The 288358-nt window shown below is 42.2% G+C and overlaps 2 protein-coding genes across 2 annotated transcripts; one reads left to right on the top strand and one right to left on the bottom strand.

Annotated features, from left to right (window-relative positions):
* The first annotated feature begins 15926 nt into the window (after nt 1-15926).
* Nucleotides 15927-19506, top strand: ZNF281 (zinc finger protein 281). Its single transcript, XM_056844967.1, has one exon. It carries the CDS (start codon nt 15927-15929, stop codon nt 18651-18653), a length of 2727 nt encoding a protein of 908 aa, XP_056700945.1. The 3' UTR covers nt 18654-19506.
* Nucleotides 19507-136766: 117260 nt separating this feature from the next.
* On the bottom strand, nt 136767-279141 carry NR5A2 (nuclear receptor subfamily 5 group A member 2). Its single transcript, XM_056844439.1, has 7 exons — nt 279024-279141; nt 258145-258263; nt 256300-256441; nt 251201-251850; nt 197737-197856; nt 178185-178332; nt 136767-137256 (listed from the first exon to the last, which is right to left on the bottom strand). Exons 1-7 carry the CDS (start codon nt 279085-279087, stop codon nt 137009-137011), a joined length of 1491 nt encoding a protein of 496 aa, XP_056700417.1. The 5' UTR covers nt 279088-279141; the 3' UTR covers nt 136767-137008.
* Nucleotides 279142-288358: the final 9217 nt, after the last annotated feature.

The raw sequence follows: 288358 nt of genomic DNA, 5'->3' as shown, positions 1-288358 counted from the left end.
TAATTGCAAGGGAGACCTCAAAGGAAGGCTCTGCAAAGGAAGGCAATGGCAAACCACCTCTGCTTAATCATTTGCATTGAAAGCCCCTTGCTGAAGCTACCATCAGTCAGCTGTGACTTGATGGCACTTTACACACACACACAATGGGGACAGCCAAGGGTTAGAAGCAAGCTATCTTCTCTTGGTTTGTGGAGTGAGGTGAGTCGGTGTGTAGAGTGTGGAGTGGCAGCTAGCAGTGTTGGAGAAAAGATGGAAATGTTCTAATCCTTTTCACAGTTGGAGCAGTGTATCTAGTTCCCAACTCTGATTGCAGGAATGGTTCTATCCAGCCCTCAGCTTTCCACATAATGTATGTAATGGAACCAGAGTATAGTACAATGATGTGGATAAACAGACGTTATAATATAGATTGAGTCACACAAGTATCCTTAGCAAGGTCACTAACTTTGCACGGCCATGGGTATCATGCACTGTGGTGTTGGGTTGTGTGACTGTTGATCATACACACTGAATTCTGCATAGATCTACTTCCTGAAAATCCCTGTTTCCAGCCAATAATGTAAAGTTTGGGGCACTTGTCTGGCTGTTTATTTATTTAGGTATTTATACCCTGCTTTCCTCCCCAAAGAGGACTCAAAGCTGCTTACAATATCATCCATTTAAGCAGTGAGTGACTGGCTCAAGCAAGCTTCCATGGCAGAGTGGGGATTCGAACCTGGGTCTCCCAGAGCCTAGTCTAACATTCTAACCACTACACTATGCTGGCTCAGTTATATGGCTGCTTCAGTGTAGGCACAGGTCTGTGTATGTGTGCAGCAGTTACCACACTTGAGGTTACTCTGCTCCTTGAGGGTCTCTAACACAGGCAAACTGTAAGACATCCCTGGCAAACTGTCTAATTTATATATTTATATTTGCATTTCTCAGAAAGTGGACTTGAAGGCAGTTTACAATGATAATAAAATATACAATTAAAAAACTGTAAGAACCAACATAGCAAAACAGCTGCCAAGATAACTGACAGATGGTGTCATAGCTCATGTTAGAAACTCAGCTATGAGCTGGTATTTAGCACAGTTGGCCTTGTGGAAATCAGTTTTGTGTGCAAAAACATCACACACACACTTCTTAAGGAGAAAAATATGCATACAGATTAACCTGAGATTCAGAGCTGTTAGTTTGTTTCACATACACCACGGCAACAGCAGGTGAGAAGATAGCAACTGCGCATCATGCGTGAGTTGTTTTTGCTCTAATTACACCGATAATGGTTAAGGCATCTGTGTCAGGTAACTGGCTAGTGAATGTGCAGGTTGCAACTGGCTGTGTACTCTGATGGGTGTGTACTGTGCTGTTTGAGTGTAGGTCTGAAAGAATTCGGGGGGTGTCCAATGTATCTGTTTACGGTCATACGGTTCATGTGGTTTACTGAACTGGGTCATGGGTTGCTATCCTGCATAGTATATTCAATCAGTGAGTGCAGCTTTCAGCAGAACGTGTAAAAAGTAACATTAGGATCTAATCTGAAAGACCAGTGTGATTTTTTTTAGTAGAAAATGTTTATGGTCCATATTAATAAATGTTTCAGATAGCCAAAACAAATTCTCCTTTAGCTTGAACTGTAGAAGCGTATATATTAGGGTAGAGATTTTACGCCTGCTGCTGCAAAGACAAAGATAGAGAGAAGTATAGAACTTGGTCCGGAAATGATAAAATGTTTTATACCTTCATCAAGTACAACATTTGATATAATTCCAGATGATCTTGGTTGTATTGTTTGTATAAATAATGTGACAAATATTTTCCTAATCTAAGCAGAATTTTTTTAAAAAAGATGCTATTTGACAAATGCTGAGGCAAAACATGCTCCCATTCTTGTTCATGGAATAAATGAGCATAATTAATTCAGTGTGTCTTCATGTGAAGTATGGTCTTTCTTTGTCTATCGCCCCATGTTGTATGTATATAACTGTAAGTATCTTTCAGTGTAGGAACTTATTTCTCTAATAAACAGTTTTATTAGGTTGTTAATATTAGATGCATATGTTAAAGTGGTATTTATATGTTCATATCAATAGTTTATTTACTAAGGGTGAGATCCCGATTTTGTGCGTTTCCTTCCTGTTTTATTTTTAGTAATTGAAAAATGCAAGCATTAAGGTTTGAATTGTCAACTACTAAAAGGTTTTCAAGTGTCGTAACTGTCTTATTTTTAACTGATTGGTCGATTAGTTCACCAATTAAAATAAATATTGCAGCATCTTAGCCCAATTTAATATTTTGAGTATATCTAATGAAATTCACAATTTCTTCAGACGACCAAATCATTCCTACTTTGCAGTGTCATTTTTAAAAATGTCACTTTGGTGAAAAGAAGCATGGTTGATGGTTTAGAACCAAGGGCACCATTCACCAATCTACTTCTTTTGCACAGATTTCCTTGAAATGAATGAGAATATATTTTGAAGGGGTCCTCTTACTTAAATGAAGTCTATACAGACAGGGTTCCCAACCTTTTTGAGCCTGTAAGCACCTTTGGAATTTTGAGAGGAGGAGGTGAATGCCACCCCAAAACGGATGCCACAAAAGCGGGAGCAACACCCAAAATGGCTGTCACAGGAGGTGGAGCTAACCAGAATACCTCCCTCCTCACACCTCCTGGGGAGAAAGAAAACCTGAAGGGGGAATGGAACCACACACTAAGGAAAGCCCAGGTGTTTATAAGTCTTGATCTTTCAGTGGAAACCTGTTTCATTTGAATAAGGGCAGCCAACAATTGTGGGCTCTACCCACTTTCTGGAAAGCTCAGCAAGCACTAAGGGAAGTACTGACAGGTACCATGGTGCCCATGGGTGCCACCTTGGGGAACCCTGCTTTATAAGGTGCATGCTGGATTGTATCTGGCATTAGGTTACTTTCCCTACTGTGTTTGTTTATTTATTTACTTCATTTATATTCTGTCTTCCTTGCAGAAACTCTTGTGCTCCCTCGAGAGGCAAGCTTCAGAAAGTTGAGGGGGGGGGCAGACACTCGTAAATGGTCACTGATGCAGCACAAGTCAGAATAAGAAATTTGGAAAGACCAGAGATATATGCAGGAGAGCCTGGGCATATCTTGAGAGCCTTTGATTCTCAGATGCTGAAAAATTTTGACAAGGGGTACCCCTAATGAAAACTAATATTTTATCTAGAATTATCTGGAATCTACTGAGGCTAAGATTGCCAACAACATGGAGAAAAAAATGTTCTGTCCCTTTAATAGAGCCTCAGTGGGCTGTTATTTACCAAGTGATGCTATTTATCTCCAGGCCATGAAAAGCATTAAAGGTACAAGACATTTATTCTCCAGGTTATTGGCAACCCTAAATGAGGCCCAAATGAAAATCACATTGAAAGATATGTTAAACAAGAAGGTCCTTCTTTGCAGCTATTAAGGCTCCTTCTAAAATTTGTTCTTATTCTATCAAGATTCAGATCAGCATCAGTTCTTGGTCCAGCCGTGCAGCCCTGTTTACTTAGAATCATAATCCACTGCATTCACTGGTGCTCATCCCCAAATTTGCATGCAAAGGATTGCAGCCTGAAAATGAACTTAAACATTGTGGGGGAAATCTGGGGTTCCTAAACTAAGGCAAATATCAGGATGGAGAATTTCCAGGCAGGAAGAGGTGTTTATTTGATCTACCTACTTGCCAGTTCTCCTCTGCAAAATGCCCCTATGCCACTGTGAGTTGTTTTTTCTCCCCTTGCAGGCTTCCCAAACACAAAATAAACTTGGATGGGGCAAAGCTGACACCGAGGAGGATTTACAGGAAAGCATCAGCAGGGAGGTAACAGCATCTCTTAGGCTGTATGTCCTGGCAGAACCCTGCGTTTCCCCATCCAAATCACATTGCCTTTGGAATAGGCACTTAACTGAGATGGTACCTGATGCAGTCCTTAACCTGCAGTCAGGGCCGTCTTAACAGCATTATGGGCCCCTGGGCAAACCGGTGTGCAGGGGCCCCTATGACAACCACTCACAGGAATAAAAAGTAAATGGTCGATGATATTAAACATATATTTATTTTATTGGCACTTCAACAAAACTGGTGTTAAAACATTAAAAACATGCTGTACAGCAGCAACTAATCCACATGACAAACATTTGAACAATACACAAGGCTTGAAAAACACAATAATACTCAGTAAGCCACACAGATTAGAGTATGACATTACTACAAACTTCTTATTATAACAAGCATTTGCGGCATTTCTTTTCAGAGAATTGCTTTATTATTGGCTTGAAGTCAATGGTCTTCAGGATGTCATTTTCCATGCACATGAGTGAAAGCCAGTTAAAACGATGCTGCCCCATTGTGCTACAAAGCAGATTTTTTATAAATGTCAGTCTTGAAAAAGAACGTTCTCCTGTATAGTTGCTCACCATCATGCACATGAACACTGTGAGTGCAATTTCAACATTCAGGAATACAGATTTCAAATTGTCTGAAATTATTTTTCTGTACAGTGCAGGGAGAGTCTCACAATTTTCATCAAGAGCCATGTAGTGCTTGAGACTCTCACATTCATTTAAAAGGTCATCATAATTCAGGTCTTTGTGATACATATTAGCCAGATGTTCACACTTTTTCTTTAGTGCATCAGAAGCAATGGTTTTCAATTCACTGAAGAAAGAAAACAGATTTCCAATCTGTGAATAAGCCTGTGCACGTTTTGTCAGTTCAAAGATTAGAGTGTCCAGAATAGGGAGGAAAGTTTCCACCCTGAACTTTTCGGTTTTACTGAGAAGTACCTCTTCTGATCCATCATATCTACTAAGACGCACACTTCGTTTTCGTTCCTGTTTTTTCCCATCACTGTAATCTGTATCTGGACACATACTCCTGGCTTTGAATTCATATTCACTAAATTTGTCTCTAGTTTCCAGAAGATAGGTTTTCATAGACTCAAAAAGATTCATGGCAACAAGGATGTTCACATCCTTTGATTGCAGGACCTTGCTTGTTTTGTTCATTCTTTCTAGCATGTCATTCCAAAGAATTGTGAGAAAATTGTTTCCAGGTTTTCCATTTTTTTGCTCAATCCTTCTGCCTCTTGCCTTGTATTCACTTGCTGTTCGTTGTCAGCTGATAGAGAATCCAGTGCATGTTTTATTTTCTCGAAACCCCCATACAGAGCATGAACAGCATCAAAATGTGCTGACCATCGTGTGTCAGACAGACGCTTGACCACAAAATCTTTTCCTACAGATGTCAATACATTCCAGTGATGAGCAGAACCAGCAAAAAATGAATACAGCTGCTGAACAAAGTCAAAGAATTTTACAGTCTGTAGACAACACTCTGCTGCTTTTACTCCCACCAAGTTCAGGCTGTGTCCAGCACAGGAGACATAGATGGCAAACTCATTGAGTTGATGAATCCGTGTTTGCAATCCAGTATATCGTCCAGACATATTTGAGGCATTATTGTATGACTGACCATGGCAGTTTGATAGTGGAATGTTGTTCTCATTAAGAAAATCCACAACAGTGTCTGTTAGATCCTTTGCTCCATGAGAAAAAATGGGGAAGAAACGTTCCACAGGCTCACAGCCTTTAATGTATCGGACAGTAAATGTCAGTTGATCTGTGAGTGAGATGTCTGGAGTGGAATCTACACTTATTGAATAATACTTTGACTCTTTTACTTCTTCAAGAATAGTACAAAGAACCTGTTGTCCCATTAATTCAATAAATTCCTCACAAATATTTGCAGATAAATATGATGGATTACCTTTTCCAGGATTTCCATACATTTTGAGATGTTCTTCCAAGAAAGGGTCAAAATCACTCAGCAGCTCTAGTAGACCTAAATAGTTGCCATTTTTTGCTGAACCAATAATCTGATTTTCTCCACGAAATGGCAAACCTCCGGAGGCAAGAAAGCCTCCACACGTGTCAACGCTTTATGCCAATATTCCTGCTCTGAGCAATGTTGTTCAAGTAATAAAGAATCTACACTTCCAGTTTCTTTATGCCTTATCAAATATGCTGTCATCCACTTTCGATGTTCTTCTCCATTTTCATGTTCTACAATAACATTGCTGTGCTTCCAGTCATTGAATCCCAATGTAGCAAAGGGAGATTCTTTCTTGGACAATAGGCGACATACAAAGCAGTACAAACGACCTTGGGATGGTGAATAGAGTAGCCATTCACGTTTTACACACTCACCATTCCGCAGTTCATGTTTTGACACATCATTTGATAAATACCTTGCCTTCATATTCTCTACTCCAGCTGTTTTATACACTGTGCGTGAGTTTGAAAGGTTGCTATCATGATTCTGACATGATGAAGGCCCACTACGAATCCAGTCATCTATTGTGTTAGTATCCTTAATGTTCCATAGCCCCGGATCTGTGTCTTGGATTGCAAACTCCTTTACTGTTACAGATTTGGGTATTTCCTCTTGTAAAATGTCATCATCATCAGCAACAGGCAATGATGGTATGTCTGCTGAAACTGGATGATTGGTAGCAGGAATGGATGTAGATGTGGATGCTATATCTGAAGGAATGGTATGAGTGGCTGTCATTGCACCTGTGTTGAGCCACGATGTTAATTTTGGAAGTTTTCCTATTTTCTCCTTCTCCTCTGCAGCTCTCTTCCTCTTCTGTGCTCCACTCAAAACATTACGTTTCATTTCTGCTGAAAGGGTTATTCACCTGGAAATTTATATCTTAAATATTTAGTATTTAGTCCCATACCAGTCTGATGTAGGGTTATATTATATAAGTGTGCTTGCAAGTTGCAACAAGACGTAAATATTTAAACATTCTGCTTCCATAATGAATGTGTCATTCCTTTAATTGTACAAACAGTCTTTATTCTTAATACAAACTCTCTACTGTGTGCTGATTCACAAAACTGCTGGATAAGACCTAGATCTAGCTTACTGGCATAGCTAGGGTGTATGGCACTGATCTAGCCTCATCTATGTATAGGTCTACCAGACTACATTCAACAATTTTCTCAACTTGCACAATTAAAAAGCTTATCCATTCATATATTCACAAACTATCAATACCTGGTTATTAGTACTGCATCATAAATTCATAATCTTAAATAACCACTACATGATTACTGTGCAAGTGTTCAATGTTGTGATTGAATCTCAGGTTCAATCACTAATAATCTATGCATAGCCCTATACCTGGGTTCATATATAATGTATGAATATATCCAATAATCATGCCATTGCTAGTAATAGTACTATAGTAGGTCTAATGTTAGTAATGTCAACTGAGTTTAAGTGACGTAACATATACACTAAATTACGTTATACAGCACGAGATCCATACACATAGGCCTACATGCAAGTGAAGTGGCACTGTGGCAGAGGTGACTGCAATACTAACCCAGGGATACTAAATCAGAGACAAATCACAATGTCCATTTGTAACACAATAACATTGCAGCAAATATTATTTTATAGTTTAGTATAGTCTGGACTACTGTGTAGTAGTATTTATTTATGGCAAGTCACTTAACATACACAGATTAGCAAAGGGCCCCTATGCTCGTGGGGGCCCCGGGCAAGGGCCCATCGGGCCCATGCATTAAGATGGCCCTGCCTGCAGTCCTATGCACAGTTAGCTTGGGGGTGTAAACTGTTGTAGGATCTGCAAGAATAATGAAACAGAACTCTAATAAAGATGAAGACTTAACAGCTGTCTAGGGTAACCAATGTACTATTTCTTTTATAATAATTGGTATTCACTTCTGCATGTTGTAAGCTGGTAACCAAGTTATTGCTCGGCAAAAACGTAAGAATATGTAAATAGATGCTATACAGTTTTTGCAAACAATCAGAGATAAACTGCCACTATTATATTGCTCAAACCTGTAGGGTGACATAGTGCTGAGGCGATTTTTCCTTATAAAGAATGAAACTAGTACAGGGTTACTGCAAATTAGACCAGATTTTTAGTGATCTTGTCTCACTTCCAGCAGAAACATAAATACTGACAGAGTTGAAGCTATTGTACAGACTTAATGACTGCAGCTTAAAAGTATTTGGGATGTTGTGATATTAGTTTAGTGAACAAGGAGTCATTTTAAAGGCTACCAAGACTATTTTCTTTTTGATGGCTATAGATAGTTCCAGTGCAACTTGATCTAAACTCGATAGGGAATGAAGAACAGGGCTTCCAGTTCCCTCCTTGCCACTGGTGGGAAGTTTTTGGGGCGGAGCCTGAGGACAGCAGGGTTTGGGGAGGGGAGGACTTCAATGCCATAGAGTCCAATTGCCAAAGCAGCCATTTTTCCCAGGTGAACTGATCTCTATCAGCTGGAGATCAGTTGTAATAGCATGAGATCTCCAGCTAGTACCTGGAGGTTGGCAACCCTAACAGAGAACCAGGAACTATTCTGACCAAATGAAGGAAAAACTGGTACACAGTGGGAGTCCTGATGCAAATAGGCAACAATAGTATATGTGGAGGCCTGAAAATGTGAAAATGAATTGTCATTCTAACATATCATTGAGAACTCTGATCAAAAATATCCAATTGCAAATTCAAATGTAGGTAAACATGGACAAGCTTCTCTAGGAAAGCCACATTTAGACAGGCACAGACTTCATGTGCTTCTACCAGTTGCTTAAAAGAAGTTTAAAGAGTAGTAGTAATGTGAGAAGCGGTACCTACTGAAATAGTCTCTTCTGTACTATGTTCAAAGGCACGAGAGTACATGAACAGTCAATCTGGCAGTTGTGCCAGTACAGCTAGTCAACTAAGACACAGACTGATACTATCAGGGTTGACAACCACAAACCAGTTGGGGACTAGGGATCTCCCAGAATTACAGCTGATCTCCAGACTACAGAGATCAGTTCCTCTGGAGGAAATGGCAGCTGTGAAGGGCAGAATCTATATGGCATCATAGCAGGGTTACCAGCCCCCCCCGCCCCCGGCCACCAGCGGAGATGGGGGGGATAAGGGTTGCCACATCCAGGTTGGGAAATTCCTTAAGATTTGGAGGTAATTCTGGAGATGACAGGGACCTCAGTGGGGTACAATGCCATACAGTCCACCCTGTATCAATGTATGCATAATTTTTCTCCAGGGGAACTGAGCTCTGAAGTCTGGAGATGAGATGTAATTCTGGGGGACCTGGAAGTTGGCATCCCTACATCATAGGGCAGAGTCTCTGGCTTCCCCTCCCCAACCTCTACCACCCCCAAATATCAACTCAAATCTCCAGGAATTTCCCCTGCTGGAGCTGGCAACCCTAGCTCCCATGGATTTTTATTCAGAAGTTAGTCCCTCTGTTTAATAGTGATTCTTTCTTGATAAGTACACATAGGAGTTTGGTCTTACTCCATTGATTTAGTTTTAGGAAACTGATGGTCTGATCCTATGGATATGTACTTGGAAGTCAGTCCCTCTGAATTCTATCAAATATAATACCACATAAGCAAGCTGTCTAAACAATGTAGCCAGGCTTGCTGGTTCACTGAATAAAGCCATTCCATGATTGCAGCCTTACTTCACTGGAAACTCTCATTGATTGCAACAGAATTAGGTCTGCATGGTTATTAAGCTGTAGCAACTTGTTTATTCAGAATCTAAAATACTGATTGCGTTATTGCTTAACCAGAGAAGCTGTAAACTATGTGTGAAGCAAAACCTGGGTATAAAATTTTAGTGTGGTATCCTCTGAACAGTTCAAAGCAACAATAGCTATTTGAGATGCTGATTGAGTTTTAAAATGCTAAAGAATTTAGCTTTGAAGTCTGACATCATTGCTACAGTACTGCAGAGCGATTGTAATTTTGTTACCAAATACTGACAATAGGCACGATTCACTGGGAATTTCGCCTGTATAAGCCTCATTTAAATGAATGGGTACTGTGAAATAGCATGGAATTCATCAGTGTTGTTGAGTCTCTTATACCTTGATACCAAGCATAGTACTGAGACAGTACTATCTAAAACAATCCTAGTGAAAGCAATAGAAAATATTTTTCACATAAGTCTGATTCATATTGGGGTGACAGCTTGAAATCCAGTTAACAAGGATCTTCCAAAACATTTGTGGAACATCTGGCAGCAGCTTTAACCAACATTTGCCCATAGAGATGATGTTTTCATAGTCTGGGCCTATGTGTGGTCATTGTTCTTAAATACTTATGCACAGGATATCATTTATAACTTCCTTTGTGTAATGTACACATACTATGTGTAACGTTTGCAGTTTGTAGAATCTTCTTCATGTGGCTATTTTTGATTGTTAAATAATAGTATAATTCTGACAACTGCAAAAATGCTGCAATAATTTTCAAAAGATATACAGATTTTTGAATGTGTTTTGTTGACAGTTTCTTTTTTATCTGTAGAAAAATATGTGTGATGTGTTATAAATATCCCTCCAAAAATAAAAGGCTGTATAATGGAGTAACAGGGTTTTACTAGACTACTATATTATATTGCATTTATGACATATCCTCAAAATCGGTCATCCTGGAATTTCTAATCAGTGAGATCTGCTTCATAAAAAAACTGAATTGTTCACTACTTTTAGTTTTTGAATCTCTGAAATACTTTCTATGTATCATAAAACAGCATATGTTTTTCAAGTACCCTTTAATATATGTGTTTATATAGTATAGTTTATATAGTATAGTATCTTACTTTGGAACACATCAAGAAAGCTTAAGAATCAAACCTTTACTAATTATTTATAAATTAAAACATGCGGTTTCCCCTGTCAATTACTTATAAATTTTATAATATACACACTAATGGTTATTTGGAATTGACATATATTTTTTTAATTAATATTCTAGGTCTTGGGAGTCTTTATGCCAAATTGTTCCACTGCACAAATATGGTAGGCAATGCACTCCCACGTTATCAAATAAATGCTCAAGGTACAGCTTATAATGTTGAAAAATAGAAAAATAAATTGACCTTGATGAAGTGTGTCTTCTTTTCTCTGTTCCCAGGAAAGTTTATTTCAGGTATTTCTACTGCTGAAATGATTAGAGTTAACAGCTTTTTCCCTCCATTTTATTTTACAGGGTCTCTTCATCTTCCTGATATATGGGGTGTACAACACAGAGGTAAGTCTGCTTAGAGTATCTCAAGGCTGACAGACTGAATGAGAGAAATGACAGGTTTCTTATCTTGATAACTGAGGGACAAAGTTGGCTTTCCATATGAGTGTCCTACTGCCCTTCATGCTTGGGCTAGCTTATATGCATCCCAGCTTACCATTAAACACATACACCCTGAATAAAGGGACAGACTCATTTCTCACAGACATTGACTAATATTTTACTGCTGCTTTAAGTTTTTGAATTCCTAGTCTTTCTTTTTAACACTTGGCTACACTTGACTCGCTGAAAACTTCTCCAAATCAGGCTACAGTTTATATGCAGGACAAGATGAACTTTCTCACACTGTTTAAAAGGAGTGATGTTGCTTTTATATTTCATGGTTCCTAAAAAGCAACTGTTAGATCTGCATGCAGAGTCTGCAGAAGGCATTACCTTCCTGTTGTATTCCTGTGGCATATGCTATAGACTTTGGATTTTAAAAAATCATTCAGTGCATTGTGTTGCCATACAGCCTGCACGAGTTAATTTAGTCATCTCTGTTTGCCTGTGAGATTGTAACAGATAGAATGTTAAACCTTTCCTTGCTAATCAGCTGAAGAATTTACTTTTCGCATGTTTAAGAGATTCCTATCAGACTTGCATGGTTCAAGATACTACTTTATCTAAGCTCCTAAATGCCTTCCCAAAGTCAGAACTAGTCCTAATTTTGTTAAAATAAATTTGATCGTTCATCAAGTACTATAGGGGAACAGAGGGAAATACCTCTGTTGCAGCTGTGTTCTACACATATTTGCTGAGAACAGAAGTCCTACTAAATTCTGTGTGAATTACTGCTTAGTAGATACATATAGTACTGCCATCTATTTTTCCACATAATCATTTTTTTTGGCTAAATCTGATGAAGGACGTTTTTTGAGTGTCAGACTGAAATATCAGCTAGATTCAAGTCCAGTAACACCTTAGAGACCAACAAGAGTTTTGGGGTATGAGCTTTCGAGAGACAAAGCTTCCTTTGTCAGATGTGGTGGGAAAGTGCTGTCAAGTTGCAGGTGACTTTTGGCAACCCTGTGGGGTTTTCAAGGTAAGGGACATGGTTAGAGGTGGTTTGCCATTGCCTGCCTCCATGTAGCAACCCTACACTTCCTTGGTGGTCTCCCATTTAAGTACTAACCAGGGCCAACCCTGCTTACCTTCTGCGATCTGACAAGATTGGATTAGTCTGAGCAATCCAGGTCAGGGCCTTTGTCAGATACCAGACTGAAATATGTTTGCATGTATTAAATTGGGGCTCCTCTTATTCAAGAAAAATGTATAGACCAATGCATTTCTGGGTTCATTAACTATGTATTCTCAAATGTCAACTGCAAGTTTATTTAACTAAACTGTTTCATCATAAAAATAATAGTTACTAGGAATTTATTTGCTGAAAATAGCATACATATGCATAATGTCTCAGAGCCAGTGTGAGTATCAGAGTAAGATTTAGGATACAAAGGTACAAATTCCAACTCTACTGTGAATCACTTAATAATCTTGGTCCATGCATGCTCTCTCAGCTTAATCTACCTCACAGGGGTGATGTGAGGATAAAATGGAAAGGGAGAACAATGTATGTTGCTATGAGTTCCTTAAAGGAAGGGCTGGATAAACATGTACTAGATTTTGACTATTGGTTAAATGGCTGAAGTCAGTATAGAGAACTCCTCCTATGTAAGGCATTAAATATAGATTCCAAGTCCATAGCCAGAAATATGATGAGAGGCTGTATCTGTGAACCAGTGTAGAGCAGTAAGGATCAAATACAGATAGCCTAATATACCAAATTCAATATTCATAAAATTAAATCTAATTTTATATAATTTAAAAAAGTTTCTAGTACCACTTAATATTTAATATTCGTTGGCCAGAACACTGGAAGGAAAAAGCAGATTTATTTCTTAGCAAACAATTGGGAAGCATAGTGCCTAAAGCCAGTTTGAAATACATCTTCATAGTGTAAGGGGCCTCTGTCTAGAGTCTCCCTAAGGGAACCTCTCCCCCACATCTCCCCTGTGGCTATGGCACTGATAGATTCATTTAAACAAATAAAATATTTAAAATATTTTCTATGAATAATAAATCCAGAGCTTTGAATGATCACTTTTTACACAACATGATGTAATATGCACATATGCCATGTTATTAATGGGATGGAGAAGAAAACACAGATAAAGAGAATTATGTGGAAAGATAGATTGCTTATTTATTAAAAATGTTTATATCTCACCCTCAAAGTGGGTTACAAGAGATGGTCCCTCAAGGTGGGTTACAAGAAATGAAAAAACACAAATGACAGCATAGAAATGGAGAGAGTGGTTTAAATCCAACCAACCATCCTTGATAGATGCTTATCCAATCTCCTCTGAAGAATGTTTGGGAAGGCATTGTGCAACTTTCATTAGTAATTTGTTGCGTTACTCAATACCGGCCTTTCAGTCAGGAAGTATTTCCTGGCCTCCAGCTGCTGTAATCTCTCTGTGGCAGCATTTTAGATATTTAAATCACTGTTTGGCAATATAAATGCTTGCTCAGTCGTGAACCTCAGCCGTTGGCTACAGTTCCAGAGCTGTAGCCGTTTGAGTGTGCTTGCAGCAAAAATGAACAGGAGTCTTATAGCACCATGAAGACTAACAAGTTCTTATAATCACCTCACTTCTCTCTCTTAACCACTCCAATAATGCTGTGATAGAAAAGGGCAAGAGTCCAGCAGCACCTTAAAGACTAACGAGAATATTTTCTGGTAGGGTGTGAGCTTTCGTGAGCCACAGCTCACTTCTTCAGATACAGCTAGAATGTGAAATGTGAATGTTTCACATTCTAGCTGTATCTGAAGAAGTGAGCTGTGGCTCACGAAAGCTCATACCCTACCAGAAAAATATTCTCGTTAGTCTTTAAGGTGCTGCTGGACTCTTGCCCTTTTCTACTACTGCAGACAGACTAACACGGCGACCCACTGTCAATAATGCTGTGAGACAAGGATGCACTATGACGATTTACCTTGAGACGGAGAAGAAAGCGAAGAGGAGAAAACGTATTAGTTGTGAAGGCGCCACAAGACGGTCTGTTGGTTTTGCCTGTCGCTTCTCCTAGTGGCAGTCTTTCACCAAAAGCCCAGCCAGTTCCTTCTCTGAAGCTGGTCGCGCGCTTAGGAGTAGGATGGGAACGTTTTTTTTTTTTTTTTTTTTTTAATGAGTGGACCAACTTTGCATTTAGTGTGATCCCTCTCCCCCCCGCCATACATGTGAACCGTATATTTTTATTATTATATTTTATTATTAGTGGACCAACTTTGCATTTAGTGTGATCCCTCTCCCCCCCCATACATGTGAACTGTATATTTTTATTATTATATTTTATTATTAGTGGACCAACTTTGCATTTAGTGTGATCCCTCTCCCCCCCCCCATACATGTGAACCTTATATTTTTATTATTATATTTTATTATTAGCGGACCAACTTTGCATTTAGTGTGATCCCTCTCCCCCCTCCATACATGTGAACCGTATATTTTTTATATTTTATTATTAGTGGACCAACTTTGCCTTTAGTGTGATCCCTCTCCCCCCTCCATACATGTGAACCGTATATTTTTATTATTATATTTTATTATTAGTGGACCAACTTTGCATTTAGTGTGATCCCTCTCCCCCCCCATACATGTGAACTGTATATTTTTATTATTATATTTTATTATTAGTGGACCAACTTTGCATTTAGTGTGATCCCTCTCCCCCCCCCATACATGTGAACCGTATATTTTTTATATTTTATTATTAGTGGACCAACTTTGCATTTAGTGTGATCCCTCCCCCCCCATACATGTGAACCGTATATTTTTATTATTATATTTTATTATTAGTGGACCAACTTTGCATTTAGTGTGATCCCTCCCCCCCCCCCATACATGTGAACCGTATATTTTTTATATTTTATTATTAGTGGACCAACTTTGCATTTAGTGTGATCCATCCCCCCCCCCATACATGTGAACCGTATATTTTTATTATTATATTTTATTATTAGTGGACCAACTTTGCCTTTAGTGTGAGCCCTCCCCCCCCCCCATACATGTGAACCGTATATTTTTATTATTATATTTTATTATTATTGTTGTTAGTCTTTAAGGTGCTACTGGACTCTTGCCCTTTTCCACTAATGTGAGCCTGTCCCCTTTTGCACCCGCGGGGGAAAAAGAAATAACTGTTTATTCTCGCGCGCCGTTAGAAGAGAAACTGACCAGCCTCTGAGGTAACCGGCGAAACAGAAGGCGAAGCACAGGAAGAGGGGGGGGGGCGGCGACCCAAAAGGGGGTCCATCCGCGCCTGCGCCCTTTCACTTAACCCCCCCCCTCCATACAGTTGCCCTCCTGCCTGGGCAATCCTCCCCAGCATGCCGTGCGGCGGCGCATGTGCACTGTGGGCCTCAGTAGATCGGCGGCGGCGGCGGCGGCTGGGGGGGCGACTCTGCTAATTCCATTGTGGAGCGGAGTCGGCGATATTTTCAACTGGAGGCGGCCCGTCGGAGAGAAGCGGCGGCGAAGGTGGGGCCGAGCGGCGGCGGAGGATGCGGCCAGCGGGCGGCTGCCGGGCGAGCGGCCGCTGAGGAAAGGCCGGAGGGGGAGAGAAAGGGAGCGAGAGGCGAGCGGGCCGGGCCGGCAGCCAGACGAGCGGCCGGCGGGTGAGTGAAAAGCGAGCGGCGGCGTCCGGCTGAGGGCCGCGCCTCCTCCGCCTCGCCCTTCCCGGCCGCTTCCCCCACACACCCCCCCCCCGAGGGAAGAGCATGAAACTGGGCAGCGGCTTCCTGGGCGGCGGCGGCTCCTCCAAGAGGGCGGCGATGGAGCCCGCCTTCCCCCCGGGCATGGTCATGTTCAACCACCGCCTGCCGCCCGTCACCAGCTTCACCCGCCCGGCCGCGCCCCCCCAGCACTGTGGGCTGACGGCCGCCTCGTCATCTTCCTCCTCGTCGTCCTCCTCTTCCACCTCCGCTTCTTCTTCCTCCTCCTCCTCCTCCTCCACCGTGACGACGGCAACGGTCGCCGAGCCCCCCATCCCGCCCCTCCACCCTCAGGGCATGACTTTCAAGAAAGAGCCGGCGGGGGGCTTCCCTCTCAGCGCCTCCTCTTCCTCCTCCTCCTCCTCCTCGCAAAGGAGCCCTTGGGGCTTCTTCCAATCCCTGGTGAACATCAAGCAAGAGAAGCCCAGCGACCAGGAGGAAGAGGAGCGCCGCCACCACCACCACCACCACCACTATGGGGGCATGTTTGGGATAGCCGGGGAGGAGCGGCACCCAACTCTCGGCGGCGCTGCCGCGGGCGGAGGGCTGGAAGGGGCCAGCCAGAGCGTCATCCAGGACCTCAGCCTTTTCCACCACTTGCACCACCATCCCCACAGAGGAGATTTGCTGCTGGGCATCAGGACTGGTGGCGAGGGGTTGCCTGCTGGTTTGGACGAGCCCAAGCATGACGCTCAGGCCCGGAAGATGAAGAGGCCAAAGTCGGAATCTCAGGGAATCAAGGCCAAGCGGAAGCCGAGCGCTTCGTCCAAGCCCCTTGTGGGAGGAGATGGAGACGCCGCCATGCTGTCCCCTAGCCAGAAACCTCATGTCTGTGAACACTGCAGTGCTGCCTTCCGGAGCTCTTATCACCTGCGCAGGCACGTGCTCATCCATACTGGCGAGAGGCCTTTCCAGTGTAGCCAGTGCAGCATGGGTTTCATTCAGAAGTATTTGCTACAGAGACATGAAAAGATCCACAGCAGGGAGAAGCCGTTTGGGTGCGACCAGTGCAGTATGAAGTTCATCCAGAAGTATCACATGGAGAGACACAAGAGGACCCACAGCGGAGAAAAGCCATACAAATGTGAAACCTGTCAGCAGTATTTTTCAAGGACTGATAGACTGTTGAAGCACAGACGTACATGCGGAGAAGCCATAGGGAAAGCAGGTGTTGGATTGGATCCTGGGCCATCAAACCATAGCATGGGCAACTTGTCTGTGTTGTCTCAGGGAAATACAGGTTCATCAAGGAGAAAAAGCAAAGCAAAAAGTATATCTACTGAAAACAAAGAACACAAACCTTGTCATAAAATACCTGAGTCTCAGATTGTGTCTAATATGACCTTGCAAAATTATGCGGTGGAGATTCCTATAGTGTCTTCCAGTAGTGGTTTAATTGGCACTGGGATAGAAGAGCTTCAGAAAAAGGTGCCAAAATTAGTGTTTAAAAAAGGCAACAGGAAAGGCGCAGACAAGAGTTACCTTAATTTTGTGTCACCATTACCGGACCTTCTTGGTCAGAAACAGTTGTCTGCAAAACCAGGTGGCTCTCTTGGCCTAGTTGCAAATACCAGTATAGATGCTGTTGGTCTTCTCCAAGCTGCAGGTGGTAAACCAGGTCAAATTAGTAGCAATTACGATGATGCCATGCAGTTTTCAAAGAAAAGAAGATATTTGCAAACTGCCAGCAGTAACAGTGCCTTTTCTATAAATGTTGGGCATATGGCCTCCCAACCGTCTGTTATTCAGTCTGCAGGTGTCAGTGTTATGGACAGTGAAACCCCATTATCTCTTATTGACTCATCATCTCTAAATGCTGACATCAAATCTTGTCATGACAAATCTGGAATTCCTGATGAAGTCCTGCAAAGTCTTCTAGAGCAGTATGCTCACAAGTCAGAAGGCCAGAAGGAAGATCCCTTCAGCATCACTGAACAGCGAGTGGACTTGCATGCCTCAGGAGAACATACAGAGATGGTTCAAGAAGAGAACCTGAGTCCTGGCTCTCAAACTTCAAGTGACAAGGCAAGCATGTTGCAAGAATACTCAAAATACCTCCAACAGGCTTTTGAAAGAACAACCAATAGCACTGGTTTTGCTTTTGGACCCAGCTTCCAATTTGTAAGTTTGTCTTCAAGCCTTCATAACCATACTTTGTTTCAAGACAAACAAATATACACTACATCTCCACTTGAGTGTGGTTTCAGCCAATCTGTTACCTCAGTGTTGCCATCTGCATTGCCAAAGCCTCCTTTCGGGATGTTGCTTGGATCTCAGCCCGGTTTTTATTTATCTGCTTTGGAGGCAACCCATCAACAGTTGACTCCTTCGCAAGAACTAGATGATCTGATAGACTCTCAGAAAAACATAGATGCTTCATCAGGCTATCAGTCTACACCTCAAAAGTTGAATAGCCAGAAGGAACAAAAAAACTTGGAATCTTCAACAAGCTTTCCAATACCATCTCAGGAGCTAGCTAACCAGATAGATCCTCAGAAGGACCTAGAGCATAGAGCAACATACCAGATAGAGACCTTTGCACAAGCATTTGGTTCTCAGTTTAAGACGGGCAGCAGGGTGCCAATGACTTTTATTGCTAACTCTAATGGGGAAGTGGACCATAGAGTAAGGACTTCAGTATCAGATTTCTCAGGGTATACAAATATAATGTCTGATGTAAGTGAGCCATGTAGTACAAGAGTAAAGACCCCAACTAGCCAAAGTTATCGGTAAGGTTCCAAGGGTGGCTAGACTTTGGGGTAGTCTTAATGTATTTCTTTTATTTTGATAACACTGCCATTGGAATGTTTCTACGTGATCCTAATATGAAATAATGTAACACGCCCTTTCAATGCAACTTTTCAAATTTGGTTGGTGTTAATGTAATTTTAGATCAGTTTGTATTATGCTTTTTAATCAGATCAATAGACTTATAGTTTGCATTTTTTGTGTTCATGTGACAGTGTTTAGCAATCAAACTTACATATTTAGATTGTCAGGGAATAGCCCAAAAGTTGAAAATGCAAAAACAAAAAACAAAAAAAAACTTTGTTCCTAGGACTAAGGTTTATTTTAATTGCTTTACTCTCAGGAAAATGTAATGAAGAAAGGAGATTCTTTGCATGATTAATGTATTGGGATTTCCAATTTACAAATAAGTGGCAAATCTGTTTCACCATTTAAGAAAGGGATCTATGGCATTATAAATTGCTGTCTCATATCTAGGTGATATAAAACTCTGAGAATGTTGCTACCTACATCTTCTTGTTGATGGACTTTTATTCTTCCAGATGATGATACTCATTCTAGACTGGTGGGTAGATATTCTCAGATACTTGGTATAAGCCTGGAATGATAGCTTTAATTCAACCAGTAATGTCCATCCCCATTTTTTCTCAATACTGTAATTCTGTAAAGACATTTTAGCAGCAGAATCCACCGAAGGAATTTTAAAGTTGCAGTTTACTGTCATTGGAACGCCAACCAAAATTAGTCATAATTTATATGCTTTTGGGATGAATTATTTATTATACATGGTTGAAAATAGCCTTCCCCAGTTGATCTGTCCTTTCCCCCCCTGTATCTAAATATTCCTTAGCATCTTAGGACTTTTACCTTTATCTGCTGTTATTCTCCCCCCACCCCCCGCTCATCCTTCATGTTCTGCAGTCCTTTCCTTTTCCCTTTAGCTTAACAGGTGGAATTTTAGGAGATATACATTCCAGAAGGTTATATAAAATTTGTGTTTTTTGATGTCTTGTGGCATCAAAGTTGAACAATTAAAAAATTGGAATGTCCCTTTACTTTAGAAGGCCGTAAAAGTTTCCATATAATATACCATGACACTAATATACTCAGTTGTTCATAAAGAGAGCCCCTAATCTGCATCAGGATCGACTAACACAGTTGTCAGTGTCCACAAGAAGCTTCTTTCTTTTCTTTTTTTCTTTTTGGTTAAGATTGTGTGTGGTTGTAAGGATGTGCAGAAAAAACACATTGCAGTCTTGGGCCTAGGCTTCAGTTCCATTCAGACTCTGGATGTATGAAGCATGTTACCAGTACCTGTGTGGTTTATTGTCACCAGAACCTTTCCAAGGAGATGTTGCTCAAACTCATGTATATTTTGTGGTACATTATTTATGATTTGTGAATCTGGATTAGAGCCTGTGGAGCAATGGAAACCTACTAGAAAAAATGATGGTTATTTTAAAACTGCTAAAAAGCAGTTGTGCTGCCCTGAACCACTTTTTTTTGCAGATTTTTTCTCATTTAGTTTTTTTAATGTAATTTTGGGGATGTTTATGCAGATTTCCTTTTTTTATTGTACTTTTGGTGATGTTTCCGTCTTGTGTACTTTCTGAAGACAGAAAAGTACCAGTGGTTGTTCGCAGTCTTATAGTGTAATTGGCCTACTGCAGGCTTCCATGTATAATAAAGTAATTAACATTGTATGAGTGTAAAACACTTCTGTTACGAAGATGGTGTTGCAAGAACTATGAAACTTTTAAAATTGTTACAAATGCTCAGCATACCCATACTCTCTCTGTCCCTGTCCACTGAATGAACAGTCACCTTTTTACTAATGCAAATTTAAGTAAATCCAACTTCAGTATATCCACTTGATTATGTATTTCCTGTACTTCAAATTAGTGCTGTGAATTTCCCCTTCCACCTAGGCACAGAGCACAATTTGTCACCAAGGGATGGAGTATACCTTAACCACTGTATAATTCTGTTTGGGTTTTTTTTTTTTTTTGGTTGGGTGGGGGGTGAGTGTATGTTCCACAGCATTTATAATTTACATTCTATTGTGTGTACTGGATAGTATGTATGTTCTGGGATTGTTTGCTTTAGACTGTGACCAATTAAAAAAATATTCAAAAAAATCTAAGAAACAATGATGCTATTGTATTACACCTCTGAGGGTTTTGTCAGAAATAAAAAAAATCCCTAAAATGTTTTAAACAAAATTGCTGGAACAATAGAACAACAATAGAATAACTTGCTTGCTTTTAAGGGTATTTTTATTGTAAAACTTCTTTAGGTGAACAATAAAAAAGATTTTCCATTGCTTTGAGATTGAAATATTTTCTTAGTCTGGTGTTTTGACATGGCATCTTCTATTTGAATATTGTTTCTAGTATTGAAACCTTCATTCCAGTATTAGCATAAAAGACATTTAAAACACTGACACTTTTTACTTGTAGTGCCAGTGACTTTTCAGGATTAGAATTTTAGACTCTAATGGAAGTTGTTCTCTGTTTTGATACAGTCCAGTACTGTATTGCCTGCATTGAACTAGGGATAGTGCACCCATAAAAGCTAGCCAGTATCCCCGTCTGGATTGGGAACTGGGTGTACAACTAACTTCTACCTGGATGTTCTCTCCCCCCCCCCCGTCCTGTTCTGTAGGTTGGCCTGCTCATGAGGAGTCCTGTTTTTAAAAAATTGCCATTGATCAGATATTTGGGAGATGGAGCAGAACACTAGTTTCAGTCCTTTTGGTTTTCCCTGCTCTATCAAACAACTGCTTTGTATATGTTTCCGTTTCTTACTGTCCATTATCAGAGGCCCATTCTCAAATAAAAGGTGTAACTGATTGTTCACAACTGGGTACTGAATTGGTATAGTCTTTCTTCGTTTAGGCTTGGAGCCAAACCTGTCATACATGTGGTTGGTAGTTTCACCTGTGAAAGGGGGAGGACATTTCTACCAAATTCCCCTTCTAGTTATACTTTTATGCCACATATGGTGTTCCATAGGAGAAAATGCACGGGAAAGAAAGAGGTGGCTTATGGCTTTCTTAGGCAGACTTGTGTATTCATTTTATAGGATGTTTGTGATGGATATTCCTCTTTTCCCTCACTCAGAATATAGTGCTAAATACAGCTGTTCCTTGCACTTGTAGATGGAACTAATAATTTCACCAGCTGATCACTTAACAGTGCATTGCTTTAAGCTTTCTGTCATAGCAGCATCAAAATCAAGGGCAAAATGATTTGGATAAAATTTGAGGATATACCGTAAATGAGAATGGGCTAGAAAGTAATGTAGTCCATCTGCTGTTTGAACAGCAAGCTCCATGGACTAATTATTAAAGGTTAGCTGTCTCCACAGTCCAGGTGGCTTAAAAAATCCAAGCCTGCTAAGTCAAATCTTACATTTTGCAAATCTGTAATGTAATTTTAGATTCCTTCTTAATCCCAAACACGTCGATAACAAAATTCCAGTTTTGGATTATTAGGAAAAAAATTGTCACGTGTTGCTATTCCAGTGTCACCCACTTCTGTTCTAACTAACTGATGCTATACAGGTAGGAACTTGTTGTAATATTACTCATCAATACTCGGTGTGGCCAGCCTCTGTTGAGTACCACCAGTGGTTGATGTCCTGCCTAAGAGAAGGGTGAAAGTTATAGCATTTTAAATAAAACCAGTCCATCAGACTCTCATTTATTTATTTAATTTATGCCCTTCCTTTCTTCCCAGTGAGGACCCAAAGCGGCTTCACATAATTCTCCTATCCTCCATTTTATCCTCACAACAACCCTGTGAAGTAGGATAGGCTGTGTGTGTGGCTAGCCCAAGGTCTCCCAGTGAACTTCCTGGCAGAGTGGGGATTTGAACATGGATCTCCCAGATCCTAATCTGACATTCTAACCACTACACCACAGTGGCTCTGGAAAATGAGCTATAGAGTGATGTGGTTCCCAACATTTTGTCCCATTCTGCTGTAGTGTAGAATTTGGTTATGCTGATGAAGCGCAAATGGGACTGTAGAAATAATACTTGATTCACAGGTATAGGGATTGTCTAACAATGTACTAGCTTTGCTTTCTCCTGTATAAGTGAACGGTTGCCACTCACTGCTATATGGAAAGGGAATGTTGGAATTACAAAGAGCTATGACATTAACAGATAGTCATTTGGACCTATAAGAAATGAATGACTTTACCTAGATAATCCTTGAAAAGTTTTTGATGCACTTCCTTCCCATGAATTTCTTTTGACCTTCTTTTATTAATACATTAATGCATTAAGATCAGCCCTTGAATAGATACTTTCTTTTGTTAGTTTTGCTTCTGTGTGCGCTAGAAATTACTCATTCTTTTTGCTACAGTTAGCTTTTGTGGAAATATATCCTAATAAATATGCACTTTGCATTAGACCAGTAATTCCCAAGTATGCTCTGTAAGTGATGTTAAATGATTTAAATCAGTGCCTTGGTAGGATTTTGGCTGGGTTTGTATTCTATGTAACTTAACTAAATACACGTAAGTCTAGTTTGGGGGGGGGGGCGGTTGTATTGTTCTGCATCTTCAGACTTTTTAGTGCTTTGTCAGCTCTTACCAGATTCCTGTGGCTTAGAGTGCATTCCTGAGGGTGGGGGGCAAAGTTCATAGGAGCCGGCATGGCCCCATGCCAGCGTAGATGCCACCTTATCACGCAATAAGGTGGCACCTATGCTGGCGTGGCAGCAAACACGTCGGCGTCCAAGAGCCACAGAGCTCCACCAGCACCCGCTGCCAGCGCAGCCACAAAAGCAGTGATTTCCTGGAAGGGAAAGCCCGCACCGGTGTCGGGGGCAATCCTGTGGTGTTCCAAGGGGTGAAGCTGACGTTGGCTTCCTAGACACTTTTGCCCTGGGATCGCCCTTTTGAGCGGTGGCCAGGTTCATCACTTCTTTTGGGTGGTACAGTCTTGCTGTTCGCTATGGGGCATTTCCCCTTTCCACCCTTTTTTACATTTAAAAAAAAACTTCTTTCCCTCAGCGGCTGCCTCGGAGCAACCCCCCCAGGAATGTGCTGCCTGTGGGTTAAAATATTACAAGTGAATATTAAATTGAGTATTTATGAGGCATGAAATAATAGGAGAAATATAATTTGTTAATTGGTTTTTCAAGATAATCTTGTTCTTAAAAGCAATTAGTGAGCAAATAGCTCAATCCCCCTCAAGCAGATTCCTAGAAAGGCAACTAAGAAATAATAAATCCTAAAATCTGGCATTTGACTGCTTGTGTGCCTAAAATGGAACTGTATAGGTTTTACTACTGGCTCAGTGGTACATGTGAATAGAATAGATTCATAGAGTTGGAAGGGGCCATCCAGGCCATCTAGTCCAACCCCCTGCTTAATGCAGGATCAGCCTAGACCATCCCTGATAAGTGGTTGTCCAGCCTCTGCTTAAAGACTGCAAGTGAGGGGGAGCTCACCAACTCCCTAGGCAGCTGATTCCGCTGTTGAACAACTCTTACTGTAAAAATGTTTTTCCTAATATCCAGCCGGTACCTTTCCTCCCGCAATTTAAACCCATTATTGTGAGTCCTATCTTCTGCTGCCAACAGGAACAGCTCCCCACCCTCATCTAAGTGACAGCCCTTCAAATACTTAGAGAGCATTCATATCCCCCCTCAATCTCCTTTTCTCCAGACTAAACATTCCAAACTCCCTCAGCCTTTCCTCGTAGGGCTTGGTCTCCAGGCCCCTGATCATCCTCGTCGCTCTCCTCTGCACCCGCTTGATTCTGTCCACATCCTTTTTGAAGTGGTAAGGTAAAGGTAAAGATCCCCTGTTCAAGCACTGGGTCATTCCTGACCCATGGGGTGACGTCGTATCCCGACATTTACTAGGCAGACTTTGTTTTACGGGGTGGTTTGCCAGTGCCTTCCCCAGTCATCTTCCCTTTACCCCCAGCAAGCTGGGTACTTTTGAAGTGAGGCCTCCCAAAAGTGCACACAATACTCCAGGTGTGGCCTGACCAATGCAGTGTGCAGTGGAACTATGACATCTTGCGATTTGGATGTTATGCCTCTGTTGATGCACCCCAAGATCGCATTAGCTTTTATTGTCGCTGCATCACACTGGCTGCTCATATTTGTACTCATCAAGTGCAGCCAGGTGCTTCTCAACTACCTTTCAGTTCATGTCAACCAGCAGCCCGGCTGCTGTGGCTTTCTTGCTATCATCTCTAGATGAGCTCATTCATTTTTCAGGGAAAAAAACTGGCAAAATAGGCATCGAGCCTTTCTGCTTTTTCTTGGTCTTCTGTCAGAGTTTCTCTATTTTCACCTAACAATGGCATGTGGCCTCTTTCCCCTTGCATTTGCTCCTCGCATATCTAAAGAAACTTTTCTTGTAGTGAGCCTCCCTGGCCAGCATCAGCTCACTTTGAGCTTTGGCCTCTCTGATGGCTGACCTACAGTGCCTAGCAACCCACAGATGCTCTTCTTTAGAGGTATGTTGTTGCCTAACCTTTTTAAAAAAAATTAAAAATATTTATTAAATAAAATAAACAACAACAAAAACATACAACAATCTTCATAATTTAAAATACAATATATGTATGCAAACTTAAAAATTTAACAATTTCTATATTACAACTTATTCCAATATCCTCATTTATACTACCACACCGAATACACGGTTTAGTCCTTTGTAAAATAGCTAGACTATCATCGCTGCACACTGTCCTCTTGCCTAACTTTTTTGAACATTTCCTTTTTCTCCCTTAGCTCATCATGGAATTCTTTGTTCATTCACATTGGCTTCTTGGATCCTCACCATGTTTCCTTCTTGTTGGAATAGTGAGGGCTTGAGCTTGCAAGAGCTTTTGTTTTAGGAGAGCCCACTCTTCACTTGCTCCTTTCCCTTCTAGCAGTCTTGCCCATGGAATGATTCTCATCATGCCTCTGAGTTTACTAAAATCTGCCCTACCAAAATCTAACAGATACGTGTGGCTACGAACTTCCTTGGTCCCCCACAGCAAAAGGAATTCTGTGAGGACATGGTCACTTCTCCCTAAGGTCCCCATCACCTTCACCTCATCTACCATCTCTTGCCTGATCGTCAATATTGAGTATGGCTGAGCCCCTTGTAGCTACCTCCACCATTTGATGAAGGAAGTTGTCGGCCAGGCAGGTAAGAAACTTGTGTGACTGGTCGCTTTGCGGAGTTAGTCTTCCAGCACACATCAGGGAAGCTGAAGTTACCCATAACTATCAGGTGTGGATACCCTGTCAAGCTGCTCAAGGAGGGCAGCATCCACCTACTCACCCTGGTGAGGAGGTCTGTAGCAGACTCCAACCACAATACGGTTTGTCCTTCCTTCCCTTACCCTCACCCAGATACTTTCCACTGGGCTGTCACCTGCGTCCTTCAGTATTTTAACAAGCAAACCCTCTCCTCACATACAGTGCCACTCCACCACCTCTTCGACATTTTTGATTTTTCTTGAACAGCTCATATTCATCCACAACTACATTCCAATCATGGGAATTGTCCCACCAAGTCTCTGTAATACCTACTAAATCATATCCCTCTGACTGCATTAGAAGCTCAACCTCTCCTTTCTCGTTGCCCGAGCATTGGTACATAGACATCTGAAGCCCCGCATCTTTTGCTCCTTTAGACCTGGTCCTCCCAGGTGGGCCTTTGCTGTTTGATCTCCTTCATTTAAATCCCAATGTTGGTCGTCTCCTTCCCCTTGTGGTATTAGTTTAAAGCCCTCCTGATGAATCTCTCCAGGTTTCTTCCAAAAACATTCTTCCCCAGCCTTGGAAGGTGAATTCCATTGCGTGCTAGTGGGTCATCATCCAGAAAACCTTGCCCATGGTCCCAGAATCCAAATCGCTCCTGCCAGCACCACCAACGTAACCATTGGTTTACCAAACGCTGTCATGAGAGCTGCCTTATGCAACCTGAGACCACTGGTCCATCTAGTTCAGTATTGTTTACTCTGATTGGAGAAAGCTCTCTGGGTTATTATACAGAGAAAGATCTTTCTCAATACCTGTTCCCCGAGGTCCTGGGACCCTCTACATCAGGGATGTCAAACATATTGCTCACAGTCCAGATCCAGCCCCTTGAGAGCTCTTATCTGGTCTATGAGCCAGCCAAGGCAGACAACCCCTCCCCCACAGTCTGATCTGGGCTGGCAAGCCTGCTGCGAGCTCACTGACCAAGGCAGCCCCCCCCCATCCCGAGGTGTCAATGATCAAAGACTGTTAAATAAAAAAAAACACTGTAAGAGTGTTATTGTGTTAAGTATGTTTGTATTTTAAGTAAAACAAATAAAGTAAAAATAATATATCATTAATTGCCTTTGCCTGGGTCTTCTATAGTTTGTATGCCTGGTACCTGGCATTAAATTTTATGGTACGCATGGCCCGGCCCAACAAAGTGACATTTATGTCATATCCAGCCCTCGTAACAAATGAGTTTGACACCCCTGCTCTGCATGCAATGCAAGTGCTCTGTTACTGAGAGAAGGCCAGTCCCTGCACTCTTGTCTCTTGCTTGTCATATGGTGGAGTAATAGATAGTAGAAGCTTATACTGCACATGTATGAGATGTGTGAAATGAAATGTATGAAATGAGATTGTAGAACTGTGAAGTGGTAGAATGGGCTGTATCACTTCAGTGAGCTAGTAAGGGAATAACTTTGTTTACAAAGCCTTGCAAACAGAAAATGAGACGGCTGTATTGAGTTAACCTATTTTCCCCTGGTGTGCTATTTTTTTTAAATTAGTGCACTCAAAATGCCATCCCTGCCTGCAGCCGGAGATGATATGGGCTCATTGTTTCGCCTCATTTTGTTTCATGTGTAGACCAAGTCAGAGTCACTGGAGCCATCATAGGGGGGTTTGAGCCTTCAGAGCAGTTGAGGTTGGTGTAGTAAAATCTTGTGTCAGCCTGTGCCTATCAAAGAAAGTTGGGTGAGCTTTTTCCCATGGTAGCCGAACAGAAATGATGAATGTTGATCATTTTAAAATCTACAGCTCTTGCATGCTGAGAATTGCTATAGTGGGTCAGACCAATGGCTTGGCATCAAGTCTGTTGAGAATGGTGAGGCACATGGGTTTGTGAGTTTCAGAAGCAGAACATGATGGCAGTATCCATTTTCTGTTATTAAAGTCCAGCATATTTGGCAGTGTGTCTCAGAAAATTGGGTCAGGTTGCATGTTTGGTTGAGCCTTTCCTTTCATCAGCTCTTCCTTATTGGAAGTGCTTTCTGCTAGTTGGCTTTGCAACATCTGGTGACAATGAGGTCTTTGGCTGATTATGCCTATCATCATCAGTCAGTGGTGATACATTTTCTGCATTTTTGAGAGTGTGAGAACAATTTTCACCAAGTAACTGTTTCCCCCTCTACTGATTATTTATCAGTTTCTATTAATTTCTAAACACTGTGTTTTAAAACTTAAAAGGCTCTAACTTTATTCCCAAGGCAGATGTTTAATCACCAGGTTTGTTTTAGTACCGACTGAAAAATGTTCTAAATGTGGCTGTAAGTAAACACTTGTGTTTACAATCACTTGTGCATTATTGTCCAGGGGCTGTGGCTCAGTGGTAGAGTATCTGCTTGGCATGCAGAAGGTCCCAGGTTCAGTCCCCAGCATCTCCAGTTAAAGGCCAGTAGGTGATGTGGAAGACCTCTGCCTGATACCCTGGAGAGCCGCTGCCAGTCTGAGTAGACAATACTGACTTTGATGGACCAAGGGTCTGATTCAGTATAAGGCAGCTTTATGTGTTCATGTGTACTTCCTCATTTGTTCCGTATTTTTCACCTGTGAATTTACTGTTCTAAATTAGAAAACATCAAAATGAACTGAGGGCACTCAAAAGAGAGGAAGCTGAAGATGGCACCAGCTTTTGTAGGAAAATATGTCTCAGTGCTGTAGATTGAACTCACAATGCCGGTAGGTCCAATGGGCAGGTCTAAGAGTATGATAAGATTTCTTTTTGTTTTCCTTCTTGTGTCTGTCTTATCTCTTGCTTTCTCTCTCTCTCTAATCCCTTCTGTGTTCCAGGCCTCTCTATATATTGCTGTGTAAAAATGCTTCACCATTCTTAATTAAACATTTGCCTTTAATATCAGCTCTACGTGATATTAGTCTAAGGGGATTTTAACCCAGTTACTCATTCTCTGAAAGGTTAGAACATCTAATTTTTTATGAGATTGCAATCAATTTCTGATTTAGACGAGTTGGAATCTGACTTTTGGAGAGGCTGGGGGATACCTTCACTTGCCAGCAAGCATATTTATATTTTATTCCTGTCTGGAACTCCTATTTAAATCAATTTAATTTTAGCGTACATTGTCTGCTCAATAAAATGTTAAAGACCGAACTGTTTAAGCCATTGTGCTGATAGTAGGTAAGGCTTAAGTAGGGAATGGAAAGCCTACCTCTAATGTGGAGTTTGTTCTGACTTGTGGCACAATGTTCTTTAGTGGGGAGTACACAGGGTTAGAGAGCATTTGCACTCCTGTTTGGCAACTCGTTTTTTGACAAGGGCTATATTTTGAACTGGGCAAGGGCTGTGAAGGGCCAGGCTCTGGTGACTGCTTCACTGACCCTTGAGCCCTATTACAGGCTCTTTAACCACTTTCAACCAGAGTGGTCAGCCACAGAGGCTTGTGGAGGTGGGCGAGGGGGGAATTTCCCTTTTATTGTTCACCTTAGACAGAGATAAGCAGCTGAGAGGGAAGAACTGTGCTGGAGCCTTTATTACTGTTAACATGTTAAAGTGGGGCATAAAGACCCCCTTTCCTGGTTGTTGTTGTTGCTGTTTTGCTTGGGAGAAAGTGACTGAGGTGCATAATAAGGTGATTATGGCAAAATCCTTGGGAGAGGCGGACAGGTTATTATGGCCACCAAGGAATTTTCTGGTGAGCCAATGGCCGACCAGTCCCAGGGTAGAAGGGTTGTGTCCCACCCAAAGAAGCTGGCTCCCCACCCATGCAACTACACCCAGCCCAAGGAAGGCAGTGCCTGACCTGGGCAAGCTGGCACAGTGTGCAGATGGGGGACCTAGCAGAGCAGCGGCAGGCACCCAGTCAAGCCCTCCAAGTTGCAGGGCTGGCTGGCTCTTGCTCTCTTCCCCCTTCCTTTGTGGGGCAGGGCTCTTGTCCTAGATTCTCCGCCTCCTGGTCTGCCCCTGTCTTGGATTTAGCGAATGCTATTGTGGTATAGTGGTTACAGTGTTGGACTGATCCAGGTTCAAATCCCCACTCTGCCATGAAACTTGTTGGGTGACCTTGGGCCAGTCACTCTGTCAGTTTAACCTACTTTGCAGGGTTATTATCAGGATAATTAGGAAAAGGAGTTCCTTGGAAGTGGGGTGTGACAGAAATGAACTAGATAGACTCTGCTAGGAACCAGAAGAAAAAGGCCTTGGGGTAATTCTCTATATACATCAAGCCAATGAATGAGTAGCAAAACATTATCAACATATTTTGTCAAAGCTTAGTTGTGTAGCACAGCCTTTCCTGGTCAGATTGCAGGTGGACCGGGTCTAATGTAGGAATATCACATGTCAGAAATGTTCTGCAAGTAGAACATCAGCATATCAGAGAGAAAAGGATTCTAGTCTAGCCTTCTCCTTGACATGCTACCTTACTATGTACAGGCACATTTTAAAAAATCAAGTTGTCAATCATTACATTTCCCTCTGTGTATGTGAATTAGTTCATTTGAGGAAATTAGCCTGAGCTTTCCAATCAATATAACAAGTCTTAGGGTGCAAAGATGAACCCACAAAATGTTGATTATAATTTTGTACTCATCTATAATTTGCAACCTGGTAGTGGGCAAGGAGGATCCTTTGGAGGGGCAGGATTTGAACTCGAGGCTTCTAGTTGAGAAGCCAGCAGTGAAGTCATTGTCTTCAATGGACTTAGAAAAGTGTAACTGCTTAAGACTGCACTGTAAAACTGTTTTTTGCTTGGAGCTTTGCACTTCCTTAAGAAAGCAACCATTTATGATTCCTGTAGGACCAACCCTTATGGGAAAACCTCTGTCGAGGCATGGAGAGTATTGATTGATTTGGGGTATCAATAATGTTCTGAGCTTCAAGAATTTCAAAAGACTTTGTGCTTGAACATGCTTAGCCCAGTCCATCTGCATGCACCAAGTAGGCTTCGCCTGGATGCACACCTGTACTCTATTGAATGGTCTAGATGCCACTTTTGATGCAGACTGGGATGTGGAACAACAGCTGGAATGAAATAAATGAAATAAATATCCCACCTGTCTCAATTTAATTTATATACCTGTTTTTTTCTATCCAAAACAAACATACAATAGGCAGGAATTGATTCCGGTGTGACTTTTGTATTTTTTATTTAGTAATATAATTTTAAAAACAACTGTTTTGGTCATTAGTATTCTTTTCTTTGAATCTAAACATAATGGTCTTTCTATGAATGATTGTGCAGTCATGACACAGCTGAGGTGAAGATTTAGCTTCAAATAAATCATTTTTCACATTCTTGCTTAAGTGGCTATTTTGCAGTAGGGAAGTACATTTTTTGTTTGGATGTAATACTGTGATCTCCTTGACCTAAGGTTTGAACCATGTTTGAGCAATGTAGGTTCAGTATTTAGTTTGCAGTAATTTTTTTCCATTAAATAAAAATGCCAAAAATTAATTTGTGAAATTTCAAAGAAAACCAGCCTTTTAAAACTTCTTTCGAGTAGATACAGATGTTTCACACATAAACACCCTGCACTCCAAGTTATGATAATAATGGGACAGTATCAGTTGATCTAAGGGTCACTTCAAGTATTAGTAGGATGGGGTTTTTTTACACCTAAATATGTAAATTGTAAATCTAACAGGGAACAGTAATTGGCTTCAGCTCTCTATTGGAATGTAGACTGTTGCTGGGGCAGACTAAAGTCCACGTAATGCTTAATTCTGCTGCAGCCAAGGCTGGCCAGATGCCTCAATGAAGCTCACAATCAGTCCTCAACACCTGGAATCCAGGAGTATTCTTTTTCTGAGTTTCCAGTCAGCTAGCATGCCAAATAGTAGTGTTGCCAACCTCCAGGCTCCTGGTGATCTCCTGCTATTACAATTGATCTCCACATAACAGAGATCAGTTCCCCTGGAGAAAATGGCCGATTTGGAGGGTGGACTCAATGGCATTATACCCTACTGAGGCCCTCCCCGGGTTCCACACTACACCACACTGGCTCTCACATCTAGGGAGCTGTGAGTGGCACAAAAGCTCCCTGGTGGGTGTCCACCATGTTCTGCCAGCTGTTTGGAGATGAGTTCATCTCCCCATCACGCTTCACCATGTTTAGTGCCACAGCCAGAAGAGCGAAGAGAGAATGTCCCCTTTGCGACTTCCTTGACAGAAAGGAGTGGATGGGAGTTAATTGGGATGTAGCCAGCAGAAACCAGCAGTTTAACTCTTTGTGCTCAGTTGCTCTGCTTTTCAGCTTGTGTATTTATAAACAGATATTACAAAAATGCCAGAAATAACTAAATATATATTTTTCACAAGGAAATTGCCCTGAAAATGGCATACACATCCGTTGAAAATTTCTAGGAGGATTTGGGGGGAAAACCTGTATCAATATTTCATGGTTGGAAGGGGAAAACCATGTACATTCTTCCTTGGTAATGCTTATAATTGTTTAACAATTCGGTTCTTAATTTGTTCTAATTCAGTGGGAAATCTTTTCAAGAGACCTATTAATTCTAAATGCAAAACTTTCAAAATACCTTGACCTTGAAGTGCGCTGAGAGAGATGGGAATGGATATATAACCAGAAGGTGGTTTTAAAATGCGTCTACATCTGATTATTTTTTTGCTATTCAAGTAGAATCTAAGTGCCAATTTTATCAACTAATAAAGATACAGTATTGCTCTATACAGTCTATTTCATTTCAGATCACAAAAGCTGTTTTTGTGATGGCTAGAGAATGCAGGGCAAGAATGTAAATTTAAAGATGCATTTTCCAATAGATTTTGCTGATGAGGAACAATGCATTATTGTGATTTTATCATTATGTTTTACATTTTATGAGTGTAGAGAAATAAATTATGTGACTTTTCTGCATCTGAAATTGTTTTGTTTCACTTAAGAAATGCAACTGGAAGAAATTAGGAAGATCCCTTGCTTTCTCTTTATTTGTTGTTATTCTTTCTGCTGAAATCTTTTTAAATTAGCCAGCGTGGTATAGTGGTTAAGAACGGTGGTTTGGAGCAGTGGACTCTGATCTGGAAAACCGGGTTTGATTCCCCACTCCTCCAAATGAGCGGCAGACGTTAATCTGGTGAACCAGGTTGGTTTCCCCACTCCTACACATGAAGCCAGCTGGGTGACCTTGGGCTAGTCACAGCTCTTAGAGCTCAGCCCCACCTACCTCACAGGGTGTCTGTTGTAGGGAGGGGAAGGGAAGGTGATTGCAAGCCGGTTTGATTCTTCCTTAAGTGGTAGTGAAAGTCGGCATATAAAAACCAACTCTTCTTCTCCTTCTCCTTGCCTGATTTCATGCATGCTTATACTGAGTTCAATGACTCTTAGTCCCAGCTGAGGCTGGAAGGGATGCTGCCTTAGTAACACTGTGGTGGTAGAAAGTGCTGTCAAGTTGCTGCTGCCTTAGGACAACCGTGGAGGGTTTTCAAGGCAAGAGACATTCAGAGGTGGTTGGCCTGGCTCTACAAAGCAACCCTGGCCTTGCTTGGCAGTCTCCCCTCCAAATACTAACTGGGGCTGACCCTGCTTAGCTTCAAAGATGTGATGAGATTAGGCTCGCTTGGGCTATCCAGGTCAGATGCCTCAATGACGCTCACAATCAGTCCTCAGGTCAGGGCAGAATTACTACTTCCCTGTTATGATTTATCTGCAGTCTGGAAACTACAAAAATATTAAATATAGCTGCCCAAGAGTATCGGTCAACGTGTAAAAAAGAGAAAGATTTAGCCACCTTAGAACTGCTGTCTGTAATGCCATCAGTGTAACTGTGGGTTCTTTGATCTCTGCCACTTCTCCAGAAGTTCAGTGTCTTTGTTGCATAGGGCGTATCTTAGAATCATAGAATCATAGAGTTGGAAGGTATCACCAGGGTCATCCAGTCCAACCCCCTGCACAATGCAGGAAATTCACAACTACCTCCCCCACACACCCCCAGTGACCCCTACTCCATGCCCAGAAGATGGCCAAGATGCCCTCCCTCTCACGAACTGCTTAAGCTCAAAGAATCATTATTGCTGACAGATGGCCATCTAACCTCTGCTTAAAAACCTCCAGGGAAGGAGCACTTATCACCTCTTGAGGAAGTCTGTTCCACTGAGGAACCACAGTAACTGTTAGAAAATTCTTCCTAATGTCTAGACGGAAACTCCTTTGATTTAATTTCAACCCGTTGGTTCTGGTCCGACCTTCTGGGACAACAGAAAACAACTCGGCACCATCCTCCATATGACAGCCCTTCAAGTACTTGAAGATGGTTATCATATCACCTCTCAGTCTTCTCCTCTTCAGGCTAAACATACCCAGCTCCTTTAACCTTTCCTCATAGGACTTGGTCTCTAGACCCCTCACCATCTTTGTTGCCCTCCTCTGGACACATTCCAGTTTGTCTACATCCTTCTTAAATTGCGGTGCCCAAAACTGAACACAATACTCTAGGTGAGGTCTAACCAGAGCAGAGTAAAGCTATACCATCACTTCGTGTGATCTGGACGCTATACTTCTGTTGGTGCAGCCCAAGATCTCATTTGCCTTTTTAGCTACCGCATCACACTGCTGACTCATGTTCAGTGTTTGGTCTACTAGGACCCCAAGATCCTTTTCGCACACTACTGCTGAGACATTCCCTGTTTGAGAAGCATAAGACCAGTATGTTTCCTAGGAATATACTGCCTAAACATGTGGATCATATCCTGTGTCTTTTCTATTGCACTAATTCTTTTGCTACATCTCTTCATCCATAAAGGCTAAGGGAGGGCATGGGGACAGTTTTCTTCTCCATCTTCATAAACCTCACAGAGAGAGTGCACTGTGGAGATTACTGTTGCAGTTCTAGACGCTCTTTCCTGGGAACAAATCCCCATATGAATCGGACCGGGCTGCACTAGTTACCTTGGACTCAGATATAATTTTGCAACGATCAGACTCTTGTGGATTAGTGAGGTGGAAAAAGAAAAACATAAAGATTGTCCCAATATGGCTCATTGCCCTCTCCTTCACTGCATGAGTATTGCATCATTTGCATTGCTGCAGGATTGTGTGTACTTTCAGCTGATGGAGAAAATTGCAAAAGGGAGTGCCTGCCACCAGATTTGACTATTTTTAGAGAGGAAAATGTAGTAGAATTAATTGTTTTGGTTCGCAAACAGTTTCCATGGCAAAATGTCTTTTATGCTAGCAGGGCAAATCGAAAACAGTGATCTGTGTCAGTATTATCCTCCCTTTTTTGTACAATAGTTGATTAGATCCAACCCTTCTTTGCAAGGAGAAAATTTCTTGGGGATTGGAGATCCTTAGGAACAATTTATTATTCATTCATTTGCTTCATTTGTGCTCTGCTTTTTCTTGTAATGAGGACCCAAAGAAACTTACATTGTTCTCCCCTCCTCCATTTTATCTTTACAATAACCTTGTGAGGTAGATTGGGCTGAGTGTATGTGCCTGAGCCAAGGCCACCCAGCTGGCTTCCAGGGCAATGTGGGGATTCAAACCTGGGTCTCCCAGATCCTAGTTGTGAGACTCTAGCTACTATACTACACTGCCTCTCTGTGTGTGATACAGTATGTAGGTGGGGCGACAGGAGGGGAAGTCAGTAGAAACTTCCCCCTTGTGAAGCCCCCTTGCTCGCTGTTGCAAGAGTGTGAGGGGGGGAAAGTTGTTTCTCCCTACACAATACATTGCAGCCCCCTAGAACTCATTCTTGAGAATTCATAACTATCGGGAGCAGCTTTTGGGTGGGAGGGCAGGAACCTGCACTGGAAAGGAAAAAAATGGCCAAGATTGCTTCTTCAGACTCATTCAGTTAGCAGAGATTGAGTCGAATCCATTTTGTTCGAACATTTATACATACTGGTAGTTTTCTAAAGTCTATAGTTCTCAAAAAGCGAGATAGAGGTATGAGGAGGGAGGGATGTGACGTTTTCCACAAATGTATTTGCCCAGCTTTTAAATAGTTTTTCTTTTTTAACTAACGAATTGAGAGCTGATGAAAGGAGCATCATTTCAGATATTAGGGGGTGAGACCAAGGGTCACAGAAATGTGTATGTGGGAATTCTCAGAAAGGTTTAAACATTTGCTTCTGGATGACTGAATAGGTAAATAGCAGAAGAGTAGTGTATTTTAATGACAATTATTTTGATTCAGTTTCAGGCCCCAAGCTCCCATAATATTTGGAGCAATTCTGTCATCACAGATCAAATAGACAATCCCTAGGACATAGTAGGGTTGCCAGCCTCCAGTGGGACCTGGAGAGCTCCCAGAGTTACAACTGATTTCCAGATGACGGAGATCCGTTTCTTCTGAAGAAAATGGCTATTTTGGAGGGTATGTATTGTACCCTGCTGAACTCCTTCTCCTCCTGCCCCCTCCCAAAATCCACCCCCAAAATCTCCAGGAATTTTCCACCCTGAAGTTGGCAATGCTATAAATAAGCCTACTTACCGTAGGTTTTTTAAAAACAAAAGTCAAAGTGAGTATTGGTGACAAGTAAAGCTGCTCTTGAAGCCAAATGAGCTGTGTCGGAAACATTTGGAAAGGGGAGTACCTTTATCTTCTTCCTTTTTTAAACAATGCCCCTGGTTGGTATAGTATAGTTCCTAAACTAGGAAATCCCATTTCAAATGTCAGCCTATAAAATCATTAGATGGTCTTATGCAAGCATTTTTTTTTTTAAAAAGCAGGTTCCCATCCATCCTGAAATATGGAAATAATTATATTGGCCAACCTTACAAGGCTATTCTAAGGCTTACTAAGTTTTGTTTATTTAAGATGCATATTAGTAGTCGTCTTCAGAAGATGCATAAAAGAATGTTAATACAATATATAAATCAATAGAAGTGGGGTTCTGTGTTTAAAAATGTGTTTTGGCCCCCCAAAAGCAGTTGCACAGAAGTCAGTATGGATTGGGGCCACAGTGCCAGGGTATAACCCTCCCCTCACACATGTAATTTATGTGATCAAAAATGTTTTTCCTAGCTGCTTTAAGCTCTGCTAGGGAAAAAAGAAAGACGTGATATGGATACCTGTCATTTCCTCTACAGCAGTTTAAAGCAAACTGAAGAGACAGTTTTAACTGGGAAAGCAGTGCAGCATTGAGTTAATCCCCCCACTAGCACTATGACATCAATCCATATGAATTCCACAGCAGTTGTTTTTTAGGGCAAAATAAGACATCTGGAATTCCAATTCTGGAACTCCAATGTCACATTTTGGCCCTCATATGGAAATAAGTTCCACAGAACTCATGGTGTTTACTTATGAGTAAAAATGTATGGTATTGTGCTGTTAATAGTATGCTATAAGACGAATCCACAAACACTATTAGACCAAAAAAATTAGTGAGGGGCAGAATACAGTCGCTGTAGTTGCGGAAACCCCACCCCCTCCAGTAGCTTCTCATTCAGATTCCTGTCTTGGATAACTGAGGGAGCAACCCTATGAAGGTCTACTCAGAACTAAGTCCCACTTATTCAGTGAGGCTTAGTCCCTGGAAAATGTCCGTAGTATTGCGGCCTTAGTTTACGAGGAATCTTTTGCAAAGAGATCCTGTCTGATGACATCTACACACTGTTAACTTTACTATCTAGTGTCTTGAAATATTTCTCAATTAACTTTTTTTTTTTAAGTTGGATGATGTCAAAGCTTAAAAAACGGTTCATGCAGGATTCCTGGAAATGGTGGAACTTGTACAGTTGTTGCCCAGTTTCTTTGTTTGATCATTTTTTAAAAAGTTTTGTCTTCCCACCTGTGCACTTTACAGCTGAAGTAATTCTTATGCTATCAGACTAATTTATCAGCTGAGGAATCCTCCTGCTTTTGTCTTCTGATTGCTTTAGTGAATTCTACCATAAAGGTGATGCCATCATGACATCGGAGGGCTAACCTCATCACTGGAGCCAAAGTAAAACTGTAGTTTGTTTTTCCAGGCAGCTGGCATGTTAAGCATACTAATTATGCTACTGAAGGTAGAAGGATGGAGATGCCTGACTGAATGGAAGTGGAGGGACTGAGCTAAAAATGGTTCAGATTCGTTTAAAACATGAGTTCTTTTGCAAAATTGCAACAGATAAATGATAAAAGGAGCGTGATTAAAGATAAATGATTAAATGATAAATGATTAAAGGAGCGTGAGCTTTCACCTTTGCAATGGTCCCTATCATGAGCCTGACACACAGACTTGAAGCAGATGAAGCCTTTCATTGTTGTCATTTCTTTCTGTTGTCAGCCTGCTGTTAAAGGCACAGTAGCAGGATTTGTAAAAACAAAAGTTGGCAAAATTGGTTAAGATTTTTTCCCCTCAAGGGAAATTAGATTGTAGATTTGCTGGAGGCTATAAGGTGCTAGGAATACTTTGGGACTTGTAGAGTTGCCAGCTCTGGCTTGGGAAATACCTGGAGATTTTGGGGGTGGAGCCTAAGGTGGGCAGTGTTTGGAGAGGGGAGGTACTTCAACACCATAGAGTTCCATTTGCCAAAGCCATTTTCTCCAGGTGAACTGATCGCTATTGGCTGGAGATAAGTTGTAATAGCGGGAGATCTCCAGCTACTACATGGAGATTGGCAACCCTATCAGTGAGGAAGTGATGCCATAGAGTCTGCCCTCTAAAACTGCCCCTCTCTCCAAGGAAGTGGTTTCTGTAGACTGGAGATCAGTTGTAATTTCTGGAGAACTGCAGGCCCCACCTTAAAATTGGTAACCTATGTTGGAGACAGTGTGGTATAGTGGTTACACTGTTGAACTAGGACTACGGAGACTGGGGTTTAAGTCTCCACTTAGTCTTGAAATGCTCTGAATGCCCTTGGGCTTCTCACTGGCCTGTATCCAACCATTTATGCATGGAAGTCATATGTCATTTATGCATGGGAGTTTTACCTGAGGTTCGTTTCTGGCTAGACCCACATTTTCCAGTTGGGAATCTCTGCACCAAGCTCTCTCCAAGCTCAAACCAACTCCTGCCCCTTTAAATGCTGCTTTGTAATTGGCTTACTTCGCAGTGCTCACTGTGAGAGAAGATTCCCCACCCCAAAACCCAATTGCAGCATAAAAAAGCATTTTAAGAACAAAAAACAAACAAAAAAACAACAACGGAGCAATCTGAAAGAAAGGGGGGGAGAAATCAAAACCTCGGTTTTAAAAAGCCTTTCTTTTGCTCAGAAAGAGCCCTGAGGAAACAGAAAGCATTTGAATTCCTGCCTCATTATACACTGCTTTGTGATTGGCTGTGAGAAATGCCAATCTTCCTGTGGCATGTGCTTTGCTTTCTGCATGGAGATTTCAGCTGGGCTGAGCTCAGGGGAGAGGAAGAGTTGGGTTAATAGAGGAATGGGAAGACCCGGACATCGCAAGGGCTGGCAGTGAGGTCATTTCTAATGGGCAGAAAACACGTGTAGAACTCCAAGGAACAACTGAGTCAGACGGGGTGAATGTGAGTTCAAGTACCCATGCATAAGTGACCACAGCGAGTTTTCATGTGTTCCCCTCCATTCCTGCAGTCCTTTCCTATCCCTGCAAAGATTATCCCTGAGGTCACATGATCTGTGCAGAGGGACAGTCATATGATTCAGTGCCCTAGAGTGAGGTGGGACAAGGGGATCAAATTTACGCCGGTCCTCTAACCTACGCTGCTGTTCCATTCAAATGGGACTTGTAACCCTGAGAATTAACTTGGGGGGGGGTCAGATGGGGCTGCAGGAACAGAGAGGAATTCAGGAAAACTCAGCCTTCCACACATGGAGCTGTAGGATACACACCAATATCTTCCCTGTACAAACAGCTCTGTAAAAACGCTTTCCTTTTGGAGATCAACTACATCTCTAGAATCTTCTTTTAGTGACCTGTTGCTGTTTGGGAAGGACTTGGTTGTTTGTGTGGGAAAAGGTCCCATGTATAATTCTTAGCATCCCTGGAAAAGGAACCCCGCTATTTGGAAATACTTTGCTGCTAGGGGTGCCAGTTCCAGGTTGGGAAAGTCCTGGAGATTTTGGTGTGCACTCTGGCATAGGGGTCACTCCAGTTCCTGTGCGTCTCCCCCTCACCTTCAGGATTGCACACATAATGGTTCATATTGCCTTAGTTGACAAACAAGGTTGTAGCCATCTGACCTTTCACCTTTGAAGTCTATTTGCCTAGCTAGTGAATCAGCATTAATGGGTACTTCTGTATATTATGCCCTGACCTGGATGGCCCAGGCTAGCCTGATCTTGTCAGATCTCAGAAGCTAAGCAGGGTCAGCCCTGGTTAGTATTTGGATGGGAGACCACCAAGGAATACCAGGGTTGCTGAGCAGAGGAAGGCACTGGCAAACCACCTCTGCTAGTCTCTTGCCATGAAAACCCCCAAAAGGGGTTGCCATAAGTCGGCGGCGACTTGACGGCACTTTACACACACACTGTATATTATTTGTGTTATGTTGATATTCCAAGTACTTAAAATAAATTATCTACTGGGGCAATACAGGAGGAGAGTCCCAAGTCTATGATTTACCCTGGGCCCTGGTTACTTCTCTGCTGTCCTGCCTGTCTCTGTGTCTTTAACAGCAGCCTGACAAGGAGCACTGAGAGCAACTGATTGGTTCACAAAGTGGTAGGGATTTCTTTATTTGCTCCATTTATAGCCTACCTTTCTCACTGAGACTCAATGACTGATTACCCAATTAAAAACAATGCAGCACGAGCAGTGCTGATACGTACAACTAACACAAAAAAACCCCTGGATTACAAAATTAGTGAGCAATGCACTAGAAAGTATGATACATACAGTAAAATACATAAAGGATATAATTCAGTAAAACTGGATTACAAAAATTAGATGACAGTATAATAGGAACAAAATTGTATATACAATGAAAAATGCAATAAAAGCTCTCGAAAATGCTGCATACATTAACTGCAACCCTATTCCCATTATAAAAACACCCTCTTGAGCAATTAGGAATGATACCCAGTAATGACAAAAGCATGATAAAAAAATCATCGGCATCTCAATGTGGGGCCTAGCCACAGCCATCTTGACTTGCATCATCTGAACAATTGTGTCTCCTTGCCAATTCCAAAACTTGAAACCTTTCTATTGAAGACCATATCTCTGGGGATGCACTGGGTGGGGTAGGGACTATCAGTGAACTCAGGCACTATCTTTATTTCCCAAGTGCTTAGATGTGCCCCAATCATGACTCAAAGACTCTTGAGACAAATAACCTGGAATAGCCAGAAACCATTATTATCTCTCAGTTTCCACAGAAAGTGGCTACATTATGGCAGAGGTAATGCTAGAGATGGACAGTTAGAAAAAAATATTAAAACTTCCTTAATTTTCATAGAGAAAGCAAATCTTCCACAGAATTGTCTTCCTGAAACTTCTAAACACTGACAACTCAAATCTATGCATTGGAGTATCTCTGCATAGGATTACGCAGTCAAAGACATCACTGTTATCTTTACTGTATCTTTTTTAAAAAGGCCGCCCACTCCTAATTAGTCACCAGTAGTGAAAAGACTTCCTGACTTGTTTTGCAGAAGTTCAAAAAGAGAAGGGTTGCTGACTGTTTCTGAGAGTGCGCCTGTGCTTCTAACAGAACATGACAGGCAGACATTCCTCAGGTGAAATTATGCACATGCCTGCATTTCCATCTATCAGGAATGCCACACTAGACAGAAAAGGTGGCTACCCTAGATACCCACCTGAAGTCTTCCTTTCTGCACTTTCTGTGTAGAACAAACATGCTAATTCAAGAGCAAGAAAAACTAGTATTGCCAGTTTTAACAATAATAATAATGATGATGATGATAATTTATTTGTGGCATTAAGCCAGATAAAACACAAATAGTAATACAAATGTTGAATTTACATTCCTAATCTAAAACAGCCATCTTGCACATTCCAGTTAATTCATGGAGGTCACTTCACTGTAGCCACGCAGTATTTTGCCACCTGAGATGTAATCAAAGGATTATCTCCCAACATCTAGGGTTGCCAACGTATATCTATGGAGACCACCCCTTTAAAGATGGCATCTGGGGTTATCGTTGGTATATTGACGATCTCATATTCCTGTTGTCTCCCCAAGTTGATTTCGAACAGTTTGTGTCATGGCTCAATAACTGTGCTAGCATTAAATTCACTGGGAAATCTGGTAGGAGGCAAATACCTTTTTTGGATACCTTAGTCTATAAGGCTAATGACAATAAACTGGCAGTGACTCCATACAAAAAAACAAGTGATAGAAATGCCTTGTTACATTTCCGGTCCATTCATCCCAAGCATTTACGGCATAATCAACCGTATGGATAATTTATTAGACTTAAACGCAACACCTCCACTGAGGTAGATTACCAACAGAATGCCGGGGCTTTAGCTGTATCATTGAGTGAGAGGGGTTATCCCCCACATGTCATTCAGAAAGCCAGAACCAGGGCTGACCATCTAGATCGTAATTCTTTAATATACAAACAACAGCTTGATAAACGGTCTCAGCAAGCATTGACTTTTGCTTTGCAGTATAGCCATTTATCCGGACAGATCTCTGGGATAATTAAAAAGCACTGGCACTTGCTATCAGATATACCGGGTTGTGTAACACCTCCCAAAATAGGATATAAGAAGACGGCTTTTATAAAGGACAAACTTGTACACTCAGATATTTATAATGACACCTCTGGACACGCTACTAAAGGTCATTTTAAATGCCATCAATGTCTTGCTTGCAATCTTGCACTGGAAGTAAAGGAATTCAAAAGGAGGGATTCAAATTTTTCTTTTCAAATTCGTTCCCTCTCCAACTGTAACACTAAATATTGCATTTATTGCCTCTTATGCCCCTGCCAATTAATTTATGTGGGCTCTAGCATTAGACCAATTAAAACTCGGATATTAGAGCATAGGTCCCGCATTAGGGCGGGCATAACTTCTACGCCGGTTGTGGAACACTTCCTCCGCTTTAAACATAGTGAGAATGACCTGAGATTCTTTGTAATTTGGAAGCTAAACCCTAAGAAATTCAATAGAAATGACAATGATAAGCTGTTAAGGTGTAAAGAATCATACTTTATACATACATTGAACACTATTACTCCTTACGGGTTGAATTTAGAGAATGATTTGTCATGTTTTTTGTAATAAGTGTGATATCTCTTTAAGGCTTCCTGACTGCCGGCTCCGCGGCACAGATGCATCAGCTGAGCTCTGCATTTTACACACACCTGCTAGGTATTTAACTTATGCGAGTTGCAATAGAAATGATGCCTTTTTTTGGACCTTACCCTTGGAGGAAGGAACTCTGAATCTTACCCTGCTTGGGATATTTTGATATTGCAATATTTTGAAAAGCTTACCCTACGGGGACTGTGCGACATGGATGATAACATAGGAATTTATGAGACTTTTGTTATGTAAGTATAAGATTGTAATATATTCATTTATTAATTTTTAATGATGCTGCAGGAAAATAGCAATTGTTGGATATATTTGTTGTGATATACAGGAAGGACTGATGAAGATTTGAATTTTGTGACTTCGAAACGATCGTATCCTCTTGATGAACTTTTGTCCATTGACATCCTCTCGTCCATACAAACCTGCTCCTGTGGAAAAAGAAACATAGAAAGTATGTTGACTGAAGTGTACTCACCCTATTTATTACTTACCTTTTGCGTCGGATATATGTTGCTTTTTGTATTTTGATGGTCAACGAGACTACTTTTGTAATATATGTGTGTAGTTGCAACAGAATTGGTTGATTTCTAATAATATTCGCTCCTGTACTGATTTTCTTATCCCCCTGATATTTGTACAGAGGTGTCTTTTTTCCTCTCCAACCTCCAGGTACTAGCTGGAGATCTCCTGCTATTACAGCTGAACTCTAGCCGATAGATCACCTGGAGAAAATTGCAGCTTTGGTAATTGGACTCTATGGCATTGAAGTCTCTCTCCTCCCAAACCCTGCTCTCCTCAGGCTCTGCCCCAAAAACCTCCCACTGGTGGTGAAGAGGGACCTGGCAACCCTACTGACATTAGTTTCCACAGTCCCTGCTCCTCCCAATGTTCCCGGGGCAGCCAGTGGAGGTCTGGCAGCCTGAGTTGTGTCCACTGAGTGGGACATGTGGCAGTTCCTGATCATGTCAATATTTTTCAGAGGACTATGGAGAGACTGAGCCTGACTTGTATGGTCTAGGCTGGCCCAATATCATCAGATCTCAGAAGCTAAGCATGGTCAGCCCTGGTTAGCGTTTGGATGGGAGACCAACAAGGAAGTTTAGGACTGCTATGCGGAGGCATGCACCTCTGTTCGTCTCTTGCCTTGAACACCCTACAGAGTTGCCATAAGTTGACTACAGCTTGAGAGCACTCTCCGTCATGGATAGACTCTGCAGCTTGCCTTGGATTGGTTCTGGGAGACAATGACGGGCATGCCATGATTTTACATAATTTTAGAGGATTGTCACGTCTCTTTTTGCAGGTACTCTTGAATTATTGGTCAAACATAAAACCACCACTACTTCCCTCCCCAAACTACATTTTTAAAATGTAAGGGCTGCATGATTCCCCCCCCCCCCGATGTTATTAATGTCATATTCAGAATATTGTCGAAGGCTTTCACGGTCAGAGTTCATTGGTTCTTGTAGGTTATCCGGGCTGTGTGACCGTGGTCTTGGTATTTTCTTTCCTAACGTTTCGCCAGCAGCTGTGGCCGGCATCTTCAGATGTCTTATTCAGATGTCATATTCAGACTTTTTTGTTTTTGCTTTTACTACTCAGGTATGAGTTCCATTCTTCTGGCTTCCAGATTAATATAGTTGTAAGAGAACCAAATTTAGTATTCACAAAGAGGTCTACAGAGATGGTTAGTGAATATAATATTTATAATTATTAATATTTCTGTAGATCAGCATCTGCTTTCTCAGCTCGTGGGAAGCCATTTTTTCCTTTTGCATCTTAATCATGTTTGCTGTATTAGCATCATGCCTTCTCTGCTTCTGAACTCGCTAGCTCTCCCTAGTGATAAACCTTCATCATTATTAAAATGGCAACTTTCATGTAACCTTCTTAAACAGAGATTCGTTCTCTGCAGGGCCTGAGGAATTGAGGCTGTCCTAAAGCATTCCTTTCAGTTTCCATGTTAGCTCATTGTATAACTAGATTAATGCAAAGAAAATGGCCCCCTTAGAAACTTCTCAACTTCTCTGAAGATCTCAGTGGATGTTACTCTGGGGCCAGAGGTCTGATTATTATTACCGCAGAATACCTCTCCGACTTCAGCTGTTTCACTCAAAAAACCCTTTGCACGTATGTTATTGCCGAAATGTTCTTTCCAGAGACATGATCTATCAGGCTTTTTCTGCATATAAAGCAATGGCAGGTGTATTTGAAACAAAAGTAGTGCCTATGTACATTGAAACATAATGCAGGCGTTGTTAAAATGTTTTCTAGAGGAGGGGGCACAGCTGTGATCTATCAGAACAAATTTGCTGCCTTATATTCCATGTGAGAATGGATCATCAATACCACATAACTCCTAGCAATCTGTTCATCCTTAATTAATAGGCATTAATATCAAGCATTTACCATGTTAAATTGTTAAATTGGCATGTTTGTACTCCACTATGCCATACTATAAAAAGTTACTTAGAAAATCTTTGCTCGTGGTTATAAAATTACTGTTTGTTACCGAAGGGGGAATTGAGATGACTGGAACCATTTGGAAGCCATTTAAGACTTTAGCATGTGGCACCTGAACTGCACCGTGAGATATTTAGCCTGACCTGTGGTTATGCACAGTGTTATTGTAGTCCTATGCGAGAGAGAGAGAGAGACTCACAGGACAAAAACGTATGGTCACTTTGGCCTCCTTTGTTCCCTGTTTCAGCCAGGATTCAGCCAGGATCGAACGCATGCGTTTCGCCAAACGTTCGTTCGATTCTGGCTAAATCCTGGCTGAAACAGGGAATAAAGGAGGCTAAAGCGACCATACGTTTTCGCCCATAGTGTCCTTTAGTGTCTCTTCTAAAGTTAGTGATGTAGGAATTTTTATAGTGTGTCTCCATCCTACACCGCTTTTATAATGTCCAAAGTTCCAGGGAACATAGGAAGGGCCAACACTGTGGCTATTTACTACATTCGCACAGCATGTAAAGAGGCGGGGATTCAGGTGCTTCCTGCTCCCTCGGAGCTCTTTCTCAGCAAAAAAAAAAAAAAGGCTTTTTAAAAACGAGGGTTGGGTTTCTCCCCCCCCCTTTCAGATTGCTCCATTTTTTGTTTTTCGTTCTTAAAATGCTTTTTTATGTGGCAGTTGGTTTTTTTGGGGGGTGATTATCTTTCATAGCGAGTCCGGGGAAATGAGCCAATTACAGAGCGGCATTTAAAGGGGTGGGACTTGACTTGAGCCTGGGAGGCTGCCGGTGCAGAAATTCCCAATAGGAAAGTGTGAGTTCAGCCAGCAACGAACCTCAGGTAAAATGTCCATGCAGAAAAGACCTCTAGAGGGTTCAGCTAGCACAAACAAAAGCGTGGTTCCTTTAATCAATGGTTTGTATGGGGGGGGGGGAAATCAAAGGGTAGAACTACTGATCTGTAACTGAATCTCAACAAGCAGCTTCATTCACATAAATAAAAAAATTGTGTAAGTGACTATTTTGCGATTCAGTCAATGAAAAGATTCCATTTCCCCACACAAAGGAAGAAAATCTAGAAAAGATGCTGAGCCATATGTTTACAAAGGCATAGAAAAGCTGTCTAGAATAGGGATGTAAATGGATCAGAGGATTTGGGAGAACTGAAGGCTTGCTGCAGTCAAGGTTCTATATTGTTACATCCTAATTATAAACGTCTCATGAACTGTACTGCCACACTTATATTTGCTGCTCCTGTCATCATAGAGATGTTGAAAACATCCTGTTTCCATTAGTGAAGATGCTTCATGCTCTCCAGCAATGCTTGGTATATTAAACAAAGTTGATATAAAATTCAAAACATTTCTTCTGAGAAAATTGTTACCTTTTGTTTAGTTATAGGCTCAGCTTGGGCTACAAAAATAAATTTCCTAAATTTTTACTAATAACTGTAGACCTTGTTTGATTTTATTTTGCTCGCATATTCAGATGCATTAACTTAACATTTATGAATGCCATTTTATGGAAACTTATTTGGGGGAGTGAGAGCCACTTAACATTGTGGGGCCTACTTCTGAGTAAACATACTTATGATTGGTTTGCACAGGAGAAATGGTAGAAGTGAACTATAGCCGTGAGCTGGCACCATTAGATTCTTTAACATTATTGTTTCCCTTTGAGCCATCAAGAAACCTTCATGTGAATGTATAAATGATCTCTTTGTAGTTTATAGGATTTCTGCTTCCATGTACAAATTACTTCTGTTATGTATACATTTAGGCATGTAGTCTACCTGCAGGGATATTTTGATTTTGATTATATGAATTATATGAGGTCCACAGAAGATTTTGACTGGCACAATTAATCGCTCATTTATTTGTGAACATATCCCCTGCCTTCTTGAAGCTTCAATTTTATTTTTTTACAATTACATTTAAAAACATCACATTTAAACACAATCTTTTAAAAATCAAGATGTGCAATAAAATAACTGACAGGAGAACATTATGCATGGTAATGGTAAAACAGGAGAACATTGCTCATTGGACTCATATTGGCAATTCCTTCAGAGTTTGATCTCTAAACACTATGGTCTGGTCTGCAGAGAACAGCAACCGGGGTGGTAAAGATTGTACCATGTCATATTGCCAGCAAGGAATGTCTTGTCAGAATGTTTCTCACACAACAAAACAAAACCTGCTGGATGTAGAAAACTAGGATGTAAGGAGAAGGATCCTAGCTTGGTCTTCTTCCTGATGTGCTAATTGTATATGAGTAGCGATTTCCCCCCTGTGTGTCTTCAGTCATGCAGTTCCCACCACTATTACCTGCTGACTGAAATGGAAGTCAAAGCTCTCTTTGTCTTGGTACCTGATGAAGGCAGTTGTGACTCTCAAAAGCCCATACCCCGAAAATCTTGTTGGTCTCTAAGGTGCTACTGGACTCGAATCTAGCTCATTTCCTGTTTGTGTAGGGCAGGCCTGTATGTTTAACAGTGCCATCCTAACCAGAGTTACACCCTTCTAAGCCCATTAGAAGGGTGTTACTCTGCTTAGGATGGCACTATACATCTCATAGTAAAGTCCTTGGTAAGTGATTTTACTGTCTCAATTTCACATTAGGAGAGTGTAGAACTGAAGGGAAAACAATGGAGAACAAAATGGGCTAGCACATTCATAAGAAGATAAGAAAGGCCATGCTGGATTAGACCAAGGTCCATCAAGTCCAGCAGTCTGTTCATACAATGGCCAACTTGAGGATAAATGGAGGTTCTTGGCTCCATCCCTAGAAACTTTGAGAAAACCACTCCATGGATGACCATAATTCACAGTGGGTAGCCGTGTTAGTCTGTTTGCTGTAGTCAAAAAGGGCAAGAGTCCAGTAGCACCTTAAAGACTAACAAAAATATTTTCTGGTCGGGTATGAGATTTCGTGAGCCACAGCTCACTTCTTCAGATACAGAATGTGAATCCATTGGTCTTTAAGTAGAGGAACAGTATGTAAATGTCAATAGCAGGCTTGATTGGATTAGGTGTGATATGCAAAAGAGTCTGTGATGTCCAGGGGAGAGATGGGTGTGGAGAAATCAGCATTGGTAATGGGCCATGAATGCAAGGTCTTTATTCAGCCCAGGTAAATGCATTGACTTTAGTTTGAATATCAACTGTAATTCAGCAGTTTCTCTTTCCAATCTCCCTTTAAAATTCCTTTGTAAGAGAACTGCTACTCTTAAATCTGCAATGTCCTGGAAGGTTGAAATGTTCACCCACTGGTTTTTGAATATTGTGGTTTCTGATGTCAGACTTATGTCCATTTAATCTTTGTCTAAGAGACTGACCTGTTTGTCCAATGTAGATTGTGGAAGGGCATTGCTGGCATGTGATGGCATAAATCACATTAGAAGATGAGCAGGAATATGAACCTGAGATAGTATGGCTGACATTGGTGGGTCCAGAGATGGTGTTCCTAGAATCTATATGAGGGCAAAGTTGGCACCTTGGTTTGTTGCAGGCCTTGGTGCCAGAGTCCATGTTCTTGTTAAGTAGTTTATCATCATGGGTGAGAAGTTGTTTTAGGTTAGCCGGCTGTCTGTAAGCAAGAAAGGGACATCCCTCCAGTGCTTCAGCGAGGGAAGTGTCACAATCCAGCATTGGTTGTAGGTCCTTAATAATACGTTGGACTGGTTTTAGTTGGGAGCTATAAGTGACAACATGGATGACCAGTACATCATTATTTGTTTATTTAGAAAATTTATAAGCTGCCTCTTCAGACCTGTTTGAAGCAGCTCACCAAATAAGATAAAATCAGAAAAATGATAAAATAATTAAAATTAACAAACAATGGAAAACCCATCCAACAAAAACACGGAGCATAAAATGAAACAGTGGGGCCAGTTCCAGTGATGGTTGCTCAGGCTGCCAAGCAAAACCTGGCAACCAGGGGGAGACCTGGGGAGGTGGGGGGAGGCGTCAGCAATGCTGTGACAGTATTTAGACTTTCCAGTGAGGACTGACTTGACTTCTAGATTTTTTCCTTCATCCCAATGGACATTTAGTTTTTTTTCTCCTACGGCTCCTTGGAGTGGCCTTTGCCCTTTTGATGGCATCCAGTGGCACAGAAAGCACAGAATGTGATAGAACCAGCTCCTGCCTACCAAGTTATGAGAGAGGGCACTCATCCCAAATTCCTAGTGTGGCACAGAGCATAAAATGTTTAGCAGATGCCAGCATGTTTACTTTTACCTCTTCCCATCAGAGAGCCAGCGTGGTGTAGTGGTGAACAGCACCGGGACTCTGATCTGGAAAACTGAGTTTGATTCCCCACTCTCCACATGAAGCCTGCTGGATGATCTTGGGCCAGACACAGCTCTCTCAGAACCTTCTCAGCCCACATGGAGGCAGGCAATGGTAAACCACCTCCAAATGTCTCTTGCCTTGAAAACCTTGCAGGGTCGCCATAAGTCGGCAGCAACTTGACGGCACTTCAAACACACACATCAGAAATTCAGTCATTCACAGGGAAAAGGCTGTTGACTTTAAAGGCACATAGGAGTAATGTGAGTTTGTAGTGTGTATGTGGTGTTTGTGTGAATTGTATCTGACAAAGGAAGCTCTTACTCTCAAAAGCTCATACCCCGAAAATCTTGATGGTCTCGAATCTATCTCCTGTTTGTGTAGGCCAGGCCTATTTGTTTAACCGTGCCTCGCTAAGCAGAGCTACACCCTTTTAAGCCCATTAACTTGAATGGACTTAGAAGGGTGTAACTCTGCTGAGGGTGGCACTATAAATCTCATGGTCAAGTCCCTGGTAAATGATTTTACTGAATCAGTTTAACATTAGGAATAATTTATTTGACATGGACCCACAACCACATTAAACAGAGAACTTGCTTTGCAAGGTTTTATAATTTAACATTGTTTCTTTGAGTTTCTTTTAATATGTAGGATGTTTGGGACAAATACCACTCCACGTGAAAATGACATGATAAAACCATTGCTGTCTCTAATTTATATGTGTGAATGAGGTCATAGAAGGCTTAAGAATGCATCACCTGCGGATGGTTCCTTGCAAAATAAGAAGTGTTCCAACACCAGGAGGTTGGGATTATATTTAAACATTTTGTAAAAAGGTAAAGCACCGGGTCATTACTGACCCATGGGGTGATGTCACATCATGATGTTTACTAGGCAGCCTCTAAATGTTTTGGGGAAGGTAGTAAAGTTTCTAGGACTGCGTCCTGCTTTTGATGTCTGGATACTATGCAAAGCACATGCAGAGTTTGGGATTCCAAGAAGCAACCCCAAACTATCTTAATCCTTCCATCAACAACTGTACTATCGGGTTACACAGTTTTAATCCCAAAGGAGTTGTCTCTTGACATTAAACTGTCCAAATAGTATTTATATCTGCTGCTGCCTTGCAAGATCACTTAACCCTGCGCAGCAGTTTAAAAGTAGTTAATGACAGCCCAGCTTGACTTGCCCCTTATGAATGATCACATAAGTTCGACCTGTGCTGTCATGGTTTATGGAGGAAGGCAGTTTGTCCATTGCCTGCTGCTTCGGCCCCAGCAGGTAATTTGAAATGAAATGAGACAGTTTCTACAAGCAGATTGATTTGGGAATCTTGCCTGTTCTTCCCTTTGACCCTTGACAAGTTGACACTACAAAGATTGTGACTTTAAAAAATGATTGGGTGCAAATACATTTAGGTAGATGATTTACCGCATGTTAAAGCAAGGACAGTGCATTCAGAGTAAAGCTGAGAGGGAAGGTAATTGTGAACTTTAACAACTCATGTTTTATGTTTCTGTATTTCATTAATTATCTGACCAGGTGAATCTACTGATAAAAAGTGAATGGTTTGCAGTCTCCAGCAGGGTCCTCTTGCATGACCTCAAATGCCAAAATCACGCCATTGGCTAAAACATGATATCTGTAAATGCCACTTCACAAATATACGCTGTGGTTGCAGTCCTAATTCTGTTGAAGGCCACTGCATTTAGTCATGTGGAATAGATAGCAAACATGAAGGCAAAGCACCATGAGTTGTTATTTGAATATATGACTTAGGCATCACATGTATGACTCATTTTTACCCTCCTTCTATAAATATAGTTATGACGACACTAATATTGAAATTGGGAGATGTAATATATCAGTATTCAGTGTGCACAAGAACAAAGAATGCAAAGAAGGAAGCTCCAGAAAGAAAAAAAACCCTCAGCAATATAGGAATAAATATTTTCCTCTACTTGAAGAAAACTCTCTTTTGACATATAAATAAATCAGTGTTGCTCACTTTTTAAGAAACCACTATTATACTTCTACTTAGGAATAGAGTTAAAAGATAAGCAGGTGCTTTATTCTCCCACTGAAATCAGCCTCACTAAATATGCTTCACTTGGAGGCATTGTGCCCTAGTTATTTGAAAATGTGCTTTTCTGGAATCATTCTCTGATTTTTGAGTATTCTAAAATTAAAAATGACAAATACTTTCCCACTTTAAACCACCATATGATGATCCAGTTGAATAACGTATCATACAGAGGTAAGTATTTTTGAGGGCTGGATGATGAAGAAAGCTGATAGGAAAAAAGTAGATTCCTTTGAAATGTGGTGTTGGAGGAGAGTGTTACAGATACCATGGACTGCCAAAAAAAACAAATCAGTGGGTTATAGATAAAATCAAGCCTGAACTGACCCTAGAAGCTAAAATGACTAAACTGAGGCTATCGTACTTTGGTCACATTATGAGAAGACAAGAATCACTGGAAAAGACAATCATGCTAGGAAAAGTTGAAGGCAGCAGGAAAAGAGGAAGACCCAACAAGAGATGGATTGACTCTATAAAGGGAGCCACAGCCCTCAATTTGCAAGACCTGAGCAAGGCTGTTAAAGATAGGACGTTTTGGAGGACATTGATTCATAGGGTCGCCATGAGTCAGAAGCGACTTGACAGTATTTAACACACATACACACACACACACACATTTTTGAAGAAAGCAATACCAAAGCTTTTGTCATAATATGAAATACAGAATTCCAAAGAGAACGTACATGTATTGGAGCCTACATTCAAGTTCAGGCTTGACTCATCTGATGTAAGATTGTATTGTCCTTGGTGTGTGAGATGCACAGGTGCCTGATCTCCATCCATCCCCTATGCGGAACTGTTGGATAATGTTTATGAAGCAAATGTTGAAAGACAAGGGTGAAGGAACCAATCTGGGAAGTTTTATACTGAAAAAAGGAGGTAGAAGGTGTTACTACAGCACAAAGCTGTATCTATTGGTTGCAGAAGATTGGTCTGTGGTTCCCCCCCCACGTAAACATTTTAAAGATCAATAATCCAGTTAATGAGAAATATCTCTTTATTAATTCATTTATTATTTTGTTAGAGAATTTGTATGGTACATCTCCTAAATCTGCTTGCAGTGGCTCACAACTAGACAATAAAAAACAAACATGGCAATAAAACAACTAAAAATTGTCAGACCAATTAAAACAGATCAGTAAAACATGCCAGGCATAAAATCAGCATAAAATAAACAGAGCAGGCTAAAAAGATTAACAATAAGACTAAAAGGTCCTCAGGCTCAGAGCAGATGATAAAACAATGAAAAAAAAGATAAAACCACTTAGTTAAAAGCCTGGTTAAAGATAAATGTATTGTCCTGGCTCCTAAAGGAAAGAAAGGTAGGCGCCAGGCATGCCTTGGGGGAAGATGAGGTATAAAGGTAAAGGTCCCCTGTGCAAGCACTGGGTCATTCCTGACCCATGGGGTGATGTCACATCCTGACGTTTACTAGATAGACTATGTTTACGGGGTGGTTTGCCAGTGCCTTCCCCAGTCATCTTCCCTTTACCCCCAGCGAGCTGGGTACTCATTTTACCGACCTCGGAAAGATGGAAGGCTGAGTCAACCTTGACAGCTCTGAAAATCCTGTCTGCAGTTGCTATCTGCCTCACCTCTGAAGATGGCACAGACAACAGGGCTTGGGAGGCGGATGTTAACTGGTAAGATGGGCAGTATGGGAGGAGATGTTCCTTCAGATATCCTGGCCCCAAGCTGTTTAGAGCCTTGGAAATAATATCAGAGTTAATTTGCTACCCTGACTGTACTTTTATGGCAGAATGCATCGAAAAGTGGCTGTACAAATTTGTCTTCTTGGGACAGTGTCACCTGTACCGTAGTAAATGAAGTCCCTAAAGTACAGCCAATTACTACTTAGAGTTTGCTTTCTGGAACACCCCCCCTCCAACAACACTTGGGTAAAAACAACCCCAGACACCTGCATTTTGCCATTAGGGTGGTTGTTCTTGTTCTTCTTGTTCTTCTTCTTCTTGTTGTTGTTGTTTTACCCTAAGCCCATTTAACATATTGGGGTAAATAAGTACTCCATGAGCTCATTAAGAAAACACTGATCCAGGGAACCATTTTAAGTGCTCTAGAGAGATAAACCCTTTAATGACAACCTGGTGACTCTTCCTGATACCCTGGAGAATATTTACCTCACTAGAGAGAGATATATTCATGGGGCAGAAAAATACCCCAAGATACCAAAAAAAAAATAGTTTAGATGTTTTGGATTTTTTCTTTAAAATTCATGGAAGTTTATGTTAGTTGTTTTTGTTGTTTCCAATAAAATAGTATAGCTTTGTAAAGGAACCATCCTGTTGTGAGTTATACAGTGTGCTAAAGGGTGAAGAAGTGAATCTACACAAAAGAAACAGTCTGCTTTATGCCACAGTGTGTTTTCAAGCTACGGATATTTAAGAACTGTGAAACACAATTATATTAGTCACCACAAATATTGTGGGCATGTTTCTACATCTAGATACATTGGAATTTGCCTTGGGGTAGAAATCCACCCCATATGCAACATGTGTAGGTTTCTTTACAGGATTGTTAGAGGAACCAGCACTTAGAATTGCGCTCTCAAACAGATAGGTAGACAGTGCAGATCTTGCAGTACAGGGGTTATATGAATTTTTTAACTAACTCCCTACAATAGGTTGGCTGCCGCATTTTGGATCAATTGAAGTTTCCAGACCCTCCTTCAAAGGCAGCCCCACATAGAGCACATTACAGTAATCTAACCTGGATGTAATCAGAGCATGAGTCACCGTGGCCAGATCAAGCTTTTTGAGGAACGTCTGTAGCTGCAAATAGATGCAATATGCAAAGTAAATATCTGTATGGACTAAGTTGATCTTTCTGACAGATTCTTCTTCTACACATTTTACTTACAGAATTATTTTTGAAGGTTCTTCAAAAAAAATATGCGCATACGCACAAAACCTAAGTTTCATATTGGCATCCGTTTAAATTATTTACTACCCTTTCCACTCATATTTTCATTGAACTATGTTAAAAATATTTTGCTGAAATGTTTCTTTATGTTGTCCATTGGGTTTAATAGACGTGCCATTTAATAAGCTCTCTACCTGTAAGGATAGACTATTTGACCTTTGTGACCTGCCACTGGTAGACATAGTATAAGATTGCTTTGTGAAATAAAGCTGTCGGTAACATCAACAAAATAAAAAATGATCGTATTCCAATACTCTCTGCTGAGTACTATGACAGCACTGAAATATGGAATAAAATTGAAAGTAGATTAGTTTTGGGCCCTAAGTCATGTTTTGACAAGATATAAGAGAGGAGAACATATCTTTGAACTTTTAGTTTTAAAGTTTTTTAATGAAAATATTTATCATTTTGTAAGGTTCCTTCTTTCTTTATCACAGCTGGACGGTATAACCTTAAAACAATCCATTCTGTTATTGTGAGGGATATAAATACTGGGCTATCTTTTATATTAAACATCATAAAGGATACATGTACAGGATGGAATTGTATGACACTCGTATCAGTAAAGGATTGCCATGTTAATAAAAAAAAGCTTATTGAGGAGGCAGAAAAATCAGTCATTAATAAGCCACATATTTTAAAACTATGTAGAGCATGTAAAATATTCTAGACAAGAGGGCTGTTTTTGCCATATTTTCTGCTTGTAGTCGTCAATGATCTAAAGCAATGGGGGAAAATATGCTTGTCTGGATTCAGTGTTTTGGGAGATGGTGTTTTTTCCAGCTTTAAAAATGTTTGCAAATACAAAATTGTAATGAATATTATTTTAGACTCTTATTACTCTTATGAGACTTCAGCCACGGCTCCTCCACGGTCCCCATTCATTTAAATTGGGCTTGCTCAAATGGATGTGCATTCTCCATTAGTCAGACCATGGACATCAGGTGGTGTAACACAGGCTAAAATAACTTTATTAGCATGGGGCATATGAATTGTATCTATCAGAATTACAATTTGCCAACAGGGTTTTCCTTGAGTATGATAAAATATTGACATAGTAAGGGGGAAACAAGCCAATTGAAATAATCTGTTTCTTGACATACCATTTATAAAAACTGCTTGGTCTTTTTTTAACTGATATTTGTAATATTACCATCATCTCTGTAAGTAACGTTAACATGAAATTCTTAATGACTATTTTGCCTACATGAATGCACATGGGGCAAATGCAACAGTGGGACTATGGCAGGATTGAATGGGTAGGGGGTTTAGTCTTGTACAAAGTGGGTGCAGAAAATATGGATGGTGGTTCTCCCCATGGTGTAACAGAGCCCTATTCCCCCTGTCCCTCCATGTCATGCTAGCAGATAGCATGACAGGCTGTTATGGGGAATGAGAAGTTGTGTGCTCCTCTCAGATCACTTTCTAGAACACTTCTGCTTAGTCAAGGAATGGAAACACAGAAGTTGACTAAAGACTGGGAGAAAGGTTAGTCATAGACATGAATGGTGTATATGAACACAGTCTTCTATCCAGGCTCAGGGGGATCATCAACCCCTAAGTGATTTATAGCAAGTATATACATTTTTTGCTATCAAGTTGCCCCCAACTTATGGTGACCCTATAGGGTTTTGCAGGCAAGAGGTGTTCAGAGGTGGTTTGCCATTGCCTTCCTCTGCATAGTGATCTTGTTATTCCTGGGTGGTCTCCTATCCAAATACTGACCAGAGCTGACTCTGCTTAACTTCTGAGATCTGATGAGATTTGGCTAACCTTGGCTGTCCAGGTCATAATTCAACAACAAGCAAATCACTAACTACCCTATCTAGTTTATTTCATACCAACATATTTAGGATGGAGTGACATATTCAGATATATCATGTGACCCAGTCCTTCTACAAATGTACCGCTTTAGACTACAGACAAGGAAGTACATGGCTGAATTGTTTTATGTTAAAGAAAAACAAGAAAATTTTCCAGTATGGTGGTAGAAGAGTGTGGCATTTTAAGCTATCATTATCTTTCCCAAATAAACCCAAGGAATTATAGTTTGATGAAGGTCCTGAGAATCCTTTAGCAGAATTTTTTTTTGTCTTTTCACAGAACTGCAAATTCCCAGGGTTCCTTGGCTAGCAGTCATGACAATTTGACAGATTAGAAACTTGTGTAAATATGTAGTGTGGATACATGTTTGAAACTTCTAGGAGTTTAAAAATTAACTTGTTATATGACATGCTAGATCATGCTGTCAAGGGGAAAAGCCCTTTAACATTTAAGATGGTATGGCATATCATAGGATTTTTAAAGTTCTTTCTGCAGCCATGAGGACTAGGAAATTGTTCTCTTAAAAATCATATGGGATAGTCCTTTGAATACCCCCCTCCAAAAAGCATGAGTGTGCATAGTGGGAGAAGCTGCAATCTGAGAACAAAACCAAAGTATGTTGCAACATCTTATTCTCTGTTTTATTTTAAAGGTCTTGATACCTAAATATTAATATATACACCAAATATTTTCCAGGAAATACATGAAATCTGTTTTTGACAAAATAATTGTACACTGTAGCAAAGGGCAAGCTGGTTATGCTTTTGCTCCTGTGAATAAAAAAAAGGGGGGGGGAGAGAATCAACAGTCTTTAAGAGGCTGCAATGACATTACTGAACACAGTCTATTAAACTGTGTTGATTTCTGTAAAATTGACAATGAATAATTGTGGTCCTTAGACTAATGCTGTTTTTCATCATTTGTGCTCTCCTGACCAATAATTACAGGGACAATGTTACAAAGTGCCATTCTCATTCTCTGCAGACAAGACGGGATAAAAATCTGCCTGCCCCAGGGATAAGAGAAAATTGCTTTGTTTTTTTTAATGTTCCGACTCTCAGTCTCATTCCTTTTCCCCTGCAAATGTCCTTTCCAAAAGGGAGAAAAAAGCACACTAAGATCCTCACTGACTTTTCCTGAATACCCATTAGCAAGTGACAATACAATCTTTCATCTGTGAACGTTTGAAAATCTCTTCCCCCACCCCCATGGGTGCAGTCCGAAGGGAGTCACCTTGAAATCAATGAGATAGAATCATTTACCAACTGGTTAGTTCCTGTGGTAAGTACACAGTTCAAGTGGGGGATAATTTGTATCATCTACCCCTTCAATGGGAAAATGTGACTCCTCCCAGATTTTGGATGTGTCATAAAGTTCTCATGCTGTGGGCAGATAAAACAACTGGCTCCCCACCTGGCTGTATGGCCACTGGGTTCAGTATAGGAGCTAGAAGGGAAAAGCAGCTGCCAGTAAAGACAGCAGAAAGCAGTAGCTGGACAGGCAGAAACTCAGCGTCTTGATAGCTCCAAATGGGAGTTGTGTGGGTTACAGAGAATAGTTTGTATCAGTTTATGATAATATGTAGGTAAGTTAAAGGGGGGAATATGAAACTGGAAGGAAATCTGAAATATCCTCCATTTCAGGCCATGTGTGTAAAAAGATCTTCATAACCAGTCCTGTAAACAACTAGGGAATTGTCTTTAAAATGTATAAATGCTGGAATGCAATTGTGGATGAACTATAATTAATTTCTTTAAAGGTTTCCCCATGAAAAATCATTTTCCTGGATTTTAGGTTAGCTAAGAGCTAACCTAAGTGTATGGCCATTACTGTTGATTGCATCAAGCAATGTCTTGCTTCCCTGTGTGAATGAGATATCTCTGCTGACAGAACTTGTATATTACTCATTGTTACTTCAAATGCAACAATTTGCAGGGGATCTGGATAGCACAGTTGCTTGATAATCATTAGGTCTTATCAACTGGTGAGATCAGCTGATGTGCAGGCAATTATGAACCAGCCCTAAACATGCTTTCCTTTTCTCTCCCAGTTGTCTATTATAAATTTTATAGAGGCCTAACTATCTTTTATGATACCTTATTGCAGAAATCAGTAACCACTGAAAGGAGTTTTGCCTCTCTTTGCAATGTGGGTTGAACATTGTGTGGATCTTTGACTTAGTGGGATTGTTTTTCATTTTGAATATTTTATACTAATGGAAGAAATTACAACTTGCATTATGCTATTTTCTTCTGTAACACTATTAATGTAGATGACCAAAAGATGGCAGCACTATCTCCGTTGTCAATGTCCTGTCTGATTTTATCTACTTTTCTGTTTGTTTTTTTAAAGCAGAACTTTACCTGAATTGCGTGTAGGAAGAGAAAGACAAAACTTGAGTGTTCTGTATTGCAGCTAAACAGATAGTTTAGGATTGTATGGTTTGCTGGATAATTTGTTACAATCTTCATTAAAATCACATCTGTCACATTTTAAAGAATATTTCAAAGAAGCAGTTTAGCAGTTGAGAGCTAGCGTGGTGTAGTGGTTAAGAGCAGTGGACTCTAATCTGGAGAACTGTGTTTGATTCCCAACTCCTCCACATGAGCGGTGGTGAACTGGTAAACTGGATTTGTTTCCCCACGACACATAAAGCCTGCTGGGTGACCTTGGGCTAGTCACAGTTCTCTCCAAACTCAGTCCCACCTACCTCACAGGGTGTCTATTGTGAGGAGGGGAAGGGAAGGTGATTGTAAGCCAGTTTGAGACTCCTTAAAGGTAGAGAAAATTGGGGTATCAAAGCCAACTCTTCTTCTACTTCTGCTTCTTCTTAATTCTGAAAATAAATAAACCTGTAAACAGAAGTCATATTTCTATAAGGCTAGCAAGAGAAAAACTTCTAACATATTCATTAGCTTTCCTGAATTGTTAACCATTTTCATATTTCATATTTTAAGTAATCATTTTGTAAACGAATAGTTAAAATCACTCAAAACTTTAGAAGGTAGGATGGATACAGATGATTAGATGGGATTGAACTGTAGTTATGGATTTTTGCATTTGCTGTGACATCTAATAAGCAAGTAGAATCTTCCAGCTCCTATTAGTATATTTTCTAAATGTTGCTTTGCCATCTGGAGTGCAGGACACATGTACTTTGAGTAGCTATGTAGAAGAGAACATTTCAGCAGATGTTCTCACCTTTGCCTGGCAAGCAGCACTTGCTGAAATCTGTCTTCTACATGGCTATTAAAGATCCTTTCTATCTGGTGCTTGCAACTGTGGGCCAGTTGAATATCATATACATATTTCTCCTCATATGTATGTGTGTATTACATATTAAAGTACAAACATGGTGAAGACTTTATTTTCACTATCCTTTTGAACTGAGTATTGAATATGTACAACTTCCTTTCATAAATAATTTGCTTTTGGAAAGGACTGCTGGAAAAATGGGAGAAACTTTGAGCAAGACAGGAAATAGTTCTTATTTCTAAAAAAAGAAGAAGAGGAAAATCTTTCTAGCTTACTGAATCAACCTTTTTTTAAAGAAAGAGAGAGAAAGGGATGGGTAATAAAGCACATTAAACTTGCTGAAAATCCGAGGACACTCTTGAGCAATGTGAAATGTACTGTCCCACTGGGGCTGAATGAACTTGTTTCCTTTATAGCTTCAACCCTGCTTGACCTGGGAGCAAAGTTATGATGATGAATGAACGCTGGTTTCCTAAATGGCAAAGCAACGCTCACGCCACTGCTGAACTGCCAGGTTGTTTTGCCATTGAGGTGACATCATGGTATTAACTGCATCAGAGCTAACCTACATATGAAGTACCAAAGAACATTTCCAGAAGTCACTCTTAGAGTTTCATCTTCCTCCTCCTCATTGTCTTCTTTTTTAAAAGCTAATTGAAGATAGTGTCTTGAGCTGATGACATAAAAGCATATATCTGACCAGCACTATATATGTTTCCACAGCTTCGGCTATTCTCCGGAAATGCACAAAGCAGCAACTGTATATCCGCTCCAAAACAAGGTTTACGATGTTTTTGAAGATTGTGTTAGTTTCTGTCAAAGTTAACTTAGACAATTGCAAACTGTGGAGGTTTTAGTTTATAGAACTGTTGGGAGTTTGGCAGGAAGGTTATGTCCCAGAATTGGTGAAAAATGGGATGAAGATGGTTTTAAAAATGGAAAGAGTAATTTTTTTCCAAGTTTGAAAGTTGCCGTATCAAATTGTTTCTTTGCCATTAAACTCATCAGACTAATGGCTATGAAAATAAATGTCAACATACTGCATATTAGCTGCCAGCAGTTAAGTAAAAGATAGTAATAATATTTAGTTGGCATTTGGGCCTCTTAATGTTTGTTTAATCACACTTGAAACTGACAATTTCTTAATTACAGCTAAAGAGGGATGTGTGAAGGTGGGGTTTTAAAGACATGTCCAAGTAATATTATCAGACCGTAGGTCCTTGTAGAGTGGACTGCTGCTGTTTAATGAATTGTGTGAAACAATATAGCCTATTTCTAAAACACCCTGCGCTGGTGCTTTAATAATGGGTTACATGTGTTATTTACCAATGGGCTGGCTTTTGTGATCTGTCATTGGAAGGCACTGACAGCTGCCAATCTTCCAGGCTTTCCCATCCCTTCATCAGTCTCTCCCAATCCTGGAAAAGTTTATTCCCAAAGTTGTGAGACTCGTATGGAGTAATAGCCATGGGGATTGGGAGGCTGCAGAGAAGTGAGTGAGGCAGAAAAGGGCAGAAACAGAAGGGAAAATTTTGCACCCTTCTTGTCCCCACTGCAGCCTCTCGACCCACGTGGTCGGGGACAGAGAGTGACGCTAGGGGAAGAGGTGTCACAGCGGCGTCCTTTGGTGTGTGGGGTGCCGCAAGGTGCAATCCTCTCCCCTATGTTATTTAACATCTACATGCGTCCTCTTGCCCAGCTTGTCCAGAGTTTTGGGCTGGGATGTCATCGGTACACTGATGACACCCAGCTTTATCTGTTGATGGACGGCCATCCAGACTCTGCCCCAGACACAATGGCCAGGTGCTGGATGCCGTCACTGGGTGGTTGAGGCAAAGCCGGCTGAAGTTAAATCCATTGAAGACGGAGGTCCTGTGGCTCAGCCGGGGCGGCCTTGGGGCAGGGTGCCGACTCCTGGCTCTTGACGGCATGCCGCTAACACCTGTGCCCGCTGTCAGGAGCCTGGGTGTGACCTTGGATGCCTCCTTATCTATGGAGGCCCAGGTCACAGCTGCGGCCCGGTTGGCTTTTTTTCCAACTCCGCCGGCAGTTGGTGCCTTACCTCTCCCGCCCCGACTTAGCTACAGTGATCCATGCAACGGTCACCTCCAGGCTAGACTACTGTAACTCCCTCCACGTAGGGCTGCCCTTGAGGCTGACTCAAAAACTCCAGCTGGTACAAAATGCCACAGCAAGGCTGTTTACGGGGTCCTCGTCGCGGGCTCATATCATGCCAGTGCTTAAACAGCTGCACTGGCTCTAGCTGGAATATTGGGTCAGATTCAAAGGTTATTACCTTTAAAGCCTTACACTGTCTGGGACCTTCGTATCTGTGGGACTGCCTCTCCAGGTATGTTCCCCGGAGGACTCTTAGTTCAGCTAATAACAATCTTTTGGTGGTCCCCAGCCCAAGGAGTGACTGGCTGGCCTCGACCAGGGTTAGGGCTTTCTCTGCCATGGCCCCTGCCTGGTGGAATAGCCTCGCTAGCATGACCAGGGCCCTGCAGTACCTCAAAGAGTTCTCCAGGGCCTGTAAAACAGAGCTATTTAGCCAGGCTTATGGTTGAGGCCAGCAATGGTCAACCTGGTGAAGCAGATATCAACCTGGTAATATCTGCACACAAAATATTCAAGAGACTTATACTAACCAGTACTACAACAAAAACCCAATATACTAGTTGTTTGAATAATTGAGAATAAACTTTACAACATATTCACTTACCTGGTCGGGTTTTAAACTGTTTGTACTCTGTATTTTGAATTTGTATTGGTTCACATCATTTTATTTCTATATATGTGTGCAGATTTTAGAAAAGGTTTTAACTAACCACTGATGAAGGCCCTAGAGGCCGAAACGCATTTGGGTTTGTGGTTACAGATATCAACCTTAAGTTTGGCCATTGTGCCATTTTAATGCTTTTAAAGAATTTTAAAATCTGTATAGTGCTTCTAATAAAATACATTAGTAATATTTCCACATAGACTAACATAAATTTTCCTCTCACCCAACCCCGGGTACCCAGCTTTTGTTTTCAGGTTGGGTTTCATTCCCCTCTTTTTTCTTCCAGTGGTGAAAGAAACAACAGGCTGGGGGAAATGACAGCACAGATGTCGTGTCATTACATCTGGGTGAACACCTGAAAGTGACATCATGGCACCTGCGACACTCTAGGAACTTCCCCAAATCATTATGATGTTTGCCATAGAGATTGCAGAAATGCCTAGAACAGCATGGACACCATGACATCACTTCTGGGTGCTCACCTGGAAGTGATGTTGCAGGGTCAGCAACGCTTTCCCTCCCAAAGCTTCACCCTTCAAATGCTCCCAGGGGCTTAGCAGTGCAGGGCTGGCAACCCTACCATATGAACAGCAGGTCCTTCTAAAACTAGCCTCCCCGAAAGCTCTGTAGGGATTTGCGTGTCAGCAGGTTGGGTCCATGACCCATTTGAGCACCTTGGCCTATGGGTTGAAGGTCAATGCTCTAAGTGTTCTGAGGCAGCACAGCAGGAGAAATGTATGGCTTGTCCCTTTCCTTCACCCCCCTTCTTTGTCTCTCCTTGCTGTGGAGGTAAGAGTAAATAAACTTCTTTACTGTGACAGCAGGGTGATGAGTGCGCGCAAAGGGAAGCGGAAGCCCAGGTTAGGGGGAACAGAAGCTGCATCTTCACCCACTGCCCACGTATGTCTAAAGGGACATACAGGATCTCAGGGTTGAAACAGAACTAATCAGCCCCCCTCAGTGACTTTGTTATCAGTTCTGGCAAACAGAAATAAGTGTGATCATTCTTAGTGTTTATATAGTATTAAAATTATGTGTGTCATCAAAGTAATTCTTAAAATAGACCTGTCAGGTAGGTCATTATGACTATTCCCTATACTGGGGTTGGAGGGCTAAGAGCATCTGGCAAAAGTGAGATTTGAACCACGAGTTTTCAGTTGCACAATTCAGTCTCTTATCCGCTAGATTACACTACAGCTAGATTACAATCCTAAAATACTATATGAATAAACAGGGCTGTTTAAAGTTCAGCAATACTGTCTGTGAAGCACATGCAGTGTGTCTGTTGTCTGGTTTCCTACTATTGCTACCAAGATTGGGAAAGAAGAGTAGTGTGTGTGTGTGTGTGTGTATGGGGGGGGTGATCTTGTCATGACAGGAAAATAGACTGGCTTTATAGTAAAGAGAGCTTTCCCAAGGGGAGCCAAATCTGAAGAGTTCCAGATAAATGCACATGGTCCATTTGGTTCACTTGGTTGGAATTACTCTGAACCAGCAACTGAAATCTTCTGTAATGAAAAAAGCTTTCGTACAGATTTTGCAGCTACTGGAACAAAGGGAACTGTAGAGAGCAGAAAATGGAATTGGGAAATCTAAAGCAATTTTGTAAAAGATGGTTTCCCCCTCAAAATTAGGTGTTGCTTTTCCCATTCTAATGTATTTCTGCTGAAAAAGTAAATTTGGGGTGTGTAAAATCATAGCCAAATTTACAAATTAAAAACTGGATTTTAAAGGCATGTGTCTAAGTATGAATGAGAAAAATGCATCTTTGAAGTCTGTACTGTCACTGTGTCCATCAGGGTGCATTGCAGAGAGAGCCAATGCTTGTGGTGTTTAAAGAGAAGTATATTTTCCTCACAGGATTGTGGGGCATTCTTGCATCTCCAAGGATTTCCCTGGCTTTTCTCTGATCTTTCTCAAACCAACTTTGCTCTGAAGGTTTGTTAAAGATGGCAGTATACTCTGGATAATTGCTGGCTGGGTGGGAATATTCAGATTTCTCATCCCACATGACAGGCTTTTCCCCTGACCCTGTCACCCTGGCAGCCATTTCCTCCCCCTGCTACTGGGGGGATTTTAATTTTTTTTAAAAAAATCTGCACTAGAACATCATTATAATGGTATACTGTTGTAACAATAGGTGTAGCAGTACTTCAAAAAGTAAGCCTCTTGCCCGTTCCCTTGCAAAGATACAAGGGAAGGTGCTAGAGACTTACTTTTTAAAAATGAAAGCTGGGAACTCGAAGAACCTGTGACACCTATTATTACAATAGTATATCGATACAACAATATTTTAATACCATTTTTAAAGCAAATTGCAAAAGCCCTGGTGGCCCAGGAAAGGGGAGGTGGCCACTTTTGGGGGACTGAGGCAGGGAAGCTGTGGGAAACCTGCCATGTGGAAACCTTGTGGATTTATCTGCAGCCACACTGGCAACTGAGAAACCCCAAAATCTCCTCCCCATGTGGTTGACACCACAGTGGGTTCCCCTGCACTTCTGTTGTCTCATTCCCCCCCAGCCCCTGCCACCAGAAAGCTTTTTTTGGGCTTTTAAAAGTAATGGTAATTGACCAGTTGACTAGCAGTATAGTGTTATGCTGCAGCAGTATGTCAATTACTGATTTTCAACTACGGCGTTTTTAAAAAGCCCCCTCAAAACTTTCTGGTGATGTGGGATGGGAATAGTGGTTGTGGGGGGCTGGGGCAAGAAAAACTGCCTTGATGTGGCTGAGATCTGCAAAAATGCAAACTTTCCCATTGCAACAGTATGCGCATCGTACCAAATCTTGGGAAAGGTGGCAACAAAGCAGGGGAAACACGGAAAGTGGACAACTAAGGGACAATATTGTGTGGATGCTTCAAAAACAAACAACACTGACTGCTCCAGTTCTGACACAAAACCAGAGCAAAACCTCTGAGTGGAAGCAGCCCAAGTCTCCCAGTCCAAGTCTGTCCCCCTAACCACTACTTTGTAAAAGTTCTTCCAGAGTTTAGCAAGTAAAGAAGAAGCAGAGTTGGTTTTTATATGCCGACTTTCTCTACCACTTAAGGAAGAATCAAACTGGCTTACAATAACCCTCCCTTCCCCTCCCCACAACAGACACTCTGTGAGATAGGTGTGGCTGAGAGAGTGTGACTAGCCCAAGGCCAGCCAGGTGCGATCATGTGTGGGAGCAGGGAAACAAATCCAGTTCACCAGATTAGTGTCTGTCGCTCATGTGGAGGAGTGGGGAATCAAACCTGGTTCTTCAGATCAGAGTCCAGATCAGAGTTCAAACTAGGACGACTGGCATTTAAATTTTGATCATTTTTAACTATACCTTATTTTCTGAAAGAATGTTTTACTTAAAAGGACACTATAATAAGTATCAGTGTCTTGTGTGTGTGTTGGTATAATTTTCTGGTGAAGCCACATTTCCCCCCACTAATTCTAACATAGGAAGAAATGAATCTTCTAGATATACAGAAAAGCACTCAGAGTTAAAGAGAAACAGGGAAAAATTCAAATATAAAAAGGAAATATATTTGTATCGGGAAATGGGGTGGCAAAATGTCATGGTCCCATCACTTGAAAACTCTTCCACAGAGACCATTCACAAGTAAGGGGGTAGATTAATGGCCTTATATACACAGTACTAACTTACATTGTAGCTGAGGTGCATATAATTTACTTATGATAGCTATATAGATATCATTAGCTTATACATTCAATCAGGGTTTTTAGTTTCTGATTTTATAGTTTCCTTTTTTCTTTTTCTCTGATTGTAATTTGTATATATGCTGGTCTTTGACTGTAACAATAAAGATTGATTGATTCTTCCACAGAGAGTCTAAAAAACAGAATGCAGAAAAAAAATTGCAAATCTTTCCAGAGTGTGTGAGAAATCAAGGGTTCCTTCTACATTAAATGTCCTCTTGCATATTCTCTGGCTCTTTGAATATAGAATCTCAACAGTGGGGAAAAAATCACACGTAATAGAAATCAGCTCTTTATCGCTGCTTTATTCATTTAATAAAATGGAGTGTTAGTGAATGGATTTTCTTTGGAATGAACTATTTTCATGGTAAATGGGTGAGCATTTGAATAGACTGGAATGTGGAGCGATAGATAACACTACTTGTAATGAGGGCTGTGGCAGATGATGGTGCATGTCAAATTTGAAATAAATTTAGTGCTCTTGAAATGGGTTTGACTGCTGGTGACTGAAATATGTCTGTTTGCCCAGCAGGAGCAACCTAACTGGAGCAATGCCTCTGCTTTCTATCCTCTGGCTGCCACTTACTTGGAAGTACAATTCAATGAATTTAGCAGTATTTATTTCTAAATCAGTTGGGCACAAAATGTGCTTACCAAACGAAATAGGGTTGCCAGCTTCCAGATGGTGGCTGGAGATCTGCTATTACAACTGATCTCCAGCCAATAGATCAGTTCACCTGGAGAAAATGGCCACTTTGGCAAATGGGCTCTGTGGCATTGAAGTCCCTCCCCTCTCCCAACCCTGCCCTCCTCAGACTCCGCCCCCCAAATCTCCAGGTATTTCCCAACCTGGAGCTGGCGACCCTATCAAGGAACTTTTTTTGTGGATGGGCCAAAGCAGGGGAAGGACCTTACTAAGCTCCTGATAGGCCACTGCATTTGGTCGCTAAGCAGTGTTCAGCTAGGTGGGTCACTATCTCTGCATTCCTGTTGTTGCACAATGATGTAGTGGTAAATCTTGAAGTCCAGGAGCTCTTAATGACACCCCAGAGCCACTCCCCCACACCCCTGTAATCCCACCACCAGTAAGATGATTAACACTTAATTGGAGAGGAGCCGGCTACCAGACCCCAATTCCTACCCTTCCCTGACATGCAACACCAAAGCCCTACCCCTGTTACACTATTGACCCTGGCATGCAACTGAAGACAGGTACTGGATGGAAATGGCCACAACTTTATTGGTTACAGCAGCAGGCATTGGCGTGGCATTGGGGTGTGATCCTCGTCATCGACCAACCTGCTTGCTGGTCGATGCATTTTTTCTCCCAGCCCACCTGCTGGGAGTCGTATAAGATGGCAGTATTCGGAAACCACATGGACGGACGCCAGCTGAGTGGTCCCCTGCTACTTGGCGGGAGGCCATTCCGACAGCCCCTGAGCTGGGCATGTCCCCCAACAGCTCCCGAGCTGGCTTGTCCCAATCCAGGACTCCCCCCAAATCCCTTATTGGGATCCTCTGGGTGGGGAAAAGGGGGCACACAGGCCAGCTTTCCCCCCAAACTGGATCTGGCCCCCATTCCAAACCGCCAAAGTTGTGACAAATTCAAAAACCTTACCAATGTCATAACAATGTCTTCTTGAACCATCTGCTTGTATGTCATTTTAATTCTTGCTTTCTGCATGTGTTCATTTGAGTCTGGATTGGATTGGTCCCACCACTGCCTGTCAGACCATTCTGCTTGGCTGTCTGATCTTTCCTTATCCCTACCCACTCATGCACAGAAGTAGCTTACAGCTGAAGGCCAAGTCAGATATAAGAGAAATGAAGCTGTGAGAAGCCTTTTCCACATGTTGTATTCACATGTATGGGAGCCTACCCAACAGTCCTCCTGACATGCACAGTCGCCATGTTATGTGAATGAGGGACAACACACACATTTACCATGGTAGGTTTGGTATGTGAGAATACAAACCCTGAAAAATCCAGTGGTGAAGTTGTGCATACCAAAGGTATATGCACATGGTATGGTAAATACATGTGTTGCCACTATTCACAGTGTGGTGACCGCATGTATAAGGAAGATTCCATTCCATTATATGTTGTTCTGGTTATAGTTGTTACAGTTGTTCTGGTTATAGTTGTTCTATATCATGAGTTTTATAGATGAAATGTCACAAGCCTAAAATGACCAAAACCCCCTTAAGTATTAATAAATGCGATCCTGAATGTAATATGTACATGCATGTTGCATTCTTGCCCCATCATGACTTTTGTAGTTTGTAACTAAATACTCCCCCCCATACATGCGCATAAGTTTTAACTGTTTCAAGCCTAAAATGTGTGTAGCTGGTTTGATGAAAAAAGGTGCCTTTCAAATGTGTTATGGTCCTTCCTGTACAAACTCAACTGCAGCTTTGGATTGCATTCTGATTTTCTGCAGCCATCTGAACTGAAATGGCCATTTCTTTCCTCCAAGGGCATCCAAAGTCCATCAGATGCAAATGGCGTTCAGTCACAGCTGAGGCAAGCTGGTTGTGAACCAGCGATCCAGAGGCAAAAAAAGCATATGTAGCCCATCACCAATCTCCCTGAGCCATGCAGGCCCCCACCCCCCACAGTTCACTCATCTTTCTGCTCTCATAGCTCTCATAAGTTAATCTTTCTCCTCCTATGTTTAATGTGATAATCTTTCTTCTCCTACGTATCTGCCTTTGACTTTCCTGACAATAAGGCTGACAAACATCCTCAGCAGTTTTTCCCCTTTTGTTGTGTGGAAGTATTAGTCAGGCCTGCAGTGTGAAGTAAAGTTGATATATAAAAATAAAAAAGACAGTGGCTGGGAAACTCCTCTGTGTTAACCTTTTGCACCAGCAAATAGTTCCCCAAGTGTTTTTAAAACACCGATTCTGATAAGGTTGCTGCCAGGCAGGCGGTATGACAAATATTGTAGCTGTGATACAGGGACCAGGAGCAGAATGTTTTTTAATGTTGGACGAATGAGACAAAAATCGTCTGAATCCTGCCTGTGGGACTACTGCTAATAGTAAGCGATGCTTTTTCAATGGTACCACAATAAGTCTGTAGGACCTAATCCTTCTTTTTGTTTGTGTGTGTGGGGTCCTTTTTTGGTAAATGTCCCAGCTTTCTGAAAGCTTAGGCATGCATTTGTTTCTAGTTTAAAAATCAAAGGTGGTCTGTTCTCATATAGCTGGAACATTTACTTTAAAGGAAGCCACCAATATTTATCAGTATTAAAATAATAATTGTTTCTCATATTCCTCCTGATAAAAAAGAGGGAAGCCCAGGGCAGAAACTTGGGCAGCCCAATCCTGAGGAGGGGGGATCTTGCACTTCAGCCGTGGATGGCACAGCAATGGCGCCGCTGAGCCACCTCCTAAGAGGTTTGCTGCGCTGCAACTAGCTCCACAAATTTGGCATTTAAAACAAAATAACAGTGAGGAGGACACCAGAATGGGCGCACCAGGGTGGAGGGGGCTGAGCCGGGGTCCAGGCTGCTGTGGAGGCACGCAGTCACCAGGGAGTTGCAGGGAGGCCCCATTGGGGGGGCAGGGTTGGGGATGGGATGAGGCAAAGAACTTCGCGGAGTGGGCATGCCCCCACACCCACCAGGGCCAGCCAGAGGGAGGGCACTGGAGGCTGGGGGAGTGGCAGGACTAGGCAAAGGAGGTTGGAGGATGGCTCCACCTTCACCTGGCCCTGAAGGAGTGCAGCAGAGGCCAGGGGAGGTGTGGGATAGAGCTGGGGGGCGGGGGGTCACCCTTGCCACATACCACAGGACCATGGAGGGCCAACACCAGTAGCCCCGCACACAGTGGCAGCCACCAGGGAGGATGGGCCTGCAACTGCACACCACTTGTTGGTCCCAATCCCCCATCCCACGCTGTGGGTGTGACCCCCCAAACCCTAGTCACCCCTGAAATGTCAGACAGCAAAGCGGGCTGGGGGGGGGAGGCCAGGGGGAAGAGGGAGGGCTGGAACTGTGGGGGTACAGGGGAGTGGCAGGGTAGCAATGGTGACCCCTTTGGACTGGTCAAGGCACTGGCTGAAGTGAGGAGGTGGCGGCAGCCAGTGCAGGGGTTGCAGAGAGTGGGACAGGTCACCCAAGACCCCCTCCACTCGCATCTGCCACTCGATGACACACTGCACCATTCCAGGCAAAGCCCCAAGGTGCCCAGAGGCCATTGCTATAGTGGCTGGGAGAGAGATCAACTAGTGCTTGCCCTACAAGGTGGACCCGAGCCACTCATGGCAGCTCTCCAGGCCCCAATGATGGGGAGGTGGGTGCCCCTAGCAAAGAAGGCACTGAGCCCCTGAGGGAGAGACAGGTGGCTGGGAACAGGCAGCCTACCGGCATGGGCAACTATTCCCCCAGGTGACATTTGGTGCCCCCATTCCACTCTAGGTGGCTTGATTGGTGATGCATCTCATTCTGCGCAGCAGCCCCTCCCTGTCTTTGAATTCTTGGGCTTCCCCAATGCGAGACCCCACCCTCCTGGAGCTTTGGACACCCCAAAGCAATTTAGGAGGTGTCCCGCAGTGCTGATGATGAGGTAATGTAGCCAACCTCCAGTTGGCAGTGGCTGGAGATCTCCTGGGATTACAATTGATCTCCAGGTGACAGGGATCAGTTCCCCTGAAGACGCTGGCTACCTCAGAAGGTTGACTCAATGGCACAATCCTCCATTGAAACCCCTCCCCAAACCCTGCACTCCTCAGGCTTCACCCCCACAATCTCCTGGTATTCCCCCAGCCCAGAGCTGGCCACCACCAGTAGAAGAGGAAGAGGAGGAGGAGTTAGTTTTTATATGCCAAATTTCTCTACCACTTAAATCAAATTAAAAAGAATCAAACCGGCTTACAATCACCTTCCCTTCTCCTCCCCACAACAGACACCCTGTGAGGTAGATGGGGCTGAGAGAGCTCTAAGAGCTGTGACTAGCCCAAGGTCTCCCAGCTGGCTTCATGTGCAAGAGTGGGGAAACAAATCCAGTTCACCAGATTAGCTTCCGCTGCTCATGTGGAGGAGTGGGGAATCAAACCCAGTCCAAACCACTCTCTGCTATTGGGTACTGCTGTGGGGGATTGGCCCCCTTTTGCACCCAACCCATTGGCTGGCCACTTGATTGACATCCCAAGCTGCCTGTGCCTTGGGGGCATGGCTGCACCAAAGGGGGGGAATTGTGAAACACATATAATGGGGCTCTAAGGGCTGCACCACATTTTTGGCAGGTGTAACTTTATGCTGAAAAAAGTGGGAGTTCCCAGCCCAAATGTCCCCAGGGAGCCATCCAACACTGGGCCCGCTCCTGGGAATACCTCCTTTTGCACTAATACAGCCCCCTGTGCTGCCGCAGGGGTTGCCCAGCACCCGGTGTAAGTTTCCCCTTGCCAGCATAAGAGCCCCCTTATCACATTGTAAAGTGGCACGGACACAAGCATGGGGTCACACCAGCTCAGGATCATGCTGGCTCCTATGGTGCTTTGCCCACCCCCTTTAGGATTGCACAGTTACAGAGGTACAACAGGCCACCTCTTTTGTGGGCAGGTAATTCTGTTGCATCACTAGAGCAATGCTGGGAATGCATAAATGATCCAGTCAAAACTGATGCAGAGATGCAGCAGAATGACCCAGACCTAGAGGATGCTGACTGGGAAGGCAAGGCCAGAGCAAAGAAACATGTAATGAAACGTGTGCAGGAGTGATGATTAGGGCTGTGCAAATTTTTTTGCGGTGGGGTGGGGGTAAATTTCGGGTTTGGGTTTATTGGGCCAAATGTTTTTGGGTAAACCCGAAATAAGCCGAATACCCATACTGGTAAATATCGGTATTCGGCTTATTTTCGGGTTTACCTAATTCGGGCCCATTATTGTTTACGGGGATTTTTTTTCCCAAGCTCCTGGGGAGCATTTTTTGAGGTAGAGTCCCCAAATCTGCAGCGTGGCTGCAAGAGACTCTCCTTTGATGGTCACCAAAGTTTGGTGAACTTTGGGACGGGGGGGGGGCAATTTTATGGGCCTGCAAAGGGGTCACCCACATCCTCCAGGCATTTGCAAGCAGAGCTGTTCATTGCCGGTTTTCAGGATCAAAAGTTCAGCTGGTGAGGACTGGTGGAAAGAGAGGATTCAAAGACTGCTGAATTTTATAGAGGAAGTTTCTATTCGACCTTCAACTTATGCAGACCACAATCCATTGCAACTGAAGTTTTGGCAAGACAGGAAAGGCTTAAGAAGATGGCGTATGAATAACACCATACTGTTGAGAAAAGACATAGCAGAACAATGCCAAGAAGAAATTAAGGAATTCTTTGCCATAAATTTAACTCCTGAACAAGACGTGGGCTCAGTCTGGGAAGAGGAAGGCTGATAGCAATAACATCTAAAATTAAGGAACTTCAAAGAACACAATTAGAACAACTAAACAAATGACTTCAGCAACTGGAAGAAGAACATAAAAAACACGTAAAAACAAATAATGGTAAAGATTCAAGAGATAAAACATCAAATCAGCGAAATTGAGGTGGAAGAAATGCAGAAAAAACTGAAATTTTCTAAACAATAATACTTTGAACATTCAAATAAACCAGGAAAATCACTACCCAACATCCTAAAAAAAGAATCTGAAAAAAGGAGGATATTCTTAGGAATGGCCAAATGTCGAATAAAGAAGAAGACATTCAAGAGGATTTTCTAAATTATTACAAAAAACTTTATCAGAATAAGGACACACAACAAATTGACTTAGATGAATATTTACAATCAGCATGTCTAAATAAATTTTCTGAAGATGATCGCCAATATTTAAATCAGCCCATTACAACCCAGGCGATATCAGATGCCATCAGAAAGCTGAAGCCAGACAAAGCACCAGGCCCGGACGGACTCACCCCAAATTATTACAAATTGATGGAACATACCCTGACTCCACACCTGCAGAAAATTTTTAACGAAGCATTACAAGAGAGTAAAATACTGGATTCCTGGAGAGAAGCTCACATTTCCTTAATTCCCAAAGATGAACAGGAATAATACTTGCCAAAAGCCTACAGACCGATTTCTTTACTGAATGTGGATTACAAAATAATGGCTGCAATATTGACTGGAAGACTGAAGAGACATATTTCAAGCATAGTACATCCTGATCAAACTGGATTTATGCCTAAAAGATAACTAAAGGACAACCTAAGAGTAATTTTGGCCACAATTCACTATATTAAAACTCACAAAAAGAAAGCAGCAATGTTATTCTTAGATGTTGAGAAAGCATTTGACGTTTCATGGACTTTCCTCAAACAGACATTGAAACACTTGGACTGTGGAACACTATTTTTTAATGTAGTAGATGCTATTTACTCATCACAAAAATCAAGATTGCTTATAAATGGCATGTTAACAGCATAATTTGACATTGAAAAGGGCACAAGGCAAGGTTGTCCATTATCACCTTTATTATTTAGCTTAGCCATGGAAGTTTTAGCAAACAAAATAAGAATGGATTCAGAATTTCAAGGACTGAAATTTGAAGACCAGGAATACCAAATCAGAAGTTACGCAGATGACGTAGTATTGATGTGTCAACAACTTAAGAAATCTACAGAAAGAATCATTCATCAAATCAATCTTTTCAGTTATTACGCTGGATACAAGTTGATGAAACACAAAACAAACTTATTAACATTTAATCTACTTCCAGAAGAAAAAAAGAAAATCCATGACGCCTTACAATGTGAAATGCCAAAAAAAAGTCTGAAATACTTAAGAATACAAATTCCAATGGGAACAGAAACTTTGTTTGGCCTGAATTACAAAGTACTTTGGAGAAAAATAGAAGAAGACCTCGAAAGGTGGAAAAGACTCTTAATATCCTGGCTTGGTCGAATTGCAGTAATTAAAATGAACATCTTGCCAAGAATAAATTTTTTCTTCTTGACACTACTGATTAGAATTCCAAAGCCCGCTCTTGAAAAATGGCAAAGAATCATCAACAAATTTATTTGGAATGGGAAAAAACCAAGAATAAGATTCTCGGTACTTCAAGATGAAAAGAAGAGAGGTGGTCTTGTGGTACCTAATTTGAAAATTTATCACCAAGCAGCAGCGCTAGTTGCAATTACAGAATGGATAAAAACCCAGAAGATCGATCATTAAGACTTGAGAAATCATGTTTAAACGGTGGATTTCATCACTTGTTATGGCCAGAAAAGAAAATAACAATTCCCAAAGAAGGGGCTCAAGAAAATTTGACGTTTCAGCTACTCAGAAAGTGGCAAGAATTAAAAGGAATCGTTAGTTCATCTCCACCAGAGATGATGTCCCCTACAGAGGCATACTGGGACTGGAAAACTAGGCTGAAATTTGACTTTGTGACTTACAAAGATCTTATTAAAAACAAGGCAATATCAAAACCTTTCAAGACTTAACTGCTGAAAATATCAAAATATCATGGTTTTCATACATGCAAATAACTCATGCACTAAACCCTGAATATTTCCAGAAGGGAAAACCAAGGAATACTGAATTTGAATCCATAATAAACAAAACTCAAGATCATCTACTATCTAAAATCTACAAAATGTTATTGGCATTAGAAACGGTCCCGGAACAAAAAAAAGTTTGTATGGTAAAATGGATGCAGAACTTTAGTGAAATGATACCTATGCAGACTTGGGGGAAAATGTGGCAACAGGACATAAAATTCACGAGTTCCCAAACAGCAAGAGAAAATTGGTACAAGATGTTCTACAGATGGCACCTTGCTCCTAAAGATCTACAAAAAATGTATAAATCAAACCAAGCAAATTGTTGGAAATGTTCAGAAACCCAAGGTACATTTTTCCATCAGTGGTGGAGCTGCAGAAAAGTACAACAATACTGGAAAGAATTACAAGAGATACGGCATTTGAATTTTGACTTTCAACCTAAATACTTCCTGTTAGGAATAATTCCAACACAATTAAAGCCTATAAATAAAGAACTTTTCTTGTATGGAATGACTGCGGCAAGAACACTATATGCTAAATACTGGAAAGATAAAACGACACCATCACTAGAAGGATTACAAAAATGTATGAATATGCGGACATGGCAAGACTCTCCAACTGGATAAAAGAAAAACCACCAGATGCACATAAACAAAAATGGCAAGCATTTTATGATAGATAGACTGTTAATTAGAAAATTAATACAAATGTGTATAATGTTAAGATTATAAATGAATAAGATATGGATATGATATGCAAAATACTGGAAAGATAAAAGGACATCATCATTAGAACAATGGATTACAAAAATGTACGAATATATGGACATGGCAAGACTTTCCAATTGGATGAAGGAGAAACCACCAGATGAACATAAACAAAAGTGGCAAGCATTTTATGACAGATACGCTGTTAGCTAAAGATACAACAAGACAACTGGCCTGCTCTAGTCACTCCGGACGCTGACTAGTCTACGCACGCCTGAAGATGATGGGACCTCAGTTAGAATTAGATAAAGAAATAAGATGTTAATATAATAGCTCTTACTAATTATGAAATAGAATATTGATTAATAAGGAGATCCAGAATGGTAGATACTAGACTGTGGTAGATAATGAAGTATGAATTTAATGAAATGATGAAAATGGTGTGGACCCGTTCCGAATGTCAACCCTGTATAACATACCATAATTGTTCCCAAACCCTTTTTCCTTTCCTACTTTGTATATTAAAAATCTAATAAAATATATTTTTTTTAAAAAAGAAAGAAAGAGAGGATTCCAGGCTGGTGCCTCAAAGTCTGGGGGCTGCCTTCGTTTCTGGATCACATTTCATGATGTCCACGCAAATGAGCTTCCAAACAGACAAAAAAGGCTTAAATGCAAGAGAAATAACACACTGAAAGCATTCCTTTTGGTGGCAAATGACATCCTGTGAACAGTCCTTTATTGTGGTTATGAAAAATCTGATTCCAAGAGATGGTCACGGTGCGGGGAAACGAAGCCTTTAATCGGGGCGATCTTACATTTCAGAGCAGGTTTTCAGGGTGGGGGTGAGATCGGAGCCAGCTGAAGTCTCGACCATGGGGGCTGTTCGAAGGAGATTGCTCATCCACATGGATGAAGAAATCTTCTTTGGAAGCCTGGGTGGTGTCAGTAGCTGTTAGCTGGCTCTTTTTAGTTGGAGGGTATATCCCTCCGGACAGGACTGGGTGAGCCCTGTCTTTTAAATGACTCTTCTGCTAAGCAAACTAGTCTTCTTTTGGGTGATATACCTGGAAAGTTGGTCAGACCAAGCTGGCACCGATTATATGATCCCGGTCTCAAAAGGGCCCCAACTATGGGGCCCTAACAAAACCAGAAAGAAAGAAAGAAAGAAAGAAAGAAAGAAAGAAAGAAAGAAAGAAAGAAAGAAAGAAAGAAAGAAAGAAAGAAAGAAAGAAAAAGAAAGGAGAAAGGGGAGAAAGCACAGAGCCATGCCCCTGAGCAAAGGCAAATAGCTGAACCTTAAAAGCCAAATATCTATTCAGCTTTTTGGGGAATCACCTATTCAGCTTCAGCTTTATCCCCAGATTTTGGAGTTTGGTAAACCCCAAACCTCAAATTTACTGAAACAGCTAATTTTGGGTTTATTTTCGGTTCGGGTCTATCGATATGCACAGCCATAGTGATGATTGTGTAGGGCTCACGGTAGCCTATAATGACTTAATAACTTCCATTACATGTTAGCAGTACTTTTATGGTACATTTAAGTGCCCCAGCACACAGTTGAGAACTGCTGGTTAGAATATAAGGTAAGATAAGGAGCCATATCTGGGTGTTTGTTTTATAATAAAATACATCATTGATTATTTACTTCATTTAACACACACACCCTCACCTTTCTCCCCAGTGGTGAACCAAAGTGACTTACACTGTTGTCCAACTCTGTGGAGAAGGTTAGGTCGAGATTATGTGATTGGTTTAAGGTCACCCAGCAAACTTCAATAGCAGAGTGTGGATTTGAACTTGGGTCTCCCAGATCCTAGTCTGACACTCCTATCACTACGTCACACTGGCTCTCAGTTAGCTGATTATATGTGAGCCAGAACAGCCTGGGGGTGGGGGGAACTTGGACCTGACTTGTTAAAAGAGTCTTAAGCAGTTTGGCCCTCAGAACTACCCCAGCAAAGCCTACTGGGAAAAATTATGCTAAAGAGCATAGAAGTGTAGGACTGAAGGGGAAAGAATGGAGAATGAAATGGGCTAGCAGTCTCATAGATAAATGGAAGCTCTTGGCTCCATCCATAAAACCTTTGAGAAAATCACTCCATGGAGAGATTATAAATTTAGAAAATGTATAAGCTGCCACTTCAGACCTTCTTGAAGTAGCTCGCATAATAAGATAAAAATAATAAAAATGAAAAAACCATTAAAATTAACAAACAATGAAAAACCCCTCCAACCAAAACACAGAGCATAAAATGTTTAGCAGGTTCCAGCATGCCTCTTCCCATCATCGATTCAGTCATTCAATTATTCACAGGGAAAAGGCAGTTGAACTTAAAGGCACATAGTAGTGATGAGTCTGTAGTGTGTGCATTGTGTGTGTTGTATGTATTGTATCTGGCAAAGGGAGCTCTGACTCTTGAAAGCTCATACCCCGAAAATTTTGTTGGTCTCACTACTGGATGCAAATCTAGCTCTTTGTATTGTGTGGTATATGTGGCACTACAAGGTTATTGGAAAGGATGTTGAGTTTTTTTTTTTTAATGATACTCACTGGAACTGAAAACCAGCACCTTTTCTTGGGACTCTTCCAAGTCCTGAGGGGGAACTTGGTGAAAATTGGTGCAACCTTATATATGAGTACTGGCAACTGAGTGTGTTGGTGTCAAGCATCTTTATACATACCATAACTATGGTCCGCATAGCATTCTAGTTAATTAGCTAATGCACTTCGGATACTCCATCTCTTCTCTTCTTGGTTGTAATACATGCTTTATCTTTTCAGGAAAATTTAGCACTTATCTTTACAGTTTTTTAAACACTGCCCTGGAGAATAAACATTTTATTTCTGCAAACAATCCCCAGAAATAGATTTTTTTTCTTGTTGTTGCTGAAAGCAGTTTGCTTTTAATAATACACATTGACTTTTAGAGGTCGATTCCTTGTGGAACCATAAAACGTAAGCTAATCCCAGCATCTGACTTCCTCTCTTTGTCAACTTTTTCACAGATGTGCTAGATTGTCTATATGTAACTGATCAACTTCTGAAAACAAAGTACAGCATTAAGAAGATAAAAAGCTGCTTTCTAGAGCTGACCAACAACCCATCTAGGTTTAACACCCTGTTTCTTAAGACTAGCAACATTCCCAGAAAGGTATGATGGAGATAACCAAAGATGGAAGTTCCATGTTCAATAGCAGTAGACCTGATTTTCCAGATGTTTGGAATATGTGTCAGGGGATGTCTATCATCCAAATTGGCCATGAGGTTACTGTTGTTGTCAGCATCACAATTTTATTCCCACTATTTTTGTCATTCTTCTGAATTAATTGATGACATCTTGTCTAACATTTCCCTCACTTATTTCTGACTGAAATGCTTCCACTTTCCTTGCCTCACATATCCTTGTCCAGTAGACTAGTGGCCTTCAAGCTTTCCAGATCTGGGACCTACCTGAAACCCCAAGGTAGCAGCATGGGACCCAATGTGCTGAAATGACATGACAGGAAGTCACATGACATCACAGTCATATAACCAGAAGATGGAGAGCTGGAGTTACAATCCCACTGTTGTCAAGGGCAACAGATCAAGAGAGCTGGAGAAGAGATACACAAGCCTAGCTCCTGGTGGTGTACAATAGTGATCAGTTAGCAGTTAGAACCATGGAGGACTCCTGTCCACCACTGAGTTACCTCAATTCACTGTTATGCTGCTTCTCTTGGTATGCTTGCAAAGAGAGGCAGGTCAGGAGGCATAGCATCCTTGCTTTTTGCACATGCCCACTAGCAGCGGGTGCTTCCATAAAGGACCAAACAAAGGGAGCTCACAACCCAGCAAGTGAGGCTCTATAACATATCAGAGGGCCTTGACCCATGAAGTGTAACCTTTTATTAATTTCCTCTTTGTCTGTGCCTTACACTGCACTCTCATTACCATCACTGTTTGAGGCCTTGTTGAATTGATTACTGCCTCCACGCTGATCTAGTTCCTTGTCATGCTTCTCTGCCAGTCTTGTATTATGTACTCTTTGTTTCCACCTCCTTCATCTCCCTTAATGATTTGTGTATGTGTGTGTCCTTGAGTATTCTTCCATCCCAACTTTTCTGCTTGCCTTGTGGGAGGCTAGAGGAAAAGTCTTGTTCTAATATAGATGTCTTAATAGACCAACAAAGGATATGTTCTGATTGTGGATAGACTTGATAATGTAGCGCTTAGATACATTAGGTTTGAGACTTGCAGTTAGATACAGTAGTTGAGAAGTGAAGGATGGCGCGGAGGCATGTAAATGAATAACAATTCTACAGTTCAAAGTATTGTAAATTCCAACTGTTTATTATAATTCTAGATTTATATAAAAATATGAATTGGTACCTCTTAGAATATGTAATGACCTTGCTGGAGGTGTTTACTGCTGGGACCTTAGATTTGGAATGCATTTGAGTTTCATTTCCAAGGTTTAAAGGGCCTTGTGCACATCTCTTGGAATCAAGAGCATTTATTTGTGTTTCTCGCTCCCCATACTTGGTATCCCTTTCCAGCTGTAATAATGTTATCTATGCATGTATTTACAAAGATTATTTTGCAACTCATTTAGCTGTAAGGACCTTTGTGATTTACTGGGAATTTCTACTCATTAATTTACATACAAAATGAGATTATTGGTTACTTCATGCTAAACTTCTTTCTTTAAAAACATATGCCAACATTATACTATGCTATGCTTTATAAGGAACATGGGAACACATTAACTGAACAGGACAAAATAAAGAATAGATGGGAACAATACCCTGAAGAACACTGAAGCAGAGAGTAGGAATCAATGGTCAGTTCTCACAATGGAGGGATGTGAGCAGTGGGGTGCCTCAGGGATCTGTGTTGGGACCGGTGCTTTTCAACCTGTTCATCAATGACCTGGAGTTGGGGTTAAACAGTGAAGTAGCCAAGTTTGCAGATGACACCAAATTATTTAGGGTGGTTAAAACAAAATCAGACTGTGAAGAGCTCCAGAAGGATCTCTACATACTGGAAGAATGGGCATTAAAATGGCAAATGAGATTCAATGTAAGTGTAAAGTGATGCATATTGGGGCAAAAAATCTCAACTTCACATATACACTGATGGGATCTGTGCTGGTAGTGACAGACCAAGAAAGGGATCTTGGGGTGGTAGTGAATAGCTCAATGAAGATGTCAACCCAGTGTGTGGCTGCTGTAAAAAAGGCAAATTCCATGCTGGCCACAATTAGACGAGGAATAGAGAATAAAACTGCTGATATCATACTGCCCTTGTACAAATCTATGGTGAGACCACACTTGGAATACTGTGTACAGTTCTGGTCACCACACCTAAAAAAGGATATTACAGAGCTTGAGAAGGTGCAGAAAAGAGCAACCAAAATGATTAGGGGACTAGAGCAACTGTCCTATGGGGAGCGGTTAAGATGCTTAGGGCTGTTTAGCTTGGAAAGAAGGCGGCTGAGGGGAGACATGATAGAGGTCTATAAAATTATGCATGGTTTGGAGAGAGTGGACAGGGAGAAGTTTTTCTCCCTCTCCCATAATACTAGAACACGGGGTCATCTGCTAAAGCTGGAGGGCGAGAGATTCCAAACAGATAAAAGGAAGTATTTTTTCACACAATGCATAGTTAAATTGTGGAACTCCCTGCCCCAGGATGTGGTGATGGCTGCCAGCTTGGAGGGCTTTAAGAGGGGAGTGGACATATTCATGGAGGAGAGGGGTATTCATGGCTATTAGTTAGTATGGATACTAGTCATGCTGCATACCTATTCTCTCTAGTATCAGAGGAGCATACCTATTATTTTGGGTGCGGTGGAACACAGGCAGGATGGTGCTGCTGCAGTCGTCTTGTTTGTGGGCTTCCTAGAGGCACCTGGCTGGCCACTGTGTGAACAGACTGCTGGACTTGATGGGCCTTGGTCTGATCCAGCAGGGCCTTTCTTATGTTCTTATGTTCTTAATACAGAGGAGATGAAAGGATGACAGATTCCTTCAAAGAAGAATCTTTTGAAGAAGAACCTACAGTTTTAGAAAGTGAATTGAAAGCTTTTGACTGTGTTGATCATGAAAAGGTATGGTTGGTTTTAAAAGAAATGGGTGTGCCTCAGCATCTGATTGTTTGACGTGCAACCTATTCTCTGGACAAGAGGCACTGTTAGGACAGAATATGGAATGGTTTCCAATTAGCAAAGATGCCAGACAAGGATGTACTTTGTCTCTTCTTCAATCTATCATAAAGAAAGCTGGACTAGATTTAGATGAAGGTGGAATGAAACTGGTGGAAGGAACATTAACAATTTGAGATATGAAGATGACACCACAATTACTGGCAGAAAATAGTGAAGTCTTGAAATGAATATTGATGAAGGTTGAAGCAGAAAGTACCAAAGCAGGATTATAGCTGAACTTCAAGAAGATAAAGTACTGACTACTGGGGAATTACTCAACTTTAAGGTTGACAATGAAGAAACTGAAATTGCTAAAGATTTTCCATTCCTTGGCTCCATCATCAACCAAAAGGGAGACTACAACCAAGAAATCAGAAGGAGATTGAGACTGGGAAGGGCAGCCATGAAAGAGCTAGAAAAGATCCTTAAGTGTAAGGATGTGTTGCTGGCAACCAAGATCAAGATAATTCATATTATAGTATTCCCCATTACTATGAATGTATGGGTGTTAAAGTTGGACAATGAAAAAAGCTGACAGGAAGAAATGTAAAATGTGATGTTGGAGGAGAGTTTTATGGATATCATGGACCGCCAAAAGACAAATAAGTGGGTTCTAGATCAAATCAAGCCCTGAACTCTCCCTAGAAGTGAAAATGACTAAACTGAGGCTACTTTGGTCACAGTATAAGAAGACAAGAGCCACTGGAAAAGACAATTATGCTAGGAAAAGTTGAAGGCAGGAGAAAAAGAAGAAGACCCAACAAGAGATTGCTTGACTCTATAAAGGAAGCCATGGCCCTTACCTGAGCAAGGCTGTTAATGATACAATATTTTGGAGGATCATTCATAGGGTCAACATAAGTCAGAAGCAACTTGCTGGCACATAAAACACACATACTTTATAAATAAATTATTGTCATTATTTATTTAAAATATTTATGTCCAGCCTTATCTTTTTAGATTCATGGTGACTAACAAAGTAACAACCAGTTGCAGGGACCCCAAAACAACACAGAAAGCTCATTGATGAGCTACGAACTACACAGAGATTTTAAAAATGCACAGGTGAAAAAGCAACCAGTCCTCCTGAGACAACTGCCCCTTTATCAAATGCCCTCTGAAATAAAACAGTCTTATGTGCCTTCCTAAATGCAGCAAGTGAAGGCAGCCTCTGCACCTTCTGTGGTTGGTCATCCCAAAGGTCTGGGCATATCACAGAAAAAATCTGCAACCGTTGCTGCCAGCCAGTCGATCCTAAGAAAGAGCACGCTAGGAGAAGGCGTTTTGAAGAATACAACAGGCATGTGAGAATACACTGGAAGAAGCCGTTCAAAAAGTATGAGGGGCCTAGTTTTTATGGAACAGTCCAGTGAAAACCAAAAATGCTCAGACTGTGGATCTGTCTCTGTGTTGGGAGTTTGATGTCAGTTTTTGTAAGACCACAGCCTCCAACAACCATATGTGCAGACATGGTAAGGTATTCTGAGAAGTTTTCAGTGAAGATAATACACCTGATTCAACAAGCAAGATGGTTTTTCATTTAAGACCTTTTCAGTTCTTTGACTGGATGCAACAAAAAGCTTTTGAAACATGTTTAGCTGCTGTGTCTTTTGAAAAATAATGATCTCTGTATACTTGGTTTTTCCAGTTTGAAAGAAAAATATGATAAAAATGGGTAATAAGTGTTGGAAATATTGTGGAGTAGGAGCTGAATTTATTTTATTGCTATGGGTTTATTAAACTGATTTGTTCTATTGGTATATTAATTTTGAACATTATGGAAAATATTCTTCGCTTGGTGCTGTAAGGTGAGATGGAATGATTTGTTTTGAAGAAGATGAGTAGGTTTTTATACCCCACTTTTCTCTACCATAAGGAGTCTCAAAGCAGCTTATAGTTGCCTTCCCTTCCCCTCTCACAACAGGCACCTTGTGAGGCAGGTGGGGCTGAGAGAGTTCTGAGAGAACTGTGACAAGCCTAAAGTCACCTAGCAGGCTTCATGTGGGGAATCAAACCCGGTTCTTCAGATTAGAGTCCGATGCTCTTAACCACTACACCACGCTGGCTCTCACTTTGCTTATGAAGGTAAAGTGGTAAAACACACTTTTCCTGATCTTATCCACCTCCAAAGTGTCATTTCAACTGGTCCAATGTAGTAAATTTGTTAAAATTTGATTTGGAAAACCAGAGCTCGAAGTCTACTCTAAAGCTCTTATGACAAATGTAATAAAAACAATTATATCTAGCCAGCCAGATCAGCCGAATCAACCCTGGCAAACAATGGGGTGACAGATGTGTATGTAATAAAAACAATTATATCTATCCTGGCCAGCAGGCTAGAGCTCATAATCTGTTGTAACTCTTCTGCATTTGATATTATGACTTCCTTTTCTTGCAAACAATAATATTATTAATGGTAATCATTACTATTTATGGATAGATAGATAGATGCAACTCTGCCAATTATTTCATAATGGTTCTATATGAAGAAGCAAATACTCTCTTCAGCAAGCTACTCACTTCCAGATATTATTTTCTTATCAAATGTATTCCTGTCTGAACTTTAGAGTAATAATGGTTCCTGAGAAAGAGTTCTGTAACTGTTGTTCCTGTTGTTAAATGAGAAGTAGTAATGTGATGACACCTTTGATGAAATGGCTAAGAATCCAGTTTAAAAGATGTAGTCACTTTTTGTCTCTTGTTTTGTTCACTTTGACACTTTTTTAAATTAAGTGTATTAATTCTTATATTCTTAATATGTATGCATATTAGAATTATAACAATTCTTATTGTTATTGCTTATAACAATTTAGAATTGTTATAAGCAACTTTTCCACCAAATAGCTTTCAAGGAGGCTAACATACAAGTTGTGATGTAAAAAAGCCCTTATAAAATGTATCATAAAAACATCTAAAAACGCCGAACAATCCCAAAGGTGTGAACGAAAATTTGTCTCCTATTTCAATCCAGCTTGAAGGCCTACCGGAAAAGAAACGTTCTGCATTGGTTTTGAAGGCCTGTCGGAATGGCACCAATCTTGTCTCCTGGGAGAGTTGTTTTATAATCTGGGGGCAGCAGCTGAAAAATCTCTCTCATGGTTCCAGTTAATATAACCTTAGCTAAGGCCAGTTCCCACAGACTCCTTGCATGGCTCTCAAAACATGAGAGTAGTTGGGGAGGTTGATACCAATAGAGGCAGTCCTTTTGGTACTTTGGAGCTAAGCCAAATGGCTTCAGAAGTCAAAATCAGCACCATGAATTGCATTTCAAAACAAATTAGGAACCTGTGCAACTAAAATAGCACTGGCATTATCGTTCATCCCAGTAGGTCCTTTTTGAACTCTGGTTGGTGCATATACTTATTGCATCCTCAATCTTCATTTTGAACTGATTTGTATGTTGATTTTGCTTGCTTTTAAAAAAGAATGATGCAGAAGAGAAAAGGAGAAAGTTAAAAAAGGGGGGTCTGGTGTTGAAGTTCTACAATTGAGGCATGCCGATTGTAAACAAGCAAGCAAACAACCACAAAAACGTATAAAAGCATTAATTTGCACACTAGACATCGGAAAACCAAGACAACCTATGGCCATTGACTTTATCAGGTTGTTAGAGCCCATTCCTGAAGGCCCCCCCGAAGCTCCTTAGGAGCCGGCGTGACCCTGCGCCAGCATAGGTGCCACCTTATCATGGAATAAGGTGGCAGCTATGCTGGCTCGGAGGCAAACACACCAGCATCCGGGCATCAGTGCCCCCCAGTCAGCTCAGCCACGCTGGCAGGGCTGTCCCAGAAGGGACAGACCATACCGGCATGGGGGGGGGGGCGTTCCCGGGGCATTCCCATGGCATTTTGGGGGGAGGAGCTGCCGTTCGCCCCAGAAATGCCCCCTCATGCCGGCATGTTGCGGTGGTGCTAAGCCACCTTTTTTGGTGGTGCAGCCCCATTGGAGGCAATGGGGGATTCCCCCCCCCTTTTCTCTGTTTTTATTTGTTAAAAGTCTTTTTTTGCCTCCACAGCAGCTGCCTCTGAGGAGGCAGTGCGGCTGTGCTGCTCCCAGCTGCTGAGGATCTGCCCCCCCTTCACGATTGGGCTGTTAGTGACTCAAAAATACTTCCAGGAGCCTAACCTTCCAGGCCAAGTTTCCAAAATGAAAACTCATAGAAGCAGTATGTAGCTATATAGGGTTTGAAGTGTGCTTTTAAAAACAACAACAACAGCAGTCGCAAAGAAGGCTGAAATTCTTGGGTTGCTGAATTCTGTGACTGTTAGTTTGTACAATTACAGAACAGAACAAACAGGGCCTTTGCCTTCAATTTTTGCTTACCTTTTGGAAGGAGAACTGGCAAAGGCAATCTTTGCAGTACAGCTTTGCACGTAGGGATGCCAACCTCCAGGTGGGACCTGGGGACCCCCGGAATTACAGCGGATCTCCAGACAACACAGTTTAGTTTCCCTGGGGAAAATGGTTGCTTTGGAGGTTGGACTCTATGGTATTGTACCCAACTGAGGTCTCTTACATGGCTCCACCCCCAAATCTCCAGTAGTTTCCCAAACTATACATGGCAACCCTACCCCCCCTCCACCCCGGCAACTCTATCTGTATGCCTCTCAAACATTCAGCACAATGAGTGAATTCTTCTTACATCTCTCATTGGTTGCAATATTTGCTTGAGGAATGAAAATTAATTTATTCACTTGTGTGCAGATTTTGCCAAGAGCACAAAAGCTGATTTCAGCATGATACTGAATCTGTCTGTCTGTCTTTATTTTGCTAGAAGTTGTCAGCATATTCATCTATGTGACCTGGCTGGCCAAAAGTAAACAATTCTGGAAATGATGAACAAAATGATATTTATAAATACAGGGTCGTATTGCACACAGTAGAACCTTTTAAACAAAAAGAGATATTGTCAGTATTTGTTCCTCAGTTGTGGAACATCCTCCCCTTAGAGGTCCATTAAAGTATAGGTTATATGACTTACATAATTTACATAATGCTGTATGACTTCCTAGTTTCAGATAGATTTCAACAGCCAAAGTAAAACAGTTGTAAGGAAATATTAATGTGTACTCAATGGGTATCAATATTCATGTGCGCATGCTGACAATCCTCTTTTAATTAATGTTGAAGGCATTTTAAGTACCTCATCAGTATTTCCTTGTATGTATCCCCTAAAGTGGACAAATATACATTTCTTTTTGGATATTCACAAAATTAATCTGAGATTGTCACATTTACCTGTGACTGTAGACATTCACCAAATTCTGGACATTAACTGTAACATTTTAATGGGATTAGGGTGCTTTTTATTATATATTTTCCTTAAAACTTGTGTTAACAGCCTTGAATTTTGGAAAGAGATGGTGTAAAAATTGGAAATGAATTAATAGGAGAAAAAATAGATTGAAAATCACTTGCTAAGTAAAATATTCTCCCAGCTGCCCAGGAATTTGCAACTAGGTTTGCTGTGTAGGTTATAGTCTTATTTGCTGAATTTACAAGTCTTGCCACTGATGATTCACTTGCTAAGGAATGTTTGGTAGAGTTTTGTTTCTGAAATCCTTTGGTCTGACTCTCGAGTGTCATTCTAGCTCCAGTAAGTAATGCCAGTAGCACAGGTAGATGGATCTGACAGGACCAAGAACTAACAGCGTGTCAGACGCTTTTCTCCAATGAAGGCTATAGATCAGAGCTAGGAATCTGCTGGAGCCGAAGAGGGTGACAAGGGAATAACATCCCTTTCTCTTCCATCGACAGGGGTAATAACTCCTGGCTCTCTAGGGACAGATTGTAAAAGCCAATAGCTAGGAGCTATGAAGCAGGGAGGGCAGAAGAATTGAAAATTAAAGAGGGAGTGAAAATTTGGTGTAAGGCTTCAGCAAGAGGTTGGAATAAAACATCAAATGTCACTCATTTAATTGCCTTATTGTTGATGTAGAGGAGGTTTGAAATTTTAATTTTTATGGCTTTAAACAGCCTAGTTAAATGGTTAAATAACATGTGCTGTATTTGAAGCAGGTTAAAAATATTTTCCCCTCTGCATTTTACATGTGTGTCTATATTGTTGAAATTGTAAGATGATGGATTACTATATTCTTTTTGAAAGGTTATCACAAATGCGAATGCAGACTTCATAGAATTATTTTTTACCTTACATACATATTTGACTATCTATGCATAGCATACTCTGTGTTCACACCAGACAGTGTACTAAACATATGTAATTTATATTATCATATGTTATTTATGTTGGTTAAATCACATCTTTTAGTTTGATTTCAGAAAAGTTGCAAAGCCATGTAAAGTTCAGCAGTTTCTATACATTTTGTTTTAGATGGTTAATTTTCCCCCCATGTACTGATTTTATTTATCTGTCCTACAATCCTGAAGAGGGCTATTTAATTTATTCAGAATTGTCTTTTTTTCTTTGTAAGTACACAAGATATAATCAAAGTTTAGTTGAGCTATCTCTCAAATAATTTATTTCTGGAGTACTTTCATTGATTCAAATGGGGTTTCTCTAAAGAAGGCAGTTCAAGATTTACAGCCCAGTCTTCTCTAGGGTCCTATCTATATGCTGCAATTCTGAGCACATTAACTGAAGCACATACTAACTGTGCTCAATTTGAAGAGCATTGGATTCATTTTCAGAATTAGATTTTCATCCTGGGCCTCAGAGTAGGTATATTTTCAAAACCTTTACCACACAGGGTTCCCAGCAAATAAAATACTTTAAACAAAGCCCATTCGATTATCATTGCTACAACCATGGAATTCTAGAAAAAGTCATTACAGTGTTTTGCTGTTATTGCACAATGAGGCAAATTCTGTGTACAGAAACATTGACTGTTTGGGGCTACAATCCAAAACCTGCTTAATTTGAGCAGCCCCCTTTTCTTTCAAACAATTACGCTAAACAAATGCCATAGAGTGCTTCTTTGCATGTCTAAAAAGGCAAAATGAAGCAGTGACAATTCGTATGACTTTGGCAACAGCACTAGTTACAAAGTTGCGTTCAAAGAACTGATGCGCTCAGAGGTTATCCTTGTTATATGAGATGTACTTACTTAGTTTTTAAAGTGTGACTGGTGTTTAGTTAAATCTTTTACAGGCTCAGTTCACTGAAGGTGACAGAAGTACTCACTTGAGCTCAATGAGAAGTAGACATGACAGTAAATTTTTCAGTCCCAGACAGGGGATCTTGTTATAGGAGTCAGTATGGGGGTCAGGGCAGAGCCTGTTGATGATTGAGGAAAAGAGAAGTAAATTCATTCTGCTCCAGGCACTTTGTCAAGTGCCAGTAGCTTACCATTGAGAACTAGTCACCCGTTCGAGTCTTACAGCCCTAGAGGTCACTCATTTGATATAAATCATAGCACTGCATAGGCTCAGCAACCCATTGCCATTCGGGATGAAAATAAAAAAGAGGAATGCAGCCTTCTGAATGGAAATTACTGCAAACGCCCCACCACATGTTGCTGTTTAATGCAATATGCGGCTCAATATTGATCTCCAGAATCAAGTCATTAAAATGTGCCTTTTTTTGTTTATAGGAATGAAGCAATTAAATGGTTCAGTTATGCCAGACCTTACCTTTTCTGATGAAAACTATTGATTTCTTGCCACAGCTTTATAAGCGACAATGTTTTTGATTACTCTTGACAAACCTCCTTGGAGTGTTAATTAAAATTGTACCAGATGAGCAGGTGTGGGAGATCATTAGATTGCCCGGATCACACACCACACTTCATATTCTGCAGCCTTGCATAATGAATAGGGCACAAGAGGGGGAAAACAATATCTTAATCAGCAGAATTAGCATCTTCACTTTAAAAAAACCAACTAGGTGGCATTCGGTTTTTACAGTACCAACATCTATCAGCTGGTGGAGAACTTTAGTGTTACTGAAGACACTTCCTTGGTTATAATAGTAATTTGTTTCAAAGTCACTCTTAGTTTTAATGCGTTTCACACTATAGTATATTAGAAAGACAACAGACTGACATGTGGATAAACTCCTTTCAGAGAGCCATAAATAAAAAAAAATTATGCAAAATTTCTCTGTTTCTCCGGCAGAAATATTTCAATGTGCATTGTATGGATTTCTTCTGTCCTTCAGTTGCTTAACGGAATACTTTTTTGGTCACTATCTCATGAAAGAGATTGATATTGAGCCAGTTTTGGTGGGGGGGGGGAAAGAAAAGGGATTTGAATAATTATGTGTTTTAACAAGTGTATTTGCATATTGTCTTGCTACTTTAGAGTAAGCACCACTGAACTCAGTGGGACTGTCAACTGTGCATAAGATCAGGCTTAATCAAGTTATGCATTGCTACTAAATGTGGGTTGTTGAAATAACATTTGGCATTAAATATCCAGGACAATATTGTGATTGGCATTAAGGAATGGATGACAATGGAATTTTGTGATGAGAGGTAGCTTTGTATTCGTAATCAGGCACAGAAAATGAAGTCAGAAGGGGCTAGGATGAAAAGAAATAAAAAGAATGAGAAGGTATTGAGCAGAGGGTTTGGAGCACTGTAGAGAAATCTGTAGAACATCTGCTCACAAAATACCTGCCTTGTAAGTAAATGGAAAGCATCAGTTTCCATTAATTTGATTGGTGTACTCTAGTCAACAGTAACTAAAATCCTGTGAGCCGTGCCTGCAGTTCAGCCTATACTGCATCTGAATGGACAAACTGGGAAGGTGCTGCTTTATTTTTTTTAATGCTTTAATTTACACAGTGAGGAAAAGCAATGTGAAACAATGAAGCAAGATATTTTGCAGCTGAATGTTTGAGTGTGTTTATCACTGAGTTTTAAAAAAAATTCTCACAATAAGCAAATGGTGGCCGCTAACAATTCAAAACATATATGATAAAAATCACATTTCAAAACCGTTAAAATAACCCCTCGCCAACACACACACATCATTAAAACGATTTAAAACAGACTGAAAATATGTACAAAAGTATTAAAAACCCAGCAATTAAAACATTGGTTAGGAAGGAGAGATCACTGAGGGCATACCAAATGAAACAAAAATGTCTTCACCCACAGGCAGAAGAAGGCAACAGAAGGGGACAGAGGAATCTCCCTGGGGAGAGAGTTCCAGAGATTTGGTGCCATGACTGAAAAGGCCATCACCTGGGTTGCTACCCACCTAATTTCAGAAGGTGCAGGAACCCTAAACAGGGCCTCTGATGATGATCGTAGTGATTGGTCCCAAAGCATATAGGGCTTTGATGGTCAAGACCAGCACCTTCAGTTGTGCCTAGAAACAAATTGGGAGCCAATGTAGATGGGCCAAGAGTGGAGTGATATGTTCCCTACAACTCACTAAAGTCAACATCCTGGCTGCAGCATTCTATACCGATTGAAGTTTTTGAACACTTCTTAAAGGTAGCCCCACATAGAGCGCATTGCAGTAATTTAATCTAGATGTTATCAGGGCATGCACAACAATGGCCAGATCTTTTCTGCCCAGGAAAGGCTGCAGCTGGCTAACCAGTTGAAGCAGGTAAAAGGCACTCCTGGCCACAGCTGCCACTCGCTTATCCAGCAGTAGAACTGGGTACGAAAGCACCCCAGACTATAGATATATGCCTTCAAGGTGCAACCTCATTCAGAATGGGTGACATCTTAAATCCCAAGTCAGAACTTCCTCCCACCAGTAGCACTTCCATCTTGTCAGAACTGAGCTTCAGATCCACTCCAATATTCCATTACCTGAATGGTCCAGATAAATATTTCAGTTAGATGGATAATTTGAGTGTCCATACTTTTCATTAACATTTTCTATTTATTAAAGTTTATTACAGGTTAACTATCATATTGATATGTTGTACTTTTATTACAAATACCCTGTATTGTTTAGATTATTGATCTGCCTGCATTTACTTAGTAACAAACCAACCAAACTCACCAGCCGCTCCTCCCACCTCAACACAATGGAAGTAGAAAGGAAACAAACCAGAAAGAAATGGAAGGGAAAGCCATGGATGTAAGAAGGTTTGTGAACATGACATTGATGTTGTATAAGCATGAAATACCATTTTCAATGTCCATAAAGAGCCAGTGTGGTATAGTGGTTAGAAATGAATACTGAATATGACCTGGAAGACCAAGGTTCAAATCCCTGCTCTGCCATGAAGTAGATCTTGGACCAGTCACTTTATCAAACGGAGGAGGGGATATTCAGGCAGTTCACCCTTGAAGGACAAGCGGGATAATGATGTGACAGACAGATGTTTCCTTGATAACCAAAATCCATATTTCTGGAGAGGCAACATATTACAGTGGTTAGAGTGTCAGACTAGGACCTGGGATACCTGGGCTCAAATCCTCACTCTGCTGTAGAAATTTGCTGGGTGACTTTGGGACAGTCACTTTCTCACAGGTTAACCTACCTCACAGGTTTGTTGTGATGAGGATAAATGGAGTAGGGTAGAATTACCTTTTTAACCGCTTTATGTTCCCACTAAGGAGAAAAGCAGGGTATAAACAAATGTGTATTCCATGGTATAGTGAAGGCCTGGGTTCAACCCCTGCTTAAGTCATGAAGCTCACTAATGTGGCTTCAGGCAAATCAAGTCACTATCGCATTTTGAATTACTTCATAGGATTGTTGTGAGGGGGAAAATGGGACAACTCTCTGTATATCTCTCTGAGCTCCTTAGAGGAAAGACAGGGCACCAGTGGATAAACAAACAACAAGAGAGGTTTAAGAATGAGCAAACTTTAAATGGGAGCATGATTAATTGCTTCAGCTTTAGCTTATTAAAAGGCATCTCTTGATAGAAAACATTTTTAGTTCAGAGGGCAATTACAGGGTCATCTCTTAGTTATGCACCTTTCACCAATTGTCCCAGTGGCATGTAATGAATTACAGTGAGCTAAGTGCTGCTTCTTCATTTGTTAACGTGCTTCTTGCTGCATACTGACCCTCAAATATGTTGCTTGGCACAGAAGACTGTTACCATATCAAGAAGGATGCCATGCTGTGGGGCTGACATCCCCAAAAGCTTTGGCGTGCTGGGCAAAAACTCAATGTGATGTTGGCACATAGCCCAGTGTCATCCCTGTTGTTTCTCCCACCAGCCTGAGACACAAGGGCTGTTTGGGAGAGACTGGCAAGTCTGCACATTGAGCCTTTGAATGCAAAAGTAGAAAATAGCTGTGAACTGATTAAGCTTATGTTGAAGCAGAAATGAATTGGTAATTGAGTAGCCAGGCCTAGTTCACATATGCTTATCACTTGATGCCTGTACACTACAGCTATCTGTAGATTTTTAGCATTTGGATGGAAGACCACCAAGGAATACCAGGGTTGCTATGCAGAGGAAGGCAATGGCAAACCACCTCCGTTAGTCTCTTGTCTTGAAAACCCCATAAGAGGGCGCCATAAGTTGGCTGCGACTTGACAGTACTTTATATACTCATACATATTTTTATTCTGCCCTGCTTCTAGGACTTCTGTTTCTTCTAGACTCTATGGTGTACCCTCTGCCCTCTGAAGCTGTCATTTCCTCCAGAGGAATTGACCTCTGTAGTCTGGGGATCAGTTGTAATTCTGGAAGAACTCCAGGCTGTACTTTGAATTTGGTAACCCTAGGGTTTTCCATCATGTCCTGAATATGTTTTTCTCCTCTCCCACCTTTTTTGTACTGAACATCTAGTCCAGGGGTCTCCAACATAGCATCTGTGGGTGCCATGGTGCCTGCCAATACCTTTCCTGGTCCCCACTAAATGTTTCTTTTAGAATGTGGGTGGGGCCAGATGGGGCTTTTGCCCAGCAGTACTTCTGATTGGCCATTGGAGATTTGATTGGCTGCACAGATTTTTTGAAAGGATGCTTTGGCAGCAGTTGCCACCAAAACAGGAATCTTCACTGTGTGACTGAAAGTAAGCTGTGTGTATACAAGAAAATATTTTTAAAACCATATGTTCCTTTTAAAAGGCATCCTGTTAAACACAGTTTCTGACTGAAATGTTGAAATGATGTATAACTTCAATCCCTGACATTTTGTGATTGGCTTCACCTCCTGCAGAAGCCATTGTGTGGTTGCACCCACCACCAGGGTTGCCAGGCCCCTCTTTGCCATCGGCAGGAGGTTTTTGGGGTGGAGCCTGATGAAGGTGGGGTTTGGGCAGGGGAGTCCAATTGCCAAAGCAGCCATTTTCTCCAGGAGAACTGATCTCTATCAGCTGGAGATCAGTTGTAATAGGAGAAGATCTCCAGCTAGTACCTGGAGGTTGGCAACCCTACCCACCACCTTATGTCAGCATTATAAAGGTGCCTGAAGGCTCAAACAAGTTGGGGACCCCTGATCTAACCTGACTGAGGAAGAGTTCTTGGGAACTTGAACACTTCACATTGTTTTGTGATATTTTGGTTGCCCCTAACTGAACATAAAATCACTTCATTTTTATCTATCTAACATGAAATTTTACCCTTACCTTCTCATCTAGGATAACTCATTTCCTCACAAAATATTTAATAGCCTAGTAAAAGGGAGGCAGGGTAGGTGGGAAACATGTGGGTCTTAGCTGGTGACAGGAAAGGCAGGTAGGTAGCACATGCCTAAATGCAATAACAGCTGTAGGGAGAATTTATTCTGTTATACCTCTTGTGTAAAGACCTTGTAATACTGAACAGTGATCAAAAAACTTCAAATACTCAATGCTTCTATAAAACAGCTGTATTTTCTTTGGAGTAAGAATCAGCAACTGAGTGCTGTAGGGTCAAATTGGGTCCCTTGTGGAATGATCTCCCACTGCAGTTGTCATCCCAGCGGTGAAAAAGAGGTTGCTGGTGCAGTAATGGGATTTGCTGCTATGTCATTTTGGGGACGGGACGGGATTTAAGGCCGTGGACAATGACTTCCAAACTGGCTCCAAAGCAGTTTGTTGCTGACCAGGGTTATTGAGACTGCATAATGCTCCATGATAATGTCATAAAATACAGTATAGCACATTGTTTTCTGTAGGTGGAACCGTCTGAAGGTTTTAAAACATTAATTTCTTCCTTTTGTATGGTAACAGTACTACGTTTATTACTAAATAATTCCTCTGTTGCTTTCTGATGTATTCAGTTGACATATCCAAAGAACAAAAATCTAGGAAAGAGTGGCTCTTTTCTTTTATTCTTGCCTCCATATTGAAAATTGTTCCATCCAGCTTTGTGTTGCTTGGGAGAACTTTGGCATAGTTCGCCTAACCTTAAATGCTAAACTATCCTTTGATTAAAGAAATAATAATAATAAAGCCAGAGGACTTTGGCACAGAGCCATTAAGGATGCAGGCAACCCTGTAGCAGCCTGACAGAATATTTCACAACAGAGTAAAAGGTTCTCCTGAGGGTCTCTTGAATGGGCTGCAACACTTTGCTTGTACTTAACATATATCAACTGTCACCCAACGGCAGTCAGCGTTGAACTGAGCACAATGGAACATCCAGATGGGCTAAACAAAGTGAACAAATGTTCGTTGCTATTAAAAGCTGTTTACATCAACTTCCAGTATTTCATGTAGCGAAGTTTATATTGTGTCACCTCTGAGCTGGTTAGTTCCATCCTCTGCCTTCATAACGTTTTTGTAAACTATTGTTGCCTTTGTGTTAAACTAGCAGAATGAAAATGCTCTTAGTGTACTGCTGTAGACCATTAAAACAGCAGGAAAGGGAGCGTTGCAAGCTAATTACTTTCTCTCCAGTATGTTCTATAATTCCTCACTTTGGTTTCCCTATACAGGCCCTATTTTGCAAATGTCCCTCACAACCCCACCAGTCTTCTAGCTCGCAACCGGAAGCACAGGTACCATTGAGCCGTTTTCTCTTAAGGCAAAAATTCATTAGTCAAAGCCATGTCTATGGGTGGAGAAGAAAACAGCAGAATGTAAGTGGAAAAATTGGGGGGGGGAAAAAGGCACTGGTGTTTATTTAAAGGAGTAAGACAATCCCCGTTTAGCATTTTCTTGGTTCGCTTTTTGTTTTTGTTGTCCACAGCTACCAGAGTAGAACTGGGAATTCATTGACCCATGCAATGCTGCCTCATTTGATTGAGCCACTAGAGCTACCTGACAGAAACTTACCTAGTCCATTGTTTTTTCTCAGGCTGGCATGTGATTTAGTTTCCCAGGATGTTTATTGGCTACCTCTGACTGGGGAGTGTTATAAAGGTTTTCAAGTCAGGCTGGGGCTTTACCTTTGTGACTGGCTAAAAACCCAGCACTGACATGGAAGCTTAGTATCTCAAACTTTCCTACAACTGATCTTTACTTTTCATTACTCCGTTTATCACCCACCCTTTCTTTTTAATTACAAAAATTATGTCCTTAAAGAAAGTTCTATTTCTTTAAGGACATAATTTCTTTGCACATAGTATCCATTCATCATTTTCATTCATGTTTCCATTCACCACATTTTCTTTAGGTGATTTGGCTATTTTATTAGAGAGAGCTATTTCATGATCCCAAATCAGAGTGCATCCCCTTTTCCTCAATATACTGCATAAAATTTGGTGTGTATATATGGATGCTAGTTCACAAACTTATGTAAGAAAAAAATGAAGCTTGAAATTCTGGAAGAGCAGGAATGTATGTATAGGACTGTGAAGTAGGGTTGTTGACTCAAGGTTGGGAAATTCCTGGAGATTTGGGGTGGATCCTGGGAAGAACGGGGTTTGGGGAGGGGAGAGGCCTCAGTGGGGTATAATGCCACAGAGGTCTTTTATCATGGCTGTTTCACTCAGTCACCCCACCCCCCGATGACTTTGGGTCTTTGTGTGGATTATGCATGCTGTTTCCCGACCGTCAAAGGTCACCTTGCTCTCCCCCTGTGTTCCCCCGCATTTTCAAAGACTTGTTTTATCTCGAATTTGAAAACATGGGCAAAATGTGGAGAAATGCAGGTGAAGAGCAAGGCGATCTCTGACGGTCAGAAATGGCATGCATAATCAACACAAAGATCCAAAGTCATCAGTAGGGTTGCCAGGTGGGTGGTATTGGTGGGCCCGCCAATCCACCCAGCTGCTCCAGGGCTGCGACTTTGTGCATGTGCAGGCACACGATGACGGCACTTCCGGTTTTACTTCCGGAAGCGCTGCATCACCACGGCTGCCTTTGCTTTTGTTAAATCAGCCGTGGGGATGCGGTGCTTCTGGAAGTAAAACCGGAAGTGCCGTCATCGCGTGGGAGCGGCCGCTTTAGCCCCACCCCCTAAAACCTCCTGCCAATCGGAGGGGGACCTGGGAACCCTAGTCATCAGAGAGGTGATGGTGAGTGAAGCAGTCATGCATAAAAGACCAGATTCCACCCTCCAAAGTGGCCATTCTCTCCAGGGGAACTGATCTCTGTCATCTGGAAATCAGTTGTAACTTTTGGAGATCTCTAGGGCCCATCTATGAAGATTAGTAGGGCTAAAACTGAAATGAGGACAAGAGTGCTTCTGAGGATGCACTGTATGCTGTATTATATTTCTTTAGTCTCATATGTTAACAGACTAGATCCACTGTGTGGATAAAGGAGGCTGTGGATTGTGATCTTTGCCACTTTCCCCAAACAACTGCTTTTGCTAAGTTAATTCCAGTTTCCTAGCTACCTCTTTTTATATAAGGGCTTTTACCTTCAAGGTGTTAGGCTATTTCAAAACTTTGGTATACATGTCTGACATGAACCTCATGCTTTTAGATGAGCCCTTTGGAGCCAGGTTGTCAATTCAAATGCAAGCTGTTCCACTTCCTGTTTATCCCTGTGCTAAGTTACATATCCGGACTCACTTGCCTTCAGCTGCAGGTTTTTCCGTACTCCCTAGGAGATTCCTTCATTAAAATGGTTCCTTATCATTCAAGCAAGCTGTTGGAATTTTGCTAATTCCTGTTTTACTTAACCCATGCTAAATATGTTATCATTAGTTGAAAGCGTGTACTGTATTAATGCCTCCTGAAAGGGCTAATAAAATACCGTGTAGCATCAAAAAGGGCCTTAGATGTAGGGTTTTGATATTTTCTTTACTAGCTGGCAGAGATACTGCTTATAAATAGACCCAAAGTTGTGGACAATAAAAATGTGCTGATCTGATTTGTTTTGGTTTGAGATCCTTTTCACTGTAAACAAAATAACTTGAGATTTCAGTGGTATGATGCCCAAATCAGGAAGCCTCAAATTTACTGAAGCACAAATATTTGGTAGATTTTTGAAATGTATTAAAAAAGTCTCTTAGGTTTCAATTGAAAAATGTTTCTCTATTTGTAATACAGATGAACAAACATCTGAAAAAACATCTGAATCTATCTAAACTTTCTCTCTGCTTCAGAAGGACGTTTGTCAACAGGACATGATTTTTCAGGACAAATCCAAAACAGGACTAGTATTTTTTTCAAAGCTGCCTATATCTGGAATGGTTTTAATCACCAACTGAAATAGAGACTTAGTTGGCACAAAAACATTTCTAAAACCTTAAAAAAAACCTTTCATGGTACAACATGTTTTGTAGTATTTATTTCATTCATCTTCACAGCCTTCTGGCTGGAGGCTGGCTGTTACTATTCCCTGTTACTTCACAAATTTAAAAGCTTTTTAAAAATCTTAGGGAAGATGATGCACCCACCAGCCCAATCCTGGCTACAACCCTTCCATAATTGCCATGATTTAATAAAAGCTACGTTACATGATCATATGAATTTGCCTTTCCTTATACTAAGTCAGACCATTAGTCGTTTATGGTTAGCATTGCCTGTTTTCTTAACTGGAGATGCCAGGGATTGAACCTGGGACCTTGAGCATGCACAGCAGATGCTCTACTACTGAGCCATTACTCCTCCTGGTGGCATCTACCTTTGCAATAATACAAGTTTTGTGACAGGTTATACTACTAATCACAATTAATTAGCAAGTGGTGCAGAGTGGTAAGCTGCAATACTACAGTCAAAACTCCGCTCACAACCTGAGTTCGATCTCAATTGAAGTTGGTTTCATGTAGCTGGCTCAAGGTTGACTCAGCCTTCCATCCTTCTGAGGTCAGTAAAATGAGTACCCAGCTTGCCAGGGGTAAAGCTTAGATGACTGGGGAAGGCAATGGCAAACCAACCTGTAAACACAGTTTGCCTGGTAAATGTCGGGATGTGATGTCACCCCATGGGTCAGTAAAAACCCGGTGCTTGCACAGGGGACTACCTTTACCTATACCTAAGATGACATGCTCATGGGTCATTTGAGGATGGAATTACAGAAGCAAAATTGGACTACCTTTCACATAGTATTAACCCCACTATACAAATAGGGGCACTGACTACTGGTTAAAAGGCACCTATTTGGATAGGAGACCTCCAAGCAAGTCCAGAGGTGCTACGCAGAGGCAGGCAATGGCAAACCACCTCTGAATGTCTCTTGCCTTGAAAACCCTACAGGGTCGCTCTAAGTTAGCTGTGACTGGATGGCACATTACATACACAAACATTTCCTATAACATGCCCTGAACTCCCTGGTGGAAGGGGAGAATACTATTATTATTAAAGACACCAAGATTGACCACTATTTAAATTATTTTGACCAATTGAAAATGATTTTGACAATTTTCTCTGTTAACAATTACTTGATTTGTTTTAAATAACTGCATAGTATCAAACTTTTAAAATAGATGTCTTTTTCAGTTATTGAAGGAAATGTGTTATCACTTATAACGTAATTACAAAGGTAACATTAAATTTTAAAAAGAAAGACCATTTTAACTTATTTTATTTCACATTTTCTGGTTGCCTTAAAATAAGCAGGTATGCTCTTAGTGCTCAGCCCTGCCAATGAATATTTGCTGTCATCGGTTAAGCAAGTAAGGACTGAGCTGATGGATCTACCAGTTAACCTGAATTAGTTCTGAAATTCTACTAAATAAGAATTTTTTCCCACTGGTATTTCTTGCGATATCATTAGATCTAGTGAAACTGCAATTAAGGGTCAAATCTTTCCAGAATGGCACTTTGATTTATCAAAAGAGAAGAAGATTAAAGTTTGAAGGATTTTATTAGTCCAACAGCAGTATTCCACATAATGTAATTGACACATGGTATCTGCCCAGTAACTGGGCAATAAAACATCCCACATAACTTGGAGAGGCAGAGATTGAAAAAGTTAAAAACAACAACAACACTACACACACACACTGTTCATCCTAAGAGTTGTACATAAAAACGCTGTTCTTTTTTCTTTAAAAACATATAAAATGTTAACGTGTTGAGGTTGTTCCATACAGGAGGAACCTGTATGTTGTGGTTGTTCCATACAGGAGGAACCTAACTAGTTGTTGAGGATGGAAGTATTTTTAGGGGTGTGATAAAGCAGTGACAGATCTGAAAGTCATGCCTCAGTATCCCTTCCAATGTTGCTGGACTGTATGCAACTTGGGCAGCCCATTCCTGACCTCCAAGGACAAAAGTCCTTAGGGGCTGCGCCGGCATCTGAGCCGCTTATGCTGGCGGGGAGGCCCGGACGCTGGTCTCTAGGGTTGCCAGGTCCCTCTTCGCCACTGGCAGGAGGTTTTTGGGGCGTAGCCTGAGGAGGGCGGGGTTTGAGGAAGGGAGGGACTTCAATGCCATAGAGTCCAATTGCCAAAGCAGCCATTTTCTCCAGGTGAACTGATCTCTGTTGGCTGGAGATCAGTTGTAGTAGCAGGAGATCTCCAGCTAGTACCTGGAGGCTGGCAACTCTACTGGTCTCCTGGTGTTGCCATGGCAGCGCTACCCAGGGACGCCAGTTGAGCCTTCCGCTGGCATCCTGGGTGGTGTTCCTGGGATGTGCCAGGGGGCGGAGCTGCTGATAGGCAGCTTCCTGTCCCCTTTCGGCCCAGCATGCTGGTGGGGAGAGCGGCATTGCTGCACCTGCCTTTTTGCATACGCAGTCTTGCTGTTCTCAATGGGGCAAAATGCTCCATTTTAAATTTAAAAAGCCAGTGAAAGGCTTTTTAAAGCCTCCTGGCAGCTGGGAAATGGCTTTGGAGGTGCTGTGGCAGTGCCTTGGCCATGCCATCCCCAGCCGCCGAAAGGTCAGGAATGGGCTGTTACAGTGCTATCCTAACCAGTTACCTTTCTAAGCCAGTAGATTTCAGTGGACTTGAAAAAGTTTCACTCTGCTTAGGATGGTACTTTTCTAGTCTGCTCAGGGTGCCAACATGTCTTGAACCAGCCCAAATCTAATATGACAATATACTACAATATAAGGTTTCAATGTTTACACTTTGCTAGTATTTGTAATATGCAGTGATATTTTGCATTTGACAGTTTATCAAATTTCATATCTGACACTTCCCCATTTTTTTAAAAAAGAAGAGATAGCAATAAGTTTATAGTGTGGTAAGCAATAATTTTCAAGCTGCATGAAAAGGAATTGCAATCCAAATATGAATTTCAAAATTCAAAACTTTGCATGTCTATAGTAAAATTTCATTTTGAGATAGATTCTCAATTTGTGTAAAATTGCATTACATCTCTGTGGCAAAAGCATTGGGTGCTATCACAGGGTGGGTGATTTGTGGGGTGGAGTAATCATTTGTGAGAATGCTGTGGCCTGAACAGAGACAGGTGATGCAAAGAAGATTTTGTGCATTAAAGCATTTACATGAATAATCATTTCAAAACCCATTCTATAATATCTTCTTTACCTCCATCACTACTTTAGCAGTTTGGCTGAATCTACCTGTGTGTCCCTTTATCAATTTGTATTCTGAAATATTGGGTGATTTATTTAATGAATATTAAGAAAAATACTGTCTAATCTTTAAAAAAGGTTAAGGATTGTAGCTATGATCTTAAAAATTAGTGCTGATGACACACATATCTGCCCACCCACCTCCCACCCCCTCATCTCCTGGTAATTTGTCTTATATGCCTCCAATAAATGAGGATGTATGATTCCTCTCAAAAAGCAGCTGGAATGAAAACAAACACATCTACCAAGTTTGGCAAACAAGAGAGCATCAACAGATTAACTTGTTGTGAGCTTCCAAGCGTTCCCCAGAAAAGCTCTTTCGGTGATGGTGAATAGCACACCATGCCTGTGGCGTGGAAAGTCTGAGCCGTATTCTTAACTTCATACAGGGTGGGGAAGTTGATGAACCCTGGTGATAATGTTGGTTTTACTTCTGATGTAAAGTTTTGTATTTTTTTAAAAAAATATCCCAGTCATTAATCTGCAAGAGCTCATTTTTTTATTTGAACAGTTCTAGATTTAGGGGGAGGGGGGAATTTCTCAACTGCCTTGCTATGCCCGGGTAGACCATTTGGGTAAGAAATGCTATGCAATTTACACAGTTGTATATCTCTGAGGGGAAGTTTGATTCCCAGAAGTGCAAGGAAGACTGCTTAGCCATCAAAAAAGCTTCTCTATTCAGCCAAACCTATTGAGTTTAGTAATTATCCAAACAGACAGGCAATAATCCACAATGATCCTAGAAAAAGAATTTTAGAAAGCTACTTTGCTTTTTGCTCCACCCCTCCCGTTATTTATTTTTATGTCAATTTTTGCTAAGAAGCAGGTATTAAGTTCCTAGATGTCACAAAACACGAAGCCACAAGCAGAGCCCTTCATCAGTTCTAACATCTTTCCTTCAGACTCTGGGATAAATAGACTTCTCCATTTACCACTGACACGTGTGTGAGGAAGAGCCCATAACATGATTGAACTGCATTGATTTTTCATAAAAGTTTAATAAGACGATACAGGTCAAAAGCTTTGCAAAATTTGCAATAAATTTTGGCAGTCATCTGAACTAGACTTTGCTGGGGAAGCTGATGTTAAGAGAGGGAAAATGCTGGCTGAGATACATGGCAGGTAATGAGCACTGTGAAACTTTTGATCAGTACTTTTTGGCCATCTACATCGATAGCTATCCCTCATCAAACCAAATTTTGTGTTTCGTCATCATTCTTGATTTGTGTGCATTATAGAACCACCTCCTAAACAGTGACCAAGGCACAAAATCCAAATGGTACCCTGATGGAAATGAAAATACAGTAATATTTTGCTGCTTTTCAATGGCACCTCAACATCTGCTACCTGAGGTGGGTTGCTTTACCCTGCCCAACGGTAAGGTGGGCCCTGCTTTGTAACACATGTACTACTGGCCTGAGGTAGTTTCAATCTATGAATGGTCTGAGGAAACATGGAGAGAATCAATGGTCACTGAGAGACACTGTCCTTCAGTGTTACTACTCTGAAGATGCCTGCCACAGTTGCTGGCGAAACGTCAGGAAAGAAAATTCCAAGACCACGGTTACACAGCCCGGATAACCTACAAGAACCAATCAATGGTCAGTTCTCACAATGGAGGTATGTGAGCAGTGGGGTCCCTCAAGGATCTGTGTTGGGACTGGTGCTTTTTAACCTGTTCATCAATGACCTGGAGTTGCGGGTGGCCAAGTTTGCAGATGAAACCAAATTATTTAGGGAGGTTAAAACAAAATTAGACTGTGAAGAGTTCCAAAAGGATCTCTACAAACTGGAAGAATGGGCATTAAAATGGCAAATGAGATTCAATGTGAGCAAGTGTAAAGTGATGCATATTGGGGCAAAAAAATTCCCAATTTCACATATACACTGATGGGATTTGTGCTGGCGGCGACAGACCAAGAAAGGGAACTTGTGTTACGCCGGGCACAGAGGTTTCCTTTATTTGGGGAAATTAGCTGGAGACTGGATAGAGCTATGCAAGAGGCTGGCGAGGGGACCTTTTAACCAATTCTGCCCCTAGGTGAGCTAGCCAGATGGAGAACAACCCAATATGAATTTTAAGGGTTTTATTAAACGTAATCAAATAGGGCAAACACAAACAAACAATTCCCAACACACACAGAGCTAAGAAAATAAAGGTTTGAGATTCCCAAGTGGGCCATAGTCTCCTGCAGAACGAGGTTCCAGAATGGCAGCTACAAGAGGGGAAGGGAAAAAGGACTGCCCTCCAGGTGTAGGGCTCACATCTTGTGTAAATGGCAGCAGCCTGCTGTGACAAAAGGAGATATTTTATACCCAAGGAGGGGAGGAGGAGCAGGTATGGTCTCCCTGCTGTTGGCAATGCCTGGTGGGGGCTGAGAATGACTGGTCATTGCCACTCAAACAAAGGTTTGGTTGCTTCTCAAGTATTGGAATATTATAGAAAGAAAAGACAGGATCTTGGGCAATAGATGGCCGGTTAGAGATTTGATGGCCGGTTGATATTAGCCATTGATTATCTGTGTGTAAGCATGGGGTGGAGAGGATCTACAAGATGGGATTAGCCGGCTGTCAGGCTATCCCAGGAAAGGAATGCAAGCTGTGAGAGGGAGTGGTCATTATTCTCTCTCCAGTTGTCAGGCAGTTCTTGATAGAGGAGCCGATTTGTTACCTATGCAAAACATAGCGAAGTCCTTCTATTGTTTGAGTAGGTGTCGTCCTTCCACAGCTCTGGGGTTGGCAAGGTGTTCTTTTCTCCATGGAGTGAATCTTCGTTTAAAAAGGAGTCCAGGGCACTTCCTGTCCTCAACATCCAGCACTGCATGCCTATGAAAAGGTTCCACTTCAGTCATGCACACTTCTTTCTGTCCAGTCCTGTACATCAGTCCATGTATGCCAGAAACTGTGGGTCCTTTTCCAGTGCAGTGTGCCTTCTGGATGGTACTGTTCCAGGCCTGAGCACTGATTCTTGGGTGCCAGGAATGCTGGGTAGGGCTGTGGGGAACAAATTCGGTAAAATTAAGATTCGGCCAAATTTGGCCCGTTTTGATTTGGGAAATGCTGAAGTCCGAACTCCCCCGATTCGGATCCATGGAATTCGGCACGAGATTCAGAGTTTGGAAAAAAATTCGGCCGTTTAAAGCCATTAAAAACACATTCGCCCCTTTGCATGTTTGGAGGTAGAGGTCCCAAACTTTCAGCGTAGCTTGAGGGGACCCTTCTTGCAAGAACCCCCAGGTTTTGTGATGATTGGGGGAGGGGGTCCTGAGTTATGGGGCCCAGAAGTGGCCCCCCATCTGCCCATTTCAATAAAGCCATTACAAACACATTTGTGGCTTTCCACAGCTCCGGGGGGAGGGCTTTTTGGAGCTAGGGGTCCCAAACTTTCACTGTAGCTTTAGGGGACCCTTCTTGTAAGAACCCTCAAGTTTGGTGACGATTGGGTCAGCGGGTCTGGAGTTATGGGGTTCGGAAGGGGTCCCCCCATCCTTAATGTGCATCTTTATTCCATTCCCTCATTGGAATAAAGCCATAAAGCACAGTTGCGGCTTTCTGCGGCTCCGAGGTGGGGCATTTTTAGAGGTAGAGGTCCCAAAATTTCAGCGTAGCTTGAGGGGACCCTTCTTGCAAGAACCCTCAAGTTTGGTGAAGATTGGGTCAGGGGGTCTGGAGTTATAGGGCCCAGAAGAGGTCTCCCCATTCCTTAATGTGCCTCTTTATTCCATTCCCTCATTGGAATAAAGCCCTAAAGCACAGTTGGGGCTTTCTGCGGCTCTGTGGTGGGGCATTTTTGGAGGTAGAGGTCCCAAAATTTCAGCGTAGCTTGAGGGGACCCTTCTTGCAAGAACCCCCAAGTTTTGTGAAGATTGGGTCATGGGGTCTGAAATTGGGCTCGGAAGGGGTCCCCCCATCCTTAACGTGCATCTTTATTCCATTCCCTCATTGGAATAAAGCCATAAAGGTCCCCCCTCTCAAACCAGTACGGTTCGGCCCCAAACAGGAAAAAACCAAGGAGGAGGAGGCGTGGGTGCCGAGCGGCGCTGGGGAGAGACTCACGCAAGCCGCACCGTCGCACGTAACCCCAGGCTAGGGGCAAAAAACAAAAGCAGAGCACAGCACACACTCCCGCAGAGGCGGGCAGGCACACCCCCTCAGGCAGAATGGGCGAAAGCCCCCTCCTCAAACCAGTATGGCTCGGCTCAACCCCAAACAGGAAAAAAAACAAGGAGGAGGAGGCGCAGCTCGGGTGCCGAGCGGAGAGAGACTTGCTAGCCGCCGCACAGACTCAACTTTAAACTTCAAAACTTTAAAAGCAGAACACACACTCCTGCAGAGGCGAGCGGGCAGACACCCTCTGCAGAACGGGCGAAGCCCCCCCAAACCAGTATGGCTCAGCTCAACCCCAAACGGGGAAAAAACCAAGGAGGAGGAGGCGCGGCCCGGGTGCCGAGCAGAGAGAGACTCGCTAGCCGCCGCACAGACTCAACTTTGAACTTTAAAACTTTAAAAGCAGAACTCACACTCCCACAGAGGCGAGCGGGCACACACCCCTCGGCAGAACGGGCTAAAGCCCCCGTTGGCTTCCCCCCCACCCACAGAAACTGCTCCCCCCCCCACACACAGACTCTGCTTCCCCCCCCCACACACAGGAGAAAAGGTATAGAGAAAAAACCCCAAAATCAAATGGTGTGGATGTCTTCCAGCAGGAGCACGGAGAAGTAAATCCAATCCTATTCCGGTAAGCACCAGCAGCTCAGCCCAGTCAGGAATCGGATCTCTCAGCAGCACTACCACCAAATTGGAAGGTAATGAATACAGTCGGGACAGGAGGGGAGGGACGGGAGTTTTTAGACTCTTCTCCTGGCCATTTCAAAAGTGAGAATCCCTGCTCTGATTGGCCAGGAGAAGACCCAGCTTGGCCACCATTGGCCGTGGGAGAATGCTGCTTACTGACGGTTATGCTGCTGATTCTGAGCCCCTGAATTTGCCGAATTTATTTGGCACTCCCCAAACTCGCCGAATTCGGCTCGTCATTTTCCCGCCTTTTTTTTTAATTCGGTTCCAACCGAACTGAAAACCGCCGAATCGGGGGAAATTCGGCTGTTTTTCGGTTCGGAATGAACTGAATCAATAGCCCTAATGCTGGGTATACAGGGGTCCTGCCACACTTGGGGTGGTAGTGGATAGCTCGATGAAGATGTCAACTCAGTGTGCGGTTGCTGTGAAAAAGGCAAATTCCATGCTGGCCATAATTAGACAAGGAATAGAGAATAAAACTGCTGCTATCATCCTGCCCTTGTACAACTCTGTGGTGAGACCATACTTGGGATACTGTGTACAGTTCTGGTCACACCTAAAAAAGGATATTGCAAAGCTTGAGAAGGTGCAGAAAAGAGTAACCAAAATGATCAGGGGATCAGAGCAACTGCCCCATGAGGAGTGGTTAAAACGCTTAGGGCTGTTTAGCTTGGAAAGAAGGTGGTTAAGGTGAGACATGATAGAGGTCTATAAAATTATGCATGGTATGGAGAGATTGGACAGGGAGAAAAGTTTCTCTCATAATACTATAACGCGGGGTCATCTGCTGAAGCTGGAGGGTGAGAAATTCAAAACTGATAAAAGGAAGTATTTCTTCACACAATGCATAAATTTCTTCACACGATGCATAAATTGTGGAACTCCCTGCCCCAGGATGTGATGATGGCTGCCAACTTGAAAGGCTTTAGGAGGCGAGTGGACATGTTCATGGAGGAGAGGGGTATTCATGGCTACTGGTAAAAATGGATACTAGTTATGATGTATACCAATTTTCTCCAGGATCAGAGGAGCATGCCTGTTATATTAGGTGTTTTGGAACATAGGCAGGATAATGCTGCAGTCATCTTGTTTGTGGGCTTCCTAGAGGCACCTGGTTGGCCACTGTGTGAACAGACTGCTGGACTTGATGGACCTTGGTCTGATCCAGCATGGCCTTTCTTATGTTGTTATGTTCTTAACCTTCTGAGGACACTGCATTTACAAAGCTCTTCTCAATAGGCCGAAGGGACCTACTAGCCTGAATTAGCTCTGCCTGGGTCACAATAATGCTGTATGAAAGATGTTTGGAAGTAGAACACTTGTTAGATAGTGAGTAGCACATGCATCTGCCCTTCTGTTTTCTATGTTCAAAAAGCCTGTTACTGCAGGCTGAAACTGGTTAATGACAATTATGAAATGATATATAAATTTCAAAACATACTGAAATATCGACTCCTCAACTGCATCGCCAAATGTACTGAGTGCTTAAGTTTATATGTTTATTTTCAGCTCATTTTGAAACATCTGGGAGATTTTGATTCAAAGGTAAAAGTTTATGAGACAGGATCAGGTGTCTGTTGTAAAATCCCTGTTAGTTTGCATTCCTGCATTATAAACAATATTCTTTAATACAATTTAATACCTGTAACATTAAATGGAAACCATTGGCAAATGTGTCTTTAAAAAGCATTTACTACAGTTGGGATGTATTTGTCACCCTGAATATCTAATCACAGGTGTGTTTTGGGTTTTTTTGGGTTTTTTTTTTTTTGCAGGGAGGATAAAGCAGATCCACAGGATCAAGTCACAAGTGTGATCTCTAAGAGCGCGTGCAAGCAATATACTTTGTCTGAAACTGTTTAAACTGGCTGAAATTCAAGAACCCTAGGAACAACAATTTAGTGAGAGTACTGTGAATTCTTTGTCAGAGAGTGCTTCCTCTTTAACAGATTCTAAGTTTTATCGTTTGGAAGACATGAAAGTAGGCTCAGTTTCAATTTGTAGTGTATACTTGCTAGAAGCACTATTTTTAGATTTAAAATCCTATAATTGGCTTTGTGGTTATTAGGACATCTTAGATATTAATATTATCTCTCACCCTCTCCTTTCTTTCCAAACTGGTCATTTACTTTCTAACAATTTCAGAGATCCATTTAATGGATGCTGTTAGCAATATGCAATAACTGGTTTTAAAGTGCATAGCATTTGAAGTGGTTTCCCAGTTATTCTAACCAGTATATTACTTTAGTTTTCAGTTTCCTGAATTGTCTGCCAAACAAGCCCAGATGGAGATACTACGAACTTTTGACTTACTGATAGCAGTAATGCCGGAGTGATGTCCCCTTCCGACATCTATACAGAAAGCATGTCAGTCATTGCAGAAACCAATGTGCTGCAGAAAACAACCCATAAACAAGCATAGCTCCAGCAGGAAGGAAGGCCAAGGAACACACAAAAGGGAAACAATTTTTGCTGGTTGGTGTTGATCGTGTTTTTGAGAGTCAGAAAATGTTTTGCAAAAAATGCAAAAAGATTTGGCCTTGGAAACATCATGCCATTGCACTAACTTTGCAAACTAGCTTTGTGGTGTGCATAGAGTATTAAATGGGTTTGCCTCTCTGACTTAGAACCTGACACCTGATAAAAGTTTCATGCACTCTAGATAGCCTCTTCTGCAGAGCATACTCCCTCTTACACTAGCACTTGTATTTGCAAATGAACAATGGTTTTCAATGAGCCACAAGGGCTAGCACAAGAGGAAACATGCTCAGCTATCTAGTGTACATGAAATTTGTTTATAGGATCAAAGCCAATGTTGTTACAATCTTATTATGCATACAATAAAATTTAAATTAACAAGCTGTAAGCCAGAACTTGTTTCTGGCAGAATTTTTATGGCAATGGAGAGAAATTTTGCAATTTGCACAGTAATTCTCTGATTAACTCCAGTCAATAACATTTCAAAAAATGTTTCAAGAAACATTTCAAAAAGTTTTTTTTCTTACCCCAATGGGTTAAAGTTAGTCCATATGCACTGTCTAAGACCAGTGTTTAGCAGATTGTGTGCTGGATAGGGTTGCCAACCAGCAGGAGGGCCATGACCATGGATATTGGGGGTGATTGGGGAGGCTGTGACGCAGGCTGTGGCATCACATCACTTCTGGTAAAAAACCAGGGTAGCTCTAGAAGTTGCAGGAAACTCTGTGAGGGGTAGCTCTAGGAGTTGCAGTAAACACTATGATAAAACTGTAGAATTTCTTGTGAATCGCAGTGCTCACCTTGAAGTGACAAGGGATAGATCTAGGAATCAGCGTAAACCACTGATTTCTGGTGATTCATAGAACTACCATTTGTCAATTCCAGTTAATGCTGAGCAGGGAGTTGGGGGGGGGGCAGGGCATCCCTCTCTAGAGTTGCCAATCTCCAGGTGGATAAAGAATATTGCAGCCACTATGGCTAAACTCCTATTTCCTAAAAATATTATAAATCACAGCTTTGATTGGTTATTAAAAGGACTGAGTTGTATTTTGGTTATTACATTCACTGAGTTGCATTTAACACAGTCACTCAGTTTTGTATGTACAAATAACAGCTTTTAGTACAGATCAACATAAATATAAAGTGGCTTAAGGTTCCAATCAAAGTTGAACAGTCCAAACTATAGTAAAAGGTGGGACAGGTATCCGGTAAAACAATCCCTGTTTTCGTGGTGTCCTTCGTCAGCCACCCGTTATTGTCAAGCCAAAGCCGTCTTGCCGCTTGGATGCGTCTCAAGCCGCTGCCACTTTCTGTAAATTTCATCAACGTGCATATAGTCATATAATCGCATTATTCTTTACATACAAGCAAACTATAACCAAAGCTGTGTTATGATACAGAAATAACAACAACAAATTCTATTGACCACTCACCCGATCTTTGAAAGCAATCAGTATAAAGTAACTTTACATCAGAATCTCGTTATTTCATGATGAATGTTATGCAAGTCATGAGTGTTACAGGTGTTATAAATCATAGAGGAGGATTCTAATTGCTTCCCAGCTATTCCAAACAAGGCTCCTGACTAAACTTACAGAAAACCGGAAAAATTACAAGCCGCATTTAACCCATTTGGGGTTACAGTGTTAAATAAGCTAACGAAGTGAGCCTCTTGTTGGCTCAAATCTATGTTAGTCTTAATGTACTTTTTTTTGTTGAAACTGCCATAATGCAAAAAATCTAAGGTCTGTATCCTCATGTTTTTGCTTTTTAAAATGATCCACGATTGGTGCTTCTATGACATTATTTCTAATGCGTGAACAGTGTGTGCCAATACGTAATTTTAAAGGGGGTTCATCTTGCCTATGCAAATCAATTGGCATGGACAGATCAAGGCAAAATCACATTAGCAGAGTTGCAATTAGTAAAGGATCTTAACACAAAATGAAATCCCATTTTGACATACGTAAAATTTTTAACTGGTAAAGCAAATGCACACATTGCATGTGATCCACAATGGAAGTGGCCTGTAACATTGAGGGTGGTAGATTCACTCCTGATATCACTGCACACAAATTGGTCTCTTAAAGATACAGTGCATCTATAGCCAATCCTTGGAGGTAAAGCACACCCTGGGATTGAACTAATTACATGCCAATGTTTATCCAGGGTCCTTTTTATCTTCCCCGCTAGGAAGTTAAAATACAACTCAGTGAATGTAATAACCAAAATACAACTGAGTGAGTTTAATAACCAATCAAAGCTGTGATTTATAATATTTTTAGGAAATAGGAGTTTAGCCATAGTGGCTGCAATATTCCTTATGAATACTACATTGGCAGCTCAAGTGTATAATTATTTTGACTAAATCTCCAGGTGGAGCCTAACCATCTCCTGGAATTACATCTGCTCTCCAGACTACAGAGGTAATTTTCGCTGGAGAAAATGGCTGCTTTGGAGGGTCATCATACCTCATTAAAGTCCCTCCTGACGTTCTACCTTCCAAATCTCCTGGAATTTCCCAATCAGCAACTCTATCCTCCACCCCAACTAGGGCCTGGCAGCCCAGGTGCAGGAGTTGGTATTTTTTTCAAAAAAAAAATCTTTTATTAAGTTTTCAGGGGTACAGAAAGGAAAAATACAGGAATGAGGGGAAAAGAATATGAAATAAAAAAGAGAATATACATCACTTCTTGTTGTCCTCTAACACAACCGCAACCCTCGTCGCGTCTTTAATTGAAACCCTATTTCTATTCTTAAGTAAAACATTCATTCATTATTCCACTAATACTGTTACTAATATTCAGTCGTTTCTCATTAACTACTGTTATAAATTGTGGATACCATAATTAAGCCTTTTCATTTCTGATTCTATTTCTATTACCTCAAAACATAATTTATGCCGTTTAGTTTATTATACATATTACTTTTAATTTTTGAGTAATTGTAGCTCTTTCTTTGTCTATCACTATCTAATTAGTACCATTACATATAATCAGAAAAACATTAGTCACAAAAATCTGTCGTAGAAGGGTTGCTATCTTTGTTTATGTTCATCAATCATCTTATACTGAAGCAAGGTTGAAAGTCATGGATGCATATTCGTGCATTTTTGTAATCCACATTGTTAGATCAGGTATCTCTCTGTCCTTCCATTTCATTGCGAACACCATTCTCGCTGCCGTCACGGCATATTGATATAGCTCCTTATGCTTCGGTTGAATTCGAGTTGGAATTATTCCCAGCAGAAAGTACTTGGCTTCTCGTTGAAAATTTGTTTGCATCAGCTCTTGTATCTCTTTGTGTATTAATTTCCAGTACTTTTCAGTTTTCTTACATGTCCACCATTGGTGGAAGAAAGTTCCTTCCGTCTCTCAGCATTTCCAGCAATTGGCTTGATTGGATTTGTACATCTTCTGTAGATCTTTCGGAGCGTAATGCCATCTATAAAACATTTTGTATCAGTTCTCCTATACTGCTTATGATCTTGAAAATTTTATTTCTGCCTTCCACATTCTTTCCCAAGTCTGCATTGGAATAATCTCTCCAAAGTTCTGCATCCACTTCACCATACAGGTCTTCACTTGCTCCGATGCAATTGTTCTGAGGCCAACAACAATTTATATATTTTTGACAGGAGATGGTCTTGTGTTTTGGAGATCATAAGTGCCTTCCCATAGAATTTTTTTTATTTTGGACTTTAAAAAAATATAAAAATCAAATTCCGTGTTGCAGATAGACTCACTTCAACCAACTTCCTTGAAATCTTGTAACCATCCACCAGGTTGATTGGTTTGCCACCGAAAACAATGCAAGGAATCCTCTTGAGGAGGCCTGTGCAGTCCATGTAGATTGTTAAATGTGTTTGTTTAATAACAAAACAGTTCAGTTATGTACTTCCAGAACTGTTTTACCCTGTAACCCAATGAACACTGATTGTAGGACCAACTGCCCTGCTCCACAAGGACTTGACTGATTCTCAATGACTCTAAAATTGAAATAAATTAAATGGGAATAATCCAGTAAGGAGAAAAATAACTACAAATCTGAGGTGTTGTCCATGATTACCTATGATACGAATGACATAATTTTCATGTAATTATTTCCACAACTGCGCACAGTTGGTTGGCTTGACTAAAACCTGTTGTCATGACATAGATGCAACCCTTGGTGTACTAGTCATTTCCCAATAATCTGAGGTGAAGGACTTGATTGTATTAGTTGACTGTGCTGTCATAACATGCTTGTTTTGTATTGAAAATGCTTATCACATCTCCAAACCCACTTCCTCTACAGCACCGTTAGGAAACAGAAATGTGGTTTGGGGAGCGGAAGAGACCACTGCAAGCATGGTCAGAGAATGGGTAAGTATTGTGGCTCTGTGGCTGAAGCTAAGCCATCTGGCCTTGTAAGACTGCCTGGGAACTCCGTGTATGCTGAAGTGAACTCTTCAGAGGAAGAGAATGGTACAGCCATAAATACATAGAGAAAGAATGTGTTTGTGAGTGCATGGTTAGGATCTGGACTGAGGGAATGACCCTGACTCTGGAACAGTAATGATGTAATTCTTATAATTCTCATTTTAGAACTTGTTGGCATTGCCAGGCAAACTGATTTATTCGAATAACTTGCTGTGTGGTTTTGTCAAAATAATTATCTGTTATTTTGCTTTTGAAAAATAATTTTGGGGATGATCTTGGTTAAATATTTTAGATACTCAGCTTTAAAAGTTTTATCACTACCACTACCGTATTGGTGCTAAAAATTCTTTAACATTATATCCTTTAACATTTGTGAATATTTTCTGTAGAACAGAAAGCAAAAGAAAGCCATTTTGCAAATGGCAAATTAGCTCACGTTGTTTACTGCAAGAAGGGAAACACAGAATAGTTTATGTAGGAGAACGCTAACCATTTGCCTGTAGAATTTTACAAAATAGAATTCTTAATTGAATGTATATGTACCAGCCATGTATCTGGTTACTATTATTTGTTAAGTGCCTGGCTATTTTAAAAGCTTAAAACACATGGATAAAATAGGCACAGAAATCAGAAGAGGAGGAAAATGGTCTAAAAGGTGATTTACTGGTTCATTGTTTGTGAACACAAGGGAGACCTTTCTTTAGAGAGGCTCAAATGTAGCAAATGTTTGCTGGCATGTAAGCGGTTTCCGTGATGTAAATGAAACCTGAATCAATAGCAAAGCCAGTTCCCAGAAATCAGGGCCCAGGATGCTGCGTAGCACCTGAGAGTGAAGACGTGTCAAAGGTACAAATTCACAGTTAGGAAGGTAGGTACTAGAACTGGAGCTTCAGATCCATGTTCTTATTAATCTAGCTTTTTTGTTTATTTGACTTGCCAGGTACAGTATTTACTCAAATGGAAGACTAGTTTTTTTCACATGTATGCCATACAAAAGAGGTGGTCATCCTACGTTTGCATACAAGTTACAGTTATACCCAATAATAAATTGTGTATGTGTGAATATCATTTTTAAGGGGGCTGTCTTACATTCAGGGTCATCTTCTTTTCAAGTAAATTCGAGTATGTTTTTATCCTGTCCAGCATGTGTATGGATCGCTCTCTACCATTTTATCCTCACAACAGCCTTCCGATATATGTTGGGTGGAGCAAGAGACTAACTAGCCCAAGATCATCTTTGGAGCCTCTGACTTGGTTTGGAACCGGTGCTTTGAGGCTGTGGTCACATGAACACATGAAGCTGCCTTATACTGAATCAGACCCTTGGTCCATCAAAGTCAGTATTGTCTACTCAGACTGGCAGCGACTCTCCAGGGTCTCAGGTAGAGGTCTTTCACATCACCTACTTGCCTATTCCCTTTAACTGGAGATGCTGGGGATTGAACTTGGGGCCTTCTGCATGCCAAGCAGATGCTCTACCACTGAGCCACAGATGCCTAAGGCAGAACAAGCTGAAGCTGAATACAGACAAGACAGAGGTGATGCTGGTTGAGAAGGTTGATATTCTAGAGAGACTGAATGTAATTGTTCTAAATGGAATGATGCTGGCTTTTCCAGAGCAGGTTAAGAGCTTGAGGGTGCTCATAGACCCTATCCTGTTTCAAAAGCATTTTGGCATGGTGGCTAGAAGAGCCATCTATGAACTGCATCTGGTTCTCCAGCTCTCTTGAACTACTATTGTCAGCCACCTTGAACTACGAGGAAAAGCAGCATATAAATGTTTTAATCAAGAAAGACTTTCTTGGACCTGTGGGGATCTGAATCCAGCTCTCCCTGGTCTAAACCGTTTTTTCCATGTCTTTAAGTGTGGTATGGTGGTCAGAGTGTGGACTCTGACCACCATACCACACTTAAAGACATGGAAAAAACAAAAGTGCGCTAACAGCTTTCTAGAATGCAGCTGATTGCAAAATAAGATGTAGAATCCAGGTTATGCTCTTGGCCCACTGTCAGAATCATTTTGCAAGCAGCCAGCAATGTCTTCACTAACTTTGTTGACAAAGGTGAATTAAACTTATACCATTGTTTTTTTGCAAAAGATATATGAGGTATTCATTTATGAATGGAAGCCCTCATGATTCATTTTTTTAACTGCACCACTTTCTACAACAATTTTGTTCTTTAAAATAAAAAAGGCTCACAACCCAAAAATTTAAATAAATTGAACAAATACAAAACTTATCTTGATCTTTCTAGGTGTTGCTATGTGTTTGAGTAATATGTTGTCAAACCTACGGCATGCCTAAGATGTATTAAACTAATATTTCATAAGAATGCCAGAGCCCTGATGATGTATTAATGTAATGCGTCGTTAAGGCGCCATTGCTCTTGTGACATATAGCTCAGGATATTCCTGTACTGGTTGGAGCAGTACATAAGGCATTGAGATATTCTAGACCTAGGAAGGTAGAAAACGTTCTTTAGAGCTCAGGTGCATCTTACAAAGGTTTTCACAGGCAGGTAAACTAGATTTGGTTGGAACCATGGGTGTGCATGCCTTTCATTAAATTAATATTACAAGGACTTCATCTCAGTTGGATTAGTCTAAAATGCCTGCGGCAAAAATACAAACCAAAGATTTGTAAATGGAAATTTGCACGTGGTGCAGAATGCAACTGCTTGGGGTCATATACAGCCAGTTGAACTGGTTTCCCTATTTGCTTGTGGGCAGGGGCTAGTTTGTGAGAGCAGTGAGGACCATTAGTGGGGGAGCAAGGATTTTGCTGTACCCAGACTGCAGGCTCCTGGCTTTTGGAATTGGTCTTGCTACTGGATTCATTGCAAGGTCCTGGTCTTAACCTTTAAAGCCCTTCACAGCCTTGGATCCATACACCTCAAGGGCTGCTATCACAATCCCTCTTGCGTCTGTGCTGAGGGAGAGAGCTTTGCTTGTTTGCCAGAATGTTTATTTGGAGTTTTAATTTTTCTCCTTCTTAGTCCCCTTTATGTGTTTTACCTCAGAAGAAATGAGACACCAGAGGCTTATTTCAAGTTAACAAACAAGAAACAGAGATTTATTAAACACTTTACAAAGGATAGTTTTAGAGGGAAACCTGTAGTTAGGAAAAGCGTAGAACCAGAGCTAGTTTTATAAGTTTCAGTTCAGAGAAGGCATAGATCTTAGATGGCTTAGATGGTACAGAATTACACTTCTTAGTTTTAGTTCACAACTTCAGTTTAGTTCCCAGAATTTCTTGTAGATGTTTCTATTCAGACTCTGCTGCCTAGCTACAATCTCTCTTCCCTGGAGAAACACAGAAGTATGGAGATTTCTCCTCACATCTCTCTTCCAGTTCTCACTAATGATATACCCGACCTCTGTGACAGTAATCCCTAAACATCACCCTGTATTTGGATCTCCTTCCCAGAGCCTATTCCCTCTTAGTGATCTGAGAAAGGGACCTTTTCCTCCCAATCTCCTCCTGTCACTCCACAGGATTTGTTTTACACCAGCTTAGGCAAAACTGAACCCTCAGGTTCTTAGAGTCATAGGGCAAAAACGCATGGTTGCTTTAGCCTCCTTTATTCCCTGTTTCAGCCAGGATTCAGCCAGGATCGAACGCACGTTTGGCGAAACACATGCGTTCGATCCTGGCTGAATCCTGGCTGAAACGGAATAAAGGAGGCTAAAGCGACCATGCGTTTTTGCCCATACACAGCTACTGATCGAGCAGGTTACCCTTAGCTCTGCCCACTCCCTGTCTCCGAGCTTCTCTCAAAGATTAACTTTTTTGTTTGTTGCAGCTGCCTTTTCCCATATGAGCCCACGTGCCAAATAAAATCAGAACAACGAGCCTTGTATCCTACTGCTCCACTTAGCAAAGTGTGAAGCCTTCCTCCAGTTTAAGGAGTTTCCTCCCTCCAACTCCACCTTTCTGTTGACGGAACAGCTACATAAGTTGTAGGATGATTCCTTAAGTTAGAGGAAGGCGTCAGAATTGCTAAGTGGAGTGGTAGGATACAGGCCACTGCTTTGTCAGGTAAGAATGGTTACGGAAAAGCTTTCTTTGTGGCTATCCCTTTAGAATTCACTTTAGAATTACATCCTGATGAAGTACAAATTGTCCCAACCCTCCTGTAGTTCTGCAAGGGATTTAAAACATTTTTTACAGTCATATGGTTAATTGACATTCTTTGATTGTTCTGTATTTTGGGGTGTATTTATATTAGGTGTTTTGAGTGTCTAGACTACATGTTGCATCGATTTTTCATTGTTGTGATGCTTTAAGTTTAGAAAAGCCATTTAGAATTTTTAAAATAAATCAAAACCAATGCCACTCTTTAAAAATTTTGTTGAAATGTACGGAATTGAAATGTATGGAATTTACATGCAAGGCAAAGGATGCTAGAACCACTGTATATAGTATTGATATAGATACTGTATAATATTTATATATGTTGGCCATATTGATAAATATTTAATATTTTACAAATACATAAAAATAAAAAATAAATATTTAATTAATAAATAAATATTTAAGGCTATGTCTGCATTAAATGCAAATCTGCCGGGCTGTTATGGATCAAATGGGTCAGCATGCATGACCCCTGCTGAACCATGGGCTGTTTGTACATCTGATGTGTGCAGATAAACTACACTTCACTTAAATGTCATTTTGAGTGCTATGATAGATCTGTCAATGTCTGCAGTGAGGAAGAAGCATGGGCAGCACAGGATCCAGTTATTCATGTGTCACCTCCATCCATGTTGGGCCTCTGGGAGCCAGAACTGCAAACATGGCACTCCTTCTCTTCAAAGATGCACATTCAGTTATTGGAACTTTGCACTGTGAGCAAAATTAAGCTTCTAAATAAGCTTTATAAATTTATGTCTGTAGTAGTCTGTCAGTGATACATGAGATGTTTCCCTCTGGACTATTTAGAAATAAGAAAAAAAGTTTAATTGGCTTTCTGTTCTCTGGAAGTATGGTAGGCGGCCCTGCCCTGAATATGCATTATTGCCTCACTTACAATATTTGGCTGGTTTGGGTTTGTTCATTCATGACTTGAAGGACAGGAACTATCCTCTAGTGACTTTTTTATCTCATGAAAAGCCTGCTGTGAAGGGGAAAATAGAGGAAGAAAAAAGAAAGAAAGAAAGACATGTCTGCTTTTTAGTTTCCTAAGTTTTGTTTTTCTCCATGGTACACCTTTGCAGATAACAGAGCAGTTCAAAAAAAACTTTCTGCCAATAACCTTCTTTGTGTATGTACATGTGAGTGTGTATGACAGTTCCTGAGAGCCTTGTTTGGTTTTGACAGCAATTCGAGTAGGGTGGCAGTGTTACAAGAAGCTGTGAGAGGTCACAGACAGCTTTGACAGCTTGGCACATTTAGTGACGAGAAGCAGTTCTCCAGCCTAACAGATGCTACTCCACTATTCTCTTTGATCACTACATGGCTGCTTAAGAGGTACAGTTACTACAAGCGTGTGTCGTTTTCATTACAGAAGTGGACTACTTCTGATAGGGAGTGACTGCTGCTGGGACCGAAACATTACATGGGAACGAGGTGTCTCCTTAGGGTACACACTAGATATAATAAAAATTTCCCTCTTCCAAATGATCTGGTTTCTTTTGGGATGTTCATGTTAAAAGGGAGATGAACAGAAGTTACCTTATTTAGGGAAGCATCAAGGACCTCCTGGTATAAACAAAACAAAATCTCATGCTTCTTTCACTAATCCCTCCCCCAAGTGCCCTAATTTGTGAAATATATATCAAAGAAACTGTCAATGGTTCACCTAAGTGCAGACAATGATTCTTTTAGAATGTGGCAACCTACGCTACACATGATAAACTTTCTTGTATGCATTTTGGTTTTGGTATCTTCCTCCCTGGGTGGGTCCCATCAGTTTCCCAAGAGATATTGCAAGTAGGAAATGGTTACCCACTGGTACAGGAGTTGTTCAGTGGGATTTTTGACTTATCAGCCACATCAGATCAGAAATTGCATCTGAAAGTTTCCTCCGTTTCAAAAATGGCTTGCAGTATGCCATAGCAATTTCTGATCAAGAAACTGAAGCCAAAACCATGGCTGGCTCTGGAGGGTGATAAAAGAGAACATGTGCTTGGTTCTCGAGGACATCTGTGGAAACTTCAAATAAAGGCATTGTGCATATCAATATAGCTGAACCGAAAATAAACCCAAAATTAGCTGTTTTGGCAATATTCAGGTTCTGGGTACACCAAATACCAAAACCTGGGAATTTGCCTGAAGTCGAATAGGCAATTCTTGAAAAATCCAAATAGATATTTGGCTTTTTCAGGTTCAGCTATTCACCTTTGCTTAGATGCATGGCTCTGGGTTTTCTCCCATTTTTTTATCTTTTGACTGGTTTTGTTAGGTAGGGGTTGTGTAACTGGAGCCAGCTTGGTCTGACAAGTATTCAGTGGCTTGATCTGCAATTCTGCATCATTCATAAGGGTTATTTAAAAGACGGGACTCTCCCAGTCCTGTCTGGAGGGATATACCCTCCAACTAAAAAATGCCAGCTTCTACAATTGCTGACCACTAGACTTCTGAAGAAGACTCCTTACCTGCATGGATGATCAGTCTTCTTCACAAGAGCTGCCTTGATCTTTACTTTGGCTGGCTCCGATATCATCTCCCCCCGAAAACCTGTTCTCAAACTGAAGTCCCCCCCCAGTAGCGGCTTTGTTTTCCTGCACTGTGACCATCTCTTGAAATCAGATTTTTGATGACTATCATAAAGGACTGTTCACAGGATGTCATTTGCCACCAAAAGAATTTTTTTCCGTGCTTTAGTTTTCTTGCATTTAAGCCGTTTTCCTCAGATTGGAAGCTAATCTGCATGGACATCATGCTATATGCCCCAGATACGAAGGGAGCCCCCAGACCTTGAGGTGCCAGCCTGCCAATTGGCTCTTTCTGCCAGTCCTCGGCAACGCTGAACTTCTGAACCTGAAAACCAATGGACAGCTCGGCTCGCAAATGCCTGGAGTATGGGGGCAACCCCCTTGCTGGCCCATAAAATTGGACTCCCTGTCCCAAAGTTCACCAAACTTTGGTGACCATCTAAGGAGAGTCCATTGCAGCCACACTACATATTTGGTGACTCTACCTCAAAAACACTCCCACAGGAGCTTTGAAACAAATCCCCATAGACTATAATGGACCCGGATGTTTTCGGTAAGCCTGGAAATAAAGCCGTTATGGGTAATTGGCTTATTCTGGGTTTACTGAAAAAAATCAGGCCCAATACACCTGAACCCGAAATTTACTGAATTTTTTTTTTTGCACATCCCTAGTATGGACTTTCCCCTCACCTTAACTAGCACTGCATGACCTTAACTAGCACTGCATGACCAAAGTGAAGCTCAGGTAGGAAGGATGGTGAAACTACCCTCTAGTATACTATTGAAAATTGAAAAGTGATATTATTTGAAAAGATTTAGACTTAGGCTTGCTTGTATGAGTCATCTGGCAGAAGGCAGTTGGGTGTGCTCTCAGTTTGCATGCTCTACATGCTCATGGAGAGCCAGCGTGGTGTTGTGGTTAAGAGCGGTGGTTTGGAGCAGTGGATTCTGATCTGGAGAACCGGGATTGGTTCCCCACTCTTCCACATGAGTGGAGGACGCTAATCTGGTAAACTGGATTTGTTTCCCCACTCCTACACATGAAGCCAGCTGGGTGATCTTGGGCCAGTCACGCTCTCTCAGCCTCACCTACCTCACAGGGTGTCTGTTGTGGGGAGGGGAAAGGAAGGTGATTGTAACCCGGTTTGAGTCTCTCTTAAGTGGTAGAGAAAGTTGGTATATAAAAACCAACTCTTTTTCATCATTGTTAATTAATGGGGACCACTGATTGTCTATTTCCCTGTAGTCCCCTGAATCAACTCCACAATGCTTCTGTAAGGTACAAACATAGGGGTATCCCTTGAGGGGCTTTGGATGTTTTTAACAGTAAACCCCATATCATTAGCACAAACTGTTTTTGAAAGTCCAGTTTCAAAACATCATTTGACATGTAGCCGGGGGGTGGGGTGGGGCAGGGTTCCTGCTCAAACAAACAAACAAACAAACAAACAAACCCAAAGCTGAGGTGGGATGAGAAGAACTCATGGCACGTTTCTTGGGATTGCAGCCTATATTTTTAAATAACAGGTACAAAGGCAAATAATAAAATGGAGACACTTTTGTTGTTGTTGGACATATTACTGATGATTCTGCTAGACTGGTTTCAATGTTGCTCAGTTCTCATTCTCAAGGCTTTTCTTCCATAAACTGGATCCAAGTGTGAGAAGTATTTCCTGGCCTAAAGTTACAGATGTTCCTGTCTCTGAAAACAGCTCATCTTCTCAATATAGTAAGGAAATGTTGCTGCCTTCCAGGCCAGATGTCTTCATCCCAACCAATGACCTTGTCTTTGCTGTTGGCTGGATTATTCTTCAGCATGGTCTGACTACTACTGTTGTTTTTCCTGTTTTGACATTTTTGGGATGATTTTTCTACTTACGGCCACAGCAGGTTTCTTCTTTGTATTCTTTGATCTGTTTGGGGCATTTCTTTTATCAACTTTGTAATGCTCAAGGTAGCTTACAAATATTGATAGTAATAAAATACTTATTAAAGTGGCACTTTAAAAAGTGTAACACAATAAAATGGCAAACTCAGCTAAAATCTTCCATAAAAAAGAAAGGTTTTGCATTTGCTAAGAGAGCTTGAGAATGCCAGCTTTTCTCATCACCTCTGGGAGTTGATGTCAAAGAACAGGCACCACAAAGGGGGTAGGTTCTGTATGTGGTCATCTGAGACCTTATGTGGTCATCTGAGACCTTACTGGCAAATGAAGTACCCACTAATAATGTCTCTTGGCCCAATCTTAGCATGTGCCTATGCTCACATGTCCTCAGTGTATTGCTGGTTAATAACAGCTCCATCAATGAACTATCAGAATTTGAGAAGTTTCAAACTGAGAAACTATTTTGCACTTATAAATCACTAAATGTGTATAAAGTAATAAATGCATACAAGTAATTACAAATTCCCTCAAGCAGGTTTCCTGGAAAGTCAGTGGCATAGAAATGTTCTAAATAAGTACATATGTAGCTGAAATAATTTACACAAAATGAGCACTGGTGCTGATTCAACAATTTGCATAGCAAACACATGAACACATGAAGCTGCCGTCTACTGAATCAGACCCTTGGTCCATCAAATCCAGTATTGTCTACTCAGACCGGCAGCGGCTCTCCAGGGTCTCAGGCAGAGGTCTTTCACATCACCTACCTACCTAGTCCCTTTAACTGGAGATGCCGGGGATTGAACCTGGGACCTTCTGCATTCCAAGCAGATGCTCTAACACTGAGCCACAGCCCCTCCCACAGCTTTAGCAAGATTTTTTTTATTGGGACTCCATTTCAACGGGGTATTCTGATGATACCCCTGGTTATCCACCAATCAATCACAAGTCATCAGCTGGTTTCCTACTTGCAGTGTTGACCTTGGAGGGAACAGCAACCACCACAAAGTAGACTGCAGGTTCTTCTGGCCAGAAAAAATGTCTTGAGCCCACTCCCAGGAATCAAATGACACAGGTCGTTTATGCATGGTCGCTTTACCCTCCTTTATTCCCTGTTTCAGCCAGGATCAAATTTTTCAGTATGAACGTTACCTCATTCCTTGGAAGCTCAACGCTGTTTCAACGCAAAACAAACCTGGCTTTTCCCATTCCTCTTCTGGCCCGAATTAAACCGTACATCCTGGCTCATTCCGGAGTCACAGAGTGTGCATACTCTGTTCTCGGGTTGAGCTTCGCCCCACCCTTTTCCAAACCCCTCTTCAAGGCAGCATGCAGATAGCCAAACAGGGGAAGCTCAGAAGATTGGCTTCTATCACAGCCAATCACGAAGCAGTGTGTAAAGAGGCGGGGATTCAAGTGCTTCCTGCTTCCTGCTACTTTGGAGCTCTTTCTGAGCAAAATTAAGGCTTTTTAAAAAAATGAGGCTTGGATTTCTCCCCCCCTTCTTTCAGATTGCTCAGTTTTTTGTTTTTTGTTCTTAAAATGCTTTTTTACGCGTCAGTTAGAGTACTGCAAAGTCAGTCAATTACAGAGCAGCATTTAAAGGGGTGGGACTTGATTTGAACTTGGGAGAGTGCTTTTCATGCCTCCATTAGCACACAGTTTCATCCCTGATCATTCCAGCCAATGCATACAGGTTCCCCCAACCCGGGTTACTTTGATCCTGGCTGAAACAGGGAATAAAGGATGTTAAAGCGACCATGCATAAATGACCTTAGAAGAATATAACTTTGTTTAGGATTACACTGCAAATCTAGAGGATCACCAGCAACTGGGAGATGACTGCTACTAATATTTCAAATCCGTAGCATTCTTATATTTGAACTTTCCAAGTTATCACCCTTCCCAGCTCCTCCATTTCAGCCTAACGAGGGAAAGAAATAAAAGATAATCTGATAAAGTAATAAAAGGAGAATCTGATGTAGAAAACCATGACACTCATTAGGTTTCATTAATATTTAACCTTGATTCACTTTCAACCTAGAATAAATACTAAGTAATGAAGTGCTGGATTATTATCATTGCTTTGAAGTTTTAACCAGGCCTGAATAAATTATCGTTTATGTATTTTAGAGAGCAGCTACACGAAATGGGATTGTTATTAATTTATAACTGATGTACAAGGCTTTACTTTATCCAATATGTACAAATTTAAGATTAAAAACACCACAGTGTTGCAGAAGTGATTAAAAATGTTTATTCATTCCATTCAGCCATTGCTGCAGAAACTGGAAAGATAATAGGACGTAGAGTGGTTTTACTTTAAAAGCTAAGAAACCTACACATAACCTTAGCTGCTGAAGAGAAAATTGTCCAGTACATTAAAAAGTAGATTTCCCACCCCCACCACTGAAAGCATCTCCATTAAACCATAGCCCATTTTGTGAAGCACAATCTTTTATTTTATTCCCACCCAAATAATTTCACATCAAGTTGATGTTGGCTATGATGGGTTCTAGTTGCAGAGTTCATCTGTTTCAGAATATGGAAACAATTTGGAACTCTTAGCCTACATCACTATAAACAGCATGTCACCATAGCTGAGTTTTCTGAGGCCTTGATGTAGCAAAACATATAAATGCATGTTCCTTTACTGAATCCTGTGAATGATATCTCTGTGCAGTGCCAGCCCAAGGCTGCAGGATATCCTAGGTGGACACCCCTTGGATGGCTTTCCCAACAAGCGAATTTCCACCTGGAAACACATCACAAACTCTGCATGCTAATATACTCATTCTTTTATACTAACAAATATTGGTTGCATATACCTGTAAATTGGTAGTTCTCAATAGTTTTGAAGTGGGACCCACTTCTAATTTACTCTACTTTTCAGAACTCACTTGCAATATAATTCTGGGCTACTTTCTCCCTTCCCAGTACAAGAATCTTATAACTCTGAACAAGTTACACTTGTTGTTGTTGGTTTTGTTATATATAAACAGATGGCATTGTTGAACAACAAGCTGTATTTCATGACACCTGACACAGGGCCACTAAAGATTATTGTAATGGTCAAGTAGACTCATCTTGGAGCAGGCAGTCTTCTTTTACCTGAAGGCCAAGGTCAAAGGTGTGACTGGAGATAATTCAGCAAGAGTAATGAAGAAGCTTTAAAAAGTGAACAAATCACATATTTAGGCAAACAGGCCCTTGCCTGCCTGCATACTATTGCACTCATCGAGTCCAGTGCCTTTCAGTGCAGAAAAGACCTAAGTCTGTGGAGACTGTTTAGCATTGAACTGCATGTCTTTGAACCTCATGGGCTCAAGGTGGACAATATCTGTGTACATTGATCAGTCCAATAGCTCCTTACATGCATGAGAAATCCTCTAGAGAATTTCCACGTATTCATTTTTTATCCTGCCCTTCCAGTTTTATTCTGCCCGTCTTCCAAGAAGCTCAGAGGGCCACATGTGGTTCTTCCCTTCTCCACTTTATCCTCACAACCTTTGTGGTAGGAATTAGGGTTGCCAGCTCTGGGTTCGGAAATGCCTGGAGATTTAAGGGTGGAGCCTGGGTGAGGGAGGTTTAAGAAGGGGAGAGGCCTCAATAGGGTGTAATGCCATGCAGTCCACCTTCCAAAGCAGCCATTTTCTACAGGAGGAGTGGAATAAATGTTTTAAATAAATAAATAAATAAATAAATAAATAAGCGATTTAAGTAGTTTGGAAATCAGTTGTAACTCCAGAAGATCTGGCAACCCTAGTAGGAATGGTGGTTTGGCCCAAGGTCACCTTGTGAGTTTCATGGTGAGCAGGGATTTGAACCTGGCTGTTCCTGAGCTTAGTCCCCTACTCTAACCACTACACAACACCGGCTGTCAAAACCTCCCTTACTGACTTTAGCTTTGTGCCTGAATTCTCACTGTGTGCAGGGAACTCCCTACAAAATGAAGGTAACTCCATGTATGTAGTAGAATCCTAAGTGAATAAATGGTTCTTTGGATTAGAGTGTTTGGTAGTGATCCAGAGAAGAGTAAAGGCCACTGCCTGAGACCTCTGGGATGAAGTGAAATCTGAACAATTAATAAATATAACTGATGTGACATGTTTGCTTGTGAGCCCTTCCAAACAAAGCTACACCTTATTTTCATTTTGCTCTATTTTAAAGTTTTAAAAAGTCTGTCTTGCCTTAAGCCTTGTGGATAGCATAGTCAAGGCAGCTAAATAAATAAAATACATCCACAGCTCATGGTTTTCATGTACAGTTAGAAGTTACATCAGCTGATACCAAGAGTAAACTTCTCCTGGTATAACACTTCCACCCAATTAAACTCAATTTGCTATTCTCTGTTTCTTTTTAATAATACCAGGAGACCACAGAAGACAAGAATCAGTGTGTGTATTTGCTGATTTGATGCTTACTCTCTTGAGCGTGTCACACAATTTTCACTTTTCCCTTTCCCAAGCAACGCTAGAAGATGTTATATTATTACCACTGATGTGGTGGATTGATGCCATCTCAGGGACCACATGTTTCTTGAAGAAGCAGTTAGTACTTGATGGACATGTGCTGTACAGGAAACATTATTTTCAGTCCAGACTTTCATCGGGGATACTACATTCCTGTAATCTTCTGGACACTGTATTGATTGCAGGCAGTAGGGACCCGAACTTTCTTGAACTGGCTCCAAGAACAAAATAACTCAAACAACAGTGATACTGAGAGGCTTATAAATAATATCCTGTGCCACAAACAAAGAATGTTTTTTGGTCCTCACATACAAGAATGCCACTCTGTGGCATTCTGGTTGCAGGATGCTCTATAAGGCCTTTGGGACCTAGCTTATATCTCTTCATGCAACAGAATATGGTGGGCGAGTCCTGAGGTGGTAAAGTGGATTATGCCACTTCATACTGTGGGGCATTACATTTCTTAACATGTCTTTGTTGTTTAACTTCCTGCAAAATGGAACACCAAGGAGAAAGATTCCGGATCAGTACTCATGCTTCTTTGTTGGTTTCCTCCTTGCAGGGAAGGGTTTCATGTAAGGGATCTATTAAGTATGCATGGGTGATACACGAGACCAGAGACGGAGTTCCAACAACAACTGCTTTATTAACAACAACAAGAAGAATAGTTGGTTTTTATATGCCAACTTTCTCTACCATTTAAGGGAGACTCAAACTGGCTTACAATCACCTTCCCTTCCCCACAACAGACACCCTGTGAGGTAGGTGAAGCTGAGAGAATGTGACTTGCCCAAGGTCACCCAGCTGGCTTCGTGTGTAGGTGTGGGGAAACAAATCCAGTTCACCAGATTAGCTTCTGCCGCTCATGTGGAGGAGTGGGGAATCAAACCCGGTTCTCCAGATCAGACTCCACCACTCCAAACCACTGCCCTTAACCACTACACCACGCTGGCTCTCCAACCTAGAACTGAACTGAACTGTCAATGCACAATAACCTGCTTATATGCCAATCCCAACCACCAGGAGCCACGACCCCCAAGTCTGTGACTGGGCGGTCAGAGTTCACAGTCCAATATGAAACAAGGGCGAAGGAACCTGGGGAAAGCTAACAAGCTGAACATGAGCCTTGCCTCCCACTGCATACATTACAGGATCATTCAAAAAAACAAGTTCTAAACCTACAAGTTGACATAGTACAGCATGTTGCACCTCTTGAAGCCTTTGACATTTTATCACCTTTGTGGATTCAGACCTTCTGTTTCATTTGGTTTTGAGGATCAGTTTTCTGCACTGCTGTATTTATTTCAGAAACATGAGCCATTTAATATGCTGTAATAACATTTTAAATTTTAAAATGGTCTTGAGTAGTTATGCATTTTCTTTCCTCCAAGGAGCATGCACGGATCTTTACTCTCCCTTATACCCTCAGGTCAGCCCTGTGTGGAAGGAAGGGCTGAGAGTAAGTGGCTCAAGAGAACCGGGTGAGCTTCATGGCACATAGGGAATTTTGTAACCTTTCCAAGTCTAACTTCCACACCACAGTTGGTTCAAATGGTCACCAGATTTCCAGATCAGAGAGGGTTCTATCATTTTTGCTCTATGGTAGCTTAGTTTCTTTTACTGGTACCAGTCAGCATCCCCAAAACTGTAAAGAGCAATTAAGGAGGCGAGACTATTCTTCCTTCAACAGCAGTAGCAAAATCCCGTTATTAGGAGTAAAGTCTGAGCAAGAATTCTGTAGTATATTTATTGTATACATTACAATGGAACAGCCTGTTTACCTCTCTATTTGAACCGTAGTCTGCATGAGCCCCCTTGTCCTGAAACCAGTTGCTCCCTTCCCTTGATCTTGCTAATAAATGGATGTTGTTTTGAACACACTCATTTTTGCTGTGTGAACCTAAGCGCAGGAACCTGAACGAGTGCTCTATTCCTGATTTGCAAGTACTCCTCAGCAGAGTTATACCCTTCTAAACCTATTGACTTAAAAGTATGGAAGAGGGTTAGTTAGTGGAGAGTTAATGTTTGGAGGAAAAAGAGCCCCATAGCGTAGAGTAGTAAACTGCAGTCAAAGCTCTTCATGACCTGAGTTTGATCCTGAGAGAAGTTGGTTTCAGGTAGCCGGCTAAAGGTGATAGCCTTCAATCTGAGGTCAGTAAAATGAGTACCCAGCTTGCAGACAACTGGAGAAGGCAATAGCAAAGCACCACATAAACATAGTCTGACTGGTTCTGATGTTGTGATGTGACTTCAGTAAGGACCCGGTGCTTGCACAGACGGCTACCTTTACCATTTACCTGATGTTTGCAGGAGAGACCATTTGCTTCCTGGTGGAGCCTGGGAGGCAGAACCAGAAACTGGTATTGTGAGATGGTTTATGATGTAGTTGCAGTTAAGACTTCTAGGCCCAAGTTGTATAATCTTTATATAAACATGTTAAGTTACTTTATCAAAGGCTGGGATCAGTTGTTTGGGCACATGGAAGATCCTTCTAAATTCCTACCCACCACGACTAAAGATAGGGTTGTCAACCTCCAGGTGGCACCTGGAGATCTTCTGCTATTACAGTTGATCTCCAGATGACTGAGATCTGTTCCCCTGGAGAAAATGGCTGCTTTGAAAAATGGACTGCTTTGAAAAATAGCATTATACCCCTCCCCAAACCATGCCCTCCCAGGCTTCACCCCCAAAATCTCCAGGTATTTCCCAACTCAGAGTTGAGAACCCTATGACAAAGGACTTAGGAAGGTGTAACTCTGCTTGGGATTGTACTCTTAATTAGGTTAGTTAGACCATGCAGGATGAAACACAGGTTGCATGAAATGGTACTGGGTCAGAAAAGCAATTACTTTTAAAAATCTATGAACCTGTGAGCTAGAGGTTTAGAACACATAGATCGGACAATTAGTGAGAAACTTTACCAAACTGCATGTGTACATGCAATTCCAAAATGTGGCAAATAACTCCTCCCCACAGAACTGTTTCAGCACAGGAAATTGGCGCAGAGAGAAGTCAGGAGTTCTCCTTTCACCAAGCTGCAGTTCTGAATTTTTTTTTCTACAGCTACTGTGTGCTGTGAGGAAACCCCAGACACAACTCAATAGAAAACACAGTGTGTAGTTTGGCAACGTATCTTACTAACAGTGTATCTTACTAATAATCTTACTTACTTAACAGCCAACCTAAAGAAGAGTTATGCAGAACCTGGAAGCTTGCTCACTACTTTGTGATGTCTTAGTGGTTCCTAATAAAAGTATGACCTTTGTGCTGCTATTGGATTTTTCCATGAACTAACATGACAGGTAGTAGTTTCTTTCTTCAGTGAAAACTGTACCTGTTTTGAAATGAAGGCCAAATGCAAGAAGACAGTGTTTTCTTGTGTTAGCAACATCTGTTTCCTTGGCAGATTCTCTTGGCATTTGTTTGGAAAGCTTGGCCCCCGGCCATGTGAGACATTAAATTGCCAAGAGGTTATTCTGAAATTCTGAGCCTTGCTTCTTGTTCCCCTTTTTGCTTGTTGTAAATCTAAGGAGGGGGCAATGTGTTATGTGATGCTGCATAACTGGAAGTGGTTCTGTGTGTTGTGGTGATGCTCTAGCAATCCGCCATAGAGTTTGGGGTATTGCTAGAAAGTCATAGCAACATGTGACATCACTTCTGGTTACACAGTGTCACTGCAATGTCAGTTTTGGCCCTACAGTTTCTTCCATTGCTGCAGTGGGCAGCAGAATGGGGGGGGGGAGGTCTCCTGTTATGGAGGGGGGAAACTGGCCCTCTTATCATAGCCTCAAAATTGAACCACAAATGAACCACCATCCAGACTGCATACCAAATGAAAACAGCTGTATATGGTACAAATAAATAAGGGTCTTGGAACCAACATACCTAAAGGACTGCTTGCTTCCTTACAAATCTACCTGACCTCTACAATCATCTTCTGAGGCTCTGCATTTGGTGGCCCTGACTTCTGAGATCTGGCAGGTGGCAACCCAAGACAGGGCCATTTAATCTGCCACTTCGATGGCTCTAATGAAGGCAGAAAGGTGTGGTATAAATAAATAAATAACACCTTATGCTAGAATCAAAGTTTTTTTTAGAGTTTAAGGATTGACAAGACTGCTGTGATGCTGTAAATTTTAGCAGCAGTAGACAAAGAGAGAAAACCTAAGCTGGTTTACTCAGAAGTAAGGCCAACTTTATTTAACGAGGCTTCCTCCCATGAAAGTGCTTTTAGAGTGGCAGCCTAACATGGTGATTCCTTTGGAATGATATATGGTGAATCATTTTTGATATTCTGGCTTCTGTTTGTAAAGGAGTACAGTTTTGAGTTATGCTGAATATTTTGCTAGGTGGAATTGGAAAGGAGTAGTAGCTGACAGCCAAACTGTGATCAGGAACTCCATGTGACATATCTCTCCTGGGACTGTATGTCTTCAGTTTGCTGGTTGGGGGACTGAATGTATGGATGCTCTCCCCCCCACCTCAATTGAAAGAACCTTCATGCCCACACCTAGCATGTCAGGGGGAGGTTTCTACTTAGCTTTGTTGGTAACCTGCTAGTTTTGATATGCAATGGAGATCTTTAGAAGAGACAGCGAGAGAAAGAGAACATCCAGTCTTCCGTTTGTAGTATGAACTAGTGCATGAAGCTGCTGATCATGTGTGCAGGGATACGTCACAGTGGCTATCCAAACTGAACCCCTTGTCTAAAGTTGCCTTTGTGTTTTGAGTCGTGATGCCCGTCAAAAGTAGGGTTACCAACCTCCACGTAGTGGCTGGAGATCTCCCACTATTACAACTGATCTCTAGGCAACAGAGATCAGTTCACCTGGAGGAAATAGCTGCTTTGGAAGGTGGATTCTTTGGCATTATACCTCATTGATATCCCTCCCCTTCCCAAACCCCACTCTCCTCAGGCTCCACCCCCAAATACTCCAGATATTTCCCAACTCAGAGCTTGAGCAAGCACCATGTCATTCCTGACCCATGGGGTGACGCCACATCCCAACATTTACTAGGCAGGCTTTGTTTACGGGATGGCTTGCCAGTGCCTTCCCCAGTCATCTTCCCTTTACCCCCAGCAAGCTGGGTACTCATTTTACCGACCTCGGAAGGATGGAAGGCTGAGTCAACCTTGAGCCGGCTACCTGAAACCAACTTCCGTCGGGATCGAACTCAGGTCGTGAGCAGAGCTTGGACTGCAGTACTGCAGCTTACCCCTCTGTGCCACGGGGCTCCTTCAGAGCTGGCAACCCTACTCAAAATACAATAGCTGGCTACTGGCAGGCATGTAGCACTTCATAATGTGATGCCTGGGATCTGCACAGTCAAAGCTTTTCAGCCAGGCTTGTACAAGTGGTGGCCACCAAGCCAATGCTTTCTCTATGGTGGCTCCCTTGTGGTTCAACCCATCTGTTGTTTATGGCCTATTGGAAAGTGCCAACCAAATGTGGCTAAGTACCTGCCAGATACTGTACATGGCTAGTGTGTGGCATTCAGCTCAGAGAGTCAAAGGTTATGAAGGTCTGGGTGGGGGAACAGAATTGCTACAAGAATACAACTCTGAGCTTTTATTCTTCTCTGTATATTCAATTCCCCCTCTTCTCCTCAGATTGCCTTGTATTGCCAGATCATTGGTCTATCTAGCTCAGTACTAGTATTCTGGCTAGCAGAGGCTCTCTAAAAATTCAGCCAGAAATCTTTTGCAGACTTGACATTTTTTTAAGAGAGCATGCCAGGAAGTGAGTCTGGGACCTTTTGCATGCAAATCATGTGCCCTACCAATGCTTCTTATAAGTTATTTAGGAAACTTTGTTAAATTTCATTGTGATGGTATCACACAAAGATTTGGGCTTCACCCATCTAAGCGTGGAGTCCTTTCTACATCCATTTTATTTTCTGCTTGAGGAACTGATTTTTATTGAGGTTCTCAATGTTCTTTTACAAAGAGGTTGTCATAAAAGCAATTTTAAATGATCAGATCAATATTTATTGAAATACTGGAAATAAAAATCCATTGGTGTTGAGAAATTCCTGGCAAGTACTGACATGACAACATGAACTTCACATATACAGTAAGAGAACTTTAACAAGTAACTAACTGCACATTCTAAGGGTTGCATGGATTCAAATGCCAGGCAGCTGCGGAACATCTGTAATACAAATATTCAGACACTACAGATTGTCTGGTTACAAACACTGAACAATTATAAGAAACCAGCCAAAGCCAAAACCTTTGTATTTTAGTCTGCTTTTACTAACATGTAATTGATAAAGCAATTGTAAGTAAATGTCTTGTTACAAATTGGTTAATAATTAACATTAGTTTGCAAACTTTGGGTAATCATAGGAATTCTTGGAACCACAGATATTGGCTAATGTGTGTTCTAGTTTATCTGAAACCATTTCCACTAATTGTTGTTTGCCTTTTAACATCCTTACATTAACAATCTTGCTCTGTCTATAGGTAATTGTGCTTTGTTTAGTTGATTTATTCAATTCTGAGTGAAATTTGCCATGGTATTTCAACAAAAAAGTTAAAGGTTTATACATCTGGTCATAGGAAAGGGTAAAAAATAATAGTCAACTGTGTGCATATGAGACAGAAACAAATTCAGAATTACTTTTAAACGCTACTGGTTATAACTTGATTTGTATTTTTTAAAGCAATGTTCCCATTCATATAGAAAATGTAGGCTGAACGTTTGTTGTCAGAGATCTCTAAGTCAGTGTTAGTCATATATGACGCGTGAGACATACTTCTAATAGTTACATGGCCTTCGCTAAATTTGTTAATCTCCTCCGGCTGCATATGCAGGGTGTAGCTGACACCTAGGGCAAATTCTTCATATGGATACCTTCTAGTACTCCTATAAAAAGGATCTTCCTAAGTTATAATTACCAACTTGCGATCATTCTGCTGCCTATTTATTATCCTGTGGGTGGTGGAGCCAGTGGGTAGGTTGGGAGATTTGGGGGCACCACTAAATGGTAGCACACTATCTGTTATTTCCTATTGGCTGGAATCTACAGTGCTACTTTAGGTGTGCTGAAGGACTTGGAATTGCTTAGTAAAAATTTTCACTTTTTGTGTGTGCGTAAACTGCAGTGTTCATGTCACATCACAAACTCCTTCTGACTTGCCTTCAGTTTCAAAAGAGGTATGGCGTGTGGAATGGAGGATTACTGCTCGATACATACAACCCCTTTGGGTATGTGGAACTTCTCATATACTTGTTTGAATGCCAGCCTTTATGTTTTTACACAGTAGTGGTGTGACGCTTTTAGATTTTCTGCATCAGGTGCCAGTGTCTCCGATGGAGCTTGTGAGAGTGGTCAGGGCAGATTGCTCAATGCCACCTTTGTGAGGGAACAGCAGAAGTACTGGTAACAGGGGCTTATTTGTGGCAAAGGGAATGGCACTCTGTTTGAGCAAGGATTTTCTATTCTCCCTCCCTCCCTTCTGGCTGGTGGCCCCGATCCAAATGTAAACAGAATGTTAGACCAGATTACTAATACAAAAAAAATAAAATAATTGTTGTCTTTGGTATACAACGTACACTGCTTAGAAAAAAATTTGGAGGTAAGAATGCACCTCTCTAGGTTCACACAGAACAAAGGGAGGTGCAAATCACAATTTTACAATAGATTTTAAATAAACTACATTTAGGATTATGAAAATTTACAGACATTGAATCAAGCAAGTGATTTTAAATGGTAAAGACCCTTGTATGTCCCTGAACTATGTTCCACTAACTTGAAGACATGCTGTAATAAACACATATATTTGGCTTCTTTATTCTGGCTATATTTTATATATATATAAAGATGAAATGAAGGAACAATAAATTAGCATCATAATTGTCTACAATGAAAACTGTGATACACAATATAAATAAACTATGTAAAAGCCAGCAATCTTCATGAAAACAAACAAACAAACAAAGCGCAGGGAGGAGAAGTTTTATACAGTTTCTACAAATGATTGTGCAGCCAATAATCTAAAAAGAAAAAAAATTAAGTATAAATGAGATTCCCTTTTGATTTTAGTGTCTCACGACATACAGTAATTAAGTACTGGTAAGGTCATTACCAATCAGAAAGTAACATTAAGGAAATCACTGCTTTGCCACAGTGTCTCCCCCCTCCCATCTAACAAATGTAAACGCCATAATCTTTTTAATTTTTTTCCAAAATGTAAAGAATTAATACTTTCCCCCTCTAAACGTATGTTGATCTGCATCTATACAGTTACCATTCAGGATTCTGAAGTAAGGCAAAGCTCTCATAACTGTGGAACTACATTTTATAATACTGATATCTTCATTTTGAATAGAGCATTATTTGTACTTCTCCAGTATTTGTTCTGCAGCAGACTTTGGTCTACATAGACACAGCAGTATCACTCTTCTGTCCTCACACAAAAGATTTTAGTCACTTTGCTTGAATAATTATTTTCTCATTCAAAAGGCTGTGCTAAAATTGGTTGTTTCCCATACTCCTCGTAATACTATTCACCTGCTTGAATTTCTCACCTTATACATTTTGAGTGTCTTTACTTGCATAGGTAAAAGCATTGTGTTAACTGGTTTCTGTTACCTACTACATGATCCAGGAACTGGTCCAAGTTCAAGTACTTGGTTTTAAGCTCTTAGCGAGGATGGACTGTCAAAGTACTACACCAGTGCAAGATGTCATAATGTGATTGTATTCTCTTCTTGAACAAGTGTAGTAGCTGTGATAGAACTATATAAGGCTAGCAACCTTTGATTTCAAAAATACTGCCCATGGCTATTCTGGAGGTGGGGGCAGGAAGAGCTAAGGGCCAGAGATATGGGAAGAACATGTCAAATTAGGGCTGAGCTAGTGAAAAACTAAGAGTCAAGGTGGTGGTTGAGTCAGGATAGGTGGCACAGCCAGGGTGGAATCTGATGCATCATGAATGGAACTTGGTGGGTGTGGGCTTCGTCATACCACCTTTGGCTTGTAAGATTCTGATATTGGTTTCCTGCCAGAATGTAGGTTTACTGGTTAGATGAGTAATAAATGTCCAACTTGCCATTTCAGAGCAAGCCTGCATAACTTGAGGCCCACCAAGGTGAATGCAGCCTTCTAGCCATCCATAGCTGTGGGCCACATTCTGCTTGGCAGGTCACATGTTCTGCAGGCCTACTCTAAAGCTATCTATACGGTGTTTTCACAAATGCTCTCCAGGCAGATAGACTGGTCCTACATTCCAATTCAGAGCATTCAGAAAAGTAAGAGTGAGGAAAGGAACTTATGCAGTGCCACCCACCACACTTCTCTCACACTACATATGTAAGTGCCATCAAGACTTTATGGTAACCCCCGCAAAGGCCTTTCAAGACAAGTGAGAAGCGGAGGTGGTTTGCCATTGCCTTTCCCTGCACAGTCTTCCCTGATGGTCTCCCATCCAAAAACTGATGCTGCTTAACTTCCAAGATATGACAAAATTGAGGCAGGCAAGGGCCTGTTTGCTTAAATATGTGATTTCCCCCCCTCCCTTTTCTCATACTAGATATCCAACTATTTGTTTATTTATTTATTTTCTTCATTTATATGCCGCCTTTCTCCACGATGGGTACCCAAAGCAGCTTACATTGTTCTCCCCTCCTCTATTTTATCCTCACAACAATCCTCACAACAGTGTTAGGCTGAGATAGAGAGACTGGCCCAAGGTCACCCAGCAAGCTTCCGGGGTAGAGTGGGGACTTGAACCTGGGTCTCCCAGATCCTAGTTCAACAGTCCAAGTGCTACACCGCACTGGCAATAAGGTATAAATGGAAATCCCTAGACTGCGTTACCTTCTTAAACCCAAGTACTTCAGTTTAACTAGGTTGCTGACTGAGTGTGGTTAGAGATGCTGCCTCTTAAAATCCCCAAGAAATGTTGCTTTTAAGAGGACTTCTGAAAGAGTAAATAGTATCCACAAACTCATTTGGCACTAAAAAACTTTGAGAAGCAATTCCAGCAATATTTGAGCTGCTACGCTGGAAACACAGTCCAAAGATGTTTGCCCAGTCTCAACACTTGTGGCCATTCCTCATTCCATCAGCAGAAGAGGGATACTGCCTGACTGAACAACATGAACACAATGACAAAAAAACCCCAACAAACTTTGGAAACATATTAAGAATGCCAAGCTAAAAAACAAACAGATTCCCCCCACTTCATATTAACTGTTTGCAGGCCTGAGTCACACACAGTTCAAAAACCAAGCTTTGCTTATTTCTCTTGTTTTGATGGTGCTACGATCTATACTGAGGATGTGGCCGACCCCAGATCTTTATTACAGATTTGTGCCATGTCCTTGCTTGGAGAAGAGAGTTCTTGGAAGGATGGCCCAAGGAGGCTGCAGTTTTACATCCTTCAGAGGTGTTTTCAGTCCTGCTAACCACTGAAGGAACTTAGTGCATATAAATCCCTTTGCCTCTTTTTAGCTTAATAACACAGATAAAAGGTGTTTGGAAATTCCTCTTTATAGTGGTCATTGACGAAGTGTAACTTACAAGAATTTTTCAGTCCTTTTTTGTTTGTTTCACGTTGGCAATAGTATCCGCTTCCTTTCAATCCGGTGATGAAGTCCTATACATGTTCCTTTGGGGAGACTGTGTAGCATTTGATTCACAGTTTGCAATACAAATACCCTGATACATCATTTATTTACTATTAAGTATTTGATTATTATACCATTTTTTGCAAAGTTCTTTTAAACCAAGTTCTTTTAATTAGGGTTGCTCGGAGCAGTTCAGAGTTTTTTTTTTCTTTTCTCAAATGCAGAAGCTGTAAAAGGATATAATTTATGCTCTTTTTGCATGCAACATTTCAATGAGGAGGTTATTACATGGCACGTCCCCATTCAGGTGTTTGTAGTAGAGGTATTCTTCAGCCTGCATACTGATCGCCCGGATTTCCGGGAGCCGCAGGAGAAGCTGCCCAAATTTGTCTGTCTGCTGCGGATAGTTGCACATTGTATAGTCCAGCAAAGCAGTGTTTACTTGTTCTTGAACACCTTCCACCAGCTGGAAGTTTTCTAGATTTTTGACATCTGCATGAACAAAAATGTAAAAAAGACACACAATCATAATACATAACTTTACTGTAAATATAAAGCCTGCATTTTACTTCCTGTTTACTAAAGTGGTGTTTTGCTGCCTTTCCCTCTTGATAAAAGGATGCTTTACATGCTGCTGAATATTCAGTAAAAGCCCCTCTGCCAAGTTTCCTGGGAAAATGATCACAGCACAGCTTTAGTGGAACATCTTGTTGAGATTCTGCATATACCACAGATCAATTAGATACCAATGGATTTTGAGCAAGGTCAACTCCCCCCACCTCAATATCTCATGAAGGGAAAGGTTGAGGATTCCTAACACTGAAGACTGTAATATATTGCCAGCAAATGAGTCCCCCGAGGAAGACATAGCTTTAACCCGGTATATTACACAATTCATATAATTCTGTATTAATTTTTCTGACCCAAGGTGAAATCTGTGTCCAGGGTATGATGCAGTTAATTCTAATAAAAATGGCAGGGTTCTTGTTTCTTTTTGACATTTTCTAAATTATTCTGAAAGCCTTTGACTTTTCTTACCCTATGCTAATGAACCATCTGGTACACTCCAGTGACTGCCAAAATAACCTGCATGACCCAAATCCCTCAAAAATCTTTTTTTTCAATTACTAAGATTTTCCCTCTTTTGTTTTTCTTCTCTTGTCATTTAAGCAGATTGAATAGTGTGTGTGGGCATGTGTATGTATATATTTACTATTGATATATTTCCTTTCTTTGTTTTTTGGACGATTTTGACTGTAATACTGTAACAAAGGCTTATAGAAGTAAAATAAATTGCAATTTTCCCCAAATGTATCAGCATCAGCATTCTGTTGCAATAGATTGGATCTTGCACATCTGTTCCTCTAGTGCTTCCCTCTTATGCAAGGAGACTTCCCCTGATGCCTCTCTCATAAGAGGAAGGCTACTACCCCTGGAGGAAAGCACTAGTGAAGCAAATTTGCAGGATCAAACCCAATAACTCCATTCAGTTTTGTAGCAAAAGCAGGTACTTGCATTTGGTTGAAATAGAGATACAGGGTTACCAACCGGAGGATGACCATTTACCTGTAAACACACCAGTCAAAGTAGAAATGAGGTACCTGTGGGTGCTCCTGCCTTTTCCTTCCCTGGCCCTGCAGTTGGAGGCTAAGAGTGGGTCAAATGTCTTAGACATGGCTCTCTCAGCACCAATTTAATTGGTGCATTTAAAGGTAAATACACATTCTATGGGTTGCAACAGGCCATTCCTGTGTTGGAATTAACTGCTGCCACTTCTTGCTTTTCCTGTTTGGAAGACACTGGACACAGTCTACCAGGTCCACTCAAGACTCTGCCTTGCAAGAAGACTCAGAACGATGAACTTAAAAGCAAGATAATATAAGATTGAAATGGAGCTCTTGTGCATTTGGTGCTGCTTGTAGAGAAACTTGCAGTGGATTAGGTCCAAAGGTTGCAAACCATTTATCCCAGAGAAATAAGTGGGATTTATTTGGAGGAAATTAGAATTACTGAATGCTCCATTACTGACCCCCTGTAAACCAGTGTTTCTTGGAGCTGAGATTTTACTCTTTTGTTATGTAATTCTGAGAAGTGCAATGTACATGCATTACATAGTATCAATATTATTATTTTTACTACGTGATGTAAAATAAGCAACTGTTTCTACTGTGCAGAGCTCAGGCAACCATTTAATCTATTCCACATTTGATATGGCCAAACTAAAACTGTCTATGGGTGTAAAATAAGCCTATGTTGATGCTATGGATGAAAACAAGCAAACACCATTCAATTCCAAAGAAATATCTGAGATTGTGCTATACAGCTGCACAACTTTCTGTGAAGTTACTTGGATGTAATTTTCATTGAAGTAAATAGCTCTTACTTGTATGTAATTATGCACAAGGCTGTCAAAGATAGGACATTTTGGAGGACATTGATTCATAGGGTCGCCATGAGTCAGAAGTGACTTGATGGCATTTAACACACATGCACAAGATTAGCTTTTACAAGGGAGTGTAAAAAACAGGTCATGCCAAATTAATCTCATATCTTTTTTTGAAATAGTGACAAGTATGGAAGATGAAGGGAAGGCTGTAGATGTAGTGCTCATTGATTTCAGTAAAAAGGTAAAGGTCCCCTGTGCAATCACCGGGTCATTCCTGACCCATGGGGTGACGTCACATCCCGACATTTCCTAGACACACTTTGTTTATGGGGTGGTTTGCCAGTGCCTTCCCCAGTCATCTTCCCTTTACCCCCAGCAAGTTGGGTACTCATTTTACTGACCTCAGAAGGATGGAAGGCTGAGTCAACCTTGAGCCGGCTACTTGAAACCAACTTCCGTTGGGATCGAACTCAGGTCATGAGCAGAGCTTGGACTGCAGCACTGCAGCTTATCACTCTGCGCCACGGGGCTCTTCTGATTTCAGTAAAGCCTTTGATAAAGTCCCCCATGATCTTCTTGAAACAAAGCTAGTAAAATGTGGGCTGGACACTGCTACTGTTAGGTGGATTGGTAACTGGTTGACCACCTTCGCACTTATGAAGAAACATTTTGTACTTTGAGATGAATTTGTATAGGATTTTTTGAACTGATTGTTTATCACTTTGTGACATGTTGAGATTTGGTAGCTTTTGAATAGACTATTTTTGCACCTTGAATTTACATTGTGTCACTCTTGTACCTATTTCCTAACTTTGTTGTATTGGTACAGTGGTGTCTGCTTTGTTCTCACAACCTCCAGGTAATAGCAGGAGATCTCCCGCTATTACAACTGATCTCCAGATGATAGACATCAATTGCCCTGGAGAAAATGGCTGCTTTGGCAATTGGACTCTATGGCATTGAAGTCCCTCCCCAACTCAAACCCTCCTCAGGTTCCGCCCAAAAAACCGTGCCGCAGGTGGTAAAGAGGGACCTGGCAACCCTACCCAAAAACCTCATGGCGGTGGCGAAGAGGGACCTGGCAAACCCTACTCATAGTTATCAAACTGCTGCCTTAAGTCTAAGGAAATAAGTCAGGGTATAAATACTGTAAATCAATCTATCAGTCATTGAAATCCAAATGTTTTCTCCCAAATAATGGTGCCTGGGTGTCTCACTTCCTTGTGTCTTCTTACACTATTGACCGAATGTACTGTTTCTTGTAATTGGTCTACCTGGGCATTAGGATCAAGCAGTTTCTCATTTTTACTTCATGGCATTGAACATGTTCATATTCAGAATCAAATTACTCTTGCAGTTAATCCCCATACCTAATGTTTCTGTACAGAGCAGTATCAGTAGAAACTGAAAAGGTATGCATGAAAAGATGGCGTAGATCTCAGAATAGACTATGGCTGGTCTGGAGATTTTCTTCATTCAAAAAGGATGGAATCTGTTTGAGATCATGCTACTAGGCTAGAGGCTAATCCCATTGGTTTTACAGCCATTGAGAGTAAATGATGAAACCAAATATTTAAAAAAGGAAAATAGCCTGAAGCACCTCTAGGGCCGTGTTGGCGAACCTATGGCACGGGTGCCACTTCCGGCACGCGTAGCCCTTTCTGCCGGCACGCACGGTTCCTCCAAGCCGCTGGCCTTTCCGGCTCTGCCCCACCCCAGATGGGGGAGGCTGTAGCCCAGGGGTGGGGAACCTCCGACATCATTGGCAGTGGCCCCCGGACTCTCCCACAGAAGCTGCCGCCATTGCAGCCGCTGGAGCGTGCGCGGCCAGCCAGGCGGGTGGGAGAGCGGGGAACAGAAGCTGAGCGCTCACACTCGGCATGGCCGGCGGCTTCTCCGGCGCCCTCTGGGCCTGTGCGGGCGGAGGGGCATGGCTGGTCGGTGGGTGCGAAGGAGGCGCCCTCTGCCCCACCCTGCTCGCCTCTCACAAGCCTGCCGCCGCGCCCCACCGAGTGGCAAATCCAAGGCAAAACCTCCCATGTATAAATGGCCTCTTTCTTTTTCTGTCTCCCTCTGTCCTTTTCTTTCTCTCCCTTGCTCCATTTCTTTCTCCCTTTCTCTCTCTTTTTCTTTCTTTCTCTCCCTCCCTTCCTTCCCTTTCCCCCTCCCTTCCCTTCTTTCCTTTCTTCCTTCCTTCTTTCCCTCCAGCGGCTTCTCCGGCACCCTCTGGGTCTGTGCGGGTGGAGGGGCGAGCAGTCCTATTCCACCTTTGAAGTGCCCACATGCTATCCTCCAAACACCTTTCCATTTGTCTTGATATGTAGAGAGAAAACACTAAGGAACTAGTTGCCAATCTCCAGGTACTAGCTGGAGATCTGCTATTACAGGTGATCTCCAACCAATAGAGATCAGTTCCCCTGGAAAAAATTGCCACTTTGGCAATTGGACTCTATGGCACTGAAGTCCTTCCCCAAACCCCGCCCTCCTCAGGCGCCACCCCAAAAACCTCCCACTCATGGTGAAGAGGAACTTGGCAACCCTAGCCTCTCCCTCTGGGCCCCCTCTGGGGGTGGTATTCAGGTTACATTGCCGCATTGGCACTCGGCGATAAATAAGTGGGGTTTTGGTTGCAGTTTGGGCACTCGGTCTCTAAAAGGTTCGCCATCACTGCTCTAGGGAGATGTTAATGAGAATTCACATCCACAATGGAGGCTCAGTTGCAATGTCCAGTGTCCCTATTTCATATTGGAATTTATTCATCATACTTTTGTCTTGGAAAATTTATGGCTTTTAAACTAATGTGATTTGTAACAGTCTGCTTTAAAAAAAAGGTAAGGTGGTAAATAGCAGCTTTCCAGCTACACCGAGTGGAATATATTAAGTAAATATACATCTGGTGTCTCTTATGAAAACAAAGAGATCAGAACAAAACTAAAATCATAATTGAATTTGAGTTGTCATTTTTAAATTCAACATTTAACATCTCTAATTGATTGTGCATTAAACTGCATATTAAGTAATCATTTTGATCCCCGTCATATTGTGTGTGGAAAAAGGGTAGGGGTAGAGGAGAAAGAAAACCTCCTTGTTGTGGATACTGAAACATATGTATCAGTTGCCACTGTGGCAGGAACAACATTTGATTTATTTATAGAAAATGATTTACCTTCAGGGGAAAAAGCTCTATTAACAAAAATTGAAGAAGAAAAAAATCTAATGACAAATGTTGGGGAAATACAAATGCATTGCCAGCAGAACTCTGCTGATGTCAGAGGCACCACGAAATCAAACCTGTAATTTTAACAAGCCAATCTTTTAGTCTTTAAACCACTTTTCTGTTAATATCCAGGTACCTTATATGTCTAAGTACAGGACGGAGAATTCCTACTCTTACGCATAATCTAAGAAATCAGCATTTCTGAGGTTTAAAAGATTTGTACAATTAAAAAGGATGGAAATGGCCTCTTTCTTTCCACAACCCCTTTCAAATCCTAACAACAAGGGGGAAAACATTTTTGTATTGCTGCAGTAAGTACCAGTCTCTTATCTCTTCCACTTTATTCACTCAGGGACTAATTATCAACTTTTTATATGAAACAGTCTTACTGTGTGCTCACAGTGGGGCATGTCCCCCCCCCCCATCCTTATTGGAAAGTAAACCCTGAGGTCTTGTAGAATATATTATATTTTGTACAAGTACTTGCAATAGCATTTCTGTCAAACACAGAATTTGTCTCTTCTACAGTTTACTTCTGAAGATGAAGTCTAAAAAAAAATAGAGGTGCCACTAGCAACTCTGTAGTTACTCTAAAGGTTTGTCAGCATTCCTTTAAAATTCCGATTTTTAATGGTTTATCCCTCTACCATAAAACAGTGACTTTAGCTCAAACTGCGCATACAAAATTCAGCTTGAACAGAGTACGTTTGCATATTTTAAAAAATGGGTCTGGCCTTTAGAGGGGGAGTAATATAAAAATATTTAGGTTTCAGAGAGACTTCCTCTCTTCATATTCTAGACATGAAAAACTGAAATTTGGTGCACAATTAATCTATAGAGAACGCATGCTGGTTTGGGGATTTTAAAAAGAAAAAATGAAAGGGAATGGGAGATTTTACTTTGAAAAGTGGTTACTGTGTAGGAGCTGTGTAAGTATTTTTCAAAGAAAGTTAAATTATTTTTTATTGCACAACATGGAGAATGTATTGGGTGCGTGAACGGATGTGTGACCTACACAGTCTTGCACCCTCATCTAGATGGAAGTGAAGTTCAGTGATGAAGTACCTATGACCTGTAACAAATGGTCTTTGTATGTGGCACAAGCCCACACAGGGACCAGATCTCAAGTAAAGAAGGAACAATGTTGAGAAGGTATTTCCATTCTGGTATTGCTCTTAGGAGATTATTCGAAGAAAAGGGATTGGTTTACAGATGCTAGTTAGCCAACTGAAGACTAGAACATCAAGCAGCAAGACACTTGTGTGAATGGGTCATCAGAGAGACCTAGTGTAGTACTGTAGTTTGGGTGCTGGACTAGGGCAATTCACAATCTCTCAGACTAACCTACCTTACAGGTTGTTGTGAGGATAAAATGGAGGATAAGAGAATGATGTACACTGCCCAGAGCTCCTTGGAAGAAAGGCAGAATAAATAAATTTATATAGATAAATAAATATATAAATAGGTCACATGATGCAGACTTAACTTTCATGTCACCTCAGATCAATTCAGACTCAACTTCTGTATTGCATCACATCAATACATAGCCAATGTTTTTCAATGAAGTCTGTTAACATATTCAGCTGTCAAGGTCTCATGGATTAATTGTTGACAAATCAGAATGTTTTGAACCAGTTCGAAGTGATTTCAGAATTGCAATATGGGCACATAGAGGCCCACTGAGAGATGTAAAATTTCAGAAAATTTGAAGCCATAGGAAAAAAATGGAAATTTTGAGAGAAACTGAAATACATGCAATACTTACTTTCCTATCAAATTTAAACTTCTTCATTGATTTAGCAACATAACATGCATTATTTAAAACATAATTAGCCTATAAAATTGTATTGTTTGGCATATTTATGGACTTTTGTATAAGAAAAATTGCACAGATACCCACTACTTGAGAAAGAGTTGCAATCTGCTGCACCCTATGCTACCATAGCACACATAGCCTAATTTTTGCCATTGGAGAGGTAGCAAATAATAAAAGTTGAAGGTAGAAAACAAATTCCATAGTAAACAAAAGGATTATTTGGAGAGAAGCTCTCCCATTAGTCACAATAGGTAGGACTGCCAGCATGTCTGGATATTTTATAACATTAAAAATGCTGAACTCTTTAATGTGTTATACTTAAACATATCATAGCATAGTAACAGTTGCCAAAATTATTTACTTCTTAAAAAATCTTGAAAATGTTGTATACGTTCAGTATACATAGAAATTATCAATATATCCAATTCTCAACATGGCCAAATCTGTGGATTACTTAAATCTGGAAGTTGGAGGTATGAACAAACAAGACAAATCTTTCTACAAACCTGAAAAACACCCCAGGTTTGCAGAAATTGCAGGGTCAACCCCTTCCCAAAAATAGAAGCAACAACAACTCAGACAAACAAAAAAACAGCACATAGTATTGCCAGCCTTCACCCCTTGGTTTCTGTCAGTAAAAATCAGGGGGAGAGGCAGGGCCTTTTCCAGGGCTCTTTTAGACTTTAAGGGAGGACTCACTGGGACCAAGCCTGGCAACAAACATTGGCTGACTTGCTACTACCCAACTTGCATGACTCACTCAGGCTTGGTTGCTTGCTACTGTTCAACACCAGCCACCCCAGAAAAGCCAGCAGGGTGGAGTGGTTACAATTTCAGACTAGGATCTGGGTGATCCAGGTTCAAATCACAACTCTGCAGTGGAAGCTCACTAAGTGACCAGGGGCCAGTTGCACATTCTCAGCCTAACTTACTTCACATGGTTGTTGTGAGGATATAATGGAGAAGAGAAGATTGATGAAAGTTGTTTTCGGTCCCTATTATGAAGAAAAGTGGAATATAAATAAAGCAAATAAATACTAAATATAGCTGAAGATGGCGGGGCAGATAAAAGGTTTGTTGGTGGGTGGGAAGGTGAGAAGGAAGCAGGGAAAGGTGAGGACATGGGAGTTACTAGGAGGAGGAAAAGAGGAAATAGTTTGGGGAAGGATACAGGGGAAACCTCATTGATTGGCAATCATCAGGTATTAACTGTTGGGTAAATTTAGTATTTGGTGCTGAGGTTGGGGGTAATTTAGCAGGCAAGATTAGTGTCATTCAATAATGGGTTTAATTCAGGTAATACGTATATTCCCTGACAAAGACCTTTCCCACATGCTCAAGTTACTTGGAATTGATTTGGGCAGGGTTCTTCCGCAGGTCTGCCCTCCCTGTGCATTTTTACAGTTGTGGAGTCAGTTTATTTTCTTCAACATGTGGCTGAAATAATAAGGATTTTCAAGGGAGGGTGCTATCACCATCAGTATCATTATCAGTGGGGTCAGAACAACCCCCTTATTTTTAAAAAAATGGCCCTAAAATATCAATATATCACTGTAGTGTTGTAATGATAATTTAAGCAGGTTCTCTGAATTCCTATCTTTCATTTTTTTTAAAAAGTAAGCCTCTATCTCCTTCCCTCACAGAGATATGCCTTTCCCCTTATATCTCCATGTGAGAAGAGGATAGAGACTTGATCTTTAAAAAAAAAAGATGGAAATTCAGAGAACCTGCTTAAACTATCACTACAACACTACTAAGATATATCAATATTCAGGGCCTTTAAAAAAGGAAACTGAAATCGCTCATCTTCAGGGTAGGGGAGGGAGCGGTTTAACAATGACGACAGTCCAATCATTGAAAAATGGGATGGAGGTGGGTGGTATAAATAAAACCAATAGAATGGGATGGAGGTGGGTGGGATAAATAAAACCAATAGAGACATTATGTGCTAGGAAAAAGCTGGCTCAGATCAGCTTTCAGAAAATCATTGGGGTAAATTGGTCTCAAAGGAGTCAGAAAAAAACTGGGTGGAAAACAAAAAACAAACAAACCTTGAAATGAAAACTAAAGGCACAAAAATGCATGCAGAAATCAGGGGATAAACCAAAGTAGTATGGGGCAGACATGATGAAAAAACCCATGCGGAAAAGCCCTGAAGAGTTATATATATTTGGCCAGGTATGCTTGCAGCAAGCAAAGCCCCAGCAATGCTTAATCTCAGGGATTCCCCTCAGACATGACTACTGGCTGTACAGGTCTGGGATGCAGGGAAGCCATGCCTGCCTGTTGCCATTTTCTGCACCACTGTGCCCAGCAATGCTACCTCCTTTGCTTGGGTAAAAAATTGGGTGACAAGCAAAATGGGCTGGTTCGCTGCTGCCAGCTCACATGCCAGGGGCTGCCTACACTTGCCCTAAGGTATAGGCACCATGGGATGGAGGATCCCACCTAGATTTCTGCAGGCTCATTGGGGGGGGGCATTTTTGACAATGCCCCCTCTACCATGATTCCTCCCAAGTTATTCCTCAGGATCCCCTGCCCTCCCAGGAGTAGCATTTTGAGGTGTGTTGTAGGGCAGCCCTGGGAGGAAAGAATCAATGAAAATCCTCCATTGAAATCTAGGTGGAATCCAAACCTACATGTCACCATAGTAGTCCATTTACCTTTTCATAACAGTGAATATCCTCTCTATGTATCTTGGCCTGTGTTTCCAAATTAAGTCATTCGTTTATTTAGCTCTTTGAGTTGGGCCATTATTTGTTATCCTGTAATAGTCTTGTCCAATTGTTAGGCTGTCAACTGTTGTGACCCATAGGGTTGCCAAGCTCCAGGTACTAGCTGGAGATCTCCTGCTATTACAACTGATCTCCAGCTGATAGAGATCAGTTCGCCTGGAGAAAATGGCCACTTTGTCCACTGGACTCTATGGCATTGAAGTCTCTCCCCTCCCCCAACCCCGCCCTCCTCAGGCTCCACCTTAAAAACCTCCCGCCAGTGGCAAAGAGGGACCTGGCAACTCTATGAGACCTTGCTCAGTCATTCAAAGCAGGAACACTCTATTTACATACATGAAATAGGGTTGCCAGCTCTGGATTGGGAAATTCCAGGGGATTTGGGGGTGGAGCCTGAGAAGGTGGGGTTTAAGGAGGGGAGGGACTTCAGTGGAGAGTCCACTCTCCAAAGTAGCCATTTTCCCGAGGGGAATGGATCTGCGTAGTCTGGAGATCAGTTGTAATTCCAGGAGATCTCCAGGCCCCACCTGGAGGCTGGCAACCCTAAGAAGAGGACTCTTGCCTACTGGCCCCATCCCCCCAGACATCCATGCATACAAATGAATGTCTATAGCAAGCTCCACACACATAAATATATAGGCTTTGTGAGTGCAGTAAAATACACTGCAAAAAGAAGGATTTTATTCTCAATACATGGCCCCTTGGCATATTCTGAAGTCATGTAGGGCTCTCTGCAAACATTCACATGTATGTGCAAACATCGGTGGGGGGGAGGGTCACTGGGCAAGACCACACTCCCCTCTTTGAAGAAGAAGAAGAGTTGGTTTTTATACCCCACTTTTCTCTACCGAAAGGAGTCTCAAAGCAGCTTGCCACCCCTTCCCTTTCCCTCCCCATGACAGGCACGTTGTGATGTAGGTGGGGCTGAGAGAGTTCTGAGAGAACTGTGACTAGCCCAAGGTCACCCAGCAGGCTTCATGTGGAGGAGTGGGGAAACAAACCCAGTTCACCAGTTTAGAGTATTCGCTAGGAACAATTAGACAGTGCTTTAGGCTAGTATCTCAAAATCCTCAGGTGGGGGGAGCCCCCTACAATAACAGCATTTCACAGAATATTCTTTACTCATGTGATATGGAAACGGAGAATGGCTGGAAATGGAGAATAATATGGGATCATGAATATTGCTAGCTGCTGCTAAACTTTCCCAGAGTAAAAGACCAAGGGGGAAAAAGACAAGGAAATTAGCACACAGCATCAACCAACCATCCGAGGACCAGTCAACATTTTCTGTTTAGAGAAATGGGTGATGACCTTTCTTTTCTTGAGGTTCACTTAACTAGAACAAGTTTTTAAAAACCACACAAGTTGGCCAAAGGTGGCACAGCTGCATAAAACCTTTAACACTGGCCTAGGACCAAATTTGGCAGAGCAATTTTCTGTCCCTGTCTCTTTACTGCGGACATAAAATATTTTGAAGTTCATTGGAGTGTCAAATAATAGATCCATTGTTTTGGAAGTCTGGACTTTTTCAATTGCATTACAACTAGCAGTGTGTTTCATTCATGCAGAAATAATAGGTTAGGCAAAATGATATTTTCTTTTAAATGCAGGATAAGATGCTTACAAAGTAGGGGAATGTTGGACTTATTGGTGTGAATCCCATTTCAGCTTCTAACTATTAAGGATAGCTAGAACTACAATTTGTTACAGACCAGTTCACAATTGAAATAAAAGTACATTTTACAACATTTTATGGCATCAGGCTGCTGGGTGTATTATTAAAATTACGTTTCTCTTCTTTTTTAAAAAAGGCATGTAAAATGGTGTTTTCCTATACAACAGATCCTGTAGGCCTCTTTCCCTTACTAGATTGGAAACCCTTTGAACCAAGGATGCTTTTCCTTTGGCATACAAAGTTGTGTGTTTCGGGTTGTCTTGTGCAATAAATCACTGCAAACTGTGATTCATATGTGCTAAGAGATGGTTCCAGGGAATTTTACAATCCCAAAGCTCAGTATTTTGAACATGTGAAGAAATGCTAATGATGAGTGTACCTCTTAGCATATGCAGAGTACTTTTGTTTCACTGCTAAGTAACTGTAATTCACCCCCTTATGTGAGCAGGCTTCTATTCTTCAGTTCAATGAAGGGCACTCCTTATTGGGTATCAAAAGCTACTTGCTCCAGTGATTTCACATAAATGGAAAAGTAAGTAAGTTCTCATGGGTAGGGAAGTAGGCTTACCAGGTCCCTCTTCTTCTTCGGCGGGAGGTTTTTGGCATGGAGGTGGGAGGGTCTTGCGCTCCCAGAAGTGCTGCATTGCAAAGGGCCGGTTTCCACTCAAACTCCCAGTTTGAGTGGTAAAGGCTTGTTGCGATGCGGCACTTCCAGGTGTAAAACACACCACAAGGGGCCATTTTCCACTCAAATGGCCCCTTGTGATGCGTTTTACACCCGGAAGTGCCGCATCGCAACAGGCCTTTACCACTCAAACTGGGAGTTTGAGTGAAAACCGGCCCTTTGCAATGCAGCAAAGTGACCCGGAAGTGACCTGTCCCTGCCTGCACAGATTGCCCACCGACCCTCAGCTGGTTAGTGGGCGGCCAGGTGGATTGGCGGGGGTTTGCCCACCACCACCTGGCAATTGGCAACCCTACAGGGAAGCTCGGCATCAGCATTACGAGAGTCATGGAACTGGAGCTGATGTCCTTTTATTGCATGGTGGTGGAAAGCGTCGTCAAATCACAGCTGACCTGTTGCATGTGTGTGTTAAGTGCCGTCAAGTCGCTTCCGACTCATGGCGACCCTATGAATGAAAGTCCTCCAAAATGTCCTATCTGTGACAGCCTTGCTCAGATCTTGCAAACTGAGGGCTGTGGCTTCCTTTATTGAGTCCATCCATCTCTTATTGGGTCTTCCTCTTTTCCTTCTGCCCTCAACTTTTCCTAGCATGCTTGTCTTTTCCAGTGACTCTTCTCATAATGTGACCATACGACAGCCTCGGTTTAGTCATTTTAGCTTCTAGGGTCAGTTCAGGCTTGATTTGATCTATAACCCACTGATTTGTTTTTTCGGTAGTCCATGGTATCCATAACACTCTCCTCCAACACCACATTTCAAAGGAATCTACTAATGAGGGGTAAATAAGAATTTGGCCCACTTAAAAATATTGTTTCATGTGTGTGTGTTAAGTGCCGTCATGTCGCTTCCGACTCATGGTGACCCTATGAATGAAAGTCCTCCAAAATGTCCTATCTTTGTTTCATACAGATACTTAAATCTTAATTTTTATTATTTAAATGCCCAAGGAAGACTTTTAAATAAAATAGCTAAGAGTTATGTTTCCATATGAAACTAAATTTTGGAGCCATAAGAACTTCTCCAAAGTGGAGAACATGAAAGATTAATAGAAGGATTCTTTCATGCTGAAGAATGTTGATATTTATTTTTGCTGTGATTCAAGCACAATTCTTATTGAAGCTATGTCTACTCATCAGTATTCATCTATAAAAGGGGAGAAAACCCCAAGAATATTTTTTAAAAACCTTTCCAGAGGGAATATATTATGTCATCACTTTACAAAATATTTATATGCTATCTTAAGGTTGTATTTTACTTTAATTCAAGAACTTCTGTGGTTTCCCCATTACATTTTCTTATGTTATTAGAATAAGATATGTGGGTTTAGTTTGCTCAGGTGCCAAGTCCAGACTATGAATAAACCAGTGTAATCATATGAAAGAGAATTAAGCAGGCAGCTCCAAGTGGGGATATATTAAGCCAAATTTTAAGCTCCAGTTGTTGAATTTAGCTGGTACTAGATGTCTGGCTTGCCTGAGGATAAATTCAGCTAATCGAACGAGGAAAACAGCCTCAGGTATGATAAAATTTACAAGAGAGCTCAGTCGAATACTTCTTGTTATAAATACTAGCTCAAAGGCATTCTTCTGGTCTCTGGCATCAGGATAGTATTTGCATGCAATTACGGCATTTCAAGTTTTTTATGAGATTAGTTAAAAATGTTAGCTTTGCTGATTATATCATGGAGGGCTGGAGATGCTACTACACAATACAATACAGGTGGATTTGCAAATCTGCAGCTTTTGAGAAAAATTGATTGTAATTTATACATAGTGAAGTTGCATCTGGTGATCTTCAAATCCAGACCTGCAGAACATATTTTGCCAATAAAGTATATTAAGGATAGTGACCCACAACACCAGTTGAGCAGGCCAGTTGGGATGAAGTTGATTTAAAGATTTTTCTATGGGTTATTGAATCAGGATGAGCAGTTGGGAATCAGGTTGGTATCAGGTGAAATGCCCACTAGGAACAAGGTCAAGTGAAATGGAGAACACTACTGCAAACTAAGTAGCCAAAAGCTGGTGTGATGCTGCAGTGGCATATTCTGAAAATCAAGGTGTCACGTGGATGTGCACCTGTTGTGATTGAGGATGTGAGCTAGCAGCATTTTGCTGTATTAGACAGTACAGTTAGCAAGGAAGGTCTCAATCCCACCTTGTTGCCTGAGAGTGCATTAAGCCAACAGTGATCCAGCTACAAGAGAGGGATGGTTTCCACATGGACTATCTGCGCTGAATTCAATGGATTTGCGAAATGGATTTGTTTCCCTCTTCCCCACAACATCATGGTGTATTCGTGCACCACCCAGCATTTCCCTGGCTTTTGTTTGATCTTTCTCAAACCTGCTTTGCTCCAAAGTTTTGGGAAAGATTGCAGTAAAGCCGGGATGGCTGCTGTGTGGGTGGGAAAATTTTGCTTTTCCTGCCCTCGTGGCAGCTATTTTCCCTGACCCTGGGCTTGCAGTAGATGTTTCCTCCTCCTGCCACCAGGGCCTTTAATTTTTTTTAATGTCACGATTATATTGTTATATCAATATACTGTTGTAACAATAGGTGTAGCAAGTTCTCAGCTTCCATTAAAAAGTAAGTCTCTAGTCCTCTCCCTTGCAAAGATGTAAGGAAAAAGGCATATCTTTGCAATTGAAGAGGCTAGAGACCTTTTTTTAAAAAATGAGAGCTGGGAATTCAGAGAACCTGCTCCCACCTATTGTTACAACAGCATATCAATAAAGTAATATTTTAGATCAAAAGCCCTGGTGACCCAGGGAATGTGGGGCACTTCTGGGGGACTAGAGCAGGGAAACCTGCCATGTAGAAGTCCCATGCTACTCTTTATCTGCAGCTGCTTCAGCAATGGGGAAACCACAAAATCCTGTCCTAGTGTGGAAGACACCATACTTTTGCACTTCTCCTTCCTTGAACCATACTAAAGTAAAGTTGTATCCACCATGGCTTACAAACCACAGTGATTTATTTTTGGAGCACTCATACATAACAATCCTGTAACCTTATGCTTTCTGAGCTCCCCTTATCTTTGTTATATTCTTTCTGAAACCTAATTTGGGAGGGTCTTTCTGGAAAGAATACAGGCGAAGCACATTAGCAAGCCATCTGGACAGGAAGGTGTGCCTTTTCAAAGGTCCCGCCCACATCAGTGCCATTTTCCTTCTGTCAGCTGCTCTCCACTGCCATTTTCCCTGCCATACCCCCACAGGGCCTTTGAGGGATTTTTAAAAAACAATAAGTAATTGCTATTGTGCTATAATGTTAAATGCTATATTGCCACATTCTACTAGTATATCCCGATATACCCCTCAAAGAGCCTTACGCTCAGCTAACAACAACCTATTAGTGGTCCTTGGCCCATGAAGTATCAGGCTGTCCTCAACCAGGGCCAGAGATTTCTTGGCTCTGGTCCCTGCCTGGTGGAACTCTCTTTCTAATGAGACCTGGGCCCTGGACCAGTTCCACAGGGCCTGTAAGATGGAGGTGTTCCACCAAGCTTATGGTTGAGGGCAGCGACAGTTCCATCTCTACTTGTCCTTTCACGCTTTCTCCCCTGACTGCTTCACTACCAGCACTGGTATTAAGAGCGCCATCTGGATTCTTGGTTTTAATTGTTAAATGTTGTGATACTGTAGATTTTATTGTGTAATTTTATCATTACCTTTATGTATGGTATTTTAATTGGAACGGTTTGGATGATATGATGTGATGTGAGCTGCCCTGAGCCCTGCCTTGGCTGGGATGGGGTGGGATACAAATCCAATAAAATAAAATAAAATAAAAAATAGTTCATCTGAAGTCTCACCTTCACTTTTTAAAAAAGGTAAAGAAAAGTAAAAGTAGAGACTTTTAAAATACACAGGAACTAGTAGATTGTGGAAACAGATCATTGTAACATTCTGCAAATAGTGAAACAGCAATGACCTATTTTTTAAAATGCATTCCCGTGGCATGGTGTGGGAAAAATGCTGGTAAAATGGTGTCTGATGGAGAAAAGTTTGCACAAAACTCCCATGTGGACACTGCTACCAGTGTAAATGCCTCTGCATTTGTGGGGGTGATGACAGGCAAAAGAGTCATTGCTAAGAAAATGCAGCCTAAGATCACAAATAATATAAGATGGTTTAGGAACTGACTAGCATTTGGTTTCTGACCAAACAAGGCCAAGAATAAAACCCTACATTTCTGATTTCTTAATGAGGCCAATAATACCAAATTACTGTCAATTATTTTGTATAATGAAGATGATCCAGTGATCCTTTAAAAAAAAACCAAGGGGAAAACATTTGTTTGTGTGCATGGAGGTGCAAAGTTGCATATTTGTTTTGTCTTGGTGCAATGAATCGAGTGCTTCTTTAAAAGGTATCCTGGCCTTCAGCTTTTGTTGGCATAGAAGCGAATGCAACGGAAAGGAGCAAGTGGAGAAATCTCAGGGTACATTCGAAACACCACGTGCAGTTCTTTGGATCCTGACCAACGTAAATTATAAATGTATCCAGCTGCCTCGGGGGCATATGTCATTTGTGTCTGAAAGGCAGTAAATCTATACTGTGAATTTGTCTTGTGCACTCCAGGGCATGTTGGCAGGTTACAGCAGGAAAACCTGACCACAGAAACCTGTCACAGGACTCACTGTTGTAGTAGCACTTTGCCCCAAGCACTATACTGCTTTGAAAAGAGCCATACAAGTCAATGGAGCTACTCCAGAGGAAGTGGTTTATAGACTGCAACCAGAGCATGGTATTTGTTATTGAGATAGATGGCATGAGTTACAAAATAAAGTGACAGACAGACCTTTTATTTTGCTCTCCCCACCCCAAAGTATCTTTTCAGTTCTGTACTTTCTTCCAAGATTTGACAGAAGCTTAATCCAGTGTTTGCATTTTTCAGCTTCTGTCATGTAATCACAGAGACCAACATGTTAAGATCCTAACATTTTCATCCTCTGTGTGTGAAAGCTAACCTTTTCTTTATGCTCTTAAGGGTGAAAGGCCAGATGTTATACTTCTCTATGGCAACCTATGTCAGGGAGAATGCACATCTTTAAGACATAGCTCTGTGTGCAATACGCACCTGGAGCTGTTGTGTAGGTGGGTTTACCCATGTATTTCAATAGAGGGTGGAGCAGTTCCTGGTGTGGAGCAACCAGTCTAATGGATTGGGGTGACTGAAATAGCAAAAGGTATGATACAAAACTGAGATAACGAAGAAGAGTTAGTTATTATATGCCGACTTTATCTACCTCTTAAGGAAGAATCAAATTGGCTTACAATCACCTTCCCTTCCCCTCCCCACAACAAATCCAGTTCACCAGATTAGCCTCCGCCACTCATGCAGAGGAGTGGGGAATCAAACCCGGTTCTCCAGATCAGACGCTACCACTCCAAACCACTGCTCTTAACCACTACACCACGCTGGGTTCTTTCTCCTATTGTATCTGAAGAAGTGAGCTCTGTCTCACAGAAGCTCATACTGGAATAAATGTTAGTCTTTTAATTTCTGTTTTGTTATATTTGTTTTTAACCTACAGTTATCTTGCTTCAGATTTTGGAACAGAATGGGCTATGAGTTGAAACAGGTGGCAGTGTGAGCAAACTGTGATCTTGTCACTTTTCAGCATTGGAACATACGACTTACTGCATCAAAGTTTTTGATCAAAGCTTACACATCCATTCTCCCAGCAGTCCAAATAATTGACAACAAAGGTTTATCTGATGACTGCAAACCAAAAAAGGGAGAGGAAAGGAAAAAAGATGCCAGGTGACAGCTTTATTGTCTTGTAAAGCCCCTATGTGTTTGCTGTACAAGCTTCATCAGGGGGATCAGAATTCCTTTGTGCTGACCCTCTCCACAGCCATTTGGTTTGCTGGCACGTTGCTAGATTAGCCCTGTTTATCTGATGACTGCCAAAGTAGTAACTTAAATCAAGGTGGTAGTTTAAAAAGAGTTAAGGTCTTTTGCGATTTTGTCAATGACACATGGGTTGCTTTCACATGATAGGGACGATTCCCCATTCTGCTCTTATAGGCACTGCAAACACATAGACGTTCACAGCGGCAATGGAGGTTCCACATGGAGGGTATTCCCTGTAGTATCCTATTGCAACTTCTCCACTATCCATAGTCTTTTTGCTGGCTTAAAAATGGTAGTAGGTTGAAATAATGCTGGAATAATGCTGGAAAAGCCCTGGAAGGTTGGCAACTGCATGATGATTTCATGTGGAAGTCCCACCAAACCCTGCAGCCATTAAAGGGGGCGGGGAGTGGAGAGCAAGACCTCCATATGGAAACAGCCCTTGTTTATAGCAGTTAATTAATTAACATAAGCAAGTTAATCATTGTGAATTCACTAGAGTAGGGATGGGCAACTGGTAGCCCAGGGATTGAAGCAGGCCCTTGAAGCACATTTATTTGGCACCTCAACAGCCCTAACAAATTACAGTCCCAGAGTGGTGAAATAATTTACATAGGAAAGAAGCAGTGGAGGTTTGGCATGTTTTCCGTGTACAAGTTATGATTATTGGTACTATATTTTCATGTTGGAAAGGCAAAGGACAACTGCCAACCTACCTCTTGAAGAAACCTTTCAGGAACCCCATTCATTCCTTGGGGCCCTTGTAGTATCGGAGGGCACGTGTTCCAGACTCATGAATGCTTTGTGACATGTAACTAATGCCAACTTTGCTATAAATTCAAACTATTCATGAGGGAGATTGTTCTGGATCATGGAACAGGGTTTGGATACTAGATTATCCTCCATCAGTAGAGAGACTGGTCATCCACTCATTAGAACGGGGTCCCCCAATGTGATGCCCATGGTGCCTGCCAGTACTTTTCCCAGTGCCTGCCAAGCTTTTCAGAAAGTGCCTTTGTAAGGCAGGGCTTGTAATTGGCTGCCCTCATTCAACTGAAAGGATTTTTAATGGATGCAATAGCAGCAGCTACTACTGGAAGATCAGGAACGAGGACTAGTAAACATCCAGGTTTGTCATTCCATCCTCCCTTTAGGGTTTCTTTTTTCTCCCTTTTCTTTCTCCTTTCCTCCCCTAGCCTTTACTTCATTTTGTTTAATTCCCCTTCTGAAATTCTTTTGCAAAGTGTGGCATACAGTTCCCAAGTTCCTGCTAATGGCTGGCAATTACCCGCCAATTAATTCTGCTGCCCACCAACACAAGCTGGTTGGTGGGCAGAAGCAGGCTGGCAGAAGGGAGGGGGAGCAATCAGCATTCCCCTGTGCCATGACATTACTTCCACTGAAACACTCTCCCCAAAAACTCTATGGAAACCATATGGAAACGATAGAGTTTTCTGTCAAGTGCTAGAGTGTCCCCCAGGTGCAATGCAGGCACTTCTGCATAAACTGGAAGTCATGTCAGCTTGCAGGGAATGTTGATTGTTGCCCCAGAACCTGCCTCCTTAATCCATCCTTCTGGTTGCCAAGACGGACCTGGCAACTTTGGCTTGGCAGCCATTTTGGGGTGGCCTTCACCACCCCTCTCAAAATTCCAAAGGTGCCTGAAGGCTCAAAAAGGTTGGGGACTCTTGCATTAAAACATACTGGCCTGTGTATCATCATTCCACTCAATCAAGTCTGAAGCCTTCCTCCAGCTTAAGAGGCTCTTCCATGGTAGATTGATCCCCTGGAAAAAGGTGATGGGGAAGGCTTAAGATTTTGCTGAAAGGAGAGGCCACCAGGTTCACTCAACCTGTGACCCACCAAGCTGAATGCAGCCCACCGGCCATGTATGGTGACGTGCCAGCTGCTTAATAACCACTTTTTCCTTTTTCTGGGCAGGCTACCTCGTATGGCTGGAATATATCATTCTGCAGAAAGAACAGAGCAAAATGCTTTACTTTTTAACTCTCAAATGCTAAAGTGAAGAGTTAATAGGGGAGTTACAGCCGAATCCTAAGGGGTTTTTTTTGTTTTGTTGCGGCGGGCTTGGGGACGGCACAGCACTGCCGTCTCCTGAGCAGCTTGCTGCCAGGCACAGCAAATCAAAATTGCTATTTAAAAAAACACACACCAAAAAACACAATCTATGAAACCTCTGCATAGCTTTCACAGGGCTGCACCATCAATTTTGCAGGCGCAAGTTGGTGCCTGAAAAAGGGGGCGTTCTGGGGGTGAAAGGGCTCCTGTCCATGGGAACACCTCTGCAAAATAGCTACGCTTCCTTGGTGGCTGTGCCAGCGCCCAGGGGAGGCACTGCCACTGCCGCTCTTGCCTGCACTCGTGGAGGTGCCACTTTAGACAGGGTAAGTGGCATCTACACCAGCACATAGGTCACACTGGCTCCTCAGCTTATTCTGCCCTCCCTTCAGAATTGGGCTGCCCATACACTTAGTTAAGTATTAGATCTCATTATGTAACTTGCACTTAAACAAACAACTGTCACCAGATCGAATCCATTACATTTGCTTTGGCTTTAAAAAGATGTGTATTGATCAATAAATTAGAGTAACTTTACTAGCTTCTTTATCTTTCAATATGAGTCATGGGGCAAAGGTTTCTAGGTCAAAGTAGAGCATGTAAACTACCTCTTTAGGATTTTCAAAGGTGTCTGATAAACATTTTACAGATGTGCAATTAGATAATAAGTACCCCAAATCTGATTCAAATAGTGCTGTTTCTTTAATATAATCTATATAGTTAATTTTGCAATAATTTCCAACATTTATCGGTGAAAAATGTTTGGGTCTTGACTATTATTCTGATATCTCACTGTCAGATTTCAAGGTTCTGGGCAGCAGGAGGTGCCAAGAGGCAAGAAAGTGAATCAGCAGATATGTGCCTGGCAGGGAAGTCATCCATCCAGAAGATCTAGCAAATAATTCCACTGAACAAGACTGCATTGAGCAGTATTTCTGTGCCCAGAATTTCCACTTTCTATCAGTAATCACACTATGCTAGGCTCTGGGGAGTGGGATTTCTGATTTTATATATGTACAAGTTTGCATGAACAATTTTGTTTTCTTGGGTTGTGCCAGCTAGACAAAACTTTGCTTGTACTTGCCACCAGGCAGGCAGGGTTTTGCAAACTACATGTGGGGATAAAGGCTTTGGTTTTGCATGTCATAATCCACACCCAGAACAGCATTGATACATAGAATCAGGGTCCAATCGCATTAACTGTTGACTGGGTAACCATGACAACAATCCCCCAAACCAGCCCCCCCCAGTCCTGGTGACCCAGGTGGTAATCTGGGTTATCTGATCCTAAATCTATTTTAGTATTTTATTTCTTTATTTAATACATTTTATTACATCCTTCCTTCAAGCAGCTCAGGGTGGTGTATATCAGTCTCCATTTTACTTTCACAACAATCCTGTGAGGTAGGTGAGTCTGAGAGAGAGTGACTGCCGCAACGTTATCCAGCAGGGTTCATGGCAGAATAGGGATTTGAATTTGGACCTCCAAGATACTAATCCAGCACTCTAACCACACCCTGGCTTGCAAGTTTGTCTGGGTGGGCATGCTAGTAAAATGTTGTGGACTAGTACTGATTTGCAAAACTGATGTATATATTATGAAAACCATACGGATGTAAAAAGATATAAAGAAGCTTCAGAAATCTACCACAAAGGACAAGCCTGAGGCATCCTTGCTAGTGAGCAAATTATCCACCCTTGAGTTAAGCCATTTATAATTATCCATTGACCCTTTTCCCTCCTGGCAAAGATCATGGTTGCTTATCTGTGAGCACAACATAGAGGTTATTGCACCATTCGCCTTAGTCCAAAGGGTGCTTCTGTGATCTGGTGAACATTTACACAATTAAAATGCGCAGTTCAGCCAAGGTAGACTCGTCACAGGGATTGCAACACAACACAACACACAATAGCATTTGGACATTCATTTTCTTATTGTATCCTTTTGTTTTTAAATTCAGATCTCATAGTAGAAAGGGACACACCAGTCTTACCTGCCTTGGAAACGAATTGCTAGCTAGGATAACCTGACTTGAAGCCCTGGTTGCGTCCAAAATCTGAGATACTTGATGTTTCAAATTCAGACATCCTTCATTTAGACCAAAATAACAGACATTTATTGTGTACCTTGCAGTCAGTGACTATTTAACAGCGAGAGGCTCTCACAGCGTGGTCCTCTTTTACTTTATGTGCTCAGTAATGAAAGTCCACTATTGATTTTTCTGTAGCTGCTTGTAACTATTATAGTTGATACATCAATAGAAAAGGAAAGCACAATGTTTCATCGGAGGCAGAAAATCAGAGAATACACCATGCCGGGACAGTAAATCATGCCATAATCTCAGCAATTGATAGATGGTTACTGCTAACTTGAAACCCATGGCTTTCTCTGAAAAGACTGGCCTATAATCGCCCAATATGTCCTAACAGACTGAGTGCCTGTAATAGCGCTAAAGGACACAGCACAATGTTTCATTGTTAAAGAAAGAAAGAAAGAAAGAAAGAAAGAAAGAAAGAAAGAAAGAAAGAAAGAAAGAAAGAAAGAAAGAAAGAAAGAAAAGAGGTTACTGAAAGCTGATCGGTTTCATGCAGGAAGGATTAATTTGCTATTATTGTGTACTTCCAGTCCAAAAGGGGGAAAAGCAAGGGGCGGGGGTGGGGGAGAGAAAATGGCTGGATAAGGTCAGATGTAAATTGGGCAGAAATTACTTTATTAGTGCAAACCAATAAGAGCCTTAATTGCTATTTAGATTCGTGGGTTTTTAATAAGGATTTGGGTCAAATAGGCTCAATTATGAAACCCTCATTTTACAAGTATTCACTTGGAAGTCAATTCTATTCATTCACATTACCAATGCTCCCATCGTTAGGGTTGCTGACTGCCTGGAGAGAAAAAAATTCCTGTCCCTTTTCCTGTCCTTTTTTTTTTTTTTTTTTTTGCCATCAAGACACATGTGATTTATGGCAATCCCTGGTGGGGTTTTCAAGGCAAAGGGTGTTCAGATATGGTTTGCCATCCATGCTTCTGTGTTGCGACCCTGGTATTCCTTGGAGATCTCCCATCCAAATACTTGCCAGGGCCAACCCTGCTTAGTTTCTGAGATCTGCTGAGGCTACTCTGGGTTATCCAGGTCAGGGCCCTGTCCCTTTATTAGAGCCTTAATGAGATGTTATTTACCAGGTGATGTTATTTATCTCCATGTCACCAGAAACGTCAACTGCTTCTATTGAAGTAACAGGACATTTTTCTCCAGGCCTGTTGGCAGCCCTACGCAATGCATGGCCATGTGCAGAAAGGGCAGACTGTACATGCTGGATACCAACTCTGTGATTGTGGTTGCCAGGAGGAGTGCAGTTGTTACCCTGGAACTAAGAAAGCAGGTGCCCTGGGTATTTACCTCTTGGGTCACATGAAATTTTGTTGTAAGGAGGAATTTACCAGTGTAAACTGACCCCGAACAATCATCATCCCTATCAAGAGCCCTGCATGTACTACAATACACTCTTGGAGCTCTTGCACATATAGACTGCTCCCATTTGTTTTGATGGAGATGACAGGTCCATGTGTGCAAAACAATGCATATTTTATTTATTCATTTAACACATTTCTATGCCTCCTTTCAAACCAAATAGGGCGCAAAGATGGTTGCTGTCTACAGCGCAATTCAGAACTGCAGGAATGCTGTCCCAGTAAAGGAGGCATTGCAAGTTATCTGCTGGAAACTGAATCCCAGGGATGTTGAATCCAATCTGGATCAGGACCAGGGCACATTAGGAGAGGGACCTTGAAGCCCCTCCCCATTATCCTTGCCTGGAACTGCCTCAGGAAGTGCTATTTGGTCCATTGTGGAAACCTAGATTATACCAGATCAGAGTATGTGGAGCTCTCAGCAAAGCACATAGCGCTCACGGGACAGTTTCAATGTGGGGGGAAGGCCGAGGCCCCCTCTTAGGGTTGCCAGGCCCCTCTTCACCACTGGCGGGAGGTTTTTGGGGCAGAACCGGAGGAGAGTGGGGTTTGGGGAAGGGAGGGACTTCAATTGCCAAAGCGGCCATTTTCTGCAGGTGAACTGATCTCAGGAGATTGGTTGTAATAGCAGATCTCCAACTAGTACCTGGAGGCTGGCAACCCTACCCCCTCTCCCAGTGCAACAAGGTCCTGATCCGAGTTGGACCCACATAATCATAAAACGTGGCAGACGTTGATAATATTGCATCTTAAGATCAATGGATCAAGGAGCTTCTAAGGGATAAAGGAAAGGATAATACTGCATCTGCACACAGAGACTGCATGAATGCACTAAAAATGGAGATGCCATTCCCTAGCAATAATTTCATGAATGTGTATACCTGCGCATGTAAATATGCTATGAGCAACAACACTGAGAAACACCTGTGAGTCTGAATCTCATCCCTTGGTAACTAACTAGCAGGATAAGATTTCAGACTAATCTAGTAAAATTTTGGGCTCCTGTCACCCAATATGATGGAAATATTTCAACTAGATTTGAATGATTTGGGTTTTTTTATTTTTAGCCAGCTAAGCCCTCAGGGTGTCATGGGCTATACACATAAATATTTTTTTGTTAATACATTGGGTTGGCTTCTAACTCCTTTCCTTTCTTCTCATGCAAGAGCAACGGGTGGTCTCTGCTTCCCTCTGCAGCTCTTCCCCCCACCCCCCTCCCACTGCATCCCATGGCAGGATGAGGATCCCCTGACCTTTCAGGTGCAGCTTTTCTGGGGGAAAGGGGGGAGGGGACGTGGGAAGGAGGCGATGGGAGAAGGTCTGTTTTGGATCCAACTCAGAGTTTTTGCTGCTATCAATTGTTACTTCATAGCCTCAAAATTTTCTATTAATTGAGAAGCATTTAATATAAACCAATTAATTAACTGCCAAAAAGGGGGGAAGGACTTCTGTCATTAATGATCGGATATCTCGTTTGAAATTTCGTACAACAGAATTTCTAAAAGCAAACATGAAACGATTAAATATACAAAAGCTTCTTTAGAGAAAAGGAAGGCTGCCAGCAGTAAAGGAAACCCCAAAACACTAATGAAATGAAAACATTTCAGCTGTACCATTAGACAAGTGGGGGTTTAGCTCAGTGGTACAGCAAATTCTTTTGCATGCACAAGGTCCCAGTTTCAGTCCATGGTCCTCTAATTCAAAGGTTTTCAAGAAGCAGCACTGGAAAAGATGTTTGCTTGAGGCTAGGTGGATTCATAGTTGGAGGCAATATAAGATAGCTTCATATATTCAAATGCACAGAAACAGAGTATACCACAACAATTTCCTTTGCTGACGAGTTCTGACATGCCAAAAAACAATGTGAACATTTATGTGGAGTCTCTGACGTGTCTATGGCTTTGTGCCCCAAATGATTTCAGCACATAAATATTTTGACCTTTCCCCCCTTCTGTTAAGGCTATCAATTGCTGAACTTCCTTTCCCTGCTTCTACCACAAACCCAGCAGCTTTTATTTGTGGTTTCGTCAACTGTTAACATTTTGCCCTCCCAAATTATCATATTAACTCTCCCATAAAGAAAAGCTGTTTCTTTAGGGAGTTACTGCAAGGAACTGTTTCAACTTCTAAATACCCATTGGACTTCAGAGGAAAACTATGTAGGTTCCTAGATTGAAAACCTACGTGCCAGGTTAATGTTTGTGGATATTCCAAGGTATTCCCCACTTTTTGAAAACAAAAATCATGTACTGGCTGGAATAAGATTTAGAAAATAGATTTTTCAAAGGTTTGGTAGAGCCTTCTATTTTTCTTTATTGTTCTTCTATTTCCCTTTAGCCATTTGGGTTTGTCATTTTTGGTAATTTGGGAAGTTCTGGGTTTTTGATAAACATTTTCCTGGCTAGAAGAAGCCTAGAAAGTGGATTCTTTGGGGTGTTTCATCTTAGAATCATAGACTTATAGAGTTGGAAGGGACCACCAGGGTCATCTAGTCCAACCCCCTACACAATGCAGGAAATTCCAAACTACCTCCCCCCACACCCCCAGTGACACATACTCCATGCCCAGAAGATGGCAAAGATGTCCTCGCTCTCATGATCTGCCTAAGGTCACAGAATCAGCATTGCTGAGAGAATCTTCTAAGAACTAAGGGCCCTATGCCAAATCACATTCTATAATTCCCATTATCTTTTCTGCCAGCATTCACATTCACAAAGGTGATCTTTCCCTCCCATTTTTCTTGTTCATTCCATAAATCTCTGATACTGTGGACAGCATTATGCTCCTCATCTGACCTGGCTCCCAATATCGTTCCACAGCTAGAAGCATAAGCCATCACCCCTCTGTCTTGTAAGACTGGAGCAGCCCTTGCTGTGTTAAAGCTGCATGTAATTTTAAAAGGAACTTCTGCTAGGATCAGAAAGGTCATCAAATCATAGTGGGAAACTCCCCAATAACCATTCTGCAGGTGAGTTTGTACAGTAAAGTGGTCAATGCAGCTTTATTTTCTTTAGCTCCATAAACTTGAGTGACTGATGGGACTGGTAATGCCATACATCGACAAATGAGGGTTTTTCTATAAGAATTGATGTTCCTGGCCAGGAGTGGGAGAGGGAAGATGTTTGAATCTTTGACAGTTAGGACTTGATGTTAAAAGTTTGTGAACTCTTGCTGTGAAGAAATGATATTTTAAGTATTGGTTGTCACTTTTCTGAGCAGCCTATAGAGGTCACCACTTCATCATCATTATATTTGCATGGGGCTTGATGGTCGATTGGTTTAACTAGGGTTGCCAACCTCCAAATGGAGCCTGGAGATCTCCCGGAGTTACAACTGATCTCCAGTCTACAGAGAGAAGTTTTCCTGGAGAAAATGGCTATTTTGGAGGACAGAGTGTATGGCTTAGCAAATATTTGCATTTGACCCCAGCCAAAGAGGTTCTCAAGAAATGCTTGTGCCTAAAATGAATTACTACAGGCATTTCTCTTTCTATGGTTTTGTGATATTCTTTATTCTGTTCTAACCATTTCTGTTAATAAACAGGACTATACCAGGACCAAATGTTTCTTGCAACACTGGATGCTTTAAGGGAAGTTGAAATGGAATAGTATTTGTTTGACTTTGTTAAAAGTCCTTACAATTTTTTTTCATGAGTAGTTTTCTGGGTATCTCAATAGCATATCATTTGATTTTTAGAACAATGCATTTCTAAGGACATTAAATCCTTGCACTGCTTAGGCTAGCTTAACTCATACATCATGCTGAATTGTGGCTTGGATCCAGACTAGCATTTCCAAGGGTGCAAGGAATTCTTCTGGCAGAGTGCAAATTTCTCGCTTCCCCCTTCCTGCAATAACCTCACATATCCCCTGAAATCCTATTCCTGGGGGCACCCTGTCCTTGGAACAGTATTTAAGGAGACATTTCAGGTCATTGTGGGAGGGAATAAGTGGGAAAATCTTTGCACCTATGGAAATGCTAGACTGGATACAAGCCGTGTTAACATACAAGAGGCAGTCTGTGATTTAGCTTTCTTCTGTTTTCTGCCTTCTCAATATTCAATTTCCTAAGTTTGTAACTTCACTCTCATCGCCATGATGCAGCAGCCTCTGGAGATGGAATGATGTTCATAATTATGCCAATTCACACATCACATACCAGCACATTTTGCAGAAACTGTAGTTTGCAAGCCCAATTCAGGCTTGGATCCCACTAAATGTTTCTGTAGGTGAGATTTTTTGCTGATTCCCCCTTCCCCTGCCCCACAGCACACTTCTGACTCTCTTCAAGTTATTTGTTGTTCAGTCACAAGTAACGGTTTGTCAATTCAGAATCAGATACCATGCCAAACCATAGTTAAGCTTCCTTTAAGCAGGGTCTGGAATTATATTTGAAATAATTCTTCTTTATTGTTGAAGCATATAATAAGTGGCTCGAGGACTGTGGCCAAAGATTATAAGCTTGTTGGAGGAAAGTGAATTTTTTAAAAAGCAGAGTTTGCTTTTGTGTTGATCTTATGGTCTCCAGAAACCTCTAAGGGATGGTTGAGAAGAAACTGTGTGTCATACAGAAACGTTCCTTCTACCATAAGAAAATAAAGAGCTGTCTTCCATGGGTAAGCCAGTTTGTCACACCTTTCACTCCATACATCATCATTTAGTATCTCTAACAACTTTGGGAATCACAGCTCATTTTCCATTATTTGATTTCTGTAGATAGTTATGATATATGGGGCGTAAAGAAGGTGTTTTTGACTTTTCCCTATGAGAAAATGTAGAAAGCAAAGAATAGGAAAGGCAATTCAATGGTCCTCGTTTACTCCCAACAGTACTGTGAGCATGTTGAGACACTCTCCATGAAGAAATTATGCTCACTGTTCTGCAGTTTCCCACTAATTATGGCAGGAGGAGATTCAGCCCACATAGAAGTAGAAGGTACTCTGGAAATTCAACCTTCTTTTGGTAGAAAGCATCCCTTTCTATCAAAAACACAGATCCCCCCCCCATTCTGTTCCTAGATCCTTCTGAGCTGACAGTTTATTGCTGAACCTACTAAGAGGTTAATGACATCACAACAGCCCAAATAGTGACATTTTAGTTTAGATTAGCCCTGACTTGGATGGCCCATGCTAGCCTGATCTCATTAGACCTCAGAAGCTAAGCAGAATTGGCCCTGGTTGGTACTTGGATGGGAGGCCACCAAGGCATACTAGGGTTGCTATGCAGAGGAAGGCAATTTCAAACCACCTCTCTTAGTCTCTTGCCTTGAAAACCCTACTGGGTTGCCATAAGTCAGCTGCGACTTGACGGCACTTTAAACACACACAATGTAAACGACTTAAGAATAAAATGGCTCTTTTAATCACATTCACCTTTAAAGCTTACACATAAATAATAAAGCTGTTAAAGCAGTTCTGTTCTCATTTATTAACTAGAATACACTTGTGTTTTCTCGTGATTAAGATCATAAACTATTCAGAGATACCCCTATGACGAACCCTTAGGACCTTCCTGTGAGTTCATAGCTGTGGACTCACTGGAAGATCTTGGAAAAGTTCTCAGTCTAAGTCTTTCATAACATGAAGTTCATAATCTTGGTCTACTTTATAGGAATTTGTTGTTGCTAGGGTTGCCTGGTCCCCCTGGCTACTGGCAGGGGATGGGGGGGGAGTGTTGCCAGATTGGGAAACTCCTGGAGATTAGGGAACTGAGGAGGATAGGGATACAATGCCATACAGTCCATTCTCCAAAGCATCCATTTTCTCTCCGTAGTTTGGAGATGAGCTGTAATTCTGGGGGATCCCCAGGTCCCACCTGGAGGCTGGCATCCCTAGTTGCTGTTGTTATTATTTTCCAGTCAATGCTCCACAGATCAGTGAGTCCAGAGCATTTGGCTTTAAACTAGCTTGGTTATGAGTTGTAGAACCAGTTGGCATAAGACCACATGACAAAATACCTTGCTAGTTTTTTAGATGACCATTTTTTGGAAGATCATGGTTCACTGTGTCTTCTGTTAGTTCCCAAGAATACCACCATGTTTTGAGCTATGATCTGAACACATGATGGAATATTTCCAAGACCAGTAACCATTCTCAAAACATCATGGTCAGCATCATCGCTGCCACCTCATCACCCTTTCTTGTTCATTTACTCAGTGAATTCAATGAAGTATAGCTAGTTTAAAATTACCCCTGATTTGTGAGTCTGTGGATTATACTCCCGATGACTCAGTGCCTCAGCTATAACTAGAAGCTAGGTGTCCCAACAGTCACACCTATACTTACATTGGTGGAATATGTTACCAGATAGTAGCTTTCCCAATACAGTCAGTGCATACACTATTCTATCCCATTCATGCACCTCCCCAAACAAACCATAATCAGCAGGCAAAACCTGGCTGTTATCCTTTGGCATCCTTTTCTCCTTCCTGGCCTGGGAACCACGTATTTGCCAGACCACTTATCCTGAAATGCTTTGCTGCAGTACTTTACTCACTCAAACAAGGCCTTTTGAAGGTGTCACTCTGTGAATGGGTCAGATCAGCAGCTACCCTCTATCCACTTTCTCCCACCCCCATACATAATTGTATAAACCTTGACCATGTCGGTCCTTAGCCGTCTTCTTTCTAGCTAGAAAGAATTTTTCCTCTTCCTCCTCCCATAATACTAGAACTTGGAGGCACCCACTGACATTGAGGAACAGGTTCAAGACAGATAAAAGGAAATACTTCTTTACTCAATGAGTAATTAAACTGTGGGATTCAGTGGCAGAGGAGGTAGGGATGACCATGAGCAAAGACAGCCTTAAAAGAGAGCTAGACAGATTCATGGAGGAGAGATCCATCAATGGCTACTAGCTATGGTTACTGAAGGGAGGCAGCAAACCTCTGAATACTATTGCTGGGAGGAATCAGGAGAAGTCCTCAGCCTTTGTGCCCTGTTTGTTTAGCCCTCCAGGGCAAATGGCTGGCTGGCCACTGGGTGTGACAGGATGCTGGACTAGATGGACCACTGATCCAGCAGGTTCTACTTATGTTCTTATGTCTGGACCCAAGCATTTTCTGTCGTGGCCCATACATGAAGGAATAACCTACCTGATGTGGATAGGAAAGCTTCCACCCAAGTATTGTTATGTAAAATCTGTAACATTGACTTTTCAGGAGGACATTTTTCTGAAGGGTATATTGTACATATAGCTGCTGAAAGTTTGTCTAATGGTTTGTAGTATACTTATTGATGGGCTTTAATTTTTTTAATATCCATCTAGAGTCTTTGTGAGAATCACCAACTATAAATAAAGTAATAAATAAGCATTTTTGGAAGAAAAAGTATTTTAACCACATTCATTTTAAAAGGCTGCTTTTTGACAGGAGAATTCTCTCTCCCTTTCCATTATCATTCAAATAGTTACTGTATATCAGCTGTTCCCAATACAGGTCACTCCTCTAATACTGGACATTTTTGAGCAAACAACCTTTGATCACTCTTGTTTAAACAGCACTCTTAGTTCCACCTTTTTTGTCCTAGAAACTATTTTTTGAAAGTGAAGGGCATGAACTCCAGAAGCAAGCGAGCAAACTAATATGAGCATTTATAACCAGAAGATAAATATTTTGTCAAAAGTGCTTGTATGATAAAAATATATTCTTAACTAACTGCACTCTTGTCCATTATACAGAGCTGCCAGCCCACAATAACTGTTATTCACTTCTTTCCTTGTTACAAATACATATTGATTCAGTTTAAAGCCTGGACTTCAAAATGAGTTATATCTGTTCATTGCTAAACTGCTTTGCTTGCTAGGAAAAAAATTCCCACCCAACACCTATTATACTACTTTAATTAAGACAAGCATCATCTTTACGTACTATTATTTGCTTCTGCCAACTCTCTGTGGTGTAAATATTGAGCGGTCACCTCCCTTGAATACTAATTAATCCTTTCTGAATTCCAAGTATTTCCATAAATTTCAGGAAACATAGTTGCTGGCATTATCCTCCAATGCATATGTTATGCAGAAATTAGAGATGAAATGTGTATTTCTATTTGAAATTGTGCAGGTTGCTTTCCCCCAAATTGGAATACCAGAAATCAAGTTAGATGCAATTGTCTGAATGCTAACTGGAGTAGAAATGTCAGGATAGCCTTCTCTGTGTTCAGTACATGTGATCTAACTAATAGACAGGGATAACAGAATAGGAAGAATACATTACAAAAAGTTTCAATGATTATCGCAAAAATAACCAATCCCCTAGATATTAAAGCAGCTTAAAAGAGACACACAACACATTTAAGTTAAAAGAGTTCATTTATAGTAAATGGCCATTAAATCTGTCATGTATCTCTCTCTAAGGAGCCATGGAAAGTTGCTAAGGAGAATGTGATCTCTCTGTTCTCACTATTAATATTCTTTCTATTCCTACCTAGCTCAAATGGATACCAAATTTCACATAAAGCAAAGTTTCAGGGCAATTCCTGTCCAGACTGTCTGAGGAATTTTGTGGCAATCTAAGGAATACACATGTCTTGAGTAGTTACAGAGAGCTTTAACCCCCTTTTTTGACTGACATACACATTTCCAAACTGTACTGAGCTTGGCAGTAACCGAGTCTTCCTTTTTTCCCAGTAAAAGGCAGTTTTCCCGTAAGTGGCATCAGTCCTCTCTAGGAACTGCTGAAAATGCTTTGATTTTACCACAGAGCTGTGGCCAATTCCTAGAAAGACGTGATGTCACCCCCCCCATGTCCCTGGGCCTGGCAACTCTAGCTAAACCATCCTACGGTACCCCATACTACTCTAATTTGTATGACTTCTCTCTTGCCTATGTTGTACACATATACAAGGAAGCAGTAAGAGAATTTCACAGTAAGGCCCAGACATTTTTCACCATTTCTAAGAAACATACTTGAAACCTGTCATGGAAGTCGTTTTGTCCTAATAGTATACAAGCTAGAAATATTTCTACTCTTCTCACAGGGTCATAGCCAACCTTCCTTAGTAGATGGGGCAGTTATATTCCGAAGTCAAAATTTCAAAGAAATGAATAGAAAGTCGTGGTTTCTTTATAATGGACACACACACATATAAGTGATGGCTTTCCATTTATTTACTTCTTCCCAGTATGCAAGTGCTGTAATCTGACACTAGTAGCAATTTAGAACAACATGAGTGCTCAGCATCTCACAAAGAATGTTAGAAAGGCCAGGTCTAAAGAAAAATCTGTTCTGCCCAATTTTGTTTATTTTGTAAAATCTAGTCTAACGAAGAGTTCTGATGAGCTTGAAAGCTTGTACAATGTTTGGTGTCATTTTGGTGGTTTGCATAGTTGGTTACAACTTTTTAAATATTGATCAAGCCCAGTCATTTATGTGTATTTTTGTATGTATTAATTGTTCGTGTCAGAAACAGAATAATTTGAAAAGCTTTTACCTCCTTATAAACAGGGATACGTCCTGGTGAACAGGTTTGACAGACAAACATACTGTGTTTGACAGACATGATCGCTCATGAATTGAGCCTCGGATCTGTTTGGCTCGCTTTGCAGCTGTGCAGTAACTTCAGCGTTTCAATTTCCTTCTACAGTTTTGGAGATCTCAAAAGCTTGCAAACTATTTTATATCATTTTGACTGGTCTTAATAAAAGGTATTGGGTGCTGGGTACCCGAGGTTGGGTAAAAGGAAATATATATATATATATATCTGTATATAAATACTGTAAATATAATTTATTGGAAGCGCTGTGTAAAGGTTAAAAAATATTTTTAAAACATTAAAATAGCACAATGGCATTTCCTAAGGTTGACATCTGTAACCACAACCAAACGCGTTGTGGTTACAGATGTCAACCTTAGGAAAAGCCATTGTGCTAGTTTAATGTTTTAAAAATATTTTTAAACATTACATAGTGCTTCCAATAAATTATATTTACAGTATTTATAGGGTACCCAGCTTCTGTTTTTAGGTTGGGTCTTATTCCCCTCTTTTTTCTTCCCTTAATAAAGGTATGACATGGATTGTTTGTTTGATGTGATTAATTGTAGTGTGTCATCTATCAGGTGCTTTCAATCTTCTCCTTTTAACAACCACAAAATATTGGGGAAGGACCAAAGAAAACATATAGTTAGCAGAAATGGGAAGTCCTCATAGTCAGCTGATGTAAGATTTGTGCCTGCTGTTCTCTAGACACCTACTTCCTTTTGATTTCAGTGGTATTTCATTGGTTTCCATGAAACTTGCTGTCATGAATAGGGTTGCAACCTTTAAAGTCTAATCCTAATTTACACAGAAATAAATTATCTCCTAGGGTTGCCAATCTCCAGGTGGGGGCTGGAAATCTCCTGGAATTACTGGTTTCAGTGCAAAAGGAGCGCCTATATGCAAATAAGCATTTAGGCGTAACTTGCTTATAGCTATCGGTGTTTCTTCAAAGCGGCCGTTAAATAATAAACTACGGATAGAGTAACAGCCTTATCTTTGCCTATGGTTGCCAAACCTCCAGGTACTAGCTGGCGATCTCCTGCTATTACAACTGATCTCCAGCCGACAGAGATCAGTTCACCTGGAGAAAATGGCCACTTTGGCAATTGGACTCTATGGCATTGAAGTCCCTCCCAAAACCCTGCCCTCAGGCTTCGCCCCAAAAACCTCCCACTGGTGGCAAAGAGGGACCTGGCAACTGTACCTCTGGGGGATATACAAGTAAAACCTGGGCAGCCAGGTAATTTGGCAACCCTACCAAACAGCCCTCTGTGCAATCTCCATGTGGATAATGGATCTGCCTGTCTCCATGTGGATAATATTTATGTGGTTGTGGAATCATAGGTTACTGTGTCATTTGCAGATTTGACAGGGCAAATTCTGACTAGATAACACTGCACTGAAAGAGGTTGAATCACAGTACAGGCAGTGTATGTTCTGCAGTTCCATGCAATCTCAAAGATTTACAAAAAGTGGACCCGGTTACAGAATCGGATTTGTTAAGAATCTCATGTTTCATTAAAAAAAAATAGAGTCTAGCTCTATTTAATGCAAAGTTAAGTTTTAAAGTATCTGGCATTGCTTAATATAATCTGAGAGAGCAGCGCAATGGGTAAACGCACTTGCCAGTGGCATAGGGCTGATCTTCAGTGCCCCACACTGCCCTGTCTTTCCTCTTGAACAGCAGGAGTGGAATAAATTATTCACGATAAGCAAAAATTCATCATTGCAGGTGGAAGAATTAATTGTTTCTTGGTACAGAATTTGGATTGCAATTTTTTTTATTTGTTAAACCAGAGTGCACACACTGTTGTCAGATCACAAAGGGTGGCATTTTGGCCTGTAAGCCTTTCTTTGCTTTCAAGTAAGAACCTATTGTTTGCCATACATAATGATTAAATGTTTACCATTTCTACAAGTCCCAGTTGTCTCTTGTTAAGTGAGACGTGGGATCAATAGTTGCTCTGCAATTATTTGCCCATTGATAAAGCCTTCATTTCTTAAATGAAGTACATTTATCTGTGGTCCTGACAGTGATAAGAGAACCATACCCATCAGTCGCTGCCTATTCTAGCATTAAGCTCAGCAGACAGACAAGTGACTGGACATGGGTCAAATGATGTCTAACTTTCTTCCTATTGGCATTTCACTTTACAAACTGTTCAGATGGAAGCTTTGACAAATCATCCTTGCTGAGTCCAAGTAATGAAAGCGAGCAGGACAAATGGAAAGTTTTGGTAAAGGGAAAACAAGGACTGGATTGCAGTCCACAAGGCGGGAATTGCTTGAAACAGGTCACAGCCATACCTGAAAGCACAAGGCTGAACAAAGGCAATTTGTCTATTTAGTCTTTTTTAAAGTTTAAATTTAACTAATGTCTACTTCTACAAAAATATGAACCTGTGGTTCTAACAGACTAGGTGTCCTGAATTGTGATATTAAATTTTGTTTTTTAAGAATTTGATTTTATATATTTTATCTATGTTGTAAGCCGCTTTAACTTAATAAGCGTGAAATGTAGGCAGCAATATTTTGTCTTTCCCACCTCCCAAAAACATTGCTAGTTCTTTTGGCATCCCACAAAATGCACTGATGTTTTTGGCCTGCACATTTTCATTCAGGTGAAATTGGGTGGTAACTAAAAAGGACAGCTAAGGACATTTGCCTTACATATTACTTTAGATGAAATGTAGCAATTCTAGACCAAACCATTAATGAACATGTGAACAGTTAATGAGGAGTGAATAAGCAAGAGCTGAATGTAATTTATAATAGTTATTGTTAAATGAAATCAAAATGGTGACAATTGCAAATTTAGCCAGAAAACACTTAGCTGTTTCTATGTCTGCTGATTATTTACTTTTTGGTGTGAGAAACTAATTAATATTTTTTTCTTCTTCTAGGGTCACTGATTGTAGTTTTATTATATGTTTTAACTTATATTATATATTGTATACATATGTATATTTGTTGGAAGCCACCCTGAGCCTGACTCAATTGAGAAATGGCGGGTATAAATAAAATAAAATAAATAACGGTAATTACATTACTTCAAGACTCATTGCTTTCATTGGGACTTAGAGCAACTTTACACTCACAGCCTCATCTGTTGATCTGCTCATTTTCACATGGTAAAGGTGTTTTTTGTAAATGCCTTCACATGTGTGGTTTTTAAAAAACTTTTGATTCTATCCAAAGAATTTTGCTTCTCCACTCTCTGTGATGGGGTGGGATCCATGCAGGGTTTTTTTTTTTTTGTTAAGCATTGTGTGTTACATAGTCTGCCTAGTAAATGGGATGTCACCCCATGGGTCAGTAATGACCCGGTGCTTGCACAGGGGGCTACCTTTACCTTTCTGTTGAAGTATGAGGAGACTGTTTCCTTTAACCTTTATGGTGGTACAGACCCTCTTACATTGGAGAGTGGAAGAAAGTGGATCTTGTGAATTTAGGGAAGGATTAAAAGAAGCAATGAAATGGGAGGTGAGAACACACTATGACTAACAGGGGAAAATGTGGGAACAGAACAAAGAAGAGAAAGCACAGACTTCTAAATCAACAACCAGAGAGATCCACAGAGAATTGACCTCTGCGAGACACCAACCAAAGTGTAAGGTAAATGTATAAAAGGACGAGGCATAATTTTTTGTTAGGTTTTTCCTCAGGTTGTGTCTGGTCTCCCCATTCTGATTTTCATTAAGGTGTGAGCTGTGAGTTCTCCACTAGGAACTCAATTCCCAAGCATGTAAAGGTCCAATTCAGATCAGGACTACAGCGCAGGAGAAGGGGCTTCAGCTCCCCCCCCCCGTATTCCTAGTTAAAACAGTACCTCAGTATATTGCGACCCTTATTGGGGCAAATAACACTCCTCAGAGCCATTTTAGGTTGAGAAAGCAGCACAGGGTGGGGGAGAATCTGAAACCCCTTCTCCCTGTGTGCCATGATTCCAATCTGTGAAAAATGTAATGTGTAGTTAGGCCCTTAGTTATTAGTGACTTTAGTAAGATTGGGACTAAAGTGTTATGTAACTGATAATCAATCTCTGAGCCCAGGGGTTTTGGAGGTCATCAACATGTCTCCTACAAATGGGGTCCAAACCAGAGAAAATTGTGGCCTTAAGAACCACTGATGTCAATGAGACTCAAATATATCTAACTTTTTCCCTTGGAGTATAACTAATCATCCTGATCATTGCACACATATACATGAATTCAAATGAGTGATCTCAGTGTGATGATCACTACACTACATATGACGGAATGCCTGCTAGGGTGGACTTCCTCCATTGGTATAAATGGAGATGGTGTTTATTTATTTTATTTTATATACACATGTTTATATCCTCGCCTTTCTACCTAATAAAGGGAATCAAGGCAGATAACAACAAAATAAAAGTATAGTAACAATACAAAGTAAAATGCAGTACAACCCCCAGTTTTCTAACTGTACATCATAAAGACCTCGAGAACAATAAACCCTCTTGAAAAGTTTGATTTACAACCCTATCTAAAGGTTAAAGGAACTGGAGCCTTAGTCACATTTTCAGGAAGGCCTTTCCACAGAAGACAACAGGTCTGTAGGACAGACAACAGAAGCTGGATAGAAGAACAGAGATGTTACAGGGGTTCATATAGGAAGAGGTGGTCCTCCAAGTATGTTAATCCCAGGCCATGAACATCTTTAAAGGTGACTTCAACCAGCATCTTGAATTCAACTTGGAAACAAAAGGGCAGGCAGCGTAACAATCTTAATATTGTATATGATCAAAAAGTCTAGATTCAAGTAGCACTCCACCTGCCCTGTTCTAAACTAATTGAAGTTTCCATTTTTAAGTTTCCAGGCTGTCCTCTGCTAAGAAGACCTGAACCTGCTACAGGTGTTCTTAGTGGGGGATGCATGACTTTGTGGATACATGACTTTGTGGATGATAGCATGCTGAAGAAGAAAAACTAGCTTCCCAATTCTGAGATTTATATATCATCCCACATTTGGACTTAAAGCCAAGCTCAGCTCTTCACAGGAGAATCTAAAACATCAGGGCGACGGATATCAGACAGTCTTAATGCATGCAAAGCACTTGAAGCTGCCAATGAAAGGGATCAAACGTTAAGACTGTTTAAAGTAAACGTGAACATTTTCCAAATGTAATTCAGTTATTCTGCTAATTTAAAATACCACTGAAGTGCAAAGGTTCTTTAAATATTTCATCACAGAGAAGGCTACATGGCTCCTTAGACATTTCGGCTGGGCTGCTTAATGTCTGTGAAAATATCTCACATGCAAAACAAAGGCAAGAGATGTCTTGCTGTCCACTCAGTTAATTTATAAGATAAGATTAATTCCTGCAAGAGCAGCTTATCCTTCCCTGATAATTAACATCTGGGAAGACAGAGCCTCAGATTTAGAACCGGAGTGTTTTAAGATGGGCTGATGCGTCATTTTGCCTTAGTTTTCAGCATTTCTAATGCCTGCCCTTGATTGGCAAGAGCAACAGGGTTTTTAAAATTTACCTGCCTCTTATTTCTGAACTTATCAGGTTGTGAGTTTGTATGTGTGTGTATCAACACAATGTGCAGATTTTATCAGAATATCATTTATAGCCCAATTACATGTAATGCCTGAGACTGAAGACTGAAGCAAACTGCTGGGGGAAGGGTCCTGCATGCTTTCCTCATGTTTCCCCCCCGATCTAAATCCTCCACTCCTAAAGCTTCAAGGGAAGAAATACTAGTGCAACTTCTGTACCTGTACTTTTTTTAAAAAAAATTGGGCAGCACTAATAGAAGCTTAGGACCATTTGGATTGCAGAAATGATAGGAGAAGTATTATTAAAGGCCTGAGTCCGGGGACCACTGCTAGACACAGACTTGAAGCTCCCTGTTATCTTAAAACAGGTGTATGTGTTTAAAACTAAACTTCAGTTCTAAAAAGGCAGGAGGTCCAGTCACAGTTCTCCAGTGTCAGGTAGGGGCTTAAATAAAGCTAAGCACTATATAGATTTGCATTTTAAAAAATCATCAGCTTAGACCTTACACCTTTCTTCCATGTGCTCTTTTGTCAGGGCACTGTGGAAGCAGTTCTCTGCTGCTGAGCACAGTTCTCCTGGCACTAGGCTCTTCTTGTGACAGACCGCTGTTATTGAAGGAGCCCCAAAGTGCCTAGTGTAAGAGGAATGTACCCCCCCCAGCAGAGGACCCTCCCCACAGTCTTTAAAAAGTGATGATCCTTAAATCCTTAAAAAGTGACAATCCGTAAAAAGTGACAAGACCCCTAATGTGCAAACAACGGAAGTAGTGTGGACTTGAGCTTATTTATATTAACATTAAAAAGTTCTGAGTGTACCCACTTGAAGCAAAGTGACCGAGTTTCAATATGAAGGACTAGTCAGTAAGTTAGAATGTGGACAACTGAGAAGTTCAGTAATATTCCAGGCCTTATCTAAGTGACAAGAAAAGCCTAAGAGAACCCACTGAGGGACTCCCCACCCCAAAAAGCATGAATGAAGTACAATGCATGGACTACTGCTATCCAGCTCTACAGTATAGGCAATTACATCTTATAATGAGTCTAATATGCTGGTAAGCTACAGCCAGTTTACATATTTAGTGTTTACAAAACAATAATCTGCATCCATACGGTGGCTGCCATGACACCCACAGGATTCTGTTTCCTAACAAGCACTAGGGCAGAGCTGGTGCACACTGGCCTCCATAGGGAAAACTGCATCTGGTCACCATTAGAAAATCCACTTGCTTTTGGAAGATTCGGGCACTGGGCTATAGGAGACATGTGTTCCCCTGCCTCCCACCACTTGCTTCCCACCTAAGTGCCCACAATAGCAGAAGGATTCTTCCAGGGTATGGCTGAAACTCTATGCCATTCAGCCTGGATAGCTGATGACAGGTGCACTGGAATAATCTCTACAGAAATAGTAGTCTCTGTCCAGGCTTACTCATTCATTTGTATATTTTCCAAATCTTTTTATCCAAAGCCTGCAACACTGTCATAAAATAAAAATGCAGTGTTCTGATCCACAGTGTGCTACATGTAGAAAATCCAATTGATTCTTTTTATTTATTTCTTTTGACCCTACTTTCTTCTGCCTTGTAGGCTTGAAAGTAGAAAGGTGAGATATAAATGTTTCACATAAACAAATAAATTTTTTATTCTCTCATAATGCCTGTACGGAAGCTGCAGGATTTAGTTCTGTTTATTTTTCTTTGGTACCACTATATAATAAATCCCGTGAGTAAAAAGAAATTTAAGTCATTCTTATTAAGCCATCAGATGACAGAAAAATTTCTCATCTTGGATTCAATAAAAATCCTTCTCCCTAATCCTTTTTTTGTTCCTGAGAAGTGGATTTTTTTCTTGAGTGACTCACTGGAACAACACTGATTTAACTAATTTGTCTTTCACAGATATATTTCCTATTCTATAGTTCTTTTTCTTCTTAGTTTGCAGCCTAATTTTTAGAAAAGGCCAGTACACAACAGTAATTTAATAAAAACTATTAATTTTTTACTTTTAGAGTACCTTTCATCATTGCTTTAAAAAAGTATTAACAATGATTTGCTGCATTGTCAAAAGGGGCATTGTTAAGAAGTTTTTGAAAATATATATACTTCCTCTCTGTATCCTTCTAAAATACAAATATATTTCCACTCTGTTGCTTTCCTATCCCTTTTGAAAAAGCTTTGTTGTCTGAAGTATAAAGATCATTTGAGGGCTCAAACACTGTTTCTGACCCCTAGTTGCTTTCCACTGCCCCAGCCCTGCTCACAAAGTATCATGGGCTTAGGATGGTTAGGGAGAAAGTGGTGGTGAGGAGAAAAATTTGCTTCCTCCCTTCCAATCAGATGACGGCCCTTACTCTAGTTCAGAAAATGGTGCCAAGGTTCTATACTTGTAATATGTATTTTTGAAAGGCTTTCAGTGTTATCAGTGGGAGAAGAACAAGAAATCTGCATGATAAAGTTAACATTCTTCATAAGGTAAAGATGGTTAAAGAATCAGAATACCTACCTAAACTGAATAGCACCAAAAATTTGAGACACACGAACTCTCGTAGATCAAACTGCAGAGATCGTAGTTTTAATACTAGCTCTTGTGCGTGACTCATAAGATTGTTGAGTGTGGCTCCTGCTTGTGATGCTATTACTGAGTAATCCACCTGTAAAAGAATACATATTTCTGTAGGGTCATTACTGTTATTATTTCACACAGTTGGTTAAATAGTTTATTTACCACTCTTATTATACACAGAGTTGCAGGACCTTCAGCCTTGTCCTAGGTCTGCATTATTCCCATTTTATAGACTGGAAATGGACACGGAAACAAACAATTGAAGCAAACAACCTCCACATGGATAATCAATGAATACTTGGCTAAGCAGGAAATAGAATCCAGTATTTCCCAGTTCAGCTGCCAGACCAGATCCTCTGAAACACATTGGCCTTCATAGAGAAGATTTCCACATGCTGCATCAAGTATGAATGGGTAAGCAGATGTCTAATACCATTTTACCTCAGATCACTTTGTATCACATTACTTTTCTGGAGAATGGGCTCATAAATGGGCACCCCATTCCTGGTGGGTGGGGTGGAGGATCTGTGGCAGCCAAGAGCAGTGCAGCCATGCCACCTCTTCAGAGGCTTCCCAGCTGCCGCAGAGGAAAAAAAGAAAAGCTTTTTAAAAAAGTAAATGAAAAAAAGGGAAAATGCCCTGTGGCGAACAGTGAGGCTGCGCCATGTTTTTCAAGGGGGCGTTCCCAGGGCGAAAGGGGCTAGGAAGCAGATTAACATCAGCTCCGCCCCTTGGAACGCCCCCATTGCTGGTGCAGCCTGCCACCTCTGGAATTTAGGTCCCAGTGTGGTAGCTGCGACGGCCCATGCCACACCAGGGGTGCCCAGGCACCAGCGTGCATGCCACCTGGAATGCATAAGTGCCCGTTATCCCAGGTTAAACAGGCACTTATGCCAGGACGGGGTCATGCTGGCTCCTATGGATCTTCAGCCCCCCCCTCAGGAATGCGCTCAGCTGTCAGTCATCAAGGGTTTGTTCCGACATACATGTTCATCACTTGATGGCTGAAACACCAACTGATGACTAGCATTCGAGATAGGGCCATCAAAGAACTTTCACCTCAAGCACAGTTCTTTTCAGTGGATCATTTACACATCCAATCAAACTAGAAAAGGCACTTGGAGATCTGTGACACTGCTTACAATGTCTGACTTTAGAGTGTTGAAAACAACAGATTTTATTAATAACACCAACGTAGGATGAGGATTTAAACAGGCACACTTGGTTTCAGAACGGCAATATGTTGGTCATGAACCGAAAAAAAAAAAAAAGGCACTTCACACTTAAATATATATACAAGAGAAGATTGGCTGTTTTCAGATGGTAACACTAAATTCACTTCAAAATACTGGATACCTGTTTTCCCTGAGAGGCTTGCCAGTTACTTGTTCAGATTTCACTCAAGTTTACTTAAAACGCAAGGTTCAGTTTTCTGGAGTAAGGAACTGCATGAACCACTTCACCAGTTTAATCCTTAAGCTGGACTGGGTTCACTCTGGACTCTAGAGAATAATTCTCCTCAGCCCTTTAGGGAGCCCTCAATACACTTGAGTTGCCTTCCCTCTCCCTGGTTTTGAGAACGTTCTTTCCCTCAGAGCTCTCTCCCAATGCACCCTCGATAGACTCAGAGGGCGAAAACGCATGGGAGGTTTTGCCTTGGATTTGCCGCTCTCTAGATGCACATTTTCCCCATCTGAATTCTCAAAACTCTGCAAGGGGGCTTATTTTTGAATTCTGAGAATTTGGCTGGGGAAAAGTTGCATTTAGAGAGTGGCAAATCCAAGGCAAAACTTCCCATGCGTTTTCGCCCAGAGTTAACGTCCTTGTGAACCAGTCGCTGACCCTGTCTTGGTCAAACAACTGAAATAGCGTCCCAGTTTAACTCCTGAGGACAAATCCTCCTCAGACAGCCCACGGCTCTCACGGGCTGCTCAGAGCTCTGGCCGTACTGAACTCCGGTGCTGAACTGACACACACACACTCTCCCTCTGCCTCCCCCCTCTCCTCCCCCCCCTCTGATAGATAGATAGATAATTTATTTATGGCCCTTAGCCAGATAAAACAAGATAAAACAGAAAACATGGGCTAATAAATTCTTACAAACAAAGAATTACAGTCTGAGTCTTATAACTTAAAAAGAAAATAACAGCTGGCACACATCTGTCAATTGTGCTAAGAGGCTGTTCTATGGCGTTGAATTGTCATTGCTCTCCCTGATTTCTGAATGTTACCATTGCATTGGCCACTCCCACAATTCCTTAGCTGTCAATCAACTGGCTCCTAAGCCAGAACAACTTCCTGGATTCTTTCATTCTTCACACAGGCTCTCTGAGAAGTGGAGAAGGTTGCTTTCCTTAGAAAATGTTAGAAGGCTCTATGCGGCTTTTTTATCTGCTAGGGCTTTTAATGGGGCTTATGGGGGGTCTTACTGTATTATGTGCCCTGATCTGGATGGCCCAGGTTAGCCTGATCTCGTCAGATCTCAGAAGCAGGGTCAGCCCTGGTTAGTATTTGGATGGGAGACCACCAAGGAAGTCCAGGGTTGCTGTGCAGAGGAAGGCACTGGTAAACCACCTCGGTTAGTCTCTTGCCATGAAAACCCCAAAAGGTGTCGCCATAAGTCGGCTGCGACTTGACGGCACTTTACACACACACACACACACACACACACACACACACACACACACACACACACTGTATTATGTATGGTTTTAATTTAGAATTGAAAGCCATCTGAGCCACAAGGGAAAAGCAGGATATAAATTGTTTAATACATAAGTAAGTCTAGGTCATTGATAGCGAACCTTTTAGAGACCGAGTGCCCAAACTGCAACCCAAAACCCACATTTGTCACAAAGTGCCAACACGACAATTTAACCAGAATACTGAGGTTTTAGTTTACAAAAAACAACTCATACATTAACATCTTTGATTCACCTCCACTGTACATGTGTTGGACCTACCTAGTCCAGCTCCTGTATCTCACAGTGGCCCACATCTATAATAAGGAGGTAGCACATACCAATCTGGGCTAGTAACCCGTGATGGACTTTTCCTCCAGAAATTTGTCCAATCTAGGCTAGATGCCATCACCACATCCTGGGGCAAGGAGTTCCACAGGTTAATTACATGCTGGGTAAGTGGGTGTTCCTCTTTTAGCAGGGGATTTCACTGAAAGGTGGGAGGCGTCGCAAAGCCCGAGCGCTCTGCTCCCCTCCAGCTATGCCACGCTGTGAGCTATGCTCCCCTCCAACCTAGCTCCTCTCCAACCCCATCACGGGAATCACCTTCGCCACAGTCTCAACAGGCTGCCGTCCGCGCCGCACCCTCATGCCGCATGTGAGCCACCTAGCATGTGAGCCGCCTTGCTGCATGTGACAGGGGAGGGAGGAAGCTCTCCCATTGGGCTGCTGGGCAGAGGGGCGGGTGATGTGAGAAATGCCCTCAGGCGCGCATGGAGAGGGGGAGGGGAGTAGCCCGCCCCCACGTCCCTCTGGCTTTCTAGAAACGAACTTAGGCAAACTCTGTGCTGGGGCGATGGCGACCGTGCCCACAGAGAGGGCTCTGAATGCTCCCTCTGGCACGCGTGCCATAGGTTCGCCACCACTGGTTTAGTCCCTCCAAACCATAAGCCTTTCCAACTAGCAGCACTTCCATCTTGTCTGGATTTCACTGCAGCTTGTCTTCTATGAAATGAGGAATGCTTCCTGAATCACAGCTGTTGGGGTTCCTTCTTTCATTACGCAGCAAACACATTCATTTCTATCCCCAGGAAAACACTCATGAGAAAGCTGCATCCAGTTCTGGCTCTTGAAGGAATATTCCCATGTTCATATTCACAGTTTCCAGTTTAAGCCTTCACTTTAAAATGTAGATCTATACCTTAAAAATGCAACTCATCCACTATACCACAGCAACTATTTATTAGCGGTCTCCATCTTTCTAGAGCATTTTATCAAAACATTCTACATTTTTTGCCCACTGGGTAAAATACTGTAACAATATTAAAAACATCAAAAAAGAAACATTAAGCCACCATATTGTCAAAGGCTTTCATGGTCAGAGTTCATTGGTTCTTGTTGGTTATCCGGGCTGTGTGACTGTGGTCTTGGTATTTTCTTTCCTGACATTTCGCCAGCAGCTGTGGCAGGCATCTTCAGAGGAGTAACACTGAAGGACAGTGTCTCTCAGTGTCAAGGGTGTAGGAAGAGTAATATATAGTCAAACCCAACCCCTTTCTGACTATATATTACTCTTCCTACACACTTGACACTGAGAGACACTGTCCTTCAGTGTTACTCCTCTGAAGATGCCTGCCACAGCTGCTGGCGAAACGTCAGGAAAGAAAATACCAAGACCACGGTGACACAGCCCGGATAACCTACAAGAACCAATTGAGCCACCAATCTAAGGTGTAGTTAGTGCTAATTTTAACATAGCAACCCACTAAATAAATATAAAGCATAAACATAAAACTGCCATGTTCCAGGAAGAACCTAAATCAAGTTGACCTGTATGTGATAGTTTGTCCTGAACAGGAGACCCTTGGTAACACTTATGGTGTAGATATGGTCCTTCTTTTGGAAATTAGGAAACCAGCTGTGCAATCCTATACAAAGTTCCTCTAGTTTAAGCCCATTGAAATCAACAGGCTTAAACTGGAGTAACTCTGCACAAGATTGCATTGCATGGCAGGGAATTAAGTTTGCAGGGCAAGGTGCATAGCCTTTCAGAACATCCTCTGCTTCCAAATTTTTTCTTATGTCTCCACCTCAGATTTAATCACCTTTTCAATAAATAAAGACATAAAACTGTGCTTGTATTTTAAGCAAACGATCTTTTAGAAACCTGCCATTTTACAGCCCTCCACGGATGGTTGCTAACTTTTTGTTATGGAAAAAAAATTGATCATTGTAAAGACATCTCATTCACAGCCAGAATTTCCCTCTGTGATTTGCTGGGAAAATGTGAAGGGAGGGGAGCACAGAAACCCCTTGGTGAAGTAACCAATTGTAGTTTGTGCAAGGGAAGGAAAAAACGCCATGATCCTCGCTTCATAATAATAAGTTAAGATGTTCAGATGAATCTCATGAATATCCCAGTCTCTACAACTGCAATGATAATATAATGGGAAACCCCAGTAGATAGATTCTCCCACACTCCACTACTGAGGGCTCTCAGGCAACTGCTCCTCTTTCAGAAGCATTTAATATTTGCAGAGCCAGCAAATTTGTCTGGGAGGCAAGTCTTCATCTGCCACTCATCCAGAGCCGACTGTATTAAATTTTTATATTTATTGACATTTCATTACCATAATTGACTGCACTTGGTTTCCTAGTAGAAGGCACAGGGATGCCTCCTAAGCAGGAGAATTGGTCCCTTGAGTCAGATTTGCAATTAAAAACAAGGCAGAATGGATTTTTTTTATTGTGTAAATATGATGAGTTGAATTTTCAGCTTTAACTAGAGAATACTGAGCACCGAGAAAACCTTTTTCACAAGTGAGCAAAATTATGAGTCAGTGGAAAAATGACCCCCAAAGGTGTCAATCAGTTTATATAAACTCAACTGTGCATGAAAAAGCCCCAGTTAATGTCTTTTCCACGGGAAAAAAGTCTTCTTATTAAAGTGAATATTCCCTGCTTAGCCTCTGTGCTACACACTGGTGGGAAAGGAAGGCTTTTGAGCTTATATTTTGTAGAGTATGGCTTAAAATCACAGGAAAAATATGTATGCTGGGTTTGGTTGCTGAGATTGCAATACAAAATATTATCCAAATTTTTACATTGTCTACATGACCGTGTAATTCTTTACAGAATGATGTGTATGTGATCCTAGGTAAATCGCACTTGAAACGTCCAAATTTGGGATAGGGACAGACAGTAATCCCCCCACTGAGAGAATCACAGTTCATCATAGTTCATGTTCTCATTTCCCATGTTTGTCTAATATATGGTTTTCAGGTACTGAAAACAAATGCACTGTTTTGATAACAAGATATGATGTGACAAAAGAGATGAGTATGTCCATTGGCAACTATCTGTGACGCTCTTACAAATGATTGTCTTTTCTCACTACAAGTCTGTAGCTAATGTGGTTCAGTTGCAACCTACACCTGCCTAACAGTATAGAGGCATCAAGCTTCCCCCTCCAATGAAAACCCCCCATGCAGCCATTGTGACCCCACCCGAATTTTGACCTATCACCAACAATAAACTCCTGTATCCTGACCCAAACCTACATGGTTGCAGCTTTATTTCTCCAAATAGCATTTAAACAAAATATTCAGAATTTCTGTGTGGGTCTTATATGCATAAACTGTAGAAAGCATATTAGTCTGAGGAGTTCTCATCCACTTAAGGATGTAAACCAGCACTCTGATCCAACTAGGGCGATATGAACACAGAAGCATGTTTCTGCACACATATGGTACTTAAGTGGTGTATACGTTTGTACTGAAATATCTCCCATCCTTTGAGGCTGAAGAACTCTTAGAATGATCCTATTAGTAGGCTGTCTTACACCCTTTGAGTTCCTTTCAAGACCGTGGAAGTGTTATTTTCTGCAATTCAGCAGAAAATTGGAGCTAGTTCTTGGCAATAATTGAGGAAGACAAGTGGGAAGATTTGAGAGTTCAACTTAGATGAGAAACCTAGAAGGCTCTGTATAAATCAGTAACTTCAAATTTGCTAAAATGCACAGTACAAAGAACTTTATAGATTTTATCTAACACCATGGAATTAAATGGAATTTATGAGACTATAAAATGGTCTAGTTAAAAATGACATGTTAGATGCAGATTTTCTGCAGATGTGGTGGTTATGTCCAGCTATTATGAAGTAAAGGAAAATAATTCTTTCCTCAGTCTTTTCTTGTGAGGGAAGTGGTGCTCAACATGGCATAAACAGAACATGTGATGAGGGAAGGGATTTACAGCCTAGAGTTGGCATTAGTGCACCAACACCTGGTTTCTTTAAATGAAACAAAAACCTCTGGGCCAGACGAATTGCATCCAAGGGTACTCAAAGAACTTGCAGATGTAATTTCTGAACCTCTGTCCATTATTTTTTAAAAGTCTTGGCAAACAGGTGAGGTGCCAGAAGATTGGAGGCGGGCAAATGTTGTCCCCATCTTCAAGAAGGGGAAAAAGGAGGATTCGGGTAACAACCAACCCATCAGCTTGACTTCTATACCAGGAAAAGTGTTTGAACAAATCATCAAACAGTCAGTCCTTGAGAATTTAGAAAGGATGGATCTGATCATTAAGAGCCAGCATTGGTTTCTCAAGAATAAGTCATGTCAGACTAATCTTATCTCCTTTTTTGAGAAAGTTACTACCTTGCTGGATCAGGGGAATGCTGTAGACATAGTTTATCTAGATTTCAGTAAGGCTTTTGATAAGGCTCCACATAGTATTCTAGTTGACAAATTGGGACAATGTGATTTAGATCCTAGTATTGTTAGGTGGATCTGCAACTGGTTGACAGATGGTACCCAAAGAGTGCTAGTTAATGGTTCCTCATCCACTTGGAGAGAAGTGACTAGTGGAGTTCCTCAGGGATCTGTGCTGGGCCCTGTGTTGTTCAACATCTTTATAAATGATTTGGATGAAGGACTAGAGGGGATGCTTATTAAATTTGCAGATGATACTAAATTGGGAGGGGTAGCAAATATGGTAGAAGACAGAGCCAAGATGCAGGATGATCTCGACAGGCTGGAGAAGTGGGCTAGAACTAATAAAATGCACTTCAACAAAGACAAATGTAAAGTTCTGCATTTAGGTAGGAAAAATCAAATGCATAATTATAGGATGGGGGAGACTTGTCTGAGCAGTAGTGTGTGTGAAAAGGATCTTGGGGTCTTAGTAGACCAAACACTGAACATGAGTCAGCAGTGTGATGCGGTAGCTAAAAAGGCAAATGCAGTCTTGGGCTGCATCAACAGAAGTGTAGGGTCCAGATCACGTGAAGTGATGGTATCGCTTTACTCCGCTCTGGTTAGACCTCAGCTAGAGTACTGTGCTCAGTTTTGGGCACCACAATTTAAGAAAGATATAGACAAGCTGGAACGTGTCTAGAGGAGGGCAACAAAGATGGTGAGGGGTCTGGAGACCAAGTCCTATGAGGAAAGGTTGAAGGAGTTGGGTCTGTTTAGCCTGAAGAGGAGAAGACTGAGAGGGGCTGTCATATAGAGGATAATCATGTTCAAGTACTTGAGGGGCTGTCATATAGAGGATGGTGCCGAGTTGTTTTCTGTTGCCCAAGAAGGTTGGACCAGAACCAACGGGTTGAAATTAAATCAAAAGAGTTTCCGTCTAGACATTAGGAAGAATTTTCTAACAGTTAGAGCGGTTCCTCAGTGGAACAGGCTTCCTCGGGAGGTGATAATCTCTCCTTCCCTGGAGGTTTTTAAGAAGAGATTAGATGGTCATCTTTCAGCAATGCTGATTCTGTGACCTTAGGCAGATGATGAGAGGAAGGGCATCATGGCCATCTTCTGGTCACTAGGGGTGTGGTGGTGGGGGAAGGTAGTTGTGAATTCCCTGCATTGTGCACGGGGTTGGACTAGATGACCCTGGTGATCCCTTCCAACTCTATGATTCTATGAAATAACAGCAGTGACCTTCCAGTTGATCCTATGGTTCTATTGAATGACTGAGAACATATTAAAGATAGGGCTTTGATTATGAAACCTTTAGTGGCTGCTAAGATCATAACTCCAAAGCACTTAAGCCCCTCAAGAATTTAATCCGAGGTCTGGCTAAAAAGATCATACTGGAAGTAGAAATGCACTGGTTCATTTGAGGGCCAAACTAGACATGATGGTGTCCTCATGATGGGCATGAGGAGGCCACTGCCATTTTAAAGTCATTTTTAAAATTGTGCAAGGAGTGCAGTGTTCTTGTTCTCCCTCATACCTTTTCAAGTGCCAAAACAGCTGTAGTGTGTCTGCAGCCATTTGGGCACTTGATAAGGTGCAGGGAAGAAGGGGGACCAGAACACTTCAGAATGCTGTGATGCAGGTAAGATCAGGCCTTCATGGCAGCCACAGCTACAGTGGCAATGGCATCCTCATGGCAGATTCAAGAATGTTGTCACATTTAGTTTGGCCCTGAACCATGGGAAAAGGCAATGCTTAGGGATGCACTAAACTTGTTTGGCAGCTAAAAATCCCATTTTCAACAGCCACAATCAGTTGTGAGCCAAGCCTTGAATGGCATCACCTTCCTGCCAACTGACTTGAATGGATTCTGAACAGCTTTGCGTTGCATGGTAGCTATGATAGTGGAGTTTCATTCTTTCTGTATTGTGAACATTTTTGCATCTGTGCAGTAGGTGAAATCAGTTCTCCTCAGGATCATGGAAGGTTGGGTCAGGTAATGAAATGATACAAGCGGGAACTAATAAGGGAAGCTACAGATTTCACATTGAATGTGTTTGACGGTTGAACTTAAAATATTCACCTGTGATCATCAGACATGATCACTAGGTCTATTTGGTTTGGCATCGAACAACTCAAAGCCTACCAAGCAGGATCATACCGATCCCCCCCCTAAAACTGCACATTTACAACTGCTGCTGCATGTCCAGCAGAACAACAGCCATTAACATCACTAAGGACTGCTTAGATCAGGAGCGGGGAACCTTTTTCCTGCCAAGGGCCATTTGCATATTTATAACATCATTTGGAGGCCATACCAGGCATAGATCTCCAGGCGGGGGGAGGGGAGAGGCTAGGGTTGCCAGGTCTGCAGCCACCACCTGGAGGTTGGCAACCCTAGGAGAGGTTATGTAGGGAAGTAAGGAAGGGGAGGGAGTGAAAGAAGGAAGGAAGGGAAGGAAGGAAAGGGGCGCGACACCGTCTCCCCCCCCATTCACACACACGCAAGCACGTGACCGGGCGCGACACCGTCTTCTCCCCCCCATACATACACACACGTGGGCCGCCCTGCAGCAGCAATGGCGGCGGCTTTGGCGGGAGAGTCCGCGGGCCGCAGCCAATGATGTTGCGGGCCATAAACGGCCCGCAAGCCAGAGGTTCGCCACCCCTGGCTTAGATGAACACTAAATGGTATGGTTTTTTAAAGTACAGCACTCGTTAGCACTGATTTATATGGTTTGTGACTGATTTTACTGTCTCTTTAAACAATTTCCCGCTGAGCACTGCAACATTGTAGCGGGGGGGGAAGGGGTGAGTAGAACTCAGTTGGCTATGTGAGGTTACACACACATGAAAAGCTGATTGCATTTTATGCATGGTTAGGAAGGAATAAGATGAAGCAACCTGCTGAACAGCCATGAACAGGTTGACAAACAAATTCATAGTCTGTCGAAAAAAAGGATCCTTGTTCACAACTGGCAAACAGGACATGAGCAGAACTGGCAGGTGTTCAAACATTTCTAGAAGATATCCAGCTTCCTTAAGGCTGTGTGAAAATGCATATGCATATGCACAAAATAACTTCAATAACATGGACTTAAATGAACACCAAACAGTAAGACTTAAAAAAATAGTGTTTGTGTAATTCCTGGCTGGCTGATTAGTTTGTTCACTCTTTAAATAGATGGATGATGAAGAGTGTGCAGTAGGGCTGTCAAAAAAAAAAATTCGGTACAGTTCGGATTTGGCCGAATTTGACCCTTGTGGGTTCGGTACGTGCCGAAGTCCAAACTCCCCCGCTTCGGATCCCCGGTAATTCGGGGGGATCCGGAGTTCGGGGGAAAATTCGGCCCCCGCGCGCCTTCAGAGGGATTCCCTGAAGGCGCGCGGGGGCCCTTTAAACTGATCTGCGCCTCCCAGCTGGGAGGCGCAGGTCAGTTTAAAGGGCAGCCCGCACCTTTCAGCGGGCTCCGCTGGAGAGGCGCGGGCTGCCCTTTAAACTGACCTGCGCCTCCCGGCCGGGAGGCACAGATCAGTTTAAAGGACAGCCCGCCCCCCTTCAGCGGGCTCCCCTGAAGGGGGGCGGGCTGTCCTTTAAACTGACTTGCGCCTCCCGGCCGGGAGGCGCAGATCAGCTTAAATGACAGCCCGCCTCCCTTCAGCGGGCTCCCCTGAAGGGGGGCGGGCTGTCCTTTAAACTGACCTGCGCCTCCCAGCTGGGAGGCGCAGGTCAGTTTAAAGGGCAGCCCGCACCTTTCAGCGGGCTCCGCTGGAGAGGCGCGGGCTGCCCTTTAAACTGACCTGTGCCTCCCGGCCGGGAGGCGCAGATCAGTTTAAAAGACAGCCCGCCTCCCTTCAGCGGGCTCCCCTGAAGGGGGGCGGGCTGTCCTTTAAACTGATCTGTGCCTCCCGGCCGGGAGGCACAGATCAGTTTAAAGGACAGCCCGCCCCCCTTCAGCGGGCTCCCCTGAAGGCGCGCGGGGGCCCTTTAAACTGATCTGAGCTTCCCAGCTGGGAGACGCAGGTCAGTTTAAAGGGCAGCCCGCACCTTTCAGCGGACTCCCCTGAAGGGGGGGCCGAATTGGCCGAATTTATTCGCGAACTCCCGAACTCGCTGAATTCGGCCCCCCTGGTTGCCCGCCAGATTTGAGTTCGGATCCGTCCGAACAGAAAATCACTGAATCAGGGGAAATTCGGTTGATTTTCAGTTCGGACCGAACCGAATTGACAGCCCTAGTGTGCAGTGATGACAGATCTTTGTGGGGAGGGAACAGGATTCCCATCAAGCTGTGTGGCTCGCACATGTATGACATACTGCCCATTCCACTGTACAGTACTGTTTGAATACATGGAAAGTAACCCACTGAATAGGCTGAAGCTGTTCACAAACAGCCTACTGTTCGACAAAAACCCGGCTTCTTCTTTGCAGCTTATGAGCAGAATGTGAGTGGAACTGGTGGGTGTTTGAGAGCATCCTTAGTAATAATGATGGATTGTTAAAAAATGATGTTGTTAAAAAGTGATGTCCGCTCATGAGGTATTGGAAAAAACATTTTCATACAGTAGGGGCTGAAGGGCATTTGTTTTCGATTTTGAATGGTTAAAGATCTATGTTATTAATTAGTGTTTTCAGTACTTTGTTGCTGCTGCTTATTTGTGCACTGCTAATCAAAGCTCATATTGCTATATATTAATGGGTATCTGCTGAGGCCAGAATTTAATCTTGGAACTAGTATAATACTACAACATTAGCAGGGACTCAGCAGACTCTGATTGCAAATGTTCCAGAAGAGTGATAGTGAATTAACCCTAGGGCCTTAGGTCTTCGTCAAGCTGGTTCTTGTTTAATTCTTGTTAAAATGATTAGTCAGTAATACTAATTTAGTACTCCACAAACACAAATTTGCACAAATAATGATGAGCACCTTAAGCAGAAGTTTTAATGATTGCAAATGATGATTTATTTACTATACTATATAAATATACTTTTGGAAAAAGCACAGCAGTTCCATATGTTAGGAAATAGGTTCATCCTAGACAGAGGCAGCCGGCATAGTGAAATCAGTTTTCATTAAATTAATTAAAATTATGGTGACGATGCCTGTCATTTTAACATGATATGCCAATAATGGAAGATAATGAATTAAGTTGCCAGCAGACCTTTCCCTCCGGATGGCGTTATGGAGGTTGCTAATTAGTTCTAATATGCAAATAGTAAAGCTGATAACTCTTCAAAGTGCTGTAAAACATCTTATATGTTTATTAACCGTCAGTGCATTATGAAAAGAAAACCTGAGTCGCAATTTCCTGTGCTTGTTTCATTTTCTATAGAAACCCTGTACCGATATTACATGCATATATAAGGACTACATATGCAGGAAGGAGGAGGATTGTGCCTCCTGATCCCCTTTCTTGAGTAGCCTTGGTTTTAAGAAATAGAAGATGGAAATTATGCCATATGTGCATTATTGTATTCTGCAACAATTAAAAAAATTAACCTATTTATTTTTAAAGTGTGCAGAATAATCTGTGAAAACTGTCACGTGGGGGGGGGAGGTGTTGCCACAGCACGCATTTTACAAAACATTAATTTCTTTTTTAAAAATTGTGGGTGAAGAAAAATGCTACTTTATTTGGTTTTATAAAGTTCACAATATTTCTCTATGGAGGGGGGGTGACCCCTTCCAGACCCCATAAAATGAGACCCCCATACCCAATCTTCACCAAACCTCGGGGGTCATGCAATAAGAGTACCTTCAAGTTACGCTGTGAATTTGGGGGCTCTACCTCCAAAAATGCCCCCCCAGGAGCTTTAAAAAATCCCCATAAATGTGGCCGAATTCTTCCGGTAAACCCGGAAATAAGCTGAATTTCCATATTTACTGGTATGGGTATTCGGCTTATTTCGGGTTTACCAAAAAAAATCAGGCCCAATAAACCTGAACCCAAAATTTACTGGATTTTTTTTTTTTTTTGCACAGCCCTAGTCCAGACTATAGAGATCAGATTCCCTGAAGAAAATGGCTACTTTGGAGGGCAGACTCTATGGCATTATATTCTGCTGAGATCCCTCCTGTCTCCAAACCTCTTCCTCCCCAGGCTCCATCCCAAATCTCCAGGAATTTCCTAACCTGCAGTAGGCAACCCTATCTGCAAACCACAATACGGATCTCTGATCACTTTCTTCTTACATAAAAATTTGATGAAAAAGTTTATGGAGGAGAGTGTGCTCTAGAGGGAGGTCTCTAGTCTCTAGCTGCTAGTGTAAAGTATCCCTTTCACGCCCTCTCTTTGCCATTATGGCGCAAGAAAAGAGGGACGAGATTCTCACCAGCCTTAGACCCTGGCATCCAACACTGGCATGGAAGCAACAAGGAGGATTGGGGGAGGGACTGGATGTTAACATCTGGTGTGGTGTGACATGGGGGATGCAAAGATGCAGCTGTGAAAGCAAATGAGAAAGTAACCTGTAACACAAGCAGGAACATCGTTAAAGCATTGTGCCAGTCTGGAACAGCCTATTTCATGAGGGACCAGCTTGTTGCACAAATGCCTCAAATTGCACTGGGAAGCAGGGATCTGTGGTACACGTGGGGAGAGTTAGAGAGGGCCTGCACTCTTGGCTGCTTCTCTAGAACTGCACTGCTGACTGGCTCCTGGCTTGCTAGACTCACTGAGCCATAGGTGGCTGCATGAGTACCAAGTTATGCACTGAGTGTGGAAATGTTGTCCGAGTTGGCTTATTTGATTCCCCTACAATTCACACTGTATCGATCAGAAAAGGCATATGATTGATGTATGGGAATGATTAGCAGTGGCTCATTTGTGTGTGTTGCGGGGGGGAGATACTAAATAGATTGTTTCCTTCATCTTAGACTGTGCATGTCTTATTCCTTCCATTACTCAAGGTTCCCTCTATTACTCAAAGTTCCTTCTGTTACTCCTTATTATTCCTTCTGTTACTCAAAGTTCAATGGGCAGGAGGGAAAGTCTGTTGAGCATTCCAAGAATAAGTCCACTAACTTCATAGTGACAGACAGCATCAGAAACTGACCTAAGGCCAGGTCTGGATAGGGTTGCCAGGTTCCTCTTCACCACTGGCAGGAGGTTTTTTGGGTGGAGCCTGAGGAAGGTAGGGTTTGGGGAAGGGAGGCACTTCAATGTCATAGAGTCCAGTTGCCAAAGCGGCCATTTTCTCCAGGTGAACTGATCTCTATTGGCTGGAGATCAGTTGTAATAGCAGGAGATCTCCAGCTAGTACCTGGAGGTTGGCAACCCTAGAGCTGGAGATAGCCCACATGGGCAAGGCCTGAGACGAATCAGGTTCAAGTAGATATAATTTTGATCGACTCTGAAGCCGTATCTCTGCCTGGGTTAAAAATGCAATTTCCAAATGCATCCAATGATTTGTAGTTCGCATGCTTAAACCCAGGGCCTCATTGTCCAACTATGATTAAATGGTCCACTTTGTCTCTGCAACTCACATTTTTTAAAGGCTACCCAGGCATTTCGTGCAGTTTGGAAATTATGTGGCACGTGGCCTCACGGAACAGCTCTCATCATTTGCAAAACTGGTTCCAGGTTTGATGTACATCCCAGTACTGCAATGTAGTGTTTGCTGAGATCTGTGGGATTTAAAACTGTTTCACTTTGGCTGGATTGTGGCCACAGTTAATGGAGCTTTGCTCAAATAACTGATTTACCTGCCTCACATATAACACACATATTTTTTTTGCCTCTTGCACAGCACACACAATAGTTCTTGTAAGAACAAAGGGATATCTTACATGGTTTAGATTAGGAAGAAGGCTCCCTATGCAAATTCTGTATAGCAACTGCATCACAGAGTTCGGCAGTCTAAACAAGCAACTGTTTCCTCGTATGTATATACATCTAGGCGGTTTAGGTTTCAGCTACTTAAATGCCAGTGGACCATCATTTGGTTTCACTTTGAATCAGACATAAAATGTACAAAATATACACTGCCTTCCCATGACACTGGGCATTCTTTCCCATTAGAGCCGAAATAAGTTTTCAAAGGGTACGGTTCTCATTTAGTTTGTCTTGTTGCTCTCATTTACTTTGCAGAGGGTCTTGGAAATTATAAATAAACATGGGAACAATACATGAGGGAACCCCACCAGTCCCTACTGAAATTATTCTGAGCTTTGAAAAGCTACTGTGGTGGTCATGCTCAGGTCAGACTCTTTTTTGCTATGCTTGTGTCAGAGATCTTCGCATTGAATTGGGTTCTCTCTATTACGTTTGACTTTTAATGGGATTTTTGATTATCTGATCTGTCTTGCCTTCCACATCCTCTCTTCCCTTATACATTCAAAGAATTTCAACCAACTCACTTAGGCCCATTTTTCAGGCACTTAGCTATAGGATCTGAACACCCGAGACAATAATGCATATCTTGGTAGTGTAGTTTGGTCACACATACCCTGCACTTAAAACAAGCTGAATTCTGCCATCCGCATAAAATGTTTGTTAAACCCACTGGCTAAAGTAGCTTAACTTCCATAATTTATTCTGTTTTCAATAGAGGAAGGATAAGGAGCTAGTGCTGCGTAGTGGTTAGCACATTGTACTTGGTGTGTGGAGACCTGGGTTCTAATCCCCAATTAGTATGACCTCTCCCTCTCGACCTAACCTACCTTACAGGGTTGTTGTGAAACTAAAATTGGAGAGTAGTATACACCGCTATGTTGGCATAGCTGAGTGTGTAAGAGAGAGAGTATCCTTAGAATTGAAGACCCTACTCCTGCCAACCGGAAACACTCAGTCTCACTTCTAAGATTTATTCTGGCATTGCCTACCAGTCTTCAAGACTGTCTTCATGAAGACAGAAATGCAATTTCCAGAATGCTAAGTTCAGTGCATGGATCCATATTGGCAGAGTGACTATAGATTACACATAGTTCTAGTCCATATGCTGCAAATCACAGAACCAAACAATGTTTTGGAAGCATGTCCAGCAATATTTAGCTGCATAAATGTTGGCCTTTGTGAGTGTGGAGCTTTTAAAAAATGTCCCTTTTAAAATACTGCCAACTTCCAATTCTGCTATGCCAATCCTCTCTAAACACAAAGCAGCATGAGTTATACAACCACTCTGAGAGAGACAGAAAAGCAGTCTAAAAATATTTTAAAGTTATAAACTAATGAACAAATCTGGCTCATGATTTACTTGAAATAAATCCCTGGAATGAAAAGAGTAAAGGAAAGTGAAAACTTACTGATTTTTCTTTTGCTAGACATGTCCTGCTACCAAAATTACACTTCTGGCCCACCATAGGCCATTCAGAACAGAATATTAGTAGGTATTTAACAATGTTTATGCTCAGATCTGCTTTTGTGTTTACCTATTATCACTGGTCTAGGAACAGAGTACCCATGTTCTTTACTTGTGCTGTAAGGGAATCATTGTTTTGCCCAGTACTTGTTGCATTTTGTGGCTTCTTGACCCTGCTGTTTTTTTCCCTTAACTTCTTACCTAAAATAGCCACTACTAAGTATTCATACTAACTACATGACTCCCCCCCAGGTCTACAGTTGCCAACCTCCAGGTACTAACTGGAGATCTCCTGGTATTAAACTGATCTCCAGCCGATAGAGATCAGTTCCCCTGGAGAAAATGGCCGCTTTGGCAACTGGACTCTATGGCATTGAAGTCCCTCCCCTCCCCCAAACCCTGCCCTCCTCAGGCTCCACCCCAAAAACCTCCCACCGGTGGCAAAGAGGGACCTGGCAACCCTACCCCAGGTCAGATAGAGAGGCATGTTCTGAAGTTCCAAGCTTCCCAGGCCTGTGCAGGCCCAATTTGGATTGGGGCTGTGGAATGGGAAGAAGGTGGGCTTAGACCTCCTGCTGCACCGTTTCCCATTGTGGCAATGTAACGTCAATACATGTGCAGCCCCCAACAGGGCAAACAGTGCCTGCCCCTCAGGGTCATTTTCAGGAGAGGACAATGGTTAGGGTTGCCAGCTCTGTGTACCAGTGTCCCAGTTCAAATGGAGCCTATGCATGCCTGGGAAGTGCAGAATGTCAGAACACACCACTCTATCTGATGTAGGGACATCCCTGGGGGAAAGGTACCATGTAAAGACTCAGGTATTCTCTAAAGTATCTGAGAAAATGAATACTTTTTTTGGCCATCAAGTCACAGCTGACTTATGGCAACCCCATAAAGTTTTCAAGGCAAGAGATGTTTTGAGGTAGTTTGTTATTGTCTGCCTCTGCATCACGACTCTGAATATAAGAACATAAGAACATAAGAACATAAGAAAAGCCATGCTGGATCAGACCAAGGCCCATCAAGTCCAGCAGTCTGTTCACATAGTGGCCAACCAGGCACCTCTAGCAAGCCCACAAACAAGATGACTGCAGCAGCATCCTGCCTGTGTTTCACAGTACCTAATATAATGGGCATGCTCCTCTGATACTGCAGAGAATAGGCATGCATCATAACTAGTATCCATTTTGACAAGTAGCCATGGATAGCCTTATCCTCCATAAATATGTCCCCTCCCCTCCCAAATCTTCCAAGTTGGCAGTCATCACCACATCCTGGGGCAGGGAGTTCCACAATTTAACTATGCGTTGTGTGAAGAAATACTTCCTTTTATCTGTTTTGAATCTCTCACCCTCCAACTTCAGCAGTTGACCCCGAATCCTGGTATTATGAGAGAGGGAGAAAAGCTTCTCTCTGTCCACTCTCTCTATACCATGCATAATACCATGCATACCCTGGTATTCCATGGAGGTCTCCCTTCCAAATACTAGCCAGGATCGACCCTAGAATCATAGAAACACAGATTCATAGAATTGGAAGGGACCACTAGGGCAGGGGTCTGCAAACTGCAGTGGCTCTTTGGCCCGTTGAGTGCGGCTCTCCGAACTTGGTTCGGAGCCCCTGCTCTCGCGCCCGCTTGCGCAGGCAGCCGGGCTGCGGAGCCGCACGCCTGAGAGAGAGAGAGAGAGAGAGAGAGCGAGTGAGCGCGAGAGAGCAGGCGAGCGGGTGTGATGTTTCTCCCCCACCCCCGCCGTGGAGAATGGCCAGGTCCCCTTTCCCTTGCCCTCAATGGTTGGGAGGCTAAAGCCTCCCCTCCCCTCTAGCCGCGCGATTGCTGGGCGGGCGGCTCGGCGGTTCCTGCCCCCCCGCCTGCCTATCAGCTGTTGGGCAGGGCGGGCTTCCTTTGGTAGACCTGGCCTCTGGCTGAGTCCCATTGGGAGGCCATGTCTACCCACTGGCTTTCTTGGCGGTAGACCTGGACTCCAAGGAGGGGGGAAAAAAAAGTCCCCCTTCAGAGGCCAGGTCTACCAATTGGCTTCTATGGGCCTCTGGAGGCCAGGTCTACTGCCAAGAAAACCAATGGGTAGACCTGGCCTCCCAATGGGACTCAGCTGGAGGCCAGGTCTACCAATAGGCTTTTATGGCAGTAGACCAGGCCTCCAGACGAGGACTCCACAGACGGGGAGGGGGAAATGGCAGGGACTTACAATTTAATTTTTATCAATAAATAAGATCACTATTAAGTATGATATCAAGTTTTATGCAGTGTACCTATAGTTTAATTAAGACTTAAAACTTTAATTAAAGTTTATAAAGTTAATAAACAGTGTACCTACCTATATAGTTTAAGAAATTTGGCTGTCAAAAGAAATCTCAATCGTTGTACTGTTGATATTTGGCTCTTTTGACTAATGAGTTTGCCGACACCTGCACTAGGGTAATCTAGTCCAACCCCCTGCACAATGCAGAAAGTTCACAACTACCTCTCCCCTCACCCCCAGTGACCCCTACTCCATGCCTAGAAGATGGCCAAAAAAAAAAAAAAAAAACAACCTCCAGGATCCCTGGCCAATCTAGCCTGGTGGAAAATGGCTTCCTGGTATGACCCTGCTTAGCTTCTGAGATCTGACGAGATCGGGCTAGCCTGGGGCTATCCAGGTCAGGATACTGAAATAAATATTTTGAAATGTAATCCATATCTCAATTCAACAGAATGTGCCTTCAGTGAAACATCAGTATTTCTGATCTTGTTAACATTCTTAATGTTTTGAAATAATATTAATTATGAATCCACATTCATAATTATGCACTCACTTGTTGCCCAGTGACAAGAAGGATGGAGCCTTCTTTCCCATGTACCACTTGCCGATAAATGTGATCTAGAATTAAGAGTTCGCTCCAGCAGTTCTGAAGCAGCTTCATTTGGTCATCAACCTGCAGATGAAGATATAGAACAAAAATCATAGTCGCATGTTGGCAATTTGCTATTTATTATTATTTTATCTGGAGTATTCTAATACTATTCTAATAACAGAACTCTGGAATATTCTAATAATAGAACTCTGAGACATTGCTGTAGCATCATGAGATCTACTTTTCTATGGGTTCTATGGGTTCATTTCAAAATACTGTTGCTATATCAACATTTGTGGCAGCCATCTTAAGTGGCCATTTCCCACAAAACCATTACCCAGCCAGGATTTTTAAATGTTAGAACAGCTCCATGGTATGAATATCTAGTTTGGCCTTTATTGAATCAAAACACCCTCAAATTTCTACAAAGAATGCAATAACACAATTTACATTTTGGCTCTACAGCATTGGGAAGCCATTCTATGGAACAGCCCATTGGGTTTTGACCATATCCATTAAATTTAGTGGAGAGAGCTGAAAATTTATGATGAGAATGCTCCACCATTGCTTCCAAGTCACACTCTCATTTGACAATACAGCTGGATGAAAGAAAAGAGGAGTGCAACATAGCAGATGGATATATTACTAAGTCAAAGGGAAGCTTCTGTTATCACAGGAGCAGCCTTGCTCTCTCCTCCTCATGCTACAGGTAACCATGATAATTCATTTCTGCTTAGCTCACAGAACAAGGTTGAACTGATATTAAAGAAGCTCTCTTTGACTCTCCTCAGACGTATTTATCTCCTGTGCCATTTCTAACAAAGCCACCCGTTATCTGGAATAGAAGATTGCAGCCATGCCTTGCTGGAAAAGCACAAGTCTCAAATCCTCAGAATCTGTCACACAAACAAGTCATGAAGGTTTCAACTATAAAATTGTTATTTGTATTACTGGAAGGGTTGAAGTAAATTACACATGTGTTCAAGATGCATTTCTAAAAAGAGTGAAGCTGTGCTGGAATTTCTGAGATCAACATTAGTTTTTTAAAAACTGTTTTTTTTATGTCCTTTAATCAGTATTCTTTTATTGGTTCTTGTAGGTTATCCGGGCTGTATTCTTTTACTTCGCAATATTCTTCCCAGGAATAAAAGTGTTACAAAACCACAAGTCACAATCCAAAAGGACAGATGTGAGTAAGCAGGAAATGCTTTGCATGGGAGCACACAAGTTGCTCAGGTTCTCACCCCCTGTAGCCCTGCACTTCAAAAATCCCCCAACCTTCAGGTGTGCATGATGGGAACACAAGGAACTGTGAGTAGAAAGGGAGAGCCTATGCAAAACACCGTGTGTAGCCTTTTTGGTTCCCCACCCCTGATTTTATTACTGTAAATTTATTACAGCGCCAACCTAAGAAGAGTTATACCCTTCTGAGTCCTCTGAAGTCACTTTGCTGGAAAGTACAATAAAGGGATGTATATGATAAAAAGTAAACCTAAAAACCTCGACCAATGGGGGGAGGCTCTTGGTGATTCTGGGCAAACATTCAGCCTGGGCCCCCACAATCACTGCCATTCCTCCCGCTGGGTCTACCCACTACCACTAGGATCCAAGAAAGAGGTGGCTCTCACCCCATGTGATGCAGGCAGGAGCAACTTCTGCCCCCATGCTGGCTATAATTAGACGAGGAATAGAGAATAAAACTGCTGATATCATACTGCCCTTGTACAAATCTATGGTGAGACCACACTTGGAATACTGTGTACAGTTCTGGTCACCACACCTAAAAAAGGATATTACAGAGCTTGAGAAGGTGCAGAAAAGAGCAACCAAAATGATTAGGGGACTAGAGCAACTGTCCTAATGGGAGCGGTTAAGAAGCTTAGGGCTGTTTAGCTTGGAAAGAAGGCGGCTGAGGGGAGACATGATAGAGGTCTATAAAATTATGCATGGTTTGGAGAGAGTGGACAGGGAGAAGTTTTTCTCCCTCTCCCATAATACTAGAACACGGGGTGAGAGCCAAAACAGATAAAAGGAAGTATTTTTTCACACAACGCATACTTAAATTGTGGAACTCCCTGCCCCAGGATGTGGTGATGGCTGCCAGCTTGCAGGGCTTTAAGAGGGGAGTGGACATATTCATGGAGGAGAGGGGTATTCATGGCTGTTAGTTAGAATGGATATTAGTCATGCTGCATACCTATTCTTTCTAGTATCAGAGGAGCATGCCTATTATTTTGGGTGCGGTAGAACTCAGGCAGGATGGTGCACCTGGTTGGCCACTGTGTGAACCGACTGCTGGACTTGATGGGCCTTGGTCTGATCCAGCAGGGCCTTTCTTATGTTCTTATGTTCTTGTGGACGGGGTGGATATGAGCTGCTGCCACCAAGCCAGCTGCCACCCTCTGACAAGGGGACAGGGTCATGGCAGTTGTCCCCCCCCCCAGCATATGTCCTGGGACAGCTGCCTCTGCTGTCCATTGGTTAAGACCACCCCTGCAACTAATAAATACAATTAAAATGAATGAAATTAAATATCCAAAAATGTAGCAACAGCATAACCAAGTTCCATATACACCAAACTAAAACAGAACCCCAGTACCACTTTCAAGACTAACAACATTTATTCCAGCAAATATACAGCAGCCAGGGAGTATCCAAAGTGAGACCTTAGGCACAAAATCCAGATATATTGCCAGAAGTTCATACCTGGGCAAAGAGTTCTAGAAGCTGAAGCTGGTACTCTCATTTGATCTATCATGTGCTTGAACTACCGTAGTTTTCCATCTTATATGCTCAACCAAATTCCGTCATGGAATGTAAATAAATAGATAGATAGGCAGCTCTTTTATAAGGCACATGTTCAGGTCAGACCATCCACAATTAACAAGATCCAACTTCTACATCTACAAACATTCTCAAAAAAGGCTTTCAAGAACCATCTGTCTCAACCACAGGCAACAACTTTGGAAACAAAAACTCACTTTGCATTTTGGGTACTTTTTGGAGGTCTGAGAGTCATCCTTGTGTTATCAAAGCTGACCCCCTCCCAAGTCGGTATCCCCTAATTAGCAAGCAAGTGCTGCACAAACAGTGTGAAACAGAAACAAGCAACCAAAGAAGAGTGAACAACCCCAGCTCAGAGCTACTGCTGTGCACAAGATTCATAAATGTAGAAAAACAACAACAGAACTTCTGCTAATGACTCACAACATCTTCACCTAATTTAACATGGATAAGATCTACAGTGTTGAAACGGACACTTTGTGAATGATACGGAGAATCCATATGGTGATCAACAATGTTGTCCGTTGCAGCTGCTGTGTAGAGTAGTCATCACTTGGACATTAGAACGTAAGAAGTCGCCTTATATTAAAACGGTTTACAGTATGAGCCTATGCAGAGTTATTACAGCCTAACCCACTGATGATAATAAAGAAAAAAAATGCAATGTATGTAAAAACTTCAGAAAGAGTTGGGGAAGACATGGAAGCTCTGGGAATGTTTACTTAAGGATTCCTCAGGGACATGGATGCGTGTACATCACTTGATTTCTCTACACTTGATTGCTGTACTCATGGGCCTGGTTCATACATTTCTGTACATTTATTTTTGTACACTTTATGACTTACAGCTAAATGCATGAACTGACTCCATTGAAAAGCACTGGGTCTGACGTAATGTGATAGAGAAGTTAAATCTGTGATATTAGTCATGATGGCACATTCACACGTTTAGGGCATCCTTTGGTGTTGTAATCATGTGATGAACATACTTATGAGATCTTTCCCTTGAGGACTCGCAGGTGAACGTGTGAGATGTCTTTGTTGCAAGGTACTGTACATGAGGTAAGGTGTTATAGCTGGGATTGCTGATCCACATGCACAACTCATCACTTGATGCAGCCGTCTTGAAGTAATGAACATGGGGACCAGTCCCTGATGACTTACAGAGGACATTTGTGAACTGGCTCTCTGAAAATAAATTCCCTTGAAAATAAACAATACTGTCCAGCCCACTAGTTAAGATCTTCTTAAACTCTACTGTCTGTGCCTTGCCTGCAGAAGTGAGGTGAGTGGCCAGCAGGGACATGGCTTTTTCAGTGATGGCACCTCACATTTGTAATGCTCTCCTTGATGAGGATGGCTCAGCAACTACCTTACTTTCCTTTAGATGCCAGGCCAGAAGAATCCTTTTTACCCAGGCTTTTATCTAAAGGTTTTATCTCTTTTAGTTGTTTTATGGTCTACTTCTGGCATGCAAACTGTTTTATCAGTATCACTTTAAGCTGCCCAGTGTTTGTTTTATGCTGTTGTTAATGCCTTGGCTTGTTGGTTTTATTTTATTGCTTTAGTTATGAGCCACCTCAAGCAGGTCTCTGGAGAGACAGCATATAGATTTAAATGAAGTTCTATCCATGGTTCTTGACTGGGGCTAACATGCAAGTTATGATCTGATACTGCAGTCATCAAGGGAACACATTTGAATGAGCGAACTTACCCTAAGCAATTAAAGACTGCTTCCCATATTACTTTTCCAAAGACACACTCTTGATTTATGTGTGTGAAACCTCTGGGTCTTGGTGGTTAAAACAAAGCCCATATTAGCTCTGAAAACTGATGCAAATACACATTAAAGGAGGCCTAAAGTACCCTTCCACCAGTGTAAGGATTTGCACTGGTTTGAGCTGAGATTTTAAAAAGATGATGTTCTTCTGGGTAGAGTCTAGATTATAGGATTAAATTTATGAGAAAGAAGAGCTTGTACATAAATGCAGAATGAAAGTCCCAACTAAATGTTAAAAGAAGGCCTGTGGATTTGTTTAACCACAAATCAGTTAGTCCTTGAGTGAAAGCCCCTTGCAAATGAGCATTCCAATAACATGACTTCATGGCAATTAATAGTTAACTAGGATAAGGGGTTTTCTTATGCAATGCAGGGCAAGACAGTCATGCTCTTCGTTTTCCTAATGTGCTAAGCCCATTTTGTGCTGATCACTCTCTTTGCTCTTTAAACATCTGTCATTTCTCATGCACTTTCCAAATGCCAGAAGAGGTTTATTGCTGCCAGAGTGGCCATACCACAAGGCAAGCCTAGGTGGCTAACTTGGACAGCACTTTTGCCTCCTAGGCAACCAGGACTGTCACCATCTTGAGATATAGGTTCCTGTTGTCTATGAAAACTGAAGCCAACAGAAAGGCACAGGGCTTCCTAGAAGGGCTGCAAGAGAGGAAGAGGCAACAGGCTACGGATTCTGGCTGGAGCAGGAAAGAGAATACAAGAAGTAAAGGCAGGCTAGGTGTAGGCAACATCAGCAGATCATTAAGTTTCACTTTGGAGACAGCCTATCACTTCTTGGGTGGTTTACATGACCAAGCAAAATAGTAACAAGACTTCAGCATTCAGTGAATGGGAGGAAGGCTAAATAGTGAAGACATATTGAACATGAATGTTCCATTTAGCTTATATGACTAATAGTCATTGAACTACCTTCTATGAATGTGTCTATTCCCCTTTTTAAAGCTATGTAAAGTAGCAGCCATCACTACATCTTTTAGCAGTTAATTCTAAAAATGGTGCTAAAGGAAGTACCTCCTTTAGTCTGGCTTCAGTCTTCTGCCAATCAACTCCATTGGATGATACCTGGTATTAGTATTTGAGGGGAGTTGAACACATGAAGCTGCCTTATACTGAATCAGACCCTTGGTCCATCAAAGACGGTATTGTCTATTCAGACCGGCAGTGGCTCTCCAGGGTCTCAGGAAGAGGTCTCTCACATCACCTACTTGCCTAGTCCCTTTAACTGGAGATGCTGGGGAATGAACCTGGGACCTTCTGCATGCCAAGCAGATGCTCTACCACTGAGACACAGCCCCTCCCCTCTCCATCCACTTTCTTCACACCATGTACAGTTTTACAAACATCTAGAGTGTCCCTTCTTAGATACTTTCCCAAAAGCCCCAATTGCTTCTTTAGCATCAGAGAGTTTTTCTAAACCCTTGGTAACTCTGGTAGCCCTTCTCTGCACTGTTTCCAGCTCTGTGATTGATTGGTTGATTGAAATGCCCAGTTGCTTTCCTACAAGAAATATCCTCTTTTGAAAGGGATGATGGGCATTATAAAGAGTATGCCCAGTGAGGCCACACTACAGATTTACAGAACTGCACTATGATGCTGGCAGCTTAATTTTCAATCCCTTTCCTAATCATCCCTAGCATTGAATTTGCCTTTTTCACTGCGGCTACACACTGCCATTGCTATCTACTCCTGAATCTCATAGAGGATCACTGTCATCTCTTGCTACGGACATTCAGGTCAATTATTCACTAAAAAAATTGCTGCTCTCTTGAGGCGGAGTAAAACCCCCCACCAAACTTAAAAGGTTATTAATGGAATTTAATCTAATTCATAAAGCCCGATGTAGCTAGGATTACTCATGAGAAAAAGGCCGCAGCATTTGACAGCGGTTGTGTCTGCCCCTGACCGTTCAGCCCTCCTCCTGCCGACAAGCTCTCTGTTGAGGCCCGCCCCCACCTCCATCACAACTCCACCCATCGCAGCTCCGTAGAGGGGAGGCACTCGAAGGAGAGGGGGAAGGAGAAGTCCTATCAGGCTCCAAACCGCTCGACTCCACTTTCATGCAGCCGAATGCATGGGGAGTTCTGCCTTGGATTTGCCGCTCTCTTGATTGCACATTTTCCCCATCTGAATTCTCAAAACTCAACAATAAGCCCCCAATGCAGAGTTTTGAGAATTTGGATGGGGAAAATGTGCATCTAGAGAGAGTGGCAAATCCAAGGCAAAACCTCCCCTGTGTAAACGGCCCTTGTCTCCCTTTCTGCTTTGACTCGGCACGGTTCCCCCCCTTCCCTTTCAGCTTTGGATTCGTTTTCCCGTTGACTTTTGTTTTCTGCTTCTGTCGACTTTCCTTGTTTCTCTTTTAGTTCCCCCCCCCCTTTTTGATGGTGTGTCCTGACTTGTTGCTTCGTCCCCCTTTGGAATAGTTTTTTTCACTTCTCCCCTTGTGATTTAAGCTCGAGCTCCTTTTTTTTCTTCACCTCCACCTCTTTGTTTCCCCCTTGTTTTTTCTTTCTTCATTAGTGCAGCAGCCAAAGCACCCAGGGCCATTTATGCATGGGAGGCCACACATCTCTTGTAATCTTGCCATAGAGATTTGGAACGGCACTCAAGCACAGATCTAGTGGACTCGCAAAGCGCACGAAAAGGGGGGGCTTCTGGTCGGAACAAAAAAAGAACCCTTGGCCAATAGCCACCCCTGTGGGTGGGGAGATGTAGGAGAGGGAGGGGACATTTGCCAGGATGGGGGGGGAGAAGAAATCTGACTCCAGGAATTTTTCATGGGAACCTCCGGCAGAAAGGGCGAGGCAAAGGGAAAGATTGCAGCAACACAGGTTTGAGTTGCTGCTGGTTTGCTGCGAATTTTATGGGCTACCTCGGGGCAGCTGTGAAAAATCAAAAATAAGGTCCGGAGCTACAAAGCATTGAAACCGCAGTAAACAGCCATGAATAAATGACCTAAGTGATAAAATGCTTGTCTGAAGCTGTCCCTGCTGGACAGGTGAAAGCCTGCTGCTTTTACAGCAGTCAGTCATCTGAGCCACTATAAGTAACCTTTAGGTAGTAGCAGGCTTGCAAATAGTTCCTCACCTAGTAATCTCTGCGCTGTAGATGTTCCATTCAGGTGAACTAGCAGCTGCACAGCCGCCATCTCATGTAAATCTCATGGATTTTCCATGCACATTACAGCTTCTACTGACATGAAGCAGAAATCTGTAAAATAAAGGTTCTGGTTTGCATGAATGGAAGCGGTACATGTATGGAAAATCCACATGTTGCCCAATTCCCAAGTGTTGATGTGTATCGTATGCATCGTAGGGTCATGTGCACTCCCCATATATGCAGCCGGTAAACTACCAGTTTGCTTGAATGGAATGAAACATCTGCTGAGGGGTCCTGGTAAATTGGAACTGGAAGCTTTACAGATGGGAATTCTTTCTTTTATGTCACAAATAACTAATTTAGGTAAGAGTACTCTAGTAACTTAAAAATAGATTAATTTGCAAGGCTGCGCAGCAGTGGGTTTAATCTTGTAATTGTTTGTACATAGAGTCTTCATTGCTGGGCATTCAGTACACAAATTAGTAGTAGGAGTAAACCATTTTAGAATATGCGATAGAATAAAGACAGTTTTCTCATGACCGAAAGAATCTCACAAAAATGATTACTAGCCTGAACCTTATAGAGTTGCTGGAATTTACTACTGCTTTGGCTATGGTCCAGAACAGACAATAAGCAAACTGTAGCAGTTTTACTCAGAAGTAAGACCAACAGGACTTAAATCCAAAATAGTGTAAGTAAAGCTAGGTAAAAGGTAAAGGTCCCCTGTGCAAGCACTGGGTCATTCCTGACCCATGGGGTGACGTCACATCCCGACGTTTCCTAGGCAGACTTTGTTTGCGGGGTGGTTTGCCAGTGCCTTCCCCAGTCATCCTCCCTTTACCCCCAGCAAGCTGGGTACTCATTTCACTAACCTTGGAAGGATGGAAGGCTGAGTCAACCTTGAGCCGGCCACCTGAAACCGACTTCTGTCGGGATCGAACTCAGGTCGTGAGCAGAGCTTTTGACTGCAGTACTGCAGCTTAACACTCTGCGCCACAGGGCTCCTAAAGTAAAGCTGCATCCACATAATGAGGATTCTCCATTTTGCATCAACCACCTCTGCAAAAAACGCAGTGGCATTTGTATTGGCATATGGAGAAAACTCCCACATGGGAGTTTTCTGAGCACTTTCCTCCGTCAACCACCATATTCTCTGCATTTTTCTCACACTGTGCCACCAGAGGGCTTTGTGACAGCTTTAAAAAAACTGGTTAATTGTGGTACAAAGATCCCACAACAGCAATTTTTTTTTTAAAGTCCATAAGAAACACTCTAGTGGCAGAGTGGCGGAAATGGTGACTGCAAAAAACTGAACGAATGGTGCTGCAGTGGGTGGGACCCTTGAAAATACACACCTTCCCATCCAGACACTGTGATAATGCACTTGGAATGTGCTCTTCCCCAAAATACTGTAGCTAAGCAGGTTTGGGGGAACAGCGCACTGAGGACATATGAAAGATGATCAGAGCACAATTAGAGCATGATGTCATGTGGATGGTAAAAAAAAAAAGGGGGGGCTCCAATTCGGATACCAGTCAGAGAAAAACCACCATGTGGAAGCAACCTAATATTCCAGCCTTTAACATATGACTATATGGCAGATTGTAGCCTTCATACACAGCTTCTCTTCCTATTATTATCAACAGCACAGAAAATCTGTTGTGAGTAACTGAACCACTACTTGTGAGGCCTAATTTCTCTTACATCTTTCTTAAGGATCCAGTTTAAGATTTGTCTGCTGCTATTTCATAGAAGAGCGAGTTAAGCACAGTGATTTACGCTGCCCCTGCAAACACAGGATCAGACTGTGTTCCCAGAGAAGTCTGTTGGAGTTTGACGGAGGCTTTGGAAAACGCAGTATCAAGTCTCTGTTGACACCAAAACCCATAAGCATGCTATTAACTGTAGTTAAAATGAAGCCTTATCTTGTGAAATGCTAGTTACTCATCTGAAAAAAAAAAAAAAAACTTTTCACGCTGGTGTTATAGACAAGGAAGTTTATCGCAATACAAGACTCATGTTGTCTCTTCCCGCAGTCTGGAGCCTGTCAGTCATTACAGACTTTTGTTTCCACTGCAGAAGAACACCGACTGGCAACTGGCACGTAGAAGAAAAATTTGTAGGTTTTTATAAATGGATTTGGATGCAGACCAAACTATGGTTATCTTAACAATAATAAATAATGCCAACAAGTAACAACAACAAGAAGAGAAAATCTCACAGAACATACTGAAATGCTGAACAACCACAGATCTATCTCCTGTAGGTACAGAATTCTCTGTGTTCAATATGAAAGATGTAATGGAGTATATGTGTGTACACAGCTGTAGGTATACAGAATTCTCTGTGCACACGGGAACCCTAAAAAACCCAGAGAATATGCTTAAGATTCTGATTCCTCCCCCCATGTATTCTGAGAATGTTTTCTTAAATTTCTATAGCACTTTTCCTGCACTTGTTCAGAGTGCATCATATGCTGATAGGGGTACACTAAGATAAATATTTATTATGAACTCTGATTGTTCCAGCAGGTTAATCAGAGCACTATACTTAATCTGTCAATAAATGTTCATCTTTTTATAGGAAAGGAAGCACATTTATGACCTGGCATCCTGTTCACCTTGTCTCTGCACCAATTATAGATATGCAGTTCTGATGTATTATCATAATAGTTCATTTCCACTTTGCACTGGTAAAAATGAATGCAGCCAGCAAATCATGCTCTGAGACAGCCACAGGAAGGCAGGCGATATCCAAGAATACTTTTGGGATAGATACCTTTGAGTTTGCATGTGTTTAGCAAATTTGATTTTTGCACTTTTTTCAAACCACAATGGTTTGCTTGATCTTGGTCTCTTCTCACCTTCCAGTTCCATAAGACTGCACATTTCTTTCTACTATTGAGGGACACTGGAAATTTTACTTCTGCACCTTCAGCCTGACCGGCATGGAAATTCTTTGCATTTCACTAAAAAATTGCTCCGAGAGTTCCTTTGAGAATGGCATGGCAGTTAAGCTAAAAGAATGCATTATTTAAAATGCTTGGATTTATTATAGCGATATAGTCTGGGGAGAATCCTGGGAAAGTTTAGTAGCTCTGTACAGCAAGAGACCAACTGATGCACCAACTGGCACTCTAAATACCAATTCTTGCATCTGTTTTGCAATATCAAGAGATCACAATATTGTGATCAGGATTGCCATTTGCAATGGTAATCCAAGGGCTTCATCATCAGCTCGTATCACAACTTCATACCTTTCCATAGTTCACTAATGAAAACGGAGGGACACAGGCAACTGATCCCAGCATGTGAGCTGGAAGCCACCAGATGATTTGGAAACCTCATTGGTGCTTCTGCCAGGTTGCTGGAAATGGATGCTCTAGGTAGGATATGTATAAAAGTGGTAGAAAAGCAGCAAAGAGCTGATCCATGGAATTTTATTTATATAATTAAAATGTCTCTACCCCGCCTTTCCTTACAGAATGCTCCAGGAGCTGCATCCATGTAGCTGGATTCCATTCTGTACCAGTAATGCCTGCAGGAAGGAATTGTGCATCAGGCGGCTGAGATGCTAATGGAAACTGGCAATGCCAATGTAAGAAGTAACCATGTTGTTTGTCTGATCTAAGTGTCTCTTTACTACATTTGGACTGATGCTAAGGGCAAGCTGGGAGGACTCAGCCCCAGAAACCAAAGCTATTTTGGGGAACAAGACCCAAGGAATGGGTCTTGTCCTGACAGTGAAGAAGCTGGTTGAGAAGCAATAGGTGGGACTGAGTCACTATTTTTTTAAAAGAAAAGAAAGGACCAGAAAAACCCAGCCCAAGATTCTGTCCTGATACTGAGGGATCCATGCACACAGAAACAGACTCCCAAACTAATCTGGTATTATGTGAACTCTGGTGCAGATACCTAGCAAATTTGGATGTGGCTGTCATCTCCTTACCACAAAAGGTTTGGGAAACGTGGCCCAGAGCAGTGTTGTACCAAGCCAGCCTGTTTGCCCCTTCCATACTTCTGGTATACTAGCATTCAACAGGGTTTCTCAACTCCCAAAGAGAAGACAAGCATAAGTTCTTAGCATTTTAAGCAAGCCCACAGTTGGTTTCTAAGTAAAAAAAAAAAAAAAGGTCAGGCCTAGGCATTTATATTAAACAAGGCATCAAATGCAATACCTGACATTTTTAAATTTGCTTTCTGTGTGACTTGGGATTTTTCCCCCTTTGCTTTGCATACTAGATCACATGTAGGGTTATGCATGGTTGGCAGTCGGCATTATTTCTGATGAATTATACATGTAATTTCCAGGGTTTCTCTTCATCTTCTTTTTTGCTGTTAAAAAGGCAGTTTTTGGATTCCCGCTGAAAACTCTGTAGATAACACGGGAGCTTTTCAGCATCAAAGAGATTACAAATGTATTTCAGAAGAAATGCTCTGCAAGCATTTGGTCCTGGAAGCTCCTGTTCTGCTGTGTTAGTCTAACTACTCAGCTCAGTCATTTTGCTTAGGTCACTGGCACCCGAAGTCTAGATATTTTATGCGAAAGTACTTGTCACTGAAATCAATAGCACTCAGGGCTGAGCTACGTGGTCAAGACATCATGCAGTGTAGCTCTTGCAGGACTTTAAGCACTTCAGAATGAAAGTAAGGGATCATATAACATGCCACGGCATTAAAAAAAAAAAACCTCCCGGTAAAAGAAAACTAGGATGTAAAACTACTGATCTAGTTTTCTCCCTGACTTGCTAATTTTCTGTCTGCTGAGCATTTGCTGAGGTGGTAAAGTCCTAACAGAGCTCCACCAAATGATTCTACTGTTCATATAGTTTCCTTCCATATAATATGTTTAGAACTTGGTACAAAATCAGTAAAACCAGTCTGCCTAGATTTAGGCTGATTTGGTCTGCTCGATGTCATGGGGCAAATTTGGACCATTTTTGCCTGGTCATTTTGCTATTACTTGTGTATCACTTACACATGACTATTGTTACCTTATTGGTTGCCAAAGCAGCCTGGGAGGAAGGCTTACTGTGCCTAATTTGAAGCTGAACAATAGTGACTTGCTCAATAAGTCATAAATGAGCCACTGTTTTCAGATTTGTGGTGTCAATGAACAAACAGGCTTGCATTGCTGTGTTATGTTTTGCCAAATCTGATGACAGAAACAGACTATTTCAGGGCAGCAAATAAAATACCCCACTCTCATTTAATTAGGGCTGCCAATCTCCAGGTACTAGTTGAAGAGAAATACAGCACCAGAGCTCAAAGCAAACAATATATTTATAAAACAAGCAAGTAGCGATGTAACACTAATATTAAATAGACTAAGGTAAGTACACAACTTTCCAAAGAAAATGTTCCATAAAATATTCCCACAGGTAACATCAAATCAAAAGGGTAATTAGCCCGATTACTTCATCAATCAATATGGTAAAAAAAGTTCAAGTGCCCTGTTGCTCCACCCATCAGCACGTAAATCAAAAGTACTTAGCAGAATCCCGGTTCCACAAACCCAAGTCCAAAATGCAAAGTTCAAAGTCCTGTCCACGTTCAAAATCCAATACCAAATCCAAATTTCAATTCAAAATGACGCTTCCGGATTTGTGTGCGTTTCACAATCCAGTTGCTTCTTCAGTTGATTTATATCTTCCAAAGCTTAATTTATGAAGCTTACGCGTTCAAAAGGGTACAAAGACCTCCACGTTGACCAGCCGTCCCATAGGGTTCCTTTCTAACTCTGAGAGCTGGTCTCCTGCTATTACAACTGATCTCCAGCCAATAGAGATCAGTTCACCTGGAGAAAATGGCCGCTTTGGCAACTGGACTCTATGGCATTGAAGTCCCTCCCCTCCCCAAACCCCGCTCTCCTCAGGCTCCACCCCAAAAACCTCCCTCTGGTGGCAAAGAAGGACCTGGCAACCCTACATTTAATTCACAGTTTGACTTTTGCCCCATGTGCACAAGCAGTTAAAAAGGATGGCATTTAAGACAAATACGTTGATTTCAGTATATACTAAATTAGGATTGACTCCAGTAAAGTTCCTCTGTCAGAGCCAAACTAGACGTGATGGTGTCCTTGTGGTTGCCATGAGGATGCCCCCACCATTTTAAAGGGATTTTAAAATGCTGCGATGGCCCAAGATTGGGCCCACAGCGCAGCACCCTTGTTCCCCACCGCCACCCCTTTTCAAATGCTGAACCAGCCACAGGGGGCCAGACGCTTCAGCATTTGATAAGGCATGGCCGGAGGGGGGGGGCAAGAGTGTTTCTGCCTGTGTTACCGTGGGCCCACTTTTGCACCATTTTAAAATCACTTTAAAACGGCCGCCGTTTAGTTTGGCCCGCATGCTCATAGAAATTTTCTAGTATGCAAAAATCACAGCGGTGCAATCCCAACCAAGAAGAGGGCAGAGGCACGAGAGAACAGTATTTTAAAAGTACCAGTGGTGAATTTAATCTGAATATACTGTGTACCAGTTAGTATGCAATAGACTACAAATTCTTTTGATCAAGATCTCTATGTGCACCCGCGGGTCACCTGTGTATTACCATTACAAACATTACTCAGGATTCCGCTCTTCTTTGGCAATCTATCAAGTGCAATTATTTCATCATTCCTTGCAGCTATTTTTCAAGCTGGAATAAGTTTAAATTGATTATAACATAAAATTTCCCTTATGCTCTCATTGTAAATGTTATTAGAAAACAAACAACCCAAATCTAACATCTCTTCCCAATATTCTAAACAACTAAATAAATGACTTATTGCACAGCATTAATTTATAATCTGCCATTTCTCAATAAGACTTAAGGCAGAAGTGCATCCTTGATTTGCTATTGATGATCCAAACATCTTTCCCTCATCTATTGTTAGGGAATACTATTTCCCCCATATTCTGTTACTGAGAAAATGTGATACTTCTTTTTCAGCAGGGACAATGGTTGTTCTTGTATTTACAGTGTGCATAATGGTTGCAAAATATTTATTTTTTTAGAAATTTGTACCCTCCACACGAAGCCTTCTGGTTCTGGGTGACCAGTCACAGTTCTCTCAGAACTCTCTCAGCCCAGACAGAGGCAGGCAATGGCAAACCACCTCTGAACATCTCTTGCCTTGAAAACCCTATGGGGTCACCATAAGTCAGCTGTGACTTGATGGCGCTTTCCACCACTCAGCATGACATCTAAAGTAGATACACACACATAAACATCACATACACTTGTTACCAACCTCCTGGTTGTGAGCTGGTGTTCTCAGAATTACAACTGATCTCCAGACTACAAAGATCAGTTTCCCTGGAGGAAATGGCAGCTTTGTAGGGAGAACTTTATGACATCACATCCCCACTGAGCTCTCTCCCTTTCCAAACTCTACCCTTCCCAGGTACCACTTCCAAATCTCCCAGAATTTCTCAATCTGGAGTTGGCAACCCATCATACTGTTACTTTCAAGAGAAGATTGCAGGGTTATGTGAGTGCTGCAGTTCTGTGGGAATGCATAAAAAGTGACGAATGTGGTATTGGTTACCAAATTCTACTTGTTGCAATTCACAGCTTTTAATTTAAAAAACAAACAAACAAGAGTAGAATTTTTTTTTCCAGAGGTTGGAGTGAGGTGGGGTTTCACTGCCATGCATAAGCCCTTGCACTTCCCCATTTCTAGCAAAATCAGAGCAAACCCCCCCCAAACCTCCTATAATAAAATATCATTATACAAAGTTATGCAAAAATAGTAGAAATCTATCTTCATCGATCTGCAAAATGTACATAGAATGCAGAATTCAAAGTTCATAGTGCAGAACCTGGATTGTGTGGGTATGCTTTTTTTTTTTTTAAAGTGTACATACAGTGATTCATATTGGAAAAAGAGCTGAAGAGGTTTGCGTCACATGATTTTCCTTGGTCTTACTTGTGTCTGTTACCCTCCTGGCATTACATTTTTTTTATATTTGAAGCTGTGAGGGTACCTTTTAAAAGCAACAAGGAGAGTAGCTCTCAGTGGCATTTTAGAACGTTATTCACATTGTAGAAAATAATTTTTCATTGGTTTTTAGTAAAATATTTAATATTCAGGGATCCCTATAAATAAGTGCTAGTGTTGAAACTGTACTGTTTATTTGCTTCATTATAATCAATGCATTATATATGAAGCATTATCTCTGGCACATTATGAACAAATATTAATGTTAACAGAGTTGTTTCATTTTTGATCAGTTAGCCCTCACAGATTTTGCAGTGGGGACAGGAACTGTGTTAAAAATTAAATATGGCATTTTTTTTTACTTTGCTCCTCAACTTCCCAGTCCCTTGCCAGTGCAGTGATTCATACCTTCAGGGAATTAGGTGTTTCCCACTATGACTGTTTAGGATATGGATTTGGGGATACTTGGTGACAAAAGGCTGCCTAAAACGGAATATTTCATATTGGCCTCAGCAATTTATGCCAATCCATCATGCCCATGTAGTTTGTAAAGCTAAATATTACAACTGTGGATGGAATTTAAAGCAGGAAAAGGCACAGAAAAAATTACGATAAACTAAGCGAACTGTTTGTGTTTGAAAGGTGATAAGGTATGATCTTGGAAGCACAGAAGTTAGATTTTGATTTAGGCTGGAATCTTATGCACACTTACCACCGAGGAAGTCCCACTGAAAACTGCAAGATGGGCGGCCCATTCCTGGGAGGGGGGGGGATAGATCCGTGGTGGCCTGGAGGCTTCCCAGCCGCCGAAAATAAAATAAAAACGAGGTCAAAACAAAAAAGGGAAAATGTCCCCATAGAGCAAAGTGAGGCCATGCAACCAAAAAAGGTGGCGTAGCCAAACCGCAGCTTAAGGGGGCATTCCCAGGTCCAAGAACGCCCCGGGAATGCCCCCCCCCCCACATGCCGGCATGTGTTCCCGCTTCTGGGATTTTGATGCTGGTGTAGTAGCGCCAGTGGCGGAGCCCTGCACAGGGGCATGGTTTCCTGGTGCCAGCATGTTTGCCCCCACACTGGCATAGGTGCCACTTTATTCCGTGATAAGGTGGCACCTCCGCTGGCTACTAAAGAGCTTCAGCCCCCCCTTCAGGATTGCAGTCTTAGTTCTGAGTAAATGTGTAGAAAATTTGGCTATAAGAACTTTCAGTTGATTGATCTCATGCCCTTTTATGGATTGGCATAAATTGCTGAGGCCAATATGAAATATTCCATTTTAGGCAGCCTTTTGTCACCAAGTATCCCCAAATCCATATCATTTGCATACTATAGTAATCAACAAGAACTTTATTCAATCTATTGGTTAAACAATTTAATACATGTAGACCTAATTTGTAGAAATTACAGCAAAAAGCCTTCCTTACAAATAACAGTCTCAGAGAGCTGCCTCAGACTGAGGCAGAAATAGAGACAGATTTGGCAAGCACTTTAAAATTTTGTAAAGTCACAATTTCTTGTCTTCCAGTGTTGAAATACAAAGGTAGGTACAGCGTGTACAAACACCACCACCCTCACTGCTGTCCAGTTTATTTCCAAAGTCTTGTCTTTAAGGTTTCCTGCACAAAACAGAGTTTGGTCTGACACTCATCTTTAGTCATGACTAGACTTAGCAATATTTAAAAATCACAACAACTGGAAAAATCTGGTGGGGTTTAGGAATTATATGAGACCGGGATGAGGGAAACCTGGTTCCAATTCCCACTTTGACATGGAAGCTTGCTGGGTGACCTTGAGCCAATCTCTCTTTCTTTCAGCTGGCCTTATCTTACAGGGTTGTTGTGGTAAGAGGGGATATTTATGTCTGCGTCTTGAAAGATTTTAAAAATTGTAGGATTTTTTACAATGGGATAGCCGATTAACAGTGATTAACAGTGCTGTCCTAAGTAAAGTTACACTCTTCTAACCCCTAGTGCACCCTAGTGCAGAATTAATAAAAATTAGTTTCAAAATATTAGATCCCTTCTTTGGAATTGATAAGAAATTCATTTCAAGGCAATTGCGCCCCAACCCTAATATATATGTGGGTTATTCCAATGCAATAGTAAAAGTCTCTCTTTTGTCCCAAGCAGAGTCACAAACCAACCAATCACTTTAAACACTTGAACTAATCATTCAGAGGAAGGAAGTGCCAATGAGCTATTAGATCAATATGATGACGTATGGAGACTGATGTTATCCCAGAGTGACTGCATTAATAGACCTGTAAGAGAGTGACCTCTGCCCTGCAGTGCAAATTATAGACCGTACTGCAAACCACATGTCTGAATGAAGACCTCCGTTGCTGCTTTTAACCCATCTCCTTTTCCCTGAGAAATACATGTAAATATAATTGAATTAAAATAAAAATGTACTTCCTACTGATTGGCCTTAAAATAATCATAGACATGAATAGCCTATCTGGATGTCTGGCGCTACCCCCACATTGGTTGAAGAAAATAGGTAGCTTAGGGTATTATCTTGCACGGTGCGATTGCTGCTCACCCATGAAGAAGAAGAGTTGTTTTTTATATGCCGACTTTCTCTACCACTTAAGGAAGAATCAAACCGGCTTACAATCACCTTCCCTTCCCCTTTCCACAACACACACCCTGTGAGGTAGGTGGGGCTGAGAGAGTGTGATTAGCCCAAAGTCACCCAGCTGGCTCATGTGTAGGAGTGGGGACACAAATCTAGTTCACCAGATTAGCCTCCACTGCTGATGTGGAGGAGTGGGGAATCAAACCCAATCCCCCAGATCAGAGTCCACCGCTCTAAACCACCGCTCTTAACCACTACACCACGCTGGCTCACCAGGATGTCTGTTGTCTGTTGTATTACCTGAGTAATATTTGATATGTGAAATCATATCAGTGGGGGAGGAGAGGAGATGATAAAGGGAATTTCCTATGTCCCACTTCTCCCAAGGGAGTTCGACCATCCAATTATTACTGGAGTAGCACAGGAAGAGACAGCCAATGGGGCATGATAGCCGTAGCATTCTGGTAACATATGAATGGACACTAAATTAACTTATTATAATGAACTTACATGACAAATACTCCCGTTTGCAACTCAATGCAATTTAATCTGTTGAGTAAGACTTAGCTTATTAATAATTATGCTTATATTGTTTTGGACTTTTGATCCTAAGATAATATTGTTATGCTATTTGAAAGGGCTAGCTATAGAATATGTTTTGGAGATGAGTCTTAGCTAACTTCCTGCAGCTGAGTTTAGCACCTTACTGGAAAAAGTCAAAAACGCCTTTGATCATGGATTGATATCAGAAAATTTGTAACATTGTGCTAATGATGAAGCTAACTTCTTATGTGAGATCTGAGAATGTGTTCAGTAATGTGGCTGATAGATTTGTGGAGAAGTGGTCCATGTTTCACATGTACTGGAATAGTATGTTTCAATATGCCTTATGCATCTTTTGATTGAATATATTCTTAGGGGGTGTATGCTATTATTTTTGTATTACTATTTTGTATAAAATAGAAATGAGACACTTGTTCTTTTCGCCTCATGACTCTAACATCCATTACCATTGCTGCTAAATGTGCTTATGTATGTTGGAGGTGTTCTATTTCACATGTCTGTCTCCCTGTTACTGGGTCATTGCAGTCATCTGCCTTGGGCAGCTAATAAATGAAGGCCGTACTTTTGTTAAAGCAATAAAAGGATGAAGCTTTCCTTTCTCATTACCACCATGGTTCTTGAGCATCTGTTGCTCTGAAATGGCAGGAAAGAAAAGGAAACCTCCCCGAGGGCCAGCAAAGGCTAGCAATTAAGGAAAAGGTAGATGGCTTGGATCCAGCGAGCATTTCCACAGATGGAATAATTTTCACCCGTGGAGTGCAGCATTCTTATCTCTGCCTTCATCCTGCATCTCAAAATGGAGGGAGCCCCCAGGAGTAGAATTTGGGGGGTGTTTTGGGGTGCACAAGGAAGGGAAAGAGAGAAATATGTGTTCTGTGGACGGAAATATTTCCTTCTGTGGAAATGCTCCGTTGCATCCAAGCCAATGACTAAAGAGATGATCGGGCCCAAGTGAAGCACATTTTCCTCCCAATGAAATTAACTGAAGTGTTAAACAGAAGCTCACCACATGGGAACACATACAGTTGCACCCTTTCTCTTTGTGTGCTACATGGAAAGGAGGCAATTACAGGGAATGAGGAAGAGAAGGGGTGTTGAATCTTTACTTTCCATTTTCTCCTTCTTAATTACCATGGCCTCTAGCCGGCTTGCACCCCAACAGTTTTCCAACATGTTTCCTTTGCACATGCAAGCTTTGAACCATATGGGAAAGAAAACTACTTGGGGTCAATTGAAGCAGAGACATAGCAACTAGGGAAGGATTAAAACTCCTTTTCGCCCACAGTTTCTTTGTTCTGTATCAACCACTCCCAAAGCAAGTTTTGATTCTCCCCCAGGCTTCCAGTACTTGCAGTTTGGCCTTCAGTCCCCTCAGCTGTTTCATGGACACAGCTTTGGGTGAATTATGGCCTTACTTAAAAAAAAAACCAGCACAAGATTCTCAGATCTTATTAACAGAGCAGAACTGAAGTAGGATGTTAATTATATCATATGAGTCATGCTTCTCTTCAATCACTATTGCAAATCATCTGATTCCATTGAGTTCATGCAAGTGCTACATGAATACCCAGAAAAGCACAGCAGTCAACATCTCTGGAGAATCACAACCTTTAGTACATTTCATAACTTATAATGAGACTTGATCTTAAATCGATTGGTACTACTAACATCAGTAAGCACATTGCATGTCAAACAATCACAACATTGAATAATCTATAAGCAATGGCTCATATAAATGATTACGCCAATTTTTTCACAGAGTAGTACCTAATCTGCTGTGGCTTCATTGGTGCATTGGCTGTTATGACTGGCCTTCCTGCAATTCCTGCCATCATCCAGTACTAGGTGGTGATGCACTGTCTGAGAGCTTACCTATAGTGCTCAGGTCACCAGTACAAGACCCTGTGACGGATTGTCTTGCATAAAAATACTAAACCTCGATATGCTCTTGTGGTTGCCTGGAAGGTTTTTTTTTTTGTATCTTTACATTTTTTAAAACGTTTTTCAAAAATATTCTCAATTTAAAATATCTAAAGAATACACCTCTATTGTATAAAACACAGTTTTTAATACTCTATTTTTATTATACCACAATGTCTTTATCCTTCAGAGTATAATTGAATCAATGAATTAGAGGAAGGTTGCTAAAACAGGATTAATACATTTTTAATGACACCAAATGATATAACTTCTGTTATTCACTAAGAATAATGGCAGATCTATCACGTTTGTACAGATAAGAGCTCAGTGAGTTTATCTGAAAGCCTGCATAATGGTTCTCATTTAGCCGTAACCGAGAAAAAAAGCCATAGATATCCCATTTAGCTTTACAATTCATTGTTTATTTATATGATCTCCCTTCCACCTTATGACCAGTCCACATACCTAAGCAGAGAAATGAAAATTTGTTTAACAAATATACATTATTTATTTCCCTTAATAATGTGCATTTTAAGACACTGCTCTTTCAGAAACAAGATGTAAATGTTAAGATGCTCAGACAAAACTGTGGGGAATTGGATGTGAAATCTTGGGTTATTAAGAGGACATTTTGCGGTAACAATGAAGAATATCTAGATTTGTGCATGACTCTGATCCTTAATTGTCCCCATATACTCTAATATATTTTACTACAATATCTTTGACCTAGTTGAATGGTCAGCTGCTGTTACCATTGCGATGATAATACCCAACACATATATAGTATATTACAGCTTTGATTGGTTAGCCAACTGCAGCCTTTCTTGGGCAGAAAAGATCTGGCCATTGTGGTGCATACTCTAGTTACATCTAAATTAGATTACTGCAGTGAGCTCTACATGGGGCTGCCCATGAGAAGTGTTCAGAAACTTCAAATGGTACAGAGTGCTGCAGTGAGGATGCTGAGTGGAGTATGTCGTAGGGACCATATCGCTCCAGCCTTGGCCATCTACACTGGCTCCCAATTTGTTTCTGGGCACAATTCAAGGTGCTGGTCTTGACCTTCAAAGCCCTATACAGCTTGAGTCCAACATACCTGAAAGACAACCTACTCCTTTATGAATCTGCTTGACCACTACAGTCATTTTCAGAGGCCCTGCTTTGGGTGCCCCTGCCTTCTGACATTAGGGAGATGGCAACCCAGGAGGGGGCCTTCTTGGTCATGGGGCTAAAGCTCTGGAACTCTCTCCTCAGGGAAAGACATCTGTCCCCTTCTGTTGCCATTTTCCTTCAGTGGATGAAGACTTTTTAAAATTTCATTTGGCATTCCCTCAGTGATCCCTCCTTCATAACAAATGTTTTTATATTTCATATGCATTTTAACACTGTTTTTAATTGTTTTAATGACGTGTGTTTTGAGGGGCATTAATGTTAATGGTTTTGAAATGTAATTTTATCATGAATGTTCGCAATTGTTAACCATCTTGGTGGCCCTTGTGAGGGCAGAAAGGCAGGCTATACATTTTGTAAATTAAAAAAATAAAGTGTTGCAGAGCTGGATTTCTACACAAACTAAGTAAGCTACAGCTTTGGGCCGCAGAGTATGAGTGGTCTCTAAATACACATTTTTATAAACTAAATTTGTTTGGAATTGCTATAGGCTTCTTAAACTAGACATATCTTTATGTGAGTCTGACTTCTCATATATTATTTCAATATTATTCTCATCTATTATTTCAATATTATTCTCATATATTATTTCAATTATCCACAGAACAACTCTGTAAGGTAGGTCAATAGTATAACACCCTTCCGTAGAGCATGGTGGGGTGAGCCTAAGAGGCAGTGCCTTGTATAGGCTGAGTCTACCTAGTAAGCTTGTGCCTAAGGCAAAATGGAAGAGATTTTGTAGCTCCTAGCACCCATTCTTAACCTCTGAAGCAAGATACTACATCAAGTCTTGCCACTAAAATGGTCTCTACAGAAGAGGCCTTCCCTTTCTACTTAATCCTTTTAAATTGTTTTTTTGAAGTTAGATTAAAATTAACTTTAGAAAAACAAAATTTAATTCAAACATGATAAAGCCTAATTTCATCACTTCTACTTTCAGACACAATTAGCTATGAAGACAGAAAACCTGCAAACATCTATGATTATCTCTCGATCTTTCAAGCTCAGGATACCTGTTGAGGACTGGGGAAAGAGGACTCTTATTAGTGGCTAATTCATTCATTAACAACATAGAGAGATGGGTCTGTGATGTTTTTTTTTAATGATAACCCCATCACAAAGGATGCAAACATGTGCTGTCTAGATAAGATCCTACATCAGGTGTGTGTACGTACGGGGTGGTGGTGGGGAATAAGTGGACATGCTGGCACCAGAAGTGTTTGGAAATATATAGTCATGCAGTCTTGGAACAGAAATGTAGGTTGCTAGACAAAAGCTTAATGTCCAGGTCCTCCAAGGTAGCATTTTCAGAAATACTGCCTGTTCCATTGGCAGATCCAGCTAGCCAAGTGGAAATATGTTGTATCAATGCATGGGTAAGACAGTAGTGTCAGGAGGAAGGGTTTAGATTTGTTTGGCACTGGAAAAGCCAACCCTGTATAAAAGAGATGAGTTCCACTTGAACCAAAATAGAGCCAGACTGTTGGCGCTTAACATCCAAAAGGTCACCGAGCAGCTTTTAAACTAACACTTGGGGGGAAGCTGACAGGAGCTAGGGAGCATCCAGTTCAGGATGACTGGTAATGAGGGGTAAATGTTCCATGTGACTTAAATGGGAACAGGCAAAATGCGTGGTAGGAAATGACAACCCTATAAGTAGACAGAAGATTTGTAAAGGGAAGAAGATTTGTAAAGGGAAAAGGATCCTTATCAAGGATGCTTGAAGAGGGAAACAAGGTACAGGAGTTTCTAAGCAATTATTGGGAGCCACAGAGCCAAGATGTGAGAGTAGGAATTCTTGATGCTAAATGAGAAAAAAGACATCATGGCCATTTCAGAAACCTAGTGGAACAGAGAAATGATAGATATCCTGGAATAAAAACTGCTGTGGAAGGGACAGGGAAGGCCAAACTGAGGGAGCTGTTGCTCTGCATATCAAGGAGGGCACAGAGTCATGCAAGAGGACATAAGAGGATCCGACTCCTCCATAGAACTGCAGTGCGTGGAGATACACATCTCAAAAAGTAACTTAGAACTTGTAACGTACTAATGCCCATCTAACCAGAAACTCTGAGATGGAAAAAGAAATAAGGGAGGCAACTGAAGTGGGAAATGGTGTAATAATGGGCAATTTCGACTACGTTAACCAAGTGAATGCATGATCCAGTCTTGATGAGAAAAAATTTGTAGATATTTTTAAATGATTGTGTCTTGGAACTGAATAGAAGGAAAACAACCTGGGACTTGATCCTGAATAGTGCTCAGGACCTAGTACAAGATGTAAGCATTGCTGAACCAGTTAGGAACAGTAACCATAGTGCTGTCAACTTCATCAAATGAAAAGCTGCCCCCAAAATCCAACATGGACTTATTTGAAGAGGCAAATTTTTCCAACTTTTCAAAAATGAAAGGGTTAGTCAAAAAGTAGGTGAAAAGAAGAGTAAAGAGGTCGAAATCACTTCAGAATGTTTGGATGCCATTTAAATCTACAATAATTGAAGCTGAGATATAATTAACATTACAGATTTTGAAAGGTAGCAGCATGGGTCAGGAAAACAGCACAGGGGATTGGGGGCAGAGGCTGAAGCCCCATCCCATCCAGTGCCACAGTCCCCATCTGAAATTTGGGCCTCTCTCCTAAGGCACACACAGCTCCTCACAGCTGCCATCTGGCTGCAAGAAAAGCAAGTTGAGACAGGCAGCCTGGACCCAACTTGTTTAAAAAGCAAAAACAAAACGTGTTTCAGCCCAAGAAAGAACATAGTCTCTGGCAAAAAACACAAAAGTAGATAGTAAGGCAAGAAAAAAGAGAATATGAGGAATAAATGGTTAAAAACACTAAGACAAATAGTAAGGATTTCTTTAAATATACCAGAAGCAGGAAATTGGCTGGAGAGGTGGCTGGGCCATTGGATGAGAAAAGAGTGAATGGTTTGCTAATGGAAGTCAGGAAAGACTATACAGAAGTTGATGAATTCTTCATGTCTCTCTTTAGTGTGGATGATATGGGGCTACCCATTCCAGAACCACTATATTTATGGAAGGCATTTGAAGAACTGAACACAAAAGAGATAAAATTCTAGGGCAAACTGACAAATTAAAAAGTAACACTGGTATACACTTTGGGGTTCTTGAAGAACTTAAGAATAATTCACAACTTTTAAAATGAATCTCTCTACTGGAGAACTGGAAAAGTAGCAAACATAATGCTGATTTTTTAAATGGATCCCTATAACTATACACCATTCCCCCAAAGTCTGTTCTGGGTTTATTGGTGGAAAGTTATTAAAGATAGAACTATTAAATATAGAGAGGAACAAGCTCTATGGAGGAAAAATCAGCATGGCTTCTTCAAAGAAAGTCCTGCCATACCAACCTTCTGAATTTATTTGGGATTATGTCAGTAAGATGATCTGGTAGGCATTATATTTTTCGGCTTCCCAAAAACTTTTGACAAAGTCCCTCACCTAAGGCTGCTTAGTGAACTGAGTCTTGTGATATGAGTATGGATCCTCTTGTGAGTTATAAATTAGTTAAATGACAGAAAGCAGGTAGAAATAACTGGACAGTTCTTTTATTGGAAGGACATACGTAGAGAAGACCCACAGGGAGGGCTTGCAACACCTTCCCTATGAGGAAAAGCTAAAGTTTTTGGGGCATAAGTAAAGGTAAAGGTCCCCTGTGCAAGCACCGGGTCATTCTTGACCCATGGGGTGACGTCACATCTCGACATTTCCTAGGCAGACTTTGTTGGCGGGGTGGTTTGCCAGTGCCTTCCCCAGTCATCTTCCCTTTATGCCCAGCAAGCTGGGTACTCATTTTACCGACCTCGGAAGGATGGAAGGCTGAGTCAACCTTGAGCCAGCTACCTGAAACCGACTTCCGTTGGGATCGAACTCAGGTCGTGAGCAGAGCTTTGACTGCAGTACCGCAGCTTACCTCTCTGCGCCACGGGGCTCCCTGTTTGGGGCATACCAATTTACAAAAAAGGATGATTCTTTTTACTTTACATATTGAAGTCGTGTTGTGTGATATAAGGGCTTTGAAGCAGATGTTCAATAGGAGTTTTGTGCCTCTCAGACTCACACAAGTACTTTTCTCTTCATGACCAGGGCGTGCAAACAGAACCAACAACAGCCTTGCTGCTTTTTCCTCCTTCAAGTGCTCCATGAAGTCACTATTGGCTCTATTTGGGAAATCATATTACTTATGTGTCTGTGACTAACATTTGCAATGGAAGCAAAAACAGCTACATGGGATGCCAAGTTGCCTTTCTCTAGAACAACCCTGCTTGCACTGCGTACTGTCTAAGGTTTAGTCTCCAGGTAAGTCATTTTTCATTATATCCTTGCATGTGAACAGAGAGAACTTGATTTCACAATTGTTCCCCAACCTCTAAACCGATATCAATTCAATAGTGCAAAGGGCAACGTCGACTACATGACTAGAAGGTTTGGTTTATGCCCATAAGGAGTAAAAGACCCCATTAAATAGCAAATCAATTTGCTCCCATTGTTATAACAACTTGTTTTTGTGCACACTTGTTCAGGGAATAGAAAACTGGTAATTTAAACTATGATTTAATCAAAGATTTAAATCTCTTCAGTTTATAACATCCACTAACAGCCCATTCCTGAGCTGAGGCGTACGGGGACGGCAGGGAAGAGGCGCAGCGACTTTTTTTGTTTAACTGGGACCTTTTGCCCCATAGGGCACTGGCGGAAGTGGCCAAAAGGGGATAGGGAGCCGCCTAATCGGCGGCTCCTCCCCCCTGGCCTGCCCCCGGAACACCCCCCTGCACGGTGTGGCCTCTCCTGGGTGTAAAACTCCCAGTTTGAGTGGTAAAGTCCTGTTGCGATGCACTTCTGGGTGTAAGACGCATCCCTTGTGGTGCGTTTTATACCCGGAAGTGCAGCATCGCAACAGACCTTTACCTCTCAAACTGGGAGTTTGAGTGGAAACCAGCCCTTTGCAATGCAGCACTTCCAGGTGTAAACCACACATGACCCCCCCACCTCCACTCCAAAAACCTTCCGCCGAAGAAGAAGAGGGACCTGGTAAGCCTATCTAGAAAATACTGCCCCCCCCCAGTGCAGCACACCAGGCAGTTGCCTGGGTTCCTGCCCCTAAATCCAGTCCTTCCTGTGGAACTGTGGGCTGCTATCTGAGAAACAGAAGTCAAATCAAGTCTGCAAGAACTGATATAACAATAGCCTGTCCCACACTAGAGCTCTTTTGCTAATATCCTGTACTTTTATGATTACATAATAATAAATTAAGAATTGGTCATCAAATGACAGCAAGTGTCTTACAAAGGATGTACTGGAAAGCCATCAACTAATTAAGGAACCCTGACTTGACTAAAGACCGATTAGACTAATCAATTATTTAGATGAACATTAGGTACCTATTATATGGGAATCAGTTTTCCCATACGTAAATTACTGAAATAAAACCCTTCCAAATATGTACACATCAAGTGCATGGAAACAGGGTTACCAACATAGCTCAGTTGCAGCTACTTTCCCAGACTGCAAGGCTCTGATCCATCAAAGAGTGATTCATGCACGAAAACAGATTTCTGCACACAGATAAACCCACACGTGGAAGAGCCAGTCTGCAGACCTTGTGCCATAGCAAATGGAGCTCAACTTGGCAATTGTGTCTCATGGGCCTACCATGAGCTCAGCTGCAGGAAATCCAAATCCAATCCCCATAGGTTCATGAAGCAATATTTGGGGGGCCCTCAGTCTCGACTGGCCACAGCATGAAACAGGATTAGGGTTGCCAGCTCTGGGTTGGGAAATACCTGGCGATTTGGGGGTGGAGCCTGAGGAGGGCGGGGTTTGTAGAGGGGAGGGACTTCAATGCCATGGAATCCAATTGCCAAAGTGGCTATTTGCTCCAGGGGAACTGATCTCTGTTGCCTGAAAATCAGTTGTAATAGTGTTGTAATAAAAGAGGGTTCCAATCTAGTAGAGGGGCGTGGCTGACTTGCAGCCATTAACAGCAGGGAAAATGATTGACATCACCTTCTGGGCTTGCACCACTGCCAGCCAGATCCAAACCGAGGCTCCACAGTGATGCCATGGGGGTTTGGCTCAGTGTCAGACCAAACTGCTGGCAGTGCGGGCCTAGGAGGTGCTAGGTTATACATTGCTTGGGGTGTAGGGTTGCTGGGTCCCTCTTTGCCACCGGTGGGAGGTTTTGGGGGTGGAGTCTGAGGAGGAAGGGATTTGGGGAGGGGAGGGACTTCAATGCCATAGAGTCCAATTGCTAAAGTGGCCATTTTCTCCAGGGGAACTGATCTCTATCAGCTGGAGATCAGTTGTAATAGCAGGAGATCTCCAGCTAGTAATTGGAGGTTGGCAACCCTATTGAGGTGACAAAATTACTTGAATTGGGCCCAGCAGGAGCAAAGTCCCAATTCGTTTTGAGATACTTGTCAAGTTGATAACATGTACTGTTACATCTGTACCACCACAAAACGTTATCAGTACTCTGTACCTGTCTACAACCTAGTCACTTTCATCTTGGGCTGAGATCACTATTGCTTTTGTGGATTACAACCAATACAATCAAATTCTTGAAACTTTTCACTTGGAACTATAGTAAAATATTTGCTTTCATGAATGCTGGGCGCATTCATGAAAACTTGTTTAACTTGGTAGCACACCAGAAAGCTTTCTGCTGAACTGTGATTCTAACCCCTCCCCATATGGGCTGTGAAGTTCCTTAGGAAAATTTCTACATGTCCATACCTATTGATTGTCTTCCCCCATGAGAGAGAAGCTTATTTTATTATACGCTATTACGATAGCACTAGGGTTGCCAACTTCCAGGTAGTAGCTGGAGATCTCCTGCTATTACAACTGATCTCAGTTCACCTGGAGAAAAGGGCTGCTTTGACAATTGGACTCTATGGCATTGAAGTTCCTCCCCTCCCCAAACCCCGCCCTCCTCAGGCTCCGTTCCAAAAAACCTCCCACTGGTATCGAAGAAGGACCTGGCAACCCTAGATAGCACAGAGCATAACAATTCAAACTTTCTGGATAACCAAAGGCTACAACCGGCCACCTCTTCATGCAGTTAGAACTTTTGCGATTTTAAGCTTTTAATGGGTGATCATGAAACATAGAAAAAGCAAAGAAACTATTATTTGGGGAAACAACAAAATGCAATTGTTTGTCGTTTAAAAAAATAAGTCTTGAAAGTGGTGGGAGAAACAAACTTGGAACTGGCCCTTTTATAGTTTGCAAATACCAGGCTCTTAAACAGATGACAGCAACAGGGAGATCAGAAATAGATGCGGCCAGGCACCTGCTGACAAACAGTGACAAATTCCACTGACACTACAGTGACCCCCAGTTTGTCAAGATTTAATTAAGGGTATAATTAAGTCAGTGGAACAGAACACTAATGAGTGGGTTTTTTAAAACGGGTAATTACACCTAAGAATACAAAGTAAGACAAGGCTCTAAATATATCATTAAAATGAACACTGCAGAATGACAAGCAAAGCGTAAAGCGCCTTTTCGGCAGAAGAATGCAAGTTGTAATGGATTGGCTATTGTATTTTAATACACCCCATTTTGTAGCCCTTTCAAAATCTAAATTCATTAACTCTCGCCAGGAATTTTGCCAGGATCCTGCCTTGCCAAGCTTAGTTCCTACTCTAATGCTAATTTGGCTTTATGGAAACAGAATGCTTTGACTTTTTTTTTTAAAGGCACGTTGCAGGAAAAGTAAGAAATTTGGTAAATACTGACATTTTTTTTTTAAGTTCCAAACTTTTTTAGAGGTTAATGTTGACATTTGCCAGTCATTCCAAAGATTTTTTTAAAAATCCAATATGAATTTTCAGAAATGTTGAGGCATCTTAGTTGTTTTTGACATCTGCCCATTGTATGTGGAAAATGTATTTCACCAGTAAATAGTGGCAATCAGGAGGACATTAAGTGCAGACTGAAAGGCACAAGAAAATGTGTGACTGTCCCCCGTTTCTCCCTTCCTGCAGCATATTTCTCAGTAAGTAAAAATGTGATGTGACATCATTGCATTACAATTTTTTCTGCTCCATGGGCTGCTGCTTTTGGAAATGGGAAAATAAAAGCATAATGACATCAGATCACATGTTCCAGTTCACTAATTGTTATGGTGGTGGTGGTGGTGGGGGAGAAAGTGATACTGTTTGGGGGTAGCAGCCATGTATCTTTTGGGAACATCCAGTTCGTACTGAATATACCCAAATGGCTTTCTCATTGACTGGTAAATATCATCATATACCAAGTTTGGAATTGTGACTCATATGATAAAATAAGTTGAAACGATGTGGATGAGAAGGGGGTGTATGTTTTGAAATAAACCATTAGCCACTACGGTAAACATAACAGTCCTTGATGCTATAAATATTTAAATTAATATGGACAAGAATGGGCAACTGAGGTCATGATTGATATGTTTGTCATATCACAGGTCTCAAGCTGGTATACATCAGATGAATCTCATTTTATAGTCACACCAACCCTGTGAGGGTGGCTAGGTGGACAGATAACCACTTAGCCAAGACCACCCAATGAAAGTAGATTCATGCTATACATATCAGCCGTTGTTTCTTTGGGAGTCCTGGTGTTTGATCATTGGTTGAAATGCAGTGGAATCCTGAACAGAGATGGACCCTTCTACATCCATTGAATGGCCCAGGCTAAGCCAATCTCATCAGATCTTGAAAGCTAAGCAGGGCCAGCCCTGGTTAATATTTGGTGGGAGACCACCAAGGAAGTCAAGAGTTGCTATGCAGAGGCAGGCAATAGCAAACCCCTTCTGTTAATCTCTTGCCTTGGAAAACCCTGTGGATCGGCTGTGACTTGATGGTACCACCAAATCAGTTGAAGATTGTCCTCATAGTACACATGTGCAGTGGCGGATCTAATATGAAACCAATGAAGCTTATGCTTCAGGGCCCCTAATCCTAGAGGGGCCCTGAAGTAACTTTTTTTTAATGAGTGAATTTTTCAACAAAATCGACAGAGTTTTTAAAAATGTTTGTTATTAAAACAAGGCTATTTTAGTGATAGAATCATAAGCCAATGGGTGTTGAAGTACTTAATATTGACCTTAGAATATGCTCTAATACCCATTTCACATGGCCTCAAAATGTTCCTGTAATTGGTCAAATTTCAAAATTTTCCCCAAGGCTTGCAGTGCCCCAAACCCCAGCTGTATGAGCTTGCTGAGCTTGCCATAATCTATTCATAGCCTACATTTTGGCAGCAGGATCCTCGACTCTTTCGTTGGTTCATGGCTTAATAGTTGTATAGCTTAGCCCTTAGGCTAGAGCCAATTGGAACCATAAAAAGACATCTGAATTCTCAGTTCAGGCTGTACTTGTCTCGTTTGTGAGAGATGATCATTAGATCTGAATTAGACAAAAGTAGTCAGAACCTCTGACCGTTAATTTAACTCATGGTGGGGATGGGGTTAAAATCATATTTTCTCCTCTTTATCCTAAGGAGCCCTCTCTGATGACCTTCTACCTCTCTATTAGAGAATGAACCAATACATATGCCATAGAACAACCACACTGAAGAAGATAACAGCGGTTACCCAGACCTCGTTGCTGGTTGCGAAGGGGCCCCCATAACAGTTCAAGCTTCAGGGTCCCAAAAATGTAGGTCCACCACTGCACATGTGCTATGTGATATGGTGACAAACATCTTCAAACATATAGTTAACCATTCCAGGGTAAGGCAGCTAATTATGACTCCCTGGTACATGCTTGCTATTGCCATGTTCTTACAAACAACAGATGAAGAGGAAAACCTGTGTCTTGACTGCTTCTCCCTGAAAATCAGGTTCTTATACAAAGAAAACAAGCACAGCAAGGAGACGGCTAGGGCTGAATCCTTCTCCCTATCTTCTTAGTTGCCTGTATGCAGGAATTGTTTGTTTAAATCATATGAATGACAACCTGCGGTAGTACAGTCTAAACCCAGGTTTACTACCTCTGTTGGTGTGAACTAGAGCCATGTGGCTCAGTATGTTTTAGGGAGTATGTCTATCCTTCATGTGTGTACAACAGAAAACATGGATCAAGCTGCAGCAAGCATGATTCCCAAGTAAAGTATGGATTGTAATGGAGCTTCACTGTTAAAGCTGGGTTTTCTCCATCCAGATCCAACAAAACTGCACCACATTAAACCTAAGAGGACTTAACGGGGCATGATGGTTGGGTATCCAAAACCTGCACTACATCAGGGTGAAACTCAGACATCTCCTCATTCAAGCTAAACTTCATAAGATTTTCAAGATGCAACGAGCCATAATCTCCTCTCCAATGAGGGACAAGAGTGCTTTGGGCGTGGTTTGTTCAACATAAAACCTTTATAACAAAGGTACAAGACCTGCCTTTACAACATGGCTGTTTTCATACCAGCATCACCTCTTCCTGAGGACTAGATTGGGAAGAAATCACACCACTGGACCAACCCCTGTAGCTCCTCTCTGGGGATGTTATCAAAGTGAACACATGAAACTGCCTTATACTGAACCTTGGTCCATCAAAGTCAGTACTGTCTACTCAAACCAGCAGCGGCTCTCCAGGGTCTCAGGTAGAGGTCTTTCACATCCCCTACTTGCCTAGTCCCTTTGACTGGAGATGCCGGGGATTGAACCTGGGACTTTCTCCATGCCAAACAGATGCTCTACCACTGAGCCACAGCCCCTCCCATGTAGGATCACATGAGCACATGAAGCTGACTTATACTGAATCAGAAAAAACAACAAAAGAGGGGGGGGAGAAATCCTGATGAAACTCAACCAAAATACTGATGGCAAACCAAAGAAGTTGAGCTGTAAAAAGTTAAAATTACAAATATATAAATTTTAATAAGGTGCACATGTAGATTAAAAGCATAAAACTCCTAGTAAAGGCAAAAAACTTACACATTCAGTATATACAAACATAAACAACTACAAGAACCAATAAACAACTGCGATGTACAATCTTTCTTTGACCAATATGAGATCCATCAAGGTCAGTATTGTCTAGTCAGCCTGGCAGTGGCTCTCCAGGGTGTTAGGTACATGTCTTCCATGTCACTTACTACCTGATCTTTTAACAGGAGGTGCCAAGGTTTGAACCTGGGTCCTTCTGCATGCCAATCTGATGCTCTACTTCTGAGCCACAATGCCTCCCCATGCATGGTTCAGGAGCCCCATGTTGCTCTAGTAATAGTGTACAAATTGGACCTCGAACCCTGCTCAGGCTAAGAGCAGCTTTGTATGTGCTTTTAATATGCTAAATAATATTTTGAGAATAGACACAGGGTGACTGCTTGTATCTCATCAGCCTGCCTATGTGATGTTCTGTTGAAATCAGACTCGCCAATACTGGTGCCTTGGAATTATAAGCATCTTCATTCAGTTGAGCGCTTGGTCAAAGAGCAGAGCAAGGTCAATGAAAAATTAATTGAAAGCAACCTGTAAGGCTTCCTACATGGGAAGACGCTTCCCTCACCTCCCCCCATTAGGGAGGATGTCTCTGATATAAACAACTCCTTTGTATTCTCCACAATAGATAAGAGTGATATAAAAGATGGCTTTTATAATACTGAGAGACCAGCCTTTCTGCTGAGATTATACTACCCACTCCCAGCTGGTAATTTATACTTCATGACAGGCTTTTATCTGTTATCAAAGCAACAAGTCGAAAAGCAGATCCTCCCGATCTCTAACGCTCAATGTTCAGTTCTCTCTGTAGAATTTCGGAGGCTAAATCTTCCTGTTTAACAAGCCCTTGGCTTTCCTCGCCGCTGCTGTTGCCGGCTCTAAGGACGTCTCTCAAGTCTTTAGCCTGCTTGTCTAACCTCAACTCAGCAGAATTCCACAGGAATGGAGAATCATTTGTTTTTACAACTGTACATTATCTACAGAGGAGGCAGGGAGGGGAAGACAAGCTACAATCCTGTTCCCATTGCAGCCCATGTGGTGTTCTGCCAATGGTTGTAGCGGGAACAGGAGCAGGCCTGAAAAAGATATATAAAATTGTACGTAGCAATATTTCTCTTTGAAGTTTATGGCAGCTCCAGCCTCCTGTTATCTTGGGTTTTAATGCCTTTAACAACCAGCATAGAACAAAGCAAACACAAATATGTCTGTAGAACACAAAGGGCATCTCCCTCGCAGGAGATTGCAGTGCCAGTGGTTAGAGGCTTCGGCATTTAACTGGCAAAGCTCCAGATCATCTAGCATTTCTCAGATGAACATAGGGGTACTCTTGAGTACTTGTAACACCCCTTTTCTCATGCCAAGGATCACTGCTGGAGCCTCCCCCCAACACAATTCCCCATCAGTGTTACTTCATGACAGGCTTTAGCCTGTTCCACACTTGCTCTTGGGCTAAGGTGTAGTAATAGGGTTGCCAGGTCCCTCTTTCCACCAGCGGGAGGTTTTTGGGGCGGAGCCTGAGGAGGACGGGGTTTGGGGAGGGGAGGGACTTCAATGCCATAGAGTCCAGTTGCCAAAGCAGCCATTTTCTCCAGGTGAACTGATCTCTATCGGCTGGAGATCAATTGTAATAGCAGGAGATATAAAGCTAGTACCTGGAGGCTGGCAATCCTATGTGGTAAACAGTTACTTTAAACTTCAGAATGTTTAAGGGATTGTTCCGTCTAAAAGTGGATCTAGTCATCGGTACAATATGGATGTTATGGGTGTTTGTGTGGGGGAGCAGGAATAGAAGAAATAAGATGGCATTTCTAAATGTGTTGAGTACATGAGTCAAGATGTTCTCCGAGTTGGAAGTTTAATTTTCAGAGATGCAGAGAAGGAGGGTAAAACCGGAAGAGTTGCAATTCCAGCAGCGTTTACTATCTGGGCTTCTTGGTGATGGTACTCACCGGTACTGAGTATGGGCACCTTTTTCAGGGTTCTGTCAAGTCTTGAGTGGGGGAACTAAGGGAAATCAGTGCAGCCTTATATATGAGTCAATTGGCACCTTCTGTTTTACCAAAAAAGCACTGTTCACCACCAGCAGTTTAAAGAAGCATCCGTAAAATCTCATTAGCAAACAGGACACTGTTTACCAGGGACAAGTGCAAGAAAACTTGTTCTGTCCTTAGATGGAGCTGGGAAGCAGTCACAGTGAATAAGAAAGAACTTTCTGGTGTGCTGTGATTTCCCCCTCCCATGAAAATCACAATTGAAACCCCATTTGAAACTGTGCTTACCAATTTTGGTTTACACGCCCTGTTCGGATATAATGGTAAAGGAGGGTTTGTGCAAACAAGGAAATGAGGGAAGGAATGTGTGTAAAGGAAGGAGGGAGGGGCAGGAGGAAAGAGGGAGCATGTAAACCTGAGGCTCCAGGATGAACAGCCTAATGGTGGACTTGTTTTGTGTGCAAACTGAGTCTCCGTAATGTAGATCAGAGTGGATGGAACAAAACTGTGCGAAGGTAGCACATAACTCCCTGGGAACCCAGGCAAAGGGTTTGAAGGAGAGGCAGAAGGGACAGGAAGTGGTCTTCGCCCTCTCCGTTTGGAAATTTAAGAGACGATCCAAAAGCGTCCTACTGTGCATTTTACAAGGGACATAAGCAAAAGGGGAAAACACAGTTCTCCAAATAACTAACAATTTATAAAGGAAGAGGCAAAAATCACAAATGGATAGGGTTGCCAGGTCCCCCTTCATCACAAGCGAGAGGTTTTGGTGGTGGAGCCTGAGGAGGGCAGGGTTTGGGGAGGAATTTCAATGCCATAGAGTCCAATTGCCAAAGCAGCCATTTTCTCCCGGGGAACTGCTCTCTATGGGCTGGAGATCAGTTGTAATAGCAGGCGATCTCCAGCTAGTACCTGGAGATTGGCAACCCTACAAATGGAAAGGGTGGGGAAATGGCATACAGAAGTAGAAAGAGATTATGTTCACAATTGGCCCACTATGGGGCTGTCTGTAAGGTACCCATTGCAACTATATTACTGAGAGGTTTTTTTTTTTTTAATGACTTGGATCCAGATCCCCATGGACCCAACTTGCTTTCCATGCAGCCACACTACAGCTGTGGGAAATGTAATTTTTAAAGCCTGCAGATGCCCGATTTGGCTCGGGACTGTGGTGTAGGGGAGGATCGGCTCCTGCCTTCCCCCCTGCTGCTTTTCCAAGTCAAAACAGCACCGTGGAGAGTTGCATAACTTTGGAGCTGCACATGCACAGAATACTCCTTATGCAACTCCAAAGTTAAGCAAATAACTTCTGAGGTTCTTCTATAGGGAAAGCAAATCAAATCTGGAGAACCTGGACTTGATTCCTTAAAAAATGCTTCATGTAGTTTGTTGCTTTGTTTTTAAAAAATTTAGTGGCTAAACTGGCTCCAACCTAAATGAGTATCTTAGTCTTCTAACAATGTAACATTTGTCGTTGTGGTTTACAAGTCCAGCTCACTCTAGTTCATTTGGTTGTAGATTTCTACTATAAGGACTCCAACAGTGCAATCCTAAGAACACCTTCCAGGGAATAAGCCCTGCTGAATAGACCTAAGTAAGATTCTGAGTAGACATGCATTGGATTGCACTGTAAGGATCTTTAGTATACCTGGATCTCTTGTAGCAGCTTGTAGGTTGTTGTTTTGGGTTTGAGTGTTCAGATAAAGTGCTAAGCATTCACCAGCTTTTCCTAAGCAATAATATTAGCAATGGAAGCTATCTTAGATATACAAGAGATTCATAGTTAGCTCAGCTGCAATGCACATGACAAAGTTATCATAAGCCAGTTCAATCTACGGAAATTTACAAACTGCAAAATAGCAGCATCGCAAAAAATATCAGTCTGCATGTTAGACTGAAAGTGGGGCTTGCATGTAAGAACTCCCTGGTGGACTGGGCCCATAATACACAAAGGAATGACGGTCTACAGAGGCCCTTTGAATACCTGAGCGAGATGAATTGGCTTTATTTTTTTATTATATCCGAGGATTCTGGAGCATGAGGAACAACTTAGCCTTGCACGTTTGGGCTTTGAAAATGTTAACAGGTCTTGCTTAGGTTTTGACTTATCCCCATTAAATCTCACAAAAAGAAGATAGACAGTGAGCAACCCTGCCCTGCGCTAAGCTCTTACTGCACCCTGTGGCCTTTACACTCATTGTGTTTTTGGTTAGTAAGAGAGACAATACTGGAACTTTGCAGCCAAAGGGCTTATCAGCAAACAGGACATGTTAGCAGCTTGTTCCCAAAAGTGTTGAGTATATTACAGTGATAGTTGTAACACACTGCAGACCATGACTCTTCAGCTAGTGAAATACGACTTCCCTACAGTGAGTAGCACCTGAGTCATTTTTTGGGAGGGCAAAGGAGAAGGAGGAAAGGAAGACAGTAAAGATAAAAATGGCCATGTTCTGTACATGCACTGGGGTTTGGGGAGGAGACTTTGTTATGCTGATGATTCCATGAGAACATTTTGAGAAAAAGAGAAGCAGGGAAACTTGGCACAGCTCCAAAGTATGTGCATAGAAATGTTTTTGGGGTGTTGATCTTTTCCCAATCCCAGTCTTCTACATTTGGATTAATGGTGGGTTTGGGGTCTGAAAAGCGAGTATTGCTTTAGAATATAACTGTAAGGAAATAATAGCTCTTCTCTCTTTTCCCACCTGAAAAAAATAAGATTTGGTAAAGTAGCATAGACACCTTCTAAAATGTAATTCTTCTAAAATCGAATTTCATTTGTTAACTTGTGATCCACAAACTGGAATTTTTGCTGATTTATGGCCAGTCTTTAGAATGCCAAACAGGTGCACAGGATGAGATATACAGTCTGCTGAATTAGCCCCAAAGCCACAAAATATGGCATTATGCTAGCACTGCAATGATGCAACATTGCTTTGCACACAAATCATTAAGATTAAAGTTTCACAGAACTGCTGTCCACAATTAAACTTGTACCGTTTTTAGTATGGTGCATTAACACACAACTGGAAGTTTAGAAGGAATCCCTTTGGGGGGGAATGTACAATATGGCATGGGATAATCTTGGCCTATGCCATATTTTTACCGAGCCAACACTTTTATTTGGGAAGTGGAGGAGCAATCCTACCTCTTTCTCCTCTACCATGACCATAACACTTGTACCATATGCCAGTTCATAAACATGGCAGGAGGGCTTCGCACCTCTACCAGTCAAAAGGAATGGTAGAAAAGTCTGAACTGGGGCCTCCTGTTGGCTCGGCTGTCGTCCCAGCAGACAAGCACCCTCAGCTGTATTTAATTTAGGATTGCCAGGTCCCTCTTCGCCACCGGCAGGGGGTTTTGGGGAGAAGCCTGAGGAGGGCAGGGTTTGGGGAGGGGAGGGACTTCAATGCCATAGAGTCCAATTGCCAAAGTGGCCATTTTCTCCAGCTGAACTGATCTCTATCGGCTGGAGACCAGTTGTAATAGCAGGAGATCTCCAGCTAGTACCTGGAGGTTGACAACCCTAATTTCATTGCTAAAAGGCACTTACAGCTGTATTTCCTTTATGTTTAAGTCCACTTCCTGTGGTTTTTAGTTCTATCTGGGGAGTAGTGTCCCAAAGAGAGGGAGGCTGTGGAACAGAGTGTGTGATAGAGAGGCAAACTGGGCAGACCTGTTACAGAACTGGGGCAGCAGAGTGGGAAGTCCCTTGTTCAAATGGTTTAGACAAACTAAACCCTTTATACAAACTACTGTTTTTAGCCTAACCCCCATTTTTGTGATATGCGAGTTATAATGACACCAGCCCACCTAAGAACATACCAAGCTGCCTCAGACTGAGTTGGACCATAGTCAGTTTTAGCCCAGTATTGTGTGCTCTGACTGGCAGCAACTCTTCAGAGCTTAAAGCAGAGGGTCTTTGCTTTGCTTTGAATCAGACCTTTTTGAATGCAAATCATGTGCTCTGATACTGTGTTAAGCCTTCTTCCCAGCCTTAAAGGAATAATGTAAAAATACCTGAGATAGTACAAGTGAAGTGTTTTGAATGCCAGGTAAAGAGTAATTATTATGAATATTGCCTTTGTCTCTGGCTTTAAAACATAATCTCAAATGGAGCCATGGAAGTACCTTTTTCGGGGTATCATAGAATGTGATAAACAGAAGCTGTGATTAGTTGTGATCACATTCCCTAGTGTGTTCATCAATAACTCCCCTGTAATTTAGAACTATTTAATCATTCAGAACAATAGAATATTCAAGAATGTAACCTCTTCAGCCCTATGGAAAACATTTTTAGAGTAAAAGTCTGAAGTGGGAGGAAGACAGATTGCATCTGACCATGTCTGCAAATGGAGTTTGCAGGATGGGATTTCTCCACCTCTCCTTCTCCACTGCATCCCACTAAACCTTCCTGCAGATTTTGTTCATAGGGTTGGTAGATCTTCGGGTTGGGGGGGAGAGAGTGGGAGGTCTGCAGTGGAAAGGGGGAATTGGCAGGAATTGCCCCTCTCCAGTGGAAGTGCCTTCCCACTCTCAGAAAGATACAGTAGGATGGTGGTGGAAAGTGCTGTCAAGTCACAGCCAATTTATGGGGAACCCTGCTGGGGTTTTCAAGGCAAGAGATGTTCAGAGGTGATTGGCCAGTGGCTGCCTCTGTGTAGCAACTCAAGACCTCCTTGGTGGTCTCCAACCCAAGTACTAACCAGGACCGACCCTGCTTAGCAGCCAAGATATGACAAGATCAGGCTAGCCTGGGCCGTCCAGGTCAGGGCACAGTAGGATACAAATCCTTAATTATACAGGAGCAAAGAAAATAAGACTTACAATGGGTCCCTTCTGTGGGGCTAGACTACAACATTAGCACGCATAGTAATGAGGGCAGAAAAGTACAGTTTTGATTCTTTAGTACAGTTTTGATTCTTCTACACCAGCATGGTGTAGTGGTTAAGAGTAGTGGGTTGGAGTGGTGGACTCTGATCTGGAGAACTGGGTTTGATTCCTTTCTCCTCCACATGAGCGGTTGAGGCTATTCTGGTGAACTGGACTTGTTTCCCCACTCCGACACATGAAGCCAGCTGGGTGACCTTGGGCCAGTCACACTCTCTCAGCCCCACCTACCTCACAGGGTATGTGTTGTGGGGAGGGGAAGGGAAGGTGATTATAAGCTGGTTTGAGTCTTCCTTAAGTGGTAGAGAAAGTCGGCATATAAAAACCAACTCTTTTTCTTCTCTGAACATTCCCATGCCCACGGTGCTTTTGCACCACTGTGGAAAATTTACAGTAAAGTAGCTAGGGTGGGGTGATTTTCAGCAGGAAAATGGTGTGCCCCATAGCAGACTTCCCCTTCAGCTCACAACCGCCTCAGCTAGATTGTCTTAAACAAGTGCCTCTTAATAGAATCAAGGAATTACAGGTAGCAGGGTTGCCAACTTTGGCTTGGGAAATTCCCAGAGAGCTGGCAGTGGTGCCCAGGGATTAGGGTTGCCAACCTCCAGGTGATAATTAGAGATCTCCCACTATTATAGCTGATCTTCAGGCGACAGAGATCAGTTCATTTGATAAGTTCAGAACATGATAACTGGTTAATGCATGTTATTCTTCCCTGAAGAGTCACGTGGGCGGGGGGGGGGGGGAGAGATTAAAAAATGGAATCTTGTAAAACAGGAACAGTTTTTGGAAGCTTGGTGAAAAAAAGCTCCCAAACATTATTTTAATGCATACTTTTATGCAGAGAAAGGTCATGATTGAGTTTTTCATTAAAAGCCCCCCCACACACAATTGATTCCTAACATTGTTTCTGTTTTCCTTTTGCAAGGCTGCCCCTTATCAAGTTATGTATGAATGAACAGAAGTGCCTTTCATGCTGCTCTCCCTCCTCCCAAACTTGCCTTAGCAGTTCAAAAGGAACAACTAAAATAGCAGCGACAAAAATCCAGCTTGCAGCCTGCCAGAAGACCCGCACACGTCCCATCCTTAAAGGCATGTGAAAGGTTGGAGAGCTCAGCAAAATTTTTATGTACGGGAGCAGGCCCAAGGAAAACTCACACGCCATAACCAATTGTGGACAGAGGATCATCTATCAGCAGACAAATGCAGGATCTCCAGAATGTCTCTCCTCAAATGAAATAATATATCTTTGAAAGCCAATGCCTGTTTTAGGCCCGAGGCCCATATATCAAGCCTGAGAGGCTTGTGGATACGCTCCAGGGCCATTAACCTTCCACCTGTTTCCCCTTGTCCTTCAGGATGAGACCCTGCCCTTGATTTTACTCCCTTCCCTTGTTCATCTTCCGACAGAGTGCAAATGTAAAGCAGAGGGGCCTGCGAAATAATTCAAAGGCAATGGACCAGGGACATGGTTACAAATCTCTGCCACTGGCACTGTGACTTATGCAGGCAGTTTGTCACACATGAGCCAAGTGACCTCTATGACATAACAGAGAAAAATATCGCCAGGGATCAAAAGAGGAGACTTGGAGCTCTGTGGCTAACTTGGAGAGGGGAGGTTTACAAAGCCATGTTGGCCAGGGTCTGAAAATTCCCCTTTCTTAAGCCACACAAGGAAGAAAGAACTCTTCCTAGCCAAAAACTACTATTACTTTTATAGAATCTTTTACACTTAGGGAGTAATCCTAAACACATCTACTCAGAAGTAAGTTTGATTTTATTCAATGGGGCTTACTTTGTATTCTTAGCTTTGCAGCCTTAACATACAAAGCGCTGTGTAGGATTGACAGGCCTGGACTGGCAAGCTGTGGGAGACCTGGCTTTCCACAGAAGTGATGTCTGTCCTCTCTAGGTAGCACCAAAAACTATGGTTTTACCGTAGAGCTTCCAGCAATTCCTAGAGAGTTGTGACGTCATGCCATTGGCCCAATGGCCATTTTTTTCCCTTCTGCCACCACTCAGAGAGGCAGCCAGAAACAAGAGGTGGGGGGCTGGCAATCCTACGTATATGGGGTGGGTCTTCTCTAACCTTTTCTTTCTTGAGTACATATAAATGGCTAAGAGTTGGCTGGCTGCTTAATTCCCTTCCCCATTAAAATTACAGTGCAAACCTAAAGGGAGTTTCACCCTTCTAAGACCATTGACTTCAGTGGAATTACAAGTGCATAACTCTGCTTAGGATCACACCGTTAATGTTTTCGCAGCTGAAAATAGGAACACTTGTGTGTACTTGTAACACCCATATACTCACTGCAAAGATCACAGACCCCTTACACAGTGATGAAGGTTGTTTTATTTATTTACTTCATTTATACCCTGCCTTTCTCTCCAATAGGGATCCAAAGCAGCTTATGTCATTCTCCTCTCCTCTGTTATATCCTAACAGCAACTCTATAAAATAGATTAGGCTGAGGGTGTGTGACTTACTGAAGGTCACTCAGCAAGCTTCTATGGCAGAGTAGGGATTCAAACCCGGGTCTCCCAGATCCTAGTCTGACAATCTTAACCACTACACCACACTGGCTCTTTCGTGCATGTTGCATAAGCATTCATTTACTCTGCCACAGCCTCTCTTGTTCTGGGTTTTGGAGCAGTGTGTGGTGATGAGCTGACTCTAACTTCTTTTAGAAGGTTTAATTTCACATTGAATCTGGTTGTGCTTACAGTATCAATGCAATTCAGGCATTTACTATGCTAGGTTATGTTGGATGAAAGGGAAACAGTACAGTGGCACTATCTATGTGTGTGTGTGTTCAGAAGCATTAGGTATGTGATTGTTACAGAGCATCTCCTCTCACAAGAGATTAGACTTCTAGATGCCCAGAGGATGATGCCATAGAAACTGACTGAACTGTGAATATGTTTCCAGCTTCAAAGGTTGCAACTATATTTGGTACCCTAGTTCATAAGTTTTTAAAAAATGCTAAGACAACAGTTGCACTGTTTTCTATGTTAAAATGAGCCTTAACACATAGTAGTAATAAGTAATTCTACAATGGAATGATGATTGTATGTTCCAAAAGTCCAATTTTTCAAATGCAAACTAAAGAGGGGTATCAATTAAACATGTACCCAAACAAATACATTTCTGATTCCACAGGTTAATCGCAGACCCTAAAATTCCCAATGTTGTTACTAGAAGCACATTTGCAGACAATGAAAATTATACTGATGAAATATAAAAATATAATATGCAACATAACCATGATTTACAACATCTGGTCTATAATGCTATAGACTTCAGCTCTTAAGAAGTATTTTTAAAAGAAATTTAATTGAATGAATTTCTACTTTCAGTTCATCAATTCAACTTGCACCATACCTGTGACACTTCCCAGCTGTTTTGTACATTCAGGATCTCTCTGTTGGGCGCAGATGAAAGAACAAGGCCCAACACAATTCACCCAAACCCCCAGAGTGACTTAATGGCTTGTCTGGAATGGACATTCAATTTTTGTGTTTTCATAAATTACCGTTTGCCATTAACATCCACTGCACGATGAGGAAGTGTGACTCCTAACTGTTACTGTCACAACTTCATCCAGAGAGTTATCTGCAGACATTAGTGAGTGTACGATTTTAGTTTAAAGGTAGAATCACTGTACCTGCTGAGGTCCTTCCCCTATCCAAACCCCGCCCAGTCTCATGAGGACAAATCAGTTGTAGAAGATTACAGAATATTTGGAGTTATTTTGGGGACTCCTCATATTTCATCATTGTGTGAGATGACATCCCTCTGGATCAAAGAGTATTATCCTGAAACATGGACCTGAATTTTCAGTACCAAAATTGCTCTTCTTACTTGACCAGGCCCTGTTGCTGAAGGCATGTTGCCTCTTCTAGGGCTTTATTATCTAGAAAATGCTTTAGGTAACACTAAGGACCTTCGGATAATATATCTGACCCCCTATCTTCTAGTATTTAACACCCAAAGGCCACCCTAAACATGATAACTGTGTCAAGATCACACTGCCATCTAATCCCCACAAAGGGATAGGGATGACACACATTCCTTTTTTGTGTGTATGCATGCATTTTTTGGGGGGAGGAAAACTCATATGAGATAAGAGATAAGAGATGAGATGAGATAAGATAGCTCCTTCCGGACCCTTAACTCTCCTTCCATTCCTTCCTTTGTAAGGATTCTGCATGTCCTGGGTTGAGTTGTTCCACTTTATATCTAGTTAAGAAAAGGCAGTATACCAGTAAAACATATAGGGTTGGATCCCAACTCAATTGACAATTTCCACCGATTCCCCCTTCCTGCTGCAGAAACCTCCTATGTCATTCCTCATGGTTCCCTGTTCTACCAGGAGCAGCATTTCATGGGAGATCAGTGGGCTGCAGGTGGAGGCTGGAAATTCTATTAGGCCACTGGAAAATTTTGCCTAGATCCAACTCATATTTTTAAAAATATTCCTGTATGCCCCAATTTATATTCTGTTTCCCCAGTGTTTAACAAATTCTTTGTTTTCTCCATTCAGGTTCTTTACCCATAAAAGTCTCTACGTGCTTGAAAGCATGATAATCTTGCTATAACTGAGATGAAAGATAACGGTATGATTACAAAGTTATCTGATTTAAATAAGGTATGCATGGACATAGGGCAGGTTTTATCCCAGCTTCATGGTTCCAAGCAGCCAAGCTGGACCAAAGTAAAATCCCAGAACAAAAGCCATGTGATAAACTTTTAAGACCACCTATAACAAGACAAAACAGTGAGCCATTTGTGTGACTCAAGGAACCCTTATCCACTAGGAGTAAATAGAAAAAAGGCATGGTGTAATGCCTACCCTATGTTTGTTTCCAACTTGAAACATGATTAGCCTACTCTTGAGTATGAGTGCTAAATGTCACCCCCAGAGTAGTTCTGAGAATTAAAAGCATATTGGCAGTGCAATCCTATGCAGAGTTCTGCCTTTCTAAGCCCACTGAAGCCAGAGGGCTCAGAAGGGGTAGAACTCTACCAGGATTGTACTCTTGGTGCTATCTATGGAATTGTGACAATAACATCACAGTAGAGATACTACTGGCAAATATTGCAACTATTCAGGACTGGGTTGCCAGAGAGTTGCAGACAAAATAAGCTTATGTGGGTCAGGTGTATAAGGGACTAAGGCTTGGTGGAGATGTAAGATCCCAAGGGCTCCCCTGGAAACCCCAGCTTTGAAAATACATACTTTCTGCCACCTCCTTTTCATTTTCCAGAGAAAATTCCTTACTCACCTCCTTTGTTACGGTGGGGGGGGGGGGGAAGAGAAATTAGTGCACAGCATTTGTAATGTGGCTCTTAATTCCCTAGTCAACAAGAATTTAAAACCATGTTTTGAAATAGATTTGCAAGGCATAGTTATTTGCGTATCAATTTTTTTAATTCCTAAGTTGGTTGAGATCCAGCGTGATGTATTTCATTGATTTATTTGATTTGTATCCCACCCCTCCTGGACCAAGACCGGGGAGTAGTTAAGAGCAGCGGCCTCTAATCTGGAGAACCGGGTTTGATTCCCTGCTCTTCCACATGAAGCCAGCTGGGTGACCTTGGGCCAGTCAAGTTCTCTCAGAACTCTCTCAGCCTCACCTACCTCACAGGGTGCCTGTTGTGGGGAGGGGAAGAGAATGCAGTTATAAGCAGCTTTGAGGCTACTTAAGGTAGTGAAAAGCGGGGTATAAAAACCTTCTCTTGCATGGGTCTCCCTCCTTTAGTTTGTCCCTTCAACAATCTTGTGAGGTAGCTTACTCTGAGAGAAAGTGACTGGCCCAAGGTCACCCAATTGAGCTGCATGGCTGAATGGGGATTTGAACCCAGATTGCCTAGTTTCTAGTCTGACACTCAAACCTCTACATCACATTGGCTCTTGATGATAAGATGCTGGTTGTTGTTGACCGTAATATGCAATATGTGGCTTGGGGAAGCCAGCACCAGACCACACTAGTTCACTGAAATGAGTATCCATCAGAGGCCAGCGGTCTTATCTGGCTAGTGAGCTTATTTATTCTCTTCTTACCACAAATGAAAACAGAAAGTGAAGCAAGGAAACTGGCTGTCTAAAGGAAATCGTTTAATGAAACCACTGTTTACTGTTAACAATATGCCTTGAGATCACATCCAACATTATAAAGGTTTCTGGAAACCCAGCGAACCCTTGAAAAGGAAGGAATGATGTGGCAGGGTGTTGTTGTTTTTTAAATTACATGTGAAGATCAATTCCTTCTGTTTTCCAACAAAAAGCCTTTCACATATCCTGTACTAAGCATTACTAAAAGTAATGTTGGTTTGATGGTTTCAGGTGTCTGGATTAGGGCACTTTAAGCCAGAAAATAATCGCTACTGTAACAAAATAAACATTTTTAAAAGAAACAAATCTAACTATTAATTACATTAATTTAATATTTTTGTATTCACACATGAATTTTATTACTGTAGTGAAATGTTTCTTAACCTTTATATTAATTCCTAAGGCATGACTAGACTGAAGTCCCAGGTATTGCATCCATGAACATGTTGTAGATGTTCTTATCTTACAACCCAATCACAGTTCCCTTAGGCTGAAATTTTGGATTTAAGCAGATTTTATGTCCAAGCTCTTTCACCGAATGAGCTTATGCATGAACAGAATACCACATAACAAAAAATAGTGTGGGATTCTGCTGGTGACTCTAAAACTATTTCTCCCTTGAACTTTAATTATTTTCTTATTATGAATGTATTATTTTTAATTGTGCTTGTGTGTGAAGATGCTGACCAGATTTTTAGCATCTTTTCTGCATATGCTCTAAAGTTAAATATTCTGGCAAATTTCTGGGGCGGGGAGGGGGAGATTGCATAAGCAAACCGTATTTATTTCTGCAGTAGTACTTTGAAACCAGGAATAGGGCTGGTGATTTTGCACTTACCAAACATTTAAATGGAAATTAAAAAAAAGAAGAAGAAGAAGAAAGATGTTATTTAAAGGGTGATTTGTTGTCTTTAAAAATAAAAATTTGCTGTTTAAACAGACATGCTCAGATGCCATTTCAGCCCTGCCTCTATAAAACCGTTCTATTTAATAATAATCATGAGACTGAGAAAGCGCCGCTAAGGAGACAAATCAATGCTAATTTCTAATCAAATCTGAAAGACAAATGCCCTACATTATGGTTCTTACATCCACTCCTATCATTTTCTCTTAAAAAGAGCACTGCGCTTCTCAAAAGAAACATAACCCTTTTGTGACAGGATCCCCCTCCTCCCTGCCCCCTCCATTACATTCTTTTCCATCCACAAACAATTTCCGTTGGGACAAATGCCATGTGATATTATTGACAGGGACAACAAATTGTGTAGCCTGGCGAACATCTGTTTCCGACTCCCTCCCTGATGTTGCAGGTTGGCTACTTAGGAGGGAGTACGTCTTCACAAGTTGTCCAGTCACAGAGGAACTGGAAATTACTGGTATGGAATGGCCAAGCTGTATTATTGGAACACAGGAAACTTTATCTCCCTGCTGGGAAGTTCTGTATCTTTTTGAAAAGATTAGAAGTTGGGGTTATGTTAGCTCATATTGCCCACTGGAATGGAAAACCAAAACAGCTTCTTGTTCTGCAGCTTTGAATACAGACAATCTTGAATACAAAATGATGGGGTGTCAATCATTTCATAGGAGGATGTCGCAAATGATCAGGACAAAAAGTGCAGCTGAAAATGATTTTCTTAATTCTACACGTGTGGCTTCAGTTGCTCAGTCAGGAGACTGAGGCGCTCTGCACATGCTCAGAGGTAGTGAGATGTCATAATTTGTTCTTTTAAAGAAAAGTCCTGGTCCCAGACAGGAGGGAATGATGCTATTTGGGAGGGAACATCAGTTAAACAAAAAGGGACAACAAGACCAATGGCAAATACTTTTTTTTTTTTTGCTGTTTTACACCACTGGCTTTGCACAAGTGCTCTGTACTAAGCATCACAATAAATCTAATGAAGTCCACTGTAGCCCTGCGCACTAGCCTGATAGCAGCCAGCCCCAGACTGAAGATAGATGTTTCCATCACATCCACTGACACCCCAGTAGGGTGATATTTCCTCTGTTTAGTGAACAGGCCTATTAAGGAATTTCCTTGGCAAGCAGACAACATGGAAACATCCTTCATCCCCACAGAACTCATGAGCTAGCTAAAAACCATTTCCTATGCTATGGCAACAATATCTGCGTAAGGTTAAACAAGACATTTCATACCATCCCTTACTCAGGCCACCCTATCTATTTCGGGATGTCTTCTTTTGTTCAACCTTTGCTAATAATAGTGGCCGAGCTGAGATGATATTTATAGTCTTAAAAGACTTGTTGCCTACTTTGCAGAACATTTTATTCATGTATATTTCCTGTGTTTATTGTTACCTTAAGTCTCTCTCTTTTTTATACGGGAGGAGGTAATTATTAAATGTACTCGATCCAAGGTTTTTATTTAGCAACGCATTTCCAAAGAAAATTTTCCTTCACCAAGCAAGAGAGTTCAGCTTGCGCTGTAAGGGATCGGCTCCCTCTTACACAGCCTGGGCATCGGCGTGTTTTACACAGAAGTCATCCTGCCTGCCTGCCATGGGGCTTGCTCCCATACAAGTATGCCTAGGGACCAAACAAGACAATAGAGCGGCCATGAGTACGACCATAAACCAAATGTCTACATTGGCTTTAGGTCTGCAGCCAATGAAATGCAATGTGAAGCATCAATGAAAGAAAATCTTTCCAGTTCTTTCCAGTTACCAGGGGCAATATTGGGACTATGCTGTGGTAATTAAAAACAGGTGCTAAGAACCACAGTTGTCCATCTTGCCAAACAACTTTTCATATCACATTTACGCACACAAACCTTTTTGGTTCTACACTACATTTCTTAGACTACGTGATTTGATTTCTTGCCTTTATAACAGTTAATGGCACAATCTTAGGCGCTGTGGTAAAGCAAGAGAAAAAGATGGCTCATGGTAACTGGGGCACCAAACCACCGTTTTCCTCCGGGGTAACCTACCATTAGTCACACTGAGACAGCTTGCCTCATGTGGCTGAATTTTGGGATACCACTCAAAGGCAGTAAATAATGAATTGGTTATTATATATTTATTCTCATGGGAGCGTTCTGCCTCAGGGCCTCCAAATGTAATTTGCCATGCTGTACTTTTAACTTATAAGCAGGTTGTCTATCGTCTAGAGTCTAAGGCAACATAATGAGACAGTAAAATGCTGAGGCTGGATTACTCCAGATTGCAGGTGGGGAGAACCCTTTTTAAAGGCTTCCTTTCTGTTTAAAACTCCCTGCAAACATAGCAGACAAAAGTCTGGGTTAGAAACGTTCTCCCTGATGTGACTGTTTTCTGTGCAGCTGTTTGTTTAGCCAGCCAGCCAGGGAGCTCAGGGTGGCCTAGTTAGCTGTCCCTTCTTCATTTTATCCTAACAACAACCCAGTGAGGCAAGTTAGGCTGGGAGAGTAGGAAAGTCCCGAAGTCACTCAGCAAGCTTCAGCATAGTGTGGGGCTTTGAACTTGGGTGTCCCACAGTGCTATCCTAAGCAGAGTTATGCCCTTCTTAGCTCAATGGACTTAGATTGATGTAACTTTGCTTAAGATGACAGTGACACTCTAAATACTACACCACATGGCTCCTTGTTTTCCATTGACAGTTTTTTTTTCGGGCATGGGGCAACATTCAAATTGGTACCACCACCACCCACCCCTTACAGTCTGAAGTGCTACTGTCCATTTCCCCACCTTTTTCCTCTCCTCTTTGTGCTGCATGTATAGACCTACCCTAAAACACTCTCTTCAGGCTTCGGAAGAATTTTACCACCCTGGCATTTTCCAAACAGATTTCTGACACTGTGTGGATCTCTCTCTTTACTGTTTAGGAGGGCAACAGAGATGAATGACTTCTCATGCAGTTACATGCATACTTGTGATAAATTACCATTTGGTAAATAATAATCTGATGCAAACCTGTTTGGTTTGCATTTGAGTTATTCAGTACTGAACCAAACAGATTTGGAGTTTGGCTCAAGTCTGATTGTTGAACACCTTTGCCATGAAATCTGCTACATCCCTAGTTCAAATCTGCACTGTGCAAATCCATGAAAGAACCTGAGTGAAACAGTTGCCTAGAACGACCCCTCGAGTATAACCCCATAACCCTACTCTTTGTGTGTGAAAATGCTGTCAAGTCGCAGCCGACTTATGGTGACCCCTTATGGGGTTTTCAAGGCAAGAGACTAACAGAGATTGTTTGCCAGTGCCTTCCTCTGTATAGCAACCCTGGACTTCCTTGGTGGTCTCCCATCCAAATACTAACCAGGGCTGACCCTGCTTAGCTTCTGAGATCTGACAAGATCAGGCTAGCCTGGGCCATCCAGGTCAGGGCAACCCTATTCTTTACTAGGTATCACTCTACCATGTCTCCCCGAGACTATGTCCCTGGTGGAGGAGGGCAGCCTGGTCTCTAGCTCTCTGCACATATGACCATATTATGATCCCAGGTAGAGAACATTCCAGCCTAGTGGAAAATGACTCACTAACTTCCCTTCCATCTGGAACAATATCGGGTTCCAAAAGAACCCTGGTCCCAAGGGGAGCAAGGCACAGTCTTGAACACCAGCAAGAGAAGGGAGGGGATTCCAACTCAAACAGCTATCAGGAACCCCACAGAGAACTGAATATTGCCTATTTGGGGCTGGAAGCCCTTCTGCAGGAGTGAAAGGCAGAACTTTTGTTGTCCGAGAAGAAATGCTGAATCTGAGCTCTTTGAACACATGAAACTGCCTTATATTGAATCAGACCCTTGGTCCACGAGGGTGAGTATTGTCTACTCACACTGGCAATGGCTCTCCAGGGTCTTGGGCAGAGGTCTTTCACATCACCTACTGCCTGGTCCTTTTAACTGGAGATGCCGCCATACAGGTGCCAGTTGAGATGCTGAAGAAAATGTAATATAATTTACTATGTAATAAACAAAGCGACCATATTGTTAAACTTTACTATTTGCTTTCTCATTTCTAAAATTACAGTAACACACCAGAATAGTAACACACCAAAAATAGCCTCAAAAATAAACAAGGGTGTCCTTTACTTGCTACTGCACCAATTAAAATTTGCTCTCCAACAGATTAAAATGAGTTCACTGTCAATTAACTATCTGCAGCTTTGGCTAGTTAATGTGCCGTTTAAATCAGTGAAAGGTTGCAGTCTTCCTTTTTCTGGACAAAAATAGAAACTTCATGGAAAATTGACATTTATAATGAAATGTTAATATATTTCTTATATTTTCAAGGAGTTATATTGTATCCTTAATGTAGATATACAGAGCCGTACAATATATGTATGCTGAGAGACTCTCTGTTATACAGAGAAAGTAGAGAGAACAGAAGACAACCTAGGCGTGGGGATAATGCAGAGTTGAGACGGAACAGAAGAGAGAAGGATCTTATGTGATTTGCCAGAGCCGACAGCCCTCTACGTAAGATATTAAACATGTCAAGGAAAAGGAGCAGAAGCGCACTGAGCAGCCCCACCTCCACTGGCTCAGGAAGTCTATGTGTAGGAACTGTACACTCGTAGGCTTTTTCTAAAATTCCCAAATGTAAGAGCCCTTTTCAGCAGTGACAATTTGGCACTCCTTCCTTGTATATGGGAAAAGCACACTATGCATGATCCTCCCAAGAGACATGGTCATTATTTGGTGGGAACAGAGGAACAGCTTTGGTACATGTCAGCAGAAGACCAGATTATGTGCAGATGTGTGGTAAAACGGGGCAAGTCAGTACATGCGCCACAGATAGATGTTTGAGCCCTGTATAAAATTTACACTGAACGAGGGGGTGGAATTTTGTAATGGTACCACTTCAAACTGCAGGGAAGTCGTATTTTTGAATGCTCCCCTATGTAAAAAAACAAAACCAATAACAACAAAAACTATGTAATAATCTAGCACATCAGAGAAAAAAGTTATAGCATGACCCTCCCCCCGGAAATGCCGCAGTACTACTTGCATGAAAATACTTTGTGCATTCAAAATTATAGTCTCACACCTGTAATCTGAATTGGTACAATCCAGAATGAATCCACCCCAATTTACCTCCTTAGTCTCCATAATAAGTACAGCAGCTTTTGGGAATTCAGTGCCAATCAGGGGAAGTAAGGAAATATGTCTCTTGGTGATAAATAACAATGTACTAAAAGATGCTTATTACTTATGTGTTGGCTGTCTGAGTGTGCTCAAAAGCATGTTGTACAATATAGATGGGCAGCATCCTATGCTCCTCTCCACAAATAGTGGATCTGTCTGCTGATGCAAAGAGCCTTGCCCTGGCAGTAGAGATATGTTCTGCCTAGTATGGAAGCCTCCTTGTACCAGAAAAAGACTCTGCTGCTAGCTAGATAAATGATTATCAGGATTCCACTCAATGCCTTTTTCTTCACTTCTCACCAATGGTCACAACTTTACTCCCCTCTTCATCCCTCTTGACATACCCTAAAGATGGGGCCCGAGAATCATTTATCTGGGCCCAGTACAATAGCTGAACTTTCCCCCTACGTGATCTCATCCTATCCATGCAAGTTCATGATGAGTCGTGAAACAAAATGTTCCATCTTATTTCTGAAATGACATAAATAGTTGACACCGTGGTAATGGACTTGCAGCCTAGGGCAGGTCGCCTGGGACTCCCAGAACTTACTAAGGCATACTCATTTCCACCCCCACCCACTGCCACGCTTGGACCTGCTCATAGTAATGTTGTGGAACAGATGACTTCTAAGATCAAAAGATCTAAAAGTTATTTGATCTGGTACAGGATATGTTGTACCTACGAAATCTGACAGATACTTGTCGCTTCCAAGGAAGGACATGTTACAGCTCAAGGCAGTCTCTTCCACTGAAGATTGACTCTTACAGGGCTTGTTTCCCCCCTAATGCTTAAGTGAATTTGCCTTCCTGGTATTTAAACCTATTGTTCCCTGCCCTATCATGACAGAAACTGGGGAAAACACAGCTCTATTTTCCTCTCTTCTTTCTAGCATCCTTTAAAGCTGACATCACAGCCCATAGCCCATGTCATGCTTCTCTACAGACTAGAAATATCCAGTTCCTTTTGGCTTTCCTCACATGATTATGCTCCTGAGCTACGGACACAAAACACTTAGCTTGGGCAACCTTGCCCTAACCGGTCACAACTCAAGGCCAGTTGCTAATTTTTGCAGGATCTTCAGTGGCCTGCTTTCCCAGCATCCTCCAAAGTTTCCAGGAATTTAACTCTAACAGTGCATTCCTAAGGAGAGTTACTCCAGTCTAAGCCTATTCATTTCAATGGGCTTAGACTGGAGTAACTCTCCTTAGGAATGCACAGTAAATCTCTAATCAATTTTTTAAACAAAATTATAACACATGTTTGATAGGTATAGCCTCTTCCCTTGAGAGGCCAAAGGCATCTTGCTGAAGACCTACTGGAATCTAAGCCAATGATTCAAACCAAAATAAGAAAACTTACTTCAGAACATTACAAATCCAGAGTCAGACACATACCTTTGGACAGCCTATGACATCTGTAAACATTCTTGCAATGATAAACTGAAATTTGACTGAAGAATGGTAAGTTCCTACAACCCTTGTTGGACAAAGTTATAAACTATAACTTCTTACTCCCAAACTAAATTGTTTCACTGCCACATAATTAAAAACAACCATGGAACATACCTTAAGTTCTCTGAAGAAAATGCTACTCCTGGCCCACTCAACAATCGAGAAGAGGGTTTGGTCAGCCATTTTGCACATAAGCCCAAAGGTATTGAGCTTTTCGTGCTTGCTTCTGTTGGCTTGCTCTTGCTGCAAGTATGCCATGATCTTCGCCTGGACCTGTGGCTCGTCTGGCTCACACTTCAAAAGTTCCAATATCAGATGAGGAATACTTGCTGGTGAGCTTGTCTGATGATAACCATCTATGTATGAGTAGCCCATTATTGACTCTGGGGAGCTAGTGTAAGGGTCGGGGTACTCAGACTTAATAGCACGGCTTGGAAAGTGACTGTAGGTCTGGTACCCTTGTAGGCTACCATGTGGTGGCATTGTCATGCTAATTGGAGAGGTTACAAAGGGACTTCTGTCATAGTCTGTGGGAGGCAAAGCTGTGTGGTTCAGAGGTAGGACTTTGGAGGCAGAGTGGATATTCTGGATTGCAGAGGATATTGTTAGGTCAGTGGGCATCGCTTGAATCACCTGAGTCATGGCTTCCAACTTGAGTCCATTTGCTCTGATTAGGGCTTTCTTTTGCTGCTTCAGTGCCCGGTCCCTCTTGTACATTGGTCCAAATTTGTTTCGGCCTCCACGCATTCGGTCAGCTCTTACAGCTGTGGAGAGTGGAGGGAGGAAATGGTCAATGTTAAGTTGCAATTGTTAAGCAATATTTACTTGAAAGTGCGCATGTATGGGCCATCGAGTCACAATCAATTTATGACGACCCCAGCAAGGGGCTTTCAAGACAAGTGAGAAGCAGAGGTGGTTTGTCATTGCCTTCCTCTGCCAGAGTCTTCCTCGGTGGTCCACCATCCAAGTATCAACCCTGTTTAACTTCTGAGATCTGACAAGATCAGGCTATACCATACCATCCCACTTGAAAGTAGGAATATCCATATATTTTAAACTGTAATCTCTTTGAGGCAGGTCCTAACCATTTGCATATCATGCTCTATAAAGCACATTGTGGGGAGCTGTATAAACAATAATAAATAATAAATCATCCTATTCACTCATTTGATCAAAATATATTAAGTGTTCCAAAAGAAATTAAATCCAATGGAAATGATAAAGCCTGAGTTAAGAGTCCTCATTAATTTCCATGTTAAACGTGTTGGATCCCCCCTTGAAATCAGAAGTGCCTAATTTCAGTGGGTCAGTGCCCATCCTTTGGAAGAACTGAATATTAAAATATTTGGGATCTTTATCCCATTATGGAATTCAGCCAACTGGATAAATGCCATCAGGAGGCACTCCTAAGTTTTCAAATCTTTCATCACGTATGCGGCTCGGAAGCTCACATTGTGTGGAAAAAAACAACAGCAGCTGTGGCACATGGAGCTCCCTTTTGTTTATTTCAGTCACAAGTAGAGCTTGATTCCCCCACCCCCGCCTGGCTTCTGGAAATATTTTCCCAGGTTTAGTCGTGCATGTTGAAAAAGCCAGTGATTCCCTATAATTTCTACCCGCAAGGATCTGATCTGGCAATTTGCTGATGATGTTGGGCTTGCAACTGCACTAGGATTAAAAAGAGGTCAAGCAGACCCACCCCAACAGCTGTCCGGGGTGGGGGGTGGGGTTGAAGTGGCAATCTCTATCACGCGGCAACGTTGCCTCCATGGTCTGAACGGAGAAGTCGTCAGGTCTCACCAAGCCTGCCCTCCCCAGTGGCAATTAGATAGCAAGGAGGGTCTTTGACAGCTTGGTGACATGCTGCGATGGCTGGGGGTTAGATCCCTAAGCTTTTTATCTGTAGGATTAGCGTACCATTAAAAATGTATTAGGAGTGCTAGGTACACAGAGGACCGTATATTATCATAAAGGCGTTAACAATTAATGATTTTGGCCTAAACTGTAATTTATGGACTTGAATTTAAGACCATGTATCACAATCAAGGAAACATGCACATAAATGTCACGGGCATTTACGATTATGAGAGCATGCATTTCTTCTCGTTCTGCTGATAACAAAAGGGAAGTCGGGTTATGTGACAACACCATAAGGGGAGTAAGATAGGAGCTTTTTTTAAAAAAAGGATTGTTGAAATATACCAATTATGTCCTATTGCGGGCAAGTAAAAACATGAGGTGGAACTTTTATTAAGTAAACTCAGTGATATATCATTTGTTTGTTTCCATCTATTACAATGTCCTCTGTTGCTAAACACCACTGGTCAGCTTCTGATCACTGTATTTCTGGGAAATGGACACTTCGGTCTTGCCACTCAAAGAGATTCTTTGTATGTGCATGTATTCGCACTTTCCAAGGATATCAGAGTTAACTTCATGAAGACTATCAACCAAAGATTCCCATGCAATGCCTTTTGAATCCCACCCCTTGCAAAAACAATCCTGGAGGGTCCTCCAGATCAGCACTTGATACAGAATGTATGGCTTTGTACATGCATGGAGCTTTTTCATGGGGTCCAGATGTTGGCATCTACAGCTTTCTAAAATCATCAGCATTCCAAAGAAACAACTATATTCACAAGGATGAAGTTGGGTGTTTTTTGTTTTAAATATGGCCTTCCGTAGATGGTAAAAAAAAGTAAAATGTGCCAAAATGATGCAGAGGCAATTAAATTGGTATATTTGCATGTAAATAGACTACTAGCCCAATAATTAACTATAGCAGCCACATTGAGAGTAGTAGTAGGTCTTCCCTCTTCCTGCAAATATCAAAGATATATGCCAGAGCATTTGCAGGGGAGAATAAGCAGAAGGGAGAGGATAGTTTTCTTTCCTTGTTTGCTTATTTCTTGCAGCAAATCCGTTCCCCTGGCTGATTTAAATTGTGTTTTCCCCACAAAGCAGGAGTCAGAAACTGAAGCAAACCTGACCAGAGGAGAACAGGTGAGCATGGAAGGACATGCTCACCTTTTCCTCCTGCCCACCAATTATTTCCTGCAAGTTTCCTGAATTCATGTTGCTTTAGGAAACACGGGTTTGCTTTGATAACTTCTACTTCCACCCTGATATAGCTGGTAGGGTACAGTCTTCAGTGTTTCTGTCTATGGTCTTCAGTGGAACATTCTAAATACAGGGTCTAAATATGTTGGAATATCTGATCTGAGCACTGCAATCTCTATGTGCGATGCTGCGGATCCATTCATAGGAGAATTAAACTCTCTAACTAGGTTAGAATTTTAGTTGATTATTTGCCACTAGCAAAATAGGTTTGACCATTACCTGAACACCAATAGGGATACCTTTTTTTAGGCATATGAAGCAAAGTGTGAGATAGCTTATAATTTGATACGAACATGCGCACACACACTGCCCTTCAACATTAGAAAGAGAAACATTTCAAACTTACTTTTCCTCTCCTTTTACAAGAATAATCCAGAACTTAACAACCACAACAATTAACAACTGTACATTTAACTGCTTAAAAGTGGGCCTCACTAATCAATCAACTAAAGCTTAGTTTATAAATCTACTGATCAAAGCTTGCAGACTTCTGGGTGGGAATCTTTCTCTTATTAAAATGCAATGAATGTGCCTGATCCACTTTTAAAATCTGCAGAACTATGTCATTTAAAAAGCTAGAAGCACTGAAACACATTCTACATTTGAAATCAACCTTGGAATCTACCCTAAAATAAATCCAGCTTCATGCACCTAAATTCCAGTGTACGGGGAACAGAGATTTCTTTGCATTTGAATCCCATTATCGATATTTGCAAACCTGAAAACCAACAAATAATTCCTTACAACATTGCTGAACACAAATGAATTATCAAGGCAGAACCAAATGTCTCTGGACAGTATCAAGGATTGCACAAAATATAGTTTAAAAGATGGGGTAACATTAAAAATCTAGCATTAAAAGTGTTACTGTTTTTCTGTTTGGGGCCAATTTATAGTGTATAAAATGTGTTCAGATTTTTTAACAGCAAGATCCATTGTCATGGATCTTGAAATACTTTTTAAAGATGTCGCTGAATTTTTGTGTTGAGCCAACATTTGCTTCCCAAGGAAATTGACAACATATGTTCACATATTATAATAGATATTTCTATGAATAATAGAATGCCGGTGCAATATGATGTAAGTTTATCCTGTGTTGGTGGCTGTAACCAAACGACCATGGGTCGTTGACACAATAAGATGTGCTTCTCCTCCATCTTCATCCTCAATGCCAGCATCAAGGAGGAGAAAGAAAGTTATTTTTATTAGCTAGAGCTTAGAACCCTCCCAGTCCAGTGGATTTTTATATTTTAGGGGACTATATTAAACAGTAGAGTTTGTGAAATCAAAAATTATTATAATATAGAGGACTGTTTATACTATACTAATAGTATAGTAAACAGTATAGTAAATTTTAAAATATAGCACAGTCTAAAGTACAGTGAAATCTAAAATCCACTACAGATTTTTACAAATTTTCTTACATGTGTTTTCAGACATGACTTCCCTGGTGGTGGTGGTGGTGGTGAACGACGACAGCCCCTCTCTATTAAATGCCAGTCATACTTTCAGTGATGATTTAGTTAATTATAAGCCCAGTTGCACAATCATGCTGTGCATGGGATTCCATTGATAACTAAGAGCAGTCCAATGTCCATGGGAGAAATATCCAATATGCTAGACCTCTAATGCTGTGTTTTGCATTTAGCGCTTTGAAATAGGCCTCGATTGTTGCTGGAGATACAGTGATCAACACTTTCCTAAATTATTTATTACTAGTTATCTGCTGATTTAATTCTGCTCCTTCAAATAATCAATTGTGGGAGCAATCTTCAGCAGATTTATTCAGAAGTGAATCCCATTGAGTTTACCAGCACTTACTTCCAAGGAAGTATGCACAGGATTACAGCCTATGTTTGTTCAAGTATTGTTAGCTTATGTGTTCTGCATTCTTTTGGTGATCCATATCTGATTAATTCATTTAAACTGCTCTCCAAAGACAATAGTAGCCAACATTCTGAAGGAACACTGTACCACATGGAACCATGATCACCAACAGTTATGGAGAACCATATGGCTCATGTATAACCTTATCATACAGAGGCATCAGTATAGCTATACACATTTTCTAAATATGCAAGTACATGCCTTACCTTCCAACTTCATCCCAACACTTAGACATTTTTGAAATCGACAATACGGGCAACGCTTCCTCTGGGTTTTATCAATCTGGCAGCTTTGATTTTCTATGCATGTGTACCTTTTGTTGTTCTGGACTGTTCGTTTAAAGAACCCCTGTAAAAGAGATGCATCATGTTTACCCATTTTGCTATGATAGCTGATTCTGGTATTTTATTTCAGATGTTGAAAACCTGTGCCAATTCCATTTCCCTACCTTCCTTGTGCCAATTGAGCACTTATGAAACGGCAAGCTTGATTTCAGATTTCTTCATGCAATCCCTTAGAGGAAACCACTAGGCCACAGAAAAAAAAAGTTTGCTGGTGCTAGTCTGCATTGGTATTGATTTATGTCAAAACCCTCTGCCAGATGTCCTTATTACATCCTGAGCAATCAGAATGTAGCCATCTATGAATGGACATTTTGGGGGGGGGGTGTCTATTCTATAATACTTTAAAAGAATGATTTTTTAAAAATTACATTTTGAATGATTTGATGAAGAATAGATAAAAGATCCTTTACAAGATATAGACACATTGTCATGTATACCCATCTTGCTAGTGAGACTTAACCCTTTAGTCCACTATCACAATGGAAATATTCATCTCTGTTATCATGGCCTGTCTTCACTCCACTAGTTTCCTACCTTTCTCCCTCTTGTCCTATTTTCCTTAAATTTCCTCTCCCCCCCTCCATTTAAACATAGGTTGTATGCCCCTTGGGCAGGCACCTCCTTTTTGGCTTATCTTTCTTTGTAAGGCATGTAAACTAGTGGCACTGTGCAAACTATTACTGTAATAACAATGTTAAAAATCATGCACTGTATTGGAACAGATGCATTGCCAAGTGTCTTTATGGAACGCTTGGAAACATGAGACATTTAAGTTACCGCCCTTTGGGAGTAAGTTATTGAACTGCATGGTAGACTCTTCAAAGTACACATACATAGGGACAGGCTATTATTATATAATTAATCACCTCCACATAGTCCTAATCTCATATGTTTGTGACTCAGTGAAAAAGTTTAAAACTATATTGCTTTGATACAGAGACATATCTGGTCTGTTTTGCAAACTATTTATCTCAAAATTGCTATAATAATCACAAAGTTTATTATTTTACACATCCTCTTACAGTTTTCCAATTATTTATTTCAAACTAAAAGAGACGCCTTGCTTCAATAGCTGGCTATAAAGGAATCAGCCAACAATTTGCAGCCCCCATAACTTTCATGTTAAAATAAAACAAGTGTGCAAATATATTCTTTGTCATGATGCATTTTAAATCATTTAATTGATTTCCATTTGATTGTATTCCAAATAAATAGTGACATAAAATACTTCGGAGGGGGTGGGGGGAATGGAAGCCCACAGTAGGACAACTGAAATTTACATTTTCATTCTGAAAGATGAAAATCTTGAAACAGTTGCCTTCAATCCTGTAGCCCTGAAATTTATCAGGAACAAGATACAGGAACAATAATACTCAATGTATATAAATCAACTAAAATCAATATTGGGGACAGCTGGGAATGAAAGCCCCTTTACAACTACATCACTTCACGACAACCAAATATTTAAAGGCAGTAAATATAGCCACCCTATCTACAGAACACTCTGGTGCGTGTTGTTGGTGAAAACAGAGAGACATTTTCTCCTCTTTGCAAAATGTGTGCCTTCCCAGAAAAAACTTCAGGCATTCTGACAATATTCCAACTTCTTAAAGTAAAAAATGTATTTGTAGAGCATTTTTCCTTTTGTAGTTTATTTTTTGTAGTTATGATTCCCCCCCCTCTTTAATAAAATAAATGGTACAAAACCTTGCAGCTTTCACAGGTAAGAAGTCCATAGTGATACCCAGAGACTTTATCTCCACATACTGGACACAATTCCTCAAGATCTTCATCATACGAGTAATTCACCATTTTAAACTGAGACACTGTAGAAGTAGAACAAATAACATGCATTGAGAATTTATCCAAACTGTTCAAACAACTTCATGACTTCAACTTGTGTTCATCATTTGAGCAGGGAAATATTTCTTAGTTTCTGATGATCTTTAACTACTCAAACTGAATTTTAAAAAATCAACAGGCACAACAAATGAACTTTAAAAAATTAACTAATAACTCAAAATATAACTTTTCCATGTTCATTTTAAGAAGTGTAGGCAAGCCATCACTATCACAGATAATGCACTCAATTTGCTTAAATTTATTTAAATTCAATTATTCCATTTACGAAATTATTAGTTGTACAACTCAGTCCTATTCATGTCCAAGAAAGCTCCACTAAAGCTCAATGGAACAATCTTACATAAATGTGCAGAGGGCAGTAGCCTTAGATCCCCCAAATTATTGATAAAAACAAATGTTCTTTGAAAATGTAGTTGCTCTTTGCAATTTGCAAAAGCAAAGACTCCTTGCTCAAGTGGGAAAGTAACTTTTGTCTCCGTTTCCAAACTTCTCTTGTATAACTGTTGCCTTTCTATATTTACCTAACCTTTGTTTCAGACCTATAAAATCAGCTGCTGAGTTTGAAAGTAGGTTTTTTTTAAAAAATAAGAGAGGCTTTAACCCCCCCCCCCAGTCTATTCTTCTCACCAGCTGCTTGTTCTTAAAAGTAAGTGCAAAACACTGCACAAGTTTGCAGAGTTTAATTGTTCTTTCAAGCTGCGACAGCTAAAATAAGCAATAAAATTGCGGCAGAAATTACACGCTCCCCTCCTTTTTGCTTTGTTTCTCCGTGGCAAAGTCAGGACTTTAAAGGAAATTTCTGTTTGGCTCCGATCAAATGAACGACTGACCCAAACCGAAAAGCCCGGCGCAATAGGGCGAAGGTCTCACCAAGTGAACCAGTTTCCTGGAGGGAAAGGGGAATCGCTGTCCCACCAGCGGAGGGGAAGAGGAAAAAAAAAAGATGCCTACAACATAAACAGGAAGATCTGCTGGTCCGAGATTCCCCCTGACACTCCCAAGGCAACCTAAGGCGAAAAGCAGCTGATCTCTTGAAGGGAACTCTAGTCTATAGGAAGAGAAAGCCAGCTTCGAAAGGCGAGGCGGAGAAAATGCGGGGCTGGGGCTGGATGGTGAAGGTGGGGGCGGTGGCGGGGAGGTCGTCAAGGTGGCTGGAGAGGTGGGGCAGAGATGGATCTCCCACTCCAAGAAGAGCCCAATCAGCAGATCTCTTTAACAAAAGAAAAGGAGAGAACGGAAATCTTCGTGCCCACCGCTGCTTAGTGCTTTCCACCTATTTGCCGCCAACTCAGTGCCAACCAGAGAATCGTCACCATAAGGCGCTTTCCTGAACGCTAGAAATGGTCTAAGGATGGAAGAGGAGGGAGGCTGGAGACAGAAGTCTCGGAGAGCGACCTGAGACAAAAGTCCAACAACTTTGCTTAGAGAAAACCCAACTCAAGGCCTTTCTTGACATCTCTTTGCCCCCGGGGCGCGCCAGAAGTTGGTGGGCTGGCGGAGAGGGCCGCGGGAGAGCCGGTGGGTGAGAGAGCAGGGGGACCTTTTCAGTTGGGGGGGAGGGGGGATCCTTTCTCTCGCAAGGAGGCTTGGTTTTGGGGAGGAAGCTGCCCAGAGCCGCGCCGTCTCCCCCTCGGCCAGACAAGCCCTACCAGTGGGAAGGGAAATGAGCCAGAGGCGAAAGGGCCGCGGGGAGAAGCCCGGCCGGGCGGCCCGGGACCCCCGGGCTCTCTCCAAAGGCAGCCCCGCGCTTCTCATCGTCAGCCCCAAGCCTCGCGGTTCCCTGTCGCCCAACGCTCCCCGTGAGGCTGCAAGATGCAAAGGCAAGGTGCCCAGCAATAGCCCTGCTTTTCTTTGCGGAAATGAATGAGTAAAGTGGGGATCTAGATATACAGGTGTGGGGAACTCCCTCTGTCTCTCCCCCCCGGACAGTTTACCTGCTTCAGTCTGTTGTTTGCAGTAGTAGTTTCAGCTCAGGCAACAGATCTCAAAAACTACTTAGCAAACTAAAACCCCTTCGGTCTTTCAGGAAACTCCTTCGGGGCCTTTCGGCTCCCTGCCTGGAAAGCTTTCTCCCTCGCTCGGTTTCTCCCCACAGGAACCCAACCGTAGAGGGCCCACGTTGTCGTGTCCTTTCAGCTAGTTCTGAGCTGGGTGAACAGACGGATCTGGGCCTTACTGTGCCTCTGGGAAGTGAAAAGGGAGCCCCCCCCCCAAGAAAAACAAACAAGGGGGCTAATAAGGCCAAGAGGATTTCCCGGGCTCTGCCCTGACCTGCCCGGATCAGGGCTGATCCCTGGCTCTTGCATTTCTGGCCAGCTTCATCTTGGACATGGTGGAGGCATCGAAGCAGGCAAGGAGTTTCTTGGCGGTCCCCGTCTCCCCTCCCTCCTCGCCGCGTCTCCAACGGGTCGGACTCTCCGTTGGGAAAAGGACCCCCCTCCCCCAAAGAAGATTCACTCCAGATTCCGCAGGAAACGGCCATTTAGGCTGGTGTGAGTATTACAGCGCAATCCTAAACGGCGTGGCTCCCGTCTACACCCCCTGAAGCCAATGGTTTGGAAAGGTGTCGCTGTGCCGAGGACTGCGCTGGAAAACGTGCTTCCAGATGCATCTCTGCGATCACGCCAGCCTACGGGCAGAGGCTGGTCGTGGGCGCGCGTCTGCTGGGCACTCCGGGTCAGGGGCCAGTCCCACCAATCCCGATTGTTTGGTAAAGGGGTCACCAGCCTCACGACGTATTATGGAAACATTCACTCCCAGGCCCTTATTCTGAGAATCGGACTCCCAAGGCAAATACATTACTAGTTATCTGCAGTCCTAAAGCGCGCTCCCCTAAAGGGGGAAATGACTGGATGGCCATTTATGCACGGGAGGTTTTGCCTTGGCTTTGCCGCTCTCTAGATGCACATTTCCCCCGTCCACATTCTCAAAACTCAACCATAAGCCCCCGTGCAGAGTTTTGAGCATTCAGATGGGGAAAATGTGCATCTACAGAGTGGCAAATCCAAGGCGAAACCTCCTGCGCATCCTGGAGCGAGCTGAAAACCCCGCTTTTTAATCGAGTGTCCGTCCTCCTTATTCAGGTTGCTAAAGTGGATCCCAGTCCCGCAGTTTTAGGATTTCTGTTCCCAGTTTTCAGGGAAGAGTAACGGCCCCTTCTTCCACCACTGAACCACCCGGGCATGTGGAGAGGAGATGCAATGGGGCAGAAGTAAAGTCCTCCAGAGATTCCCCCCTCTCCCTCCCTTTTCTCCCCATTCTTCTTTGACTCTTGTGGGCAGTTGTGGAGACCCACCGGGGGGGAAAGGCCGAGTTAAGAAACAGGCCAGACGCTGGAATGAACTCGGCTGTTTCCTTGTTCCTCGTCCGTCTGTCCCGTCCCCCGCTTCAAAGTCAGCCCCGTCGGTCGGTCGGTCGGCCAGGCAGCTGCTCAGGAACCTTTCCCCAGCTCCCACCGACGGCTTCACGCACGAGGCTGACAGAAGCGTGAAGTCCTCAAAACTTCGCCAAGCCTTGCTCAGGGCTCCCTCTGGTCCGCTGGGGGACCTCGTCCTTCCCACCCACCCCCATCCCGTGCACTCTCCCGAAGTCCAGGATGGCGACGAGATGGGGGGTTGGGAGAGAGTGGATCGCAGGACGAGTGGCCAAAGGGACGAGAACAAGACCTGTCCTCCTCCTCCTCCACCCCCCCCCCAAGCGATTATGTTCGGGATCTGATGGGCAGCGCAGGCTAGAGGGTCTTTGGGGCTACCGGGCAGAGTGGAAGCCCCGGGTCAATGCCAAGGCTGGCCGTCGGTGCAGGCTGGAGGGAGGACTCGCCCCTTCTTCCCCTCCAGTCCCCTTTCCAGGACTATCCTGCCCCGTGGAAGACGGCCTGGCTCCTCCCGCCTGCCGACTACCGACCCCCCCACTCCCGCCACGTCGGTGCGGCTCACCCTCGACTCCGGGAGCGGGGAGTCGGGCACCAGAGACGGACCCGCAGAGGCGATCGGCCCCGAGCCCTGGTTTCCTACGGCTGATCCCCACTCCCCCCCCCAAAGCCAAAGAAACCACCTCACGTCGAGGAAGCTTCCTCTTGTTGTGCGTCCCGGGACTCGACAAGTTTGGCCCGCTCGCCCAAACCCCTTCGGGAAGGCACTCAGAGGCTTTCGGGGGGTGCCCGCGGTGATTCCTGCCTCCCCCACCCACCTCCTCTCCCTGTTCTCCAACACCCAGCAAAGAACAGAAAGCGCTTCCTTTGGGCTGGGCCAACTTTTGTGGTTGCTGGATCCGATCCTCTACCCCGCGCGGTCTCTGGACAAGAGAGAGAGATTTCGACTCCTGCTCTACCTGACGAAGACGTCGGTGCTCCTTGGAAGCTGGCGCCCCCGCCCCCAGAACAGCGGCTCCTCTTTCTGCTTTTAAAAGCGACTACCGAAATCCTGGACACGGTATGGAAATACACCCCCACACACACACACGCACGCACGCACGCAACACACTAGCGCCCTTGCAACGACCAGGTCCTGCGCTCCCAGAAGGCAGACAAGTTCTTCCGCTGCGATCCTATACACACTTGGAAGTAAGCCTCAGTGGGCCGGGGAATGCCTGGGGTCGGGAGGAACAGGAGTCCGCTCTCGCGCCCGGACCGTCCGGGGGCATCGCCACTCCTGTCCAAAAACCATCTTCGAAGTGCCCCCCCCCCGGGGTGGACTCTCCGCCCTCTCCGCCGGAGCCTCCCGCCCTTCAACGCGCGCCCTGCCTAGACGGAGGGGCCGCGGCTCAGTGGCAGAGCCTCTGCTTGGCACGCAGAAGGTCCCAGGTTCAATCCCCGGCGTCTCCACATAAAGGGACCAGGCAAGTCGGTGATGGGAAAGACCTCCGCCTGAGACCCTGCAGAGCCGCTGCCGGCCTGAGCAGACGATACTGACTTGGATGGACCCAGGGTCCGAGTCAGTAGAAGGCAGCTTCGTGTGGTCATGCGGAGGCGCGCTTCCAAGCACTTTCCATGGGACTTACTTCCAAGCAGGCGCGACGCAGGATCGGGCCCATGCACCCCCTCCCCGGTGCAGCAGCAGCCGAATGTGCTTGCTGGGGAAGGAAACCCCCCCCCCCTTCATTGGACCGGGGGCTCCTTCCGCGGGATCGCCGCGAGCGCGGGCAAAGCGAAAGCGCCGGAGCTTTGGAAACGGGAAAGTTGCGGGAGGCGGGCGGGGAGGGGGGTGCGGGGGGGGGGGCGTCCCGGCTCCTACCTTGCATGTTTCCCGGCCTGGGCCCCCGTTCCCCATCCGCTCGGGCCAGTCCCAGCGCTTCCGTCTCCACTTTGGGCAGCATGGCAAGGCGGCGCGGCGGAGCCTCCGGACGCGCGGGGCGCCCCGATCCCCCGGCAGGGAGCGGCGCGCCCTGGCCGCCTCCCCGGGCTCCGGCTCGGCCGCGGGGGGAAGGCAGGCAGGCAGGCAGGCAGCCCCGGCCCCGCGCTTCTCGCCTCCCGCTCTCCCCCGCCGGCTGGACGGGGGTCGCCCACTTGCCGGCCTCCCCGCTCCGGACTCCCCCTGCCTCTGAGGCCACGTCCACTCGTGCCAAGGAAGAGGCGCTTCCCGGCTGAGCGGGGAGGGGGCCGGCGTGTGAATGGGAGCGGGGGTAAAGGGGGGGGAGAGAGGAAAGAGGGGGGGGCTGACACTCTCTTGGCAGCCAATGAGGAAGAAGCCCGACGGGGGCTTCCAGACGCCTCCTCTCTCATCCCGCGCGCCGCTTGCTAAACCCGCCCGAGGTCCGTTCCCTTTCCCAGTCCCGGGATCCAAAGGGGGTGGATGGGGCGCACGGGCGCTTCCCGCGGGGGAGGAGGGGGCGTAGAAGCCAACAAAGTTTGCATAAGAAAGAAATTCACAGTGGGTCGCCGTGTTCGTCTGTCTGCAGTAGTAGAAAAGGGCCAGAGTCCAGGAGCACCTTAAAGACTAAGAAGAATATTGTCGAAGGCTTTCACGGTCAGAGTTCATTGGTTCTCGTAGGTTATCCGGGCTGTGTGACCGTGGTCTTGGTATTTTCTTTCCTGACGTTTCGCCAGCAGCTGTGGCAGGCATCTTCAGAGGTGTAACACTGAAAGACTGTGTCTCTCAGGGTCAAGTGTGTAGGAAGACTGAGAGACACTGTCCTTCAGTGTTACTCCTCTGAAGATGCCTGCCACAGCTGCTGGTGAAACGTCAGGAAAGAAAATACCAAGACTCACGGTTACACTGCCCGGATAACCTACGAGAACTAACAAGAATATTTTCTGGCAGGGTGTGAGCTTTCGTGAGCCACAGCTCACTTCTTCAGATACAGCTAGAATGTGAATCCATCTGTCTTTAAGTAGAGGAGAGTGAATTCAGACAAGCATTAGTATGTAAATGTTAACAGTATGTAAATGTGAATAGCAGGCGTGATGGGATTAGGTGGGAAAGAAAGAAAGGCGCCCACGCAGCTCCAAGGAGCGGCGGCCCTCGGTCATGTTTTCCCCCCGGGCTCTCCTACCAGGTGGTAGCTGGGACGGCGCGGATTCCTCGAGTTACTAACTGGATTGGGCCCCGCGGCCCTTGCTTCGAAGTAAACGGCGGATTCGGCCCGCACGATCGCAGTCCTTTGCACAACCCTCAGGAAAGTCCAGGGCGCAAACTAGGATTTTGAACACATGAAGCTGCCTTATACGGAACCAGACCCTCGGTCCATCAAAGTCAGTATTGCCTACTCTGACGGGCAGCAGCTCTCTAGGGCCTCAGGCAGAGGTCTTTCACGTCACCTGCTTGCCTAGTCCCTTTAGCCGGAGATGCCGGGGATTGAACCTGGGACCTTCTGCATGCCAAGCAGAGGCTCTACCACTGAGCCACGGCCCCTCCCCTTTCAATGACAATAAACGCGCGGAGGATCGCGCTCCATAAATCGTTGTTTTCAGGGGGGGTGTAAAGCAAGGGTCTGACAGAGGCAGCCCGGAGCCCCCGCTCGGAGTAAACATAATTAACCCCGTGGTAATTGACCCCGATCAAATAATTTACCCCGATCAAAAAACTCCCACTCTCCTGCGGACGGCAACTTTTCTGCACGCGGCAGCTCGCGATCTCGGAGGGTCGTGTCCCCTCAAGCGGCATGTTTGCAAACCGTTTGAATGCTCTTCCGCCCTCCTTTTTTTTACAGTTCCATGAATCAAATCAAGGAACTCTGAAGAAAGTGGCCCGGGTGAATTCCCTACTTCTGGTTTCCTGCAATTCTAGCAGAACAACATAAACTGCACATTAAAAAAAATAGGGCTATATGCAGCCAAATATGACGCACTTTTGATCCCTGCGCTTAATTTTAGAGGGATCCTGCCCTCCCCAGCAACCTCGCAAGGTAGGTCCTTGGGAACTCCTCAAGTCACAGGTGAGTTAGTTTCTATGGCACAGCTGGAAGGATGCAAGCCCAGCGCCTGCAGGCTCATGCCCTGAAACTCTTGTGACGGTGCATTCCTAAGGAGAGTTACTCCAGTCTAAGACCGTTCATTTCAATGGGCTTAGACTGGAGTAACTCTCCTTAGCAATGCACCGTTAGTCTCTAAGGTGCAGCTGGAACCGGATCTAGGACATCTAATAAGAGGTGCTATTCCGGACCAAAAGTCCCAGAACCTCGGAGTGCGAATGAGCATTTCTGCTGGCCAAGTGGAAACACGGCTCGAAACAGAAGGAAACGCTTCTTTACAAGATCCTTCCCACCTTCTGACTGAGACCGAAAAACTCTGAGATCTCCGTGGGTCCTGGTATCTGACGAAGGGCACTATGGCTCTCGGAAGCGGATACCTTGAAACTCTTGCCGGACTCGGTCTGGAAGGTGCTGCTGGACTCGAATCTAGCTGTTCTACGGCAGACCAACACGGCTACTCTTTGAAACATTTTTAGACTTCTGATAGCCATTACTTTCCTATCGACATTCATCAAGACTTCGCCGGTTCTTCACTTTGAAAAAAAGATAAAAAATAATTAAAAAACCCAGCCTGAACGAGTTTCTTCCTTCACGGAAAGACCGCTAGGCATCATGGTCAGCTAATAAATTAATTTGCAGGGGCAGTCCAGCCACCCCCAAAAAACCCTTCTAAATGCACTGTAGAGGAACTCAGTCCTAGACACTGATTTTAGGAAACGTTCCCTATCAAGAAAAGAGGAACTAATAAAAAGGGGGTGGGGTGGGAGTGGGAGATATCTAAGGCAGGACCGTACTAAGCTGGATTGAATCGGCTTGGTAGTTTCCTTACGAAGTAACGCAATAACCATCTATCGTCTCGATCTTCTATACTTTACATAAGTCAGAGCATTTGCTTTCCCAGGAATGCCTTTCATGGCTGTAACTTAAACCTTCCTTCCTTCCTTCCTTCCTTCCTTCCTTCCTTCCTTCCTTCCTTCCTTCCATCCTCTCTCTCTCTCTCTCTCTCTCTCTCTCTCTCTCTCTCTCTCTCTCTCTCTCTCTCTCTCTCTCTCTCTCAAGAATGCCTTTCATGACTGTAACTTAAACCTACCTTCCTTCCTTCCTTCCTTCCTTCCTTCCTTCCTTCCTTCCTTCCTTCCTTCCTCTCCCTCTCCCTCTCCCTCTCTCTCTCTCTCTCTCTCTCATGCCTTTCATGGCTGTAACTTAAACCTCCCTCCCTCCCTCCCTCCCTCCCTCCCTCCCTCCCTCCCTCCCTCCCTCCTTCTTTCTTTCTTTCTTTCTTTCTTTCTTTCTTTCTTTCTTTCTTTCTTTCTTTCTTTCTTTCTTTCTTTCTTTCTTTCTTTCTTTCTCCCTCCCTCCCTCCCTCCCTCCCTCCCTCCCTCCCTCCCTCCCTCTTTCTTTCTTTCTTTCTCTCCCCCTCTCCCCCTCCCTCTTTCTTTCTTTCTTTCTTTCTTTCTTTCTTTCTTTCTTTCTTTCTTTCTTTCTTTTCTTTCTTTCTTTCTTTCTTTCTTTCTTTCTTTCTTTCTTTCTTTCTTTCTTCTTCCTTCCTTCCTTCCTTCCTTCCTTCCCTCCCTCCCTCCCTCCCTCCCTCCCTCCCTCCCTCCCTGGGCCAGCTAGAGCCAGCGCTCCACCCCGCTTGCGGCTCCAGGCGGCGAGCTGAAGGAGCCAATGCGAGGCGGCGGCGCTGCCCTCCGAGCGCTTCCTGCCCACCTCCGCGCTGCGCGCCCTCCCCAGCGGCACGGCCAGGACGATGCCCGAGCAGCGGCCTCCCAGAGCCTCTCCGCCCTCCAGCCGCCGCTCTCTACTCTCCGACAACTTATCTTATGGAGTTGCTAACGAGAAGGGGGGAAAACGATCTGAAACAGCCAGCAGCTCACGCATGGACGTTTGCGGGAGTCTGGATTTCATACTGCAGGCAACCCTGTTCTCTGGCCACGTGGATGCGCAGAGGCATGACTCTCTAACACCCCCCCCCCCACACACACACATACCGGCAGGTATTCCCAAGTTCTGCTCCGGACTGCCCCTTAACATTTGGAGAAGGTAGAAAGTGGCACGCTTCTTTGGTTGGGTCCGAAGCGGCAGGGCCGATCCCCAAACCGATTAAGATCATTGGGCAGGGAAATAAATTAAATCCTACCCCCAAAATGACGAAGGGTGTGCTTTGCACCTCGGCCACTTCGCGCTGGGACTGAGCAATCCCCGCATGTAACTGGTTTCTAGAGCCACTGGCATCTGCATTCCGCATGTCCCCAAGGAAACGGAAATGAAAGGCCTCGACGGTGATCTCCAACGCGCCCCTGAAAAGTTAGATTGCTCTCTGTATCTCCTGGCACTCAGCCCTAGATCGTCTGGCAGAAATTCTTGGGCCCAGACCGCTCTCCCCTCCTTTCTCTCCCCCCCCCCATGCCCAAACTCCTAAACATCAATATAAAATAAGAGGAAGTGGCAGATTTTCGAGTTCTCGGCCCAAATCTTCTGGGAGGCGCCGGTGTGTATGGAAGGCAAAATAACAGGCTGCCGTTCTTTGGCCCAACACGCAGGATCCCGGACAGACTTTGGAGCATCAAAGTCCAGACCCGAGAAAGCTAGACTGGACCTCGGCACGCACATCAATGTCCACGTCACATCTTCCTGGGCGTGGACCATTGTGCTGTGCAATGCCCTGTCTGTCGGCCCGCAGTAAAGTCCCCCTTTCCCCCATCCATCCATCCATCCATCCATCCATCCATCCATCCATCCATCCATCCATCCATCCATCCATCCATCCATCCCAACCAAGGGCCGTATCGATGCCAGGCTGCAAATGACAAGAGTGGTCGCGTGCTTCAGCATGGCTTTCATATTGTTCACATTTTTGTACCCTCCTAAGAGCAGCTGGAAGGAGCCTGTTGTATTCCTAAGCGCATCTAGCCCCCAAGGAATGCTGCACAGTCCGGCTGCTCCCATTGCAGTCCTCCCAGGCTCGCTCGTTTGGGAAGAAGCCTCACTTGCTTCCAGGTACACATGGTCGGTCCCCAGGGCTGCAATCCTAGATATACTTATTTGGAAGCAAGTTCCACTGAAATCAACGAAACATTTCCGAGCAAAAAGGGTTAGGACTAGAACTGGAAAAGGCGAGGGGCTCATTTGGTAGGACGGATGGTGCTCCGCACAATAAATTGTAAAGGCAGCCCCTCTCGCGGAATAAACCCGCTCACGGAGCCTGTTCATATTCACAGGCAATCAGTTGGTTTTTCTACACTGGATCACACGAGGTTCCCTACTGAATGTGTGAACAGACGCGCGACAGCGTGTTATAACAGTTTCACCTGTGGAGTTCTGGCTGGGATTGTCCATTCACACGTGCCGATGGTCCCATGTGATGCACATGCACGTGGGGACGCAGTCTCTCTCTCTCTCTCTCTCTCTCCTTTCCCCATAACTTCCTAGACAATGGCCCCATGGCTCCTCTCCTCTCGCAATGCACAAGGAACTGGGAGAACGGGTCGGAGTCTCTCGGGGCTGCCTTTAAGGGATCCGCCCGCTGGAACATTGACGGTTGCCTGGAGCCACTTCAACGACCCTTCCCCGTCCTTTCACCACCAAGTTCGGCAGATTTCTCTCTGTGCTATGTGAAATCTCTCCTGGGTTGGCTCAGCTCGCCCTAACTTTGCTTGACGCTTGGGATTATAAAAGATGACGGCCTGGGCAGGCGCCTGAAGCCTCGGGCACCGGGAGAGACGCCCTGCCTTTCACGTCTAGGACCCTTGACTTTAAACTCGCCGAGCGATCCACATCAGATCTGTCGGATCCCAGCGCAGAGTTTTCCTCCGCAGGGGCTTGGGGGAGACGTTTTGATCAGAAGCAACCAGGAGTTGCTAGGAAAAGTGGAGGGCAAGAGGAAGACCAACAAGAGATGGATTGACTCAATAAAGGAAGCCACAGCCTTCAATTTGCAAGATCTGAACAAGGCTGTCAAAGATAGGACATTTTGGAGGACTTTCATTCATAGGGTCGCCATGAGTCGGAAGCGACTTGACGGCACTTCACACACACACACACACACACACAGGTCCGGCGGAACTGGAGGTGGGCACGATTCAACCCCAAGGAAATTAGCAGGGGCCAGCTCTCGGTCTTTGGTTTGGCCTCCTTCTCCCGCCCTCTTTCCCGCTTGGTTTTGTCTCCCATTCCAACCTTTGGGAATGTGGGACTTGATCAGAGCTGACTTTACGCGCAAAGTTAAGAGAACTAGAATTGAGGGCCCCAGTATAAAAGAGCAAGAGTCCAGTAGCACTTCTGTCCACAGCTCACTTCTGCAGATACAGCCCTAGATTAGAGCTCCAGATTGATTATAAGGGACTTTCAAAAACCCTAAAAAGTTTTTTTTTTGGAGGGGGGAGAAATAATGTTGTGGGGCTCTCTCAAATTTGACAAAGTTTAAGGCCTCTGCATGTCTTAATCCGGCCCTGGGACCGACCCTGCCAAAAGTCAACCCTTGTACCGCTGAAGTCGATGGGACTGGCCCTCAACCGCTGGGCGACTCTCCCTAAGGGGTGCAGCCCTTTCCCACCGCTTTGGCCATTTACTCATGGAAGGTTTTGCATTGGATTTGCCACTCTATAGATGCACACTTTCCCCCATCCGAATTCTCAAAACTCTGCATGGGGGCTTATTGTTGAGTTTTGAGAATACGGCTGGGGGGACAGTGCATCTAGAGTGGCAAATCGAAGGCAAAACCTCCCATGTATAAATGGCATAGTAGGAGCGCGATCTTCAACTGAGAAACAAGCCCCACTAAACTGGAGTATGCGAAGTGTGTTGAGCTACCTTTCTCGTCGAGAAAGTAACGGGGCTTTCAAGTACTTGACTTTTTTGCCAGACCCTGATCTGTCCCGTTGCCCCTTGTAAAGTGCTCTAGGGTTTCTGGTAAGCAAAGAAGGGGGGGGTGTACGCACGCTGCAGCAGAGAGGGTACATTAAGGGAAGACAAAGGCAAGCATTAGTCCTAAACGCGGTTACTCGGAAGGAAGCCTGATTGGTTCCAATGGGACTTCCTGCCCACTCTCTGTGCTTAGGGTTAGGGCATGCCATTTTATTCCAGGAGGGAGCGATTTGGTTGCGGCCGCACGAAACGGGGGTGGGGTGGGGTGGGGTGGGGTGGTTCAAGTCCTTCCTCTGCCCCGGACTCACTCGACGGCCTGGGGCGGGTCGTTTCTCGCTCCGTCAGCCAGCCGCAACATCAGCCACTCCCCTTGGCAAGGCTGGGGTGCAAAGCCACCCCCAAACGCAGGAGATCTGGCTCGACGGTTCCTGGCTGAGATTCTAGCCCCATAGGCCAACTGGTCCCAGTTCAGGGCCTTACAACCCCCGCCCCCCCCCCCGGGGGCCACCCTGCGCCCCGGCCCCGGCAGGTTTTGTTCGGAACAAGCGCCGGTCAAGCGGCGAGGATGCCTTCCCACACAACCTGCACTTAGGGATTGGCAAGAGCCGATTGGCACCGCACCGCGTCGGCGGGCCGGGCCGGGCCTCCCTCGCGCCGCCGCCTCGGCCAGAGTCCACCAGCCGCTCGCTTCACAAAGCGCCGCGCTCGGGAGCTGCCTTGGGGAACCGGGCGAAGCACTGGACGGCCCAGGAGGGACGCCCGGCGGCCCTGGCTCAGAAGACCTCCACCAGCAGCCACAAACGAGGCTCATCCATCCATCCCTCCATCCCTCCATCCATCCATCCATCCCTCCTTCTTTCTTTCTTTCTTTCTTTCTTTCTTTCTTTCTTTCTTTCTTTCTCTTCTTTCTTTCTTTCTTTCTTTCTTTTTCTTTCTTTCTTTCTCTCTTTCTCTCTTTCTCTCCTTCCTTCCTTCCTTCTCTCTCTCAGGAATGCTTTTCATGGCTGTAACTTAAACCTTCTTTCTTTCTTTCTTTCTTTCTTTCTTTCTTTCTTTCTTTCTTTCTTTCTTTCTTTCTTTCTTTCTCTCTCTCTCTCTCTCTCTCTCTCTCTCTCTCTCTCTCTCTCTCTGGAATGCCTTTCATGGCTGTAACTTTAACCTTCTTTCTTTCTTTCTTTCTTTCTTTCTTTCTTTCTTTCTTTCTTTTCTTTCTTTCTTTCTCTCTCTTTCTTCCTCTCTCTCTCTCTCTCTCTCTCTCTCTCTCTCTCTCTCTCTCTCTCTCTCTCTCAGGAATGCCTTTCATGGCTGTAACTTAAACCTTCTTTCTTTCTTTCTTTCTTTCTTTCTTTCTTTCTTTTCTTTCTTTCTCTCTCTTTCTTCCTTTCTCTCTCTCTCTCTCTCTCTCTCTCAGGAATGCCTTTCACGGCTGTAACTTAAACTTTCTTTCTTTCTTTCTTTCTTCCTTCCTTCCTTCCTTCCTTCCTTCCTTCCTTCCTTCCTTCCTTCCTTCCTTCCTTCCTTCCTTCCTTCCTTCCTTCCTTCCTTCCTTCCTTCCTTCCTTCCTTCCTTCCTTCCTTCCTTCTCTCTCTCTCTCTCTCTCTCTCTCTCTCTCAGGAATGCCTTTCATGGCTGTAACTTAAACCTTCCTTCCTTCCTTCCTTCCTTCCTTCCTTCCTTCCTTCCTTCCTTCCTTCCTTCCTTCTCCATCTTTCTTTCTTTCTTTCTTTCTTTCTTTCTTTCTTTCTTTCTTTCTTTCTTTCTTTCTTTCTTTCTTTTCTTTCTTTCTTTCTTTCTTTCTTCCTTCCTTCCTTCCTTCCTTCCTTCCTTCCTTCCTTCCTTCCTTCCTTCCTTCCTTCCTTCCTTCCTCCCCACCCCCCCATCGCTCTTCCTCGGCGTCAGAGGCGGCCTACAACAGCAAGAAAGAAAACCTGGGGCCCGTTTGCTTTGGATTGCGAAAGGCCGTCATCCATCAGAGATGGGTGTTGTAATGACTCCACCTCTTACTGCCTGCCCACGCTTAAAAAGAAAAGAAGAGAGCGTCTTATCTCTGTGCCACCAGAAGGTGGCGGCGGTGGGGGAATTCCACTGAAAATGGAACCCATTTCAGCCCTATAGGTTGGCGCAGAAAAATCTCCAACACCTGGAGATGTTCCCAGGTCTGAGATTGAAAGTTGACCCGGGATCAGAAGATACTGCCCCCTGTCATTCATTGGAACAAAGGCTACAGTTCTGGCACAGTTACTTGTGAAGAAGCCCACACTGTAACTGCTTGTTTGAACAAATGTACACAGCCTACCTACTGTCTAAATTTCATAGGTTTTTGATAGGGTTGCCAACCTCCAGGTTACTAGCTGGAAATCTGCTATTACAACTGATCTCCAGCCGATAGAGATCAGTTCACCTGGAGAAAATGGCCGCTTTGGCAATTGGACTCTATGGCATTGAAGTCCCTCCACATCCCAAACACTGCCCTCCTCAGGCTCCATCCCAAAAACCTCCTGCCAGTGGCGAAGAGGGGCCTAGCAACCGTCGCTTTAGGAGATCTATCAGCTACTTAATGCAGTGCAAGAATACTGGCTGTAGCAGGCCATTCACACATGGCAAGATAGGAAACCCAGGGTTGCGGCAAATGGCACGTGCCACATAGAGATGCAGCCAGGTGCTAATTGTGCCAGTGTGATATATGTATTTTCAAGCCCTTGTTTGCCTCTTTACTCTTGCGACATGCACTTAAAAATATTCTTGATCTGAGCCTAAAATGGGACCTGTAAAGCAGCACAGCTGTAAGAATGTGCCATGTTATCAGAACAACCATATGAGAAGATCTGAAACCCAACTGCATGCCTATCTAAAAGCATATTTTAAGAAGTTCAGAAGTTGTGTTGTTCTGCGGGATAAATTTTTATGCAACGGGTTTTGTGCTATACATTGAGTGCGTTTGCTGGCGGGCTGCTATGTCCCTTTGTGGCATGGGAGCAGCTTCTAGCTAGTCTTGGCCCATGCTGTACTGGCAACATCTGTAAAGATGGCAGTTATCAGATGGCTTGTGTCATGGTTACTTCTCTCAGTGTTACCAGCTCCATCACAGGCCCGTATGTTGATGCAGAGAAAAAAACAACCTTCTGAGACCAGGGACATGATCTGAGAACACATTCTATGGCAGGGGTCCCCAATCTTGTTGAACCTGTGGGAACTTTGGGAATGTTAAGAACAAGTAGTGGATGCCCAAACAAAATGGCTGCCATATAGGCTGGGTCCAGTCTCAAAACATTGGTACCACAAAATGTTAGATAGTTTCAAGACAAGTGTCCTCCTATGATGGAGGCAGCTATTTACTGCGTGTATATTCCATCTTTCTCTCCACTGGGGACCCAAATGGCTTACATCATTCTTCTCTCCTTCATTTTATCCTCACAACAACCCTGTGAAGGAGGTGAGGCTGAGAGTGTGTGACTGGCCCATGGTCACTCAGCAAGCTTCCATGGCAGAATGGGGATTTGAACCTGGGTGTTTCACATCTTAGTCTGACACTGTAATCACTATATCACACTGGAAAAATCTTCATTTTTCTTCCATTAATGTAGAAGTCAATTAATCACTCAACATTCATATAATGCTGGGGAATGTACAAAGTACTTCCAATATGTTATATTTTGGTATCCCTTAAAACAAACAGGATCAAGAGCCCCATGGTGCAGAGTGGTAAACTACACTACTGCAGTCAAAAGCTCTGCTCACGACCTGAGTTCGATCCCAACAGAAGTCATTTTCAGGTAGCCAGCTCAAGGTTGACTCAGCCTTGCACCCTTCCAAGGTTGGTTAAATGAGTACCCAGCTTGCTGGGGGTAAAGTGTAGATGACTGGGAAAGGCAATGGCCAAACACCCCACAAACATTGTCTACCTAGTAAACGTCAGGATGTGACGTCACCCCACGGGTCAGGAATGACCTTAAAACAAACAGGAGGGCTGTCATAGTAAAGGGTTGTAGTAAAACAGAAATGTTCAGGAAGACATTTTTATAAAGTGAACAGGATTCTAACTTTAATAGCTGTGAAAATTTTAAGGTTATCTTTTATTCTTGCATTCTTTATTGTATGTGTTATATCATTTTTGTTGCATTGTTTTCTAATTCTGTAATCTACCTTGAGTCTCAATGAGAAAGTCAGACTATGAAGAAAGTAAATAAGTAAACAATAAAGCAGGTCAGCTTCATATTGCAGGTGTGGGAGCCAGAACACGAAGGATTCATGTTTGGATATCCCACCCCAGAACTGCTTCAAAAAGCAGTTGTGAGGATGATGGGAGGGCAATATGAATTAGGGTCATTAAATCCCATTTCCCCAGCTAGAAATGTGTCCGTCCATGTTGCTTTCAGCTCAGGAGTGAACCCCCTCCCCATACACAAGCACTTACATTTTGCTTAAGGATACCTAGTAAATTTAGGGTTTAGGTTAAAATTTAAGGGAGGGATTTTTTTTTTTTTGCTGTCAAGTTGCAGTTGCGTTATGGTGACCCCATAGGGTTTTCAAGGCAAGAGACATTTGCCGTTGCCTGCCTCTGATTCATGACCCTGGACTTCCTTGGTGGTCTCCCATCCAAGTACTAACTAGTGGCTACCCTGCTTAGCTTCTGAGATCTGACAAGATTGGGCTAGCCTGGACTATCTGGACTTGATTACTATACATTTAATTGTTATTTTATAGAGTACTATCAGCATGCATGGTGCTTTGGGCTCCTGGTTCCAAGGCGCATACTGTGTAAATTCCCAGTTGTTACTGCTTGTTACAAAACCACTCTTGCTCTCACCTCCTCTCGATTGATAAGGATGCAAATAGACCCATTTTATAGCACTGCCTATAAGAGGCTGATGCATCAGGCAGGCATTAGTAGGCAATAAACATTATACAAGCTTCAGAGTGGCTTCACTGAGTGGCTTGTTTTTTCTTCTCACCTAAGCAAGTTTTTCAAGTTAGTTCTCCCCCTAAAGCAAGCATATAAAAATATCTAAACTTTATATTATCAGGAAGCTTGTGATTTTATGAGGCTTAGAAAAAATTAAACACAGAAAGTGATTTTATACTGCTTCTGAATATGGCAAAGGAAGATCTCCAGTAGAAAACTGGATTTTAGATATTATTATTTGTTCAATCAGCAGTCACCAAAAGTACGTTGAGTTGGAACCAGGCAAGAAAGAAAGGAAAAAGAGAAGAAAGGAGCAATCCTAAGTAGATCTACTTGGAAGTATGTCCCATTTTATTCAATAGGGTTTACTCCCAGGAAGGTTTTCTTAGGATCGCAACTGAAATCAACAAAAGATGAGTTTTCATTTTTAGCGACTTCAGTGTGTGGCCAGGTTTGGTTTCAGAGCCTCAGAATGACGGCAGTGGAGTCTCAATATTCTCCTCCATCAAATCCAGCTTTCAGGGGATCAACAACCAAGATTTCCTTCCCTCATTCCCAAATCATATGTTTTATTGCATTAGCTCAAACCTCAGACACTATTATATCACCATCAAATACATACCAACTAAACAAAGTCTTACAAATTGACTGATCAGCCTATTATGTCTCAAAAAGGAATCTGCAGGAGCTAAAATGTACCCTGATGGCAATACTGCTGACACCTAATACTAGTGGCACCTTAAAACTAGCAAATTTTAGTCTTTAAGGTGCCACTGAACTTTGATTATGCTACAAAAAACTAACATAGCTCCACATCTGGAATTTTAGGACAACTAATATTCTTGGCATAAAACCACATAGTGTACACATTATTTATTTGAAAATGAATAAGATGCCTTCTAGTCTAAAAACTCATCCGAGTGGCATGCAATAACATCGGGAGGGGGAGCAAAAACTCAAGTTAAGAATTCATAAGATGACACAAAGTCATAAGCAGATACACATACAGTAGAAAACACCTATAGGCCAAAAGAATCCTTCCTTGATCTAAACAGAATTGGGTGTTTGTAAGTAAGGAATGTGAAAGGAACCACAATTCCATAGGTCCTGCTGTGTGCCTCTCACATGTAAGCTTTTGGACGGCTGGAATACTAAGCCATTCTCGCCTTCAGATGCCAGTGACTGGCAAGTCCTTTAAGAATGAAGATATTTCAAAAGCTATACACTTGGTGCAGGCCACTATATTCTTGTTGGTATTGACCCTGGGGGTAAATTGGTTTTTAAAATTATATTACTTGGATTTGTATCTCGGTGGCTCCCTGCTGTTTTTTAAAATAGATTTAGTACAGAAGAATGTTTGTCTTCACAGAACACATCAATAATATAACTGCTATGAGATGCCACCAGCTTAGACAGCTTTTCAAAACCTTTTTGACATGTTCAGAAGAGATTGGACCATGAGCTATGATAGCTAAATAGACCCTAAATAGATATATAAATTGACCCTAAATAGCCATGTTAAAAGGCAGTAAATACCAGAAGCTGGGGACATATAGTGGAGAGTAATAGTGGCCATCACTGGAAACAGAATACTGGGGTAGAGGAACTATTGGTCTGCTCCAGCTGAGTTCTTATGACTATGTATGGTTCTGCCCTGAGCAGAAACTGAAGTTTTTGCAGACAACTGCTCAACAAATACTGAAAATATGCAAGGGTTTGGTCATTCATTATTTGTGTCCCATTGCTGGGACTAAACCATAGTGTTAAATAATGACAGTAGTGTTAGGGGCTGCATAAACCAATTTGGCTTCTAACTTGGCTTCTAATTGCAGGCATAAAATTTGATCTAAACACTGCTTCCTCGTTTCCTTTGCTTTGGACTATTTGATGGTCACAGCCTGGTTGCTCTTATAACCGCTGATGTCAATAAAGCTATTTTTGGTTTTTTACCTAAGATCAACATTATCTCCCTTTTCCCCCTAGGTTTGTTTTAAATTTCTGTTTATGCAGGCCATAAGGGAAGGTGCCTATCCTAGATCCTTCTGTCTAGATATCCTTCTGACTTTTGCTGTAATTTTAATAATGGGAGTTTTCCATAGATGGTTGAAAATGTATTTTTTTAATGGAGAATGTGCAGCTGTTCAACTGAACAAGCACAGCCATATCTTGATTTTTTCTTATGTGAGAAATGCAAGGGTTGGATCCAGTGGATTTTTTACTCAGTCTTGCCCAGTTCATGTCTCTACTATACCTTTACCTCTCCTGGTGTTTATACATACAGGTCCCATGATCTAGATAAAGGGGATCTTGCATTTTTCGCCAACAGAGAAACTGATTGGAACCAACCCACAGTTTTATTCAATGCCTCTAAAAGTGTCTCAAAGTGCATGAATGTGGCTTGTAATTCAGTGCGAGCACAATGCCCTCTTCTTAATACTAAGAACAGTTTCTTGGGAGTAAGTCCCACTGAATAAAATGGGGCTTACTTATGAGTAAAATGGCTTAGGAATACTTTTGTTTCTGCTACATCCCATCCCCTTCTCTCACTGATGTCATAGGCAGGATTTGGTAAAGTTATCAGGGGCATTATTATTGGCTTTGTTAGGTGATGAATTTCTCCTAACAGAAAAAGTCATCAACATTTCAGCCAACAGCCATAATGTGGGAAGTCATTAATGCAGGAGAAGAGGAAACAAGTCTTATTTCATCCCAGTAATGAGGATGTCCAGAGATTTCTCAACCAGTGTCTATTTAAAAGTTTCAAAATGGATTGAGCATATCTCTAAAATTTCTCCAGTTTTGATCAATTTGCTGTGCTCACTGATACAAACTGTCAGGCAAAAATACTGTAGCACTGTCTTATCTCTGTTCCCATTCCAACCTGTGTGTGTGAAAAACTTACCAGAGAGCAATTTTCAAGATTACCACACTAAAAAATTCCATTGGGTTTTGTTAGTAGCAAGTTTACTGAATGCCCAACTGTATTTAAACTTTCTACCCTTTTATTTCACTATAACTACCAATTTAGCAACTTCATAAAGAGAATCCAACTCAATGTGTAATTCTGGTGTGTGTGTGTCCCATTGAATTGTCATGATCCTTTTATGAGAAGGGGAGGTTGACCTAGCCACAGTTTAACACTTTTTAGTTCTATTTATGAACATGGCAAGAGATTTAAGAACATGTTTAATCTCTCTGTGAATGAATTGTTACTTAATTGTGCCCAAGATTGGTTAAGCTCATGCCCCATCATAAACATAAAGGTTTGCAGCCATTATCTAAACAAAATATACTTATTTTGTCATCAACATGTTCATGTTTTGTCACTAAATATTATTTAACAGATTCTTATTCTTCTGAAGCATAAGGCTGTAACTGTAAACTCACTTACCGAGGACTAAATGCTATGGAAGTCAATATCTTACTTCTGTGCACAAGATGGTGCTTCTTGTCATTAAGTGATCTCACAATGAAGATTTTTCAATATTAAATAGCTGAGGAGGCTAAGGTTTAACCCTGCGAGACAGTCAGAAAAATTTCTACTTACCGCCTGGAATAAGGCCATGTTTTATGGACTCCTGTGTGTTGCCAGTATCCGAACCAGAAGACATAATTAGGTGCAAATATATAATGCCCTTGAATTGTAGATATTCAGCATTGAGCACAGCAAAAGGTGAGGCTTGTAAACTTTTCTGGCCTTGGGTTGTAGGCTACAGTAACCTTCAGTGAAAGTTAGGTAGAAGTCCATCAACCACACACACACAAAATCCAATAATTCAGAAAGTAACAGGCACGTCTTTGAATGGACTCTGCACTTTTTTCAGCATTAGTGGCCCTCTGTAAACCATCTATCCCGTTTCATGATGGTCTCTAATCAGAAGAATCGGAACCTGGGATAGGCTTGGCCTGGTCACATGACTATGAGCAGGTTGATAAGAGGACCCTGTTATAAAGTGACAGCAAAAAAGAGATAAGAACTCTTGGCAGATAACGGCAGAGAAATGATTAACTTCGGGCTGGAGAGGTGCTATGAAACAGAGAGAGGAAGGCTGTAAACTTCTGGGGGTCAAGAGATCATACTGAATGGACAGCCCCCCCTTTCCAATGTAAAGTGTAACATCTATAAACTCATGTTTGTGACCTGCCCTCTTGATGTCATCATCTCTTTACAGAGTGGACTACAATGCCTGAGCGTTCGGAGCTTCTGTAAATACTTCTGGATGGCAGAACAAGCAAACATTCATCCCTTAACCGAGGCTTGCAAACGTATTTATTGCTCTGCATCCCAAAGCAATAGCACTGGGCAAGCCCATGGAGATTTTGTCTGACACAAACATTTTATTGTACCTATTCATTAGACAGGAGACTATCCCCAGCTTGTTTGACTGATAGTTACCACCAGTTAAAAGTGTAAATTATTTTTTTCTGCAATTTCTTAAGTCCCTTATTGCATGGTTAAACACAGTTATCCTGGGAAAATAATAGCTCCACTCACAATGCAGTTTTTTTTTCTAGGTGAGGAAATGTTTTCTCTAAAATCTTCTCAAATATTTTGCCAAGAGGGGCAGCAGAATGTTGCTTAAATGCAGGGACCCTCTGAAGCTTACCACCCATTCCTGGCCTTCCAGAATGAAAGCCCTTAGGAGGCCAGGAAGGGGCTGCGCTGGCGGTCGTGCCCCCTGCGCTGGCGCCTGTGCCACTTACATTGTCCAGGGTGGCATGGACGCCAGCAGGGGGACCCGGATGCCATTCTCCCGGCACTGCCACAGCAGCACCGCCCAGGAACGCTGGCTGGGCCACTGGCGTCCCACTGGTGCAAAGCCCTGCACTGGCATGCCGGGGGGCAGAGCTGCCGATAGGCAGCTTCCTGCCCCCTTCCCCTCCCTCTGCATGCGTCGCTGACAGCAAGAACGGTGTTGCTGTTCCAGCTTTGCTGCCAGTGCCGGATTGACGTATAGGCTAAACAAGCTTTAGCTTAGGGCCCCACTCTCTTGGGCCCCCCAAAAAAATTTAAAGAAAAAAACCCCGGATGTACATTTCCAAAATATAAGATAAAAAACAAATAAAATAAAACCTACATACGGCAACAGTGTTTTGTGTTGTGTAGGCTCCTATGATGTAAGTAATGGGCCCCGCCTGCTATATATAGCATATATTCAACACAAAAAACAGCGACAATTTGTTGTTGACAAAGGACAGCTAGACGTATAAAGGGCCCCATTACCTTCAATAGTTTAGGGCCTCATCAAACCTAAATCCGGCCCTGTTTGCTGCTGTTCTCAATGGGGCAAAATGCCCCATTTAATAATAAAAAAGCCATCCCCGGCCGCCGACGGCTCAGGAATGGGCTGCCCAGCTCTCTGGCTTGGAGCAGTGATTCTCATTTCAGCCCTTGTGTTGTGATGTTACACTCACATTCACTGCTGCCAGTCTAGCAACTCACCCAGGTGCCATTTGTGAGTTATTATTTCACACATGCAGCCTTCATGTATAATGAAATGGATGTCTACAACATTAAAATGTAGGAAGAAAATACTTTCAACAGTATTTCCCCCTTATGTAACCCATCCAGTATAAACAAAGCTGGAGTGCATTTCACAAAGTTTGGAGTCATTCTACCCAGTTTCCCAGAATGAGATGGGAAACTGCAGGCCAAACAGAGAGATCCATGTGTAGTAATTTAGGAATTGCTCCTTTAAAAAAAAAAAAAAGGCATATGAAGCCCCATTTAGGATTGGAACCATAGTGTAGTGGGAACTTGTTCCTCTTTTCTCTCTCGAGTTTCCAACTGCCAGGTTGGGCCTGGAGATCTCCTGGTACTGATCTCCAGACAATAGAGATTAGTTCCCCTGGAGAAAAGGACTGCTTAGGAGAGTGTACTCCATCACATTATACCCCATTAAGGTACTTCCCTCCCCCCAAACTCTACCCTCTCCAGGCTCCAGGAATTTTCCGACCTGGAGTTGGCAACCCTATTTCTCACCATTCCGTGTTTTGGACTGAGGCCTAGTCTAGCTATGCAAAGGAATGAAGTGGTAATGAGGCAAAAGAGTGCTGAGGTGGTAAAATGGAGTGCATCACTTCAGACTGCTTGTGAGGATCACATTTGTACAGATCTTGGTCTGGAAAGGGCGGGATAGAAATTGAATGAACGAATGAATAAAGTTCCCGTACATTAACAATTTCCTGTTAGTGGAAAATTAGCAAAACGCATGAAGGAATTTCAACACTTCCACCCCCCACGATGTGCTAATTTTTAATTTGCAGGAAGTTCTTTACATGGAGGAACAATAAAAAGGTAGACCTTCACAACTACACTGGGACATCTTCTGTCACTTTGGAATTCTTCCACTACATTCTGTTTAATCAGTAGACCACAATACATACCCATGGTGTTGCCATCTGCCATTCAGGCATTTACTGGTATGTTTTTGTCATGGGACAAAGCCGCTCTGTGGGTAGGGTTGCCAGTTCCCTCTTCAACACTGGTGGGAGGTTTTTGGGGCAGAGCCTGAGGAGGGCAGGGTTTGGGGAAGGAAGGGACTTCAATGCCATTGAGTCCAATTGCCAAAGTAGCCATTTTCTCCAGGTGAACTGATCTCTATCAGCTGGAGATCAGTTGTAATAGCGGGAGATCTTTTTGGGGCAGAGCCTGAGGAGGGCAGGGTTTGGGGAAGGAAGGGACTTCAATGCCATTGAGTCCAATTGCCAAAGTAGCCATTTTCTCCAGGTGAACTGATCTCTATCAGCTGGAGATCAGTTGTAATAGCGGGAGATCTCCAGCTAGTACCTGGAGGTTGGCACCCCTATTTGTGGGGCCATTCCAGTCAGGAATATGGTGCAGGAGGGAAGGATTCTCCCCATGTGCTTCACTCCCACCCTGAACAGGGACCCATTCTCCTGCTACTTAAACAGAAAAAACTTGGGATATCTTGCACAGCTCCTAAATTCATGGATAGTTTGGCCCTGCCTGAAGAGGAATATTCTGAACTGTAAAAATTCAGGATCCAGGTGAATGCTCATCTATGTCAATAACTCCCTGTGTGTATGAAATTAGCACAGCAGAGAGAAGGATTTGATATAGTCACATCCCCACACATTTACTCATAGAGGTAATTTTTTATACTGGGGAGAATTCATGTGTTTAACTATCCGGTGGCAGGCTGAAGTGCTACTGTCTGAGTTGCTAGTTACTGCCTGCATCTAGCACTTCATTCTGTGTAATATATCGTATGACTGTTAGTTTGAATGGCATGTTTGATTCTTAGGGCCCATTCCTTCTCCTGTGCTTAACAACCATCTCTTTAATCATTACAGTTTACTACTGTAAGATATGCCAATGGTTTTTAAAACTCCTGCTTTCAGGGAATCCTTTCCTCATTGACTGTGCTGTCATAGAACTCCTTGATATTGCAGAGGATTCTGAAGTATGTTATAGAGTGCTCACAATTTCATGTGTGGTAATAACCCAGTGTTGGTTCACCTTAACATAGTGACACATGTAACACACCGCAGATGAGGATTTGTGATTGTGGGCTAATTGTCTTTTTGTCTGCTGTTAAAAATGTTTTCATCAAGGACCCTCCCAGGGATACCTGTGCTCTCCAGAATGTTTTGAAATATAGTTTGAAATGTCTGTATCTGAATGTCTGTATCTGAAAAAGAGTCCCAGGACATCAAGATTCCTACAAGACCCTGAATCACCTTAAGAAGCAGTAACTGAGAGATGATGGAAAGTTCCATAATTGCTCCCAATAATATTTCTTTGGAAACATCCTCAGATTCCTATGACCCCTTCCAAAGAAACTTCCTCAGCTTCCTTGCTTTCCTCCTACCCCTCTGATTGATGGAAACAAAGTTAATGCTTGCAAGTGATCCACACCACAGGGTTATGTGGAATCTGGACTATATCAAGAGATATATGGAATATGGAATGTCTCAAGAGAAAAATCATGTGTCTTTTTGAGGATATCACTTGTACTTCCCACAGTGTACTGAAGCCTCAAACTTGGGATATGTATGGTTGCCATCAAGAGGATGTGCTCTTATTGTCAGTAACTGGGAATGGCCAATGCCTTTTTCCCTAACTGTCTTGTGTCCTGTATATGACTCCCTTGACATATCTGGTAACTTAGTAATGCTAAGTGTTGGGTTATTTGGCTAGATATACTTTGTCATTACTTTGACCCAGTATTGAGGTTCTTGGGCTTTTTGTTCTCAAAGTCAGGACCTATTGGATAATTAATTAAAATAGTATTGATGGGACTTTGTAGGGAGCATGCTTAATGAGGACAGGGAAAGGACACTATGCATGGACAAAGAAGCCCTAACAAGCAATTGTGCGCTTAACTTCTGAACACTTCCCAAGCAACAGCCCAGGTTTTTTTTTACTACACATTGGTCTAGCGTATTGGCATGCTAAGAAAAATGATATTAATGAGGTACATTTGCCACATTGAAGCTTATCTAGAAAGCTCATTTGCTAGAAATGATAGCTTTGCTGATCACACTGTGAGAAAATGCCAGATTTTTTTTTTTTTTTGCTCAACAGGCAAAGGGGTGGGAAAGAATTTGTATTTGCAGAACCAGTAGCAGGTGGTCGGCCCCCACTGCTTCCGGATGTTAGCAAACTGCTTATACTTTGCATGCAGGAGGTCCCAGATAACAAGTGGTGGGAACGATTAGTTTTTACTTGAGATCCTGGAAAGCTGCTGCCAGTCAGAGTGCTTAGTGCTGAGTTAGAGAGACCAATACTCTGACTGTATAAGGTATATATGTAGGACCTGCCTTATGCCATTAAAGGTTTTTCATTCATGTAGGACCTGGCAACAATCTACTGAATGACAGAATGAACTTTTCACATCAAAGGCTCCAGACCATAGGTGCAGCCATTTGTATGGGGTGGTAAATGCAACCAGACAAAATCCTTGCTATTTATATAAAGTGGCCAAGCTGCAGTAATTTCAACCACACCACTGTGAGCCACACTCTGGAAGGCTGAAATTGCAATTGTCATGTAGAAAACCACATTATGGTTGGTAATGAACCTGTTTTCTGAGGAATGTCAGACGATAAATTCAGCTTGTGCATCACTACCCAGCTTTGACCAAAGGAGAGAAATCAGCCAGCCAGAAAGCTGTTGTCCACAGCAAGCTCCTCCTTGCTTCCAGATCTTGCTGACTGGTCTAAGTTATCAGGGTATTCTGTTCTTAGATGCCGAACACCTGTTTTCCCTTTCTACAACTTGACAGCTTTCCCCACAAAGTTCTGTTTTATAAATCATACTGTCTGTGGGCACTTACCACTGTGAACTGGACATAGTGTCCAGTGCTCAGCACTATGTGGTAACCTGGGAACACTCAGCATCTTACGACTAAGGTTGCCTTAAATCTTCATGCTGCCATTTGTAACCAGAGAAACAGATCAAGGATTCCTTTGCAGTTCAGCCTTACCAGCTGCTATGCAACCAAAGACATAGTCTCGTGAGAATGGACAAGATGCCTCTGTACAAATGGGGAGGGGCTATGGCTCAGTGGTAGAGCATCTGCTTGGCATGCAGAAGGTCCTAGGTTCAATCCCTAGCATCTCCATTAAAGGGACTAGGCAAGTAGGGGATGTGAAAGACCTCTGCCTGAGACCCTGGAGAGCCACTGCCAGTCTGAATAGACAGTACTGACTTTGATGGACCAAGGGTATATTCAGTATAAGACAGCTTCATGTGTTCATGTGGCCTAGCATTGGCATATCCCTTCACATTATCAGTAAGACTGACTCCAGCCAAGCCAATTGTCAGTAGATCATTGATTGCCCTGGTACATCTCAGGCAAGGGCAGCCCTCATAATTGCCATAATGGTTGCTGTAGTTCTTATCTGCCAACTCTCCTAGTTCTTATCTGCCAACTCTCCTCATAATTCATACCTATTAATATTGAGATCTGGACAGTTAGGATAGCATACTGTGGTGGCTCATTCACACATGAGTCATCACCTGATGTTTGTCCTACAGGGCAAAATAACCCAAGATATCCTCTATATAGTTCTTTCCCCATCCCCCCCCCCTGTGTGTTTGTGTGGATATGTGTGTGTGTATAATGTATTTTTTGTATTTTTTGAAAAAAAAACTATATAAAAGAGACAGTGCAATTCTAAACAAAGTTACACCATTCCAAAACCATTCACTTAGAAGGTTGTAAGGACTGCACTGCAAGAAACCCTTGCTGTTAGGATTTTTTGTCTGTATGACAAATACATTTCAGTGGAATCAACTAACAGCTGCCAATCATCCAGTGTTAGATAAACAAGTGCTAGGAAATCAAGTGATTTACATCCCTGTGCAAATTAGTCCTACAAGACAGTCCTTTTCATATTGTCACTCAAATTGTTCTGGGGAACAGTAGAGAGTGGGCAAGAGGAATTAATTGAGGAGGCTTGGTGGCAGCAACATATTGGTGAGAGCAATATCTTTGTGAGTGTGGAAAACTGTCCAAACATTGCCAGGAGAACTGGGGGATACAGGAAACTGGGTGTCCTAGGGCAGGTGAAGAAGAATGATTGCTGAGTTGCATTGTGGACTTACTCGAAGTCCCTCTCTTCTGGGAGATGTGTATGACTTGGAACCTCTGCTATTTAGATCTGAGAGCATCTTATGAGAAGCACAGCACCTGGCGGAAGAGATTATCAATCATACAAAGCACAGTTATGGTCAGGTAAATACTGGAAAGTACGAAGGGTACTAATAATTAATCAGGGCACTAGTCTACTACTGTGCAGCTGATGTGCCACAACAGTGTTTTTCCAGAGCAGTTGAGTGAGTTCAACACTTCATTCACAATTTCTAATACATCATATCTAGTTTAAGCCCTTTTGGCAATAAATTATTTTCTATCTTAAAGATAGCAAACGTTTTCATGCTCCCCCACCCCCAAGGCAGTCCTCTTGGAAAACTAATAACATGAATTCCAGCATGAGCTTTCATGAGTCCGAGCTCACTGTTTTTGCTATATACTGGAAGAATTGAGGTTTGACGCACAAAAGCTCATGTTGGAATAAATCTTATTTTCTTTAAGATACCACTGGCCTTCTGTTTTATTTTTCTAAATAGACTAACATGGACCCATTGATAGGTATCAATTATGAGGAGAAAATGAACAGTTATGTAGATAATGGTGATCTGGTAGACATGATATACTTGGACTTCTAAAATATTTTTTTTTTTTAACAAGGCACTTCACCAAAGACTTCTGAGTAAGCTTGGCAGTCAGGGGATAAGAGGAAGGGTTTTCTTATATAATAAAATTGGTTAAATGAAACGAAGCAGAGAGTAGGAATAAATGTACAGTTCTCTCAATGGAGGAAAGTGAGCAGTGGGGTCCCACAAGGGTTGGTATTGGAGCTGATGCTATTGAATTTGTTCATAAATGATCTGGAACTGGGGGTGAGCAGTATAGTAGTCAAATCTGCTGATGACACAAAATCATTTAGGATGGTGAAAACCAAAGCAATGAAGGAGGATCTCTTTAAATTTGCTGAGTGGGCAACAATGTGGCAAAGGAAGTTCAATGTAGATAAATATAAGGTGATGCACAGTGCTGATGAGGTATGAACTTACTGAAACAAAGAGGGAAAGACACCTTGGAGTCATAGGTCCTTTATGCATGGGTGCTTTCATTCACATTTGCTCCCAGATGGACTCAGTTGTTCCTTGGAGTTATGCATGAGTTTTCCGTCCATTAGAGATGATCTCACTCCCAGCCCTTGCAAATCCCGGTCTTCCCATTCCTGTTATAACCCGACTCTTCGATCTCTCCTGAGAACAGCCTGAGTGAAATCACCATGCATAAGCCAAAGCACAGGACAGGGGAGCTGGTGTGTGTGTGTGTGACTTTTTCTCTTAGTAAGCACTACAACCAGTTACAAAGCATTGTTTCAAGGGGCGGGGACTCAAATGCTTTCTGCTTTTTATCTCCCAAATGGACTTATATTTTCTGAGGGGACATTGTCACATAAAAATAGGTTTTAAAATGACGCTTGGGTCCCCCCCCCATTCCTTTTAAAGAGCTCCACTGATTTCTAAAATGGCACTTGGGTTTCCGCTGGGGGGGAGAGGGGAACTGGACATTTTTCTCAGAGTAAGCACTGCAGCCATTTACAAAGCAGCATGTCAAGGGCTGGGGACTCAAATACTTCCTGATTTGAGTGTGGTGATTTTGGTGGTATATAGCAATTTTTGGACTAATAACAGAAAAATTTGGGTAAAACTCCCATGCATAAATGACCATAGTTCAATGAAAATGTCAGCTCAGTGTGTGGCAGTAGTGAAAAAGACAAATGCCACGCTTGGGATTATTAGGGAAAGGGATTGAAAATAAAACAGCCCATATTACAATGTCCCTTTATAAATCTATGGAGCAGCCTCCTTTGGAATTCTATGTGCAGTTTTGGTCACTGTATCTCAAAAAGAACATTACAGAACTGGAAAAAAGTACAGAAGAGGGCAACCAAGGGTTGGAGTACTTTTCCTATGAAGAAAGGCTAACGAGACTAGAGGGGGTATATGATAGAATAATTGGTTGGTCACTGTGTGAGACAGGATGTTGGACTAGATGGACCACTGATCTGATCCTGCAAGGCTCTTCTTATACTATTATGGTCTTATGTACCCCTGTGGATTCCTCTGGGAAAACAATTTACATTCTAACTTTACAAACTAATGCAAACACACAACAGGCATCACATCTGTTGAATATATCATAAGCAGAACATACATACTTATGAAACATAAATACTACATACTAGGGCTGTTGAAAAAAAAATTCAGTAAAATTCGGATCTGGCAAAATTTGGCCCGTTTTTATTTGGGAAATGCCAAAGTCCGAACTCCCC

Source organism: Euleptes europaea, chromosome 2 (genome assembly GCF_029931775.1).
Source record: "Euleptes europaea isolate rEulEur1 chromosome 2, rEulEur1.hap1, whole genome shotgun sequence".
In the NCBI taxonomy this organism is placed as follows: domain Eukaryota; kingdom Metazoa; phylum Chordata; class Lepidosauria; order Squamata; family Sphaerodactylidae; genus Euleptes; species Euleptes europaea.
The sequence above is the reverse complement of the archived record's forward strand: the minus strand, read 5'-3'. Positions and strand labels throughout refer to the sequence as shown.

Bases quoted from the DNA above. Each gene is read 5' to 3' on its own strand.
- ZNF281 (XM_056844967.1), top strand. From the start codon at position 15,927: ATGAAACTGGGCAGCGGCTTCCTGGGCGGCGGCGGCTCCTCCAAGAGG.
- NR5A2 (XM_056844439.1), bottom strand. From the start codon at position 279,087: ATGTCTTCTGGTTCGGATACTGGCAACACACAGGAGTCCATAAAACAT. The intron at 258,264-279,023 runs GTAAGTAGAAAT...CTACTTCTACAG, and splicing joins ACATGGCCTTATTCCAGGCG to TGTCTCAGTTTAAAATGGTG. The intron at 178,333-197,736 runs GTGAGTGCATAA...ATTCTTTTACAG, and splicing joins TTCTTGTCACTGGGCAACAA to GTGGATTACTCAGTAATAGC.